Genomic DNA, 223741 nt, shown 5'->3' with positions numbered 1-223741 from the left:
CGCCTCTCTTGTCCCCTGGAACCTCTGTTTGCCCAGAGCTATGGCTCCTTCTCTTCTTTACCCATCAGTAAGAACTGAGTTGACTTACATTCTTAGAGAAATTCACCAAAATCTTTGGTTTGCCAGTGTAGCCCCGCTTCTCATTTCATTCATGGATTCATTTCTTCTTGTGCGTCTTTATTGCCATTGAAATGGATTTTCAGGAAGAAAGACTGGTAAGCATAAGCTCCTTCTTTAGTGTGGATACCACACATGAATCACTGGAGTTTACTAAATATCATGGGAAGGAACTACAAGCTCCAAGCAGGAATGATGCAATCTGATTTCCATTTTTTTTTAACTATCACCCTGGGCACTCTGTAGAGAACAGAAGTTCAGGGTGAGAAGGTTGTATTAGTCAGCACTCTCCAAACAAAACCAGTAAGATATATAAATATATATGAATATAAAAGGATATTTATTATGAGGTATTGCCCCAGCATTCATGGAAGCTGAGAACTCCCACAACGTGACGTCTGCGAGCTAGAGACACAGGGAAGCAGGAGGTGTGATTCAGTTAAAGTGCAAAGGCCTGAGAACCAAGAAACTGATGACAAAAATCTCAGTCTAAAGGCAAGCGAAGAGAAGATATGAAGTGCCAGTTCAAGCAGTAAGGCAGGGAACTTCCTCCCTCCTCACCTTCTGTTCTGTTCAGGCCGACCCACTTTGGGGAGAAAAACCTGCTTGCTAAATCCACTGATTGAAATGCTAATGTCATGTGAAACCCTTCACAATCACACCAAGAAACAGTGTTTAATCTGGGCATTCCCTTACCCACCTAAATCAACACATAAAATTAATCATCCCAGCAGTGGCTATCTATGAGCCACATGTAATGTCCAGAACCATCCACGTTAGCCAAACGTGATGTCCAGTACCATTTACAATAGCCACACATGATATCAATACCATACATACCAACCACATGTGATGTCCAACACCATCCATACTAGCCACATATGATGTCAACATCATTCACACCAGCCATGTGTGATGTCCCAGAACATCTACACCAGCCACACCAGCCACATGCTATGTCTAGCATCATCTACCTAGCCATACGCAACATCCTGAAGTATCCACAGTAGCCACGTGTGATGTTCCACATGTACCTAGTGATACTACCTTCACACTAGGTACACATGATGTCCAGTACCTTTCACACTAGTCACATGTGGTTTCCAAGTCCTTGAAATGTAGCAAATACCCTAAAGAACTATGTTGTTTGCTTTTATATAATTTTTATTTAAAAATTGGTATTTGACTCCATTATTGGAAAACTGTTCAAGTTGGGAAAATGTTTTCAACTATAAACTGTGAAATCTAAATACAGATTAATTATTTCTCATGAAAACTTAACACCCAAATTGAGATGTGTCTGTAACTGCAAAATACAGATTTAGTGAGAAAAAAGAAAGCATAGTATCTCATTCATAGAGTATCTATACTGATTATATACTAAACTGATAGGATTTTGGATATATACATTTAAAAATAATATACCATAAAAATTAGTTGCAACCATTTCTTAATAGTTCTTTTAATATGGCTAATAGAAAGTTAAAAATTATATGTGGTTTATATTATATTTCTACTGTCCACCCTGCTATCTCACCCTAAGCAATCAAGGTCTTGCATGAATTGTAGCTGGCCACCTCCCTAAGCTTATCTCTTTGATTTTACTCTCTTTGCTCTCCTGCTCCAGTTACACCAACTAAATTCTAATTTTGCCTTGGAATACCCAGATAATAATTTGAGCACCTTTTGGTTATATAATGAGTCCTGTAAGAGTTGGTTTCATTGCTCCAGTTGATTGGCCTAAGACTGGTTTCTTGATTCAAATATTCATCCAAAGACCCTTCTCAGGGAGGTTATCCTTGTGTTAAATTGAGGGATTTCTGAACTCTTACAGATTGATTTATTAATTGACCTATTACAGATGCTAGCCAGAAAAAGGAGCAGGCCATGGAGTAAGTTTATGCAACGACCAGCAGCAGGGCTAGGTAGCAGTTGGAAATGTGTCCACCAGATCAGAGCTAAGAGCACTTCTTTTTTTTTATTTTTTTTATAGGCAGAGTGGACAGTGAGAGAGAGAGAGAGAGACAGAGACAGAGACAGAGACAGAGAGAAAGGTCTTCCTTTTGCCGTTGGTTCACCCTCCAATGGCTGCCTCGGCCGGCGCACCACGCTGATCCGAAGCCAGGAGCCAGGTGCTTCTCCTGGTCTCCCATGGGATGCAGGGGCCAAGCACTTGGGCCATCCTCCACTGCACTCCCGAGCCACAGCAGAGAGCTGGCCTGGAAGAGGGGCAACCGGGACAGAATCTGGCACCCCGACTGGGACTAGAACCCGGTGTGCCGGCGCCACTAGGCGGAGGATTAGCCTATTGAGCCGCGGCGCCGGCCAAGAGCACTTCTTAATAATAGATATTTGGGGAAGGAAGGCATACGTTGTTCTCATTCAACTTACATTGGCTACAGAAGGGTGGGATTATACAAAGCCGGGAAAACTTTAGGAAAGGAGAACAGTCCATAAGGAGAAGTACTTGTGCCCCTGGTTGGTTGGTGTTGTAAGTAGAATGGACTTGGTCCTAAGGTATTGTGATGAAATTTGAGATAAAGTTTTAACATACATTCAGGATGTTTTTAGTTGTTTTTAGCCATAACTATTCATTGATTAGCCTCCTACATCTGTCCTCCCCTCCATCCTCTGGCCATTATAATTATATTTAGGACATCTCAGAATTTTTCTCTTATCACTCAAGACCACTGCACTGGAACCTGGTATCCTCGTAGCGATGGATGGTGTGACTTGGGAGACATGTCTTTCTACCCACGAAAAAGCCCTTTCATAATGAGTTAATAATGAAGCCAAGCTGCCCAAAGAAGCAGAGATAAGAGCCAGGGGGAACATCCCCATGTGGTCAAATCCCTGAATCTCACTCTTCTGAAGCTAGGATGCTTTCCTTTGTATGAATTCTGGGGCATGTTTTGTATTCTTCAATCATAAATCCTGCTTTTGGCTTAAACCAGTAGGAGCTGGATTTCTTTCATTTGCAACAAAACACTCTTAATGAAAACTTGATTAGTCAAGTCTTATTTTCTCAGGGTGGAACCCCATTTACTAATGTTTAAAGGGCAACAAAAATACTGAAGTAAACTGAGAAAGAGCTCAGTAACAGATGAGCCTGGATGAATTAATCTTAATCTTGAGAAATTTGGACAGAGTGCAGCTGATGTGGGGATCAGTATTTTAAGTCTTTCTCTGCGACAAAAGTCTTAAATTACTCTTGACAGTGTCAGTAAAAGTAACTCCAAATACAGCCACAACACAATTAAGCTCCCTGCCACCCACCTCCACCCCAGAAGATGGCTCCTTTAGCTGTTCAAATTACAGGTACAAACAACCTTCGTTCACTGGATTTCTCCAAGTCACAAAAGACTAGCATTGTTAACTCAAACCTCCACAATTTTCAGTACAAAGCTTAGTGGGCCCAGATTCAATGTATTCTCAATGACCTACAATGCAAGGCCTTCCTTCTGCAGTTACATAAAAGGGCACAACTACAGATAGAGTCTGGATATCAGATTCTTTGAGCTCTATGTATATAAGGAAAAACACTCTTTCCTACCTACCTCTTTTTAATGTGATTTTTATAAATGTTCATTCTTGAAGAAAATTTTTGTTAAGGTTCTAGAACCTTACATAATGAGTTAAGACTGCACTACTTCAGGCCCAAATATCTTCAATTCTCTCCTCTCTGGAAAAACACATTTAATTGCTGTTCAAGGACCAAAGGTCTTTGAGGAATAAAATGCCTCTCTCTATTTGTGTCTTTACAATTGCATGACCTCAATGACAGAGAAACTCAGATAAGCAAGCAATAAGAGCAAAAGAATCACAAAGGTGGGAAAAACACTCAAATTATGCAACTGGCAACATCAGTAACACACTTCTGAACTGCAAACACAATGGTAATATAAGAAGATCCAAAAAAACCGCAGTCCATAATTACGAAGAATCTTGAGCAAAAGTGCTCTTAGGCAGTTCAAAATACAATCTTGGCTTTCCAAGTTTACTCTTTTTTTAAAATGTGCAATATTTTTATATCAGTGCTTTCTTCACAAAATTACCTATGAAAAGTCTTCATCACCTGTTTTTAAATTTCATCATCTGTTTTTATTTTTTTTTTAAGATTTTATTAATTTGTTTGAGAGGTAGAGTTACAGACAGTGAAAGGGAGAGACAGAAAGAAAGGTCTTCCCTCCGTTGGTTCACTCCCCAGATAGCCGCAATGGCCAGAGCTGCACCGATCGGAAACCTGCACCCACATGGGATGCCAGCTGCACAGGTGGAGGATTAACCCACTGCACTATGGCGCCGGCCCCCATCATCTGCTTTTAAATTTGACATTCTCTTCCTCCCCTGAACTACACCCAGAAATTCTTCAACAGATTTTTTTAATTTTTGAGAGACCGACAGACATAGACAAAGAATGACAGCTCCCATCCACTGATTCACCCCAAAAATGGACAGGGCGGGGCTGTGCCGAAGCCAGGAGGCAGAAATTCAATCCAGTTCTCCCATGGGGGTGGCAAGGACTCAAACATGAGTCATCTCCTGCTGCCTCCAAGAAGCTGGAATCGAAAGCAGAACCAAAACTCAAACCCAGGCACACAGATAGGGACTATGGGATCAAGTATTTTAAGTTTTTCTCTGTGAAAGTCCCAAGCAGTATTTTAAAGTGCTGCATCAAACTACTGTTTCCATTTTACCAAGTGAAGAGATTGGCAATCAGAGCCTAAACATCAAAGGTCAGATTCCAGCACTATCATTTACTGGCTTCATAAACTAAGGCAAATAAATTAAGTATAATTTTTCTCTTAGAATGTAGATATGGACATTTAATGAGATAATACATGTTTCAGTTAACATTACTTTGGAAGAAGGTCACAGAAAACTTAATAATAAATAAAACTGATTGGCTCACACAAATGAAAATGTCACAGGCAGGACTGAGTTCAGGTGAAGCCTGAGAAAGCATCTGTAGTGATACCTCTCTGGGGAATTTTTTCTTTTGGTTTCCTTGCCCTGATTTCTGCCGAGTCAGATTTACCGTAAGGCAGGCTTCCTGTACAGCAAGACTGTATAACCAATACTCACCTGTGTTTTTCTATATAATTGTTTATCTTTGCCTGTTTTGTTTTCTATGGCGTTTAGATGCCAGTATTTGGTATCTCACTAAGAAAAAAAAATTAGGGCCGGCATCGTGGTGTAGTGGGTTAAGCTGCTACCTGCAATGCCAGCATCCCATATGGGCATCAGTTCATGTCCTGGCTGCTCCACTTCTGATCCAGCTCCCTGCTGATGTGCCTGGGAAGCAGTAGAAGATGGCTCAAGTGCTGGGACCCCCGCACCCACAAGGGAAAATGAGAAGCTCCTGGCTCCTGGCTTCAGCCTGGCCCAGACCTGGCCATTGTGGCCATTTGGGGAGTGAACCAATGGATGGAAGATCTGTCTCTGTAACTCTGCCTTTCAAATAAATAAATCTTTAAACACACACACACACACACATACACACATCAGTTTAAATCATGACTTAATACTTTGAAGTCATCTATTTTGACATAATTTCAGCATTGGTTTTTAAAAATTTACATCTTAGTATGAATGAAATATAATGTATGGAATTGTCTACTTTTATGTCTTGCTTCTTTGACTGAATAACATGTCTGAAAGATTTATCCAAGTTGATTATGGCTCAGGTTCATTTGATGCATGAATATATCACATTTTGGGGGCAAGCATTTTGCCTAGATATTAAGGCATCAGCACCCCAAATTGGATCTGCGTTGGATTCCTGGCTCCTGCTCCTGACTCCAGCTTCCCACTAATGCAGACCTTGGGAAGTGGTAGTGATGACTTAGGTAACTGGGTTCTTGCCACTCATGTGGGAACACCTGCACTGTGTTCCCCAGTTCCTGGCTTCGGCCACAGCCCAGTCCTGGCTAATTACAGGCATTTGAGGAGTAAACTAGCAGATGGAAGTGCTCCTCCACTGCTCCCCCAGATATAGATATATATATACACACACACACACACATATATATACACACACACACACAATATGCAATCTCTATCTCTCTGCCTCTCAATTAAATAAATTAAAATAATTTAAAAATACATATCACATATTTTTATCCATGCTACTGTTGATGGATATTTTGGGTGTTACCAGTTTTTGATTCATAAAAACAATGCTGCTATGTACATTCTTGTTCCTATTTCCTACTTCATATCAGTATAAGGGTCTCTATATAACTAAGAGTAGAATGGCAAGGCTACAGGACAAGCCAACTTTCCTCTTTTATAATGTCAACCTGCTTTTTTCCCCAAGTGGTTTTACCCATTTTCACTTGCATCAGTAACACAGAGAATTCCTGTTAATACACACCTTCATGAACACTTAGAATTCTCTCTCTTGTTTTCCTAACCAAACTCACTGTGCCTCTAATCTGTACCACCCAGGTACTAACATGGCTGTGTACCTTTCCATATGCCTCATTTATTCAAGTAATAGCCATTTTCTACCAGCTTTTTCTTACTGAATAACTGATACTTTTATTTAAAAAAAATATTTATTTATTTGAAAGGCAGAGAGTGAGCAAGAGTGACGGCACACGAGAGAGATGTCTTCCATATACTGGTTTACTCCCCAGATGGCTGCAACAGGCAGTTCTGGGCCAAGACAAAGCCAGGTGCCAAGAACTCCATCCTGGTTTCCCACATGGGCGGGCCATCTTATGCTGCTTTCCCAGGCATATTAGCACAAAATTGGATCAGAGGAGGAGCAACCAGGACTCCAGCAGGCACTTGGACACAGGATTCCAGCACTGCAAGCAGCTAGTTAACCTGTTGTGCCACAAACATCAGTCCCTAGGTATTTTTTCAAGATGTATGTATTTATTTATTTGAAAGGCAGACAGAGAGAGAGAGAGAGAGAGAGAGATCTACCATCTGCTTGTGCACTCTCCAAATGCGTCCAACAGTCAGGGCTAGGTCAGCCCAAAGGTAAGAGCCAAGAACTCCTTCCAGGTCCCTTACAAGAGTGGCAGGGACCCAAGTAGTTGGCCCATCATCTGCTGCTTTCCATACATTAGCAGGAAGCTGGATCTGAAGGAGAGGCAGGACTTATCACAGGCATGCCTCCAATGAGGGGTGCAGGTGCCCCAAGCAGCAGCTTAACCTGCTGGACCACAATGCTCACTCCTGTATCAGGTATTCTTTAGGGCTGTTAGAATCTCTTTTTTTGGTTTCATGTATTATAAATATTTTTTCCATTGTGTGGCTTTCTTTTCATTCTACTGTGTATTTTGGCGAATTCAAGGTCACATTTTAAATGTAGCTGAAGCCATAAATCTTGTCTTTATGGTTAATGTTTTTGTACCTTGCTTAAAGTCTTTTCTTCCTCAAAGCAATGAAGGCATCCTCCAACATGATCTTTTAAAATCTTTGTAGTAATTTTATTATCTATTCATTTCATAAATAATATTCAGGTATTAATTATTTAACTTATTAAGCACCTACAAGGTAACAATTGACTGTCCCGAGAACTTTGAAACGTGTGTTTTCAGACCTTTTCGGCTGTTAAGACTTCAGGAAATTCAGAAAAACGCATGAAAACAGTATCATTGTATGCCAAGAACCAGGAGGAAATACAACTTGTCTTTTCTTCACGATTTCAAGAGAAACCAGTTTCCATGCTATATTTACAGGAAACTGGGCATGGGAAGGAGCTTTATTTGATGTAATGTATGGTAGAATAGGTGGTACAAAGAAAGGAAAAGACTAGGTGGCTGGAAGTGGAGTTAGGTGACCTGATCAGCTTAGGTGACCAGGCTGACGGAGAGCCATTTACCAACAGAAGGAGCAGGAAGAATGGAATCCAAGTTCAGGGGTTGCAATTGCAAGCAACAGAAGACCATGGTTTTTACCCACTTTGAACTAGCTTAAGGTAAAAAGAGGAGTGGGGGCACAGGCATTGTGGTACAGCAGTTTAAGCCCCTACTTGCACTGTGGGTATCTCATTTCAGAGGGCCAGTTTGAGGCCTAGCTGCTCTGCTTCCCAACCAGCTTCCTGCTAACACTTTGGGCAGGCAGAAAAATATGGTCCAAGTCTTGGGCCCCTGCCTTCCAGGTAGGAGATCAGGATGGATTTTGGCCTGGCCAGATCTGGCTGTTGTTGCCATCTGGGGAGTAAATTCGTGGTTGGAAGATCTCTCTCTGTCTCTCCCTCTCTCTCTCTCTCTGTCACTCTACCTAAATGAATGAATGAGTGAATGAATGGATAGATAAGATAGATAAATCTTTTTTTAAAAAAAATAGGAGTTAGGGCAAATTATTAGCTTCTAAAAACAAAAAGTCATGGATGGCAGGCATCTGGGACAGCTAGGTCCAGATTTTCCAACGACGTCAATGCTTCCCTTTCAATTTCTGTTTCCTTTTGTTTATGGTCTTTCTTTTTTCCCACTACATATGGCTTTTTTCCTCATGGCTAGGAAAGACAATTTACATCATCCTTCAAGGTCAATATCCCACAGAAATAGGGCAAAAGGACTATTTCCTTTGAGAGACTGGGAGAAATCCCTGAAGTTCTGATTGGCCTTACTCGCATCACAGGCCCACCCAGAACTGTCCGACTAGAAACTACTCCTCACTTCTACTGAGTACCACCTTAGCACTAGCCTTTTATACAAATTGCTTTCCACTCCACATCCCTACTTGAATCCTAATTTACTCCAAGGCAAAGATCCATTTAATTTTTACCTCTAGCATCTAACCCTATGCTTGGCACACAGCACTGGATGCTTTAAACATTTGTTGAAATGAACAGAAACAATCTATTCTCTGATGAACATGTCTTACAATACAGAGGAAAACAAACTCCATTTCTCCTACACGCTCACTCAGCAATAAACACAGAAGAATTCTGTGACAAATTACATGGAGGTTTCTCCCTGCCAAAGAAGCAATGGAGGCTGTAGCAGCAGGCACCAGCTGGGTGTCCTCCAATTCAATTCAATTCAATTCAGCTCTGAGACTATCTAGCCAGAGACAACATCAAATCCCACAGGTTGAGGGCTCAGTTCCACAAGATTGCTGCCTGCTTCGAATGCCAATTCTAAATCCTAGGATGTTTTACCTGTGCTACTGACCAACTGACTATAAACTGGCCTTCCTATAAACCCCTCCTTGGGTACAGTTAATTTCCTGGAGAACTCAGAGGAACATGCTTACTTGTTTATTATAAAGGATATTGCAAAGGACACAGATGAACAGATGCATAGAGGGAGAATGGTATGGGGGAAGGGTATGAAGCTTCCTTGCTCTATTTGGGTGTACACCCTCCAAGAACCTCTACACATTTGGCTATTTAGAAGTTCTCTGAATCCTGTCCTTTTGGTGTTTTTAAAAGGCTTCATTACACAAGTATGATTGATTAAATCACTGGCCATTAGCAATCAGCTTAACCTTCAGCCCCTCTTCCCTCCCAAAATGTCAGGGGTGGGGGAGGCTACAAGTCCCAATCCATTAATCTCTTTTTTATATATATAATTTATTTGAAAGACAGAGTTACAGAGAGGCAAAGACACAGAGAGAGGTCTTCCATCCACTGGTTCACTCCCCAGATGGCTGCAATGGCTGAAGCTGCGCCAATCCAAAGTCAGGAGCCAGGAGCTTCTTCTGGGTCTCCCACACGGATGTGTTATGCCCAGATAAGTAGATCCCCAAGAAGCTATCAGCAATCCAATCACACTGAAATGCAAAAGCAAGGTTTATTTTGAAAGTACAAGCCGTGCAGGGACCTCGTCTGACCAGCCGACACAGCGGAGGTCAGAGGAAAAAGTCCAGGCCTTTGTTTGGGAGCACTTTTAAAGGAAAAAACCACAGGGTTACATCAGCAGCTGCTCACAGTACAGGGCTTTTGATAACTGGACAGGGCTGTTCCGGGTTGTTCTTAGTTGAAGTGGGGGGGGGGGGTCTCCATTTGGCTTGGGTTCAGGGAGTTACCTCATTTGGTAATCTCTACTGGGCTGCCCTTGGTCTGCTGAGCTAGCTGTCCTTGGTAAGCTTTGATATCTCCGGAATGCCTGAATGCCTGCTTTTACAAAGACTCGGGTCTGCTATGGGAAACAGAGGCTGCTTTTTATTTTATCTTTTTTAAATGGAGTCACTTTGGCTCTTCAGATGCACGTACCCAAGGAGTTGGGGCCATCTTCTACTGCTTTCCCAGGCCATAGGACAGAGGTGGCTCAGAAGAGGAGCAGCTGGGACTAGAACTGGCACCCATATGGGATGTTGGTGCTTCAGGCCAGGTCTTTAACCCACTGCACCACAGTGCCGGCCCCCTCATCCATTAGTCTTGCCTTGGTCTTTCCAGTGACCAGTCCCAGTCCTGAAGCAACACACGCTGCTACTCAACTCATTAGAATACAGAAAACAAACACTGTGAAGAGTCCAAGGATTTTAGGAATCATATGCCAGGAAATGAGGATGAAGACCAAATATATATTTCACAATATCACAGTATACAAATTGAATTAATTCAGCATCTCAAAAGTACAGCTAAGCGATATAATAACACAATGTAGATAAATTGAAGGGTAGAAACCCTTGAAACACTTAAGTAAAATGTATTAAATTATTCTAGACCCAAATAATGTACTAGAGTTTTCCAAATGTGCAGATAGACAAAAGGACAAGGTTGAACCAGAAAACCTTCTTTGAGGTTTTTTTTTTTTTTTTTTTTTTTTTTTTTTTTTTTTTTTTTTGCCAAAGCTAGACAGTAAGAGAGAGAGAGACACACACACACAGAGTTAGAGACAGTGAGAGAGACAGAGAGAAAGGTCTTCCTTCCATTGGTTCACTCCCCAAATGGCCACTACGGACGGCACTGTGCCGATCCGAAGCCAGGAGCTGGGTACTTCCTCCCGGTCTACCATGCAGGTGCAGGGACCCAAGCACTTGGGCCATCCTCTGATGCCCTCCCGTGCCACAGCAGAGAGCTGGACTGGAAGAGGGGCAACCGGGACAGAATCCGGCACCCTAACCGGGACTAGAACCCGGGGTGCCAGCGCCGCAGGTGGAGGATTAGCAAGTGAGCCACAGCACTGGCTCTTTGAGTTTTCAAAAAGCCTTTCTTTTTCTTTTTTTTTTTTTTTTTTAAGATTTATTTATTTATTTGAAAGGCAGAGTTACAGAGAGAGAGAGAGAGAGAGAATCTTCCATTCACTGGTTTATTCCCCAAATGGCTGCAATGGCCAGGGCTGGGCCAGGCCGAAGCAAGAGCCAGGAGCTTTATCTGGGTCTCCCACATGGGTACAGGGGCCCCAGCACTTGGGCCATCTTCAGCCAGTTTCCCAGGCACAATAGCAGGGAGCTGGACAGGAAGTAGAGAAGCTGGATTCCATATGAGATGTTGGTGTCCCAGGCTACGGCTTAACCCACGATGCCACAACAGCAGTCCCTTCAAAAAGCCTCTGCTGGTGTTGGTGTTGGGTCTAGCTATGAAAATACTGAGTAGACGCCCATGTTCCGTATAGGAGCACCTGGGTCTGATGCCTGGGTCTGGCTCCTGATTCCAATTTCCTATGATTATACAACATGGCTCAAGGAATAAGAGTCCCTGCCACTCAAATAGGAGACCTTGATCCAGCTTTGGCCTGGCCCAACTGCCAGCCACTGTAGACATCCGGGAGATGAACCAGCAGATGGGAGCTAGCTGTCAGGTTAAGAAAACAAAAGAAGGCCTGTGGGAGAGTGCTACATCAGAGGCTCTTAGAACAGTGGTATTACCCTCAAATTAGTCAGAAGGCAATTGTTGTGGAGATGATTTAAACTTAGTGTTTTTTACATGTGGCTAGGAAGCAGAACCAGTCGAGTAATGAATGTTTGCAATGAGTGAGAAAGTGTAAGTACTGATCTTATTTGACCTTTTAAACAAATTATCAGGAAGAGGGGTGGACACTGGAATATTTAGTTTGCATATACTCCTAGCAGGGCTGTTAGCTAATACATTATTTAGCTGATGAAGACAAAAGGCAAAATAATGGTAGGTGGCCTTAATTTAGATAAGGTTCAATCACGTAGTTAGGGGAAGTATTGCAATATGGGGGAATAAGAGGTGGGCATCTAAGACAATCACTGACTCCAACCGGATGGGCCTATTTCCTTCGAATGCTCTCACTTTTCCAGGCATTTCTTGCCCAGGCCCACAACTCAGTTGAGAAGACTGTTACTAGCTAGAGAGGAATTCTTTTTTGGAAGAGGGGTTATTACAATCTCCAAACCTCCAAGGATTGAGGTAGGAAAGACACATAGGTAGAAAGGGGGGAAAAATGAAGTAATACAAACTGGAAAAGGCTTTGTTTTCAAGGAAATAAGTGCTGAACAAACACAATGACAACATGACAAATTAAGAAAATCGAGAGGAAAGCAACAGGTTACGGTCCTCCCATTGAAGAATACTTAAAAAAAAAAAAAATAAACTCCTCCAACCAAAGACAAAATGTGTAAAACAACAGAGGAGCAAAGGATGGTTAAAAATACATCACCAAATTCCTCTTACCCTTTGATGCTCCGAGGTGGGTTAAGGACAACAGGAGCAGGTCTCGGGGGCAGCACAGAAGATGCCAGTCGGGAGGCCTGTCACAGAGCCTTGGCTGGAGCCCCAAATCTGCTTCTGAGGCCAGCCGCCTGCTAACGGGCGCCCCGGGAGGGCACGAGGATGGCTTACGCACTTTGGGTCCCCACCACCCACAGGGGAGACTCAGCAGGAGTTCCAAGTTCAGGGCTCCTGATGTCAACCCGGCTCAGCCCTGGGTGTTGCAGGCATGTGGGGAGTGAACCAGCAGATAAATGATCTGTCTCTGTCTCTCTGCCTTTCAAATAAGTTTTTAAAAAAAACTCCTTTTAAGACAACAGAAAACTGGTTTCTCAAGTGATGGGTAGAGATTGAAAATGCGAAATGCTTTTTTAAAGAATCCCAGAAAAATACGCCGTGTAGGGCTCAGGCCCGTGGGCGGCAGGGCGGGGCAGGGTGCTGGGTGCTCGGTGGCCAGGCCGGCTGCGGGCTGCAAGTCTCGGCTTGCACGCTTTGTGCAAAACAGCGGTAATGACAGCCGTGCGGCTTTCGCGTCCAAAGGAAACCCTGCACTTACGGGCGCTTTGAAACCTGGACGGTGCCCTGTAACACAAGGGTTTTGTTCCCGCACCGCGGAAAGCAGTCGTCGCGGACGCCCAGGCCGGGGGCACCCGCCAGAGGGCGATTCGGCGGCCCACGTGGCGCCGGGCTGTCACAACCCCGCGCTTTGTTCACGAGTCTCTCTTGAGGAAAACTTTCCTGCGAGGTTACGGTTTTTAAAAACCGACCACACAGCCCGAAAAGCCCCGCAGTAAGAAGCCGCCAGCGGCTGGCCGCGGCGGGCGGAGCGGACCTCTCGCACCGAGGCGGCGGACGCGCCGAGCGGCGCCGCGGGGACGACCGTTCTCCTCGGATACGCTCAGCAACGCGGCACCACGTCCTGGAACCTGCAAGACGCCGCCACGAGCGGCAAGCGCCGGGCAACCTGGCGACGACCGGGGAGAACACGCGCGCGCGCGCCCGCCCGGCTCCCTCGGGCTCCCGGGTCCCGGGGACGCGCCTTCCCGGCCCGCCCCGGCGCGCGTGCGCGCCGACGTCGGGCCACGTGACCGCGGGCACGGCGACGGCGGGGGCGGGCGGGGGGCCCGGGCTGGCTCCGCAGCCCCGCGCAGGCGCCCCAGGGCCGCGCGGAACCCAGCCCCTCCTGCTCCCTCTAGGAGTCAAAATGGCGGCGAGGGGAGCCTGGAGCGGTCCCGGAGCCTGAGCCCCTGACAGGAGAGGAGAGGGCGGCGGCGGCGGCAGCAGGAGGAGGATGGCCGGGGGTGCTGGCGCCGGTGCGGACGGCGGTGCTGGCGGCGGCGGCGGCGGGGGCGACGGCAGCGGTCCCAGCGGCGGGAGGAGCCTCCGGGGTGAGTGTCCCCCAGTGGCTCCTAGGCTGGGGACCGAGGTCTGCCCGGCGCGGCGCGGGGCGTCCGAGCGAACGGGGGAGGATGCGTGCCGTGGGGGCGCCGGGGCCGGGGCCGGGGCCGGGGAGTCGTCGGTGCGGGGCCGAGGCGCGGCGGCGCCGGACTGGCCGGTCCCTGGGCGCCGCGAGGGGCGGGCCGGGCAGCGCGCCGCCGTCCCCGGGGCCGAGGCGCGAGGCGTGGCGCTCGCGGAGAGGTCGGCGCGAGGCGGCCGCGGTGGCCGGTCCCAGGCTGGGAGGGGCGGGACCCGCGGCTCCCGGGACGCGGGCGCTGAGTACCCGGGTGCGGGGCCGCGGCCGCCCGGGTGGGCGTGGGAGCGGGCGCTCCGGGGCCGGCCGCTCCCGGGGGGCGCGGTGGGCGCGAAGCGCAGCGGTCCGGGCAAGTGGCGGTGCGGGACGGACCTGGAGCCGGGCTGGACAGGCTGCGAGGACGCGAGCGCGAGGCGGCGGCCGTGCCTGTGCGAGCGCTCGGGTTTGCCCTGCGCTGGGCTTACCCCCGGGATGAGAACTTCTCGCCGTGTTTTTGGAGAAACTCCGAGGGGTGCCGCACCTCTTCACACTCCAGCGCAGATAATGAGTCCTGTGGAGCAGGCCTGATTCACAGAGGCCGCCTGGCTTCTCCTGACCAGAGCGATTTCCTGTCTTAAACCTCCTCCGGTGTCGTGGAAGCAGACGTTTCTACGGGAGTCCTTAGCTCTGTAAGCCAGCAGGATCGTTTGTCGCTGAATAGCATCCGTTTCTTCTAGATTGCTGAGATGAATTGCCTTCTTCCTGAAACGTGGAAGAGGGATTTGAAATTGCCGTGCAAGAATCGCACATGGTTAGCAGCTGTGATTAGACTTGTCCTGCACTTTCGGAGTCGGAGCATGCTTTGGGATCAGATGTGACTGTCTTGCAGCTGGTCTCCAGGCTCTGCGAGGCGAGCGACCTGCTGCGGGTGCTGCAGCTGGCGGGCACTCGCCAGACCAGGACCTAGACCTGTGTGGAGTTCTTGGCACTGCACTCCCGCGTTGCTTTCTTCACCACCACTGCCCACGGCTGTCCCGTGGTCTTTGTGCAGTAGAGTTGCACGCAGATAGGAAAGAGCCTCTCCCTGATGCTGACAGCTACCTTGTGTCCCGTGAAGACTTTTTTCCTAACCTGAATTGAGTAAAAAACTGAGACATTTTGTTTAGAGTTTTCAGTAGGGCCCATGACTTATGTTTTGGCCCAGTTGCTGCTTGGCTCTTCCTTGTATGTATTCATTAAATTCTGTAGGACACTGTTCCGCCCCACAAAACCCAACTAGGATGTTGTTCTTTGTCCCAGTACCAGCATTTCAATGAGTTCTTGGTATCAAACTGTAATTTTAGGGTTTGAAACACCTGTGTTGTTTTTCTGGCTATGCTGCCTAGTCTCCATTCATCTTCTTGTTGAGTCACAGCAGTTTTATTTGTAATGTGTCACAAGTTAACCTTCGGAAATTCAATAAAACCCTAGCATTTTGATTTCATATTCTAGTCACTGAAACACATCCAGAATTACACAAGTGGTTATTGGAGACCTGCTTTGTCTTGTATTATGCTAGTGCTATGGGAGAAATGAAAGAAACATAATGTATGGATTTTGCCCTCGGGTTCTTATGGCAAAGATAAGATGTTTCTGCAAGAATCCAACAGACAGTCTGGTGAATCCAGCACAAAGAATGCTGTAGGTGATCAGGGAAGAGGGAGAGGGGTGAGGCCTCAGGAGTCCAAAGAACTTCCTGGAACACTTGGAACTTGGGTTGGCCTCCAGTTTACAGAGAATGTGGAACAGTTACTTTGTGAGAGAAAAGCGAGAGTGAAGTGGAGGCTAGCTTTGTGGGGAAGGAATGAAGGGGGCCTAGGATGAAGTGACAGCTGATTTCCCTGGGAAATGTTAGAAGTTGCAAAGAAGGGTTGGATTCTGTCCTCTTGTGCAAGGTATAGGGAGCCTTGGAAAGTTTGGAGGCCAGTGAGGAATGTGATAAACCTGAGGAGTGCTGAGCCTGTCAGTGATCTGTTTTAGCGTGGAGTGCGCCTGGGTAGACAGTAGCTGTTGCAGTTGCTGGAGTATGAAGAGATGAGATCCTAGACTGATAAATTCAGCAACAAGGATTGCATAGCAGGTGTATTTTACCATCGTAACTGTTTTTAAGTGTAGTTTAGTGGCATTTAATACATTCTCATTGTTGTACAAGCATGACTACCATTCATCTGTAGAGTTATCTTTGTCTTCTGGAGCTGAGATTCTGTATCCATTAGACACTAACTCCCACTCTTCCTTTACCTGAGCTCCTGTCAGCTACATTCTCCTTTCCCTGCAAGGTTGACAAATCTAGGTGTTGCCCATAAGTGGAATCATACAGTATTGCATTTTTGTGACTGGCTTACTTAATATGGGTCCAAATATGTGTTGTAGCACATATCAGAATTTTCACCTTTTAAAGGCTAGATAATATTCCATTATATGTATATACCACATTTTGTTTATCCATTTATCCAGTGATAGGCATATGAATTGCATTCACTTTTTAAAAAAGACTTATTTATTTCAAAGACGAGTGAGCACGTTCACCTTTTGACTGTTAACCATTGTGACTATTTTGACTATTGTGAGTAATGTTGTGAACGTGGGTATAAAAATATTCAAATCCTTTCATTTCTTTTGGGTACAGGCCCAGAAAATTACATATTTTCATCACCAATATGCAAGGGTTGACTTATTCTACAGCCTCATGTGGTTTTGCTTTGATAATTGCCATTTTAATGAATGTGTGTGATATCTTATTGTGGTTTTGATTTGCATTTTCCTAAAGATTAGTGATGTTGACCATCTTTTCCTATGCTTATCAGCTGTTTGTATAGTCACGCCACAAACATTTTAGTCAAAGGCAGGGACTGCATATACCGATGTGGCTATACCATGTAGCCTAGATGTGTGGAGAAATACGCGATCTAAGTTTGTGTGAATATATTCTTTGATGTTCAAACAACAAAGTTGCGTGATGACGCATTTCGATGCGTTTCTCAGAAATCGTTAAGGGATATGTGTCTGTGTGTCATCTTTGGAGCGACATCTGTTCAAGCTCTTTGCCCGTTTTTTATCAAGTTATTTTTTGTCGTAGGAGTTGTATATTTTGCATATCTTCCTGTATGCTACGTGTTAATCCCTTATCAGACATGATCTGCGTGTTGTGGTTGCCTTTTTGGTATGTTGATACTGTCCTTTGACACACACAAATTTTTAATTTTGATTAAATCCAACTTACCTGGTGTTTTTTGTGGCTTCTGCTTCCTCCTATCATATCCAAGAATTCACTGCCAAATTCAGTGTCATGAAGCTTTTTCTGTGTTCTCATCTAAGTGAATTTTGTAATTGTGGTTCCTAAGTTTAGGTCTTTATTTGTGGATATCTTGCTTTCTTAATACCGTTTGTTGAGTAGACCGTTCTTACCCCCATGATCTTGGCATCTTTATTGAAAGTCATCTGGGGGTGTGTATTTGGCACAGCTTGGAACACCTGCATGTAGTGCCTGGGTTTGAATCCTGCCTCTGCTTCCCATCTTTGCTAATGTATGCCCTGGCAGGCAGCCTGTGATGGCTCAAGTACTTGAGTCCCTGCCACCCACCTGGGAGACCTGAATTGAGTTCCTTTCTCCTGGTTTGCCGTGGCCCAGCCCTTGCTGTTGCAGACATTTGGAGAATGAACCATCAGATGGAACATCTTTGTCTCTTTTTCTGCCTTTCAAATACAAATAATGATTTAAAACAAAAATCATCTGACCATAAGTGCAAGGATTTATTTCAGGACTTTCTACACTGTTCCATTAGTCTGTAAGTCTGTCTTTATGCCAGTAACATGTGGTTTTAATTGCTATAACTTGACAGTAAAATTTGAAATAAAAAATTGTGAGATCTTCGCTTTATTCTTTTTCCTGTTTTTTTTTTTTTTTTTTGGTTTTGTTTTTTTTTGGGGGGGGGCATACAGAATTCTTTGAGATCCTATATGAATTTTAGGATGGATTTTTTTCTATTTCTGCAAAAATATGCTACTGTGATTTTGTTAGGCATTTTATTGAACCTGTAGGTTGCTTTGGGTAGTATTGACATTTTTACAATATTAAGGCTTCCAATTAATGAACACAGGATGTCTTTCTGTTTATTTTGTCTGATTTCTTTCAGCAATGCTTCATTCATAGTGCTTTCAGCATGAAAGTCTTCGTTAAGTTTATTCCCAAGTGTTTTATATCTGCGGCTACTGTGAGTGGGACAATTCTCTTACTTTCCCTTTTGGAACGTTCGTTGAGGGCATAAGAACACAACTCATTTCTGCTTGTTGATTTTGTATTCTGCAACTTTGCAGAATTTATTTGTTGTTGTAAGAAGCTTTTGGTGGAATAGTTAGTTTTCTACATACAAGGTTTTGTCATCTGCAGACAGTTAAGGTACTTACTCCTTCCTAATTTGAATGACACTTTTTTCTTGCCTAATTGTTCGTCTAGGGCTTCTGTACCATGTTGATTTGAAGACACAAAAGCAGACATCTTCAACTTGTTTCTGTTCTTGGAGGAAAAATGTTTAATCTTTGATCATTGGGTTTGGTGTTTGTATGGATTTTCTAAATATATGACCTTTTTGATGTTGAGACAGTTTTCTTTTAACCCTGGTTTGTTGAGTATTTTAGCAAGTCTGTATTAAAAGTCATCTATGGGTGCTGAAAGTGTTTTTAGCTTGGTGAATGAGAAAATTCTGGTGTCATTGGGAGAATGCTGTATTTCTGTGAACTTGATATCTTTAGATATTATCGTTGTACATTTGCAGACCTGTTTGAAGAAAGAATAGTGCTATAGTTACCCAGTGGGCAAGACTGATATTAATCAAATAATACAAATATATGCCTGACTAATTGTTATTTGGTTTTGCTCACAGCTATATTCCTAGTATATTGCCTGACAGATAGGTACTCACCAAAAGTAATTTTTAATTTCTATTTATTTGAAAGGCAAAGGGAGATGAAAAGATCTTCATCTACTAGTTCATTTCCAAAAAGCCCTGAACAGGCGGGCTCTCGGCCAAACCAAAGCCAAGAACCCAGAACTCAATCCAGGTCTCACACATGGTTGGTAGGGACCGAAGTACTTGAGCCATCACCTGCTACCTCTCCATGTGTACATTAGCAGAAAGCTGGAATCAAATCAGAATCAGAGCTAGGACTCGAACCCAGGGATTCCAGTATGGGATGCAGGTCTCTTAAGTGACATCTTGACCCCTGTGGCAAATGCACACCCCTGATATTACAAATTGAATCAAGAAGAAGTCTAAGGTTTAACCCAGTAAACTGAAAAGTATATTGTTTATCATTTTTCATGGAAAATTTTTATTTTAAATCATCTTCACCCAGTCTTGGTACAGTGCTAGCAAAGTAAAATAAAATTTATTCTAAAAATATACAAGTGACCTTTTCTATAACAGGGATCTTTTTAAAAGAACTTAGAATAGTTGATACTAGTGGAAGTTAGTTTTCAGAGTTCAAAATTTCAAGAGGAGGTATAAGTTAGAAAAAATTTTTCAAATGCCTGCTGACTCCAGATTTATAATGAAACGCAACCATTCAGTGCCTAATTTATTTCCAAAGTGAGTTTTAAAAGTTTAGTGCAAGCCATGGTGGTTTTTAGTGTTTTTTTTTTTTTAATTTTTAAATTTTTGACCATCTGTAAATTTTATATTACAAATGAGTCTTTCAAATACTCTTACTATCTCACACAGTGAAATGTTAGCAACATAATGCAGTTTTATGAGTTGGCATATCTGTGTCATTATATGACACTGTGTGAACATTAAGGTTGAAATGAATAGGAATCACTTTTTTTTAAAGATTTTATTTATTTGAGAGGTAGAGTTATAGACAGTGAGAGAGAGAGAGAAATGTCTTCCCTCCGCTGGTTCGCTCCCCAAATGGCCGCAAGGGCCGCAGCTGCACCTCTCCAAAGCCAGGAGCCAAGAGGTTCTTCCAGGTCTCCCATGTGGGTGCAGGGGCCCAAGGACTTGGGCCATCTTCTACTGTTTTCCCGTGCCACTCAGCTGAATTGAAAGAGGAGCAACCGGGACTAGAACTGGCACCCATTTGGCATGCGGGTACCACAGGCAGAGGATCAACCTACTGTGCCACAGCACTGGCCTGAATAGGAATCACTTTAATCCAATGCACAGAAAATCCTTTAAATTGCAGGATTCAAAATAGATAGCTTTTTTGAGTATTAGTGGGGTTTTTAGATATGGTTGTGATGCAATATAACCTGGACTGGGAATCACCTCCATTCAGATTCTGACCGCTGTTACAGTTCTAGGTTAGTAAAGGAAGTCTGTTAGTCTGTCTGAAGTTTGATTTCTTGATCTATTAAAAAATAAGTATGGAGGCCGGCGCCGCGGCTCACTAGGCTAATCCTCCGCCTAGCGGCGCCGGCACACCGGGTTCTAGTCCCGGTCGGGGCGCCGGATTCTGTCCCGGTTGCCCCTCTTCCAGGCCAGCTCTCTGCTGTGGCCAGGGAGTGCAGTGGAGGATGGCCCAGGTGCTTGGGCCCTGCACCCCATGGGAGACCAGGAAAAGCACCTGGCTCCTGGCTCCTGCCATCGGATCAGCGCAGTGCGCCGGCTGCAGCGGCGGCCATTGGAGGGTGAACCAACGGCAAAGGAAGACCTTTCCCTCTCTGTCTCTCTCTCTCTCTCACTGTCCACTCTGCCTGTCAAAAAAAAAAAAAAAGTATGGAAATGTCTTACTTAACAGCCTTGCTATCTTGTGTGTTTTGTTAGTTGGTTTTTATTCCATCTTTTCCCTCTTTCAGGCCTGCCTTACCAGTCTGGACTATTTGTTGAACAGTCTTCTAGCGAAGTCTCTGCTGCTTGCTGGCTCTTCACTCTCCGTCACCATCTCTGTATTACTCCTACAGTTGTGTTCCTTAAAGAGCACGATATTTTCCTATTTAAAAAACTTAACTTCGCGTTTTCTATAGTACGAAGTCCAAACTTACGGACCCTGTCTGACGTTAGATGTATTATCATTCTAGCCATTCCAAGCTGTTTCTCCTTCCATGTGCTTCTGTGTTTTTCATTTGTTTATCCCAGTGCTTGGAGTTCTCCTTATCTTTTGTCATTAATTCTGTTAGCTGCACATCTTGTGGCTACTTTTCTTTCCTGACAGAATCTGCTTTTGTTCATGCTTTCAGAAGACTTGGAGAGGGGATTCAACACCAGCTTCTGGGGTGGATATTGAATCCAAGCCAATCAACTCATGGGGTTTCCTGTGTCTTTGTCTGTCTGCTATTATGATAACAGAATACCTGAGACTGGGAAATTTGTTTTAGAAAGAGTTTTATTATTGGCTCATGGTTCTGGAGTGGGGAGTTTCAAGATAAGGCAACCATATCTGGTGAGAACCTCATACTGTATCATTACATGGTAGCTGGCATAACAAGGCAGGAGTGTGTGCAGAAGAGGCGGGGACAAAGGGGCTGAGCTTATTATTGTCATGAGAAAGACGTTAATCCATCTTAAAGGTCCCTCCTCCCAGCACTGCTACACTGGCATACAGATTCAACATTGGTTTTGGCAGAGGCAAACCACGTCCAGAACCTGTAAACAGTTATTTCTCTCAGATAAGGAGGAGACATTCTATTTCTGGTGGAGGATTCTTCCTCTCGTATATGAACACAGAAACACAAGACCCCATTACCACTGCCAGCTGCCTTGAGAAAGCATCTTGGACGATGGCAAAGAGGTAGAAAGAATCTAGGTCCTGGTTAACATCAAACAGCCAGGTTTTATACAGAGTCTTGAGCCTTCCCTACCATAGAACTTCTTATGATGGATAATGTTCTTACCGGTTCTGCCAGTTCTTTGAATTTATTTGCCATTAAAAGCCTGCCTGTTAGTATAGTCCTCTCTATTCAAGACCTAGTTATGTTACCTTTATCAGTAGCCATACATTCCTTGATACTTTGGACCTCTCTCCCTGCCCTTACTATAGTGTATTACAGTCAATTGCGTGTATGTCTGACTCCTCTACGCGACTGTTTGTGTGGAACCCGGATGTACAGGATATAGCACAGCGTCTGGTCTGTGGTAGGTATTCAGTGAGTGAGTTGTTGGGGTGAAATATCGAAGAGTGCTTAGTAAGCCATTTTTAAATAAATAGGTTTTTTACTGTCTTTAAAGTGAGAATGGAAAATCAGTTATACCATAGTTTTTTATTTACCCTTCTTATCTGGAAATTTTCAGTAGCTGAGAAAATGGGACAAATATACAAATATTACATGTTAACAATTTTTTTTTCAGTAAATATAATTTTTTAAAGACATAACAGTATTTTCTGGCAGTGGTCCTTTAAGGAGGTGCAGTAAGCAACCATGCCGTTGTTGTGCTGTTTCCTTCCCTTTGTAGGGAAAGACTTAAATGCCTTACCTAACTTCAAGTGCAAAATGGATCTTTTATTGTTTTAAAATCATATGTAGGTCAGTTTTATCCGGGATTCATTTGTGAATTACTCTTAAGAGAAAAAAATCTATAATATACTTCTTAAGAACTACTTATTCTTCAGACTTTCCTAAAATATTTTTTTGCTGGAGACTAGACATAAGAATTTTCTTGTAAGCAAAAAGCTTTGTGGCAAAACTAGATGAGTTTGTAGCAAAAGTTAGTAGTAGCTTGTGACGGAGCAGTCTCATAATAGCCTTAATTATGGAGTCGTAGTTCTGTCACATGCTTCAACAGTAATGTCAGAGAGGCAGGAAGGAGACGGAAAATGTACAGACTTAGTTTCCTTCACCATGTGTTGCTTTAGTCAAAAAATGAAACTTTAACACAGTAATTTGCAGTTATTTTTAAAACAAGGAAAAGAGGAATAGAGTGTATATTTAGAAATTTGGAATATCATGTATTGGATGCTTATGAAAAGATGCATTTGTCATATTTGCAGGTGAAGAGCCTTCTTGTTCTGATGTGTGGTTGCGTGCTTTTCCTTTACTAAGCCATAGTTAATGTCATTGAGTCTTAATTTCCTAATCTATAAAATGAATAAATCCTCCTCCTCAAGGTTCTTGTGTTGAGTAATTAAGGTGATTTATGTGAAAATGCCAAATGTGGTGTTTGGAAGGTAGAAGCTCAGACATTCTGTTTTCCTCCATCAGCTTTTCAAAATTAGTATCTTTAATGCTGTTTGTATTTCAACTTTTGAGTATGTAAGGTCTCTTCCATATTTTGTATGTGTCCTTTATGTCTGTAGGCTCATTAATTCCTGAATAAGAAAAAGTTGGTCGCTTAATTTAAGCAATAGTGTATGTTTTTTAAAAAAGGCAACAGAAGGCTCTCTCTGTAAAATAAGGTCCTAATGCCTTGTTTTGGATCTTATGTCTCATACCTTGGTGCTGCCATAAACCCTTCCCCTGCATTTTTTTTTTTTTAAGATTTATTTATTTACTTGAAAATCAGAGTTACACAGAGAAGGAGAGGAAGAGATAGAGAGGTTTTCCATCTGCTGGTTCACTCCCCAGTTGGCCGCAACGGCCAGAGCTGCGCCGATCGGAAGCCAGAGCCAGGAGCTAAGAGCTTCTTCCTGGTCTCCCACACGAGTGCAGGGGCCCAAGGACTTGGGTCATCTTCCGCTGCTTTCCCAGGCCAGAGCAGAGAGCTGGTTAGGAAGTGGAGCAGCCAGGACTAGAACTGGTGCCCATTTGGGATGTCAGCACTGCAGGTGGCGACTTTACCTGCTAAGCCCCTGCTTTTTTTTTTTTTTTTTTTTTTTTTTGACAGGCAGAGTGGACAGTGAGAGACAGAGAGAAAGGTCTCCCTTTGCCGTTGGTTCACCCTCCAATAGCCACCGCGGCCAGCGCGCTGCGGCCGGCGCACCGCGCTGATCCGATGGCAGGAGCCAGGTGCTTCTCCTGGTCTCCCTCCCAAGGGTGCAGGGCCCAAGCACTTGGGCCATCCTCCACTGCACTCGCGGACCACAGCAGAGAGCTGGCCTGGAAGAGGGGCAACCAGGACAGAATCCGGCGCCCCAACCGGGACTAGAACCCGGTGTGCCGGCGCTGCAGGCAGAGGATTAGCCTAGTGAGCTAATCCCCTGCATTTGAAATGGAATTTCTTCTACTTTGTCAGTGAAGCGGCTTCTGTTCTCTTCTCGGGACTTACTGTGTTCAGAGGATTGTTTTAGCGTCTCTCCCTCAGCTGTCATCTTCACCAAGAAAAGGGAAAAGTTCACACTTTATTATCAGTCCTAGCTACCATCTCAGATGTCACTTTCTCAACAACCCTGAAAGGTGGACACTTTTATCACCAGACACAGAAATAAAAAATTTGCCCAAGATCATACAGTTTAGAAATGGCAGATCTGGGTCCAAACACAAGTAGCTTGGCCCCAGAGTCGTCATCACCGCTGATCGGAGCTGCTTCCACATGGTACCTGCCTATTTGCCAGTTCTTCCCGCTAGATGTTAAGCCCCTTTAGAGGGGAAATTATGCCTGTCTTGTTCATTGCCAAATCCCTGTGCATGCATAGTAAGGGCTCAGAAAATATTTAAATGAATAAAAATGCTCTTATTTGAGAACAGATCGTATTTTGATTAAATTCCTCTTGATACCTTTCCTGTAACTCAGTAAATAGTATTTTTTTGTGTTTCCTTATGACCTAGTCAGTTGTGGCCCTGAAATATAATGCGCTACCCACCAAAGATACTTCCAGCTCCATTTTTTTTATAGCCACTGTTAATTCCTCCTTGCCCTATTTAACAGTATCACATTGTAACTTTAAAACTGGTACTCTGTAGGTCTCCTTTTCATATTATCCCCCTGTGAGCTGTTAAAATATAGATCTTTTATAATTAGTTTTCAAAGAAACAGGAAATTTTTTAACATAAAATTACAGGGCTAGGTGTTCAGTGCGGTAGTTAAAAGCCTTAGCATGCCTAATTCCTATATTGGAATGCTGGTTCGAGTCTTGGCTCCTCGCCTTCTTATCCAGCTTGTTGCTAATGCAATTCCTGGGAGGAAGCAGAAGGTGGCCGAAGTACTTGGAGTCCTGTCACCCCCATGGGAGACTCAGATTGAGCTCCTGGCTTCAGCTTGACCCAGACCTAACTGTTGTGGGCATTTGGGGTAGTAAATCAGCATCTTTCAAATAAAATGAAAATAAATATGTAAAATTTTAACAATTAAAATGATGCTGGTAGATGAACTGATAATTTCTTATGCTGGTATATTTTTCAACTTTTTTTTTTTTGTGATAGAATATTTTTTTAAAAATTTATTTATTTATTTGAATGAGTTACAGAGAGAGAGAAGTCTTCCATCTGCTGGTTCACTCCCCAGATGTCCACAATGAATGGAGCTGTGCCGATCTGAAGCCAGGAGCCAGAGACTTCTTCCAGGTTTCTCAAACAGGTGCAGGGGCCCAAGGACTTGGGCCATCTTCCACTGCTTTCCTAGACCATAGCAGAGAGCTTGATTGGAAGTGGAGCAGCCAGGACTCGAACCGGCACCCATATGAGATGCTGGCACTGCAGGCAGCAGCTTTACCCGCTATGCCACAGTGCCGGCCCTGCAATGACATATTTTTTATTTTCTTTTCTTTCTTTCTTTTTTTTTTTTTTTTTTTTTCTTTTTACAGGCAGAGTGGACAGTGAGAGAGAGAGAGACAGAGAGAAAGGTCTTCCTTTGCCGTTGGTTCACCCTCCAATGGCCGCCACGGCTGGCACGCTGTGGCCGGCGCACCGTGCTGATCCGAAGGCAGGAGCCAGGTGCTTCTCCTGGTCTTCGATGCGGGTGCAGGACCCAAGCATTTGGGCCATCCTCCACTGCCTTCCCTGGCCACAGTAGAGAGCTGGCCTGGAAGAGGGGCAACCGGTACAGAATCAGGCACCCCGACTGGGACTAGAACCCGGTGTGCCGGCGCCGCTAGGTGGAGGATTAGCCTATTGAGCCGCGGCGCAGGCTTTAATTTCATTATAGTCAATGACTTAATCTCTACTGAAAAAAGATTTCAACAAATAAAATGTTAAAAATCCACAGTTGAGCAGGAAATGATCGTTTCTGTTAACCTTTTAATGGACATGACTTCTGTGTATATATAGAATTGCTTTCAAAGTGTCCCATATTTATGGGGCTGGCTTTGTAGTGCAGCAGGTAAAGCTGCCACTGCAACTCGGGCATCCCATATGGGTGTTGGTTTGTGTCCCGGCTACTCCACTTCCATTTCATTCAGCTCCCTGCTAATGGCCTGGGAAAGCAGCAGAAGACGGTCTAATTGTTTGGGCCCATGCTGCCCACATGGGAGACCTGGATGAAGCTCCTGGCTTCAGCCTAGCATAGCCCTGGGGAGTGAACCAGCAGATGGACGATCTCTCTTTCTGTCTCTCTCTCCACTGCCCCCACTCTGATTTTCAAGTAAATAATTTTTTTTTGAAATCCCATATTTTTAACCTTGATTATATCCCAGAAGATAAGTGGTTTATCAGTGTCAAATCACAGGAAATGATTGAAGCCTACCCTTATGTCATCTGTTCATGGAAGTTGGAATGCCATTCCACTAAAGCAGACTTGGCAAATGGATAAAGCCTTGAAGCTACTTCTAGCCTCAGGCTGTAATTCTCAATTAAGTCGCTAGATAGAGAACCCAAAACTCCTCCTCCCCAAATGCTCTCACTTTACCAAAAGCTTCGTTTCTCTAGTTAACTCTTCTGTTGTATCCCTCACACTCTTCTACATATTTCTCAGCCTTGGGTTATTAGTATCTGGGGCCGCATAATTCTTTGTTGTAGGAGACGTCCTGTGCCTTATATAATGTTGAGCAGTATTCCTGACCTCTACCTGTTAGATGCCAGTAGTACCCTCCCCTCCCCCTCTCTCTAGTTGTGGCAACCAAAAATGTTTCCAGACATTGCCGAGTGTATCCATGACAGACACCCCAGCTGAAAATACAACTTGACTACATCATTCCTATCCACTTACTCCTTTGCTTCCATACCTTCCTCCCTCTCATTTTTTAAGACTTCCAAATCCCTTTCTACTACTGCCCCACTTCTGCAGCCACACTTGGGAAAGGAGTTACAAAAATACATGTGCTGTTGACGAGTTTTCGCCTCCAGTCCAGCTTTCTCCCCTTGAATTCTGAGACCACGTCTCATTTTCCTCTCCCTCACTGGCTGCTCTGTTTGGTCTCCTTTGTCAACTCTGCCTAATTGAACCATGGCAGCATCTTTGCTTCTCTCTTGCTCTCGCTTGCCTCATCAACTCTTAAGCCTTTGTTTCTTGCCTTATTTCCTAGCACTTACATGTTTTCCCTCATATACCTATTCATTTTTTTCCTAATTTAATTTGATTGTAAGAATGCAGGGTCTGCCCTCTTTAAGTGCACAGCACAGTGTTAATTATGGGTGCTCTGTATCCTGCAGGTGTGCAGAGCCTGTTCCCCTTGTTAATTTGGAACTGTGCTTGGTGATTGATGACTCCTCACCTTCCCACCCCAGCCACCATTCCATGCTTTGATTCTATGACTTTGATTAGTGTAGACAGTCACTAGTCACTCTGGGTAGTGGCCAGGCCTACATAGCTCATGTAAGTGGAATTAGGCAGTATTTGTCTTTCTGTGGCTCGTTTATTTTGCTTTACATAATGTTTTCCATGTTGTCATGTATTTCATTCTTTAAGACTGAATAGTATTACCTTGTATATTACTTACCATATTTTCTTTCTTTATCTTATGTGAGAGAGAGAGAACTCTCATCCATTGGTTCATTCCCCAGATGCCCACAATGACCTGGGCTGGACCAGGTTGAAGCCAGGAGCCAGGATCACAATACAGGTTTCACATGTAGATGCCACCTTTTCTTTCTCCTTTCATCTGTCAGCAGACATTGAGTTATTCCCATATCTTGACCATTGTGTTACTTACTATTTTTTTAAGAGGTATTTGAAAAACACAGAGTTAGAGAGAGGGAGAGACAGGGAGAGGGATCTTCCATACCCTGATTCACTCCCCAAATGGCCATAATGACCAGCACTGGTCCAGGCCAAACCAGGAGCCAGGGTGTTGATCCAGTCTTCCGCGTGGATGCAGGGGCCCAAACACTTGGGCCATTCTTCGATGCTCTCTCAATTCCAAATACCCAACCAAGAAAAACTCACACAATCAAAATTTCAGGTCCAGACTTACAGAATACTCCAAACTTTCAAGAAGAAAAACAAATCTGCACTAGCAGGGAGCCAGATCTGAAGTGCAGCAGCTAGAACTTGAACCTCACTGTGGACAGCAGCTTCACTGTCTGCACCTCAACACTTGCCCCTACTTACTCATTCTTGAGCTGTTCTCTTCATTGAAATACGCTTACCTATGTTTGCTCATATTTAAATTCTGACATTCTTCAAGAGTTAGAGCAGATGCCATCTTTTCATGAAAGCCCCGGCACCTTCCTGTGTGTTCCATGCCACGATCACGTTCTTTCTCTCTGTCCCCAGAAATATGTGCCTGCACTAGCATGTAAGCTCTTTTCGTACCCCTCGCACTGCCTGGCTAAGTGTGCTGCACATACTCATAGTGTTCACGCAGTTGCCAAGGCAAAGATGGGATGCGAGCAGTGGGATGGAAAGGATTAAGTGAACTTAGTGATAAACTGAGAGGTTGCTAGAGGGAGGCAATCAAGAAGGAAAATGAAGAAAATGTGAACAGGAATTCTTTACATCCTGTATTTCCTGGCTTCCTGGTTTTATTCTCCTTTCTAAGCACCTTGTTTTAAAGGGTCCGTTATGAGCCAGGGACTCTTTAGGGTCTTAGGGAAACATAATTACTGAACTAGGACACAGTTCCAGTGCTTTAGGAGTTTATTCTGTTTGAGGACATAGAAATCTTCATTAATTGTCTCTCAGAGTTTGAGGGACTGAGAGTGAAGTGTCCAGACTCTGGCAGCAGAACAGAAAGGAATGATTGCTGGTTTGGAGTAGCGTCATTCTAGTCGCGCTTCTCACAGGCACCGAGTCCTGGTCAGCACCTGGCCTGTTGATTGTGTTTTCCACGCTTTTCACCAGTCCTCTGCCTTTTCCAGCCCCGGAATCACCAGCGTTTCCTGTGGCTCGTAGCACTTAGCTTTCCGTTCATTCATCTGTATCCTTTTTCTCAGGAAATGAATTTACTTTCAAGGCTTTGACTGAAACTTTAAATTTGGACTCACACAAAACATTTTCCTTATTCTGTAAAAGTGTTCATACAAAGAAGTACATTAAACAAATTAACTTACTTTTTCTTAGGACAAATTACTGTAAAGCTGACACCATCTTGTCCATTAGAATGCTGTGAGCATCCCCAGAAGTCCCTGGCATTCCTCTTCCCCGTCAGCGCCTGCTGTGTTTTCTTGAAGGTTGCCAGTGCTCTGATTTGTTGAATGATTCCTTCATAGGTTTTTAAAATAGCCTTCATATCTGGATACCAACCATATATTTATTCCCAAGACAATATAGTAGAGGCACACATTTCACATACCCATTTTGTACCTGCTTTGGGGTCCCTAAGATCACCCCTAGTTTTTGTGGTTCAGGAGACCACAAAATATTAAGCGTCTTACAGCTAAGAGTTAACTACAGCAAAGGACACCAAGCAAAGTCATAATGGGAGAAGGCTCATGGGACAAAGTCTTGAGGAAACCGGGCACAAGCTTCCCAGAGTCCTCTCCCAGTGGAGTCCCACGTAATTCCTCCTGCATCAAGTTGGGGCAGGATGTGTGAAGTGTCATCTACCAGGGGAGCTCCTTGGAGACTCAGTGTCCGGAGTTTTTTTGTTTGTTTGTTTTTGTTTTTTTAAGATTTATTTTTATTTGAAAGGCAGAGTGACAGAGAAATGTTGAAACAGCTACGATTGGGCCAGGCTGCAGCTAAGAGCCTAGAACTCCATCCTGGAACTCCATGCAGTTCTCCCCTGTGGGTTGCAGGGGCCCAAAAACTTGGTCCATGTTTTGCTGCTTTTCCGGGTGCATTAGCAGGGAGCTGGATTGGAAGTGGAGCAGCCATGACTTGAATCAGCACTCTTGATACCGTATGCCTGGTGTCTCAAGTTTGTTAAACTTGCCAAGGACCTCTGGGATGCTCATAGAATTCTGTTTAATGGACAAGATGGTGTCAGCTTTAGAATAATAATAGCCTGCTGTGCCACAATAGCAGTCCCAATGCCCGCAGTCTTCATTGCGATGTTTACGTAAGTTCCCTCTGCCTATCATTCAGAAATTCCAGGCTCCCAGAAGGAAAGCAGGAACTCAGCATAAGTCATGTTGTTGGCAGTGTGGGTGACCTTTGTCAGATAATTAGAGAATGGTGCAAACACTCCAGAATTCTGGTTCCCTGAGACCTGATAGAGGGCCACCCTGTGAGCAGACCTTTCTGAGGGTGTCAGGCTCAGACCTGCTGAGTCTTTCCTACATAATACCTTTTGATTATTTTTAACTCTAAATAAAATCAATTTTCATATTGTATTATTTTCTTTAAAATGTTTCAGCATTAGCCCGGTGCAAACTTTCCTCACTTCGTACCTCAACTTCATACCTCAATGTTCCATCTGCTGGTTCACTCCCCAGATGGCTGCAATGGCCAGAGCTCCACTGATCCAAAGCCAGGAGCTTCTTCTGGGTCTCCCGCATGGGTGCAGGGGTCCAAGCACTTGGGCCATCTTCTACTGCTTTCCCAGGCCATAGCAGAGCTGGATCAGAAGTGGAGCAGCCGGGAATTGAACTGGCGCCCATATGGGATGCCAACACTGCGGGTGGCGGCTTTACCCACTACACCACAGCACCAGCCCTCCATGTTATTTTATTGATTTGTTTAAATGTCATTTCTTTTACTTGGCCCGTAAACAAATGAGAACCAAGACTAGGTTATCTATCATTGTAGCATTTGGCATAGTGCTAGACATATAGTTGGTACTCCAGTAATGGAGTGATGAATAATTCTATAAAACTGGACTATAGTAAGTGATATTTCTCAAACTAGGATTTGTACCCTCCCTTTTTCAAGGTTGATTTCAGTACTTTTTATAGGACTAGCAGTCTGAACCTTACCTTAGTGCAAGAGAATACCATATGTTCCTTCGGAACCAACAAAGATGCCACTCCTCAAGTCAGACATGCAGGAAGGAACTGTGAAAGCTTAAATATATGTGTTTCTTAAAACAAACCAGTGTGTCAGGTCCTCCTGAGGGAGTGTAGCAAACCAGACAGTGTGAGGATCTCTGAGTGTGGGAGTCGGGGTTGGGGTTGCCTTTTCCATAGGCCTGCTGAAAAGGTTTCTGGCAGGTGGGAGCATGTGAGGGGAGAGAGGGAATGAGCTGTTTGGATACACATGAGTGAGAGTTTTCCAAGCAGGAAGGACAGAAATCATGAAAACTCTGAGGTGAGAAAATGCTGGCCATGTTTAAAGCAAAGCAAGGAGGGTGATGTTGGTAAACAAAGAGGAAAAGTGGTAAAAGGTGAGTGTAGGAGATATTACATAATGTCTGCTAGGAAAAACATGAGGGCATATTCCAGTTACTATGTTTGCAGTTCTGTAAATTCCTCTTACTGTTGTATGGCTTTTTCCCAAGAAAGCTGAAAGTTGGCTGTCAGACTTTTTTTTTTAAGATTGTTTTATTTGAAAGGCAGAGTTAGAGAGAGAGAGAGAGAGAGAGAGAGAGAGAGAGAAATCAATCGATCTATTTTCTTTCTGCTGGTTCACTCCCCAGATGGGTACAATGGCCAAGGCTGGGCCAGGCCAAAGCTGGAACCAGGAACTCCATCCTGGTCTCCCAGGTGGGTGGCAGGGGCCCAAACCCTTGGGCCATTATCAGGGAGCTGGATCAGAAGTAGAGCAGCCGGGACAAGAACTTGTGTCTATAGGGGATGCCAGCATCACAGGTGGCAGCCTCACCTGCTAAGCCAGACTCTAGGACATTTCCCAGTGGGAAATTTAATAGTTCTTTAATTTTATTTTGAAATTGCTTAACTCTATTAAAACCATTTACTTGTGTTTACATTAGGAGCCAAATAAAATGTTTTTGGCTAGTACTTGAGTTAAAACTTAAAGTATGGTATATGTAAAAATGTAAATTATATTGAGAAATTATTCTAGCATAATTTTTCCAGTAGTGTCTAAAATTTACCAGGATGTGATAACCTGATTAGCATATTAGCTTTTTTGTTATAACTAGCACTACTTTCATTGTTGAGTTTTCCCGTGTTTGAAGGTTAAAACCTTTAACACTCCTCCCTTTTATTTGCTAAACTTTTGGCAACTTCAGCTTACATAAACGCTTGGAAAGTTAAGCAAGCTTTTTAAAAGTCACATTATAATAAAAGTCCAAATCCCACCAGTCTAGTGACTAGGATTACATACTCTGTCATTACTTGACAGTGGACATTTCTTAGTGTTTGGTCATCTGACCTGTAACATCCGTCATTTTTTTTCTAAATTCGGATTGGAGAACAAAAGAGAAAAGCAACAAGAAAAGATTAGGGAAAGCAATTTAGAAAGGGTTAATCTGGAACTCTTGATGCCAGACCCACTGATGGCTGAGGAAAAGTATCTGTTGCACAAATATTGGAGAAAATGATGTCAGTTAAGCATAGAGCTCTCGGGAAATTCATTTACAGACACACCTAACATTGTACACCTCACTGACCACTGAGAGACCTAACAGTGTACACCTCACTGACCACTGAGAGACCTAACATTGTACACCTCACTGACCACTGAAAGCACCCTCCAGTTAACCTGGGAAATTTACCCATCTTGTTTCCCAGCAATACCAAGTAATTAAGTTTTCTTCATTTTTAGGATTTAATAAAATTTTGAAAATTAGTATACTGAATTACATGCTAATAGTTAGGCTGTGAACATTTAGGTCAGTTCTCCACTCTGAAGACTGTAAACCGATGCAGTCTAATTTGAAGGTTACAACACAAATTGAAAGAGCATTATCAAATACTGTCACAACTACCTCTCTATATAAATTTGTTTTCTATTGTAAAAATGCTTACAGTAAGAAACAGTAAACCAGAAGTTACAAAGAAAAGACTTAGAGAACTGATTACATAGAAAATTTAAACATTTATGCAAAAGCTTTCATAAATTTAAAAGACTAATGTATTCTTAATTGATATTTGAACGTTAATATGGAAAGTGTGACGGATTAGTAAAAAGAACAGCCAAGTAGAAAAAAGAGGAGGTGGGTGTTTGGTACAGCAGTAAAGATGCCACTTGGGCTGCCCAAGTCCCGTATCAGAGTACCTGGGTTTGAGTCCTGACACTTCTCCCAATTTTAGCTTCCTGATAATGCTCACTCTGATGGTTCAAGAAAGAGGTGAGCTTGACTAATAAGAAAGATTCAAATAACAACAGGATCATTTTTCCTACATCAGATGACAAAGATTAGTAATGCCCAGCATTTGGATATTCCCACACTAAGCTGAATGGGAATGTAAAATTGCAACTTAAAAATAAATTGTTCTTTATTTTCATTTTATTTGAAAGAGAGAGATCTTCCATCTGCTGGTTTACCCTCCAGATGTCTGCAACAGCGGGGCTGGGCCAGGCTGAAGCCAAGAGCTCTGTGCTCACTCTGGGTCTCCCATGTGGTTGACAGGGACCCAGCTGCTGTCCCATAGAGTGCACCTTATCAGGAAGCTGGGATCAGAAGCAGAGCTGGGACTCCAGCTTAGGAACTGATACAAAATCCAGGCATTCTAAGAGTGCCTTAATTACTGTCCCTGATACCTGCCCCAAACTGCAACTTTTCTGACAGGGAATCTGCAATTTAGAAATGTGCATTCCCTCAGAGGTGTTGTGGATCAGCTGGCTAAGCTGTTGTTTCGGATGCCCACATCTTATGTATGAATGCCTGGTTCCCATCCCCACTGATCTGCACTTTTTCAGCTTCTTGTTAGTGCACACCCCGAGAAGTACAGGTGCTGGCTCAAGTACTTGGTTTCCTGCCGCCTGAGAGAGGCCCTGCTAGAGTTCTGGCTCCTGGCTCCAGCCCGGCCCAGCCCGGCCCAGCCCGGCTGTTGGAGGCATTTGTGGAGTAAACCAGTGGATGCGAGACGGATCTGTTTCCTTCATTCCCTCCTTTTCTCCTTCCTCCCCTGCTTCCTGTCTATGCGTGTCTGTGTCTCTCTGTCCTCTGCCTTTCAAGTAGATTAAAATAAACAGTTCTTAAAAATAGAAATACACTCTTTAATCTAGTAATCTTCCTGAAATTTATTCTAATGACTTAACTTACAGTGAGCAAAGATATATGTAGAATTGCATCATTGTGTATAATATCTGACAATATCCTAAAATGAATTTAAGTAAACTATAGTCTACCCAGTGCAGTTTTATGTTGGAATCTAGTAAGGGTGAAGCACAGTTTCGTATGCAGCCATGTTTCTGCAGTCTTGATGTGGTGTGTAATGGAAACAGCTTTGGGGGCTGTTGTTGAGGCACAGCAGGTTAAGCCACCACCTGAGATGCCAGTATCCTGTAAGTGTGCTGATTGGAGTCCCGGCTGCTTCACTTCCGGTCCAGCTCCCTGCTGATGTACCTGGGAAAGCAGTGGAGGAGGGCCCAAGTACTTGGGCCCCTGCCAACCACACGGGAGACCCAAATGGAGTTCCAGGCTTCTGACTTTGGCCTGACCCAGGTCCGGCTGTTGTGGCCATTTTTGGAGTGAACCAGTGAATGGAGAATCTTGCTATTTCTGTCTCTACCTCTCAAGTCAATAAAATAAATTTTTTTTTAAAAATAGCTTTTTATAGAAATGTGCATACAATATCCTTTTTTAAAACTGAGGTTAATTTATGTCAAAATCCTAGAAAATTAGAAACCAGACTGTTAGAAGTCACCATTGCGGGGGAAAAGGCAGATTTTTAGAGAATTACTATTCTCCATATTCTCCTGTGTATTTAAAAAAAAAAACCTGTTAACAGACACGTATTATTCTCATAAACAAACAGGGAAAAATTAAGGTTTTGTGGTGGGTGGAGAAGAGAACATTTATCAACTGTGCTCTCTTGCTGATCTGTTCTGTAACCTTTAAATTTTCTTTAAGGCCCAACCGCAGAAATCCCAACTTTTCAAACTCTTAGTGATGGAAGGCAAAAACATTTCTGGGGAAGAGAAAGAGAGACAAAATTTTAATAAGATAAAATTACATTTTAATCTTATAAAAAAGCAAAACTAGAGGGGAGTGGGAGAAGGGAAGAAAAGGAAAGTGCATTTTTTGACAGCAGTGCATGTAGACTGTGACCATGGTACATTTAGTGTTATGATCAGATAGATACCCCTGAAAATGTTCATAAAAACACAGTGGCCTTTCATTAGAAATATAATTAAACAAGTTGGATAAATAGCTATTTAAAATTCGACAAAACTATTGGTCTATACTCTTTAAAAAAATTATTTATTGAAAGGTGGAGAGATAGAGAAACGTTTTCCAGCCACCAATTCACTCCAAATGCCTGCAACAACCAGGCCTGGACCAGTGTGAAATCAGGAGCCAGAAATTCAATTCATGTCTCCCATGGGTGGCAGGGACCAAGGTACTTGTCATCACTGCCTCCCAGGATGAGCATTAGCGGGAAACTAGAAGCAGAAGCAGAGTTGAGACTCATTCCCAAGTTCTCTAGTATGGGATGTGGGTCTCCCAACTGGTGTCTTAACCACTGGGCCAAATATCCACCCCTGCATTCTTTCTTTTTTTTTAAAGATTTATTTATGGGGCTGGTGCTGTGGCACAGTGGGTTAACGCCCTGGCCTGAAGCACCTGTATCCCATAATAATAAGTAAATCTTTTTTTTTTATCTTTTTTTTTTAACTTTTATTTAATGAATATAAATTTCCAAAGTACGATTTATGGATTACAATGGCTTCCCCCCACATACCGTCCCTCCCACCCACTACCCTCCCCTTTCCCACTCCCTCTCCCCTTCCATTCACATCAAGATTCATTTTCGATTATCTTAATATACAGAAGATCAGCTTAGTATACATTAAGTAAGGATTTCAACAGTTTGCTCTCACACAGAAACATAAAGTGAAAAATAATAGATGATTTTTTTTAAATGATGATGAAATCAGATCAGACCTATTGTCATGTTTAATCCCAGTGAGAGTCAAGTTGGGAGTTGATAATTCCTTTTTCTTTTTTTTTTTTTTTTTACAGAGGATCAGTTTAGTATACATTAAGTAAAGATTTCAACAGTTTGCACCCCCATAGAAACACAAAGTGAAATATATTGTTTGAGTACTCGTTATAGCATTAAATCTCAATACACAGCACATTAAGGACAGAGATCCTACATGAGGAGTAAGTGCACAGTGACTCCTGTTGTTGACTTTACAAATTGACACTCCTGTCTACGGCATCAGTAGTCTCCCTATGCACCAGTCATGAGTTTCCAAGGCTATGGAAGCCCTCTGAGTTCTCCGATTCTTATCTTGTTTAGACAAGGTCATAGTCAAAGTGGAGGTTCTCTCCTCCCTTCAGAGAAAGGTACCTCCTTCTTTGAAGACCTGTTCTTTCCACTGGGATCTCACTCGCAGCGATCTTTTGCCAGAGTGTCTTGGCTTTCCATGCCTGAAATACTCTCATGGGCTTTTCAGCCAGATCCGAGTGCCTTTAGGGCTGATTCTGAGGCCAGAGTGCTATTTAGGACATCCGCCATTCTATGAGTCCGCTGAGTATCTCACTTCCCATGTTGGATCACTCTCCCCTTTATTTATTCCATCGGTTAGTGTTAGCAGGTACTAGACTTGTTTATGTGCTCCCTTTGACTCTTAGTCCTTTCATTATGATCAATTGTGAACTGAAATTGATCACTTGAAATAGTGAGATGGCATTGGCACATGCCACCTTGATGGGATTGAATTGGAGTCCCCTGGTATGTTTTTAACTCTACCATTTGGGGCAAGTCAGCTTGAGCATGTCCCAAATTATACATCTCTTCCCTCTCTTATTCCCACTCTTATGTTTAACAGGGATCACATTTCAGTTAATTTTTAACACTTAAGAATAACTGTGTATTAATTACAGAATTAAACCAGTCGTATTAAGTAGAACAGACAAAAAAACTACTAAGAGGGATAATGTATTAAGTTGTTCATTACCTGTATCCCATAATAATAAGTAAATCTTTTAAAAAATGACAAAAAGATTCTACTATAGTTGTTAAAAGGGAGCTTGAAGTTGGGAGGAATGTAAAACATGGGCAGGAGGATATGTCTGTCATTGGTTTTCTATTTTAATACTGTTTTTTTCCCCTCATTTTTTGGTTGTGGTTTAAAAAGCAACATATAATAGTTACCACTTTAACCAGTCTGAAGTATATAGTCCTGTGACATTTAAGTCCATTTGCATTGTTATGTCCACCCCTGTCCCCCGGCAGCCACCATTCTGCTTTCTGTCTCTGATTTTGACTACTCTAGATTCCTCATATAAGTGAAATCTTAGAGTATTTATATTTTTGCTACTATCTTATTTTACTTACTATAATGTTTTAAAGGTTCATTGATATAGCCTGTCATAATTTCCTTCCTTTGTAAGACTGAAAATAATACTCCATTTTGTGTGTTTTTATATTATCCGTTTATTCAGAGACGAACACTTGAGTTGCTTCTGCCCATTGACTATGGTGAATAATGTTGCTGTGTACAAATGCTGAGTTGAGTCCCTGTTATCACTTTTGGGATATATGCCCACAAGTGGAGTTACTAGATCATATGATAATTTTATGTTTAACTTTTTAGGAAACAGTATGCTTTATTTTTATTTTCTTAAATTTTAACTCAACCTAGGTTTTCCATGTAGGTGTCAGCAATCCAATCACTTGAACCATCACTGCTGCCTGCCAGGGTCGGCATTGACAGGAAGCTGGATCAGGAGCGGGGAGTTGACCCAAGCACTGATGTGCTATGCAGGGTGTTGTTGTTGTTGTTGTTGTTGTTGTTGTTGTTGTTGTTTTGACAGGCAGAGTGGACAGTGAGAGAGAGAGACAAAGAGAAAGGTCTTCCTTTTGCCGTTGGTTCACCCTCCAATGGCCGCCGTGGCCGGCGCGCTGTGGCCGGCGCACCGCGCTGATCTGAAGGCAGGAGCCAGGTGCTTTTCCTGGTCTCCCATGGGGTGCAGGGCCCAAGCACTTGGGCCATCCTCCACTACACTCCCTGGCCACAGCAGAGAGCTGGCCTGGAAGAGGGGCAACCAGGACAGAATCCGGCACCCTGACCGGGACTAGAACCTGATGTGCCGGCGCCGCAAGGCGGAGGATTAGCCTAGTGAGCCGCGGCGCCGGCCTATGCAGGGTTTTAACTTCAAGGTTAAATGCCTTCCCTGCAGAGTCGTGTTTCAGACTGTATGTACCCTGTGATCCATGAATGTTTTTTCTAGGAAATGTACTCTCAAGTACTAATGCAGTTTTTTAATCAAACATCCAAGAGGCTTAGACTATAAGCAGTATTATGGATCCCAAGAAACAGATTTTGGACTGAAAAGCTTAAAGAATGATTACAAACAATCTTTCCTTACTAAATGTTTATTTTTTTAAAACTGATTTTATTCAGCGGTTTTCAGCCTAATGACTCCTAAGTACTAGGTACTTGTTCTTTGTGGTGAGGATTTTGTGTTTGAATAAATGCAGTTCTGGCCCTCATGTAGTTTATGTTGTGTGAGAGACAGTTATCAAGCAAAAGAGTATGGAGAAAGGGGATATAAAGTATGAACAAAGGGGATGGAGAATGCTGGGGTAGGATGTGGTTTTACCCCAGATAGTAAATAGGGAAGTCTCTGTGTGAGCACGGACTTGAATAAGAGGACATGTGAGCCATGTGGAGGCTGTGTAGGAAATGTTCCAGGCAAAGAGAGGTGTCCTGAGGTAGGAACAGGAAATGTTTTTAAGGTGGCAACTCGGGAATCAAGCAAGAGCCTGTGTATTCCAGCTGGTACCCACAGGAGGAGATGAGTTGGCTTGAGATGGCTTATTAGAAAGGAAAGTGTGGAGAAACTACAGATAGAAAAATGTTAGGGGGGGCCAGCGCTGCGGCTCACTTAGCTAATCCTCCGCCTGTGGCGCGGCATCCCATATGGGCGCCAGGTTCTAGTCCCAGCTGCTCCTCTTCCAGTCCAGCTCTCTGCTGTGGCCTGGGAAGGCAGTGGAGGATGGCCCAAGTGCTTGGGCCCTGCACCCGTGTGGGAGACCAGGAGGAAGCACCTGGCTCCCGGCTTCGGATTGGCATAGCTCCGACTGTAGCGGCCATTTGGGGGGGTGAACCAACGGAAGGAAGACCTTTCTCTCTCTCTCTCCCTCTCTCTCTCTCTCTCTCTCTCTAACTCTGTCAAATAAAAAAAAAGAAAAGAAAAAAAGAAAAATGTTAGGGGTAATTAATATATTCTGTTCATTACATTGCTAACCGCCCAGTCATAGAAGTGGATACCTCAGCCATCTTTTCCTTCATCTTCACAGCACTCCTCACCATTTGATGATCATTCCTTTATGTGTTCTAAAGTAGAACTTCATATATATTGATTTCTTATTTTAGACGTCCTAAACACATGTAAGGTAGTGCTTTGAGATGCAGACTTTCATTGCGTAAACATGGCCTAGAATGTCTGATCCAGCCTGACATACTTGGTCTGTCATATCCTCTCCCAGTGTTCCTGCTACAGTTGGGTAGCTCAAGGACCTGTGGCGTGAATCTGCTGCATCCCATATGGTCACCAGCTGAAGTCCCAGCTTCTCCGCTTACTATCCAGCTTCCTGCTAATGGCCTGGGAGAGCAACAGAAGATGGCCTAAGTGCTTGGGCCCCTGTACCCACATGGGAGACCCAAATGAAGCTTCTGGCTTCTGCCTGACTGTTGCAGCCATTTGGGGAATGAACCAACAGATGGAAACACTTTCTCTGACTTTCGAATAAATAAAATAAACATTTAAAACACACACACACAGAGAGGATTGGGTAGCACAGGATGAGGAATGTAGTTGAGGAAAAACTATTATAATTGCAAGAAATACCTGTAATAATCCTTAAGAGGGTAAGAGTTTTGTAGCTGTCTATTGCTTTTTCCTAAGAGCTCTTTCATAGCTGAAGTTTCTCAAAACTTACTCCTACTCAGACCCACAAGTCTTTCTTCCACTAGGAGTACTGGATACAAGATCTTTCCTAACTGGATTTCAGAAGTAGCTAAAGCACACGTCATCACTGGACACCTCAGCAAAGACTCTGAGGAGGGCAGGTCTCATGAGTGGCTATGGTTATGTAGAGGGCAGGTCCTGTGAGTGGCCATTATGGAGCCATTAGAGGCACTCTAGTTCCTTTTCACTGAAAAGTAAAAGTGATGTTCCCCACTGCTGCCACCACCCACTTTTATTTGTGCTTTCTCAGTCTTGGTATCCTGAGGGGAAATAGAATGTTGTTATAGAATTATCTTCAGCTCCTAAACCATTAGTCATCTTATTTCTAAGAACTTGACTAATTGATGGTACCGTTCATAGGGCTGTGTCCCTCGGTGATCCTAACGAAGACTGTCTGGATGAGTGCATCCTGCACTGTCTGTGTTCATGCTTCTGCTATTGTCAATCCTCCCCTCCTGCACGTGCGGCCATACTCTCAGGCTTGCCTTCAGGTTCATCAGGTAGATTTTCTCTACTGGTAGAACCAGCAGTAACTATCAGCAAGAAATACACCATTGTATTTTTTTAAATATTTATTTATTTATTTATTTGAAAGGCAGAGATACAGAGTGGCAGTGGCAGAGAGAGAGTTCTTCCATCCGCTGGTTCACTCCCCAAATGGCCACAGCAGCTGGAGCTGAGCCGATCTAAAGCCAGGAACTGGTGGCTTTGGGATCCGCAAGGAGGGAAGGCCTGTACTTCCAGGAATGGAAAGTTCCTACCTGGACTTCCGGGGAAGAGAAGTCCTTGTCAAGGTCCCCGCGGGTGCCTAAAGGTCAACCAATGAGGATCAGACCGCCTCAACCTTTAACCCCCATGCCCTGAATCTATAAAAGGAGCCCTCCCAACCTCTGACGCGCGACTTCTCTGGCCCCCCACTCTGTTGGGACCGGGGAACCTTGCCCGGGAGCGGAACCCCAATAAAAGCCTGTGAATTAATTGATTCGTCTGCCTGGGAAGATTTGTTATGCACCGGACATCTTGCAGGAACCAGGAGCTTCCTCCGGGTCTCCCATGTGGGTGCAGGGCCCCAAGGACTTGGGCCATCCTCCACTGCTTTCCCAGGTCACAGCAGAGAGCTGGATTAGAAGTAGAGCAGCTGGCGGGCTGACTTGCCCCAATTGGTAGAGTTGGAAACATACCAGGGGATTCCAATTCAATCCCATCAAGGTGGCATGTGCCAATGCCATCTCACTATTCCAAGTGATCAGTTTCAGTTCACAGTTGATCATAATGAAAGGACTGAGAGTCAAAGGGAGCACATAAACAAGTCTAGTACCTGCTAACACTAACCGATGGAATAAATAAAGGGGAGAGTGATCCAACATGGGAAGTGAGATACTCAGCAGACTCATAGAATGGCGGATGTCCTAAATAGCACTCTGGCCTCAGAATCAGCCCTAAAGGCACTCGGATCTGGCTGAAAAGCCCATGAGAGTATTTCAGGCATGGAAAGCCAAGACACTCTGGCAAAAAGATCTCTGTGAGTGAGATCCCAGTGGAAAGAACAGGTCTTCAAAGAGGGAGGTGCCTTTCTCTGAAGGGAGGAGAGAACCTCCACTTTGACTATGACCGTGTCTAAACAAGATAAGAGTCGGAGAACTCAAGGGCTTCCATAGCCTTGGAAACTCATGACTGGTGCATAGGGAGATTACTGATGCCATAAACAGGAGTGTCAATTTGTAAAGTCAACAACAGGAGTCACTGTGCACTTACTCCTCATGTAGGATCTCTGTCCTTAATGTGCTGTACACTGAGGCTTAATGCTATAACGAGTACTCAAACAGTATATTTCACTTTGTGTTTCTATGGGGGTGCAAACGATTGAGATCTTTACTTAATGTACACTAAACTGATCTTCTGTAAAAAAAAAAAAAAAAAAAAAAATTATCAATTCCCAACTTGACTCTCACTGGGATTAAACATGACAATAGGTCTGATCTGATTTCATCATCATTTAAAAAAAAATCATCTATTATTTTTCACTTTATGTTTCTGTGTGGGAGCAAACTGTTGAAATCCTTACTTAATGTATACTAAGCTGATCTTCTGTATATTAAGATAATCGAAAATGAATCTTGATGTGAATGGAAGGGGAGAGGGAGTGGGAAAGGGGAGGGTTGTGGGTGGGAGGGACGGTATGGGGGGGAAGCCATTGTAACCCATGAGTCGTACTTTGGAAATTTATATTCATTAAATAAAAGATAAAAAAAAATAAATAAACATTTGACTGGAAAAGTAAAAAAAAAAAAAAAAAAAAAAGTAGAGCAGCTGGGTCTCAAACCAGTGCCTACGTGGGATGCTGGCACTGCAGGCAGCGGCTTTACCCACTATGCCACAGTGCTGGCCCCAACCCTGGTATTTTTAACATGTGATATGTTCATGTCAGAAAATCCGCATATTTTGGCCTTAAGTGGAATTTATAAAAAATTACATTTTCCTCATTAAATTTGGTTAGTTTTAATGTATTTCTCTCTGCACATCCTCTGTAAACTCAAATCTATACTCAGACGTCTCATTACCTTTAAATCATCCAGAGCCACCTCCTTGTGTTATATACCAGTTTGAGAGGCCGTTTCTTGTCTTCACAATGGAGCCAGATCAGTCACTTACTCACTACTTTCCAGGAGTTGGGCCTCAACTTTAAATGTTTGTTTGAAAGTCAGAGAGAGAGAGAGAATCTGAGCTCGAGGGTGATCAATCTTCCATCAACTGATTCACTCCTCTAATGGCCAGGGCCCAGAATTCCATGTGGATCTCTCTTGGGGGTGGCACAGACCCAAGTTCTTGGGCCATCCTCCACAGCTTCCTACAGGGCGCTGGCTCAGAAGTGGAGCAGTCAGGACTCCAAGCTGTGCACCAAAATGGGATGCCAAAGTTGCAGACAGGGCCTTAGCCTACTGTGCCACATCACTGCCCTCCTGATTATCTTTTTAAATTAATTAGATCTTTCATCCCCAGGTTCACTCCCCAAATGCCTACAGTAGCTCCATGTCAGGCCAGGAACCAAAGTCAGGAAGAACTCAAACGAGTTTTCCCACATGGATGTCAGGAATGCAGTTATTTGAGGCATTGCCTCTGCTCCCAGGGTCTGCTAAGTTAGCAGGAAGTTGGAGTCAGAAGCAGAGCTGGGTAAGGAACCCAGGCACTCTGATATAGGACACAGGCTTCCTTCAGCATCTTCATGGCCAGGCCAGATGCCCTTCCCACATTATCTTTTTTTACTATTTTTTTAAGAAAGTTATATTTTTATTTTATTTATTTATTAAGATTTATTTTATTTATTTGAAAGAGTTGCAGAGAGAGGTGGAGCCAGAGAGAGTGGTCTTCCATCCCATCACTCCCCAAATGACCGCAGTGGTCAGAGCTGAGCTGATCCGAAGACAGGAGCCAGGAACTTCTTCCTGGTCTTCCATGCGAGTGCGGGGGCCCAAGCACTTGGGCCATCTTCTACTGCTTTCCTAGGCCACAGCAGAGAGCTGGATTGGAAGAAGAGCAGCTGGGACTAGAACTGGTGCCCATATGGGATGCCAGAGCCGCAGGTGGAAGATTATCCTGTGCCACAGCGCCGGTGCCTTCCCATATTATCTTACTTAATTCTTCATACAGCCTTGTAAATATGTTGTGTTATCATCATCTTAGATATGAAGGAAGACATGTCCTTATTAACACTTTCATAGACTATAGCAAGAATCCTCTAATAAAGTCTTCCAGCGGGGCCGGCGGTGCGACGCAGCAGGTTAAAGCCCCTGTCTGCAGTGCTGGCATCCCATATGGGTGCTGGTTCATGTCCCAGCTGCTCCACTTCCGATGCAGCTCTCTGCTACGGCCTGGGAAAGCAGTAGAAGGTGGCCTAAGTACTTGGGGCCCTGCACCCAAGTGGGAGATCCAGAAGAAGCTCCTGACTCCTGGCTTTGAATCAGCACAGCTCTGGCCATTGCAGCCATTTGGAGAATGAACCAGCGGATGGAAGACCTCTCTCTGTCTCTACCTCTCTCTGTAACTCTTTCAAATAAATTGTTAAAATAAATAAATAAATAAATAAAGTCTTCCAGCATCCAGTGTCTTCTTCCTTTAAGCCATTCATGATCTTTCTGAAACCCAGATGTAATGGTGCTTCTCTCCTGCTGTTCATCAGCATTCATAGTAATAGCCAACATTTATTCACTCACGTATTGTGTGCCTACTTTGTGTGCCATAGTGGATGGTAAGGATTTTGTAGTGAATAAGTATAGAGCCACCTGCTTTTGGGAAACTTAGCAGTTTAGTGCAAGTGTAAGTTATTATGCTCTAATTTATTACATAAATAAAGTACCGGGTTATGAGAACTTGCAGTAGGACTTCCACCTTGAATGACCTTTCCTTTTTTATGTGGTACACTTCTGTTAGTTCTTAAAGCCAGATGGTAGATGGACGGTTAAGCATAAGGCAGTGTCGTCCTGCCACCAAGGAACAGGTAGGTCTAGCTATAAATATTCAAACAGCACCTTCCTTTTGCTTTGGTTTCGTACGCTCTCCTTCCACGTAAGTTGCTTTTGCTTTATGTGGAAGATCTTTTTTTTTTTTTTTTTTTTTTTTTTTTTTTGACAGGCAGAGTGGACAGTGAGAAAGAGAGAGACAGAGAGAAAGGTCTTCCTTTTTGCCATTGGTTCACCCTCCAATGGCCGCCGCGGCCGGCGCGCTGCGGCCTGTGCACCACGCTGATCCGATGGCAGGAGCCAGGAGCCAGGTGCTTTTCCTGGTCTCCCATGGGGTGCAGGGCCCAAGCACTTGGGCCATCCTCCACTGCACTCCCTGGCCACAGCAGAGGGCTGGCCTGGAAGAGGGGCAACCGGGACAGAATCTGGCGCCCCGACCGGGACTAGAACCCGGTGTGCCGGCGCTGCTAGGTGGAGGATTAGCCTAGTGAGCCGCGGCGCCGGCCGTATGTGGAAGATCTTTTAAGCGCCGCAAGTAACGCTGTCAGTGTGTATTCACTTCCCTTTTCTGGAATGGGACTACGTTTGTCTGCTATGGACAGTTTTCCTTCAGACATTTACGAGGGGGAAATAAGCAAAGATAAAATTACTCATAGATACCACAACCTGAATTCCAAGCCAGCTTCTGCAGCTTACCAGCTCTGTGACCTTGGTAAGCACCTAAATTTTCTTCATTTTCCTGATTGCCCAATATCTCCTTTTATAAAGTGAGAATTAAAAAATTCTACACCTTATGTTACCCAGAAGATTAAAGGGGTTAATTCATGTAAACTGTTCAGTGTCTGCATAACTCATGTACATGATTTTCTTTTGAATCATAATATGGATGTACATATGTATATCTTTATATCTTTTTTTCTATATGAAGATAATGATAACTGACATTTACATTCTAGGACTCCAGTGTACCCGTTAAGTTTTATCACTTAAATGGAAGCTAGGATGATTTTGATAATTTTGCAATCTCTGAGATGGTTATTTGGGACCTCACATGCTCTTTTGCATATTTTTGAAATATTTCTGATACAATTTTTTCAGTTTACTTATTTGAAAGAGTTAGATCTTTCATCTGATGGTTCACTCCCCAAACAAATGCAACAGCCAGTCCAGAGCCAGGAGCTTCTTCCAGGTCTCCCACACAGGTGCAGGGGCCCAAGGACTTGGGCCATCTTCTGCTGCTCTCCCAGGCCACAGCGGAGAGCGACATCAGAAGTGAAACAGCCAGGACTTGAACCAGTGCCCATATAGGATGCCAGCCCTGCAGGCGGTGCCTTTACCCACTATGCCACAGCACTGGCCCCCAAAACATCAAAATGTTTAGAATTTATTTTTTATTGTAGTAAAATACACATAACAGAATTTGCCTTCTTAACTAATTTTACGTATACAGATTAGTAGTATTAACTACATTCATATTGTAAGACTTTTACCAACATCCGTTCCAGAATTGTTTTCATCTTCCCAAACTGAAAGCCATACCATAACTATTAAGTAATAACTTTCCCTTTCTCCCCTCCTCCTAGTTCTTGGCAACCATTGTTCTACTTTTGCCATTATGGTGTCACTGCTCTAGGTACCTGATCTCCATAGAACCATGTAGTGCTTGCTTGTCTTCTTGTGACTATGTTTACCATAATGTCCTCCAGTTGTAGCTTTTGTCATAATATCCATCCTTTTATTTCATTTGAAAGGCAGAGGCACACAGAGTGAGAGAGGGAGGGAGGGAGGGAGGGAGGGAGGGAGGGAGGGAGGGAGAGTATCTCATCAGGCCCATATGCACGCCATGGCCTCATGCCAGACCATGAGAGGAACTCTGTGAATACTTCATGTGCAGGAACCTGCTCACTGGAGCCATCAGTGCTGCCGTTTAGGGTCTGCATTAGCAGGAGGGTGGAGTTAGGGACTGGAGCTGGGCATTGAACCAGGTACACTGATGTGGGTGCCAGGTCTCTAACAGCATCCTAACTGCTGGTCAAACACCCAATACTCCCCCCCCCCTTTTTTTTAAGGATTTATTTATTTACTTAAAAGTCAGTTACTGAGAGAGAGAGAGAGAGAGGCTTTCCATCTCTGATTGACTCCCCAGATGACTGCAATGACTGGAGCTGCGCTGATCCAAAGCCGGGAGCCAGGAGCTCCCTCCAGGTCTCCCACATGGGTGCAAGGACCCAAGGACTTGGGCCATCTTCCGCTGCTTTCCCAGGCCGTAGCAGAGAGCTGGATTGGAAGTGGAGCAGCCGGGACTCAAACTGGCACCCATATGGGATGCTGGCGCTGCAGGCGGTGGCTTTACCCACTGTGCCACAGTACCCTTTTCTCCTTCTTTAAAGCTGTGCCACAGTGCCGGCGCCTCGGCTCAGTAGGCTAATCCTCTGCCTTGCGGCGCCGGCACACCGGGTTCTTGTCCCAATTGTCCCTCTTCCAGGCCAGCTCTCTGCTGTGGCCTGGGAATGCAGTGGAGGATGGCCCAAGTCCTTGGACCCTGCACCCCATAGGAGACCAGGAGAAGCACCTGGCTCCTGCCTTCGGATCAGCGTGGTGCACCGGCCGCAGCGTGCCAGCCGCGGTGGCCATTGGAGGGTGAACCAACAGCAAAGGAAGATCTTTCTCTCTGTCTCTGTCTCTCACTGTCCACTCTGCCTGTCAAAAAAAAAAAAAAATTAAAAAAAAAAAGCTGTGCCACAGTGCCTCCTCTCCTTTTTTAAAGCCGAATAACATTCCACTGTGTATACGGTGTATACCTTATTTTGCTTACCTGTTCATTTGATGATGGGCACTTAGGTTGCTTTCATTTTTTAGCCCCTGTAAGTAATACTGCTGTGAACATAAATGTACAGGTGTATCTTCAGCACCCTGCTTTCAATGCAAATCTATTTTTAATTTTCTGAGGAACTGCCAGGCTGTTTTCCACAGCAGCTGTACCATTTTATTCTCCAACCCACTGTGTAGAAGTCTGCCAATTTCTTCACATCCTCATCAACACTTGTTACATTCTGTTTTTTGCTTTTGTTGGTTGTCACTCAATGGGTGTGAACTGATGTCTTGCTGTGGTTTTTTTTTTCTTGCTGTTTTTTTTTTTTAATTTATTTATTTGTTTGAAAGGTAGCATTATATATATAGAGAGAGATCTTTCATCTGATGGTTCACTCCCCAGATGGCCATAACAGCTAGGGCTGGGCCAGGCCAACGCCAGGAGCTTCTTCCTGGTCTCCCATGTAGATACAGAGTCCCAAGAACTTGGGCCATTCTCCACTGCTTTCCTTGGCCATTGGCAGGAAGCCAGATCAGAAGCAGAGCAGCCAGGGACTCAAACTGGCATCCATATGGGATGGTGGTGTTGCAGGTAAAGGTTTAACCCACTGCACCACAAAGTTGGCCCCTCATCCTGTTGTCTTGGTTAGTGTGTCCCTAAAGACTAGTTATGTTGAGCATCTTTTCTTGTACCTATTTGACCATTCATAGATCTTCTCTGGAGAAATACCTGTTCAAGTCCTTTTCCCATCTTTGAATCAAGTTGCTTTTTTTTTCTTGCTTGGTTGAGTTTTAAGAGTTCTCTGTATATTCTGGATATGAATCTCTTCTCAGATATGATTTATATTTTCTCTTGCATTTTGTGGCTTTATAGTTAATTTTTAAATGTGAAGTTGACCAAAATAAGCTGGATAGCTCTTTCCAACTCTGTGATTCTGACATCCTTACCTTAATTAATCCTTTTAATAGGACACATATTTGACCTTTCCTTAATGAACTGCTGCTATTGTCAATATTGGTATTGTGTGCCTTTGGCTATTTTAGGGTTTTTTGGTGCTGAGTAGAGGTCATCTGCCACTGTACTGGGTGGCCCCAGAGAGACATTCTAGCCTAGCTGTGGCTTTCTAAACTCCCCCTCAAGTCTCATCTTTTTGAAGATCCCTTCAAAGGCAAAGATTTATTGCTGACTCTGCTTCTGCTTGCTATTGGAAGTCTCTTTTTATCTTGTTGCTCTTGAAATGTATCCAAGTATAGAACTAAAGGTTTACAGTGAAACAAAGTAACCATAGCTGTTTCACTGAATGGCTGTGTGACCTTGGGCAAGTTACTCATATCTGCCTAATCAGTAAAAAGTTTGGAAAATTAAATGAGTTAATACATGTGAAAGCTCTAAGAACCTGTGGTAAACCTTCAATAAATGTTAGGCTTTTTTTTTTTTTCATTGTCATTCAGTTTTAATGTAGCATCATGCAAGAGAGGATAAAAAGTAAGCAGTAAGGTGCATAGAGAAATTTCGGATTCCTGATTTGTCGTGGGGTCACCCGCCTGCCTTGGTGGCAGGCTATATGTTAGGCTTGCCTGTTGAGGGCTGAGGATTAGCAACAGACTGAGTAGTGGAGTGGCCCAGGGACAGCGGTTCTCACAGTGCATCTAGCCTGGGGTCCTCAAGTTGATGACCTGGTGTAGTCTTTAAATGGAGACATCACATTCAAAGAGGAAACATGATACCTGTGATACCTGTCGTTTCTCTAGATAGCCCAGGGCTTCATCCATCATCACAGGCAACCGTTTTTCTTCATTGTATGAAGGCACAAGGACAGAGAGTTGTTTGGTAGCTGAGTCCCATATGCTGGGTAAGGCTTCCCAATGGCCTTTGGCATTGAAGAAGAATTTCTCTTCTTCATGGCGATGAAGTGGGGACATTTTTGTAGCAGTTATAAATGCCACGATGGAAATCAGTATGAGTGCTGCGGCCGCAAGCGCCACGCCGAGCACCGCCAGCTGCAGCAGGAGCGGAGCCATCCTCCATGCCGGGCAGGCTTTTTTTTTTTTTTTTTTTTTTTTAAAGAATTATTTATTTGAGAGGCAGAGTTAATAGAGAGGGAAAGACACACACACAGATCTTCCAACCGCTGGTTCACTCCCCAAATGGCCACAACGGGGCCATCTACTGGTTTCCCAGGCACATTAGCAGAAAGCTGGATCAGAAGTAGAGCAGCTGGGACTCAAACTGGCACTCATAGAGGATGCCAGTGGTGAATTAACCCACTTTGTCAAACTCCTGGCCCCTGAATGTTAGTTTTTGTGTTAGACAAAACATGTATCATATATGAGATCCAGAGTCTAGGAAGTCTCATTTTCTTTTAACTTTAATTTTTTAAAAATTTTCTTTGTATTTAAACTTTGTTTTATTTATAGCTTCTCTGGAAATGGGTGACCATTCATCCCACTTTGTCTTGGTCAGACCTGGGTTTCACATGTCTTTTGCAATCCTGTCTGCATTGTGTAGCTTCCCACTCTAGAACAAGTTTTGTTACCAAAACCTTGTTCCTGGTGCCAATCAACATTAACGAGGACAAGGTTTTGGGGTGAAGGAAAAGGAACATTTAATCTGCCGACAGATGAGAGGATAGCAGACGTCCAGGTGTCAAGAATTGCTCTGTTGGCTGAGGGTGTTTGGGGGCTACAGGGAATGAGGTATTGGTAATAAAATCACAGAGCTGCAGCTCTCTGGTGTCAGGTGCCATGGCTTCTCAGTACACACATGACAATGCATTCCTTCTCTGTTTGGACATGGTGGTCCTTGAAGTCCACAGATGACGAGAGTAGATCTAGCCTGACCAGGTTCCATGCTCTGGAAAAGAAAATAAGATAAGGAACAAGGTAATTTGTGCCTTAGGATATGGGCAGGTGGAAAGCTAGTAAAACCATGAGCATCAACTTCCCAGCTTTATTTACACTTAAGTAGTAAAAATTGTTTGCTTACGTTATTTTATACCTGGTTACAGTTTGAATGGTACATTATATGACTCCTTCACTTTGCTGGGAGTGGAGTAATACTATAATTTGCCCTTTTCTTTCCTTGTTAATTGTTTTTCATATTCATATTTGCTCTGCAGTCCTATCCTTCCATCTGATAATCAGATAAAGGGAAAATGTGCTTAAAATCCAAAATCCAGACCCCTCTTTGTTCCCCGTCATGGACTAACATTTCACACGGAACTCACTCCCGTCCCCGTCATCCTCGTTTCCCATTCCGTAGGGCAGCTTCACTGAATTTCAGGAGCCCTGTTTCAGATTCCTTCTGTACATGTGGCAACTGAGGCCCATAGAAGTGCAGCTTGTCCTGCTACAGAGTGTGTTAGTGCCAGAACTGAGTCTCGGGGGTTGGCGCTGTGGTGGAACAGATAAGGCCGCCACCGGCAGTGCCAGCATTCCTTATGGACACCAGTTCAAGTCCCGGCTGCTCCGCTTCTAGTCCAGCTCTCTGCTATGACCTGGGAAAGCAGTAGAAGATGGCCCAAGCACTTGGGCCCCTGCACCCACATGGGAGACTGGAAGAAGCTCCTGGATACTGGCTTTGGATCAGCGCAGCTCCAGCCATTGTGGCCAATTGGGGATGAACCAGCAGATACAAGACCTCTCTCTCTCTCTCTCTCTCTCTCTCTCTCTGCTCTCGACTCTCTTCGTAATTCTGACTTTCAAATTAATAATTAAATCTCAACTCATTGGGCCAGCTTTGTGGCACGGTAGGTTAAGCTGCCATCTGCAATGCCAGCATCCCATATGGGTGCAGTTTAAGTCCCGGCTGCTCCACTTCGATCCAGCTCCCTACTAATGTACCCAGGGAAACAGTGGGAGATGGCCCAACTGTTTGGACCTTGGCCACCCACGTGGGAGACCTGGATGGAGTTCCAGGCTCCTGGCTTTGACTTGACCTAGTCCAGGCCATTGCGGCGGTTTGGAGAGTGGATGAAAATCAATCCATCTCTTCCCTCCCCTCCCTCTCCCCCTCCCTTCCCCCTCCCTCTCCCTTTCTGTCCCTCCCCCTCTCCCTCCCCCTCCCCCTTCCCCTTCCCCTTCCCCATCTCCTTATCTGTAACTCTGCTTTCAAATAAATAAATCTTAAAAAAAACCACCTCAGTTTGACCTCTACTATTCTTTGCATTAAATAAAGCAATCGAAGTATTTTTACGATAAAGATCACTATTTTCCAGAGTACATATCTAAATTCATCCCTTTTGTTCTTTGTATGGCAAGAGGTCTCCTTTAAATCTTGCTAAATGCTTTCTAGCCTACACTGTGCTCCTTAACACTTGAAAGGTGTTAAAAAGTTCTGAAGTGAGGAAGCCTCTCTGGCTTTGTTTAATGATCATATATTTTCCAAACTTGGGGAACTTTTCTTTGGAAAATGCTGTCCTAGGAGTTTTGTTTGATTGCTTATTAAGGGGGTATGAGAAAAGGAGTTGACTTTTTCTTTTTTTTTTAAGAATTTTCATAGGGCTTTTAGGGTTGTATCTCCCTCCCCTAGTTTCTTCCCAGGGTCTGTGTTTCTTTTAGCTCCCTGGGTAAATGGCACACAGATAGTTCATCCTGAAGGACTCCCAGTGATGAGGAAGAGACTGTCCCTAAATCCCAAAGACAGCTTCATTTCAAGCTGCCTCTCTAGGGTAAAGAAACCGGCTCTTCGTGACGATGAGTGGCCAGGAACCCTAGTTTAGTTTGTGATTTCTCTGGTGCCTGCTTTTATTTCTCCATCGGAGCTGTTGATATCTTACAGCCCTCATATGGTTGCTTTAGGGTATTGATTATGCTCACCACAAAATTGAAATTTTTAAAAAAGGCATTTTCTGCATGGTTCAAATCTCCAGTTGACCAGTATAGTACTATGTTGAGTCTATACAAACCATGTAGAGTTCTTAGTTGAAAACAACTTTAATATGTGTGTGTATCTGTGTGAAATAAGAGTAGAGAACTTTCCACTTTGTGCATGTATCTGATTTTTCATCATCTGGAAGCAAAGCTTCTTTTGTTCTCTTTCAGTATACTTTGTGCCATTTTCATACTTTGTGTTGTTAGTGAGTTTTCTCTGCAGCCAATTGAAATTGTTTTGAAAAACAAAGCAGAAAATGAAGCAATATGGAACTTTAAAATGCAGCAAGAAGTCCACCGTAGAGGTGACATCATGCAGTTGTACCTTTAGAAACACTTTGTGCCACCCATAAGGGATACCTGGATTGAGTTCCTGGTTTTAGCCTGACTTATCCACAGCTGTTGAAGGCATTTGGGGAGTGAACCACCCGATGGAAGATCTGTCTCTGTCTCTGTGCCTTCCAAATACATGAGACTTTTTTTTTTTTTTTTTTAAAGATTTATTTTATTGGGGCTGACACTGTGGCAAAGCAGGCTGAGCCTGTGCCTGGGGCGCTGGCATCCCATATGGATGCCAGTCAAGTCCCAGGTGCTCCTCTTCCAATCCAGCTCTCTGCTTAAGGCCTAAGAAAGCGGTGGAGGGTGGCACAAGTGCTTGGGCCCCTGCACTCACATAGGAGACCCAGAAGAAGCTCTTGGCCCCTGGCTTTGGATTGGCCTAGCTCTGGTCTTTGCAACCATTTGGGGAGTGAACCAGCAAATGGAAGACCTTCCTCTCTGCATCTCCCTCTCTCTGTCTGTAACTCTGCCTCTCAAATAAATAAATAAAAATCTTTTAAACATTTGTTTTACTTATTTATTTGTTTTTTTTTAAGAAAAATTTAATAAATATAAATTTAAAAAGTACAACTTTGGATTATAGCAGTTTTTCCCCCCATAACCACCCTCCCACCCGCAAACCATTGCATCTCCTACTGCCTCTCCCATCCCATTCTTCATTAAGATTCATTTTTAATTATATTTATATACAGATGATCAACTTAGTATATACCAAGTAAAGATTTCAACAGATTGCACCCACACAGACACACAAAGTATAAAGTACTATTCGAATACTAGTTTTACCACTAATTCGCATAGTACAACACATTAAGGACAGAGATCCTATATGGGGAGTAAGTGCACAGTGACTCCTGTTGTTGATTTAACAATTGACAATCTTACTTATGATGTCAGTAATCACCCAAGGCTCTTGTCATGAGCTGCCAAGGCTATGGAAGCCTCTTGAGCTCACAAACTCTGACCTTATTTAGACAAGGCCATAATCAAAGTGGAAGTTCTCTCCTCCCTTCAGAGAAGGGTACTGCCTTCTTTGATGGCTCCTTCTTTCCACTGAGATCTCATTCACAAAAATCTTTCATTTAGGTGTGTTTTTTTGTTTTTTGTTTTTGTTTGTTTGTTTTTTTTTTGTTTGTTTGTTTTTTGTTTTTTGTTTTTTTTTTTTGCCTCAGTGTCTTGACTTTCCATGCCTGAGAAACTCTCCTAGACTTTTTAGCCAGCTCCTAATGCCTTAAGGGCTGATTCTGAGGCCACAGTGCTGTTCAGGGCATTTACCATTCTGTGAGTCTGCTGTGTATCCTGCTTCCCATATTGGGTCATTTTCGCCTTTTAATTCTATCAGTTATTATTAGCAGACACTAGTCTTATTTATGTGATCCCTTTGACAGTTAATCTTATCTTTATCATTGGTTATAAACTTAAAATGGTCACTTTAACTAGTGAGATGGCATTGGTACCTGCCAACTTAATGGAATTTGGAATCTCATGGCACGTTTCTAGCTCTTCCATTAGGGGTAAATCCAAGCATGTGCTTGACTTATTTATTTGAAAGGCCGAATTACAGAGAGAGACAGAGTTCATCCATCAGTGAGTTCACTCCCCAAATGGCCACAGTGGTCAGGGCTGGGCCATACTGGAGCAAGAAGATTCATCTGGTTCTCCCACGGGGGTGCAGGGACCCAAGCACTTGGGCCATCTTCCACTGCTTTCCTAAGCACATTAGCAAGGAACTGGGTTGGAAGTAGAGTGGCTGAGACTTGAACCCGTGTCTACATGGGATGCTGGCATTGCAGATGGTGCCTTAACTTGCTATGCCACAATGCCAGTCCGCCAAAAATGGAACTTTAAAATGCCTTTGGGCTTGTTGCTGTCTTCTTTTTATGAAGCGTACCATCATGCGTTGGGTTTCCCAAAGCCTTTCAGCCTTCCCAGAGTGTGCTCGAAAGCAGAGTCTAAGGAACCGTGTCCTCATGGGTCAGTTTCCGTTTATGTATAGTGTATTCAAATAGGAAATACCTTTGTGTAAGTATACGATTTGTTTGCAGTTACTGCTACTTTGCCTGATGTGTGTATCTATTTAATCAAAAGTTTCTCGCTCTTATCCTGAACACGATGGTATTTATGTGCTTAAATAAATAAATTTTCATGTTTATAAAAGATCAGAGGAAATATCACATGTAAACAGTGATATTCTCAAATATTAATTGCTGCTGGGTCAGTAGCAGAGGTACAAATGATCGTCAGGATTCTTTACACAGTTGTGATTTCTAGCAAGTTTTTTGTGATGATTTTCTTCATTATAAGCTTAAATTAACTGCCTACTAATTTTTTTGCTGGCAGTTTTAATAATCAATTTTAAACTGTGTCTGTTCTTAAGCTCTTGCCGTTTTTGGTCAGGCAATGTACAGATTTAGGAGTATTTCTATTAACCCTGTGCTCTGTTATGATTCTCTTTTGTGCTGGCAGCTGAGAGTTAGGTTCTGGATTTGGAATTTAATCTACAATTGCTAAAAGTTATCTCTTGCTGCTACTGCCCTGTCCACCCGTATTCAGTCACAGTAACAAATAATAGAAAGCTGTATTTTTATTTCAGGGTTCTAGGAGGAAGATAAAATTTTTTTGCTTTTTCTTGTATCTCATTCTATTAATAAAAACTTCTCAAAATTATTATAGAACAAGTAGCCTAAAGGTAGTTTTAATTGTCTACCTTTCATCCCCCTTATTTTGGTAAAATGCCCAGTTACACAGATTAAAGATCAGTTTAAGCAGTTTCATCTTGAAGCAGAAAAATAAACCAATCACTTAATTATTTGCTCTTTGTCTCTTAGATGTTTGTAAATTGCTTGGAAAGTTAGATTATAATACCTAGTGGTGGTCTGTAAGGATTAAAAAAAAATAGAAATGTTTCTTTTTAGTCCAAGTACTTTCCTCGTGTTTTGAAATACTCTTTCTATACTTTTAAATTAACATGATGTGTTACCTTTCTGATGTCATACAAAGTATGTAATTATACATTTTGTGGCTCATAATTATAGCTAATACAAATTCATAGTTCAAACTTAAGGATTTGTATTTTCTGGAAAGTTTACTGTAAATTTGGCACTATATCATTTTTTGCAAATTCATGCAGTTGTCAATAGTAGCATACTTCTTTCTTACCTGTGTGATATTAGATATATTTGAAAAACATGACTTAAATTATTTTTGTTTCGTATCAAGAAATGGATGAAAGGAGGCTGCTGGATCCAGGCTTGAAGGCTCATAAAGGCCTCTGGGATTCTGCTCTGAAGAACCAGCAGATGGAATGCCCGATTGACTGAAGAAAATGGGTGCTAATGCATCTAACTGTCCTCATTCGTGTTCCCCAAGGGCAGGGGGAAATTCGCAGGCCCAGCAGACTTTTATAGGTAATTTTCAGTGTTTCTAATTTCATTTTGTTTTATAGCTATAAATGGATTTGTATTTTTAGTGTTTGTGGATGAAGAGAACTGAGCTGTGGAAACCTTGTAGATAATTCTGCAGCATCTAAATCTCCCCACTCCAGCAAATATAAATCTAGATTTGTTTGAGATGTATCCTAAACAAACCTCTCAGGGCCCAACTGGTGTTTTCTTTGGTGTCTTAACCATAATTATCAATATGTTAGGCAAACCAACAATCTAATATCCGTTGGTGTAAAAACAGTAAAATATGTGTTTCTTGGTTCACTTATTTTGCTTGTACAAATGCAGCCTTTGTGTAATTAAAAGGAGAAACATTTTACAATTATACATAAGCAATATTTTTTTAAAAGATTTATTTATTTATTTAAAAGGCAGAGAGAGAGAGAGATCTTCCATCTGCTGGTTCACTCCCCAGATGACTGCCACAGCCAACGTGGGCCAGACTGAAGCCAGGAGCCAGGAGCTTCTTCCAGGTTTCCCACGTGGGTGCAGGGCCCAAGGGCTTGGTTCATCCCTTCCTGCTTTCCCAGGCACATTAGCAGGGAGCTGGATCAGAAGTGGAGCAGCCAGGACTCAAACCAATGCCCATAGGGGGTGCCGATGCCACAAGCGGCAGTTTTACCGCTGCACCACAGCGCTAGCCCCACAAGTAATGTTCTTAGCTTACCAATCTGCCTATTTCTCATTTTCTAAAAATACATAATTAAGATCTATGATACCTGGTCCTTGTTAGCCAGAGAACCAAAAACATTTTTAACAATTCAGACTGATGCGTGGGCATTTGTGCTAGTCATTAAGGTACCTGTGGTCCATATCAGAGTGCCTGGATTCAATACCCAGCTGCTCCTGATGTCAGTCAGCTGTTACTGCAGATCCTGGCAAGGAGCAGTGATACCCAGACAGATGGGCTTCTGCACCCCCGTGAGAGATCCAGGGCGGGATCCTGGCTGCTGCAGGCATCTGGGGAGTGAACCAGCACTACACCCCCATGCCAGAATACTCAAACTATTTGCTGTCTGTCCCTTTTTGTATTTAATATGAAGATGAGTTATTTGAATTTTCATCTCCGTTTATAAAAGCAAAAGCCAGTGTTATTTGAGTGGCTCAGGAATGTCTTTTGCAAAATTCATTGAAAATGAATGTTAAGGAAAAAATAAACAGATTTTCATTTGTTTCATTTTCTTCTTAGGGACATCATCTTATTCCCAGCAAGGCTATGGTTGTGAATCAAAATTGTATAGCCTTGACCACGGCCATGAGAAACCACAAGACAAAAAAAAGAGAACCTCTGGCCTTGCAACCCTCAAAAAGAAGTTTATCAAGCGTCGAAAATCTAATAGGTCTGCGGATCACGCCAAGCAGATGCGAGAGCTCCTCTCTGGGTGGGATGTCAGAGATGTCAATGCGCTGGTGGAGGAGTACGAGGGCACCTCAGCCTTGAAGGAGCTTTCTCTCCAAGCCAGTTTGGCTCGGCCAGAAGCCCGGACATTGCAGAGAGACATGGCTGAGCTTTATGAGTACAAGTATTGTACTGATGTAGACTTAATATTTCAAGAAACTTGCTTTCCTGTTCATCGTGCCATTTTGGCAGCAAGGTGTCCATTTTTTAAAACACTGCTTTCCTCCTCACCAGAGTACGGGGCGGAGATAATAATGGACATCACGACAGCTGGAATCGACATGCCCATGTTTTCTGCGTTGTTGCACTACCTGTATACAGGAGAGTTTGGAATGGAGGACTCGAGGTTTGAAAACGTCGATATCCTCGTTCAGCTCAGTGAAGAGTTCGGCACACCAAATTCCCTTGATGTCGATATGCGAGGGCTCTTTGATTACATGTGCTACTATGATGTTGTCCTGAGTTTTTCTTCAGACTCTGAACTGGTTGAAGCTTTTGGTGGAAATCAGAACTGTTTAGACGAAGAGCTCAAAGCCCACAAGGCTATTATTTCTGCAAGATCCCCATTTTTTCGGAATTTATTACAAAGGAGGATACGGACTGGTGAAGAAATCACAGACCGAACTTTGAGGACGCCCACGAGAATTATATTAGACGAGTCTATTATACCAAAAAAATATGCAAAAGTGATACTGCACTGCATGTACACTGACGTGGTGGACCTCTCTGTGCTACACTGCAGCCCCTCCGTGGGGAGTCTCAGTGAAGTGCAGGCTCTCGTCGCAGGGAAGCCGAACATGACCAGGGCAGAGGAAGCCATGGAGCTTTACCACATAGCACTGTTCCTGGAATTTAACATGCTCGCACAAGGTAGGGATTCTAGTTGTTCATGGTGATGTCTAAAGGTACGTATTTGTCTTCCAAGTTGAAAACACAACCAGGGTGTTCTGCGATTTCAGGGTTTGAGATGTGACAGATCTGTTTTTTTGAACCTGGAGCTATAACATGAGACAGATTAAGGATCAGTGTTAACGTGACTCTTTTAGTATAAAAATCAAGCATTCGGTACTCGTGTGCTGCTGTGGATTTGTTTCTGAGAGGAGCGTGGTGGGGGCAAGAGGCGGGGTCTGTGTGGTGACTCTGCGCCTCTTGCCCCCACCACGCTCCTCCTCCCAAAACAAATCCTTCACAATACTCGTGACTAAGAGCATTCGGGGAGACTTGAGGCTCTTTCTGCCCTGACAGAAGATGACAGGTGTGGGAACACATGATCGCTCGTCCACTGCAGACTCGTGCTGCGGGGTCTGCACTGTCAGGATGGTGGGGCGACGGCGTTCTACAAGAAGCACCGAGACGAGTTTCAGTAAACACATCCGTTTATTAACAGTCAGGCATAAACATTTTAAGGGCAGGCAGAGGGGGCGTAGCTAGTTCAGGGCAACACTAATTCTGTAGGATAGTCGATATTGACGCCGTTATGCTTCTCCAGTGAGCTTGAAGGTGCTAGATTTTTTTGTGCCTTTTTCAATTAACTTAAACTAAAAATTTTTAAATTAGGACCATACATTTGTTGTCTTACAGGAAAATGACTAAGTGAAAGTTATATTAAAAGAAGCATGTGTCTGCTGGTAAATGTTAGACTTTTAACCTTTCAGAGCTGGAAAGAGCCCTTCCTGGGGAGAACAGAGGGAGTTTGCGGCCCTGTGAAAGGGGGAGCAAGCTGTATGACACCAGATTACCTGAGAAATTTAATTCGGCTGATGCATGTTAGCTGAAAGAACATTAGAAGCTGCCACTGGGGGCAGGTATTAAACAGCCATGTTGGAGTGCCTGTCTGCACTGCCACTTCTGATCCAGCTTCCTGCTCATGCACACCCTGGGAGGCAGCAGGTGATGGCTCAGGAACCAAGTCCCTGCCATCCACTGGGATAACCAGATGGAGTTTCTGACTCCTGGCTTTGGCAGAGTCCAACCCTTGCTGTTACAGGTAGTTGGGGAGTGAACCAGTGGTTGGAAGATAGATCTCTTTGCCTTTCAAAGAAATAAAACTAAATAAAATGTTAACAAGCTGCCATTAGAAGACAGTGTTAATAGTTTGGGTAAAAGATGTGAATTTAAATAAAGCAAAAACATTTTTCTAATTTGAAAATAATATGTATTTTATGGCTAAGCCAACCCATTAATAAGGCTCTGAGAAATTATTAAATAGCCCAGTTAAATAGCAGTGTCAGTAATAAAATAGGAAGGGCATTTATGAATGTTGACATTTCTTTTACATAACGAGTCTTAAAATTTTATTTTACCATTATCTTTTAGGAATAGGCTAGATTTTGTTTTAATAATAAAAATGTTATTAAAATATTGACTTATTTTAAAGTGAGAATCATTAATGTTATAAATAATAGCAGACTACTTGGATAGACTATAGGGAAAATACTCCTACAGAAAAATTTAAATTACAACATTAACAAAAACATGATAGTCTCTGTTTTCCTCAAATTGTTTTTATTTGATGTGTTTCAATAATCCAAATCTATTAATATGTACTGTTTTTAAATATCAGAAAGCATTTCTTGATGTATTTTTTTTAAATTTTGAATGAAAAAAGTAAAATTGTCAGCAAGTTCTTGGGTCTATGATATACTTGATTCTCTAGAGTTCTTTTTTCTTCTTACATGAGTTACTTTTCTTTTTCTGTAATTTGGCTAGAAATTGAATTTTATTAAGTGCATTTAAAGATACAAACCAACACTCCTTGCATCTCCTTCACCTGGTTACTTAAGAAATGGTGTACAGCTGTTTCTCAAATTTGGGTATGCATGGTCTTACCATCTTTCGTGATTTCAACATGGTTTATTCTGCTTACTACATATGAAGCATGTTTCTCTCTTATCCCAAAAGTGTTACTGTTGGGGTTTATAGTACATAGCTTCACCAATCTTTGCCTCATTTCCATGGAGGGAGAATATTCGGTCACTTGGAAATGTTTTTATAACACTTAAGAGCTCAGTTTCTAGAACCAGATAAACTGGGTTTGAATCCTCTACCTCGTAACTTGTTTGACCCTAAGCAAGTCATGTAATTTCTGTAAGTCCCTGTTTTCTCATTGATAAACTAAGAATGGTAACCCTGTAAGGTAAGATTATGAGGATTAAAGAAAATAATATATATTAAATGATCTGAGTAGTGCCTGGCATATACTAAGCATTCAGGAAATGTTAGCTGCCAAATGATAATCACAGTGTGTATCTTTACTACCACATAGTCTTGTCTAAAAATCACTATTTAAATTTAAACAATTTTATTGTATTTGTATTCTAAAGACTTGACAGAAATTAATGATTTTAAAATGTCCTTGGGGCTGGCACTGTGACGTAGTGGGCTTAGCCTCAGCCTGTGGTGCCAGCATCCCATAAGGGTGTCAGTTTGTGTCCTGGCTACTCCTCTTCTCATCCAGCTCTCTGCTGTGGCCTGGGAAAGCACTGGAAGATGGCCCAAGTGCTTGGGCCCCTGCACCCATAGGGAGTCCTGGAAGAAGCTCCTGGCTCCTAGCTTAGGATTGGCCCAGCTCCAACCGTTGTAGCCATCTGGGGAGTGAACCAGTGATTAGAAGACCTTGTTCTCTGTCTTTCTGTCTCACTTTCTATAATTCTACCGCCAATTAAATAAATAAAAATCTTTTTTAAAAAGGCCTTATAATTTTATCATTATAAAGCTGATCTATTATCATTGTACTTACCAAATTATTATTAAGTATCACTCCATTTGTCACTAGACTGCAGTCAGATCTTCTCAGCAGTTCTGTGAGTTGATTAAGCCCACTGCGTTGCTGAGGCATTTATTATGTTTAAAGAGTTAGTGTCTCTCCCATGCCTCCAGCATGGACTAATTATGGATCTTTTTTTCTTTTGAATGTGTGCTCATTATAGCTGAAAGGCACAGAGATAGATATATATATATAGAGAGAGAGAGAGAAAGAAAGAAATCAATCTCCCACCACTGATTCATTCCCCATATGCCCAAAACAGCTAGCCCCGGGCCAGGCAAAAGCCAGGAACCCAGCTCTCAATCTCAGTCTCCCATGTGAATAGCAGGGACCCAAGGACTCGAGCCATCACTTGCTGTGTCCCAGAGTGCATTCATAGGAAGCTGGGTCAGAAGTGGAGGCAGGACTTAACCAAACCCAGGCACTCCAGTATGAGATGCAGGCATCCCCAGTGGTGTCTTAACTGCTATGCCAAATGCCTGCCTCAGTTTTACACCATTTTGAAGAGAATTGGGTGAAAATCATGTTTTGTGTTCCATGATTTAGATGGAGAGTCCCAGGCTTTTGAGACAGGACTTTGGGCAACTTGAGAGTAAGATTGTGTTCTCCGTATTTTTGTGTCCCCAGTGTCCAGGACAGAATAGGCATACAGTGAATGTTTTAAGTCAATAACTGTAAGTTAAAGCCCAATATTGTAAACAAATAGTAATCAGAACTGACTGGCTCTTTCAATATCCGATGAAATTTTAAAAGGTGACAAGAGACAATTAAAAGTTCAGGAAGAAAATACTACAGTTAGAAGCACTTATATACCACAAGACAGATCATCAAATATACAAAGCAAAAACTGACAGAACTGAAAGGTTAAATAGACAGTTCCGGAATAATAGTTGGAGATTTCAGGATCCTGCTGTCAGTAATGATTGGAAAAGCCAGACAGAAGGTATGTAAAGAGAACGTTAAATCTAATGGACTAGCACAGGACATCTTCTAGGACCTCATGTTGGCACACAGGTGAAGTCTCCGATTTTTAAAAATAGCTGTTACAAAACCGTTTCTCCAACCACAGGATGGAGTTAGAAATTATAACAGGTGAAACTAGTAAGTCCACGTATTTATGGAAATTAAACAACCCAGTCTTAGCCAGTGACTCAAAGACCCTGAAGGCATTATTCAAAATGGAAGAAGCCAGTCACATAAAGACAAATACTGTGTGATCCTACTTACAGGAGGTGAATAGTCAAAACCTTAGAGCCAGCGTTAGAACGGTAGTTGCCAAAAATGCTGGAAGAGGGGGAGATAGGGAACATGTGGAATGGGCGTCGCAGAGCAAGAGTTAGGTGAACAGTGCTGATTGCTGCACAGCAGCATGAATGCATTTGGTTCATTGAACTGTGTACTTCAAAGTGGCTAATTAAGTTATGTGCATTTCACCACAGTTTTTTAAATGGAAAAAAAAATTGAAGCCAGTTTGAAAAGTAGACAGATTTTACCAGTAAAGGCTGAAACCCAGACTAGATATACTCTCCATGGTAGGAAAGGTGACCTGGTAGCTTCAAGAGCATCGCAGGGAGTCAGTATAGGCAGCCAGCCAGGTGGTTTGGTAATTTTCAAAAGAGAGGAGAGGGTTCCTGGCTTACACAGAGAACATGTTTGATTTAGTTCTGGAATAAGCAGAAGGCCTCAGCTATAGGCCTGGCATTTTAGGACCACATTTGACTTCACTTGATTTCCATAATAACAGCATAAAACAAGTAGAAACTCTCAAGGACAAAGGAAGAAGACAGCAGGGAGTGGAAGAAAGGATAGTGGAAATTTTGGGAGGATGGGAAACAGATTGAGAATGGCTACTGCAGTGTGTACCTGCAGAGCAGGTGGGGCTCCCGAGAAGGCTGGCAGCCCTGCCTGCCCCTGTGTGGAGTGTCTGCCCCTGTGTGGAGTGGTTCACCCAGGTGGCACCAAGTACTCTGCAAGAGAGGGAGATGCCTGGTGTAGAACTAGAGATGGGTTCTCTTGTAAGTCTCAATACTGAGGGGCCGGCGCCATGGCGCAGCAGGTTAACACCCTGGCCTGCAGCACCGGCATCCCATGTGGGCACTGGTTCGAGTCCCGGCTGATCCACTTATGATCCAGCTCTCTGCTATGACCTGGGAAAGCAGTAGAAGATGGCCCAAGTCCTTGGGCCCCTGCACCCATGTGGGAGACACGGAAGAGGCTCCTGGCTCCTGGCTTCGGATCGGCGCAGCTCCAGCCATTGCAGCCAATCGGGGAGTGAACCAGTGGATGGAAGACCGCTCTCTCTCTCTCTGCCTCTCCTTCTCTCTTTGTAACTCTGACTTTCAAGTAATAAATAAAATCTTTAATTAAAAAAGAAAGTCTCAATACTGAGTGGACTCTTCTCTGCAAGCTAGTATTCACTTTATATATGGTGCTGGAAAGAGTGTGGGTTTGTTTCCCTCCATAAGCAAGCTGAGTACTCTGTATTAAATGATCTCTTCCCAACCCTCCATGCTTTATTTCTGTTCCCATGAATTTCATACATGTGCTGGTACTCATTCTCCGCATTTGGTCCAAGTAGCCCACCTGTCTGCTCTGCTGTTGATCGCTCCTGCAGCCAGGTGGCAAACCCTGTCCAGCCCCTCAGTTATCCTCTGCACTGCCTTCCCCCAACCAAACATAAGAGACTTGAGATTTTCTAAGATTTTCTGAAATTTTTAAAGCAGTTGAACTAGAAAAAGCCCAAATTTGGAGACCATTACAGATCAGGGTGGGGATAAAGTTCAAATCTGGAATTATGTGGAAGCCCACAAACCGGGTGGAGAAATCACCAACTCTTCTTCCAGCTGAGTACCAGGCAGGCAGGTGCAAGAGGAAACTGGAACTCCAGAAACGGTGAGCATCCCGGAATTCCAGGCACCTGTAGGATATGCTGCTTGGGCTCCACACTGAAGCTATGCAGGGAGTTACGCAGTGGAAAAGCCAAGTTGCCTTCCAGTTGTTCTGCAAGAGAAGTTGACAGCAAGGCTGCTCCTACAGCAGAGCTTCCAAACAGCTGTTCATTGCCTCACTCTCACAGATGAAAACCCACCCAGGATTGCTGGACGTTTGAGGAAAGTTTTCAAATTGAAACAGAGATCAGAACACAAACAGCACAGTACTGGAGGATGTACAGTGGAATAGAAGAAAATGTCGATAGATTCAAAATAACCTTGTATCAAATAATATTTTATAGACTTGGTGGATCATAAGTAGGATGCCATAAAGGCATAAACAAGTTCTGGGACTGTCGTTTTGCAGTGGATTAAGCTGTTGCCTGTGACACGGCATCCCACATGAGTGCCAGTTCAAGTCTTGGCTGCTCCAGTTTGATCCAGTTCCCTGCTAATGCACCTGAGAAAACAGTGGAAGATGGGCCCCTGGCATCTACTTGGAACACACAGATGGAATTCCAGGTTCCTGGCTTTGGCTGGCCTGTCTCCAGCCATCTGGGGAGTAAACCAGTGGATGGAGTATTTTACTCTCTGTCTCTTCCTCTGTCACTCTCTCACTCTCTAACTCTGCCTTTCAAATAAATAAATTTTAAAAAATCTTTTTAAACTCCTTTAAAAATAATTCTTTGAAATAAGGTATGGAAATGAAAAATGTAATAGAATGATTGAAAGGTAAAGAAATCTGAAAAGTAAGCAAATGCACAGGCAAGAGAGGACGTGGAAATGTGCATGAGAGAAAGGCAAAGAGAAGGCAGTCCCCAAGGACTATTACAAGAAATATGGCCAAAACCAAAGGAATTTCCACACCAAAGAGTCCCTTCCTTTTCAGAATACTAGAGGAAAAGAGACTATTCTAAAATGTTGCAAAGAGGAAGAACTTAGGTTCTATGTAAATGAATAGGTATATTTATATTTACCTATATATAGGTATATTTTATATTTCTATATAAAGAAATAGGTATCCAATGGTGGAAGGTGTCTGGGAAGAAATCTGTTAACTTGAATGTTTGAACATTAAGTAGCAAATGACACTGAAAGAAAATAATGGATCTTTTAGTGCATTTATGAAGAATTTGCAATAAGTTCATAGAAAATGAAACAGAAAGGGGGTAGCGTTATGGTGTGGAAGTTAAGGTGCCACCTGTGGTGCTGCCTTCCCAAATGAGCACAGGTTTGAATCCTTGCTGCTCTACTTCCAATCCAACAACTGTGAAAATGCTGCTGGGAGGCAGCAGAAGATAGCCCAAAAACTTGGACCCCTGCCACCTATGTGAAAGACCCAAATGGAGTTCCAGGCACCTGGGTTCTGGCCTCACCCAGTCCAGCCATTATGGCCATTTAAGAAGTGAACCAACCAGTGGAAGATCTCATCTCCTTCTCCCTCTCTTCTCTCTCTGTAACTCTGCCTTTCAAAAAATAAATTAAATGAAACAGATAGGGAAAGAAGAAATTAATGTCTTCAAAATTTAAAGTTACATGTAAAAGAAAATCTAATTCTAGTACACAGTTTGACTCAGCAGTAAGCACTATTTAAATAATCATTGTAGTATGAACACCAAATATTGATTTAATGACACTAATTTAGAGAGGTGAATTCAAGAAGGAAAACTAAAGAATTGAGAGTAGTTTACCTCTGGGTAATAGGATTGAGAGTGAATGGGATTTATGGTAAGCATTGGTTACTACCGGACTTTCAAAATTATGAGCCTGTGCTACTATGATTATGCAGGATTGTTTTTAATGAAATAAAGATAGAAAGGTAGAGCACTAGCTCCCATTACACTCAGAGAAACGCAGAGACCACCACAGTCGTAAGCACTGAGGAATTTTCCCCTGTCTGAGGACTGTTAACTGAAATCGTGGTTGTTACTGTAGTTCACAGAGGGTCTTGCCTGTGCCTCATTTGGCCATCCTGAGAGCCTAGGAGTGTGGCGGAGCTCAGAGATTAAGAACTCGCCTTCTCCCACGTTTGTGCATGTGGAGGTGTGACTCATACCAGCTCTTCTCACTGAGTGAGATTTGAATGTAGTGGGGAAGAGGAGCAATGTGAGAACCAGTCTCCAGGGTTGAGAGTGGGAGGCTATGGCCTGGCATAGGAACAAGCAGTAGACTAGTAATGATTGAAGCAGCAACCTAGAGGAATCTCGGCTGAATCACTTGGAATGGGAGTTATGTGGGCCTAGCAAGGAAGTTTAAAAACTGTGGGTACAGGGACCTGGGAAAGCTTCCCTTCAGACTTGGCTTCAGATCCGTTAGCAGAGAACAGAGAGCTGGACATGGTGGCAGCACAGTGTTCCTGTGTGGTCGTTTGGCTTTTTTGGCTACTCAGCACCTAGTTTTGGAGAATTCCTCACTGTGCAGGTTGATAGAGGGCAGAGCCCCCCTCCCAGTAGAAAAGCCTGAAGATCAGATCCTTGCTTCCTCAGCCTTCTCTGTGGACAGAGAGCTTCAGCACATGACTGGGCGTTTGAAGTGAAAGTTACAGCACAGAAAAGTGGCGACTGGAGAGAGTTCTTTCTGGAAGCATGGAGCGGGCAGCAGCATCCACTGGGACAGGAGACAGGACCATAGCAGTGGTGCCAGTGACGCCGTTCTTGTCCAGGGACAGAGTGGGGCTGCAGTGGCCAGGTGCCAGCCCTCCGGCTGCAGCCTGCCTTTGTCCTGGTTGGTTTGCTCAGCCCAGTGTCCAGCTTTCCCAGCAATGCTATGGACTAACAATGTCCTTTCAGGTCAGTTCCTTCTCTTGAAACAAGTGGCGTTGTTTTCTGAGGTTGCAGCCTAAGAAGCTTGTTGATAATGTATAAAATTCCAAAAAGTAGATGGCTAGGCGTTTGATCACTGACTTTTCACAATGACCCTAGCATACACTGGGTAAGCACCTTTGAAAATGTGAGAGCAGTAGTGCAAGTACACTATTGATTTATAATATTTTGAGGAAAACTTTACTTCTCAGGGAAAACTTTTTTTCCATGAACTTTAACAACCCATGAGTAAATACTGTTGGCATCAAAACAAAATGACCCAGAATTGGCACCAGTATCTACAAGCATGTTTTAGTGCTGGGCATTTTACTGTAGACTTTAAACTGTAGTCTGTTTTTCCGCTTCATCAAAAACATATTTTTCAATCTTTGGAGTATGATACTTATTTATAACTTTATTCCCAAATAGATCTTCTATTTACTCATGTTTTTAGTCATAATGGATGTGATTATATTGAATTAAAAATTGAATAGAGAAGCAACTGAAGGCAATGACCTAATTTTTCCCTTGACAACTTGGTCAGGTTCCAAGAGTGTGGCTTGAAACAAATGCAGACTAGCAGAGACTCACTGTCCCTGCCCAGGCATCCCTCCTCCAGCTGCCCACCCTCTCCATTGTCCTGCCGTGGACGCTGCCTCTGTCTCGGTTCAGTAGAGCTGGCAGTTCATTTTGCTTCTATTGTCATTGTTTCCTTTTCAGTAAATTATTCTGCAAATACGTCCTAGTGCATAATAGAGCTGAACTGAAGACCATTGTCAACAGATCAGTTAAACGTGCAACACAGACGAAGAATTAGTCTGGTTCATGAATGGCAGATCAAGTGACTCTGAAGTTATACATCTCCAAACATAATGAAATGTAGCATTTAAAAAGCATTTTTTACCTAACATTATGACTAAATGTTTAAAATATATATCATTTTCCATTTTATTTTAAAACATGGCCATTTTTCATATAGACCACAAACTCAGCCTCTAGCCTTTAGTCTGTTGTCACGCTTCTTTGCTTCTTTGCGTTTGATCACTGAGTGTCCAGGTGCTACCCTAACCTTTAAGACCAGCCTCACGTACTACTTTTCTTTTTTTGTCTTAGCCATTCCAAGTTAAAAGTATATTCTACTTCCTGAGAGCTTGTAAAACACTTCTTTTATGTTTGAGATTGTATCTCTTCTGACTTGTTTTACGATGACCCGAGTACCTGTTTCATTTCCTGTTACCTCATGTATTATGTACCCCCCTAAAGACAGGATCTTGATCACTTGAGGTCACCCAAAGAACGTAGTACAGTGCTCAGCACATGCAGATTAAAGTTTTTTGTGGTTCCCGGGGTCTCGGGAAAAACAGATACTCGGATGCTGCTTCTTGGCCTTCAGTAGGCTTTATTTAAACAGGATAGAAAGAGAAACCCTTGAGCAAGGGGAGCTCCGAAAGAAAGGGGAAGCTCCCGTTACTATTTCACAAACAGCTTATACAGTTTATCATTGCAGAAGCATGTAATGCAAGCTTAGTCCATGCTGCAGTCCATGCGGCGGCGATCCAATCGGGTGCCTGATCACGCACAGTCCATGCGCTCCTTGTCCAACCATAAAGGTGATCACGCGCCTTCATCCAATCAAGCTCCTGGTCACGTAGCAGGCGACTTGGGTGCTAACAACAAGCTTCCACCTGGTGTTTTCTCAGACTTGGTCAGTGGGAAAAGAAGTATGGGAAGCCCCAAGGCCGTAGTTGTAGACTCAACCCTGGGGTCATGGAAGGGTCCCGATATCGATATCGCAGCTCAACAGAAACCATAAACATCCACAGGGCAGTAACTATTGCAAACGGTCAGCAAGCCAAGCCTTAGCATGGGGGCCCATGGCCGGCTCATGGGTCCCCACAGTTTTTCTTCCTCTCTATTATTTCTAAATTACATGTAATTCATTTACAGTGAAGTCTATTGAATGTCTATTTCTTTTTATTCATAATTATGCAGAGTTTAATTAGAAGCCTTTTATCAACAAGAAACAAAACTTTTTCTTGGTGATAATGAAATTCTAAGGACAGGTGGAGAAAAAAGGTGAAATGGCAGAAGACTTGTAAACTTAGGGTATCACGTTTTGCTTGAATTATTAAGATGCCTGTTCTTCACTACACCTTGCATGTAGTACCATTTAGATGATTTTCAATGTGAAATGAAATAGTTTAAATGAGACAGTTTTTTAACAGACTTCAGGTTAGTTTTTATTGCTATGCAAGATGCCATACCATACCAGGGAAAAGAAAATTAAGACAAATGGCCTGTGAATGAGACCCATCTAGTTGCATGGTAGGCACTTCATAGTTGTTTGATCTTGTCCTTACAGTCCTCTAAAAACTGGAGACTGGGTTTCCCATTTGTGCAGAAAGGCTCAAAGATAAATAACAGTGCCTCCGAAAAATGACATTTTGTAAAGATGAATTTTGAGTTCAGATCTGTGTTCCATCCTGGTTCTTCCCCATACTAACCATATACGTTCTGTCTGGGCGGGGTGGACATTGTGGTGCCACAGGTTAAGCCACCGCTTGGGACACCTATGTCCCATGTTAGAGTGCTACTCCACTTCCATAGCCTCTGGGAGGAGGCAGTTGATGGCCCAAGTATAGAGTCCCTGCTATCTACATGAGAGACCTGGATGGAGTTCCTGGCTCCTGGCTTCAGCCTGGCCCAGCCCAGCAGTTGTGGCCATTCGCGGAGTGAGCCAGTGAATGGAAGATGATTCTCTCTGTGCCTCTCTGCCTTTTAAATAAATAAATCTTAAATGCCGACTGAGATCCTCAGCTTGAACTCATTTCCTCCTCCTCATAGATGAGAGATGCCTGGGTCACATTCACATGGGCCTAAGCAAATTGTGTGTGCTTGTTTCAATTTAGTATTTTATTTTTTGAGATGGTGTATCTTTAATTTAGCTTATAGCCAAAGGCTTAATGGCGCCAGCAAGTAACAAGTTCAACAAATAAAAAGTGGGAGAAACCATAGTCCAGCAGGAAAATACAGAGGCTAGGAGCAATGAGCAGATGAACAGATGTTCATCTTCACTCATGTAATTTTTGGAGTAGTCACAGAGTCATTAAAATTACAGTCTATAATTCCTATCAATTTTAAATAAATGTTTTAAAAGCTGAATTAACTGTTTAGTAGCATTTTTCTAATGGTAAGGATTATTTTCTATATACTTCATTTGACAATTCAGTTCCAAGTTTCCGAAGTCTAAAAAGTTATCAGGTTTGGGCTTTTTTAAACATTTCTGTGTATATTATATTCAGCATCAGCTCTTGTAGGATTACTGTCTTAGGGAGCAAACAGGGTCATTAAAGTTGTCCTTAGAGGCCGGCGCCGCGGCTCAATAAGCTAATCCTCCGCCTTGCGGCGCGGCACACCAGGGTTCTAGTCCCGCTCAGGGCGCCGGATTCTGTCCCGGTTGCTCCTCTTCCAGGCCAGCTCTCTGCTCTGGCCAGGGAGTGCAGTGGAGGATGGCCCAAGTGCTTGGGCCCTGCACCCCATGGGAGACCAGGATAAATACCTGGCATCTGCCATCGGATCAGCACAGTGCGCCGGCCGCGGCGGCCTTTGGAGGGTGAACCAACGGAAAAGGAAGACCTTTCTCTCTGTCTCTCTCACTGTCCACTCTGCCTGTCAAAAAATTTAAAAAAATAAATAAATAAAAATAAAAAGTTGTCCTTAGAGCCTCCCCTTAGTGGTGAGCTATTGGTTGTGAACTTCTTCTCTCACAAACACTAAGAGAAATGGCCCAATTGTCACTTTATCATAGAGCCCCAGCTCATTGTTCTGACTTTGTTATAGTGAAACTTTTTGACTGCTCCCCTTTTCCAAGGAATATAGAAACTGATAGATAGGGGGCTGGTGTTGTGGCATAGTGGTCAAACTGCCACTTGTGTCACATGTGATCACCGGTTCAAGACCTGGCTGTTCCGTTTTTGATCCAGCTCCCTGCTTATGTTCCTGGGATAGCAGTGGAAGATGGCCCAAGTGCTTGGGACCCTGCACCCAAGTGGAAGATCCAGAAGAAGCTTCAGGCTCCTGGCTTCGGCCTGGCCCAGCCCTGGCCATTGCAGCCATCTGGGGAGTGAACCAGCAGATGGAAGATTGGAGGCAAAAAATAGATGTTCTGTCAGTTCAAATAGACCATTGATACAGAATCAACACTATCTCCTGTACTTTATCCGTTTAGTAAACACCTGTGGGTCCTTAGCATATGTCAAGCCTTAAGATTGAAGTAAGTCCAATGATAGGACCAGTAGACACTTACTATGTAGGTACATTAATAAAACAAAGCCCTCTCTCTCTTACTCTGCCTCTCAAGTAAATAAATCTCAAAAAATATGTATGTATATAAATATATATAAAAGGTGGCACTGTAGTATGGTAGGTTAAACCTCCACCTGCAGCACTGGCATCCCATATGGGCACCAATTCGAGTCCCAGCTGGCTGCTGCACTTCCAATCCAGTTCTCTGCTATGGCCAGGAAAAGCAGTACAAGATGACCCAAGTCCTTGGGCCCCTGTACCCGCATGGGAGACATGGAAGAAGCTCCTGGCTCCTGGCTTTGGATCGGCACAGCTCTTTGCAGCCATTTAGGGAGTGGACTAGCTGATGGAAGAGCTCCCTGTCTCTCCTTATCTCTTTAATTCTGCTTTTCAAATAAATAAATAAATCTTTTTTTAAAAAAAAAAAAAACCTAATTCATTAACCCTCTGATGTTATTTTCTTAGGTAAACAGTTTAACGACAACAACTTCATGTGGTTTAATTTAATCATTACAAGGAAGCAGATTTGACAAAACATCTAAGATAAGTACAAGTATACATGGATTTCAAAAAAATTTCTGCACCAAAATAAATTTTATTTCCATTTTCCATGAACTTTTGAAGTACCCTTCTACTTCGGTTTTTATAGAGTACATTTGATGATCTCATTTCTGGGAAAATAGGTTCAAACTATTTGAATCGCTATTGATAATACAATATTGATGAGTTATAGGCAACTAGTAGAAACCTAGATTGTATTTTTGAATATTCTTTTTTTCCAATAAGTCATTTCTTTCTTTTTTTTTTTTTTTTTTTTTTTTTTTTTTGATAGGCAGAGTTAGACAGTGAGAGACAGAGAGAAAGGTCTTCCTTTTCCATTGGTTCACCCTCCAGTGGCTGCCTCGGCCGGTGCACCGCGCTGATCCGAAGCCAGGAGCCAGGTGCTTCTCCTGGTCTCCATGGGGTGCAGGGCCCAAGCACTTGGGCCATCCTCCACTGCACTCCTGGGCCACAGCAGAGAGCTGGACTGGAAGAAGAGCAACTGGGACAGAATCTGGTGCCCCAACTGGGACTAGAACCCGGTGTGCTGGCGCTACAGGCAGAAGATTAGCTTATTGAGCTGCGGCGCCGGCCCCAATAAGTTATTTCTTGAAATCAGACACTCTATTCATGATCACTTTTTTAAAAAGATTTATTTAGTTATTTGAAAGAGTTAGAGACAGAAAAATCTTACCCCAGATGGCTGCAGCGGCCAAGGCTGGGCCAGGTCAAAGCCAGGAGCTTTATCCAAGTTTCCCACGTGGGTGCAGGGCCCAAACACTCAGTCCATCTTCCGCTGCTTTCCCAGGCCATCAGCAGGGAGCTGGATCAGAGTGGAGTAGCCAGGACAGGAACCAGTGCCCATATGGGATGCTAGCATCGCAGGTGGCAGCTTTACCCGCTATGCCACAACACTGGCCCTTCATGATCACTTAAAATTTCAACAACTATCACACAATGGATGTTGTTCTTTCTGCATTTCCCATAATGTTCTTTCCCATTCCCATAAAGTGTATTTTTTTAAGTTTTACTTATTATTTATTTGAAAGGCATAGTAACTGGGAAAAGAGAGATCGTCTACCTGCCGGTTCATTCCCTAAACGCCTGCAACCACTGGACCTGTCCATGGGTCTGCAGCTGCTGGGCACCAATGTTGGTCAGCAGGGCTGGGGTTGGGAGGAAGTGGTGGTGGGTGCAGAGAAATGGAGAAGCAAGGACAAGCTTGGACCCATGGGCTCTGCTGCATCTGCCTGTCACTACATCTAGCCGCAGTGACAGAGTAATGGCTGCTGCTCCCTTCTGCCTTCCAGGTGTCTGTCTGTCTCTCTCTCCTTCCCTCCCTTCCTCTCTCCCTCCCTCCCTCCCTCTCTCCCTCCCTCCCTCTCTGCCTCCCTCCCTCTCTGCCTCCCTCCCTTCCTCTCCCTCCCTCTCTTTCCCTCTCCCATTCAGCTTTGGAACCATGCAGGAATAGAGGTGATGGGAAATAGTTCTAGCTTAAGCAAGGTGAACAACCAGCACAATCTCCTTCCCTTACCCAACCTGGATTTGCACTAGCCTTTGCCGGTACTTCAGCGGTCTTGGCAACCTCCCAGGTGAGCTAACCCAGACATTCAACCCAGAGGATCTGATGTGTTGGTTCCCCCATCAGTAGGTGCTACAATTGCCAGGTCTAAGTAATCGCTGGGTAAAGCAACCTGAAGATGTCCCTTAGGTTGCACACGACTCCATCACAACCCTAGTACCCTGGTGCACCGTGTGCAGGATGTCCCCCACAAGTGCACCTCCACGACCTGCCAGTCCACAGAGCCAGGCCTTGCAGTGCTCTGGGTATCTAATTTTTTCATCCCAGAGCAGGCACTGTGCTTTTTGCTCTTAGACTGCTGTGAACCTGATTCTGGTTATTGGTTTGGAGGTAGTGAGAAAAGGCAGGGGCAGATCTTAAGTAGGACAAGTATCATTGTTTTAGGCACCTGATCTCCAGCAAGGAGTTAGAGGAGCTGCTTTCCCAGCCCAGAAAATTCCGATAAATATGCTCAACTCACCCACCCAAATCGCCCCATTCCATGTTTCTGTGTCCAAGTGTTCCTTTCAGGCCTTGTTGAGGTTTTACTCGAGTTGTTTGTAGCTCTGATACCCTTAAAGTGGAATCTGGAGCCTCGGTGCTGGCTGTCTGCCTTGCAGCTGCAGGAAGCAGGTTCTCTTTAAATACTAGCCTGGAAGTCTTCAGACAAGAATGCCTAGATTTGGGAGTTGGAATCTGTTTTCTTTTTTCATGGTTTTGAAACCTGTTAACTAAAACCTGCCAACATCAGGGCCTTATAGTGCCTAGTGTTCCCATTCCATTCATGTGCCACCACTACTGCTGAGCTAATATTTCACCTTCCACGTACACCCCATTTTAATTCACTGCTTACGCAGTGAGGTCACCCCACTTACCAGTAGGAATGGGGTCTGGGGTGAGGTTTTCTCTTCCTTTCTTCCTTCCTTCCTTCCTTCCTTCCTTCCTTCCTTCCTTCCTTCCTTCCTTCCTTCCCCCCCTCCCTCCCTCCTTCCCTCTTTCCCTTCTTCCTTCCTTCCTTCCTTCCTTCCTTCCTTCCTTCCTTCCTTCCTTCCTTCCTTCCCTCCTTCCTTCCTTTTCCTTCCTTCCTTTTGCCATTTAGAAGAAGTTTGAGAATTTCATTCAAGAATCCTGACTTCTAGGGCCATTTCTGGTTAGCTAGCTATCTTTGGGTGTTTCTTCCTGTTCTCTACAATTCCTGCTCTGAGCACAGGCTGGAACGAAGGCATGTGTGCAGTCATTTATCTGAAAAGTAATCCCATGAACTGGAGGGAGAGGGGGCTGAGAAAGGAGAGCAGAATGAGAGTGAATCGCTGAGCCCCGCACACTGGAGGCCCTGGGTTCAGATGGGTTCTCAGTACGGTCCTCCTGAGGAATAGCAGAGAATTTATTGTCAGCTCTCAGAAGTCTCAAAGTGCGATGTCTAGCTACTGTGGACACTGAGGAGCTGGTTGGCTTGTCTTCCTGCCCTTATGTCTGACTCTCATTTCGTGCCTTGGAGCTGGAATTCTCGGTCGACTTTATAAAGTAAAGATATATAGGGGTGATGTGATGGTGCTGCTGTTTTAGAAAACTTAAACCTTTCAGCAGTGTGCTAAATGGATGGATACTGGAGGGAAGGACATGGGAGGAAGCTTTTCAGGATGAGGTGCTGGGGATTGGGACACAGACGACGTTGATGGGAATGGAAAATAGAGCAGCTAGCCTACTTGTGTGTTGAAAGAAGAGTCAGTAAGACACGCTGCCCACTAAGATACAAGAGCTAAAAGAGGGCAGGCAGGCACAGTAGAAATTTAAGATTTCTAGCCTATAAGAACAGTATATAGACACCTTGGCTCCCCTGTAGCCAAGATAATCCTCAGAACACTCGTGGATTGTTGAAGCCTCTGTGTGGAGACTGAGACTCACAGCCGGTGTGTTTGAATCAGCTGGCTAGTGGGATAGTCAAGAGTTAGTGATAGAACTGCTGGAAATCAAAGCCCAGGCTGTACTTACTACTTCCTGGCACCCTCACTTCCTGCTTGATTCATAATTCCTTTCCTTGGTACTCAGAATCAGCCATGTATGTGTTAGGAAAGAATCAAAACAACTTTTCCTGTTTGCACTTTGAAGTCCCATCCCTGCCTCCAGTACTGCTGAAGTCACCATACCCATGTAAGGCTGACTGTGCCATGAGCCTGTGACGCTGTGCACATCACGTGAGAGAGAATCACCATACCCATGTAAGGCTGACCGTGCCGTGAGCCTGTGACGCTGTGCACGTCGTGTGAATCACCATACCCATGTAAGGCTGACCATGCCGTGAGCCTGTGACGCTGTGCACGTCATGTGAATCACCATACCCATGTAAGGCTGACCATGCCGTGAGCCTGTGACGCTGTGCACGTCATGTGAATCACCATACCCATGTAAGGCTGACCATGCCGTGAGCCTGTGACGCTGTGCACGTCGTGTGAATCACCATACCCATGTAAGGCTGACCGTGCCGTGAGCCTGTGACGCTGTGCACGTCATGTGAATCACCATACCCATGTAAGGCTGACCGTGCCGTGAGCCTGTGACGCTGTGCACGTCGTGTGAGAATCACCATACCCATGTAAGGCTGACCATGCCATGAGCCTGTGGCGCTGTGCACATCACGTGAGAGAGAATCACCATACCCATGTAAGGCTGACCGTGCCGTGAGCCTGTGACGCTGTGATGCTGTGCACATCACGTGAGAGAGAATCACCACCAGCCATTCCCTGCCAGCTTCACTTCCTGTCTCCTTCCTCCTGTTCCCAGCTCAGCCCCAGGGTGAGACTCTGAACCTGGGAGCCTTACACGTTTCCTGATGAGCTGTTGAAAAGCGGTTTCCCAGTGGCGTTGGTGAAACAAGTAGGGTGCTTAGGAATTACGAAGAGCGTGGGGGGAGAAAGATGGATCCTGACGGTGTATTCAGAGAGCTGGCAGCATGGAGGCTTGTTTTAGTTACCAGAGGAACACGATGAGGAGAAAAACAAAAATTTTGATAAAACCAGAAAGTGACCATATTTAATGTGCAGCTGTAACAATCATTTGTATTACTAAATTCCAAATTAATTTGTTTTATTTCTTTATATCTCAGCCTTGATTTTTCATTCATATGGTTATATAGCTCAACATTTTGAAAGACATTTTTGCCCACATTAAGAATTAGAAAAAATATTCAGTGAAAGAGAATAGAAGAGAGCGTTTAAGCAAGTAGGAGGTATATCTGTACAGTGTGATTATCACACAAACAAAAGGAATTTTATTTATTTCCACCTTTTTAGTTGTATTTATTTTAGAGACAGAGAAATGGAAAGGGAGCTCCCACCTACTGGTTCACTTCCCAAATTATCACAGTGGCTGGGGCTGGGCTGTGCCAAAGTCAGGAGCCAGAAACGTGATCCGGGTCTCCCCCATGGGTGGCTGCAGCCCAGGTACTTGAGCCACCACTGCTGTCACCCAGGATTTGTGTTTTAAGAGGGTAGAATCAGAGCCGGCGCCGCGGCTCACTAGGCTAATCCTCCGCCTTACGGCGCCAGCACACCAGGTTCTAGTCCCGGTCAGGGCGCCGGATTCTGTCCCGGTTGCCCCTCTTCCAGGCCAGCTCTCTGCTGTGGCCCAGGAGTGCAGTGGAGGATGGCCCAAGTGCTTGGGCCCTGCACCCCATGGGAGACCAGGATAAGTACCTGGCTCCTGCCTTTGGATCAGTGTGGTGTGCCGGCCACGGCGGCCATTGGAGGGTGAACCAATGGCAAAGGAAGACCTTTCTCTCTGTTTCTCTCTCTCACTGTCCACTCTGTCAAAAAAAAAGGGGGGGGGTAGAATCAGGCGCGGGAGCTGGGTATGGAGCCCAGGACTCCGACATGTGATGTAAGTGTCTTCACCAGCCCCTTAACTGCAAGGGTAATGCCCACCCCACAAAAGGAATTTGAGGACGTTGACTTCATACCTTGTGCCATCTTCACAGCAGTAATGATGAAAAGCTGCCCTTTATTCATAAATGCTTTCGCTACGGGTGGTATTTTTCTATTACAAGGAAATTGTGAATAAAAGCTTTTGAGGCTCTCCAGAACGTTAGATGGTTTATTGGTCACCCAGTGCTGTGTAATGAACCACCTGCGAACCTCCAGGGCGTTTGGCAGTGAACAGTTACTTCTCAGAACTTGCTGAGGCACCCTACATCAGTGTGCAGCAGCTGCCTCCACTCTAGTGGCTCTGCTCCAGTGCTGCTTGTTTTCCTCCTCTGACCAACAGGCCGGCCACAGCACGTTCTGTCTATGGCAGAAAGCAAGAGGGAAAGCCCTGTTCCCAAAAAAGGAGGGGACTTCAGGTGGAGCAGCACTATTCGGTGAGCTAAGTACAGGAATTGAGAGTGGTAGCATTTAGAAACTTTTCGAGCAGTTTGACCTTGCAGCATTCATGCCAAATTTTACTGAAGTGTCACAAGCCCATGACAGAAGGAAAGAAAGAAACCCAAGAGACTTTGAGAAGTGCTGAGATAGGACTTATGGCACTCTGCTTACTAGATGGCTGTGCTGATGTGTGCACTGGTCTTGACACATTTGCTAACATCACTTTGTCACGAAGAATCCAAACATCTCTGACGTGTTGATCATGTTTTGGACCTACAAAACTGGACCCAAATGGACCAAGAAGGTGGCGTTGTTTGAAGCCCTGGGCATCCCGCCTGCTGGCCTTTCCCTGCCAGCACCCCTCCTGCCTTCCTGCTGTATTGATGTCTTCATTCCATTATCAATAGCCTTGACAAAGGGCGTATCATCATTATTGAAACCCTTTATCATGATGTCCAAGTATTAATTTGAATAAATAAGACGCATCCCTTTAGACAGTGAGAGAGAGACACACACACACACAGAGAAAGGTCTTCCCTCCGCTGGCCCACTCCCCAGATGGCCGCTACGGCCAGCGCACTGCGCCAGGAGCCAGGTGCAGTTTGATAAATCTCTTGACAACCCTGTGAGTTAGGAAATGTAGCCCCACCATTACAGATGAGGAAACTTCAGGCTCAGAATTAAGTGACTTGCCCAAGTCACTTTGCTACTAAGTGACATACAGGAATGGAGTTTCAAGTCCAAGGTGTTTAATTCCAAAGCCCAATTTTTCCTTCCACATCCTGCTGCTTGTTAAACCTCAGAAATTTGAATGTGTGATGGTGTTTACTTCTCTTTCTTTACCTCTGCCAATATACTGGTTTAGTAGGAATGTGACCTATCATTTTAAATAACCCCCTTTTATCTAAATTTCCTCTTCATCAGCATTGCAAACACATCTTGGGAGATCGCCTTTCCTCCCAGACTGACTCTCCCACTCGGTGCTTCTCCAGTGGCCGCTCTGAGACAGCAGGACCGGCGGAAGCCCTCCGCTCAGCATTCAGGCTCGGACGTCAGAGCTCGCCGCTGCTTCCCTCCTCTCCCCAGTGCCTACGTGTGCCTTTGGGTGTCACTGCGGTGCTCTCAGAATTCCTTATACAAATGTTTTAGTGTTTAGACTAAATAAATTAATCCTGCATTTTTTTCTGTTACTGTTTTTGCAAAAATGTTATGTTTTGTAACAAAAGCAGCCTGGGTGTCTCTGGCCATGGTTCTAACCTTCAGTATCAGGTTCTTGTCCTCCGTCCCTAGTGTGGAGAGCCAGCCTCTGCACCTACACTTCTCTAGAGGGTCCTTTATATAACAGAAGAGAAGAGAGACCTGCTCATTGTTAGAAACTCCCCAACACTGAGGCGAAAGTCTCCCTACTTGTAACATTTGTTTCCCGGGACTTGGCATTGATGTCAGTTCCATCAGACAGTAAAAGCTCTTATGTGTGTCCCCAGCCTCCCTTACATAAAGACAGGTAATCTCATCTGCTTGGCGCTCTCCTCCTGGCTTATGTCTCAGACTCTGCTCTTCCTGTGCCCTCCTGAGGATCCTGCAGTTTCATCAGTGCCCAGAACAACACAGCACTCCACGGGGGAGCAGGGCAGCATTGGCCCCTTGATGAAGACTGAATGCCTGAATCTTGAAAGCCTGAGACTGCTTCAGCTTTTATGGCAGCCCTGCCGGATTTTTTTTTTTTTTTTTTTTTTTTTTTGACAGGCAGAGTGGACAGTGAGAGAGACAGAGAGAAAGGTCTTCCTTTGCCGTTGGTTCACCCTCCAATGGCCGCCGCGGCCGGTGCGCTGCGGCCGGTGCACCGCGCTGATCCGATGGCAGGAGCCAGGAGCCAGGTGCTTCTCCTGGTCTCCCATGGGGTGCAGGGCCCAAGCACTTGGGCCATCCTCCACTGCACTGCCTGGCCACAGCAGAGAGCTGGCCTGGAAGAGGGGCAACCGGGACAGAATCCGGCGCCCCGACCAGGACTAGAACCCGGTGTGCCGGTGCCGCAAGGCAGAGGATTAGCCTTGTGAGCCGCGATGCCGGCCTAGCCCTGTCAGATTTCTGTCATTCATTCTGTTACAATGCTAGACACCTGTGATGCTTTGTATGTGGTACCTTTCGTAAAAGGGGATGAGGCATTACTTATATTGGCCACTGACAATCTTATATCATCTGAAGCTGGATTTCACCCCCTTTCTCTTCCCATCTTTCATGGCTGGACGTATAAATTTGGATTCTGAAAGTCTCTGGCACTGGTGGGTGCCCGTTCTTTCAGCCGTGTCTTAAAGCTCTGAGCTTGTTAGCAGTATGTGGAGCCACATTGTTGCTGCTGCTGGTGGAGGCTAAACTTCTGCTCACATTAATGAAAAACTGCTGCCCAGACATTTCCCCTCCACAATGTTTGTCCCTCAGGGTTGACTTCTATCTTATCTTTGTCTTTTGAAACGATCTTTCCTAAAGACAATAGCTAACTACCTCGGATTTTCTTCTTTGCTTCTTGAGCACTTAGAATGCTGTAGTTTCTTTTTCCAGGATCCTGGCCCATTTCCCTTAAACCATTTATTCTTTACATGTTTGCTAGAATTAAGCCCAGGTGAGCATGAAACTTTTGATATTTTGCCTGTTTCCTACGGGATTAATGAAAACCAGTGCAAAGCATTATGTTTTTATTAGGACCATACAAAGAACAGATATGTCTTTGTATCGGCAGCCCACCTGTCTGCTCAGGTGCGGGTTCTTCCATCGGTCAGCTGTCATCTCCGTTTCCTCTGGCCAGCTCCACAGCTATGTCAGCTCTGCCTACCTCCTTTCCTGCTTCGTCCATTGCTTTCCACGCTAGGATCTCACTCACATTGTTGGACTTGTACAAAGATATTTATTTCCTGGACCAATTGGAAAGATTCACTGCCTTTTTCTATTGGTCTGTCTGTGGGGCAGTAGATTTCCATGGATGTCATAATCTACAGTAACCTCATCCTACCAAGTCTTGGTGATTTCCATGGATTTTATTTTATCTTGAGTTTTTTTTAACTACTGCTACTTTCAAATATAGTGTCTAGCACTCTAATGTTCAAAAAGTAATATTTATGATTAATCTCAAGAAGTTATTTGCCTTCTCTTTCAGGCTGTGAGGATATCATTGCTGAGAGCATCTCATTAGATACCTTAATTGCCATCCTCAAGTGGAGCTCTCATCCATACGGCTCTAAATGGGTCCACCGACAAGCGCTGCATTTCCTCTGTGAGGAATTTTCCCAGGTCATGGCTTCGGATGTTTTTTATGAACTCAGCAAAGACCATCTGCTTACTGCTATCCAGTCTGACTACCTACAGGTAATCATTTATACACCTCTCAAATTCATTGTCATTCATATGTGCGCCAGGAAGCCCATCTGTGTCTTACTCTTCCAGCGAGGGCAAGGCAGGGGGAGCGAAACAGACAGTGATCGAACCACCCGTGAATGCCCTCTTCATACTTATACAGCAAAAGCCTTGCGACTCACTGGCCCTCCATGCACGCTGCTACCATGACTTGATTGTGAACAAGCCCAGGTCGTAACCAGCTACACCCAAGTGAGATTGAGGCAGTAGGCAGGGTCAGAAACACATCCCAACGGTGATCCACTTGGTTTCCTCATGTGTATTTGCTGACGCAGTTTCTTTCCTTTTGGTGGGGTCTCAGGTACTTGAATTGCAGACATTAGCTTAAGCAGCACTGAGTAAGGATCACACGTGTTTTTGCCAAGGTATAATAATGTTTTCAACTACTTACTTTTAATCAGAAGTCATTTTTAGCAGATTGTTGTGTCCTTGGCTTTTATATGTTAATCTAATTTGGTAATTAGATTTAAATATTGCAGAAAAAAGCTTTCAGGAAAATTATGTTTTCAAGCTTAATTTTCTCTTACATTGGCTGCATGAATTTTGTGCTAAAAGCTATAGCAATTTTAAAAAAAATTTTTTTAGAGACATAGAAACAAAGAACTCCCACCCACTGGTTCATTCCCTACATGCTCATAGCGACAAGCTAAGGGCTTGGAGGGAGGAGCCAGGAGCTCAATCCAGATCTCCCAGGTGAGGGGCATGGACCCATTTCTTGAGCCATCACTGTTGTCTCCCAGGCTCTGCGTTAGCAGGAAGCTGGAGGCAGGTATCAAACCCAGGGACTCTGGTGTGGGACAAAGACATCCTAAGTGCTAGGCTAAGCACCTGCTCCTGAAAAAGCTATAAACCCATTGATAATTTATCATTTCTTTGTACAATAAAAATTATAAACTGCTACCATCCCAGTCCAAAATGCAATTAAGAGTTAAGAATCCATTGAACAGCTAGCTGTGCTTTTCCTTTGTCGATTGCTTTGGTTGCAGGGCACATGTTACCACCCTTGGGCTTGGTTTGTGGAGGGTCTGTGTTATTAGCAGACCTGTTGCACTATCCTGATCAAGACTGGAGGCTTTCTGGGAGTTAGGACTTCTCAGTTCTCTCAGGTTGTTGTCTTTAGGAGCTCTGCGTTCTTTCTTAGAGAGTAGAGAACACCCGAAGAGCAGAGTGGTTTGCGCTAAGATTTTCCGTAAAGCACAGCGAAGCACGGATGCTGTGCCATTTCACAGGTGTGCTCCCAGGTCCTGCACCATCAGTGGAGGCGTCTTCTCCCAGGACAAGCTGCGGGTCTCATTCTCCAGGAGAGAGTTGTCATTCCCTGTCTCATTTATCTCTCGCTGTCTCATTCCAAAAGAAAGAACTTAAGGCAATATGTAGAAACTTTACAGTAAGATAAAATGGATTTATGATTAGAAGGGAACAGGATTTTTAAAAAAGGTGGAATTAAGAATAAAAATGTAGTTGGAGCTGAGAGTGAGGTTGATGGATAAAGCATATGTAGCACAGTGTTGTGTGTGTTGGCTGTTGTTGGACCACAGGTTTAACTCTCAGTGTAAAGAGTAAAATGTGGTGAGCTGCGTTCTCTGTCTACATAAGGGCACAGGAAATGTCATTAACGGAATTACCATTTATCTACTTTCACTAAACAAATATCAACCATTTTTTTATTGTAGGCAAGTGAACAAGATATCCTTAAATATCTGGTTAAATGGGGAGAGCATCAGTTGATGAAAAGAATAGCAGACAGAGGTAAGCTCAGAAAATTCGCTGGAGAGGTATAGTTTGTTAAAGTAAATAGATCAGAAGCTTTGATAACCTTAAAAAGGAAAATTTCACTATTTTTTTATGTGTCTAATAAGGTATGTTGACTGATTCATGGAAGTATCACAATGAAGAATTTGGTATAATGACTGAAGATTTATAAAGCACCTTGTTAATGAAAATATTCTGGAGTTAGTGGTGGTTGCACTTTGGTGTCAGTGTACTAAAAGCCTCTGATATGAGTGAAGTGGTGAATTTAATATATGAATATTTTTAAAAACCAAGGATCGCGTTGTTTCACACGTTTTAGGAGGTGACAGGGAAACAGTATTTCTGACCTCAGCTGGCGTTGCTGCACAGCAGCAGGTGGGATCACATCCAAGTCATATCATCTCGGAATCACCAGGATTTTATTTGTGTCTAGGGTTAGCCCAACTCCTTCTTCCCCTCATGTAGTATTGTGTTCTTCTACAAACTGAACCCAGACCATCAGCTTTTTTTTTTTTTTTTTTTGACAGGCAGAGTGGACAGTGAGAGAGAGAGACAGAGAGAAAGGTCTTCCTTTTGCCGTTGGTTCACCCTCCAATGGCCGCCGCGGCCGGCGCGCTGCGGCCGGCGCACCGCGCTGATCCGATGGCAGGAGCCAGGAGCCAGGTGCTTTTCCTGGTCTCCCATGGGGTGCAGGGCCCAAGCACCTGGGCCATCCTCCACTGCACTCCCTGGCCACAGCAGAGAGCTGGCCTGGAAGAGGGGCAACCGGGACAGAATCCGGCGCCCCGACCGGGACTAGAACCCGGTGTGCCGGCGCCGCTAGGCGGAGGATTAGCCTAGTGAGCCGCGGCGCCGGCGCTACCATCAGCTTTTAATTAGAAAAAATCAAGTGCAGATTTCCCTTTCCTGACATTTTTCAGTAGCTTTTTTAGGTGTAATTTACATACCACAAAGTTCACCTATTTAAAGTATTCAAGTCACTGGTTTTTAGTACATTTACAGAGCTGTGCTGTCAATTTTATTTCTCCTGATTCATTTTTCTGTGGCCTGCAAAAGCCTCTAGCAATTCTCAGATTTGAACTTTTTTTGAAATATAAAAACCATTACAATTAATTTGGAAAGTATTTTGAATGCCAATATGAGAATGCTTTGAAAAAATCAAAGTGGAAAGTGGAATTAAAAGATGGAAGTTTAGGGGCCTGCACTCTGGCATTGCAGGTTAAGCTGCTGCCTGTGATGCTGGCATCCCCTATCAGAGCACTGGTTCAAGGCCTGATTGCTCCACTTTCAGTCCAGCTCCCTGCTGGTGTGCCTGGGAAAGCAGTGGAAGATGTCCCAAGTCCTTGGACGCTTGCTTCCTGCGTGGGAGATGCTGGTGGAGTTCCAGGCTCCTGGCCTTGTCCTGGTCTGACCCCTGCTGCCTATTAGAGTCACTGGGGGTGTGAACCAGCAGATGAAATTCTCTCTCTCTCTATTTCTATCTCTGTCTCCCTCTCTCTCTCAATAACTCTGCTTTTCAAATAAATTATGTGTTTTTTGTTGTTGTTGTTGTTTTTTAAAAAAGTGTAAGTTTAGGGGCAGATCTTGTGGCACAGCTGGGTAAACTGCAGCCTGGGACAGCCGTATCCTGTTTGGAGACTGGTGAGTCCCGGCTAACCTGTCATCCAGCTCACTGCTAAGCAGCGGATGTTGGCTCAGTTGCGTGAGTTCTTGCCACCCAGGTAGAAGACATGGAGTTCCTGGCTTCTGGCTTTAGCCTGGCCTGACCCGAGCTGTTGTGGCCATTTGGCAAGTGAACCAATGGATGGAAGATCTTTCTCTCTCTGTCTCTCCCTCACTTTATGTCACTCTGCCTTCCAAATACATAAGTATATGTATATATTTTAAAGTAATTTTATTTTGGTATAAAAAATTTTGAAATCTGTGCATAGTTTTGTCATAGTATATGTTTTCCATGAACTATTTCAAGAGCCCTCAGATGGACAGATTCAAATTTTTTTGCACCAAAATAAACTTACCTTGTAATTCCATTTTCTACAAACTATTTGAAGTACACTCATGTTTGCTCTTCTGTTGTTTGTCAGCGTTGTAGAATGTAACTGCTGCAATAGCAAGAATTGATTGTATACAATTGATTAATACAATGTAATAATCATTACAGGCCATAGACTTGTTCATTGGTGTAAGGTTGGTGATTATGAAATGTTATACTTATTTTGGGCAGATAACAAGCATCCTTAGAGTGATAAAGTTTCTTTTAAAATAATAGTTTTCGCCGGCGCCGCGGCTCACTAGGCTAATCCTCCGCCTAGCGGCGCCGGCACACCGGGTTCTGTCCCGGTTGCCCCTTTTCCAGGCCAGCTCTCTGCTGTGGCCAGGCAGTGCAGTGGAGGATGGCCCAAGTGCTTGGGCCCTGCACCCCATGGGAGACCAGGAGAAGCACCTGGCTCCTGCCTTCGGATCAGCGTGGTGCGCCGGCTGCAGCGCACTGGCCGCAGCGCACTGGCCGCGGCGGCCATTGGAGGGTGAACCAACGGCAAAGGAAGACCTTTCTCTCTGTCTCTCTCACTGTTCACTCTGCCTGTCAAAAAAAAAAAAAAATAATAATAATAATAATATTTTTCAAAATGGGTTAGAATGGTAGGTTTTGTAGGGATAATAATGAAGCTAAAAGCATCAAGCCACCCCTTTGTGTCAATCACCTTTGGATATAAAGGTTTTGACCTTACTTGTACATTTGGGAGTTTTGTGTGATATATCGTATGAAAACAGGATGCCACTACTTTAAAAAAAAAGTTTTTTTAAAAAAGGTAATGCCTTATGTAAGTATTAAACTAAATCATAGTAAGGCAAAGGAAAAAGTCCAATTTCCACATGCTTTGAACAATTTTATTTTGAATGACTCCGAATAAACTTCACTTCTTGAAAACAGACATGTATTGAACAATACAAGGTACCCTGTAAATATGTTCAGCTTTTAAAAACAGTTTAAGATACATGGATATCTTATATTTATCTGTATATATAATCTTATATATATGCATATATATTTATCTTATATGTATGTGTATATTTTATATGTACGTGTATAGATATGTATGTATATGTATGTCTGTATGTCAGTCACATGATTTAAGGGGATAGCAGTTTGGCTATAGAATATTTGCAGAACTCCAGCATTTGCATTTGTGAATGATTATCTTATTCAGTGGTTTTGGTTTCTTTTTTTCTTTGTTTTTGAGAAAACATTGCTGCCTTCTAGATTAAAAACATGGTCAAGAATTTTCAAAATTGTGTGATTTTTCTTCCTCCCTCAATATCCAATAAGCACATGAATACTTCAGCTCTTCTTGCACTAATCCCCAGTGAAGAAATCTTCATCTTCTGGCCTGCAGGAGGGACATACAGGACATTTCAAAGGTCAAAAGGTCTACGTTTAGGCAGTCATATTTCCATGTCACAGAAGTTTAGGAGACTTAATCAAAATCTTAAAACTGGAGTACACATTAGGTTGTGCTGCTTTGGGCACCAAGTGATAAATACATTAAATTGCTTTTAAGCATAAAATAGTTTAATGAACATGTCGATAACCTATAGTGACCAGAAAACAGCATATGCCTTGCCATGCCCTTATTGTACTAAAAACTGTTAAAATTTGAAAAGTTTAAGAAAAACCCTTGATCAGATTAACTACCAAGTTATCACTTCTCCTTTGAGTCAGTGTCCAGAAAAGAATCCTTTATCCTTTAGTGCAGAACAATCAGAAAAGAATGTTAGTGTACTGCTGCTACAATGGTTTCTTTCTCCGAGAACACCTCTGTTCAGTAAACTTCCTGTGGCTGGAAAGGAGCTGATGTGTGATCTTTCTTAAAGCAGGTGTACTGACGTATATAGAGTGGTGCCAAGAATGTGTGCACAAGGGAAGGAAGAAAGTCTGTCTCTGGGTATTTGAATTTGATTGGAGAATTTTCATTTTTTCGGTCTTAGAGCCAAACTTACTGAGTGGCACTGCCCATAGTGTGAACAAAAGAGGAGTAAAAAGACGGGACCTGGACATCGAAGAGCTGAGAGAGATCCTTTCTTCTCTCTTGCCCTTTGTGCGAATTGAACACATCTTACCTATAAACAGTGAAATCTTCAGTGATGCAGTAAGTGTCGTCTTTCTTCATTTATTCCTCTCATGAAAAGAAAAATGCCAGTCTTGCCTCTTCTTTTAGTCACTGTAAATAATTTGTGCTGCTAATGAAGTACTGCAAAGCTATAAATTCCACGAGGACGGACTCGGGTGTGTTTTGTCTAATCCTGTGTCCCCAGGTGTCTGTCACAGCGCACAGATGAATGGTGGGTGGAGGAGAGTGGGTCGAGGGATAGGGAGGTCTTCCTTCTGCAGGAGCATCATTTCTCGGGAGGTGAATGCAGTCTTTTATACTTTTGGAGACTGTTCAAGAATGCACTGGGTCAGAAAGCATAAGGCTTATTGATTCAGTCTTAGAGCAGTGTATGGATCTTGTGGTTGTAGTTCAGACCCACCTGAAAATAAATCAAGCTGGTCATACTACTTTTATATTTTTTTAAAAAAATTAAAGTTTTAAAAACTAATATGGTTGGGTGACTAGTATAATTGATTGAATTAAAGTGTGACAGAATATTAGTTCTTCACTGATTGATTTATGAATCTTATATGATGCTTGCAGTCATCATAGTACAATTTTTTAACTGCATAGAAACATTATGGAAGTCATCTGGGAAAACAAACTCACAAGTTTTATTTTTTAAGTTCTTTTAAAATGACATAACTAGGGCCGGCTCTGTAGCATAGAAGGTTAAGTCTCCATCTGCAGCACTGGTATCCCATATGGGTGCCAGTTTGAGACCCAGCTTCTCCACTTCTGATCCAGCTAGCTTCTTGCTAATGCGCCTAGGAAAGCAGTGGAAGATGACCCCCAAGTCCTTGGGCCCCTGCACCCGTGAGGGAGACCCGGAAGAAGCTCCTGGCTTCATTCTGGCTCAGCCTTGGCCATTGTGGCCATTTGGGGAGTGAACCAGTGGATGGAGGATTTCTCTCTCTCTCCTTCTCTGTATTTCTGACTTTAAAATAAGTAAATAAAATCCTTTTAAAAAATTTTTAAAAGACATAATGAAGAAGCGTAACTTCTAGAATATAAAAACTACTGTAAAACACTTATATTTAATCTGCAATGCTAGCATACTAGAGAAGACAAAACAGCTCAGAAGAAAGTCTTAATTAATATAATAAACATAAATAAGCTGTCACTAAAAAGCGTGGTACTAGATTCATTGATTAGTGGGAGAGGAGGAAATTCATTTAAAGTTGCATTTGCACAAAAAATTAATCCCTGTTAGAATGAAGAATTATGTATTAAATTTAAACATGCAGAAACAAAAGGAAAACAAGTATTAACGGAGTCTCTGATTAGAAAAAATGTTCAGCATTGTTAATAAGCACACACCCCGAAGAAAGCAAATAGAACAATAAATTTTCATTTTTCACCTCTTGTGTGTGTATACAAGATGTTTAGCATTATTTCACTGTTTGGATATAGGCAAAATTCTGAATAACGAGAAATCAGAAACAATTATACTATAAGTGTTCAGTAGAATACCTTGCTGCTCTGAACAATGGTTATAGAGACAGCAACAGACCAGCCCCTTCCTGGTCTCCCATGCGGGTGCAGGGGCCCATGGACTTGGGCCATATTCTACTGCTTTCCCAGGCCACAGCTTAGAGCTGGATCAGAAGAGGAGCAGCTGGGACTAGAACCAGCACCCATATGGGATGCCAGCGGTGCAGGCGGAAGACTAACCTACTGACCCACAGTGCAGGCTCCTATTATTATTACAGTTATAATAAGGGTATTGAGTTTCTATTTTCTAAATACCATGTAATGTTATGTTTTATTAAAAATAATTTTAATTCAGCAACTTGATGTTTATGATTTTTTTAATGATTTTTTTTTTTGACAAGCAGAGTTAGACAGTGAGAGAGAGAGAGACAGAGAGAAAGGTCTTCCTTTTTCCGTTGGTTCACCCCCCAAGTGGGGTGATCCGAAGCCAGGAGCCAGGTGCTTCTCCTGGTCTCCCATGGGGTGCAGGGCCCAAGGACCTGGGCCATCCTCCACTGCACTCCTGGGCCACAGCAGAGAGCTGGCCTGGAAGAGGGGCAACCGGGACAGAATCCAGCGCCCCGACCGGGACTAGAACCCGGGGTGCCGGTGCCACAAGGCGGAGGATTAGCCTGTTAAGCCGCGGCGCTGGCCGATGTTTATGATTTTTTTTTCATAAAGATTTATTTATTTATTTTAAAGGCAGAGTTACAGAGAGAGAGAAGGGGAGGGAGAGACAAAGATCTTCCAACCATTGGTTCAATCTGCAAATGGCTGCAACAGCTGGAGCTGGGCTGATCCAAAGCCAGGAGCTAGGAACTTCTTCCAGGTTTCCCACTTGGCTGCAGGGGTCTAAGCACTCAGGCCATCTTCCACTGCTTTTCCAGGCACATTAGCAGGGAGACAGATTGGAAGTGGAGAAGCCAGGATGCAAACTGGTGCCCATATGGGATGCCAGCACCGCAGGTGGCAATTTTACCTACTACAACACAGCGCCAGCCCCTGTTTATATTTAACAAAAGTAATATTGGGAAAACAATGTGTGGTTCAATCCAAATTGAACCTTGTATTTTGCTCAGAAAAATATTTTAGAACTATGGCCAGAAAGTACCCCTCTCTGCTCTTCATCCCTTTCTAGCCCAGTGAGTCCCCAGGAGAAGTTTGCTCATAATGACTGTTCACCTTAATGCCTAAAACCACTGTGGGAACCATAGGACTTGATTTATGTTGTCCTACCATCCATGAGGAAGCATCAGGGCCACCACATTCAGTTGTGAGTGCCCTGCGTCCAGGGCCACGCAGGAGCTCATAGAGTGAGGCCCAGCTAAGACCAGATGCCCGTGGTCACTTGGCTGTTGAGTGGGAGTCGGAATGAAGCCAAGTCTGCCTTCCTCTGAAGCCCACACTGCTGAGCGCTGTGCTCTCGTGCAGACACGAGCCTGGTCAGATGTTCTTGCTTCGTTTGGTGGAGGGCGAAGGCGGCGATGAAATCAGTTCTAGATGAGCCAGGAAAAAAATAAAAAATCAAGTTTCGTTACACGTTCTGAAAGTTGGTCAGACTAATTCCATTTTAATTAACAGGTCTCTTTTTAAAAACATTTCTCTATTTAGAGAAAACTTGGAGTTACAATATGTTTTTATTGCTAAATCCTTTAAATACTAGTAAACATTTAAGGTATTTTTGAATGTCACATATGTTCTTAAATTTTTATTAATTGGTAAATTTTGTGCATTTTTAATTGTATTTGTATCTTAGTCTTTTAAGATACAAGGAAAATGTTTTTATTTGTATATCATAGACTCTAAGAAATGATGTAATAAGGTTAGCCCAGTTGGTGTCAAGCACAAGTCATTTTGGAAAACTGTTGTTGAATAGCTGCTTTGTCTTACTGAGCCTTCCCTTAGGTATTGTGGCTTGCATCTCCGTATGCTCCCAACTGATATCTTAATGGTACTGCAGTCTACACAGATCTCTAGTTTATCAAAACAATTTTTTTTTTTTTTTAAGATGAAAAGAGGCTTGATTAGTACTCCTCCATCAGATATGCTTCCTACGACCGAAGGTGGAAAGTCAAATGCCTGGTTACGGCAAAAAAATGCCGGCATTTATGTTCGTCCTCGACTGTTCTCTCCCTACGTGGAAGAAGCAAAGGTACAAAAGCCATTTGAGTACTTTAGACAGTGTCATTGAACCCGTGCCCAGAAGTGTTTAACTGGAAAAAGCCTAAATACCCAGTGATAGGGAAAATGAAAATAAGTAATGGTTCGACTACTCGACAGAGTGGTTTTCTGAGTTGTTCCATTATCAAGCATGTTTAAAACCTGAGTCAGACTGAGATGCGTTTTACATTTTCCTCATCTTGTTTGCCTTGCACATATGGTTACGTCTTACTGAGTGTGTTGTGATCTTGAGGATGGTGGACTGTTCTCAAAGATGGTAGACATTTTTGTCTTGCTTCATAAAATAAAGAAAAGCCATGATCTCTTGTAAAATATCTCCATAGTAGCTGGCAAAAGTAATATTGGGGGCCGGCGCCGCGGCTCACTAGGCTAATCCTCCGCCTAGCGGCGCCGGCACACCGGGTTCTAGTCCCGGTTGCCCCTCTTCCAGGCCAGCCCTCTGCTGTGGCCAGGGAGTGCAGTGGAGGATGGCCCAGGTGCTTGGGCCCTGCACCCCATGGGAGACCAGGAAAAGTACCTGGCTGCTGGCTCCTGCCATCGGATCAGCGCGGTGCGCCGGCCGCAGCGCGCCGGCCGCGGCAGCCACTGGAGGGTGAACCAACGGCAAAGGAAGACCTTTCTCTCTGTCTCTCTCTCTCACTGTCCACTCTGCCTGTCAAAAAATAAAAAATAAAAAAATAAATAAAAATAAAAAAAATAAAAAATAAAAAGTAATATTGGAAAAATAGTTTTTGGTTTTGTTTAAAACCTGAGACTCGATCCAAATTGAACCTTGTATTTAATTCAGAAAAATATTGTGTATTTTGATTTTTTAGGTTTGATAATTAGCACATGTATGGGTTGTTTTCCTTATAATACTTGGTTTCTTCTTAATTTTGTGTCTTCCTTTAAAATTCCAAATACTTCTGATTAAAAGCCAACTTTTCAAAAGATGTTTATATTTTTTCAAGGATGCACCAAAAAGATAAAAAATTAAAGAAGCAGTGATACTTTCTTCTTTCACTGCTAATTTTGAACTTCAAAAGTTAGAAAGAGTAGCTTGATTCCCTTTTTATGTGGTGAAGGTAGCCATCTTTCCCACATGCGCTTCACTACGGGGGTTGACGGGGTCTGTTGATTGGCTGTTTCAGTCGGTGCTAGATGAAATGATGGTGGAGCAGACAGATCTGGTGCGTTTGCGAATGGTCAGAATGTCCAATGTGCCAGACACGCTGTACATGGTCAACAATGCTGTCCCACAGTGCTGTCACGTGATCAGCCACCAGCAGATCAGTAGCAACCAGTCCAGCCCTCCTTCCGTGGTCGCCAATGAAATCCCAGGTGAGACAGTCGCCATTTATCAGGCGTTTGCATTTAAATGAATAATCTTACTGTTTTTTATAATTGTTTTGTATATGCTAACTTGCCACCTTTCAGATGCATTGTTATTAAGGAATGAATAGTTGTAACGTTAAGAATATTGGTTTTTATTTTATGTTAATGTACATAAATGAACATAGTTTTTCAAGGTTTAGCCCAGGTTTTCTCAACTTTAGCCTTATTGAAAATTAAAAGCTGAGTAATTCTTTTTGTCTTTTCTTTTTAAATTTGTATTTATTTGTTTTACTTGAAAGGCAGATTGAGAGAGAGAGAGATCTTCTATCTTTATTCGCTCTCCAAATGCCTGCAACAGCCAGTGCTGGGCCAAGCCAAAGCCAGGAGCCCAGAACTCCGTCTGGGTCTCCTGTGGTGACAGGGACCCAAGAACTTGAGCTGTCACCTGCTGTCCCCCAGGGCGTGCATTAGCAGGAAGCTGGCTCAGAGGCAGAGAAGCAAGGAACTCAAACCTAGCACTCAATGTGAAATGTCGGCATCCCGAGCAGGGACCTAACCGCTGTGCCAAGCACCCCCCGTGTTTTTTCACTTGTATTTCTGTTATTTGTTGGAGAGGCAGAGAGAGAGGCTTATACAGAGAGACAGAGCTCTCATCTGCTGATTTGTTCTGCAAATGCCCCCCAACAGCTGAGGAACGGGCCCGTAACTCAGTCGAGGTCTCCCACACGGTTCGCTAGAACCCAGTTACTTGAGCCATCATCACTGTCTCCCATGATCTGCATTAGCAGGAAGCTGGGAGTCAAACCCAGGCACTCTGCTGGGAGACGTAGGCCTGCCCCTGTGTAACAGCCGTTTGGAAAGGTTTTTCTATTTCTGGACATGCCAGATGTGCTGCTGGGGCAAAATCATCGCTGTTGAGAAACACTGTTTGAGAGGAATTCAGATTGTTCATTGTCGCAGGGGCTTTTCTCACATCAGAGCCTGGGAGGGCAGGACGAGCCTGCACTCGTGTCTGCCTGTGCCCCAGGTGTGGTCGTGATGGCTCCCTAGGGGTCCAGATCCACACAATCTCTGTGAAGTTTGCTGAGCTCTGGGGGAATTGCCTGAGGTAGAGGCTTGACTGTCATGTCCAGAAACATCTGAGAACCAGTGAATGTTGACTTCAACCAAAGAACTCCGACTGTAAATTTCTAAAGTCAGGAAAACAGGTGTCTGGTGGTTAGAACTCTATAGCTCTTGACAACTACTATTGTAAGATAAAAAATAAAACCAGCAAATCCCAGCAGTGTAAATAGCACCATTCATTTCTGCTCTAAATGTCTGTTTTAATTAAAGATAAAAGATAGCCAGAATTTTGTGTAGTGGATAAAAACGCCACCTGCAACACCAGTGTCTCATTTGGCCTCCAGTTCAGGTCCCGACTACTCCACTTCCAATCCATCTCCCTGCTAATGGCCTGGGAAAAGCAACGGAAGATGGACAGAGTGCTTAGTCCCCTGCCACTCATGTGGGAGACCCAGATGAAGCTGCTGCCTCCTGGCCTCGCTGGGCTCAGCCCTGGCCATTACAGAGTGACCAGCAAGTGGAAGCCCTCTCTCAGTCTCCCCATCTCTCTCTGTAACTCTGACTTTTAAATAAATAAATAAATCTTTTTAAAAAATAATAAACTAAAAAATAAAAATAGGACACATGACAATTTTTCATCGAATGTATTCACTTTATATTCAGACTGATGTCTTTCATCAGCTGTTGCCTTATCAGATTTGGCCACTACATGTTTGCTTAAAGGAGACATTGAGTGGCAGTATGAAGAGAAGTATTTCTTTAGCTGATTTGTGCAGATTTTGAAACTTTGTTAATGAGCACTGGTTTTTTTATTTTTTTAGCCTGAATTAATGCAATTGAATATCAGCAGGATTTAATCTTAGAACTTAGCCTCCAAAACCTAAAGACTCTCAGAGCAGATGTGCTCAGGGAAACAAGCCCGTATCTGTTGTGCGGCATCCCAGGTTCTCCTCATGTCCTTGCCCAGCATGCTCTAATGAAAGGCCAAGAAGCCCCGGACTCACATCCTGTTGCTGCCACTTCATTTGTACGACTTTGGCCAAGCTGTTTTCTTCCCTGAACATTGATTTCCTCATCGGTGGAGTGGGCACGGTATCTCCCTTCCAGGGTTGCCGTGAGCACTGAATGATCACCATGCTTAGGAGATGGCCTGGCACACAGTGAGGCCTCAAAAAGTGCTAGCTTCGGGGTTGGCGCTGTGGTGTAGCTGTAAGGCCGCCACCTGCAGTGCTGGCTTCCCATATGGGCACCGGTTCGAGACCTGGCTGCTCCTCTTCCGATCCAGCTCTCTGCTGTGGCGTGGGAAAGCAATAGAAGATGGCCCAAGTCCTTGGACCCCTGCACCCATGTCCGAGACCCGGACTTCTGGCTTTGGATCAGTGCAGCTCCGGCCATCTGGGGAGTGAACCAGCAGATGAAAGACCTTTCTCTCTCCTTCCTCTGCCTCTCTTTCTCTCTCTGGGTAACTGTGACTTTCAAGTAAAATAAATAAATCTTTAAAATAAAAAGTGCTAGCTCTGGTTTTCCCCAAAAAAATAATAATCAGTCACCAAATCTGTTGTCATAAATATATATGGACTTCTTCCCCTCTGCCCCAGCCCTAGCTCAGGTTCCTGACTGGTGTTGCTGCCTCTCGTCAACTCGCTTCCATTCTGAACTTTACACCAGGGGTTGGACACTTTCTGTGTAGTGCCAAAGAATTCTTATTTTAGTTTTTGTGAGCCATAGAGGCTCTACTGCAACTACTTAAACTCTCAGGCAGTGGTCTTGGACAATTCTTAGCTAATGAGTGAGAAAAGCTGCCCATGGAGGTAGGGATGGGCTTGATTTCCCTCTGGCCACTTTGCCCTCCCTGCCCTGCACCTAGTGTCAGAGTCCGCTTCCTGACTCACGCTCTGACCCTGCCATCGCCTGCACAAGCAACCACCTGTGCAGATGGGATGCCCTTCACGTTCTTCATGTGTAATCTTTCCCCTGCCCGTCTCTGTGGCCTCCTCTCTGAACACTGTTCCTGAGTTCTCCTGCCTGTGTCAGCTACTTGGGCCCTGTTGTCTTTCCCCTGCGTGTTTCACACATACCTGCACCTCCTGTGTGCCTGATTCTCCTTCATCAAGGGTGTGCTTGGGTCCACCTTACCTAGGAAGTCCCTCCTCTCTACCCCCAGTCTGGACAAGGTGCCTCTTCCTCCAGATCATTTTAGGATCCTTTGTATAGATTTTTCCATGCACATTTGTGACGTTGTACTGTTCTCGTTTACTTCATCACATCACCAAAGCCAGAGGTTTTGTTTTGTTTTTTAATTTATTTGAAAGCCTGAGTAACATGGGGGGGGCGGGGGCGGCTTCCATCACTGGTTCACTCCTCAATTGGCCGCAGCAGCCAGGGTTGGGCCAGGTCTAAAACAGGAACACAGCTCCATCTTGGTCTCCCTTGGGAATGGCAGGGGCCCAAGCACGTGGGCCGTCTTCCGCTTTCCCAGGCGTATTCGTAGGGAGCTGAATCAGAAGCAGAGCAGCTGGCACTCAAAGCAGCACTCCAGTGTGGGATGGCAGCATCGCAGGCGGCAGCTTAACCCGCCATGCGACGGTGCTGGCTCCAAAGCCACGGCTTTTTGAGACCAGGGATTATGTTTTTCATTCCATACAACTAATGCCCAGATTCATCCCTGGTGCATAGTCAGGCTCCAAAAATTAGTTTAAAAAATAATAAATATATTTAAAAGACTTTGTAAATACCCTGAGCTTCAGAGACTATGTGCAAGGAAAAGGAAAAGTTCACTTGAGCTATGAACTAAAGCCGGAGTGGGGGACCTGCTTTCTGGCAAGGGCCATTGTATATTTATAACATCATTCATGGGCCATACAAAATGGTCAGCTTAAAATTAGCTTGTTACAGATTTGTTGAATTCCTGCCCGCAGTTGGTTGCCTTAGCAGAGCCAGACCAAATGATTTTGTAAGCCTTATATGGCCCACGGGCTGGACTTTTCGCCACCCTGATGAAGTAATACAACTCAGGAGCTGTTCTGAGCCATTAGCACAGTGAAGTTTTAAAACCTTAAGAAATAAATCAGAGGCATATAGATTAATGTGTTGCCAGGAAATTGAAATACTATATAAAAATATATATAGGAAGATTTTTTCCTCACGCTTGCTTGGGCGGTCCTTTGTGGAGATGGAGATTTTGTCCGCTCACTGTCTTCTCCTCCAGTTCCTCGGCTGCTCATCATGAAGGACATGGTCAGAAGGCTGCAGGAGCTGCGGCACACGGAGCAGGTGCAGAGAGCTTACGCGCTCAACTGCGGGGAAGGCGCCACCGTCAGCTATGAGATTCAGATCCGAGTGCTGCGGGAGTTTGGGCTTGCAGATGCCGCCGCAGAGCTCTTGCAGGTAGTACACACTCTGAGCCGGTCCCTGCAGGGAGCCCTGACCGGCAGCCCGGCAGCGTTTGAGACATCACAGGGGGCCCTCTGACTCCTCTAGTGTCTTTCATAACTGTGGGGGCCTCTTGGGGAGAGACGGTACAGTGGAGTGACCAGGACACAGTTCTGCAGCACGAGCCAGCCTGGCTGCTTACTGCTGGGTGAACTGAGAATAAGTAACTGAGTCACTGCAAAGTGGGTTGTTAGGACCATGCCAGGCGCTGTCTAGAGCCGCTGTACCTGTGCCTGACAAGCACGCAAATGGAGACTGCTGAGAAGTTCCTGGTGTGCGGGTCTCGCAGGCGACGCCGCGCCTGCCCTGCTGTCGCTGGAGTGCTCACTTGGGCTCGGACTTGGTCCCCTCCCCGTGGACATCTTCCAGACACCCTTCCCCTTCTCTCCCAGGGAAGAACTGCTGCAGCGAGGGTCAAACCCAAGCATGAGAATCAAGGAAGGGGTGGGGTTTTTGGTTTCCTTTCGTTTGTAGTAATGATTAGGTGTAAGTGCGAGAACTGTCCTTTACAACTAAAATAGAACTGATAAGCTTGCTGGTCACGGCCGCTGAATTTCATCCAGTCACAGAATCTACAATTTTCTGGCTGCTGACTTCACATTCCTTTAGCCTTTACGTTTTCAAAGGGTGAGTGTGAATACAGTGTTGTTTGGCAAGTCACTAGGCTGTTTTTTTAATTATTTAATTGAAAGGCAGAGTTACAGAGATAGGGAGAAACAGAGAGAGAGAGAAATCGTCCATTCACTAGGGTCACTCCCCAAATGGCCACAATGGCCAGGGCTGGGCCAGCCTGAAACCAGGAGTCAGGAGCTTCTTCTGAGTCTCCCACATGGGTATAGGCCCCAAGCACTTGGGCCATCCTCCAGTGCCTTCCCAGGCCCTTAGTAGGAAGCTGGATCGGAAATGGATTAGCTGGGACTTGAACCAGCACCCAATATGGATGTTGGCATCGCAGGTAGCAGCTTAACCCACTACGCCACAGCACTGGCCCATTTTTAGGTTCTTAATTTTTGTTTTTGCTATGGTTTCCATCTCTAAAATACATTACATACTCTGGTTTTCAATTCATTTTATTCCTTTTGCCATCTTAAATTGTATCTTAATTTGGTGTCTTAAATTGTATGAAGATAGCTATTCTTACAATGTTTATCAAAACAGCAATCAACCATGTCATAGGTAAGGAACAGTGTTCTGTGGACAGAGTGTTTATGGATCCTTGTCAAACTTTCTGGGGGGTCCTCAGTGGCACACCTTTTCTTTCTTTGATTTTAATGTCAGTCTTATTCTCTTAGCAAAGACATTCCTGAATTAGGATTTATTGCCTGTTTTTGCATTGTCACATAGTCTTGCAAGAGATGACCGATTGTCGGGGTGTTCAGTTGAGCAGCTGTCCTTGGTAGCTGTGTCCTCTGCTGCCTGGGCTGTACTGTGTCCCTTTGTACTTGTGATTAAGGTCATCTTCTCTTGGGCTTCTGTCCTAGAAAACTGTGCTGTGCCTTTTACTCTTGCTGACTGTTTTCTTAGATACTTTTCTTGATTTTCTCAGCCTGTAAATTTCCATCTATGAAACCACTAATAAATTCCTAACTGTTTTTGATCTTTTCAGAATCCTCACAAGTTCTTTCCTGATGAACGTTTTGGAGACGAAAGCCCACTCTTGACAGTGAGACAGCCCGGGAGATGTCGTGTTAACAGCACCCCTGCTGCAGAGACCATGTTTACAGAGCTGGACTCTTTCGTGGCCTTCCGTCCACCCTTGCCGCCTCCTCCCCCTCCCTACCACCCCCCCGCTACCCCAATCCATAACCAGCTCAAAGCAGGCTGGAAGCAGAGACCTCCGAGCCAGCACCCTTCCCGATCTTTTTCTTACCCTTGCAATCCATCACTGTCTCACTCTAGAACAGCTCCTAAAGCTGGCCCGCCCCCCGTCTACCTGCCAGGTGTTAAAGCGGCACCACCTGACTGCACCGCCGTCCCCGGGCTGGGGAGACAGACAGTCGCCGCCGCTGCTGCTGCCGCCTCTGCGGCGGGGACGGCGGAGAAGCAAGTGGTAAGTGAACCCTCGAGTAACTTGGCCAAGACGGGAAGTTCAGGGAATCTTCAGAGCGGTCCCCTTGGCGCGAGAGCCGCCCCGAGACTCAGGAGTGCTCTGCAGTGTCCCTGAGATTGAAAGGATCCCTGTGAGGGGTACGGAGAACAGAGGAAAACCAGACGTGGACGTGAAGAAAGCCCAGGAGAGAGACGTGAGGGGTGTGCGGTGGGAGCAGCCGAGCGTCCCCCATCTCGGGGTCCCTGGCCCGGCGTGAGGAGGAATGGGGTCACCGAGTAGAGCAAGTGCACAGACCTGTTGCACAGCGGTTCTGTAGAAGCTACGCACCGATGCTGTGATAGCACAAGACAGGACAGGGCAGAGGATGGGCAGCAGTTGGGCCTCGTGCTCGGCTGCACCCCTGGGCTGCTCGGCCTTCAGCCCCTAGTCCGGGAGCTCAGATGCAGGGCAGGTCAAAGGGACGTGAAGAGAGGCCTCCTCGCCTGACTTTGCACAGCATTTGAGGTCAGACTTGTGTTTTAAATGATACATTGGAAAAAAAATAATGATTTTTAAGTCTTCCTTCTCTACACAGTCCCATGCTATCAGTAGCATTCAATAGAGAGAGAAACAGAAGTTACAGCTGTGAATTAGGGGCTGCCCCATTAAAGTGCGGCTTACTGATAGCCACGGACTAGTGCACGCTCGAGTCCGGGTATGGCCCTCCCTCCCCTCCTCGCCCGCCCTGCTGTCCCCCCCTCCCTGCTGCCGCGCCCCAGCAGTCGCACTCGCTACTGTTTGATAAGCCCAGTGCCCATCCTGCTGGCCTGGCCCAAGTTCTGCAGTAAAAGTCCCCAGAGGGCATTTTACTTGTATGTTCGTGGTAGTTTTGATTATAATAATGAAAAATTGGAAACCACCTATGTGTCCAGTAACAGGAGAGTGAAACTTTGTGAAAATTAATATACGTGCAGAGAAATAAAAGATGAGAGAAATACCCCAGAACGCCGACAGTGGTTACCCTGAGGGAAGGTTAGGGTAGGTTTTTTTTTCTTTCTTTACGGTCACCTGCATTTCTGTCATTCTTGAAAGTAAGCACGAGTCACTTTTATAATCAGGAAACGGAAGCAGCAGCCAGCGTTCTCCCAGCAAGGCATCCGTGCGCCCTTTTGCTCACCCCTGCCCCTTGGTTTGTGTCCACAGGGTGCACAGCCTGTGCTGAACGACCTGATGCCGGACATTGCCATGGGTGTGTCCACGCTGTCGCTGAAGGACAGGAGGCTTCCAGAGCTGGCAGTGGACACGGAGCTAAGCCAGTCGGTGTCCGAAGCAGGGCCCGGGCCTCCTCAGCCTCTCTCATGTATGTCACAGAGGCACGCACACACTTCTCGAAAGAAACACACACTAGAGCAAAAAGCAGACGCCCGAGAGCATCAGCAGGAATACCCGGATTTCTACGACTTCTCCAGCGCTGCTTGCAGGCCTTCCACCCCTGCGCCTGGCACACGGACCCCCTCCCCCTCACCAGGTGGGTATTTCGGTCCTGACCTGTACAGCCACAGCACGGCATCACCAAGTGGCTTAAAGTCAGCCTACGCACCCAGCCAGAGCTCTCCGCAGAAGCAGGAGGAAGCTAGGAGAGAGTCCCCGCTCTCCCCTGACGGGCACCTTCCCCGGCAGAAGAGTGAGCCCATCCGCCTGGATGTTGTCGCGCAGCCTCCCCCGCGGGCAGACTGCGCTTTGGCGGCCCCAGAAAGTGCCGGCAGCGGCCCAGCCCACGCCAGGGGACGATCCACGGTAGAAACAGACTTGACCTTTGGGCTCACTCCCAACAGACCTTCTGCACACTCTGCGTGCAGCAGCTCTGACGCGCCAGAAGAGAGATCCAGTAGAAGACTGGCAGACAGTGAGGCCCTGGGCCCTGGAGCGCCGCGAAGTGCAGACCTGGAGAGGGAGGATTCGGTGAGCAGAGGCAGGAGGTCACCCAGCAAGCCCGACTTCCTCTACCGAAAGTCTGCCCTCTGAGAGCCGCGCCCGCGGAGCGCGGCGTGCGCGTGGGTGACGGAAGCCGGCAGCTCGCAGAGCAGTCTCGGCGCCAGCTGACCCCTCCGGTCCACATCCTGTACCTGTGTCTGTGTGCGCGTGTGAGACGCGGCTGCCGAGTGCTGCGTCTGCCTGTCTGTGTTCGAGCGATCGTTCGGGGAAGCAAGCAAGCAAGCTGGCACTTTTTTTCCTCTTTTCAAAATGATGGATTTTTTTTTGCACTTGTACATTTTACCTGTATTGATTTTATATCAGTATGTTAAAATTTATTGCCACATTTAAAGGACTGTATTTTCATACTTTTTTGCATTTTATCTTTCATCTACCAATTTCCACGTGCATTGGGTTGCACACCGAGATGTATTTTCTTATAAAATAGTCTGTGTTTATTTTTTAATTATAGAAATTCCAAAGAACAGCACATCACAATGCTTTTCTCAGTAGTTGTTTGAGTTCAGAGATCCCCGTGCTCAATCTCCATAAACCTAATGTCGTTCTTTCTCAGTAAGTCTTGGGAGCTGGTCCTCCCTGCTCCATCAGGGGCCAGCCAGGGTCCTGAGGTGTCCTGGCTCAGTGAAGGACAGGGAGGAGCAAGGCCGGGCGTCCCAGCACGGACGCCGTCGGGATCGCTGCGGGCCCTGGGCTGCGGATGGAGCGTCACTCTCAGGCTCTGGTGGAAGAGGTCGCCCCGGCGTGGCTCCTGCTGCGCGTGGACTCAGCTGCCCGGAGGAGGGACTGCCTGCTGCCTGCTGCCTTCGGTTGTCTTGCTCTCTCTGTGGGAAAACAGCAAAGCAAAAGGGCTTCAGTCTCACCATGTCATTTGGTGTTTGTAAGTGTATGTTGTGTTCCGTACGTTTTCCAAAGTTTGTCGGAATTTTGGTGTCCTTTAAAAAGTTGTGTAATGCTTTGTCACCAAAAAACAAAAAGAAGATGGCGACATTTGTTTTCAGGTACACACTGCGTGTCCTACTTGAACTCCAGTGGGGATGCTGGTTTGGCATTTACTGAACCACTGAGCACATGGGGTCTCCTCAGACCCTCTCCCTTGAAGGGCCATGCGTAAGCTGAGGACTGTTCTTTTCCTAACACTCCGATGTAAATATGGTAGTGTTTGAGTTTTTAAATCACCTCAACATTATTTGAGCACCTACTTTGTATTTTCCAGACGCATACACACACAGCCGTAGCACTTAGCAGGAAAGAGACTTTCAGAAGCTTAGCTCCGAGGAAGATTCTGGAGCCTCTTCTCTATATGTTTATGTACAAACGGAATCACTCAGACTCACTCTCAAACTATGCAGGGCTAGGGAGCCGTTACAAGCTACCACATACATGAAATACGTGCACTTTGAAGTAATAGATTTCTATTGGGTGTCACCAACTCTTGATTTCTCCCAAAACTGTAGTTTCTCTTACAGTCTTTTCCTACTTTACCCTGTGGATATACACTCAGGAATTACGTGACATTTTAAGAACGCGTGACAATAGATAGTGTCAAAGATGGGCACTCGTCAGTGTGTCTGTACCACTGGCGGCCGCCGCCCCGCCAGCTCCGCGGGTGCGTCTGTGGACGGTGGTGACCTCGCGTCCCGAGCGCCGGCCTTGCCGGGGACACAGCGAGCCGCCGCAGGGTCGGCTGCACAGCACCCGCAGGGCTCTTTCTTTAAGAGAAAGACTCAAGCCTCCGTTCTCAGTTCGAAGAGGCTTAACTCTGGCTCCAGCAGACGCGGGTGTCTCTGAAAGCCCAGTTTCCGTCTGCAGAAACACAAGTTGTTCGTTCCATTGTGTTGCTTAATAAGTGTTTGTGTGCATGTGTCCACGCGAATTGTTCTGATCAAAGCTTCGACTCCTCTTCTGAGTCAGACTGCTGCGCTGGTGCTGCCGACGCGGTGTGGGCAGGCGAGACCTGCTCTGTCTCTGTTTCTGATTTATTCCCGTGTGTTAGACCAGGACTGTTGGGTCTCACATGTTGGTTTTTCTGAAAAGTCCTTAAATATCCTTTCATGTCCCCCAAATTTATAAATTTTGGCCACTGTTTAGAATATTATTTAACTTACCAAGTTCACTTTTAATAACTTAGTAGTTTACCTGGCTAAACTGTGTATAGAGGGAGAACCCGCTCTGGTCTGGGGGATTGTGGGCCGCTGTGACGTGCAGAAGGTAATCACGTGGGTTTTGTATGCTTTAGGGTAGGTGTTAGTGTACTTCTGCTAGGTCTTGTGAAGTGTGGTGAATAGGGTAAGGTGAACATAGCTACGTACGTGCCTCTGGTTTTGGAATCCACCTATCACATCTCTCTAAAATGCTGTTCAGAGAGAAATGCCAAGTCTGAGTAAGGCTGCTCCCTTAAGAAGTCTAGATCTGCGTATAATATACTGTGTAGGCCCGGGAACTGGCGTTTTACCTGGTATAGAAATTTAATGGGAACCAAATCACAGAAGTAAACCAGATCTCCTTTTGAGGCCGTGGACAATCAGGCCATTGGGACAATCGCCGCTTCCAGTGCCCGCCCCGTGCTGGTGTTAGGACGACCTGTCTAGACACCGTCGTGCAAAGATCCAGGTTCCTTAAAGGTGCTGGAGGTGTTTTCTTAATCTTGTTTTCCTTGCGTGGTTTTGATGAGTAATTTAAGTTCAGAGTCCCCCGTGGCTCCCAGGGAAGAAAGCAGCAGCAGGAAAGACAAGCCCTGGAGCGTGGGGCTCGGGTTTCCTGTGCGCCACGCCGTCCTCCCACACCCCTTTCCTTCCTTTCCAGGCACGTGTGCCTAGACCCGAGCCAGCCCAGCACATCCGTCACTTGTTGGGCTTCAAGGGTTTTTAGTGAGTTTTTAAGTATTCTGCTGTTCTCGTAGAAAACACTATGAAACTACCCGTCTCTCGCTCCTCCAGTCCTGTCCTGGTTGCGGCTGGCGTCCTTGACTGGGTTTCTTTCAGCCCTGGTTCAGCTGCTAGCAGTGGGCACAGGAGGGCGAGGGGCAGGGGCTCGCTCAGAAGCCCACCTCCAGGCCGTGTGCGAGGGCTGAAGGAGTCACATTTCTCCGTCACTGCTCGACACGATAGAGGTTTTCCCGAGGTCAGGTTCGCCTTTGGGAGTCGCGTTGCCCGAGCTGCTTGGGTCTTGGGGCTGAGCTCAGAGGGAAGGCCTCCCGTGCCCCTCTGTGCAGTCACTGGGGAAGCAGCAGCGCTGGGTGCTGTTCCCGGTCTGCGGTGGTCTGCTTCGTCCACTAGCTGATTGGCTTTGAAACCTCATCACAGATAATCTTACTGAGAGAGTTACCGTGCACACCACGCAAAGAATTTTACTGTTAACTCTTCTCCATGAACCCTGTCGTATGAACAGTTTTTTTATAAAACACTGTCTTTTCTGTCATCTCTCGCGCGATAACTGTTACGTAGTTACCGCCTGGGCAATAACTTTGGTTTTTTTTTTTTCTTTTTTCTTTCTCACTCTTCTTTCTCTCTTTCTCTTTCTCTCTCTCTCTCTTTTTTTTTTTTTTTGCCTCTAGAAAAAGTCTGACTACACATCCCTCTTCCATCTTCTGAATATTATAACGCTGTGGCTGTTTCTGTAGAAAGCTCACTCACAGGTGTGTCTCTGGAACACAGCCTCTTGTGTTCGTGTGGCTTCTGTCTGAGACCAGGGAAGCTCCATGCACTCCTGCCCGTGACCGTGCACCTGAGTTAGCTGGGCAGGCGATCCAGAGTCCTGCCCTCAGGCGGGCGGCTGATTTAGGTTCCTGAACTCCACCTGCCGTGTGCGTTCGCATCCACACTTACTTCCCAGAGGTGGGGTCTTCAACTCTGCATTTCTGTGGTTGTGCTGTTAACTGGTATAAAGTCAAGTGCCTTCAATGCTAAAGGCTCAGAAATTTTTCTTAACCTGATTTCATGTCCTATGCAAGTGTTTTCTACAACCTGCATAACCAGTACTTTGTAAGACTTGTTTACGCTTCAATTGTACATAGTGTTTTTTAAAGAAATATATAGTATTTTTATTTAGGTACCTCCAAACTTGAATTCGTCTGTGTGAAGCATTGTAAAACGATACATTTCTCTTTTGAGTACCATTGCAGTTGTACAGAGGTTTTCACTGGTTCTATTTTTCTACTGTTACTGATAAGCATGTAACACTGACTTTATCCTCCGTATAGTTGGCATTTCAAATAAATGGCTTGTATAGAACCTGCCGAGTTGGATACAGTCTGTTGCACAGAGCAGTGTGAGCCTTCAGTTACACAAGTGAGTACGCCCCTCAAGGGTAGAACTGGGAGATCTTTCCAAACTGATTCCCGTGTCTAGGATTCAGTTACTCAGTTACTCATTTGTTGCTAGTACTGTTACTATTACAGTTTTCCTACAAATCCTGCCTTTTATTCTGGATCATCAGGTTCATTGTTTCCTGTTACTTGGGACATTTCTGAGAGGTCTCCTTTTACAAATTTAAGCAAAAACTGACTGTGCTGGAGTTGCTGGAGGCAGTTCAGCCTTCAACCCCACGCACCAGGCGCAGGAACACGGGGCCAGCAGACAGCTGGCCCGCGTCAGGAGACCTGACTGAGGGTCTGAGCTGCTCTCTCAGACTCAGGCTTGTTAATATATTTCAATTGAAAAGGGAAATGGAGTCACGGCCTAGAGTCCAGGATCCTGCAAGAAAAGAAGAGTACAAAATACAACATTTCCAATTTCTACTTTTAAAAAATTGGCATAGAATAATAGCTTCTACTTTGAAATGTATTTTTTTGTAAAGATTTTTATTGATTTGAAAAGCAGAGTCACAGAGAGGCAGAGAGAGAGAGGTTTTCCATCTGCTGGTTCACTCCCCAAAAGGCCACAAAGGCTGGAGCTGAGCCAATCCGGAGCCAGGAGCCAGGAGCTTCCTCCGGGGCTCCCACGTGGGTGCAGGGGCCCAAGGAGCAATCTTCTGCTTTCCCAGGCCATAGCAGGGAGTTGATCAGAAGTGGAGCAGCCCGGGCTCTAACCAGCGCCCATGCGGGATGCTGGCACTGCAGGCGGTGGCTCTACCCGCTATGCCACAGCACCAGCTCCTGAAATGTTTTGGATCATTTCATTAGCAAGGTCTCTTCAGCATTTCCCACTTCTAGGCAATTCTCTTTTTGTATTGTAACCATCAAGATAAAATCTAAGGTTTTTGTGGGCGAGCTTTTAAAAAAATCTAAAATAGAGTAGGTGTTCAGCCTAGGAGTTAGGAGGCCACATTCCTCATCATGCGCGGGTTTGATTCCTGGCTCCTGGCTCCAGCTTCCTGCTAATGCAGACCCTAGGAGGCAGAGGGGATGGCCCCAGTAATTGGGCTTCTGGCTCCTAGGGAGTGAACCAGTAGATGGGAGCTCTCGCTGCCTCAAAAAAAAAAAATAATAATAATTAAAAAAATTCAGTGCTAAGCACTTGATACATTTTTTCTCTACTCCTTCAGTGAGTCAAGTGCTGCTTCCTGTAATCTGTGAATTGAGTACCATTCATGCCAAACGAGGGAGATAACAAGTACCTTGCCCAAGTAAATTGGCAGAGCCTGGGTGGAAGCCCGGGTGGTCTGGCTCCCGAGCCCAAGTTCTCAAGCACCGTGTTGTGCCGTGCACCAGCAAGCACGGTGGCGTGGGCAGAGGGCGGAAGTAGGTGCACGCGTGGCGTTCATTTGTTCAGCAAGCATTCCTTCGTCCTGCCGGGAGTCCAGCCACTGCCAGCTGCTCAGGCCCCGGCCGTGAACAGGGCTCAGTCTTGCTCGCCCGCAACACTGAGGGCTTTCAGGAAGAAAAGACACGGAATGGTGACAGGGAGGGCTGGGGATCTCACTGCTCCCTGGACTTCTGTGGCCATCAGGTGGGAGAGGGAAGGAGGTCCCAGGGACCAACAGCAAGGGCTCAGTGGACGAGCTCAGTGGGGTGAGCTGACTTGGCTGGAACCCAGCAGCCCTCCAAGGCCAAGCTAAGGATTTCCAAGCCGACCCTCTGCAAAGCCAAGGCCGCTACAGGGCTTCAGCGGGGTCGTAGTTAACCAGAGCCGCGTGTCATGTGACGCTGGCCAGCCTGTGAGGGACCGGCTTCAGAAGACTCATCGGCCAGCCCAGGGAGGGCCGTGTGTGCAGGCGACGTGAGATGCAAGCAGACACCTGTAAATGGCAGTTGCCTGTGGAATGGGCACACAGGAAAACTGCAAGCTACGGGTGCCCGGTGGAGGCCGTCCACACACACAGGGGCACTACAAGCCTTGGGGGGGGGGGGGGGGAGAATGGAAATCTAAAGTCCACTTCAGAAGGGAGCTGCAGGCCAAGGGCAGCGTGTCTGCAACAAAGCCTGCAGAATACGGTGCTCAGAGGACCAGGAGGGGTCCTTCCAGAAAGGAGTGAGGGAGCAGGCATTTCACGCATTTCGTGTGGTTTAGATACCCACATCCTGTTTTGGGTTCCAGTCCCAAGTCTCCCTACTGCTAACGCCCACCCTGGAGGCAGCAAGTGATAGCTGGAGTTCTTGGGTCCCTGAACCCCACGTGGGAGACCCAGATGGAGTTGCAGGCTCCTGGCATCAGTTGGCCGAGCCCTGGCTGTTGTGGGCTTTTGGAGAGGGAACCAGTAGGTGGAAGATCCCTGTCTCTACCTTTCTGATACAGTGAATCCTTCCCTCCCCCCACGCCCACCAAGCTGCTGCCCTTTTGTTGGTGCCCATAACTGGGGTGCACGTCCCCTTCTCTAAGCAGGGTGCTGTGATCCTGCAGTGGTCACCCCACCACTGTGCGCTCCCCTGACGTCTCACATCTGTGCTGTTGCACTGGGCAAGGGGAGACGTGAGGATACGGAGAGCCTGGGCCACTGTGCTTCCCAGGACCCTGCCCACCCCGGGGCCTGCCTTACCCTGCACACAGTGCTTGAGAGCAGAGACCCAACAAGTGGGTTGGTTCTAGACTTTCTCACGTTGGCTCATGGAACTGCTGGTCAGCTGGGTCTAGGAGCCTTGTGGCTAAGGTAGGCAGGAGGCCAGGATGACAGCAAGAGCTGTGGGTCCCACGCCGGGGGAAAAAGAGAGAGGAGAAACCCAGGTGGGAGTCTGAGTGGGAGGAGCCCGGCAGAGGTGCTAAGCAGGTGCTGGGAGCCTGTGGACAGCCCCTCCTCCAGCCAGACACTTGCATGGGGGTCCGGAGAGACTTCCAGCCTTTTTCCATAGGAGGAGACATGCGGACTAAGAACTGGACCGAGTGCTGGTGAGGCAGTGAATCCGGTCGCTGAGATGCAAACGCAGCCGCTGTGGAACCGCACACTTCGGCGAAGCCCACGCGCTGCACGCACTTCAGGCGAGGCGTGGTGCATTGCTTGTGGCTGAATCATGAAGACTTGTTTCTGCTTTTCGCCTTCCAGGATCCTGACTTCCTCCTAAGGCTGGCTCCTCTTGTGCCCACAGCAGAGGGCCACGGTCACACAGTAGGGGAGTGGAGACAGCGAGCTGGACACGGCACTGCCAACAAGAGCAAGACGTGGCAGCTCCACGCCAGGACCACTGCAGGCCCCGAGGGTCTCTGCGGAGGGCGGGACTCCGGTCCTGACAGCAGCTGCGCCTGCTCACTTCTCAGATCTCTTGCAAACCAGTCCAGCACGATGCAAATCCCTGTCGACCGCCTACTAGCCCGGGGAGTGGTGAGGGACCAGGGGCTGGGCCCCCTCAGCGAGCTGGTACCTGGCAATGGCTTCAAGGGGCGTGACTGGGAGGCAGCCTTACCTTACCGCTCCCACACGTTCCCTGGAGGGCAGCCCTCCAGTCGGGGCTCCACTAGCCTGCTTCCTGGTCCCCTAACGACTCGGATCGCTCTGTCAACTTCCCTCAGTTCCACTGGGGGTCTTTTATGAGCAAGAGCTGGTTTTCCTGGCATTGGCGATCGCAGGGTTTTGAGTTTTGAGCTGTAGGAGCAGCCCGAGGCTGTTACTGACAACCCCGTTTTAATAACCTCCAAGGAAGCAGGAATCGGAAGAGCACACACATGGGCCCGTACATTGGCTTTTTGGTTTGCTTAGTGTTTATTTTTGAGACCATGGCCACCACGTCGGTGAGCCTCACCTCTTCTCTGGGCCGTGGGCTCGCAGCCCTCTTCCTGCACCCACGCTACCTGGGCGCCCGACTGCTCCTAACCCAGCCTGTTGCCTTGGTCAGCTGCTTGCTGAGATCCCAGCCATCGCGGCCCCTCCCTCCCAGGAACTGCTGGAGGCCGGGAGTAAAGGAGCCCTGCCCAGGGCCCGCGGCCCGGCCGCCTGGCACAGAATGGCAGGCGAGCTCCCCGACACTGACCCAATGCCCTGTGCTGAGAGCAGGATCCCAGGGCAGAAGAGCTGTTGGAACCTACTCACGTTACACTCATTTTCCTACAACTCGCAGAGGGAGGCTGTGTAGACTGAAGGGTGACCAAAAACGATCTGAAAAGCAACGATTTTGAATTTGGTTTTATTTAAATTTTACAGAAACCTGATTGGAGTTAAGTGTGTAATTATAAGTCCAGTAACAATTTCTACAAAAACGCACATATAATGTCAGAATTCCTTAAAAGCAACTAATACCGTATTTTTTGTTTTGCATAAAACATGCATTAATTATCAACTGCCACATGTTGGCCAAAATCAGTCTCTGTAAGAAGAGACAGTCCGATAGGATCAGTAAGAAAACTAGTGTGAACAAGAGGTAAAAAAGGAGGCTCCCGAGTGCTGTAGGGAGCAGTGCCTTCCCTAGAACAAGCCCTTCCGAATGGGGGTTTGGACCGTTGTGCCTCCGAGGCTTGGTCCTGACCTGCCATAGGACAGCACTTCCTGGTGGTGAAGTCAGACATTTGGGTGGAGAGAAACCGCCAGTGCATTTTGCAGAAGGGGTTCAACACCTCCTCAGAGCCGGCGCTCCCAGGTCAGACAGAGCCTCTCCGCGAGGCCAGCTGAGGGCACTCAAGCTGCCGCAGCCGACGAGACCCAGCTCCACGTCACGCTTCCCGAGGCCTGGAACTAGGAGGCTGCGTGCCCAAGACATGCCTGAACACTTCCTGGAGGCCTGGACGCTGTAGGACAAGCTCATCTTGCTTAGGGATTGGCGGGTACCCTCCCCATGGCTGTGGGGCACAAAAGGACATCAACAGTCACAGGTGGCCCCAAAGCCCCCCTGCGGCATACCTCAGTGTCACCCAGCGTCAGGGAAGGCCCTGTTCCTTGAAGGCTCTCCACTCTGGGTGACAAAAGGTGCGTCCACCCGGCCTGAGCGGCTGCCCGGACGTCACACCAACCGCAAGGACTTCCCCTTAATGCAGGTTTTGCACAATCCTCCGTGAGGATCCTCAGAAGGTCACAGTCACCGGGGAGCCGGCTGGGGACGTGAGCATCACTACACAAACCTCCCCACGTGTGCAGCTCAATCTGTCCCACAGTCTGGCTCTTCCGAAACAGGGCACGCCCTGCCCTACTCACTACCAGGAAGCTAAGTCTTTTCTTCAGCACAGATTCAAAGGGAAAAACAATAATTTATTGGGGTTCTAGTAACATTTTCATAACAGAACGATATCAAAATAGGTCCATTTTTAATATAAGCTCATGAATATCCCTGATAATGTGTAGAAATCCAGAGGACTTCTTAACCACCCAGATTTCACAGGGGTGACGCGGTCATGTCGAGGCAGCAAAGGCCCTGCGGCACTGGCAGACTTTCTCGCGGAAGCCCCGTGAGCACGACGGGCCTCTACGCCTGACGTCCCGGTGCCAGGAGGCTCGGGAAGGACAATGTCACTATAAACTAAGTCATGAAATCCGAGACAAAGATCTGCTTCCTCAACCCTGTCACCAGTCCATCTCCCTGCACTGACAGCCAGCCAGGCCAGAAAGCCATCAGTCTGGGTGAGTCAACTCCGGAGGCTGGGCCCAGAGAGGCCTCTGAGCCAGGAGCACACCTCAGAGAGCAGAGCGGCTGGGGGAGCGAGCAGGCTCCAGGAAGCCTTGACCAAGGCACCACGACTGGAGGGGTGAAGGGACCCACAGAGGGCCTGGCTGACAGCAAGGGACCCTCTGTGACACCTACGGAGCAGGTCCTGGGAGGCAACAGCCCTGCAGCGAAGTACACACGTTCGGGAGTTCAAGAACAAACCTTCAGGGAAGAAACCAACTTGCTTTCTCATAACCGAATCAAACTGGGCCTACTGGGGTCGGGGGCTGAAGTCTATGGAATGAGGTGCAGTAGCTGAGGCAGGAAGAGGAATGCTGGCTGTGGAATCAGCTCAGACACGGTGGCCACTGCAGCGCAGAGCGGCAGGGCGCCCGAGGCCGGAGGAGGACAGCCGGGAGCCGTGGGAAGTGCGCCTCTTTTATTCCGGGAACAGCGCGGGCAGGGCCGCCGGCCCGAGGAGGTGCCACCGCACCCTAGCTGCAGTAATACTGCATCCCATCCACTCTTCTTCTCTTTTTTGACTGAAACTCTTCAAAGAACTGCTGAATGTCCTCTCTCTTGACAACCTGTTGAAGAAAAGCAAAGATCAGGAAAGGGAACTCCATTACGGAAAGCAATGCGTCCTGACGGTCAGCGTGGCCCTCAACTGACGACGGCGTGCCGGCCTGGAGCCCACACAGGCTGGAAACATCGCACAGGCTAACCTCCTGAACACGCCGGCTCAGCACACAGCAGTGGCACTGACGGTGAGCTGCAGCCGCTGCAGCCCAGCGTGGTGACAGGACTGGACGGCGCAGTGCTACCCTGGCGAAGATCACAATTCAAATCCACAGTGTGGTGTCCACTTGGACACACAGTGCTGTCACCATCGTTGGCTGGAAAGACCCTGAGTCCTGAACACTCCGAAGTCGGGGCCGTCTGCACTTAGAGCGGAACGGAGATGCTACAGTGTACAGGAGGTGCAGATCACAGCTCACAGAGGCTGACCTGCGCGGAGTCGCCAGGCAGCAGAGCGGAACGGCTCGAAACTCAGGTTCCCTGTACGACCGGGGATAAAAGCAGCACCTGAGTCCCAGGGACACACAGCCCAGCCCCCGCCAGGAGCCCCAGAACCCTGCTCACTCAGAGCACCTGTGTCCCAGGGACACAAAAAGCCAGCCCCACCAGGCCACCCCAGACCCCGCCCACTCAGAGCACCTGTGTCCCAGGGACACACAGCCCAGCCCCGCCAGGCCACCCCAGACCCTGCCCACTCAGAGCACCTGTGTCCCAGGGACACAAGGCCAGCCCCGCCAGGCCGCCCCAGACCCTGCCCACTCAGCACCTGCGTCCCAGGGACACACAGCCCAGACCCCGCCAGCAGCCCCAGAACCCTGCCCACTCAGCACCTGTGTCCCAGGGACACACAGCCCAGCCCCCGCCAGGAGCCCCAGACCCCACCCACTCAGCACCTGTGGCACAGGGACACACACAGCCCCGCCCCGCCAGGAGCCCCAGACCCCACCCACTCAGAGCACCTCTGTCCCAGGGACACAAGGCCAGCCCCGCCAGGCCACCCCAGACCCCGCCCACTCAGCACCTGTGGCACAGGGACACACACAGCCCCGCCCCGCCAGGCCGCCCCAGACCCTGCCCACTCAGCAGCACAGCTGTCTCTGCATTGCCCTTCAGCTCTGCACAAGCACACATGGGAAACAGAGTCTGCTGGCGCTCAGATCTCTGCTGTCTTCTTTACCAAGAGCAGGGAATGTTTGAAGAAAAAAAAATTTAAAAACTTCCCTCTTCAAGAGTCCAAAATTGAAGATGTTTGCTATATAAACAAAACTGGAAAAAAAATTACTATAGAAGCACTCCTTTTTCTTTAAAAAAAAAAAAAAGATTTATTTATTTGAAAATCAGAGTTACACAGAAAAGGAGAGGCAGAGAGAGATCTTCCATCTGTTAGTTCACTCCCCAGTTGGCTGCAATGGCCAGAGCTGTGCTGATCTGAAGCCAGGCACTTCCTCCAGTCTTCCCACATGGGTGCAGGGGCCCAAGCACTTGGGCCATCTTCCACTGCTTTCCCAGGCCATAGCAGAGAGCTGGATCGGAAGTGGAGCAGCTGGGACTTGAACCAGTGCCCATATGGGATTGCAGGCGACGGCTTTACCTGTGACGCCACAATGCCAGCCCCAGAAGCACTACTTTTAGTAAATCTATTTCATGCAATAAAAATGAGAAATCTACCCTCTATTTATCGGAAAAAATATTTAGAGCATTGTACTAAGGTGTTTTTGATATCAGTAAAATAAAACATTACCCATATCAGGGCACCAGCTCAAGTCCTAGCTGGCCCACTTCCAATCCATTTCCCTGCTTCCTAGAGCTTAGGAAAGCAGCAGAGGATGGCCAAGAGCTTGGGCCCTTGTCACACACGAGAGACCTAGATGGAGTTCCAGACTCCTGGCTTGAGCCCAGCCCAGCCCCAGCTGTTGTGGCCATTTGGGAGTGAACCGGCAGATGGAAGGTATGGCTGTCTCTGTAATGGTCTTTCAAATAAATAACCCTTTAAAGAAGAAAACAAGCAAGCAAACAGGAAGGAAAGAAAGAAAAAAAAAGAAAGAAGTTGGGGTAGGCATTTGGCACTACGGTTTAGATTCTTGGGTCCTCCATTTTTTTAAAAAAATATTTATTTATTTATTTGAAAGCCAAAGGCAGAGAGAGAGAGAGAGAGAGAGAGAGAGAGACAGACAGGTCTTCCATCCACTGGTTCTCTCCCCAGATAGCTGCAATGGTCAGAGCTGTGAAGATCTGAAGCCAGGAGCCAAGAGCTTCATCTGAGTCTCCCATGCGGGTGCAGGGGCCAAGGACTTGGGCCATCTTCCATTGCTCTCCCGGCCCATAGCAAGAGCTGGATTAGAAGTGGAGCAGCTGGGACTTGAACCGGCACCCATATAGGATGCTGGCACTACAGGCACTGGCTTTACCTGCTACGCCATAGCACCAGCCCAGGGTCCTCCACTTCTCATCCAGCTTTCTGCCAGTGCACACCCTGGGAGGTGGCAGGTGATGGCTCAGGTACTTGGGTCCCTACCACCCGTGTGGGAGCTCTAGATTGAATTCCAGGCTCCAGCTGTGGTCTAGCTTAGCCTAGATGCTGTGGGCATTTGAGGAGGGAACCAGCAGATGGAAGATCTGTCTTTCAAATAAAATGAAAATAAGGAAATAAAAATTTTAAAAATAAAAAAAATAAGACATAGGGAAAATGTGGATTAAAAAGTAAACTGGGAGAGTCTAGGAATCTCTGCTCACCCCCAAGAGTGAGTCTAGGGTGACCTGGTCAAAAGCTATGTAACAGCCATCCCAAAAGACAGGTTTGATAATGCACTTTCTACTACCAAGTTACCACATGGGTATTGGTAGGAAGGAAGGGAGGCGGGCGTAGAGAAAGAGGGAAAGGAGGGTAAGAAAACAAAGCGGCAAATACTTCATCTCTTTCTCTCCCCTCCCCAGGGATGCTAACCTGCAGCAACTTTATTAACCCTGTAAGTGCCAGCACTCTGCTAGCAGGCAGCAGCTGACACCTCCGTGTCACAAGTTCCAAGGGGAGAAGCGCTGGTCAGCAGCCAGGGGCTGGAGCCCGAGCACATCCAGGACAGCCCCCGCATTCCAGGACTGCAGCTCAGCCTTCCAGGGCTCTGGCATTTACACTCGGAAGTGCAGTAAGTACAGGATCTGGGAGTTCCATGATGCAGTACCTGTCCCTGCCTGGACTACGAACAGCCATGGAAAGCCGAGAGAAGCAAATAAATATGTCTGGCAAGATCTCTGCGGAGAAGAAATGGGAGCGCAAAGGCGAGCACGCGGGTTTTGGTTTCCAGAGGTCAAACGGCCACACTCACCACGGAGAGCTGCATGCTACTGAGCACAACTTGGGTTCAATAATAAATCATTTTATTAGTTTGACCAAGAAAATTCAGTTTCTCTGGATTTTTTTTATAGTCAGACATCAAAAAAAAAGGAGTCCATCCTCAGAGAACATCTAGGACTTATTACCTTTATCTCCTGTGGACAAAGACAACCAAGTGGGTAAGAGTTATAAGCAACTGGAGGCTTCTGTGTGTTCGTTCTGGAAATTCAGCAGTGACGTCATGGAATGAGCACTTAGAAAGTCATCATGTCAGATAAAAAGTCTCGTCAGGAAGGCTCACAAAAACTGGTCTGGTGATCATCAAAAGGCCAGACGTGGAAGATGCGCATGAAGACTGACTGTATCTAACTGTTTGCTGGTAGTGGTTTCAGTAGGTGTGACAAGGTTGATAAAGAGCACCATGACCACAAAATGCATTAAGAGCACCACGTTCAGGAGCATGGCTCAGACACCATTTGAACACCTCACGCCACAACAGTGCAGAGATTAAAAGACCAAGGTCCCCCTCACAGCCGTGAACAGTCTCAGCAAGAAAGCAGCATTAGTGCCCATTAGCCTGAGGACAGCCCCCGTGACACAAGTAGGAATTACAGTGTCAGAACCGGGAAGCAGTGCTCACAGTGACAGGGAAGAACATTCTAGAAAATGAGAAACCATTTAGGAGATGGCTCTTTGAACCTCTGACTTTATCATCTATTTTGCAGAAAGACAAGGCTAGGACCCTGTCCAGAAATCCAGGGAACTGCAGGTTCACCCAACATCTATGAGGAGGAAGGAAGGACCTAAGTGGGCTGCAGTCTGAGTCTTCCCACACAGCCGCCCTCCTTTAGGGGCGGCTCCTTTAGGATCCAGCACACCCCATGTCCAGCTTGTTCTGTATTCTGACCACAGCGCAGTGACAGCAGAAGAAATCTTGACGTCTAAATCTAATTACAAAGGCTCAGGAGGACAGAGGAAGAAGAGATAAGGGAAGTTACCCAGTTAGCAGCTGCTGGCAAAACTGACAAAAGGGGCCCGCGCTGTGGTGTAATGGGTAAAGCCACGGCCTGCAGTGCCGGCACCTCATATGGGTACCAGTTCAAGTCCCAGCTGCTCCATTTCCATTCCAGCTCTCTGCTGTGGCCTGGGAAAGCAGTGGAAGATGGCCCAAGTCCTTGGGCCCCTGCACCCATGTGGGAGACCCAGAAGAAGCTCCTGGTGGTTCCTGGCTTTAGATCGGCCCAACTGTGGCCATTGCAGCCATTTGGGGAGAGAACCAGCAGATGGAAGATTCTCTCTTTTTCTCTCTGCCTCTGCCTCTCTGTAACTCTGCCTTTCAAATAAATAGGGAAATCTTAAAAATAAATAAACTGACAAAACAGTTTATGTTGAAACCCTGACTTCAATCCCAGGGACTGTTCACATACAAACTTCCTGGGCTGCTAATGAACCGCAACCAATCAAACAGCAGCAAGTGCTTCTGCTACTGTACTGCCCTCCCACCCCGCTCCCTGTGGACAGGCAGTGCAGGCTCCCCTTCCCGAGTTCATGAAAACCCCATCTCGGCTCTGCTCCTGCAGACGTTTCCGATGCCACCCAGCCCTGCTGCTGGCGGCTGCAGCAACTGGGCTCAGGACCCAGTTTACCTTTTCTGGCAACATCTGTAATGACTCAATAGACCTAGACCCTTTTAGTTCAGATCCCTAAGCCTCAAGATTTGGTCTAACAGACAGAATATTTACTGTTTACAAGGACAGCCTTAGAGAAATGTTGAATTTTGTTTTGTATCCGCCTTTGGAAGACAGAAAATATTCTAGAGAAACATTCTTCCATAAGTACACTTTGAATAATAAAGACTGGAAAGTACTTGTAAATTTATCTAGAAGCCTATATTAAAACAAAATAAAATAAATGTTTATTTAAAACTTACAGAGTTGACAGACATTTTAGAGTCAGCCTTAAAAATACAGAGCCTCAGGCTGGCTCTGTGGCACAGTGGATAAAGCCACCATCTGTGGCACCAGCATCCCATATGGGCAATGGTTTGAGTCCCAGCTGCTCCACTTCTGATCCAGCTCCCTGCTAATGTGCCCAGGAAAGCAGCAGAATGTGGCCCAAGTATGTGGGCCCCTGCACCCACATGGGAGACCAGGAAGAAGTTCCTGGCTCACTACTTCAGACTGGCCCAGATCCAGCCATTGTGGCCATTTGGGGAGTGAGCCAGTGGAAGATCTTTCTTTTGTCTCTCTCTCTCTCTCTCTCTCTGTAACTCTGCCTTTCAAATAAATAAATCCTTAAAAAAAAAAGAATACAGATTATTTTACCAGAAATTTTTCAGCCCACAAAGATAAAGTTCTTCTACTCTAAACTACAGAACTCAGAATCTCACAAATGGGTCTGGTTTGCATTTTCCCCAACACAGCCCGAAGATCAGTGCTTCCGTTCGGGACCAGCAGAATCAGCATCGCTGGCTTCTCCCAAGCTACAACCGCTGGCTCTGCACCCCGGGGGATGACGCTCCTCCCTCACTCTTTCTGTTCTAGCTGGGCTTGGTAAAGAGACCCAGAGGGACCCTTCACGCTTCACCCCCCTTAGTGATTGTCCTTCTGCCAAAGCTGCTATCAACAGTTTCTGCAGTATTCTCAAATACCGTATTTAAGTTGCAAAGTCCATTAAAATAAAGTTTATTCAAAATGTACAGGGTTATGATGACATTTTCTAACTCGGGGCAGGCACTCAGTTAAGAGGCCCATGTCACATATCACAGTGTCAGTTCAACAGCAGCTCCAGCTCCTCACTACACTTTTTTTTTTTTTTTTTTTTTTTTGACAGGCAGAGTGGACAGTGAGAGAGAGAGAGAGACAGAGAGAAAGGTCTTCCTTTTGCCGTTGGGTCACCCTCCAATGGCCGCCGCGGCCAGCGCACTGCAGCTGGTGCACCGTGCTGATCCGAAGGCAGGAGCCAGGTGCTTATCCTGGTCTCCCATGGGGTGCAGGGCCCAAGCACTTGGGCCATCCTCCACTGCACTCCTGGCCACAGCAGAGAGCTGGTCTGGAAGAGGGACAACCGGGACAGAATCTGGCGCCCCGACCAGGACTAGAACCCGGTGTGCCAGCGCCGCAAGGCAGAGGATTAGCCTAGTGAGCCGCGGGGCCGGCCCTACACTTTCTACTAATGCAGACTCTGGGGGGCGGCAGCGATGGTTCCTGTAACCAGATTCCTGCCGTCCCCATGGAAGACCTGGACTGAGTTCTCAGCTCTATGCTTTGGCCTCAGCCCAACCCTGCTGTCTTGGAATCTGGTTGTGAGCAAGCACATGGGAGCGCTTGCTCACTCTCTTGCTCTTTCTCTCTGTCCATTTGTCTATTTCAAATAAATATATAAATAATTTAGAGACAGCATTGTGGCACAGTAGGTTAAACTGCTGCTTGGGACACCCATATCCCACATCATATCCCACAGTGAAGTGCCTGATTCAAGTCCTGGCTGCTCTGCCTCTGAACCACCTTCCTACTGATGCATCAGGGTAGACAGCAGATGACGGCCCAGGTGCTGAGCCCCTGCTACACGTGGGGAGACCCAGACGGTGTTCCTGGATCCTGGCTTCAGCCTGGCCCAGTGGATGGAAAATACCTCTGTGTAGGTGTGTGTATATTGCTCGTCCTTTAAAGTAGATGAAAGTAATAAACACTTTTTAAAAACTTAATAAATAAAATCCTTTAGCTCAACATACCGTGCCTTCATCAGCAAATCGCTTGAGATAGTCTTTAAGTTCAGTCTTCAAGTCATTGTATTCTAAATCAAAACCACAAAAGTATTTAAGAATTTAAAAATTCAGATAAGCCATTTGTTTTTAAAGACAAAATATTTCTTTGCCATTGACATTTAAATTAACAGCTTAAGCCACATTTTTCTTAGGTGAAACCTGCATAGAGACTTGTCCCTAATTTCCCCCAGATTCTCTAGGCTGCCTTCAATTTGATACCTGGGACCTTTCTTCTTTAAACAGACAGAAAACAGAGCAATCCTCATTCCCATGAAGATCAGCTAAGAAGTTTTTATGGGTTCCCTATTTCTCTGGAATTCTAGTACTTGAAAGACCCTGGACCCATCAAACATTATATATTACAAATACTGACTTAACAGTGTGTCAGGTAAGGCATCCTGAATGCTACAGAACTTTTAGGTGCAGCTTCCACCCTCAAAAATATTTTAGTCTAATAAATTAGAAAGAAATTAATCAAATTGCCAATAAAAGCAATGATCAGTGCCATCAGAGGGACATGAAGGTGGTGGCAACTGAGTGGAAACTGCCTGGGGCGAAGTCACTGACCTCAGTTCGACCTACCAGGAAGGGAACGTGAAAGCCTGCATGCCAGGGTCTGGGCACGTCTGCCCCTCTGGCGGCTCCCTGTGAACCACTGTAGCACCCACACGCACTGTCAGAGACGCCACGCCTTACTCCATGGAGACTAGCTGGGGGCGGGGCGGGAAAACCCGCTGCTATGCTATATTTCCATACCTACCCCAAATCAAAACACACATGTTGTGGTTTCTCAAGCATGGAACTGACTCAGTGAGAACAGCAGACAATTACTCAAGAACACAACACTGAAATCCAGCAAGTGTAGTGGAGACCAATTAGCACCATTCCTTAGACTTCTTTTCACACAGTAAAGGAAAGTATGAATGTTCACACACGAGCAGCACTTACCACAGATAAGCTCCACTTGCTGGACTCTGTTCATGCTGCTCAGGGTGTCCATCAGAGGGTCGCGCCGATCGGCTGCCTGGTCACTCTTGCCTTTGTTTTCATAAGCCAGCACCGTGTCGTGTTCATCTGTCAGGAACAGGACATCCAGCTCTCCATACATCTTCTATAATACATAAAGTCAGTGTTCTCATTAGGCGTGCACATCATTCTCAAAAAATCAACTTCACGAGAATAACTAAAAATGCAGTGAGTTTCTAAAAACTAACACCTAGGAAAATCTAAGCACAGAGTCCTTGCAGGATTCATTCTGGATGCTCCAATCTCCTTTAGAAATAGCCCGACTTCCTAGCTGACACTCTGTGGTCTCTAAGAGCTTTATTTCAAAACCACTGATGTACTGTAACTGTCAAGCAATGTTTATTTCCAAGCAACTCTATGACACAAAAGATAAGAATTACCATTTTCCATAAAAATTAAGGCAGATTTTTTAAAATTACATAATTCTTAATTTTTTCCACGAGCATTCAAACTCTAAGTACTATTCCATAAATTTGCTTAATATGAACATTTTGAAAGTCCCTTACTCTTCCACCAATTCCACAAACACACTGTCCAGGTGTTCTCACTGTGAACTGCCACTGAACTTGTGGCTACTCACCATACACTCTTGGCAGGTACACAATTTGCTGCGCCAGTTCGGGGGCCAGTAGGTGGCAGTGTCTTTCTTCACAAACTGCGTGGCTTTAAGTGCCTCAAGCCTGCAGCCAGACTGTGGTTCTGTGTTGAGGCTCTGATTCTTAAGCGCTGTCTGAAGTAAAATTGAGTTTTGAAATACATTTTTATGACTATCATAGTTTTCAGTTTAGATTTTGTAAAGGGCTTTCTTTAGGCAAAAGACAATTTAAATCTGAAGCTGTGGAGCTTAACAGAGTTAACTGTGCTGATGTTTCCCTTTTAGGGCCTGTACTTTATTACCTGAAGACCCAATGCAGAACTAGAACTGGCACACGGTTCACTATTCTGCTCTGCCTGAACTTCCGTGGCGACATCCCTTCTACGGTCAGGAAGATCTTCCTTGAGGGCACTGTCTTGATGAGCTCCATTTTCAGGTTTGAGAACTTCCTGGTCACCTGTTCCATCAACATTCAGCACCAACCCATCATCCTCAGGAGATACTTTGGTTACTGTGGTTCAATGAAAAACAAACACACATACACATCCACAGATCTTACCAGGCAATGAAATTCCTTACCCTGACTTAAAACTATTTCAGAATCTAGAAAGAGAAAAAAGTTAACCTTCATCTCGGGAATAATTTGAAAGGCAATATCAACACCTTTTTAGGTTAGGCTTGCCTAATCCAAGAATTCAAACAGTTGATCAGTCCATTTAAAAATATCAATCACTATGTAAGCATTTATACATAAAGGAGAAAATAAGATAATGTTACAGAGAACTCAAGAAACAAGAGGCAGTAGGAGGAGATAACAGCTACAAATATAGGTAAAAGAATCATTTAAAAAAAATAACCAGCTTTTCTTTATGAGAGAGGTAGACCTAAAAGGATGGGTGTAGAAACAGAAATACTGGGGCCAGTGCCGCGGCATAGCGGGTAAAGCCGCCGTCTGTGGTGCTGGCATCCCACATGGGCACCGATTCTAGTCCTGGTTGCTCCTCTTCCGATCCAGCTCTCTGCTATAGCCTGGGAAGGCAGCAGAAGATGGCCCAAGTCCTTGGGCCCTGCACCCACATGGGAGACCTGGGGGAAGCTCCTGGCTCCAGATCGGCACAGCTCTGGCGGTTGCAGCCAGTTGGAGAGTGAAGCAGAGGATGGAAGATCTCTCTCTCTCTCTGTCTCTCTCTCTGCCTCTCCTTCTTTGTGTAGCTCTTTCAAATAAATAAATAAATCTTTAAAAAAGAAAACACATGAAAAAAGAAACAGGTTGTGAGAGAAAGTGAGGGAGCTCCTATGGGATAAGGCATTTCCCTTTCTTTTCTTTTTTTATTTTTTTGACAGGCAGAGTGGACAGTGAGAGAGAGAGACAGAGAGAAAGGTCTTCCTTTTGCCGTTGGTTCACCCTCCAATGGCCGCCGTGGCCGGCGCACCGCGCTGATCCGATGGCAGGAGCCAGGAGCCAGGTGCTTTTCCTGGTCTCCCATGGGGTGCAGGGCCCAAGCACCTGGGCCATCCTCCACTGCACTCCCTGGCCACAGCAGAGGGCTGGCCTGGAAGAGGGGCAACCGGGACAGAATCCGGCGCCCCGACCGGGACTAGAACCCGGTGTGCCGGCGCCGCTAGGCGGAGGATTAGCCTAGTGAGCCGCGGCACCGGCCGGCATTTCCCTTTCATACGCAGGGTCGATGTCGTGGCCTAGAGCAGCAAGCTGCCACCCATTTCCCATACCAGAGTGCTGCCTGGCATCCAGGCTGTTCTGCTTTGGATCTAGCCAGTGGAAGACAGCCCAAATACTTGGGGCCCTGCCACTGACTTGGGAGACCAGGACGGAGTCCATGGCTCACGGCTTCAGCCTGGCCCAGACCAGAAAACAGACAGAGGTACCCTGACCCTGGACTCTCGCCCCCGGAACGAGGAGCTGCAAATTTCCATTACTGGCCACTTGTGGAATGTGTTGTCTATGGTTTTTTATTACAGCACCCTAATCACCCATCCCCCACCCCTAACCAATAGCATGTTATTTTACATCTATCATCCTTCAAAATCCAGCTCAAACACTGCTGTCTGCACCACTCTATTTCTGGTTTCAGCCATACGCTGCACCATGCCATTTCAACACAGATTCGTTCTTGGTGGGCTCCCAACCACTCCACAACACACCCTAGAGAAGGAACATATCCTTTACTGTTTTCTATACCTCAGAGTTCAAATGAAAATAGTTGCAAAAAATTCTGGCTTAAACGTACAAATTCCACAAGCACAACACCTACCTGCCAACTGTGCAGCATAAGCCCACAAGAAAGAACACCGTTCCATACAAGCCTGGCACACCATCTCTTGGAAATCTCCACTCTCAGGGGGGACGGCACCAAGATGCTAAGAATACAAAGCACCAAATATTCTTTCCAAGTTGTACAAAATGCCCATGATTTTGTAAACAAATATTACAGTTGTATACTGATCGTATCTTTATTTTTGAAAGAATACTATAATACAAAAAATAACAATGCAGAGGGAAAAGACTATCTTTTTGTGAAGACAACAGGTGTCAAAGGTGAAAGTTCTTACCCTGCCATGGAACCAGTCTTCACAGACCACACATTGGATCATCTCATCTGGAATCTAACACAGAAAGGCAGCGTGTTTGTTAAGGAGCACATTGCATTCTGGGACAGAAGTGAATCAGGCACACAGCAGAACAGGTATCAGATAATGCCCTTCCAGTTCTGTGAGACCCCCGCCCATGTAATAGTAGTCACAGGGGACAAAGGAGTCCTCTCTACACAAACTGGTGTCACAAAGGGTTACACTGAGACAGCACTTCGCAAGCAGTTATCAAGGCTCTTTCGAAGCAGATACCTAATATCTGAATCTCATAAAACCTTAGAGATAAGTAGGGTATTTCTATTTTATATAACACTGCCTTGTTGTTCTTCCTAATTTTTTAAAGGAAAATATGCCCACCACACACATATATTTAAAAATACTGTTTTATTGTTTTCTCTGCTTTTGTCAATTTATTCAACATCTTCTATTTTGTCTTTTTACAACACTTTTGGAAGTAACACTTGAAGCACCAGCATTGAGGTGTACCAGATTAAGCCACCCCTTGCAACACTGGTATCCTGAATCAGAATGTTGGTTTGAGCCCTGGCTGCTCCACTCCCAATCCAATTTCCTGCTAATGTCCCTGGGAAAGCAGCAGAAAATGGCCCAGGTGCTTGGGTCCCTGCCACCCAAGTGGGAAAGTCAGCTGGAACTCCTGGCTCCTGGCTTCAGCCTAGCCCAGTCCTGGAGGTGTGGCCACTTGAGGAGTGAACTAGCATATGAAAGGTCTCTTTCTGTCTATCCCCCTCTCTCTGCCATTCTGCCCTTCAAATAAATAAATCTTAAAAAAAAAAAAAAAAAGGAAAACTTTACCCTATCATTTAAAATATCCAGTTTTAAAGTTTTATTTTTGATAACTCAAAAAGATATCTTCAATTTGTCCCTCTATGCCACTTGGTTTAATAATTATAGTTGCAAGACAATTAGGAAGCAAGGAAGAAAACATAAAGTTAATTTCTCGCAATGTAAAAAGCCTCCAATAAGTAAATAGACAAACCCAATCCAATCAAAGCATAGACTGATGATATGAAGAGCAATTCAGAGAGAAGGTTACTACAAACATCCAAAAAACTCTTGAAAAGATGCACAATCTCACTCATGATCGGGAAAAGAAAGGTATTTTTCTTCATTTATCAGAACGGCAAAGTTTTAAGGGACTGGTAATGAGCACAGTTAACTGGAGTACTGGGGGGAAATCAATACCGTTGGTGGCTGAATCCTTTCGGCAGACACAGTCTCAATTTTAAAAGCCAATGTCCTATGACCACCAGCAGCCACACTACCTGATACCTGCAGGGGAGTGTTCAGCACATTAATGCAGAAGAGTGTTCACTGAGGTGAAAAATCAATCACACCATGCTATTTTGCTACAGACCAAGAGCTAGGTTAGTTAACTCACGGCATGTCCAATTGCAGGATATTCTGCCAACAATAAAACCAAGTAGATATGTGTTGGTATGGAAGGAAGTCTATGATACATTGATTGAGAAAAGCCAATCGCAGGAGTGAATACATGGAATTTTCACTTTGGTTACAAAAGGAAACCATGGGACCGGCACTGTGGTGTAGTGGGCTAAGCCTCCACCTGTGGCGCCAGCATCCCATATGAGCACTGGTTTAAGTCCCAGCTGCTCCACTTCCGATTCAGCTCTCTGCTGTGGCCTGGGAAAGCAGTGAAAGACCCTTGCACACAGGTGGGTGAACAGGAAGAAGCTCCTGCCTCCTGGCTTCAGATCAGCTCCGGCCACTGCAGCCATTTGGGGAGTAAACCAGTGGATGGAAGACTCTCTCTGCCTCTCTGTAACTCTGCCTTTTAAATAAATACATCTTCAAGAAAAAAAAAAACTCTACACATTGAAATAAATATACATTCATTCAATCACTTTTAAGTGCACAGAAAAAGACCTAAAAAATTATACACCAAAAAGTGTTAACAGTGGTTATGCCTGGGAGTTAAGAGGTGCAGGACCAAGTAATCCATTCTAAATTTTGTATATTCTTCGAATTGAAATTGCTCAAAGGATCCACTTTGTACACTCCATTTCTTTCCTTCCAAAGAGGCAAACAGCTGAAGGTCTCTTAGAAAGTGTTTGGGGGATGGAGCAGGCAGGCAGGAACGTTGCTGAGAAGAGGCATTTTGGTCCTGGGAAAACTCACTCCAATATTTCATTTTTATGATCAAAGAAACGAGAGTTGAGCTCTGTACCAGTTATAGATCCAACCCATATTCCTGAGAGATACATCTGGAATCCTCCCACATTCCCAAAACTCCTCCTGAAATGCTGCAGAGGACCAGGGGTGCCAAGAGGCTGAGAAGTCAAGGCTAAGGTAACAGGTCCAGGTTTTAATTTCCAATCCTCTTACCTCATCTTCAGGGTCGGGATAAGGTCTCTTACAAATGCAGTATAGTCCAAAAAAGTTGTCATTGTACTTATTGCCAGAATTTACCTTTGCTTTGTCCTAAAAGATAATACTAATTTCAACATACAATATTTTAAATTTTCAACTACAGCTTCATGTACCATAAAATTTACATATTCAACAAATTGCTGCATGAAATTTACCTCATAAGGTGGTTCTTCAACTTTCAAAGTATAAAGAGAAAAAAGTCACTTTTACTAAAAGGATACTTTTTCCAAGACTCAAGGAAAAAAATTAAACTCTCTTTTTGCACCTTTTTCTGTACCAACTGTGGCAAACTCAATACAGAATTAAATAAAGCAGAGACAAGAGTTAATTATGAACATTAATTTTTCAATCGCCTAGAATTTCTGCGTTCTTCTTTATGCTCAGCTGTGATAGCCAAGGCCCCTAGCTTACTAGGAGGCTTAAAAGAGGCAAAGAAATTGTCCAAAACTAGCATCAAAGGAGGAGAAAAGCATGACAATTTCCGCAATGATGACTGAACAGCGTAGCATTCTTGGTAATCATAACTTCTATTAGCCAAAAAACATTTTAAAAGTTCTTTGTGCATCTAGCCCACATTCATTAGTACAAAGCTTTATTTATTCAGGTTTTTAAGGTCAGATCCTTTGTTTTAAAAGCATCACACACACACACACACACACACACAGACTGAGCACACAAAGGCACAGAGGGTCTTTGGCACAGTGAGGATGGCACTTGGAAAGCCTGCATCCCACAGTGGAGTGCCTGGGTTAGGATTTCAGCTCGACCTCCAATTCCAGCTTCCTGCTAATGAACACCCGTGACAGTGGTGCTGCCTCAAGTACTGGATTCCATCACCCACGTGGGAGGAGGCCTGGTCTGAGTTCCAGTCTCCCGGCTTTGGCATGGCCCAGCACCAGCTGTTGCCAGCGTTAGGAGAGTGAACCAGCAGCTGGTATATTGCTGCCTGTGTATGTCTCCCCGCTGCCTTTCAAATAAGAATGTATAACTAACATAAAATCTCAGAGCATAAGCACAATCAACTTCGAAAGACCTGACTCAATTTAAAAAACATTTTCCCTCAAAACTTTTCATGTTAATGATAATCCATATTGTAGACTCTGAACATGCTGTGTAGTTTTCCCAACAAAATAAGAAATGAAAAATACTTTTGCAAGGAATAAAAAGGAAAAACTCCCCGTCTGGAAAACATTTGGCAATTATAAACATCAACTTCTTTAAATGCCTTTATAGTTACAATGCTTAACTTACAGGAAATAATTTGCATTCCAAATTTTTAAACTTGCTGTTTCCACAATCACAACGAAAATTTCTGAAAAAAAGAGGACACTATTTTATTTTTGTTTTGAATCTAATGAAGTACTCTTTAAACTCAAATCATAGCCTCTTTTATTTACGACTCAGTTCTAGAATCTAAAAAGGGGCTTTGCTGTTCATGTATTCAATTTGGAATTTCTCCAAGAATAAAACAATATAGAATTTTAGAACTCTGTAAAATATGCATAAAGACAAACACCTTTATCACACACATACACAAAACAATGGCAGAGAACGATGAGTGGTTTAAGTATGTACTATAATTATATTTTAAACGAGCCTATGGAAAAATTATGTTTATGTTTTATTACATGAACAATTATATTAAATTTCACTAATGCACAACACTTTTGGATGAAAACACAAGATTAAGAAAAAAGTACACTTGGAAAAGAATCTAAACATTTAGAAAGCATTCGGGAACAATCTCTATTTACCTTTTTGTGTACAACTCAAATAGTTTATGACTTCCGTGACATTCATAACTGCAAGCTAGGCAAATTCCTGCTGGTTCTTCTCCCTCTGGGGTGCAGGTACTACAAGCATATAGTGCTTGTCTCTTTACTGAGCCCTGACAGCACCAAAATAAAAAGGAAAAAATGAATTAATGACAGAGCATAGTTACTTAATACCTATACTAGGTTCTGAAACAGAATGAAAATTCCTGTGGGTAAGATATTCCTTTAAAAACCACAGTGACAGCTGAGAAAGTTTATACAACGGAGTTCCAAAACACCGTTGTGTGTTTCATATCTATATTAGTGCTTGTGTTCATCCAATTTTTTCTTAAAGTCAGAGGAAGTATAAATGTGTCAATCACCTGTGAATAGTTTGTTCTGCTTAATCATTTAACATATGAAAATGTCAGAGACAGTAAGTAAGATCATACTTTCAATTTTGGAAAATGATTGTAATTACACCAAGGAGAAAAATCAATGCATGCCAAGACTCTTTGGTTATTAGGAAATGCAGGTTGAAATAGTTAGAGATGTAGGGTCATGATGTCTGCAATCTATTTTCAAATGGTCCAAAAAGAAAGCAAAGAGTATAACACACAAAAGAGATGGGCCAGCATTGTGGGTAAGCCCCTGCCTGCTCCCATATCTGATCTGAGACCCAGCGGCTGCACTTCTGATCCAGCTCCTTGCTAATGCACTAGGAAAACAGTGAAAGATGGCCCCAGGGTTCCCACTCACATGGGAGACCCGGAAGAAACCCTGGGCTCCCGGTTTAGTTATGGCCCAGCCCAAGCAGTTGCTGACACTCATGGAGTGAACCAGTGGATGGAAGGTCTCTCTCTCTCTCATCCTCTCCGTTAACTCTTTCAAATAAAAAAAGAAAAAAAAAAACTTAAAAAAAGGAGAGAAATAAAACAAGTGTGGCAAAATGTTAAGCCACCACTTCAAAGACACCTGCATCTCCTGGCAGAGTGAGTCCTGGGTGCTCTGCTCTGCTCCAGCTCCCTGCCAACGTGCCTGGCAAAGCAGTGGAGGATGGCCCACGTGCCTGCATCCCGGCCATCCACATGGAAGCCACAAATAAAGCTGTGGCCTCTTGGCTTCAGGGCGGCCTAGTAGAGTTGCAGTCACTTAGGGAGTGAACGAACAGATGAAAGATCTCTCTCCGGTCTTTCAAATCTTTTATTTACAAAAAAAAAAATAGTTTCAAAGTAAAAAGCTGGAGGAAAAACGACGAATCTCGTGGCGTCTCCGTGCGATGACCCCCCTCTCAGAGGCGGGAGGGCGGCCCCTCAACGTCAGAATCGTCCTCTGTGGAGCTGGGTGTGGGGACAGGCCTGCACACAGGATTCGTGCAAATTCCCCTATGTTTTACTATAAGAAAAGGAACGGATGAATTTCTGTTTTAGGAAGCTAACTGTATTTCACAAACAGCTGACTTTTGTAAAGACTTAGGATTTTTTTTTTCCTAAGTACTTCTAGCGATGAGCAAAGGTTTAAATGCGAGCCAGCGTCTGGGGCCATCTCTGGGTGCCGGGTTGACCACGGTCAGCTCGGTCCGGTCAGCCAGGACAAGGGGTTTATGAGCTCAGTCCCTACCACGGAACGACTGCCCGGCGCTCACGCCAGCCCCTGCCTGGGTCACCCTCCTCCCACCTTGTCCGTTCCCTCCCGGCCCGCGCCTAGACGTCCATAACGAGGCCAGCACGCACGACATCACGCCCCCTGCGGTCCTGGTCCAGGCCAGGCAGACCCTCTTCCCCGGCCGGGACCACCCGCTGTCCCGGTTCCGGCCTTTTCCCGGCGTGGGGCCCAACGCCGACAGCCGCGGCGAGGAGCCCACCCCAGAGCCAGGGCGGCCTCCGGTGACGGCCCCGCTCCGCACTCCCGGGAGGGGTCCGAGAGGTCGCGGAAACCAGCCGAGGCTGCGAGGGCAGGGGCCGCAGCCCGCGAATCCTGAGGAGCCCGACGTGGCCCCGGGGAGAGGGAGGCCCCCGCGGGACGCGGGCTGCGGAGGGACGGGCAGCTGGGCCTGGCAGCGGGGCGGCCGCCCCGGGGGAGGCGGCAGAGCGGGCAGGACGCGGGAGAGTCGGGCCGGGAACAGGGGGTTCCGCCGGAGCCCCAGGGCAGAGGCCCGGGTCGCGCGCCCACCTGCGAGTAGGAGCACTTCTCCGAGTCGCTGCCGCCCAGGACGGCGCACGCCTCGTTCTCCAACTCCTCGTCCTCCTCGAGTACGTCGACCAACGACACCACGGGCTCCAGCTCCGACTGCCGCCCGGCTGACTCCTCAGCTCCGGCCATCCTCAACTGTCACCTGGACCGCAGCTCGGTCCCGGCGGAGGCGGGAAAAGCGGCCGCGAGGGGCGTAGCCGGAGGAGGCGGGGTCTGAGCGCCAAGAGCCAATCCCTAAGGCGGAAACGAAGGAAGGAGGAGGAGCGACTTCCCACCAACGGAAGTGGCTCGTCTGCCTTCTCCCGCCCGCGCTGGCCGAGGGCTGGCTTCCGCTTCCGGGTCACGCTGCTTTGTGGCGCGCTCTTGAAGCTCCGCGGTCGCCATGGAGTTGGTGGGAGAGTACGTGGGGCCGGACGGGCAGCCGCAGAGGCTGCGGGCGCCGTGTGAGTTGCCGGGTGACGCCGACCCCCTCGAGGGCCTGCTGGCGGGCGCGGCCCAGATGAGGGAGCTGGTGTCCGAGCTCTTGGGCCCGCTGGTGCAGCGGGAGACGCGGGACCGGGTGGCGGCGGCCGGAGACGAGGCCTCGGATGGTGAGCTCTGAGAAGGTGCTGGCGCGCCCGAGGGCCGGCGTGGAGGGACGGGGGCCTTGGGAGGAGGAAAGGGGTGTCTAGAAGTTGTTGGCGCTCGCCGCCCCGTTAGCTGGGCTGCCGGCCGCCTGAGCGTTTCCGCGACCCCCCCCCCCACCACGTTGGGGTCAGGATTTATTTTTCTGTAGAGGAGCTTCAACTACTTGGTTTCCGGTGGTGATAATAAATGTAACACTAATAAAAATAACGTAGCTGTTGGCTCTGATCAGAAATCGAGCGCAGGCGTTACGGACGTGAAGAAAGTGGAGGTCTTGGTCAGTGTAGGCGGGGTGTAAAATGGCGTACCCGCTGGGAAAACCGTGTGCTTCCTCAGAAAGCTCGTGGGAGACGGCGCGGTGTGGCTGCCAGCCCTCCGAGAGGCTCGCGCCGAACCTGGAGACGTCCCCAGCGGCCTTGCGCACAGCTGAGGCGTGGAAGCAAAAGATGGCCAGCAGCTGATCAGAGCCACGAGTAGGCAGGGGTGGCTGCACACAGAGGAGTAGTATTCAGCAGTCAAAAGGAACGAAGCGTTGATACACGCCACAACGTGGCCAAACCTGGACACCATGCAGGGTGAAATACGCCGGCACCAAAGGCTCATGCTGTGTGCCTGTATTTCTCTGAAATGTGCGCCATAGGCAAATCCACAGAGACGGGAGGTGGATCGGCAGCTGCAGGGGCTGAGGGGCCGCGGAGAGGAGCGCTCGCGGGTCGGGGGTCCCTTTTTGGGGTGAAGAAAGTACTCGGGAATTAGATGGTGGTGATGGTTGCACGAGCTACTAACACGCACTGAACTGTACACTCTCAAGAGTAAGTTTTATGGTAAATGACTTAAATCTCTCAAAAGAACGACAGGAAAGTTTAAGGGCTGAAATTCTGCAAATCAGGTTGAAAATATACTTGATTTTATTAATCCTTAAAGTGAAGTGACTCATAACCATTTTAGCTGTGGAGGCGTCTTTCAACCACTGAACGTAATGTCGTACAACAAATATTTATTTTAAAAGGTGGTGATGAAGATGATGCAGAAGATGACAGTGACATTGATAACAGGACTAGTTCAGGTGGACCATCTGCAAAACGGCCAAAGCCATCATCATCGTAACAGTAGCTTTTAGGCGATTTTAAAACTGCTGCTCTGTCCTCATTGTCCCTGACCTTTAAGGAAGACTTGTGCTCTATTTGGAAAGGCATTTGTTTTTCTTTCCCAGGACATTTTTTGCCAAAAAGAATACTGTTTCTACTGCAAAAAGATAAATAAGTGTTTAGAAATGAAGTTTGTTTTCTCAAGTAAGAAATAAAATTCAGGCCATGTAAATAAGATAGAATACTAAATTCAGGCCATGGAACAATAATAGGTTACTTAATAATGTGTAAAACCCTCTAAGAGTTGGCAACTGAATTTTTGCTTTCTGTTTTTGAAACAGCTGTTAAATTGTGATGTCTACATCTTTTAGCTTCTGTTGTACAAAGTGTACAGGTCATGCGTCATGGGCAGTAACATTTCAAGGAACTGGCATGGCAAGTGATGACTATTGGACATTACATGACATGCTGTCAGTTTCTTATAAGTAGAAGGAAAATAAAGTAACAAAAAATACTGAAGTGAAAGAAGAGTCCTTGAGAGGGACCCGTGGAAATTTTGAATTCACACCTACACCGGTTGTAAAGACATCCGAGATGACCCTATTCCGTGGACATGGACTGCTGTTCTGATGTGTCTTGTATCTTGAGAGCCAGATGGCATGTGTTGTTGTGCTCTGCTGTGTTATATGTACAAGGACAAATATAATGCCTTAAGTAAACAATCTGTGTTGACAATAACTTGGATATTTTCTCTCCTTCTGTAGCCGTACTTTGTTTTAACTTAAGGGATTATTAAATCCTTTTCAAAATATATATTCCCAAAATACATGTGAGTGTGTGTTCTTTTCTACTTGTCAGGGGGACTAGAGCATTTTTTGTTCGCCATGCATCTTTCCTGATCAATTTAGATAGCTAAAATGCAGAGAAATCTCATAGCATGTACCTAAGGAATACAAATGCTTGTATTCAGATTTTAGTTTGGAAATAACCTGGAAGTAACTTTTGCAAATTATATCATTTATTTCAGAGATAAATTGAATCTCAGAATAGGTATTTACCCCAGGTGACAGAGCTAACCATTGACAGAGCCGGATTGTATACCTATTTAAATATTGCTATTAAAGTTGTTAAAAAATAGAGAAATTATTAACTTTTGTGATTCACCTTTATTACAGAATAATTTAAATGGATATAGTAGTACTTTGCCAGTTGTGCATTCTGAAGTCTATAGCTTACAAAGTATATGCTATTAGGAAAACTCAATTTACATACCTTTTCATATTCCTTTTTTTCTAGGATTTGTTTATTTGAAAGACAGTTTTTTCTGGTGAGGGGCCATGGCCAGGGGTGGGCCAGGCCAAAGCCAAGAGCCTAGAACTCCATCCAGATCTCCTGCATGCATGACAGGGGCCCAAGTACTTGGACCATCCTCCACTGCCTTCCAAGGTACATTAGCAGGGAGCTGGATCAGAAGTGGAGCAGCTGGGAGACCCACAGGATGCTGGTATCTAAGGCAACCACTTAGCTTGCTGTGCCACAGCGCTGATCCCTCTGCCCTTCATGTTCCTTTTTTTTTTTTTTTTTTTTTTAAGATTTTATTTGACAGAGACCGAGAGAAAGGTCTTTCATCTGCTGGATGGATGCAACGGCTGGAGCTGGGCTGCTCCGAAGCCAGGAGCTTCTGCGGAGTCTCCCATGTGGGTTCTGGGGTCCAAGCATTTGGACCGTCATCCACTGATTTCCCACGCTATAAGCAGAAAGCTGGATCAGAAGAGAAACACCTGGGACACAAACAGCCACCTGTATGGGATGCTGGCACCGCACAGCCTGCTGTGCCACAGTGCCCGCCCCTTGTCTTAGAATGTTTAACTTGGAACATAGGCCTTCTGCTGAGCAGTCCAAGGTAGTCAGAACAATGTCAACTGGAAAAGTTAGAAATGGTGAGCAATCATTTGTTTAGTTTATGGTAATGTTCCCAGGCCTTGCAGAGAGCTGGATCAGAAGTAGAGAAGCCAGTGGGTGAACTGGTGCCCATATGGGATGCCAGCATTGCAGGCAGTGGCTTTACCCACTACGCCACAGCGCTGGCCCCAATAATCTTTTAAAATATGAAACATACAGAATTTATGCAAGATCCATGTTTTTCCTAACAGTTAATGTTGCTTTTATTCACATAAAGAAATACTTATTTTAATAATAAGTGACAAGAACTTTCACCCTTTTGTAATAGGTTGTGTGGTTGCTTGGGTGTGCTATTAGAATTCAGAAAAAAATTTACTTGGAGCAAAAGTAAAGTATGGGAGAAAATCATCTGTGTCATGTGCCCCCGACCACTCCCACCATCTGGCTCAGAGGATTTATGCTTCTGTAGCTCCATGCTTTTCAAATCCTATCTGTCTAGCTCTTCTCATCTTTCAGGTTATTTGAAAGGCAGAGACAGAGAGATCCTCCATCCACTGGTTCACTCCCCAAATGGCTGCAATAGCCATGGCTGAGCCAGGCTGAAGCCAGAAGCCAGGAGCTTCCTCTGGGCCTTTCATGGATGGCAGGGACTCAGGCACCTGGGCTTTCCCAGGCATACCAGCAGGGAGCAGAATTGGAAGTGGGGCAGCCAGGTCTCCAACCAGCCACCATATGAGATACTAGCACTGCAGGCAGGCAGCAGTCCAACCTGCTATGCCACAGTGATCCCCCCCCCCCCCCGGAAACCTTTTCAACTGAGAAGACCTATACTTTTTATGCTTTAATTTCTGTTTTCATTTTATTTGAAAGGCATAGAGACAGACTGATCTTCCATCTGCTGGTTCACTCCCCAAATGCCTACAGCAGCAAGTTTGGCCAGGAGATTTGAACGCAGTCTGGCCTCCCACATAGGTGGCAGGGACCCGAGTTCTGGAGCCGTCTGCTGCTACCTCCAGGGTGCTCTCTAGCAGCAGAAAGTTGGGATTGGAAACAGAGCCAAGGATCAAACCTAGGCGTTGTGTTGGGAGTGCAGGCACTGCAGTTAGCATCTTAACCACGGCACAGACTCCCCTCTGTAGGCCTAGACTTTGGCTCATTGTTTTGTTTTTGTCTTTTAAAGATTAACTTTTATTTGAAAGGCAGAGTTACAGAGAAAAAGACCTGCCGTCTGCTTCCATTAGCAGGGAACGGGATCACAGTGGAGCAGCTGGCATTGCAGGTGCAGCTTAGCCTGCTGTGCCGCAGTGCCAGTCCCCCTTTAAAAAAGAAAAGAAACTGCCGACTGGAGTGCTGGCATCCCATATGAGTGCTGGGCGCCGGTTCAAGTCCCAGCTGCTCCACTTCCAATCCAGCTCCCTGCTAAAGTGCCTGGGGAAGCAGTGGAAGATGGCACAAGTGCCTGGGCCCGTGCCACCTACTTGAGACTCGGATGGAGTTCCTGGCTCCTGGCTTTGGTCTGTCCCAGACCTGGCTGTCGGCAACCATTTGGAGAGAACCAGTGGATGGAAGGTATCTCTCTCTCTCTTTGCCTTTCAAATAAATACATCTTTAAGGGGAAAAAGTGAGGAATTTTGAACATTCTGTAAACAAGGTCAAAATACAAAGAGGCAAACAGTATTTAGTATTTTCAGCACAAATGATTAGGAATTATTTCTTTCTTAGATTTCTCATGTCCTGGTCAGGAAAAAGACAACAAATACATAAAGGATAGGATGAACAGGATCATAGAAAAGAAACACGTGCCTTTTAAGTGAAAAGAATACTTTTACAAAGAAATGAAAATATCACCATGTGATACCGTTTTTCATTTTTAAGACTGAAAGATTAGCCTTGCCCTCTGCTGGCAGCCATTAAGTAAGCCAGGATAGGTGCATGCAAGTCTGTCCCCAAACTGGAGAAAGTAGCCGTCTAATGTGATGCACGCTCTAAGTATCACCAGCTCCCTGCCCCACTCAGCCAAATAAAGTACAGTCTGGAATATAAGACCTAGCATGGTTATGTCACACAGGATCTGTGTGTGCCATGGGAGCCACAAATGCCCAGTTCTTAAGGGTGCAGCCTGTGAAATTAATCAGCTAAAGTTTGCATGAAGCCAAACTGTTGCCAAAGAGCAAGCTGGATGCTGCTGTGGGGCCTTGGAGTCCTAAATTATTACTGGATTGGGGAAGATTCTATATATATATATACATTTTTGAGGTTATCCTCATTGATCTATAACGCTATCAAAATAAATTTTTATTTATTTATTTGAAAGTCAGAGAGAAGGAGAGGTTGGGGGGGGGGGTCTTCCATCTGCTGGTCCACTCCCCTGATGGCTGCAACAGCTGGAGCTGTGCCAATCCGAAGACAGGAGTCAGGAGCTTCTTCCGGGTCTCCCACGTGGGTGCAGGGGCCCAAGGACCTGGGCCATCTTCTATTGCATTCCCAGGCCATAGCAAAGAGCTGGATCAGAAGAGCAGCCGGGACTCGAACCATGGACAGCGCCCATATGGGATGCTGGCGCTGCAGGCAGCTGCTTTACCTGCTATTCCACAGTGCCAGCCCCAAGAAATCTTAATACCTAGTGAATCACCAAGCCAGTCCAGGAGGGAGAACTTGAGGGCTGTCACCTGCAGGCCAAGAGTTATGGCTTTGGGAAGGGTGACAAGTTTCATTCTGACATTGGTGGTTTTCATGAAGCAAAATTAAAGTGCAATAATTTTTTTAAATTTAAATATTTATTTGAAAGGCAGAGAGAAAGAGAGATAGACATCTTCCTTCTGATTCACTCCCACATGCCTGCAAACAGCTGAGGCTGGGCCAGGCCAGTTCTCACATGAATGTCAGGACCCAGTATTTGAGCCATCACTGGCCTCCCAGGAAGGGAGAAGTAAGCTAGAATCAGCAGTACTGGGACCAGCACGGGCACCCCAATATGAGATGCATGAGTCCATGCTGTGCCAAAAGTCTACCCAATGTTTGAAGACTAGATGATAGTGTATCTCGTTTCTAATAAGAAACCTTTTTGTCTTTGCTTTACCTTATTAGGGAGTTCTATATGTTTAAGACATGCTATGTTCTATGATAGATATAAAATGTTTACAAGAAAAAGAAAAGCTGAAAGACTGATAAATATTGACCTGGGAAGAATGCAAGGTCCATAGTATGTTGATGATCACAGTAGAAATTGCTCTAGGGGCTGGCGCTGTAGCGTAGCAGGTAAAGCTGCCACCTGCAGTGCTGGCATCCCATATGAGCCCCGGTTTGAGACACGGCTGCTCCACTTCTGGTCTAGCTCTCTGCAATGGCCTAGGAAAGCAGTCGAAGATGGCCCAAGTCCTTGGGCCCCTGCACCCGAGTGGGGGTCCTAGAGGAAGCTCCTGGTTCCTAGCTTTGGATCAGTACAGCTCCAGCCGTTGCATCCAATTGGGGAGTGAGCCAGCGGATGAAGGAGCTCTTTCTCTCTGCCTCTCCATCTCTCTCTGTGTAACTCTGACTTTCAAATAAATAAATCTTTGTAATAAAAAAAGAACGATACTTCTTAAATACCATGTTTAAAAAATTGCTCTAAGCTCAAAGATGATTGATGATTCTGTTAAAATGTTAAATATACACACTCTGACTCAACAGTGTCACTTCGAGGAATGTATCCTGCAGATAATAACACACATACACAAAGATTATTTTAATAATATTCATTGTGGGTCCGGCACTGTGGCATAGCAAGTTAAGCCACCGTCTACAGCACCAGCATTTCATATGGGTGCCAGTTCAAGTCCCAGCTGCTATACTTCTGATCCAGCTCCCTGCTAATGTGACTGGGAAAGCAGCGGAAGATGGCCCAAGTGCTTGGGCCCCTGCACCCACGTGGAAGACAAAGAAGAAGCTCTTCATTTTGGCCTGGCCATTGTGCCCATCTGGGGACTTAAGCAGTAGATCAAAGATTAATCTCTCTGTCTTTTCCTTTCTGCAACTCTGACTTTCAAATAAATAAATAATAAAAAGAATATTCATTGCAACATTATTCTTAGGTTATAAACCTAAAAATTTATCAGCAGAAAGTCATAAGTAAATAAAAATAGAGGAACATTAGTAGAATATGGGCTAGATGTGCCTGTGATATCTCTGATAGTTCAACGGCCTCTGGGAAGAGGGAAATTTTTCATTATATATCCTTTCATTCTCTGGGCTTTTTTTGTTGTTTTTTGGGGAAAAAAATTTATTTTTACTTATTTTAATTTACCTTGAAAGGAGAGAGAGACAGACAGACATCCTGTATCTGTTGGTTTACTCTCCAGATGTCTGCGGTAATCAGGGCCAGAATCGAGAGCACAGCAGGACTCAGGTCCTCCAGTGTGGACGTGGGCATCATGAAAACTCAGCTTTGTAAGGGCAAGTCAGCCATGGTAACAGCTTTAAAACACTGTCATGTGAGTAATTCAGGGTAAAAAATAACCAACCCAGACTTAAAAGATTCCAAATTTCCCATCCAAATACTTGTCAGAATAGGGAGCAGAGGGGCTGATGCTGTGGCGTAGCAGGTAAAACCTGCTGCCTACAGTGCCAGTACCCATATGGGTGCTGGTTCAAGTCCCAGCTGCTTCTCTTCTGATCCAGCTCTCTGCTATGGCCTGGGAAAGCAGTAGAAGATGGCCAAGTCCTTGGGCCCCTGCACCCGCATGGGAGACCCGGAGGAAGCTCCTGGCTTTGGATCGGCACAGCTCCGGTCATTGTGGCCAGTTGGGGAGTGAACCACTGGATGGAAGACCTTTCTTTGCTTCTCTTTTTATGTATAACTCTTTCAAATAAATAAATAAATCTTAAAAAAAAAAAAATAGGGAGTAGAATGAAACTTTCAGAGAGGTTGGGAATGCAAGGTTAGAAATAAGATGGGGGTGTTTTAAAGGGGGCGAGGGGTGGTGAGAGTAGTATGCCTAGCATACAAAGTGAATTTCACAATGTTGCTGCAGCTATTCCAGTTCTCAGGTGACCTTTGGGACCAGAATTGCTCTATTGAAGACATGGCCCAGGAAACAGTGAATAAGCATCTAGAAGTAAGCGTCTCTTTAAATCTTCTAAAAGGAACAGCTCACATTGGTACAGCAGGCCATTGGGGTAGTTTTGTTTTGTTTTAAGGATTATTTATTTGAAAGGCAGAGTTACAGAGAAAGAGATATTCCGTCCCCTGGTTCACTCCCCAGATGGCCACTGTGGCTGAGCCAGGCAGGAGCCAGGAAGGAGCTTTATACTGGTTTCTCGCATGGGTGCAGGGGCCCAAGTACTTGGCCATCCTTTGCTGCTTTCTCAGGTGCATCAGCAGGAAAATGGATAGGAAGTGAAGCAACCAGGACTCAAAGTGGCACCCATACGGGATGCTGATGTTGCCGGCAGCAGCTTAACCCCTACGCCACAATGCCAGCCCCAGGGTATAGCTTCAAATAGGAATTTACTCTTCACAAAATTTCTGGTGGAGGTAAGAAGTAGCTTCTAGAAACGGTAGATTAAATAAGTGCTTCATGGGTCCAAGACATCGCTCTGAGTACTAGAGTACTGGAATTGTGTGCTGTAGCTGTGGGGATCCTGAGAGCTGATGCGTGTTAGGTGGCTTGGGAGACTAACATGATGACAACTTGAATCCCTCAAGGGCTATGACAACCACTTGAAACCTTGTTTATGAATGTATACGTTTTTTCTCTGCATCAGTAAGGAAACTTCAAGAAAATATTAAAAGAACTATTGACAAAAATGGGGAGGCTCAGTTCAAATCTAGGCCTTAACGAGAATATACCACTGCAAGCTGAAACTGAAGAGCTTAATAATTAAACGAAAACATGACAGATTATTTTATGTAGTTAACAGTAAGTGTTAACTTTTAACCTTTATTCTTTCCAAGTGTGAACTAGGTTCTCTGTCTAGTGAGAAAGAAAAGTGCATTGAACAGGTAAACACTGAGCACCTACTGTGTCCCAAGGCACTCTTCTAGACGGGGCCTACAGCTGTGAACAGACAAATTCCCCAGCCTCATGGAGTTTAGATTCTAACAAAATATATAACGTGATGATAGTGCTGTGGAGAAAGTCAGGAAAGGAGGTTGCTTAGTTTTAAATAGGACAGCCAGGGAGCAGAACTACAGAGATTGATCTTCCCTCACTCCCCCAATGGTACAACAGCCCCGGCTGGGCCAGGCCAAAACCAGGAGCCTGGAGCTCCATCTGTGTTTCCCACACGGGTAGCAGGGTCCTGGCCACTTGGGCCATCTTCCACTGCCTCCCCAGGCACATTAACAGGGAGCTGGATTGGAAGTGGAGCAGCTAGGAGCAGCACTCATTTAGGATGCTGGTATCACAGGCTGCAGCTTAACCCATTGCACCACTTACGCTGGATCAATAAATCTTTATTTAACAAAAAGAATCAAGAAGACTAGAGTGGCTGGAGTCAAGTCAGGAGCAGAGAGACTAGCAGAAAATGAAGTGAAGGTAAAGGGTGGCACTTTATCTGTTTTTTGAGAAGCTACAGGAAGGTTTTTGAGAGAGAGCATTTTAGAAAGATCCCACTGTCGACTGGGTTGATAATAGACTTGTAGGGAACTAAAGGAGTGGATTTCGGTGAGTGGACATCAGCAGCTTGGTTTGGGCAAGATTAAATTTGACAAGCCTGGTAGGACATCTTAGTAGACATATCAGTAGGCAGTCGCATATTCAAGTCTAGAGCACAGGAGAGAGGTGCAAGAGAAAAATGGGGTATTTAAAGTCATGAGCTGGGATGAGATCACCAAAGGAGTATCAGGGCTGGTGCTGTGCAGCAGGTTAGACTGCCATCTGTAGCACCAGCATCCCTTATGGGTGCCAGTTCAAGTCTCTGCTACTCCACTTGTGATTCAGCTCCCTGTTGATTTGCCTGGGAAAGCAGCGGAGGATGGCCCAAGTACTTGGGCCCTTGCACCCACGTGAGAGACCCGGATAAAGCTCTTGGCTTCATCTTGGCCCAGCCTCGCAGTTGTGGCCATGGAGAGTGAACCAGCAGATGGAAGATTTCTGTCTGTCCCTCTCTAGCTCTGCCTTTCAAATAAGTAAAATAAATCTTTTAAAAAAAAAAATCAGTTCTTCAGTCAGATTAGCTACATCTAAAGGGCTCCTTTCACATGGTTAGTGGCTGCTGATTGGACAGCACAGATGGGAGAACGTTTTCATCATTCTTGGAGTTCTGTTGAACGAAGCTGTTCCAGAAGCCGACTGAAGAAAGTACCTCAAGGATGGGGAATAGCAGAAATGGCACATAATTAAGGGAACTTGGACTTGACCACTGGATTTCATTATTATTTAAGTGATAATGACTTGTTGCTAGAACAGTTTTGGTAGAGTAGGGAGCAAAGCCTAGAGGACTTGCAGTGAGAAGCACGTACAGGTGACTAGAGATTTACAGTTGGAATGGCTGCTGGGGTGAGCTTACAGCAGATTATTTGTTGAAGCTACTTCAAAGATAAACACAACTCTCAGGACGAACATGAGTTCTTAGTAAATAATACATAAACAGCACAAGCCAGTGATTCTCAACCCTAATAGAATCACTTGAAGAGCTTCCGAAACATAATTTCCTGGACCCACCCCCAGAGATAGACATAATTGGATGGGAGGGGACGCTGGCTTGGTTGATGTCTGAGTTTTGCCTTGTTTATTTCCTTAGGTAATTCTAATGTACAGCTGTTTCCTTGTCTTCGTACAAGAAATAATTCAGGCGTGAGACAGGGAGTAAGTGGAAAGCAAATAGCAAGGTTTATTAGGGCAGGGACATCCGTAAGAACGGATGGGCACCTCCCCAGACAGAACCTGAGAGAGAGCGCCCAGTCGCTCAGACTGGGGGAGAGCGGGGTTACATGGTTGAGTGGAGAGAGTACACCTGGGCAGGCAGGCGAGCGACTCAGCAGAGAGGCAGAGGGCTGAGCGCGCAGTCCGGTTGAGGCCGGGGGTTTTTAAGGGGATTGCTCTTGCCTTTCCACATCTCCTCCTGGAGCTTTTTGGATGTAAATACTAAAAATTCCTTTCTGAGTTTTCCCCCTGAAGTTATCAGCTAGGGGGAAGCCTGGCTGGAGCCGCCCCGGTTAGAAGAAGGGTGAGGGGGACCCCCGGAAGATCAGGATCCCGGGCAGGATGTTTGAAGTACAGATACTGGGCTGTACCTGGAAGTTTATCAGGCAGAAGAGGCAGGGGCCCCCACCTGGCAGGTTATTGGGTAGAAAGGGCAGGGCAGGATGTTTCAAGTGCAGATACTGGGCTGCCCCTGGAAGGTTATCGGGATGACTTTGAGATGTCTCCTTAGGCCTTTGTCACACACACATAAGCTCATATCTGACTTCCTGCCTAACATAGCCACAGTTCAGGTCTCATTCTTTGCCTTATATCAAAACATAAATGCAAGCTATGGTCCCAAGTTAAATGCAGCTTGCATGTTGAGGAATTTACAAAGCAAAGGTACCTACTTGATGGAAAAACGAGCCATACAGTATGTAGTACCACTGTTAGACTGAGACTGCCAAGTCCACCCAGGACATCAACACTAGATAATCATAACAAAAAAGACTAAACACTACCACGATGAACAAATACACCAGTTTACTTTATGGGGCAGTTCCTCACATAGGAGCACGTTATGACTTAACTTCCTCAAAGAAAATTTTTGTTATTTGTCAAACTTCTGGAGCAAAGTCAAATTCTCAACCTAAGAGAATCACATTTTTATTTTAAAATTGTTAGCGTCTTTCAAACTAGAAACTTTATGTGGTGACTGAAGTTCCATGAAGCAGATGTTTCTGTAGTTATCTGGTCCCTATATTGGCAAATTATTTAAAAGGCAGAGTCAAGGGGAGAGAAACAGAAATCTCCTATCCACTGCCTCACCACCCAAATGCCCACAACAGCCAAGGCTGGGCCAAGCCAAAGTCAGAAGCCAGGAATTCAGTGCAGGTCCCCTACACAGGTGGCAGAGATCCAACGCTGCTCCCTCCAGGGTGTGCCTGAATAGGAAGCCAGAATGGAGAGCAAAGCTGGGATCTGAACCCATGTCTCAGACATGAGGTCAAACGGTGGCTTAACCACCCCTATATTGGGACCTCTGAAGAAATATCTGGCATGTTTCAGTGAAAAACAGTTAACAAGGTTACTTCACTTCAGGTGCAGTTTCAAATAAAGTGAATTATCAAATCATTGTGGCTATAGCTCCCTTATCTCTGGAAGCAAATATTTACCAGTTAAGGATTTTTACATTTGCCATTTATCTTGCTATATAATTCTATGTTCACCACTTCTTGTATTGTGATGTGAATATGAAATAAATGACCACCTTGTGTTATACACAAGCTTCCTCTCCATTATCTTCCTCATCTAAGAGCTGAGCCATGGGGCTGGCACTGTGGCATAGAAGGTAAAGCCGCCACCTGCAGCCTACCATATGGGCGCCGGTTGGAGTCCCAGCTTCTGATCCAGCTCGTTGTTGGTATGCCTGGGAAAGCAGCAGAAGATGGCGCAGGTCCTTGGGCCCCTGCACCCACATGGGAGACCTGGAGGAAGCTCCAGGTTCCTGGCTTCAGATGGGCCCAGCTCCAGCCATTGTGGCCATTTGGGAAGTAAACCAGTGGATGGAAGACCTCTCTCTGCCTCTTTGTAGCGCTCCCTTTCAAATAAATAAATCTTAAGTAAAATAAATAAGAGGGGCCAGTGCTGTGGCGCAGTAGGTTAATCCTCCGCCTGCAGCACTGGCATCTCACATGGGCGCCGGTTCTAGTCCCAGCTGCTCCTCTTCCAATCCAGCTCTCTGCTGTGGGCTGGGAAAGCAGTAGAGGATGGCCCAATTCCTTGGGCCCCTGCACCCACATGGGAGACTTGGAAGAAGCTCCTGGCTTCGGATCGGCGCAGCTGCGGCCTTTGTGGCCATTTGGGGAGTGAACCAACGGAAGGAAGACCTTTCTCTGTCTCTCCCTCTCACTGTCTGTAACTCAACCTCTCAAATAAATAAAATAAATCTTTAAAAAAAATAAGAGCTGAAATATTAGAAAAATATGTATTTCTCCTTTTCCTCTTTGTCAAAAGAATGTTTTGAACTAGTTATTAAATAACCATAAAGAAACTAGGGATAATGTACAACTTGGATAAGTAATTCCTAAATAATCAAAAAAGACTAGCCTTAGATAATCTGAAATTTGGTTATTAAATTTGGGAATAATACACTAATCCTACTCTATTTTAGTGTTCTACTATTGAAGCAATATGATTTTGAAAGATAGAAATGGGCTGAACATTTACTTAACCAAATTCCAAAATCCTAAATTTGAGGTATAAAAATAAAACCTACTGCAATAAAAAATTGCTCAAATCAGAGTAAGTTCTAGTGTTCAGAATACAGGGGGGCTATTTTGGTGCACAAAAATGTGCTACATACTGCATAAAGAACTGGAGGGGAGGGGTGGGGAGGTGGGGTTCTGATGGCCTTATCTGATCTGCTTACACTGTGTCCCATGAAGATGTACCTGTGTTACTTATTACCTATTAAGGAAAAAGAAATTACTCTTTCCTAACGGACAAGTTCACCAAACCTTGTATTACATCAAGCATTTATAAAATACATAAAAATAATTGAAATAATTTTCTTCAATCGTTTCCAGATTATCACTGCCTCAAGGCTGTGAAATTAGAAACTGCCCAGTGATTTTCCTCAAATCATCCTTTTTTTAAAGAAGCAGTAGAGGCCGGCGCTGTGGCTCAATAAGCTAATCCTCCGCCTTGCGGCGCCGGCACACCGGGTTCTAGTCCCGGTCGGGGCGCCAGATTCTGTCCCGCTTGCCCCTCTTCCAGGCCAGCTCTCTGCTGTGGCCGGGAAGTGCAGAGGAGGATGGCCCAAGTGCTTGGGCCCTGCACCCTATGGGAGACCAGGAGAAGCATCTGGCTCCTGCCATCGGATCAGCGCGGTGCACCGGCCGCAGCGTGCCAGAAAGACCTTTCTCTCTCTCTCTGTCCACTCTGCCTGTAAAAAAAAAAAAAAAAGCAGCAGCAGTAGAGTGGAATGATAAAGAGCTGGCGCTCTAAAGCCAGACATCCTAGGTTCAGATCCACTTACTTGCTGTGTGACCATGGACAGATAATTCCTATTTGCTTCAGGTTTTCTTGTCTGGAAAGTGGCACCTGTATCAGTACAATGTGTGCCTCATACCACTACCATGAAGAACGAATGTAACTCACTCTAAAGTCACCTGCAGCATGCGTACTAAGTACTCAAAAGATGCAACTGATCTGTCATCCGACCCTCAGAGAAGTGCATGTCTGGCGCCTGCTGCCTGTCTGGCAGATCATAACCAGATCTTTGGAGAAAATAAGAGAGGCAAGGCCGGCGTCGTGGCTCACTTGGTTAATCCTCTGCCTGCGGAGCCGGCATCCCATGTGGGTCCCGGGTTCTAGTCCCGGCTGCTCCTCTTCCAGTCCAGCTCTCTGCTGTGGCCTGGGAAGGCAGTGGAGGATGGCCCAAGTGCTAGGGCCCTGCACCCGCATGGGAGACCAGGAAGAGGCACCTGGCTCCTGGCTTTGGATCGGCGCAGTGCCGTCCGTAGTGGCCATTTGGGGAGTGAACCAACAAAGGAAGACCTTTCTGTCTGTCTCTAACTCTGTCAAATAAATTTAAAAGTAATAATAAAGAAAATTAAGGGAGGCAAATGATATTTAACTGGAGAAGGCTTGATCCTGCTGTTTGTGAACTATAAGGCACCTGCCTGATCTCTTTAAGTTTGCTATAGAATGCTCAGCCTTCCCTTCTGGTCAAATCAGGTGTAGCAAAAAGGTGAAGCTGCTAAGAAACTTTCAGTCAGTTCTACAAATGGAGAAAAACCTTTCTCGGTAATATTGCCGTTTCCATTCTTTGGCATGACCAGGCCAGCAGTGTCCTGTGCTGATGTGAGAAGCCTACAGCTCAGTGGTTAGGAGTCGTGGCATCGAGGTGCCTGCTATTAGTTGGGTGACCTTTGGCAGACTGCTTAACACCTCTACCTCAGTTTCCTTATCTGTCGAAATCTGCCTGATTGTTTCATGGAGTCATGAGAACTACACGAGTTAATTCTTAGAACAGGGATTAGGCCGGCGCTGCAGCTCACTTGGCTAATCCTCCGCCTGTGGCGCCTGCACCCCAGGTTCTAGTCCTGGTTGCCCCTCTTCCAGGCCAGCTCTCTGCTGTGGCCCGGGAGTGCAGTGGAGGATGGCCCAAGTGCTTGGGCCCTGCACCCGCATAGGAGACCAGAAGGAAGTGCCTGGCTCCTGGCTTCGGATCAGCGCAGCATGCCGGCCGCAGTGCGCCAGCCGTAGCAGCCATTTGGGGGGTGAACCAGCAGAAGGAAGACCTTTCTGTCTGTCTCTCTCACTGTCCACTCTGCCTGTCCAAAAAAAAGGGGGGGCGGGGATTAAAGCTGTATCAAATGTTTCCTGATATTAATGATGTAACTACTTAATAAAAGTGTATCTTGATTCTCCCAGGAGATAAAAATGCCTAGTAATTTCCACTGTGGTTATTTGCCTTGGTACCCTGGCACTACACACAAGGTAATACAAATGCCAAGGCGGAGGTACACAGATGACATCTCCACGCGATTTACCGATTGCCTAAAAGACCAGACCTTACTCCAGAATGGAGAAGCTGCCCGACGAGGACACGCACGGTATCTAGAGGGACACAGGCTCTGGTAAGGAAGGACGTGGACAGAATCACCTGGGAGCAGTACTGCAAGGGGAAAGCAGTTCAGGCAGTATTCTCATCAACCTCCTCCTCTTGGCCTCGATATAAGTTAACGTCTTCCTTTCACTGAGTCCCTTCCCAAGGAGTTTTTTAAACTGACAGCATTAATGATTTAGCTAGCCGTTACCAAGAACAAACTGTGCTCACCAAGACAGCCGTCACCTCAGTAATTTTATGTGAGTGTTTCCTACTGATAGCATAAACAGTTGGCCTAGCTACAACAGGACAAACTGTTTTTTTAAGTTTGAGAAATTGTAAAGCAAGCCAAGTAGTTGTATAAAATTTAAATTTTATGACCATGTTTGGACCTTTTATACACGTAACACAATGGAAACGTTTATATTCATTTTTTCCCCTAAAGGAACATTTTCTGAATCATCACTATGTTGTACAGCAGAATAGAAATATAAGCTCAGGTGCTTATTCAAGTTTCTAAAGAATGCAAATAACAGACACAATTTCACCTCCAAAAATCTGAAGTCGTCAACATGATTTTGTTGTACTGTGTCTCCGGCTTTACCTAAAAAGCCATTATTACTCAGATACAGCCCTCCAGTCACATTTCCTTAAAAACCCGCTGCCCGCCACAACTTCCTGAGATCTGCGAGAACTGCAGCCTGCGGTCAGACTCCATGAAGTACCGGCAGTTCCGGAACAAGGACAGCGACTACGTGTCGATCAGTTGCAGTCTGCTGATCTGATTAGACGCCTTGACAAACGCCTGGTGGCGATTGCAGATCACTGCCAGGCATATGGGGATGATGCAGTAGCCCACCGTCTTGGGGTCGGCTCTTGTGCAGGAGTACAGGAACAAAAACATCTGTAAGTAGGGGACCAGGAAAATAACCGTCCACAACCAAAAGGGCAGCGAGAGCAACCGCGCTTTCAAGGAATGTGTCCATGTGGTCCCTTGCAGGGGCTCCTCGGGGTGCTGCTGAGTGTGCTCCAGGGCCAGCCTGTTGTACGTCTCGTTGATCTCAAAGACGTAGTGGAAGGCCGCCGCGCTCGCCAGCAGGTACAGCCCCACTCCAATCCACCCCATCCGCTGGCGGAAGTTCATCATTCTCCATGCTCTGTGCCTTCAAACCAAACAAACAAGCAGTCAGCGCTGGCCGAGCTGTGACGGCAGCTACTCCGCATTATCTGATTGCCTTCCAGAGTCCTAGAATAGCCGCACCTAACACTGTAAGAGTTCGCGTACATTTAGTAAGAGGTGGCGGCGGCTTACAGGTGGTTTCATGCAAGTTACAGGCAAGCAAGGAACATGGTTGCAGGACACATCGAGTTCTGCTTTTTACGTGACTCCCACAAGACAGAGGTCATCAGATCCCACTTAAATAAATCGGTATACCTGCCCTTCGAAACTGCACTTAAGCTAGCCTCCTCCGGGACACTGCGCTTGTCCAGGCTCTACTCGGGCCGGCGCCGCGCCCCGTCAACACTTACAGTGGTCCCGGGAATCTTCCTGGAGCCAGAGAACCACTCAGTTCTGAGGACTCGGCCGGCTTCGGCATCTCCGAGGCAGCCGCCGCAGAAATCCCTGGGCCGCCCGCTCGGAGAAGGCGAGCGCCGCCAGCCCGAAGCACAACTCGGTGTAAGCGCGGCGTGGGCACAGCGGTCACGCGGCCCCTGGCGCCGCCGCGGGAGCCCCGGCCCGGCGGGGAGGCTCCCGCCCCTGCCGCGCCGCAGGCAGGGCTGCGCCGGGCCCGGGCCTCGCCGCCGTGCAGCGCGACAGCCCCGCGCCCGCCGGCCGAACCTGCCAGCAAAGGCGACCAGCCCCCCGGTCTCACCTTCCTGTCCCGAGCGGCCCGCCCGCCCGCCGTCCCGGATGCCGCCGCAGTCGGGGCTTCCGGCTCGAGCCGGAAGCGCTCGCGCCCCGCCCCGCAGGGCCTGCCCCCTGGTGACGTCAGGGAGCCCCGACGGCCGGCTCACCTGCCGGCGCGAGCGAGCTCCAGACGGCCGAAGTGGGACCCGAGCCGAGGCTGCGGCCCGGCCCCCGGCGTCGGCCTCCGTCGGGCTTGGCGGCCTTTGCGGTTGGCATTCTCGGCCCTGGAGCCCCGTCGCCTTCTCGCCCCATCGATCTCTCCTCGTGCGCCGCAGGAACGCCGCGGTCCGCCATCGATCGCCGCCTCGCGCGGCCTCCGGCTGTCCAGCCTGGCCCTCGGCACACGGACGCAGACCAGAGCTCTGGGTCCACGGTGAGTCTGCTGGGGACGCCAGAGGCGGAGAGGAGACCGTGGCTGCTGGACCTGCGCACGTCGCCGAGACCCGCCTGGGCCACATCTGCGCCCCGAGCCCATTGGAGCTTCAGTCGTATCTCGGGCACCATGGCGAGGCTCCTGGGAGACTGGTGCGGGGTGGGCGCGGGCCCTGCAGAGCGCTGCCGGCTGCGCCGGACCCCTCGGGGCACAGGCTGCTTGGGAGGGTGCTCGGGAGGCCTGAGGACGGGGAGGGAGCCGCAGTGGGCATGCTGGGAGGAAGCCCCGGCCCAGAATTGTTTTAGAAAAACTTATTTACTTGAAAGTGATTTTTATAAGGATTTACTTATTTATTTGAAAGTCAGAGTTACAGCGAGAGATGGAGAGACAAGAAGAGAGATGTTCCACCCATCAGCTGGTTCACTCCCTAAATGGCCGCAACAACCAAGGCTGGCACAGGCCGGGGCCAGGAGCTGGGAGCTTCATCCGGGTCTCCCAAGTGGGTGCGGGGACCCAAGTGCGTGGGCCATCCTCCGCTGCCTTCCCAGGCACGTTAGCAGGGAGCCGGATCAGAAGTGGAGCCGCCGCGACCAGAACCGGTGGTAGGCAGTGGCTTAACCTGATATGCTGCAGCCCCGCCCCCAGACAGTGAATCTTCAAGCAGACTAAATGAGTTTCTGGAGAGAAGGATGTGACCGTGGGTGAGCGGACCAGAGCTCTTGGGTATGGAAATGACCCCCTTGCTGTGGACGAGGACATGACCCCAGAAGCGGGGCGCCTCTCTTGGCACAGGCGTTGGATGAGGCTCTTCAGCCTGCCCTGCCGTACATGAAATACAAAAGGCTGAGAATGTTCTCGGTCAGGGACCCTCCAGAACCAGGGGAGGAAGAATTTGAGCCGTGATGCCCCATACTGCCCAGATGTTGGAGACATGGCTGGTGTCAAATGCAGAGAAGAGAGCCTTGGAGGCCCAGCACCGGGTAAAGAACCCTTGATTAAAGCCCCCAGTGCCTCCTGGCTCAAGTCAGCGTTTGGGGAGCTGGGGCTCGTCTTGTGTCCTAGGTCTGGAGCCTCCATTATGGCTGGTGCAGAGAGGAGCCCTTGAGAAAGATGGTGTCAGGCCCGTGAGAGGCCGGCGCAGCCCCTGGCCTGTGGCAGTTATCACACTGACAACGGAAGGGGAGAAGGCCCATCTGCAGGCAGCACCTGGCCTGAATCCCAGGGCACTGGGAAGGGGCACCTGGCAGTGAACAGAGTGAAGGTAGAGCAGTTCACATACGCCAGGGACAGACGTTCACCAACCCCGCCTGGTGCTGCAGATCGCTCTTCTGTGCTGTTCTTAACATAAACCCTTGTCCTCAGGTCTCCTAAATGTGTCGTGCACAGGAAGGAGGTTGTCTGCGTGGCTGTTTATATTCACCCCGTGAATGCTTTCTGTCATGCAGCATTGTACAGGTTTATCACTTGCACGTGTGTGGTGACCTGAGGCCAGACGGCGCTCAGGTGCGTATTCTGAGCAGAGCTCGTTGAGGAGTCAGCTGTCGGATAACAGGTGCAGTGTGGCGGGTCACACGTGATCGCGGGCCATCAGTAGTTTTTAGGGGTGCCTTGCCCCACATTTGATGGTGAGGGTCACCGTCAGTGGTTAAGATATTTATTATTTTCTTCATGAGTCAGAACTATATTCTGTCTAATCAAAACAAAAGGCAGTCGACAGACGTGGTGCAGTGGGTTAAGCCACAGCTTGGGACACCCACTTCCCACAAGAGTGCCGGTTCAAGTCCTGGCACTGACTGATCCAGCTTCCTGCTAATGCACCTGGGAAGGCGGCAGGTGGTGGCTCAAGCAGGGTTCCTGTCACCCACGTGGGAGACCCAGATGGAGATCTGGCTCCTGGCTTCAGTGTAGCCTGGCCCAGCACAGGCTGTTGCGGGCATCTGGGCAGTGAACCAGTGAATTGAAGATCTTCGTCTCTCTGTCTCTTTCTCTCCATGTCTTTGTCAGAATTGAATGCCGAGGTTGACAAATTTGCAACTTCCTTTTTTAACCCCACATTTCTGATCTGTGTCATTGACGCGTGTGGTTCTGAATTTCATTTTCATGGTTGTTATAAATTATAGTGTGAAGTTATAAAATTTAAAAATGATAATACAATGACTTCTTTTCTCTGTTTTGCTTATATCAGGATTCCAGGAGGGATATCATTTGAACAAAGGGTTCCTTAAGCATGAATCTGGAAACCACTGGACGCACAGAGACTTCGTCCTCTGGACTCGTTCCTCCTGTGGCCCGTGGACAGAAAGTCGTCTTCTAGGTGAAACGGCAGGAGGGACCGCAGAAGCAGTAACAGAGCAGCATGAAGCCAGACAGGACTCAGGTCCGTGCAGGCAGCAGGTCAGACGCGTAGTGTGCTCAGTTAGGGCAGAGAAGGAGAGACGTGCAGGGTGCTGGCCAGTGCACGGCAAACTGGACTGAAGGCGCTCCCGTCACCTCTCCCATAATGCTCTTGCTAAGAATTCTGCTTTAAAGGAAAATGTAGTTCCATGATGGTGAAAATGGACAGAGAAATTAGGGAAACTTGTGCAAGGTGAAACAGCTTGAAAGTAGCTGGGCCAGAATCCTGTCCTCCGTCTTCCTCCAGGGTCCTTATCCCCGAGACAAGAACCAGGCCATCCTAAGGGTAGCTGTACCCAGAGCCTCACGAGGCGAGACGTTGTTGGTGCTCCACCCCACATGCCCCGTATGCACCAGACTACCTTGCTCGGAATCAGCGAGCCCCCTGCAGACTGCACATGCTGGCAGTGGGACATAGGACAGCCCGGAAGTCCCAGGGACGTGAGAGGGTGGTGTGAGTCAGTCCTCAAAAAGGAAGGCAAGTGGCGTGGGTGTTGGGTGCGACACTTTTTTTTTTTTTGACAGAGAGAAAGGTCTTCCTTCCGTTGGTTCACCCCCCCAAATGGCCACTACGGCAGGCCCTGTGCCGATCCGAAGCCAGGAGCCAGGTGCTTCCTCCTGGTCTCCCACGCAGGTGCAGGGCCCAAGCACTTGGGCCATCCTCCACTGCCTTCCCAGGCCACAGCAGAGAGCTGGACTGGAAGAGGAGCAACCGGGACTAGAACCCGGCATCCATATGGGATGCCGGCGCCACAGGCGGAGGATTAGCCAAGTGAGCCACAGCGGCGGCCCGGGTGCAACACTTAAGACTGCTTGGGGCCGGCGCCACGGCTCACTAGGCTAATCCTCTGCCTTACAGCGCCGGCACACCAGGTTCTAGTCCCGGTCTGGGTGCCAGATTCTGTCCCAGTTGCCCCTCTTCCAGGCCAGCTCTCTGCTGTGGCCCGGAGTGCAGTGGAGGATGGCCCAAGTGCTTGGGCCCTGCACCCCATGGGAGACCAGGAGAAGTATCTGGCTCCTGCCATCGGATCAGCGCGGTGCGCCGGCCGCACTGCGCCAGCCACGGTGGCCATTGGAGGGTGAACCAACGGCAAAGGAAGACCTTTCTCTCTCTCTCTCTCACTGTCCACTCTGCCTGTCAAAAAAAAAAAAAAAAAAAAAAAAACCGTTTGGGGTGCCCACCCCCTGTTGGAGTACCCAGTCCTAGTCCTGGCTCTTAGCTTCCATCTAATGTACACCCTGGTAGCCCGTGCAGGATCAAGTTCTTGGGTCCCCGCTATCCACATGGGAGACCCAGAATGAGATCGGGCTACTCCTGTTGCAGGCATTTGGGGAGTGAACGAGCTAAAGGGAGATCACTCTGTGTCTCTGTCTCTGCCTTTCAAATAAATAAAAATTTTGGCAAAAAGAGTGAAAGTGATAGCACGAAGAAAGCTTGAAGACTGTTGAAAGGTAGGAGAATGTCTAATAAAAAGAACATTTTATTTTATTTTTTAATATTTATTTATTTGAAAAGCAGAGTTAGAGGTAAAGACAGAGAGAAAAATCTTCCATTTACTGATTCACTCCCCAAATGGCGACAATGGCTGGCACTGCCCCGATCTGAAGCCAGGAGCTTCTTTGGGTTTCCCACTTGGGTACAGGGGCCCAAGCACCTGGGCCATCTTCTGCTGCTTTCCCAGGCCATAGCAGAGAGCTGGGTCGGAAGTGGAGCAGCCACGTCTCAAACCGGCGCCCGTATGGGATGCCAGCACTGCAGGCGGCAGCTTTACCTGTTCGCCACAGCCCCAGCCCCCTCATTTGATTTTAGATTCAAAAGCATCGTGTCTCTGTTAGGACTAAGTGTCACGACTGCATTCTTTGTAAGCTCTTCCACCGGAAAGCTTGAGGACATGGACTTTGGATAGACTGAAAGGCGTGAGTCTACTGTTTAGAGCTTGCAAGTCGCCGTCACACAGGTGGGTCATTTGTTAGAAGTGGCAAGGGCTGTGTTTCGCTGATGTGCAGATGCGAGTGCACACACAGGCTCCTGCAGATGTACTCAGGGCAGTGAGAATGGCTGACATTGGCCGCTGGACGCCTTTAGTCCCACAACAGCCTGGCTGTCTGTTCCCAGTTTACGCAGGAGACGCACAGAGAAGTAACTTGCCCGGAGTTTCACGGCCAGCAGGGGCAGGGCAGGGGTCCGCCCCTCAGGCTGTCTGTGCTGCCTTGTCAGGGACTCACAGAAACTCGTCAGGAACAGGCTGTTCTGTCCTCCCTCACGTGTGAGAACTTGAGATTCAGAGAGATTGGACGGGGGAGAGACACTGGTCTGATTCTGCAGAGCTTTTGACGGCCTGCCATGCATCTGGTAGACAGTACATTACAAAGGAAGGAAGGAGGAAAGAAAGAAATGCCGGGTTAGCATAGCTGTTAGGGTGCTGCTTGGGGTTCCTGGGTTCCTGTCCAGGCTCTACTGGGACTCCAGCTTCCCGCACACGCGTGGGACTCCAGCTTCCCGCACACGCGTGGGACTCCAGCTTCCTGCACACGCACCCCGGGAGAGGCAGCAGGTGAAGGCTCAGGCGACTGAGTTGCCCCTCCTGGCTTCTGACACCTGGGGAGTGGAGCAGCAGATGGATAACCCCCTCACCCCAAATGTAACAGAAAAAAAGGGGGAGCCAGCCAGAAAACCCCTCCAGGCAAAAGCCATGACACTTTGAGCTACAAAATACAACCCAAAGTAGAAAGTGAGTGTGGGCTCGTGCCCACGTCAAGTAAGTGCCTGTGGACAAAGAGACTGGAAGACTCCCCACAGGAGGTGTGCCCTCCCTTCCCCCACTGCAGGCAGAACGTGGCGACGTGGAGAAACCCGGCAGATACCTTGTGTGCAGGCGGGCCGTGGTGGTTCGTGCTGAGGGCGTGGGTCTCATGGATGTGACAGCAAGGACATTTCACTCCTGGTGTTCTTCCTCCAGACCCTCAGTGCCAGGCTAATACGAGAAAGACACCAGAATCCAACTTGAGGGACATTGCACAAAGTCGCCGACTAGCATTCTGAATACCGTGGAGATCACAAACAAGAAGCCTGGGAGGCCACAGAGCAGCAGAGATCCGACACAGTAGCAGACGGGAACAGTGAAAGGGCGTGAGTGGAGAGTGAGGTCCAGAAACAGGCGCTTCACAGCTACGTGTCAGTGTCCGCTTCCTGGGGGAGGTCAGCGTACCGCGGGACGGTGAGATGTTACAGGGAGAGGAGGTGGTTGGATGGAACTGTAGTGGAAAACTATTAGAGGAAAACATGGAATTCATGCAAGTCTAAAACTCTTCTAAGCTGAAGTGCTCCATGAAATGCATGTGCAAGTTCACACGTCTACAAGGAGATCATCGGCAGGGAAGCAGTGAACTGTGCTGTCGTGGGGCACCTCCTAATCGTGGTTATTCATCGGAGCACCACTAGAGGGCGATGAGCACTCGGGCCAGACCCCAGCCAAGCCAAAACACGAGCGATCCTTTTTTTATTATTATTTGTTTATTTTCACTTTGAAAGGCCATGAGACAGAGAAAGACAGAAACAATGAGAGATCTTCCATCTGCTGGCTCATCCCCCAAATGCCAGCAGCATCTGGAGATGTGTCAGGCTAAAGCCGGGAGCCAGGAGCTCAATCCAGGTCTCCTGTGTGAGTGGCAGGCACCCAAGTACCTGAGCCGCCATCTACTTCCTGGTGTGCATGATAGCAGGAGCTGGAACCGCGTGGAGCCAGGACTTGAACCAAGGCGTTCTGGTACGGGGTGCAGTCGTCTCAAGCAGCGTCTAAACCACTGTGCCAACTGCCTACCCCAGGGACTGATTTTTTTTAAAGATTTATTCATTTATTTGAAAGGGCTACACAGAGAGAGAAGGAGAGGCAGAGAGAGAAGTCTTCCATCTGCTGGCTCACTCCCCATTGACCACAATGCCTGGAGCTGCACTGATCTGAAGACAGGAGCTCCATCCGGGTCTCCCAGAGTGCTGGATCGGAAGTGGAGCAGCTGGGATTTGAACCGGTGCCCATATGGGCACCAGCACTGCAGACGGCGGCTTTACCTGCTACACCACAGCTCTGGCCCCAAAAGGCATCTTCTCTGCCTACACCTAACACTTGGAAAACTACTCAAGTCTTTGTGTCAAAAAGTACTGAAGTGCTCACTCAATCTGAGACAATGATTTCCCCCTGGGCCCATGAGACTTCTAGAATCTTCTAGTTATCAGACTTCTGGCCTTTACAAATGAACTGATCCCAGTCTGCACAGGTGACAGGATCCTCAGTGATCCCCTTCACTCCCAGCCTGAGGGTCTCACAAAACTGTAAACCAGATCAACTTCTGCAAGTCTCACGTCAAAGAGAATGAAAGTCAGGTTTCAAGTGCTACTGAGGGGGCCAGCGCTGTGGCGCAGCGGGTTAACTCCCTAGCCTGATGCGCCTGCATCCCATATGGGTGCCGGTTCTAGTCCCAGCTGCTCCTCTTCCTATCCAGCCCTCTGCTGTGGCCTGGGAAAGCAGCAGAAGATGGCCCAAGTCCTTGGACCCCTGAACCCACGTGGGAGACCCAGAAGAACCTCCTGGCTCCTGGCTTTGGATTGGCACAGCTCTGGCCGTTGCGACCATCTGGGGAGTGAACCAGCGGATGGAGGGTCTCTGTCTCTGTCTCTACCTCTCTCTGTAACTCTTTCAAATAAATAAAATAAAATCTTAAAAAAAAATAAAGTTGCTACTGAGGTGCCATAGATTCTTCAGACACTGCTGCCAGTCAGCCTGTTTTTTATTTATGGAAAGGCAGAGAGAAGAAGAAGAGAGACAGATTTTCCATATGCTGATTCATTTCCCAAATGCCTGAGAACTTAATCCAGGTCTCCCATATGGGTGGCAGGCACCCAACTACTTGAGCCCCACCTGCAGGGTGTGCATTAGCATGAAGGTGGAATCAGGAGCAGAGCTGGGCTCGAACCCAGGCACTCTGGTGTGGGATGCGGGTGTCCCAAGTGGTGTCTTAACTGATACCCCAGGCGCCTGCCCCTTAATTCCACTTTTAGAAGCATTAAGTTTTCTTATGTACATAGGGAGTACCACACAGACTGGGTGAGTATATAAAATAAGTGCAATTAATTAATGATTATTTTTACTAATTGAGCGTGAAATAATCATGTGCATCACTAAGAGGTAGGCTGGGAATCAGGCTAGGGCCTAAAATCTTAGAATTTGGGAGAGGCAAATGAAACGTACAGAAGGTGAGTGGCCTTGCTCAAGGAAACACAGCGGGGCCACCACTGTGGCACAGCGGGTTAAAGCCCCAGCCTGGCATCCTATATGGGCACAGGTTTGAGTCCCAGCTGCTCCACTTCCGATCTAGCTGCCTGCTAATGGGCCTGGGAAAGCAGTGGAGGACAGCCCAAGTCCTTGGGCCTCTACACCCAAGTGGGAGAAGCTCCTGACTTCAGAATGGCTCAGCTCTGGCTGTTACGGCCATTTGGGGAGTGAACCAGCGGATGGAAGACCTCTGTGTCTGTCTTTACCTCTCTCCTTAACTCTTTCAAATAAATAAAAAATACATATTTAAAAAACATAAAAATATACACAGCAAGGTAGGGACAGAATCCAAACCTGAACCTCTAAGCCTGCCCCTGTCCTGCTTTATGACCCAAGGACAGGCACTCACTTCCTCTTAGTCTCCTTTCCTGCAAAATCCATGCTCTCTTTTGGCCCTAAAACTGACTCAGAAGATTCTTCTAAACATCTTTATTTTAACATCTTTAATCAATAAGCTGACTTTAGTGTCTTAACATGCCCTTTTTTAAAGATTTATTTATTTATTTATTGAGTCAGAGATCTTCCATCCAGTGGTTCACTCCCCCACGTGCCTGCAACCAGCACTGGGCACAGCCAAAATCACGAGTCAGGAGCTTCACCAAGATCTCTCTTGGCCGGTGCCATGGCTCACTAGGCTAATCCTCCGCCTGCGGCGCCAGCACACCGGGTTCTAGTCCTGGTCGGGGCACCGGATTCTGTCCCGGTTGCTCCTCTTCCAGTCCAGCTCTCTGCTGTGTGGCCCAGGAAGGCAGTAGAGGATGGCCCAAGTGCTTGGGTCCTGCACCCGCATGGGAGACCAGGAGAAGCACCTGGCTCCTGGCTTCGGATCGGCACAGCGCCGGCTATAGCAGCCATTTGGGGGGGTGAACCAATGGAAGGAAGACCTTTCTCTGTCTCTCTCTTTCACTGTCTAACTCTGCCTGTCAAAAAAATAAAAAAACTATGGGGAGCTGGCGCTGTGGCTCAGCAGGTTAAAGCCCCAGCCTGTAGTGCCAGCATTCCATATGGGCACTGGTTCAAATCCCAGCTGCTCCACTTCTGATCCAGCTCTGTGAAAATGTGCTCAGGAAAGCAGGAGGAGAGGACCCAAGTTCTTGGACCCTGCACCCACACAGGAGACTGGGAGGAAGCTCCTGGTCCCTGGCTTTAGATTGGCTCAGTTCCAGCTGTTGTGGCCATTTGAAGAGTGAACCAGAGGTTGAAAGACCTCTCTCTCTCTCTCTCTCTCCTTCTACCTCTCTCTGTAACTTTGTCTTCCAAATAAATAAATCTTTAAAAAAAATCATGGAAAATGTATATTAATTCCATTTTACCGTCATCTTAGAATTGCACCTATGACATACATGAAATCTGTTCTTTTTCTATTAATAAAATGATACGGATGCCTGCGTTCCATGTCAGAGTGAGTGCCTGGGTTCAAGCCCCAGCTCCACTCCTGATTCCAGCTTCCTGCTGACGCACACTCGGGCTCAGTGATGGGCTGGTGGTCATGTCCATGCCTCCTCGGGTGGGAGACCTGACCTGAGGTCCTGGCTCCCAGCTTCTGCTATTGTAGGTGTTAGGCTAGTGAACCCCTGGGGAGAAGATCCCTCCCTCTCCCTCTGTCCCTCCCTCCCCCTCCCCTCCCTCTCTCTCCCTCCTTCTCCTCCTCCCTCCCTCCCTCTCCTCTCCCTCCCTCTCTCCCTCTGTGTGTGTGTGTGTGTGTGTGTCTGTGTCTCTTCGACTCCTTTTAAAATAAATAAAAATTTTTAACATCCATTTCCCACAAACTTCTTGAAGTATCCTTGTATTCCTTTCCCTAACTTCACCAGGAAACCAATGCTTGAATAGGTAAAGTGGTTTCTTTGAAGTCTCACAGCTGGAAGCTACCAAGCTCTGTCTGGGTCCAGAGCCTCTACCTTGAGCATTGTGTTTGGGGACCTCCAAGAGGGTCTGGGCCCTGAACCCCACAGCAGGGCTCCAAGAGCAGGCATGAGGAGATGAGTATGATCTCTGATGAGCTGTTTCTGACCATGTAACCTAAGCCCATAGCCAAGGGCAAGTGTGTACCGTAGTGGTTAAGATGCCCGTGTCTCACACTGGAGTACCTGGGTTCCATTCCTGGCTCTGGCTCCAGACTCCAGCTTCCTGCCAGCACAGACCTGGTAGGCAGCCATGATGGCTCAGGTAATTGGGTTCCGGCCTTCTTGGGAGAAACCTGCATTGCATTCCTGGATCCTGGCTTTGCCTGGTCCAGACACTGCACTGCAGGCACTGGGGGATGGGGTGGGAGCTCTCTCTGTCTGTCTCCATCTCTCTGCTTCTCAAATAATTTCCTTTTTATCTTTTAAGTTTTTTTACTGGGGCCGGCACTGTGGCTCACTCGGTTAATCCTCCCCCTGTAGCACTGGCATCCCATATGGGCACCGGCTTCTAGTCCCGGTTGCCCCTCTTCCAGTCCAGCTCTCTGCTGTGGCCCGGGAGTGCAGGGGAGGATGGCCCAAGTGCTTGGACCCCTGCCACCCATGTGGGAGATCCCAATGGAGTTCCTGGCTCCTAGCTCAGCCCGGGCTGTTGCAACCATTTGGAGAGTAAATCAGGTGATGGGAGATCTCTCTCTCTGTTTCTCCCAGTCTCTCTCTGACTTTCAAGTAAATAAATAAATAAACCTTAAATTAAGAAAGCAACACTCTGAGGTCCCTCCCAGCACTCATCGACCCCTCCTTCCTGACCCATTGTACAGAAGCTTGCAGGCCCCTCCCTGGGCCTCAGTTTCCCCAGGTGGACACAGGGTCATGATGCTGTTACCCTCGGGGCTCTGTGAGGACCCGGGGACGCGCAGGGGACGTGCTGCCCCTGTCACGCAGTACGTGAGCTCTCAGTAACTAACTGTTGTCTTCTTCACCGCTGCGGTGCGATAAATTAACCTGGAACTTCGGGCTGCAAACAGCGTTTGCTTAACAGCTACGAACTCACGGATCCTCCAGGTGGGGAACCGGGGAGCCGCTTAGCTTAGACTCAGACTGCTACGGAAGTCAGGGCCAGGGCCAGCGCCAGGGCCAGCGCCAGGGCCAGCGCCAGGGCCAGCGCCAGGGCCAGGGCCAGGGCCAGCGCCAGGGCCAGCGCCAGGGCCAGCGCCAGGGCCAGCGCCAGGGCCAGCGCCAGGGCCAGCGCCAGCGCCAGCGCCAGGCCGTCTCCTGCAAGTTCCTCTTCCAAGCTCACCCACGGGGGCCTCTGTGGGGCGGCCTGGTGACAGGGAAATAGGGGGCCCGTGAGCGAACACCCAAGACAGACGCCCCGCCTTTTATGCGGTATCAGAAGCGACATCCCGTTACTCGTGGCATCCTCTGGTCTCCCAGGCAAGCCAGCCCAGACCCCAGGGAGGAGCGGAGGGCACCCTGTGGACCATCCTGCCGGCGGCCCTGACGGCTGCTGTTAGTTTCCATTTGCAGATCAGGAGCTTCTCCTTGTATTACTTCCATTTTACGTATTAATTCCTTGTTAGAAGCGAGTTAAAACAGAAATCCCCCTTCCGGTTCTCGTCGCTGCTGTAGTCCTCCCCTGCGTCAGAGCAGTGAGCTCAGGTTCCCTCCTGGTCGGTGAAAGGCGCTGCAGGCCCTCGGGCTCCACAGCCACCGCGGACTGCTGTGGGCAGTAAATGCCCCGCTGTGTCAGACTCCGGAGTCCCTTCTGAAGGCCCTTTAAGGAGAAGCAGTAACGCAGGCGGCCCGGGCCCTGCCTCCTGGGGAGTGGGCAGCAGGCTCCTCTAAGGGACCACACCCTCGGCAGCACAAGGGCTTTACAAAAGCAGGTGCCTTTTGTCTAGCGTACTCCATTTATGGAAACACACCCCCAGAAACCGAGGAAGAAGGTTCACAAAGAGTCAGTTAAAGTCATGTTTCATTATGGTGCTTTTTATAATTGTGAAAAATTGGAAGCACAAATACCCAATAATAAGTAATAGATTGGGTCAGTTATTTATCATCTAAAGGAATACGAACTCTCGGGCTGGCGCTGTGGCATAGAAGGTAAAGCCACCTCCTGCAACGCAGCATCCCATCTGGGCGCTGGTTCGAATCCTGGCTGCTTCACTTCTGATCCAGCTCCCTGCTAATGACCTGGGAAAACAGCAGAAGATGGCCCAAGTGTTTGGGCCCCTGCACCCACATGGGAGACCTAGAGGGAGCTGTTATGGCCATTTGGGGACTGGGGATGGAAGATTCTCCCTCTCTCTCTCTCTTTCTTTCTCTCTCTCTCTCTCTCTCTTCCCCTCTTTCTTTCCTTCTTTCCCTCTGTAACTCTGCCTTTCACATAAATAAATAAATCTTTTTTTAAAAAAGAGAAATAAACTCTGTAGCCATATTTTAAGACGGCAGTGGTTGAAGCATGTGTGGTTACTATCTTTGTAGGTGAAAATTAATTGAACTTTGGTAATTTCCTATGGTTCAACCTAATAGAAGGGTATGTTTTTGGTATTCAAACAGGTCTACACCCTACCCTTGGGTAAATGAAGCCGCGTACAACATTTACAGAACAGTTGGGAGACATGAAAGTTCACTGGTAAAGGACAGAATTCTGGAAGAGCACAGACCAAAAAACATCAGCATGAGTTATCTTTGGGTGGTGGAATTATAGGCAATGCTATCCTTTTTTTTTTTTTAATTGATGTTCCAGTTTCTCTCCAATGAATGTGTCCTAGTCATGTAATGTTTACCTATTTTTGAATAAATAAGATAAACCATGAGCAATAAACCACAAGAAGCCAGCCCCACGCTGTTGTTTTTTATTGGTAATTACTAATATATTAAGTGAAGTGGGAGCTGGGCAGGTGCCATCCTAGCCAGCAGGAGAGAATTCAGGAGACTGGCCCAGCCTGGGACACACAAGGGACTGTGACGTTTTCGCTAAGTGACAAACCCATACTGGAGCTCAGCAGAGACCAGAGAAACTAAAGGAATGTGCACTCCCTCCAGATGACTGCTGGACACCTGCCTTTTTCCACAGATCAACAGCCTCAGGGTTTTTACTTATTTAAAAGGCAGAGAAACAAAGAGAGAGACAAATAAAGGTTTCTCATCTGCTGGTTCATTTCCCAAAAGCTCACAATACCTGCAGCTGGGAACTGGGTCTCTCATGTGGGAGGCCGGGACCCAAGTCCTGGAGCCGTCGCCTGCTGCCTCCGGGGTGCTCAGTAGCGGAAGCTGGAGTCAGGAGCCCAGGCGCTCCGATACGCAATGTGCGTGTCCAAGCATTTTTAACTGCGGCACCAGACAGCCACCTGCTCACCCCGTTTTCGTATGAGGATTCTCCCCGGGGACCTAGCTGTCCCGTCCTTCCTGGGGCTCAGTGCAGAGGTGGGCCTGTGACCTGGGCCATCTAGATCTACCCACTTGCTATTGAACTGTAACTCCTCAATCAGAGCTTTACTTTCCTGGCACTGGCTCATATTGCCTGGCTATTCCCACTTTATTGTTATTCTCCTCTTAGTCACAACTGTGTTACCTGTTTCTGCCTAACTCTTCCGAAACTTAGAGGCATAAAACTTAAAGGCATCTGTTATCACTCATGGTTTCTTTGGCCTGGGAACTCAGACTGGGCTCCATGCAGAGGGCTGGTCTTCGCTGCCTGTCTGGGTCCTCAGCTGTATGACGCTAGGGTGGGAGAGGGGTGGGCGGGTGAGCTGGAATCGCACGGAGGCTCAGGGCTTACTTGTCTGCCGCTGATGCTGCGTCTCCTCAGGGTCCAGCCGGAACACAGGGTTGATAATTGTTATTATTATCCATCATTCAAGAGAAAAATAGCGGGAGAGCTCCCACCTGCTAGTTCACCCCAACTGCCCATAGCAGCTGTGGGAGTGCCGAGGCTGGGAGCCCGCAACTGAAGCTGGGTCTGCCATGTGTGTCGCAGGACCCCACTACTTGAGTTATCACCGCGGCCCACCAGGGCCTGCACTGTCCGGAAGCTGTCACCGGGAGCTGGAGTGAGCCAGCAAATGGATGATTCCTCTCTCTCTCTCTCTCTCTCTCTCTCTGACTCTGTCTTTCAATATTATTAAATATTAATATAAATCTTAAAAAATATAAATAAATCTTAATACATATATAAATCTTAAAAAAGGAGTGAACAGATAGAAGATCTCTTTCTCTGCCTTTCAAGTAAAATAAATAAGCACATACATTTTTTAGAGATATATTTATTTATTTATTTGAAAGTCAGAGTTACACAGAGAGAGGAGAGGCAGAGAGAGAGAGGTCTTCCATCCGATGGCTCACTCCCCAGTTGGCCACAACAGCCAGAGCTGTGCCGATCGAAGCCAGAAGCTTCTTTCAGGTCTCCCACGCGGGTGCAGGGGCCCAAGGACTTGGGCCATCTTCTACTGCTTTCCCAGGCCACAGCAGAGAGCTGGATCGGAAGTGGAGCAGCCGGGTCTCGAACTGGTGCCCATATGGGTTGCTGGCGCCTCAAGACAGGGCGTTAACCCACTGCACCACAGTGCCAGCCCCTAAAATTTTTTAAATAAAAAGTATCTGGGAGGCTATGTGTAGGGTCTATGCAACTACCACAGCGTTTTATACAAGGGACTTGAGCATCCAGCATTTCGGTCCCCACTGGGGGTCCTAGAGCCCGTCCCCCATGGGTCCCGAGAGACAGCCGTAAGCCAGGAAGTCTCCAGGAGTCCAGCAGCAGCTGTGCCCTTGTCATGATCTGGCCTCAGCCGTCGGCAGCTTTCCTCCCGAGCTCCCGCGGGTTCCTGGCTGGGCTGTCACGAGGGCCCTCCCATGCTCAGGTTTGAGGAAGGGACAAAGATTCTGCTGTGTCACATGGAGAGACGAGCACACGGCCGGCACAAACGCATGACTGGAAAATACGGTCTGGCTGGCTGGCCGATCACGCGTCGTCATTGCTCCTGGGGTACGGATTCCAGGTTTCTGTCTGTCTCACTTGCAGCTTGTTTTTGTTTTCACGTTCCGTCCCCAGAACCACCCCCAGGTAAGGCCCATGGAGCCTTACGCCCCTGACAGGACGTCACAGGAGTGGTTTTCCCATCTTGTCCCATCCAGGGGGAGCCCTGCGTCCCTGCCTTTTCCCGCACGTTTGGTTGCCTTTCGTGTTGGAAGCCTGAGAAAATGTGTAGTTGGTTCTCAGAGGGGTGCTGATCATTAGCCGTCGAGTCCCATCTTTTTATATATATATATTTTATTTGAGAGACAGAGTTACAGACCGAGAGAGAGAGAGAGAGAGAGAGAGAGAGAGAGATCTTCATTCACTGGTTCACTCCCCAGTTGGCTGCAATGGCCAGAGCTGGGCTGATCTGAAGCCAGGAGCCAGCAGCTTCTTTCAGGTCTCCCACGTGGGTGCAGGGGCCCAAGGACTTGGGCCGTCTTCCATTGCTTTCCCAGGCCATAGCACAGAGCTGGACTGGAAGAGGAGCAGCTGGGACTCGAACTGGCACCCCTATGGGATGCTGGTGCCACAGGCAGAGGCTTAGCCTACTACACCATAGCACCGGCCCTGATTCCCATCTTGAAGTGGGTGTGGGAGCTGTCTTCTTGGGTGGAGCTGGAGGCCTGGAGGGGGTTCCTCCACAGCGTGGCACGATGGCAGGGAAACTTTTGGGTTAGGGGACCCCCAAATGTCAGGTCACGGAGGCCTTTGCTCCAGGCTGCTGAGTTCCTCTTGGGCAGCAGTCCTTTGGCCTCCTGCCCAGGCGCTCAGAGCCTGACTGCTCCCGTCCCAGGAGCCAGATTCCAGTCTCGAGGCAGTGACGCAGCCGTGGAAGCAGAGCCTCGGTCAGGGCCTCAGCCACGCCCCGCACCGTGCCTGGCTCCCCAGAGTCGGCAGCAGCTCTGGCTCAAGTCCAATTTGTGCACGGAATCCAGCCCCCTTCTCCAGCCGGGCTGGGCCACACGGGGTAGGGGGCTCCGGTGTCCCTGCTCCTGACACGCAGCTTTGGTGGCCGCTGCCATTCGGTGGCTTGTGGTCCCATCACTCACCCGGAGGGCCTCTTCGAATCTCTCTCTGCCCATCTTCGCGTGGCCTTCTCCTCGGTGTCTGTGTCACAGGCCCCTCCCCCTCCCCCGTGTGACTGCACTGGGGCCGGTCAGGACAACCTTGTCTGAGGAGCCTTGGCTTCATGGCATCTGCAGCACCCACAGGTTCCTGAGATGAGGACCTGAGGTCTCGGGGCCCGCGCGGCACCCACCACCCCTCCCCTTAGTCCCACTGTGCGTCCAAGCCTGCTGCCGCCCCTGATGTTCGCGGAGGGACTGGCTGTCCCTGGCAGCCTCCTCTAAGGTCTTCCCTTCAGGACCGGTCTCCCCACGGTGTGCTGACGTCTCTGCTCAGCAGTCAGTGCACCCCCTTCCCCTTGGTCCCACACACGCACACTTGTAGCCCCCAGCTGGCATTTCAGATGAGTTTCAGGTGGAGACAAACACCTATATTCAAAATACAGAATTTAGGGGCGAGCATTTGGCCTAGCGGTTAAGACACCTGCATACCACATCGAAGTACCGGGGTTCAAACCCAAGTCTGGCCCCTGACTCCAGCTTCCAGCGAATGTAGACCCTGGGAGGTGGCAGTGACGGCTCAAGTGACTGGGCTCCTGCCCCCCACGTGGGAGTCCAGGCTCCTGCTCCAGCCCTGGCCTGTCCCCTGCCATTGCGGGCATGTGGGGAGTGAGCCAGTGGATGGGAGCTCTCTCTCTACATTACACACACACACACCCACATTCACACACACTGTGTGTGTGTGTACATATAGGCAAATTACACCACTTAACCAAATGTCTCTGTATGCTTTAAATATTTTTATGAATAACTCTATTGCTTATTCCAATGGTTGAGCTTTTATGTGCTTGTTTTCAAAATATTCTCATAGTAAGAGCAAGTACACAGGCCACCTCTCACCCAAAAGCAGTGGTTAAAATTGGAGACTCCCATGACAGTATCTTTTTTATAAGTGTTTTTTTTTTTTTTTGAAAGATTTTATTTTATTTGAAAGACAGAGTTACAGAGAGAGGTAGAAACAGAGAGAGAGAGGTCTTCCATCCACTGGTTCACTTCCCAGATGGGTCTCCCACACAGTTGCAGGGGCCCAAGGACCTGGGCCATCTTCTACTGCTTTCCCAGGCCATAGCAGAGAGCTAGATCAGAAGAGGAGCAGCTGGGACTAGAACCGGTGCCCATATAGGATGCCAGTGCTTCGGGCCAGGGCTTTAACCAGCTGCACCACAGCGCTGGCCCCGTGATGGTATTTTTAAAGCATATTCCAAAATCCTGGGCTTTCTGTCCCACAGCAGCCAGTAGCATCTGAAACAGAGTTTTTCGAGGTGCACCCGTTTTTTCACCCAAGTGTCTTGAGCAACCCTTTCCAGGCAACGTTATCTTTGGATCAGATGGGCTCTCGGAGAAAGCCGTGACCCAGAATATCCCATTCCTTCCACAGAGGCCACAGCGCCCTGGGGACACCCTTGCTGCATTTCCTAAAGCTCATGCATTTTAAGAATCAGGCAGAGCCGCCGGCGCCACGGCTCACTAGGCTAATCCTCCGCCTTGCGGCGCCGGCACACCGGGTTCTAGTCCCGGTCGGGGCGCCGGATTCTGTCCCAGTTGCCCCTCTTCCAGGCCAGCTCTCTGCTGTGGCCCGGGAGTGCAGTGGAGGATGGCCCAAGTGCTTGGGCCCTGCACCACATGGGAGACCAGGAGAAGCACCTGGCTCCTGCCATCGGATCAGCGCGGTGCGCCGGCCGCAGCACGCTGGCTGCAGCGGCCATTGGAGGGTGAACCAACGGCAAAGGAAGACCTTTCTGTCTCTCTCTCACTGTCCACTCTGCCTGTCAAAAAAAAAAAAAAAAATCAAGCAGGAACCCTTCCCTGGAACTGTCACTTCAGAACATGACTGGAGCGTGCTGGAGAACAGGAAATGGATCTTCTCTTAGGGTAAGAAGGGAGCGTCTGTACCCCCTTCCTACACAAATAGTTAAGGATTTTCCACTGCGTTCCGTTTTCCAGGGCTACTGTGACCAAGTACCGCAAACTGAGGGCTGAGGACAGAAACGTGTTATCTGCCTTCTGGAGGCCAGACGTCTGGAGTCGAGGTGTCAGTGTGCTCTGGGGAAGGCTCTGTTCTCCGCCTCCCTCCCAGCTTCCTGGGGCTGCCAGCAACCCTGGGCATTTCTTGGCCTGCAGACCGACCTATCGCTTCAATCTCTGCCCCTGTCCTCACGTGGCCTGCTCCCTGTGTATCTCTCCGCCTCTCTGTTTTCTTTTCTTATAAGGACTTCAGCTGTTGGATGAGGGCCCACCCGAGTCCAGTATGGCCTTATTTTTAACTATTCACATCTGCAGAAGCCCTACTTCCAAATAAGGTTACATTCTGAGGCACTGGGTAGAAATGGATTCCTGGAGGACGCTGTTCAAGCCAGTACACCCACTCCATCACTCACCCCACGAGTCTGGTTGGGACACGTCTCCCTCTCTGGTGCTACAAGATGTGTGACCTGGGCTTGAGTGACAAGGTGCAGCCACAGAGGACTTTGTGTCTGGAGCAAGGGGTCCAAAGACACAGGTGAAGAGAGAGTCTTGAAGCTGACGTATGTATTTGTCAGCTTTCAATGGAGTCGCACACACCCCTCACATCTGAGTGGCTTCTGAACCCAAGTCATGCACTTCTTGATCCCAGCTCTCGGTGGTGGCTGGAGCGTGGGCTGCCTGTGCTCTGACATCGGGGGTCCAGGTGCACGCCCTGGGTCTCCCTCCAGAAGCCAGGCTGAAGGAGCAGCCTGCTTCCTGGGACGTGCCCTCCGTGCAGGCTGGCAGGAGGGCCAGGGCAGGGTGCTTCTCCAGCCCTCTGCTCAGAACTGGCGCACTCGGCCCAGGTTCTGCTGGTCTGCACAGGTCGCATGGCCAAGCCCAAAATCAACAGAAGGGGCTGGGGCGGTGTGGAGAGGGGCAAGAGGCCCCACCGCAGGCAAGCACAGAGTGGGAGGGGCACGCGGAGTCCCTCCTGGAAAAGGATAGACCCTAGACCCTGTCACACCATGACACCAACTTGCAGGTGCGGGGGGCGGTCGTGTCCTGATGAGGCTGGATCTAGGCTGTGGTCCTGGCTCAATTTCTCATGTAGGTTCTCAAACCAGATGCCCGACAGCCATCGCTAAGTTCCTTTTTGGCTTCAGTGGGCCATAGTCGGCTCTGTGGCTTGCAGCTAAGAGATCTGGAGATGTGTGCTGTTGGCTTCTTTCTGGCCTTACAAAGGGCCTGTGTCCCCCAGCCCCAAGCCCATCGTCGGCAAAGCACGTTCCAGACTTCTCGGCCAGCTGGCCTTCAGGTCAGCCCACGTGCTGAAGGCCGAGCAGGAGAGGGGGCGCCTGTCCTGCTGCAGGCGCACCTGGCTGTGCTGTGTTAGCAGCAGCAGCTGGCCCCGGCCTCCAGATTCCGCCGGCGTCTCAGACCCTGCCCCACGCCCTCTCACATGGCCAGCAGCAGCTCTCCTTGGGTTTTCACTGTCCCAGACTAGAGGCCCAGCTAAGTACAGCTCCGAGGCTGCCCTGGCCACTTGGGGCTCTTGGGGTCCTGGTGGCTTTACGAGGCCACACTTTGTACTCCGACAGGACGAACACAGTCTGGTTCATCACTGGGAAATCCCTGTAGAGAACCCGACTCCCTCCTGTGTGTCAACAACCAAGGTAGGGTCTGTTTCCAGAGTCTCCCAGCCAGAGGCTGGGCAGAAGCTGCAGGGGCGCCAGCCCTCGAAGGCGCCTCCCAGAGCCCTTCCCTGTAACCAGGCCACACAATAGCCCTACTCTCTTTTCTTCCCTGATGGCCCAATAAAACTGGACACGAAGTCATTGCCCATTGAAAAACTGGTTTCTCCCTTCCGGAGGGCTGGGAGACTCACCCTTCAGGCGCTACTGCAAAGAGAAGGGAGAATTTGCACCTGGGTGTGCCCGGGGCCGAGCAGCGAGGGCGGGAGAGAGACTTCCCTCCCTGGGCTGGGCTGAATCCGAGCAAGGCAGGGAAGACCAGAGAGACGCGCGAAACTGTCCAACTTCCACATTTCACCAGTTCCTATTCTGCCTCAGCTGTTAAACTCAAATAAACTTAAAAAGAAACAAAGAAGTCATGAACTTTTTTTTTTTTTTTTTTTTTTTTTTTTTTACAGGCAGAGTGGACAGTGAGAGAGAGAGACAGAGAGAAAGGTCTTCCTTTGCCGTTGGTTCACCCTCCAGTGGTCTCCGTGGCCGGCGCATCGCGCTGATCCGAAGGCAGGAGCCTGGTGCTTCTCCTGGTCTCCCATGGGGTGCAGGGCCCAAGTACTTGGGCCATCCTCCACTGCACTCCTGGGCCACAGCAGAGAGCTGGCCTGGAAGAGGGGCAACCGGGACAGAATCTGGTGCCCTGACCAGGACTAGAACCCGGTGTACCGGCGCCACAAGGCGGAGGATCAGCCTATTGAGCTGCGGCATTGGCCAGAAGTCATGAACTTTAACCACATGAAACCAGCCTGTTGGATAATACTCCACCAAAACCAAATCACTGAAGTGTCCGTATGGGTCTCAATGCAGAAGAGATATATTTTCAATTTGATTTTTCTCTCCCTTTTTTTCTTTTTTTCATAATGTATCATTATTTGAGTCATTGGCATTATCACTATCGGTGCTTTTCCTGGGCTTTGAATAATGACCTCCTTTATAAGCACCTGCCCAGTATTGTAATGAGTGAATCGATCCAGTGATGCACACCCCCAATATAACAGAGAAGGATCTAAATAGCACTGAATGAAACTTCGCCGTTATTTATTTCCTGCCGCACCTGCTGCAGACTGTGGTGAAGTTGGAAGGGAAAGAGGTGGGACCACACAACTCTCCGTCTTTCCGTGTCCAGCCCTGGTGAAGCGTGTGTCTTTGATGACGCCGCACACGGGTCCGTCTGCCGTGAACACAGCCTTCGCCCAGCGGAGAAGCAGGTGCTGGAATCATGCAGCAGCAGCCCTGGGTTCCGGGCGACCTGCCTTGTGATTTGGAAACGCAAACACAGCATCCTAAACGTCTGGTAGCTCCCGCAGACCCACAGGAATGCGTCCGCAAGGCTCAGTTGGAAAAGCGCTGCTCCAGGTGACCTGGGGAGGGGATGAGGCTGAAAAGAGGTTGCTTGGGGGCCATGAGCACAGCTCCGGGAGGTGTCCACTGTGACCAGCAAAGCCAACTTGAGACAACCGGGATGGGTGGGAGAAGGAGGGCGAGGGCTGTGGCGGGGCTGTGGTGTGAGTGTGTCCCCCGGCAGCGTGGTCCCCAGTGTGGTGATGCCATGAGGGGCCTTTAAGGAGCGAGCGTTTGGTCCTGTAGTGAAGACGCCAGCCAGGGCCTCTCCGCCCCACATCCATGTGCCTGATCCAGCTTACTCTCAGTGTGGACCTGGGAGGCAGCAGGTGGGAGACCCTCTCTCCCAGCGTCAGCCGCGCCCAGGGCTAGCCACTGCAGGCACTGGGGATGTGAGCTCTCTTTCTGCCTCTCAATAGCACTTTTTCCTTTCAAAGAGGTGGAACATGGTGCAGAGTGGCTGGGGGTGGGTGGGGGCTGTACTCTGAAGGGATTAAGACAGCTCTGGCAGGCCCTTGGCTGAGTTCTCCCTAGAGCAAGTTGTCAAAGAGCCCCTTTCTGCTCGCTGGCTTCCTTCTCTCTTGTATGAGCTCCCGCCAGGTTCTACAAAGAGATTTATTGGATTTATTTATTTGAAAGGCAGAGTTACAGAGAGAGAGGGAGAGAGAGAGAGAGAGAGAGAGATCTTCCATCTGCTGGTTCACTCCCCAAATGCCCACAACAGCCCAGGCTGGGCCCGGCTGAAGCCAGGAGTTCAGAAATCAATCCAGGTCTCCTACATGGGTGGCAGGGACCCAACTACTCGAATTAGCAACTGTTCTCTCCCAGGATACTTGCTAGCAGGAAGCTGGACAAAAAGCAGAGGAGGTGGCGAGATAGGTTACTCTTCCACCTGCAAGGCCGGCATCCCATATGGGTGCCTGTTCATGTCCCGGCTGCTCACTTAGGATCCAGCTCCCCGCTAATGAGCCTGGGGAAACAGCAGAAGATGGCCCAAGAGCTTGGGCCCCTGCACATGTGTGGGAGACCTGGAAGACGCTCCTGGCTCCTGGCTTCTATCTGGCCCAGCCTCGCCCATTTTGGCCATTTGGGGAGTGACCTGGAAGATGGAAGACCTCTCTCTCTCTCTCTCTCTCTCTCTCTCTCTCTCTCTCTCTGCCTTTCAAATAAATAAAACAAATCTTTAAAAAAAAAAAAAGGAGCGGAAGTAGAGGAGGTGAAACACCAATCAGGCACTCACAGGAAGCCAATGTCCAAACAGCGTCAACCACTTCACCAAATGCCCACCCTCCCACTTATTTTTTTTGAGGTACACATAAATTTCTTTCATTCTCTCTCTTTTTTTAGATTTGTATTTATTTATTTATTTGCAAGTCAGAATTACAGAGAGAGAGGGAGAGACAGGGAGAGAGATCTTGCATCTGCTGACTCACTTCCCAGAAGGCCACGACAGCCAGCGCTGGGCCAGGTTTCCCGTGTGAGTGACAGGTCCAAGCACTTGGGCCAACTTCTGCTGGGCCAACTTCCCCAGGCCATTAGCAAGGAGCTGGATCGGAAGTGGAGCAGCCGGGACCCAAAGCAGCACCCATACGGGATGCTGGCATCACAGGCAGCAGCTTTGCCCACCATGCCACAGTGCCGGCCCTGTATTTTTACTCTTATATAGAGGTGTGGTAATGATAAAAGTGCAATTACTGGGCTTTGCTTTTTTTTAAGCAGTGCTGTGACAAAGAGCACTTCCTCTGAGGTTCAGTGCACATCAGGTGCTGACACTGGAACATGTATTTTGGAGAGTCTGTCTGCATTCATTCATTTCCAGATTTTAAAAAAATAACAAAAAATCATTTAAAAATAATCATAGACTCACAGGAAGCAGCAAAAATAGAACAGAGTTCTAGATACCCTTCAACAGCCTCCCTCATGGTGACGTCTTCCATAATTATAGTTCAAAATCAAAACCAGGAAACTGGCGTTGGCACAGTGGACAAACCTTTGTCAGAGCTCACCAGTTTCTCATGTGCTCCTGTGTGTGTGTGTGTGTGTGCGCACATGTGCGTGTGTGTGATTACCTCAATTTAATTTTTTTAAAGATTTATTTATTTATTTGAAAGTCAGAGTTACATAGAGAGAGGAGAGGCAGAGAGAGAGAGAGAGAGAGAGAGAGAGAGAGGTCTTCCATCCGCTGGCTCACTCCCCAGATGGCTGCAATGGCTAGAGCTGTACGGATCTGAAGCCAGGAGCCAGGAGCTTCTTCCAGGTTTCCCACATGGGTGCAGGGGCACAAGGACTTGGGCCACCTTCTGCTGCTTTCCCAGGCCATAGCAGAGAGCTGGGTTGGAAGTGGAGCAGCCGGGTCTCGAACCAGCGCCCATATGGGATGCCGGTGCTTCAGGCCAGGGTCCCACTGCGCCACAGCGCCAGCCCCCCTCCCCCAATTTAATTTTTAAAGGCAGAGAAACTTGAGGTGCAGTGTAGCTCGGTGTCAGCCCAGGGCCTCCTGGGGGAGTCCGCAAATAGGTCTCTGCCAGTCTGGTGTGAAGCCTGAGGGGTGAGAGGGAGAAGGGGACATGAGAAATGGCAAGTGACCCCCGAACCCTGGACACAGGCTGCCTGGGGGGTGCTCTTTAGTGGTTCTGCACTGTAGGATTGTTGGGCAAGGTTTAATTTCTTTTTCTAAAAGTTATTTTTCATTATTCAGAAAGCAGAGAGACAAAGAAGAGATCTTCCATCCGCTGGTTCACTCCTCCAGTGCTCACAACAGCCAGGGCTGACCCAGATCAAGGCCAAGAGCCTGGAGCCCCATCCAGGCTTCCTGCACGGGTGGCAGGGACTCAAGTACTTGAGCCATCGCCGGTGCACATCAGCAAGAAGCTGGGTCAGAAGCAGAGGAGCCGGGACTTGACCCAGCAAACTTTAACTTCTGTCGACTTCAGAGTTCTCACAGTAAAATGGGAGTGACGCCCCAGCCCAGCCCTCCACCTGGGACTGACACAGCGGGACGCTGCTGTAAAGCCAACGCCTTGGACACGCACACTGCTGTGTGTATCCGTGCAGCAGCCCTCCTAAGAATGTCCTGGATGGGAACAGTCTAGCAGAAACTCCTGAATCTGAGCAGATCAACTATGGTGCAGACACATCTTGTACGAATGTGAGTGGTGGAACTCTGAAATCTTATGTAAAATATGAATTAAAAAAGCCCTCATGTGCTGCCTCATTGTTGAAACACGGAGTCCTGCCTAATTCACACATTGATCAGGATTCCCTTCTTTTTGGGGCTGATGTTGTGGTGTAGCAGGTAAAGCTGCCTTCTGCAGCGCCAGCATCCCATATGGACGCCAGTTCAAGTCCCAGCTGCTCCACTTCTGGTCCCTGCTAATGGCCTGGGAAAAGCAGAAGATGACCCAGGTGTTTGGGCCCCTGCACCTATGTGGGTGGACATGGAAAGAAGGTCCTGGCTCCTGGCTTCAGCCTGGCCCAGCCCCGGCTGTTGCAGCGAGTGAACCAGCAGATGGGAGATCTGTCTGTCTGTAACTCTAAGTTTCCAATACATCTTTAAGGATCTCCTCTTTTCAAAACTGATGGGATTTAGGCTTGTACACCATTCACAACGTTGCCACAGGGTGGCGCCACCCTCGCAGGTGTACATAAACTGGCGTCCTCTAGACACGCAGGAATTTCCAGGTTTCACCTCCCATTCTTAGAAGTGCTCCGCCTGCGCGTACCTGACTTCTAATCACGCTGGCAGAAAGGTCAGCCAAGATAGAGGGCTGTAAAGGTGATAGCACTTGCCCTGAATGTATGTGGGAGCAGGCTGCCATAGCCCGGCGCTGGTGCAGTGTGCAGAGGGTGGGGCAGTCACACCACACCGTCATGGCTGTGGAGTCTGTGCTCCAAGGGTCGTGGCCAAAACGTTCAGGCTGATCTTGTGAGAAAATCACTCCTGGGTTTTTTTTTCTTATTTTTAAAAATTTACTTATGCGGCCGGCGCCGCGGCTCACTAGGCTAATCCTCCGCCTGTGGCACCGGCACACTGGGTTCTAGTCCCGGTCGGGGCGCCGGATTCTGTCCCGGTTGCCCCTCTTCCAGGCCAGCCCTCTGCTGTGGCCAGGGAGTGCAGTGGAGGATGGCCCAAGTGCTTGGGCCCTGCACCCCATGGGAGACCAGGAAAAGCACCTGGCTCCTGCCATCGGATCAGCGCGGTACACCGGCCGTGGCAGCCATTGGAGGGTGAACCAATGGCAAAGGAAGACCTTTCTCTCTGTCTCTCTCTCACTGTCCACTCTGCCTGTTAAGAGAGAGAGAGAGAGAGAGAGAGAGAGAAAGAGAGAGAGAGAGAAATTTACTTATGCTTTTGGGTTTTTTTTCCCGATTTTCATGTTTTTTTCCTTCTCTCCCTCTCTCTCTCTCCCTCCCCTCCCTCTCTCTCTCCATCCCCCTCCCTCTCCCTCCTTCTCTCCATCCCCCTTCCTCTCTCCCTTCCTCCCCCTCCCTCTCTCTCTCTCTCTTTATGTCCCTCCCCCTCCCTCTCCCTCTCTCTCTCCCTCCCTCTCTCCCTCCCTCTCTCTCTCCCTCCCTCTCTCTCCCTCTCCCTCCCTCTCTCTCCCCTTCCCTGTCCCTGCCTCCCTCCCTCCCTCCCTCCCTCCCTCCGCCTCTCTCCCCCTCCCTCTCCTCTCATTTTTGAGTTGTAAATGTTGAGTCTGCAGAAACTCCTTACTCCCATTAAACGTGCTTGCCTTGACCAGATCCCATCCCTGGCCGACAGCTCACCTTGACTGGAGAAGTCAGTCAGCTCCCTGTGTCCACGGCTTCCACGTCTTGGATCAACAAACCTCTGATGAGAAGTGTCTGGAGAAAGGGGCAGGTGATTGGCAGTGCACTAAGGACACCCCTGGGACCCCCACGCTCCATACTGCAGTGCCCGTTTTGGGGTCTCTGCTTCTGGCTCCAGCTTCCCAGTGATGTGCACCCCAACCGCAGCAGGTGAGGGCTCAAGGAATTGGGTTCCTGTCACCCACCTGGGAGACCTGCATTGAGCTCCCAGCTCCCAGCTTTGCTGACCCAGTCCCACCCAGATATTGCAGGCATTTGGAGAAGGAACTTGCGGAAGTAAGTATTTCTCTCTCTCTCTCTCTCTCTCTCTCTCTCTCTCTTCTATCTTTATCTCTGTTTCAAATAAATGCTTAACATTTTTTGGAAAGAAATTGCATGCATACTGAACAGGTACCAACTCCCCGCCCATCAGTGTTCACTAACAAGATGGTGGAAGGACGACTTCTTGGCATTAACATTGTGTTGGGGACTGTAAGGCATCTAGAGGTGGTTTAAAGGGTACGGGAGGACATGCCTACGTTATGCGCAAGCACTAGCCATTTAATGTAAGGGGCCTGAGCAAGCATGCAGGGTGGTGTCTTTGGGAGCGGGTTCTGGACCCAATCCTCTGAGGGTACAGAGATGACAATAATTTGTTCAAAGGACACACAGCTGGCAGTCAGTCAGGCTGGGATTTGACTTCAGGGCAGCTTGACACAAAAGCCCACCTTGTTCCTGTGTGCCAAGGTGCTCCTAAGCTGAGCGTAAGCCATTATCTCCACTATCAAAACTTCAGAGCAGTAAACAGCCGTCTGTCTGCGATGAGGGTGGAGGCACAGATTTCCCAGGTACACATCGTCGCTCTCATAAATGGTTTGAAACATTGTGCAGCGTCCTTGGATGGATGATTTTGTAGATAGGTTAGGTGGGGTCGGTCACACCTTCTCCCCAAACATAATGTCACCATCATGTGAGTACCGTGCCAATGGTATGTCAATCAGCAAACCTCTCCATCTGTGTCATTCACAGGATTTTATTTTAGTGAGTCAGCAGCCTTTTCATCTCCTGGAGTCAAGGAGAGGTTGATGCAGGCAGGGCAGGAGGGGTGGGAGGTTGCAACACAGCAGCGCAGGACCATGCCCGAGATGTACCGATTCTGGGGAAACTGGAAGGTTATGAATCCATCTACTCATCAAACACCAGTCAGAGCAGGAGCCCCTGGACGGCATATCCACGGTCAGGCGGCAGACCAGAATGCCTTTTTTTTTCTTTTTAATTTATTTGAAGGGTAGAGTTAGAGAGGAAGAGAGAGAGGTCTTCCATCCATTTGTTGACTCCTCAGATGGCTGCAATGGCCAGGACTGGGCCAGGCCGATGCCAGCAGCTTCTTCCAGGTCTCCCGCGTGGGTGCAGGGGCCCGAGCACTTGGGTCATCTTCCGCTGCTTTCCCAGGCACATTAGCAGGGAGCTGGATCAGAAGTGGAGCAGCTGGGACTTGAACTGGCTCCTATATAGGGTTGCAGGCAGTGGCTTAACTCGTTCTACCACAACACCGACCCCCAGCAATGCCTTTTTAAAACAGCATCATTTTGCCAGTAAACTGACTCGAGTTTTTGATTAAATTTTTACAAAAAGTAGAGCTGTGGTTAGACTTCATGAGTGTAATTTTAGGGGACTTTCTTTTCAAAAGCTTTTTACGTCTGATATTTTCATTTATCTCTGCACAACCTCCCTGCTCTGAACTAACTTATATTATAGCATTTACCCCGTAGTTAATGTTTAGTGAATTTGTCTGTGTCTCCTACTGGTTTATGACCCTCGGGGCAGAGACCACGAAACTATAAAGCCCTAGCACTTGGCAAGGTTTTAGTCAGGACTTGTTTGCTTGCAAGTTCGTAACAACCCATTGGATGCAGTTTAAGCAGAAAAGGGGGCTTTGTTCCAAAGAGCCTCAGCGGGCGGGGCAGGTGCTGCCCGCTCTGGGACAGACGACGGGCACCAGGCTCTCTCCGGTTACTCAGCCGCTTGCTTCTGCCTCATTGTCTTTCACTGCTTCCCAGTCCAGCTGCCTGCCAGCATCCCGAGCTGCCCTGCACGGACAGCCTCAATCACTCCTCACGCCCAGCCTCCCCAGGGGCCGAGGCTCTGATTGGCCTAGCCTCGGTGAGGTGTTCGGCTCTAGTCCAATCAGCTGTGGCCAGAGGGGTGAGGTGCAGGCCTAGGAAAGAGGTTGTTCCTATGGTAACCATGAGCCAGGGGCAGGAAGGAAGAAGCCACCGCTCCCAGGGACAAAAGCGGGGAGAAGGGAAGAGGCAGCCTGCACAACAGGAGGCCACGTCCCCGTATATACTTGGTGCTCAATAAGTGCTTACCGGTCTGCCCAGCTCTAAATGCTGCAGGGCTTCCCACCAGCCTTGGCTTTCCCCTGCCTGCACCCTCCCGGGCCTGGCTGACTGCCACCCTTCCTCTGGGCTGTGTCTGCATCTGGATTCCCACCAAAGCTTTCGATTTGCTAATTCTTCCGAACACTCACCACCTTGCAGTTACTTGTTCAATTCCTGCCTCCGCCAAAAGTCTCAATTCCAGAGTTACAAGTGTGTGTGTGTGTGTGTGTGAGAGAGAGAGAGAGAGAGAGAGAGAGCCCATTAAACAAGCCCTTGAGCGCTGGGATGGGGTATGAGTGAGTTCTTCCCACAGGAGCCGGCTTTAGGAGGAGCGTCCTGCAGGCCGAGCCCCCTTGTCGCGGCTGGGGCTCCTGCCACCTCACTTCCCCTGCACCTGTGCCCCGCTCTGTGGGATCAAACTCCCTTACAGAGGCCGGGCGAATAGGCTTAGCTGTCAGGAACCCTGGCGGGCATAAGTAAAACACGAAGTGTGTTAAAGGCAGCCTTTGCAGAGAGGAAGAAGGCCCCTCTCTCCGCCCCGGTCTCCGCTTTCCTCGGCACCAGCTCTGGCCTCTGGATTGGTGTCCAGCCCCTCTGGTTTCTGCAGTGCGACCTCACCCTGCTTGACCACCCCCCTGGGGTTTCCACCCAGGGGTTTTTGGTATTGCTGATGTTGTTTTGTCTTCAGTGTTGCTTATTTCTCTTTTACCTCTCTAACTAATCAATAATGCACGTGATTTAAAATTCAGACAGTGTGGAGTGGTGCAGTGGTCAAGAAGCCTGGGTCCCGGATCAGAGGGCCTGGGTTTGAGTTCTGGCTGCTCTGCTTCTGGTCCGGCTTCCTGCTAATGTGCACCCTGGGAGGCAGCAGGTGACGGCTGAAGTACTAGGGTCCCTACCACCTGCGTGAGTTATACAGATGGCTTCTGGGCTTCTGGCTTTGGCCTGGCCTCATACTTGCTGTTGCAGGCATTGGAGAGAGAATCAGCAGATGAAGAGGTCTCTCTGTCTGGCTCTGCTTTCAAAACACATAAAAATAAAAATAAATTTTTAAAAATATTTTATTTCTTTATTTGAGAGACAGAAACAAAAATCTTGCATCTTCTGGTTCATTCCCCACATGGCTGCAATGACTGGAGCAGGGCCAATTCAAAGCCAGGAGCCAGGACCTTTTTCCTGGTCTCCCACATGGGTGCAGGGGCCCAAGCACTTGGGCCATCCTCTGCTGCTTTCCCAGGCCACAGCAGAGAGCTGGATCGGAAGTGGAGAAGCCGGGACACGAACTGGCGCCCATATGGGATGCTGTACTGCAGGTGGAGGCTAGCCTGCTGTGTCACAGCGCTGGCCCCTAAAAGTAAATTTAAAAAACACACAGGGCATGCTTTTGGACTAGTGTTTAGTGAAGACCCCACATGGGAGTATCTGGGTTTGATATCTACCTCCGACTCCTGACTTCAACTTCTGGATAACGTAGACTCTGGGAGGAGGCAGTGTTGGCTCAAATGGTTGGGTTCCTGCAGTATACATGGAAGACCAGAACTGGGCTCCTGGCTTTTGAGTTCTGAGTTCCGAGTGCCTGATCCCGGGCCACGGTCAGGTCAGGAGAGGGATGAAGGGGACAACCCTCCACTCCTATTTGCAACCAGGGCAGCTTCACTTTGTCACTTTCTAGGTTGGCCTTTTGAACAAGATTTTATTTGAAGAAAGGATCCTACTGCTAAGAAAGTTTGAAGCCACCAACTAAGCTGATAAAGGACCCATAGCTCTTCTCCCAGCCTGGCGCACTTCCACACCCCCAGCCGCTGCCCCTCTGTGCATATCCCAGTTGGGGCTGCACCAGGCCGCTCACGGTTCTCCATTTATACTCTGCATTTTCTCATCTTCAGCTTTGCATGTGACCTCACAATAATGTCCTGACAGTCTTTTTGTTCTTGTTTTTTTTTAAAGATTTATTTATTCATTGAAAGGCAGAGTGACAGAGAGAGAAGGAGAGTCAGAGAGATAGAGATCTTCCAGGGGCCAGTGCTGTGGCGTAGCGGGTAAAGCCACCGTCTGTAGTGCAGGCATCCCACATGGGTGCCAGTTCAAGTCCCAGCTACTCCACTTCTGATCCAGCTCTCTGCTGTGGCCTGGGAAAGCAGTAGAAGATGGCCCAAGTCCTTGGGCCCCTGCACCCGTGTGGGAAATCCGGATGGAGCTCCAGACACCTGGCTTCAGATCAGTGCAGCTCCGGGCATTGTGGTCAATTGGGGAGTGAACCAGCAGATGGAAGACCTCTCTCTCTCTACCTCTCCTCTCTCTGTGTAACTCTGACTTTCAAATAAATAAGTACATATTTTAAAAAAGCGAGAGATCTTCCATCCTGCTGGCTTACTCCCCAAAATGGCCACAACGGCTGTGGCTGGGCCAGACCAAAGTGAGGAGATGGGAACTCTAGCTGGTTCTCCCACGAGGGTTGCAGGACCCACGCCATCTTCCACTGCTTTCCTAGGCCCAGGAGCAGGGAGCTGGAGCAGAAGCAGAGCATCTCATGTCGCAGGTGGCAGCTTAACCTGCTGCATCGCCAGTCGACCCACTAATCCCACTATTTGTCTCTGCTTGGTGAGTTTGTCCTGTGAACATCACCTCAGATGTGGTCTCCTGGACCCACTGACGTGAACAAATGGCCCCCACAACTTTGCGGCTTAAACAGGAAATGTGCATTCTCTCTCCATCCTTAGCTGGGTGGTTCTGGCCCAGAGGCTGCAGTCCAGCTGATGGCCAGGGCTGCTTCTCCACTAAAGGACCCACCTCCAAGCTCACTCCCATGGCCTTGGAAGAAGACTTCAGTTCCTCGCCTCGTGGGCCTTTTCCATGGGGGCTGCTCACGGCCTAACAGCTGGCTTCGGGCAGTGCTGGCACCTCAGAGTGAAAGACAGCAAATTCAAGATGGAAGCTAACGCTGAGAGTTTCGGACCATCGCGGCTCTCTTGTCCTAGCAGTCACACAGCAGCACTGGCACGGTATGGGAGGGGCGTGCGGGCATGTGAAGGCCAGGAGGCCAGGGTCACGGGGCCATCCTGCAGGCTGCCTGATACAGTGCCCCGGGGTGGGCCTCTGGCGAGTGGCACTTGCCACAAGCGAGGAGACTTCAGAAAGGTCACGAGGGGTGGGACTTCGGCCTCGCAGTTAAGAAGCCCTTTAAGGCCCCTGGCGCTGTGGTGCAGTGGGTTAAGCCACCACCCGTGACACTGGCATCCCCTATGAGCAACTGTTGGAGCTCCAGTTGCTTCACTTCTGATCCAGTTCCCTGCTGATGGGCCTGGGGAAGCAACAGAAGAGGGCCAAGTACCCCTGCCACCCGTGTGGGGGACCCAGATGCAGTTCCAGACTCCTGGCTTCGGGCTGGCCCAGCCCTGGCTGTTGTGGACAATTGGAGAGTGAACCAGTCCATGGAAGATCTGTGTGTGTGTGTGTGTGTGTGTGTGTGTGTGTGTGTGGCTTCTGTTCAAGTACATATATACATTTTAAGGGAAAAAGACCCCCAAGTCCCATATGGGAATGACTCCAGCTTCCCGTTCACGCAGACCTCGGGAGACAGCGGTGGAGGCGCAGTGACCAGAGACCTGGGCCGAATGAACGCCCAGCTCCTGGCTCAGTCTTTGCCCAGGCCAGGCCCTCTTGAGCGTTTGGGGAGTGACAGGCAGACGGGAGATCTCTCATCTTTCTCTGTCTCTCTTTAAAAAAAAAATAGGTATTCGATAAATTTCAAATCAAGGCCAAGTGCATGATTAAATGAAGACATCATGAGTGATTCAGCGACTGCGGGATGCACAGTTCAAAAGACAGGGGAGAGCGCACGGAGCGTTGTGCAGGTAACTCCCCACTTCCGCAGGCTGAGCGGCGTGACGTGCGGGCTGCTCAGAGCTGCTTCCTCTTCCTTCGGCCTCCTTCCCCCCTCCCTCACACACGCTCACAGGATCAGAGGGCTTGCTCACATGTCCATGTGCCAGCTTCCTGCTTCCCGGTCACGCCTGACTGGGCCCTGAGCCACGCTGCACCAATGGGCTCCTTCTCCACGAAATTTGAAATTGGGGTGAAGGGCCAGCACCGTGGCTCACTTGGTTAATCCTTCGCCTGCGGTGCTGGCATCCCATATGGGCGCCAGGTTCTAGTCCCGGCTACTCCTCTTCCAGGCCAGCTCTCTGCTGTGGCCCAGGAGTGCAGTGGAGGATGGCCCAAGTGCTTGGGCCCTGCACCCCATGGGAGACCAGGAGAAGCACCTGGCTCCTGGCTTCATTTCAGCGCAGCGTGCCAGCCGTAGCAGCCATCTGGGGAGTGAACCAACGGAAGGAAGACCTTTCTCTCTGTCTCTCTCTCACTGTCTATAACCCTACCTGTCAAATAAAAAATTAAATTAGATAAAAAAAAAAAAGAAATTGAGGCGAAAAGAGGCCAAGCTTCAGTCTGGCTTCTCTCTTGCTCAGGGGCCACTTGGAAGCCTAGAAGCCACGGACAATAATGTCTCTTGGCTCCGTGGACTGGAGAGGAGAGAAAGTCCACCTGCTGTGGCAGGAAGAGAATGAAATCACAGGAAGAGGATATCCACAGACACAGGACAGTCCAGCGCTGCAGGGGCATCCAGTGCTGCCTCCAGGCCCCCGAGAGGCACTCGTGGATCTATGAATTCTTTAGAAGATTTTATTTTATTTATTTGAAAGGCAGAGTTACAGAGGGAAGTAGTGACAGGGAGAGAGAGGGAGAGAGAGAGAGAGAGAGAGAGAGAGAGAGAAAAGGAGGGAGAGACAGGTCTTGCATCTGCTGGTTCACTCCCCAGATGGCTGCCACGACCAGGGCTGGGTCAGGCCAAAGCCAGGAGCCAGGAGTATCTTCTGGGGTCTCCCTAGTGAGTGCAGGGGCCCAAACACTTGGGCCATCCTCCGCTGCTTTCCCAGGCCATAGCAGAGAGCTGGATCAGAAGTGGAGCAGCCAGGACTCGAACCAGCACTCATATGGGATGCTGACATTGAAGGCCAAGGTTTTAACCTGCTGCACCACAGTGCTGACCCCTCTGCATACTTTTTTAAAAGGCATTTTTTTTGAAAGGCAGAGAGAAATAGATAGGGAGAGAGAGCTTCCATTTGCTGGCTCATCCCACAAATGGTTGCAACAGCCAGAACTGGGCCAGACCAAAGCCCAGAGCCAGGAACTCCATCTGGGTCTCCCATGTGGGTGGCAGGGGCCCCAGTACTTAGGCCATCTTCCACTGGCTCCCAGATGCACTAGCAGGGACCCGGATCAGAAGTGGCGTAGCCTAGACTTGAACCAGCACTCTGACATTGGACGTGGGCATCCTAAGCAGCAGTTTAACTCATTGAGCCACAACAGGCCCACTCCACATTCATATAATTGACGGGTTTTAGCGGTGTGTGCTGGAGCCGGCTCACACTGGGTCATGAGAGCCGATTACACATATTTCTTCCATGACATCATACTGGTGGGTTGTTGAATGGATCATGGGTAGTATTGACAGCAAAGAAACTGGCAGGTGCTGCCAGTTAGGAATCCCTCCCTAAGAACTAACTGGTTTTCTTTTCATTTTTTAGAAAACTTTTATTTAATAATATAAATTTCGAAAGTACAACTTTTGGATTATAGTGTTTTTCTCCCCCCAATAACCACCCTCCCATCTGCAAACCATCCCATCTCCTACTCCCTCTCCCATCCCATTCTTCATTCAGATTCATTTTTAATTATCGTTATATACAGAAGATCAACTTAGTATATACTAAGTAAAGATTCCAACCCAACTGGTTTTCTAAAAGATTTATTTGTTTGAAAGGCAGAGAGACAGAGAGATGGAGTCAGATCTTCCATCTGCTGGGTCACTCCCCAGTGCCCACAACAACCAGGGCTACAACAGCTGAAGCCAGGAGACGGAACTCAGTCGAGGTCCCTACATGGGTGGCAGGAACCCACGTACTCCAGCTCTCACCAGTTGCTTCTCAGGTGTGCATGAGCAGGAGGCTGGCTTGGAAGCAGAGCTGGGACCCAGTGCCACACACTTCAGTGTGGGCGTGGCCACCCCAAGTGGCAGCTTAGCCGCTGTGCCGACTGCCCCTCCGTAACTCGTGACACATATACTGAAGTGGGAATATGCAGAGATCAACATGGCCTCTGTGTGAGTATGACACACGAGGGGTCATCACCACGTTCAAGGACTCTGTCTATTCCGAGAAGCCTCTGCATGGGTTTCAAGACTTTTCTGCACCACAACACATCTTTTCACTAGGTTCTTTCCACGAACGGCTTTGAAGTCCTCTTGTATTTTTCCAGTTCACCGCTGGAAACGAATCACAGGCATCCGGAAAAAGAGGAAACTAGAAAACATTTGCTGGCGTGCTGGGTGATGGCTGCTGGTCCTGCTCAGATTCGTGCCTCGAGACCCAGCAGGCTCCCAGTGCAAAGCCTCCGGGTGCCGGTAGGAAGGCAGCTCTCTCGACTCACGGCGCCTAAGGGACACAGGACACAGCCTAGAACTCCGAGGGCTGCGTGACACAGGCCATGGTAAAACAGGGATCCACCTAGGCAATAACCACCTGTTGCCCTGGAGAGTGAAGTCCAGGGCCCTCAGCAGGGTAGACTGGCCCCTGAGTGGCGGCCCCGGCCCTCTGGGCATCTCCAGATACTATCCTGCCAGCTCCTCCCCACCCCGTCATTGCTACCTCCTCCCCACACCCTCAACCTCTGGCCCAGAGTCCCTGCGCCATGAGTTGCCACTCACTTGGGAGATAAGTGAGAAGACCCTGGACTTTCTCCCTGGGAGAAGCACCCAGTTTCGAGAGATCCGTGTGCCCAGCATCCTCTTCTCTCTGCAGCCTGACCTGACGCCCGCAAGCTGTTGCCACCACCCTACCCCACACCTGCTCCTCTCTCTGGGTTTTAGCACTGATCCCTTTCTGGTTACCTTCTGGGCTTATCGCACTGGAGAGGGAACTTCTCATGAGAAGTGCCAATCACCGTGTCACAAATTCATGGACAGCCAAGGGGTGTCCCAATGCCCAAGTTCTAATCCTGAGATCAGGGCACAGCTCCAGCCACACCCAGCTGTCTAAGCACAAGGGTGTGTCACGGCGGGTGACGGTGACATGACCCAAGAGAAGCCTGCCACCCTTAGAAGACAGGGAGCAGAGACTGCGGGGCCAGTGTGCTCCCTTCAGTGGCAGGGCGCCCGCGTTAAGGGCGCAGGGAAGTGCCCAGGGCAAACGAGGAGGAGCACCGGGAAGAACCTGGACTTCAGGCTCCAGCTCGGTCACTCAGGGCTTGTGACTGTGAGCAAGTCACTGTGTCCCTCTGAGCCTCATGTTCTCATCTGTCAAGATCTACTTCCCAGAGCCACTGTCGAGCTGAAAAGAGGTGTCTGTTTAAACTGCCTGATTCACAGGCGATGGGCCAATGAAAGTGTGTCTCTTTTTCTTGTATTTCTGTATGTTGCTGGTCACATGCGAAAGATTCCAACTCCTTTGAACTAAACAAAACAAGGAATTTATTGCAAGAATGACAGAGGCTGATAACTATCCCCAAATTTCTGTTATCCCTTTCTTACCTGGCAAAATACTTGTTGGCTGTGTACACAGTTGTTCAGTAAAATAGCACCTTGCTCCCTGCCTCCCAGAGAGTCACATGGTCTGGTGACCAAGTTCAAGACAGTGGGATCAGCAGAAGCGATCTATTTCACTTCTAGGTCATGTGATCAAAGAGGAGGAACATACTCACCCTTTTAATTTCTAATTTAATTTTTGAGAGGCAGTGGGACAGGCAGAGAGACAGACAGGCAGAAATAGAGAGCTCCAAACTGCTGGCTCACTCCCCAAACGCCCGCTATAGCCAAGGCTGGGCCCGAGTTGGAGCCAGAAGCTGGGAGCTCAATCCAGGTCTCCCACGTGGGGAACAGGAACCCAACTGCTTGAGCGTCGTCACTGCCTCCCGGGCTCTGTGTCAGCAGGAAGCTGGATCTGGAGCTGCAGCCAGGGATCGAACCCAGGTTCTCCAACGTGGGCGTCTCGGGCAGGAGGCCAAAAGCTGCCCCTCTTTCCGTCTTTTTCCCTGTCCTTTTGGTAGAAACAGGGGCATCTGGCAGGAAGCAGGGCAGCGATGCTGACCCCGAGGCAAGGCGAGTTTTGGGGATGCAGAGGGAGGGACGGGGCCTGGGCCTCTGACGACTCAGCCCAGACTCCAAGTGCGGAGAAAGACAGACAAGGCCCTTGGTTTCACCTTTGTCGATCTTTGACAGCAAAACCTACCCTCTGGGTAGCAGTCAGCCATTGGGGAGTTCATGGCACCCAAGGCAGAGCCAAACGGTCCGACGTCTGGAGCAGCAGGCGTCATGAGCTCCCGGCCAGCGCTCAGCTGACCGTGGGGAGTTCCCTCAGTTGGTTCCCATGTTGCTTTGACATAAAAAACCACCAGTGTGGTCTTTGCGCTTCCTCTCACTTGGATCAACTTGTGGTTTCCCTGCTCTGGCCTTGGCATCAGCTATTTCGGCACAGTTTTAGTTGTTTTCTTTTTAGTGGAGGGGGGTGATTGGAAACCGAGATCTGGGTGCTGGGCCTGTGAATTGTCATGGGCTGTCCCTGCTTGTGGGCCTCCCTCAGCCTGAGCTAGGACATGTGCACGTGTGGGGTGTGTGTGTGTGTGTGTGTGCACTTACACAGGTCTACATCAGCTTCCATGTCTACCTCTGTGTTCTGAAAGTCCATGAGTTCACCCCAACATGGCCGATTTAGTGCAAGACCACTGGTTACTCCATCTTTGCCCTGTTTTCCGTAGGAAGTCGTATCCTCTTCTCCAACAGTGAGAAGCTGGTGTGGCCCTCAGCACCTGCCTCGTGCAGTGTGTCTCCATCAACCTTGTACAAATCAATGCACACAGGGCACCTCGTCCAGCTTGGTCCTCCCACGTGCACCAGCCAAGCCCTCAGCCCCGACCCAGGGAAGGGAGAAGAGCCCAGAGTCAACCCCTTGAAAATAACACCCGAGATGGACGTTCGGCCTGGTGGTTATGGTGCCCATGCCCCTGGGTTTAGGTTGCACTCTGGCTTCAGAGTCTAACTTCCTGCTAACGCAGACCCTGGGAGCAGAGGTGGCTCCCGTGACTGGATTCCTTCCAGCCACACAGGAGACCCGGATTGAGGTCTCCCTGCTGTGGCCTGAGCCCAGCCCCAGCTGTGGCGGGCATCTGGGGGATGAACCGGCAGGGAGATAGGTGCACGCTCTCTCTCTCTCATCATCTGTTTCTCTGCTTTTCAAAACAAGTAAAACAAACCAATTACATGACAGCCCCTCTGCTGTGCCGCTGCTCATCAGATGGCCCCATCGTGGGGCTCTGGCTTCCTGCTTCTTGCCTGTGAGGCTGGAGGGAACTGGCCTCCTGGAGGAACCATTGCTAGCTCCTGGGCGGCTGCAACCGGCACCCTCTGCTTGACGAAATAAGGTGCCCACCAAGGAGCTGAGCTGCGGGACAGCAACCTGAAAACTGCCGGAGCAGAGCCCCCGGGGCTGCCCCACCTCCCAGGGCACCTGACACTCAGGTAGCTGCCCGTCAAGTGCATCCAACTGACCCCTTTCTGCCGAGGCCGACTCGGAGAACTGCAACAGCCAAAGCAACACCCTGACCCCAGGTTAGCGCCGGGCCTCCCGCTGGGGGCTCTGCGTCCTCAGCTGTCCCTGTTCTCCAGCGATGGGCTCCGGGACCTCACGCGGATACCAAGATCTGCAGAAGCTCAGGCCCCTAGAGGTAGCGGTGTGGGGTCTGCAGTCTGCTCGCATCTCCCCATATACTGGCGATCGCGTCTAAATCACTTAGGTTATCAGGCACAGTAGAAACGCCATGGAAGTAACTGTTGCACTGTGTCTTGCCTTTGTATTATTGTATTGTTGTGCTTTTTAATTAATTAGTTAATTATATTGATTTAGAAGGCAGAGACAAATTAGGAGACAGAGAAACAGAGACGTGAGGTGGGGAGGGGCCGGCCTTGCGGCGTAGTGGGTAAAGCCAGTGCCTCAACGCGGGCATCCCATCTGGGCACCAGTTCATGCCCCAGCTGCTCCGCTGCTGATCCAGCTCCCTGCTCATGGGAAGAGCAACGGAATCTGGCTCCAGCGAGTGGATCGCTGCCACCCACATGGGAGATTTGGATGAAGCGCTCGCTCCTGGCTTCAGCCTGGTCCAGCCCTAGCCACTGGCCATCTGGAGATGGAAGACCTCTCTCTCTGTCTCTCTCCTCTCTCTGTAACTCTGCCTTTCAAATAAATAAATCAATCTAAAAAATAAAAGAGAGAGAGACATGGAGACAGATCTCCCAGCCACTAGTTTGCTTGTCAAATGCCTACAATAACCAAGGCTGTGCCAGGCTGAAGCCAGGATCCAGAAACTCAATCTGGGTCTCCCATGTAGGTGACAGCGGCCCAAGGACTTGAACCATAATCTAGGGTGCCCGTTAGTGGGGTCCTGGAGTGCAGAGAAGGGCTGGAACTCAGACCCAGGCATTCTCCTCTGGAAGGTGGGCATCCCAAGTGACAGCTCTTCTTTTTTTTAAAGAATTCATTTATTTTCTTGCAAGGTAGAATTACTGACAGTGAGAGGGAAAGACAGGGGCTGGCACTGTGGTGCAGTGGGTTAATGCCCTGGCCTGAAATGCCAGCATCCCATATGGGCGCTGGTTCCCTGCTGTGGCCTGGGAAAGCAGTAGAAGGTGGCCCAAGTCCCTGGGCCCCTCCCACCCACATGGGAGACCCAGAAGCAGCTCCTGGCTCCTGGCTTCAGTCTGGCCCAGCCCTGGCCGTTGTGGTCATTTGGGGGAGTGAACCAGTGGATGAAAGATCTCTTTGTCTGTTTGTCTCTCTGCCTTTCAAATAAAATGAAAATAAAGAATGCAAATGTTTAGAAATGGTTTTAAAAAGCCAACCTAACTACATACTTCAGAAAGAAAGAAAAAGGGGCCGTGTTGTGGTGCAGCGGGTCAAGCTGATGCCTGGGAGACTGACATCCCACCTCGGAGTGCCGGCTTTCTCTGCTTCTGACCCAGCTCCCTGCTAGGTGCCGGGAAGCAGCAGCAGATGGCCCAAGCACCGCCCTCGTTTCTGCACCCTTCTCCACTTTGCTGTTTATTTCTTCTGCCTTGTTTTTTTTTTTTTTTTTTTTTTTTTGACAGGCAGAGTGGACAGTGAGAGAGAGAGACAGAGAGAAAGGTCTTCCTTTTCTGTTGGTTCACTCTCCAATGGCCACCGTGGCCGGCGCACTGCGCTGATCCAAAGCCAGGAGCCAGGTGCTTCTCCTGGTCTCCCATGCGGGTGCAGGGCCCAAGGACTTGGGCCATCCTCCACTGCACTCCCGGGCCACAGCAGAGAGCTGGCCTGGAAGAGGAGCAACCGGGACAGAATCTGGCACCCCGACCGGGACTAGAAGCCGGTGTGCCGGCGCCGCTAGGCGGAGGATTAGCCTAGTGAGCTGCGGCGCTGGCCGCCTTTTTGTTTTGCTTCAGTTTTCTCTGACTTTTTTTGGCTTCTTAAAGTAGGATTGTAGCAGATTGATTTCCTATCTTTATAAAATACAGATATTAATGGCTGTTTCCTCCCAACCCTCGCTTTGCACGTGTCCCGTCATTTTTTGCTTGTTGTGTGTTTATTTCCAGTCATCTCAGTGCCTTTTTGAGTTTCCCTTGTTGTTTCTTCTATAACTCACCGTCCATTGGGGAACATGATGATTATCTACTGCAAATTTAAATGGCTCCAATATCCGTCTGTTTTTGGTCTCCAGTTTTTTCATGTTTCAATGTTGTTATCTGAGGAGCTGAGAGGCAGAGAGAGGGAAATGACGAGCGCAGAGACCTCCCATCCCCTGGTTTTCTCCACAGTTGCCCACAACAGCTTGGACTCCACCAGCCTGAGGACCGGAGCCTAGAGCTCAAGCCAGGTCTGCCCCGTGGATGGCAGGGCCCCCGGCACTCGGCCCATCCCTGGCTCTGTCCAAAGGGCACATTTGCAGGAAACGAACGTGGAGCCGAGGCAGGACTTGAAACCAGGCACTCACGTGCAGGACGCGGGATTTACAGTGGCATCATAAGTGTGAGCCCAAACGCGTTTCTGATCTTCACATACAACACATTGAGGTCAGAAAATACCGCATTAGTGCAATTCTACTACATTTATTTAGGCTATTTTCTGACCCAGCATATCATCATCTCTGGAAAATACTGCATGTAGACGTGCAGAGATCTTGCCTTGTCTTTCTGAATGAAGTGAGCTGTGTGTGTGTGTGTGTGTAATCAATTACATAAAATATCCCATGTAAAAAAAAGAAAGATGACCCAAGAACTCGGGCTCCTGCCACCCACGGGGGAGATCCGGATGGAGTTCCAGGCTCCTGACTTGGGCTTTGTCTGGCCCCAGCCATTCTGGCCATTGGGGTAGTGAGTCAGCAGGTGGTAGAAGACCTCTTTCCCTGTCACTCTGCCTTTCAAATAAATAAAACAAATCTGAAAGAAAGAAAGAAAGAAAAAGTGAAACGAGGATACTCACAGGAGAAGCTAAAGGACGTTAACACTGAATGGCTGGTTGTCTATTCCAGCACGTAAGTGCCGGAAGCTGCCTGCCTGTGCACCTGCAGCCATGGCAAGTGTCACAGCGACAAACCAGCCTGATGGATGGGGGATGACCCAAGTCCTGAGAGACGTGATTTCCTAAAACAGCTCCTGTTGGATCCCCAAACACCACACAGTGTAACCTTCCCTGCATGTACACAGTGCTTGAGTTCTTGAAAACACAGTGAGTGATAAGTCTGTATACAAAATAATTGGTGCTGAATTACAAAACCAGGTTGGTTTCTAGGCTCAGATAACTGTAAACACAATTTTCACCCTGGGAGTCTTCTGGGATATTCTAGAGTCGTATGGAAGGCGTCATTGTCGTCCCCTCATCCTCATGATCTTGTGTACCGCTGGGTGCGTGGGGACCCTGCCCAGGTGAGCCCCCTAACCCAGGATATGGCCAGGAAAAGGCTATAGAAATTTCCAAAACTGCCAGTAGGTGGCGCTGCCACCCCAAGCGCCGGCCACAGCCGGGCCCCTCTGACTTTACGCATCACCCACCACGTGCTCTCTGACGTTGCTGGCCGGTCTTCCGCTCCTGCTCCTGCGTGGCCTGACTCGGGACCCCAGCGTGAGGGGCAGGACGGCGCGGCTCGGCGGCTGCATCCCCAGTGCCTGGAGCAGCGCGGCGTGGCGCGGCGTGGGCGCTCAGGGAGGGAGTGGATGGGGGCTGGTGTGCAGCCCCTAGCACTGTGTGCCAAAGTGCCTTCAGGGGCTGGGCCTCTGGCCTGCTGTTTAAGACACCTGCCTCCCAGGCCCAGCTCTGCCTCCCGACTGCAGCTTCTGTCGGAGCAGACCCTGGTGACTGGGCTCCTGGCTCCCCTGGGGGCACTTGAGTGAATCAGAAGATGGGAACTTGGGACGTGTGCGTATGCGTGTGTGTGAAATAGAGATGAAAAATATTGTGTACACGTGTTCAGAATCACCTCCAAGGGGACACGGGATTCGGCAAAGTGACCTACACGTCCTCCCTCTAAGGCTGAGATTTTTGCGTGGGGCGAGCCCGCTGGCCCTCCTCTGCACGTGGTACTGTAACGAGGCCTTATGGTAACAACCTGAGATTTCAGCTCATTGCAGTTAACAACCGTGATGAACTTACTCACCGCGGACCACGTGCCCAGCACAGAGGAGCAGGGTGGGAGTTGCACCTGCTGCTGGGTCACTCCCTTCAGGAGGGAGGGAGCTGAGGGTCGCACAGGCACCAGGCGTTGGCTGTGCCCCTGCAGAGCCACCAGGCAGCACGTGGCCAGGGCAGGGCCGGGTGTTACCGCACAAGGGAGGTGGGTTAGGTGTCAGAAGCCCTGGGTTCCAGGTGTTGACTTGGCCGAGCCGGGCACTTAGCGCCGGCCCCTTTATTGGTGAATGAAGAGGCAGAATGCCCAGAAAGCTGGTGCCGCTCTCTGCTTCCCAGAGGAGGAGCCAGCTCTGCCCACAGCCAGCCAGGGCTGCCCAGGTGGGCCCCGAGGGCAACATCCCGAGAAGGCAAAGGGCGCCCAAGGGGGAGGGAGCTTCTCTGGAGAGAGAAGGCGGGCAGGCGGGTGGGTAGGGGAAGGAAGAACCCGCTGGTCACCCCACGGGTCCCGACGTCGCCTGGCCGTGCTGGCCAGCGGTCAGCGCCCGGGCTGGAATCAGGCACACAACGCCTTCCTGCCCCAGGTGAGATCACTAACGGCCTGCTTCCACCCTGAGGAATGGGAGGTTGGGCACAAAGGACAGAACTTTCTGGAAGCCGCTGTGTAGCTGCAAGGGGGTTGCCCAGGTGAGGGGAGGGCCCTGGATGTGTGGAGCCCGAAGCTTCAAGCCGTGCCGAGAGCCCTCTGCGGTCCCGGGACTGTGTCTGCCCGAGGGGTCCGCCCGTCTGGGTCTCGGGCTACGCGTGCCTTTGCCCTTCTCTTCCCTCCTGGCCTTGGCAACCCTGAGGGGCGTTCCCAGGGACCGCATGGAGGATGTGCCCTGGCTCTCCCCAGCCCCCAGAGCCAGACCTGCCTGGGTGTTCCGGGTTCTCCCCAGAGAAAGCAGACCTCACCCACTCACTGTCAGCCGGCAAAGCTTCACTCAGCTCCTCCAGGCCATGCCCCGCCTCCCCGCGCACCCCACACGGTGCAGCCTTGGCTCCCCTTCTCAGGCAGCAGGTGCAGGCCACGGCTGGGGCTCCTGTGAGGCTGGACGGAGCTCTCTGGGGTGCTTTGCCAGACAAGCACGCCAGAGGCCCAGGCAAATTGGAGTTTCCCAGGGTGCACTGCATCCTGTGCTCCATCCTGGCTGCTCCGCTTCCGATCCCGCTCCTCTCGACGGCTGGGAATGCAGCAGAGCGGGGGCCACGTGGGGGATCCTGGCTCCTGGATTCAGCCTGGCCCGGCCCTGGCTGTTGTGGCCCTCTGGGGAGTGAGCCAGTGATGGAAGACCTTCCTCCCTGCCTTTCAGATCAATAAAGAAATCTTTTTTTTTTTTTTTTTTTTTTTTGACAGGCAGAGTGGACAGTGAGAGAGTGAGAGAGAGAAAGGTCTTCCTTTTGCCGTTGGTTCACCCTCCAATGGCCGCCGCGGCCGGCACGCTGCAGCCAGCGCACCGCGCTGATCCGATGGCAGGAGCCAGGTGCTTCTCCTGGTCTCCCATGGGGTGCAGGGCCCAAGCACTTGGGCCATCCTCCACTGCACTCCCTGGCCACAGAAGAGAGCTGGCCTGGAAGAGGGGCAACCGGGACAGAATCCGGTGCCCTGACTGGGACTAGAACCCGGTGTGCTGGCGCCGCTAGGTGGAGGATTAGCCTAGTGAGCCGCGGCGCCGGCTTAAATAAATAAATCTTTAAAATTTTTTTGAGGGGCCAGCGCCATGGCTCGCTTGTTAATCCTCCGCCTGCGGCACTGGCATCCCATATGGGCACCAGATTCTGTCCCGGTTGCTCCTCTTCCAGGCCAGCTCTCTGCTGTGGCCCGGGAGTGCAGTGGAGGATGGCCCAAGTGCTTGGGCCCTGCACCCGCATGGGAGACCAGGAGGAAGCACCTGGCTCCTGCCTTCGGATCAGTGCAGCACCGACCGTAGCGGCCATTTGGGGAATGAACCAACAGAAGGAAGATCTTTCTCTCTCTCGGTCTCTTACTATATGTAACTTGTCAAATAAATTAAAAACAATTTTTTTGAAATTCCCACTAACAGTGAATATGTGTTATTAGCATAAGTGTATCCTGCCGCTTGTTTGGGGCATGCTTATACTTAGAAGATTATTGTTTATCAGAAATCCAAATCTAATGAGGTCTCTATTTTTATTTGAACCTTCTGAGTTGTGTGTAAATACGGAGATAACCCAGGCTGTCTTTTTTTTTTTTTTAAGATTTATTTATTTACTTGAAAGAATTACACAGAGAGAGAAGGGGAGGGAGAGAGAGAGAGAGAGAGAGGTCTTCCATCCGCTGGTTCACTCCCCAGTCAGCTGCAACAGCTGGAGCTGCTCCAATCCGAAGCCAGAAACTTTCTCTGGGTCTCCCACGTGGGTGCAGGGCCCAAGGACTTGGGCCGTCTTCCACTGCATTCCCAGGCCACAGCAGAGAGCTGGATTGGAAGTGGAGCAGCCAGGACTCGAACTGGCGTCCATATGGGATGCTGGCATTGCAGGTGGCGGTTTTACCCGCTAGGCCACAGCGCCAGCCCCGAGGCTGTCACTTTAATGGGACTTGGAAAAAAATTAAACATTTTTCGGAGCAGGGGCTGTGGTCCCAGCAAAGTAGGGCTTTGGTAGATGTGATTTATGTGTGAAAACTCAGCCTCTTTCACCCTAAAATCAACTGAGACTGAAACACCCCGTTTCGGCATCAGCCCTGAAGACCGTTGCAGGAGGAGTTGGAGCCTGCTCTTGGCTGGGACGCGCTGCGGGGCCCGGGACAGGGGAGGGAGCCCGCAGCCGGCGCCTGCCCTGCGCAGCTAAGCAGGGGCTGCGCCTCGGGGTCCGTGGTCCTCGGAGGAGCTCCCGGCCACGCAAGCTCCCGGCCACGCAAGCCGACATCGGGCAGGGCAGCTGCTGGCCCTCAGGACTGCAAGGCGGCCGCGCCCGCGGGCCACTCTGCTTTGAGGGGAGGGGAAAGCTCCATGGGAAGCATGCTACTTATTTATAGGACAGCGCTGGACGGAATTAGACGTCAACTGCGCTTGTGTTGGGTAACTTTTTCTTTCGAAGTCTCCTTCTTCCCGAATGTCCCTTAATGGGCGTGTGCAAATGTCATCATTCAAAAATCCAAACGGGCAGCCGGGCAGCGGCGTGGTGCCAAGGGTGAGGCCGGCATCCCGTATCTAGGAGCCCCAGGGGCCGCTTCCACTCCTTCCCTGCTGACACCGCCGGGAGGCTGCAGGGGCTGCTCCAGTGCGTGGGCCCCTGCACCCACGTGGATGACCCGGATGCAGTTCCTGGCTCCCAGCTTTGGTCCGGCCCAGACCTGGGTGTTGCAGGATGGCCCATCTCTCTCCCTCCCCCTCTCCCTCTCTGTCACCCTGCCTTTCAAATAAATAAAGCCTGAAAGACCAAAAAACACTGGGAAACCGCAGAGAGTGGGCAGAATCCGGGGTCTACCAAGGTCGTCTCACAGAGGCCTGTCCTGTTTTTCTCTCACTTCCCCGCCCCCTTTGTCAGTGAATTAAAAATGACATTGAGGCCGGCACTGTGGGGCAGCAGGTTAAAGCCCTGAGCTGTGGCTCCAGCATCCCATATGGGTGCCGGTTCGAGTCCCGGCTGCTCCACTTCCAATCCAGCTCCCTGCTGTGGCCTGAGAAAGCCGTAGAAGATGGCCCAGGTGCTTGGGCCCCTGCACCCGCGTGGGAGACCCGGAAGAAGCTCCAGGTTCCTGGCTTTGGATCAGCTCAGCTCTGGCTGTTGCAGCCATCTGGGGAGTGAACCAGCGGATGGAAGACTTCTCTCTCTGGCTCCGGCTCTACCTCTTTCTGTAACTCTGTCTTTCAAATAAATAAAATAAATATTTTTTAAAAAATGATATTTAATCAATGCCAGGATCTACAACCAGAACAGTGTGTGTGTGTGTGGGGGGGGGAGTTAAAAGCATAAAGCCTGGCCACACCGCTCCTATGCAGCAGTTACAAGCTCACCTCCTCCAGGTTGTCTTCCAGGATGCCCTCTCCGGGTGGTCCTGTATAGCTCTATACATACTTTTTGTAGAAATTATTAGACCATGCGTTTCCTGAGGCCAAACACCAAGCCCCTTCCTTCTCTGACCCTCCAGGGAGTGCCATCAGCCGCAGCAGAGTTTGCGAAGGGAAGCCTTCACCTACCCTACACACACGGCACCATGCACTCTTTCATTTGTTATTTGTATTTTTTCTTCTTTTTAAAGATTTATTTGTTTATGTGAAAGGCAGAGTTACAGAGAGGCAGAGAGAGAGAGAGAGAGAGAGAGAGTCTTCCACTCGCTAGTTCACTCCCTAAATGGCTGCAACAGCTGGAGCTGGGCCGAACTGAAGCCAGGAGCCAGGGCTTCCACTTGGTTGCATGGCCCCAAGCACTTGGGCCGTCGTCCATCCCAGCTGCTCCACTCCCGATCCAGCTGCCTGCTGATGACCTGGAAGAAGCAGCAGACGATGGCCCACGTCCTTGGGCCCCTGCACCCACGTGGGAGACCTGGAGGAAGCTCCTGACCTGGCTTAGGCCTGGCCGAGTGTTGCCTGTTGCAGCCATCTGAGGCGGATGAACCAACAGATAGAATCTCTCTCTCTCTCTCTCTCTCTCCCTCTGTAACTCTGACTTTCAAAATAAATAAATAAATCTTAAAAACAAAGAAAGAGCTTGTACCTACGAGACGCTGTCTGCTCTGTTACATGGACGACCTACAAGATCCTAGTTTCTTAAGCAGCTGGTGTCAATCTATGAAGAAATGCACAGCAAATCCAGATCCAAAATACAAAGAGCCTTATCTATTTTCCTTTGAAAGACAGAGGTGCAGAAAGAGAAGGAGAGACGGAGAAAGATCTTTCAGCCTTCATCCGCTGGTTCACTCCCCAAATGGCTGCAGCCGCCAGGGCGGGACCCGGCTAAAGCCAGGAGCCAGGAACCCAACCCAGGTCTCCCACGTGGGTGGTGGGGACCAAGTCCTTGAACCATCACCTGCGCCCTCCCAGGGTGCACAGTATCAGGCGTGGAGCCGGGACTGAACCCAGGCAACCTGACACAGGACGTGAGTGTCCCACGTGGGCCAAACACCTGCCCTGTGACCACCTCTTATCTGGATGACTGTCGCCAGCTCACCCATCTGCACCTCAGTTTTATCATCTCTTAAGTGGCAGCGAGCATCCAACCTCATTCTTGAGGTTGGGGAGACATTTCAGTGAGGCCAAGTTCACGAAGCTGTTTTAAAGGACTGTAAACTCATAAAGGAGCTCTGTCCCTCAAGGCTTGCTGTCGGACTTGCCTTGGGTGTGTTCCACGCTGCTATGCTGCCATTACCACATCAGCCAAACGATCAGCCGGTGATAGGATAGGATAACATCTGTTTGCTCATTGAGCCCATAAACGGTGACTGAGCGTGCACCGTGTGCCAGGCTGTGCTTGGGGCCCTGGGGCTGGCCCGGCGATGCGCACCGTGCAAAGTCCCCGTCCTCAGGGAGCATTGAATAGGTGTCCATAAGAATATTATGGGCAGGAACAGGAGAGAGGTCACTAGGGCACGGTGGGCAGAAAGAAATGCCAGTCCAGGTGTAAGCGTGCAGAAAGGACAGGGCATAGTGGGTCAGCCTGGACCGTCTCCCCAGGGAGGCGACAGTTGGGCCCAGATTGACTAAGGTGAGCACGTGAGACAAGCCGGTACCTGAGGGCTGTCAGCAAATGCCCCGAGGTGGGCTCCAGCCATGCTGGGGCAGGGTGAGGAGAAGGTGGAGGAGGGGGGAGGCCAGAGAGAGAATGGGCAGGGCCAGGACATCCCCTTGCACTCGGCCAGGAGAAGGGGACTCACCTAGTTTTCCAGGGCCACTCTGCTGGTGCGCGGGAGAGAGACCAGCCAGGGGGCGGCTGCAATAATGTCACCAGAGGCTGGTGACTCAGACCCCGGGGGCACTATGACGGTGGTGAGGAGCGGCCAGTTCCAGAGAGCGCCGGAAGGAAGAGAGATGGGATTTGCCGGTGGGGGGCATATGGGTGTGCGAGCCAGGGGAAGGCCTGGACACCCAAGGTTCTTGTCCTGGGCAACTGCAAAACCGGGTTCTCCAACAGCCGAGTGGCAGAGGAGGAGGGTGGCGCAGGTGTGGGGCGCGGGGCGGACGCGTCGGTTCCGGGCCGGGTGTGAGACCCCCGTCAGAACACTCACGGACACGTCAGGCAGGGAGTTCACCCAGATAAGAGAGGCCGGAGGTCAGAGCAGTGAGTCAGGCTGGAGGTGTAAACTCAGGCCTTGTCAGTGTATTGCCAGTGTAGACGTTACGGAAAGCCACGGGACTGGATGAGATCACTGGGGTGTGAGTGCCGGCGGAGGAAAGGTTAAGGCCGGAGGCCAGGCTGCGACAGCGTTCAGAGGTCAGGAGGAGCCGGGACCCAGCACTGGAGCGGAAGAGAAGGGAGGGAAGCCAGGGTGGGGGTTCGGCCTGGCAGCTAAGCTGCCCGCACCCTGCGTGGGGGCCTGGGCCCACCCCCGCTCTGTCCCTGACTCCAGCTTCCGCTAATGCAGGCTCTGGGAGGCAGCAGTGACGGCTCAGTGTCGGGTTCCTGCCACCCACGTGGGGCCTGGATGGAGCTCCCAGCTCTGGCTTCCAGCTGGCCCTGTGCTGGCTGTCGCAGGCGTTTGGGGGAACGACCCCATGGATAGATGATCTCTCTGCGTCTCAACGACGTAAATACATACATTTTAAAAAATGAATGGAAGTTGATCAAAAGGAGAAACCTGGGGACAGCATTGTGGCATGGCAGGTTAAGCCACCACCTGCAACTCCGGCATCTCATAGGAGCGCTGGTTCGAGTCCCGGCTGCTCCACTTCCAATCCAACTCCCTGTTAATGGATTTGGAAAGCAGCAGAATATGGTGGCCCAAGTGCTTTGGCCTCTGACATGGGAGACCTGGATGGAGCTCCTGGCTCCCGGCTTTGGCCTGGCCCAGCCCTGGCCATTGTAGCCATTTAGGGAGTGAACTGGTTGGAAGATCTCTTTCTCTCCGTCTCTCCCTCTCTCTTTGTAACTATGCCTTTCAAATAAACTATTTTAAAAGATTTTTTAATGGAAAACCCATGGCTGATATAAAATGAGAGACCGCATGGCATCTGGCACCCGGCGCTGGTCCCACAGACACCTGTCCCCGTGGAGAGAACTCTGCAGATGGGGAAGCAGTCCTGCGGCTGCCTAGGCCGTCACAGAGCTGAAGGTGATCAGACTTGTTTTCTGATCTGCATCTTTTAATGATACGTTTTCCAGTAGAGTGAAAATCAGTGCTACCATGTCCAGAAACACTGACATTAATACCTTACCTTCATCTACAGCTCAATCCTTATTCAGACACCCCTCATTGCCTCTAAAATTTCCTTGTCCAAACCCAGGCTCCGCATCGCACCTGGCTGTGGGGTCGCAGGTTCCCCTGTGAAGGAGACTGGCCGATGGTCCTGAGAGGAGTCAGCCTTCTGATGGCTTCTCCATGGTGCCATTTAGCCCACTCGTCTACCCCTGGGTATTTCCTGTAAACTGGGAGTTAAGGGCTGGCGCTGTGGCATAGTGGGGCTAAGTCTACACCTGCGGTGCCGGCATCCCATATGGGCACGGGTTCTAGTCCCGGCTGCTCTTCTTCTGATCCAGCTCTCTGCCATGGCCTGGGAAAGCAGTAGAAGATGGCCCAAGTGCTTGGGCCCCTGCACTCACGTGGGAGACCCGGAGGAAGCTCCTGGCTCCTGGCTTCAGATTGGCCCAGCTGAGGCCATTTGTGGGGTGAACCAGGAGATAGAAGACCTCTCTCTCTGTCTCTCCCTCTCTCTGTGACTCTGCCTCTCAAATAAATAAGTAAATTTTAAAAAAGTCTATTCATGTTTAAAAAAAACCTGAAAGTTAAGATCTACAGTCTTGGGGCTGGCATTGCGGTATAGTGGGTTAAACAGCCACTTACGATGCCGGCATCCCACATGGCATCAGTTCGAGTCCCGGCTGCTCCATTTCCGATCCAGCTCCCTGCTACTGCATCTAGGAAAGCAGCAGACATTGGCCCAAGCACTTGGGTCCCTGCATCCACGTGGGAGACCCAGATGAAGCTCTGGCTCCTGGCTTCAGCCTGGCTAACCATGGCTGTTGCAGCCATTTGGGGAGTGAACCAGCAGATGGAAGATCTCTCTCTCTCTCTGTCTCTCTCTCTGTAACTCTGCCTTTCAAATAAATAAAATAAGTTTTTTTTTTTAAATCTACATTCTTATTTAGAGTTAAGTTAAAAGCTTTGGTTGAAATACAGTAGCTATTTTGTATATCAGAAACTATATGGGTGCTGAGATTTTTACACATGTACCCAGCCATATAACCACAGCCCAAGTCAAGGTGGAGAGCAGTCCTTGGGTCTGGCATTGTAGTCAGCAGGTTAAGCTGCTGCTTGCAAGGCCAGCATCTCTTATCAGAGCACAAGTTCAAGGTTTTGGCTGCTCAGCTTCCGAACCAGCTTCCTGCTAATGTGCCTAGGAAGGCAGCAGAAGATGGCCCAAGTACTTGGATCCCTGCCACCTATGAGGGAGACCTGCTTGGGTTTCCTGGCTCCTGGCTTCAGTATGGTCCAGTATTGGCTGTTGCAATTATCTGCAGAGTGAATCAATGGAAATCAATCTCTCTCTCTCTCTCTCTCTCTCTCTCTCTCTCTCTTCCTTCCCTTGCTATCTGTCACCCTGCCTTTCAAATAAATCTTTTTTAATTTGTTTTTTAAAGATTTATTTATTTATTTGAAAGGCCGAGTGACAGAGGGAGAGATGGAAAGAAGGTCTTCCACCCACTGGTTCATTCCCCAGATGGTCGCAACAGCTGGGACTGGGCTGAGCCAAAAGGAGGAGCCCAGAACTCCATCCGGGTCCCCCACGTGGGTGCAGGGGTCCAAGTCCTTGGGCCATCTTCCGCTGCTTTCTCAGGAACATTAACAGAGAGCTGAACCGGAAGTGGAGCATCCGGGACTTGAACTGGCACTCGGATGTGGGATGCCTGCATCACAGGTACAGTTTTGCCCACTGTGCCACAACACTGGCCCCAAGGGAAAAAAGACAGAGAGAACACGCCCAGCTCCCCAGCTGGCCGCTGCCGTGTCTCCTCTCACATAGCAGCCCCACCCCAAGGGAACCTCTGCTCTTTAATCACACAGTGGCTTGGCCCGTGTCTGTACTCCATCCTGGTGGAGTCTTACAACAGGAGTTCTCTCCCCGGTGAGACGCATCCAGACGGCTGCGTGATGGAGCCCTTCCCGTCGCCTTCCTGTTACATGGATGCATACAGCTCAGTTTCATCCTCCCTGCTGATGACAGGCCTCCAGATGACCTAAGCAGCTATCAGCAATCTGGCCTAAGTCAGTGGCCAAACTGATCAGACACTGAAGTCGCTCCCCATCCCTGGGAGAAGTGGGATGTGATGCCAGCATCCCGTACCGGATTGGCAGCTCCCTGCTAATGCGACTGGCAACGCAGCAGAAGACAGCCCAAGTCCTCGGGTCCCTGCCACCCACATGGGAGACCCGGTTGGAGTTCTTGGCTCCTGGCTTCGGCCTGGTCCCGCTCTGACTGTCACAGCCATTTGGGATGTGTGCCAGCAGATAGAAGGTCTCTCTCTCTCTCTTTCTCTTTCTTTCTCTCTAATTCTCTCTATGAATTACAGAGAAGACGGGGGTTGGTGGGGGGGAGAACCATCTTCCATTTGTTGGTTCACTCCCCAGATGGCTGCAATGGCCAGAGCTGAGCCGGGCAAAGCCAGGAGCCAGGAGCTTCATCCAGGCCTCCCCCTTGGGCGCATTATGGGTGATGGTTGTACCCTGTGCACCGCAACTCCAGCCCTGAAGCCTTACACCTAAGAGTTCTCGGGGCCGGTGCTGTGGCATAGTGAGTTGAGCAGCCATCTGTAGTGCCAGCATCCCATGGTCCTGGCTGCTCCACCTCTGATCCAGCTCCCTGCTAACGACCTGGGAAAGCAGCAGAGGATAGACCAAGTCCTTGGGCTCCTGACCTAAGGAGGAGACCTGGATGAAGCTCCTGGCTCCTGGCTTCGCCCTGGCCCAGCCCTGGCCGCTGTGGCCATCAGAGGAGTGAACCAGCAGAGGCAACATTCTCTCTCTCTCTCTCTCTCTGGTTTCCTGGCCTTCTACAGCCGCTCTGCAAAGATGGGTGCCCTCTTCACTTCACCGAACATGGCAGCCTCAAGGGGTGCAGTGCCAGCCGCGTGTCACACGGCCATGGCAAGCGGTGCATGGCCCCTTTGTTCCGGGCTTTCTTGACCGTTCTTACTGCGGGGGAGAGGCAAAGAAAGGTGGAGACAGGAACCCTCTTCTCACGCGCGGCAGAAGAAAGAAGGAAGGAAACGCTCAGAGAAGCACTGCAGGCTTCGGCGTTTCGACATGCAGCCAGCTGCAGCTACACGCCCTTTGTACAGGCCAATAAACTGAGGCAGAGGGAGAAGCTGCCGGCCCCTCCTGCTGCCTCAGCAAGGCCAGAGGCCCTGGGCTGGGCTGGCTCTGTGCTCATGCTATTACACCCCTGCCCTGCCCGAAGCGGAAGCCAGGGGACAGCGGTGAGCAGGCCTGGTCTCTGACGGCACCGTCTATGGAAGCTGCTCTCTGCCTTAGGCCTGGGAAATGTCCCTCTCTAAGCTTCCTCCATGCCAAACATTTAGTGACATTCCTTAAGTCCTCTGTGGCACTTGGAAAACACAGCTACTGGCTAACTATATTAAGAAACGCCATCCACAGCCCACCCCGGCCAGCCTCACGAGCCCCAGTGACGTCCAAACTCCAGGGTCATGGGGAAAGAGGCCCCTGGTGGCCTCTTGGGTCTTAAATTGCTTTTCCTGGCACAGTCCTGCCCTCTGGCCCCTGCCAGACAGACAATTGCAAAGTGACCTTGCTTTACGAGAACTCTAGATTAAAAAAGAAAGGAGGAAAAAAGCTGCCAGCAGACGGGCCACAGTGACCAGTGTTTGGCCAGCACCTCCTTGGGCCGACACAGGAGTCCATCTGCAGCAGACAGCCCCACACCCCATGGTCAGGTTCATGTCGATACTGGAAAGGAAGCATCCTTCTGTCTTCTTCAACCTCCAGGAGCACACCGGCCTCCTGGGGGCCCCACTGACAAGCAAGCTCCAACCCACTGGTCTGCCCCGGGGCCCGGGACTCTGCATTTATAACAGGTGCGGCTGCTGCTGCCGCCGGTCACTCTGAGCAGCCAGGCTCTAGAAACTGTAACAAGACACAAAGTCAGTGCTTCTCTGGCTGCACAGAGAACCACGGAGAGTCCTACCAGGACCAACTTGAAGCAGAAATGCCTGGAGGAGAGTCCGACCCCCAGAATAAACAAAACAGCACCTTGCACGCCCCAGAGAGAGGCTGTGCAATGAGATGTCTGGCAGGATTTGAAAACCCCTGCATGGAGATAAGGAAAAGGCCGAGGGAAAACAGGGCTCCCCAAGGTATGCGGGAGCACCAGGGGGGTAAAGGAATCGTCGTCTCTTTTGACCGGGCGTTGCTCACTCTGCACAGCCACGAACAGCATCGCTGTGGCGCCCGGGGTTACTGGCGTCATTGCGTGCAACCCCGCACACACAGGCGCTCTCCGCAACCTCCCCACACCTGGTTCTTCATGACGCCTGCAAGGGTACCTCCAAGAGCTCATAAAAAAAACAAAAACAAAAACGGGCTTACAGGAGAGGCTCACGGGGGTGCAAAAACCTCTGTGATCCACGCATCATTTCTTCCCAGCACCCGTTTTCATGGACTTTGTGAAAACCGCTCCGCCCACTGCACTGTACCACTGGGCCCCGGCCAGGCACTGCCTCCCCCTTTATTGGAGGCTGAGAGGCTGAGGAGCCCGCCAAGGTCGCCGTGACTGAATGGTGAGAGCGGAGGGAACGTGGGGCCAGCTGATGCCAGCGCCCGGGCCATAAATCAGGGCTCAGCAAACTGCAGCCGGGCCGAACCCCACCCTCCGCCAGTTGATGCAGGGCCCTGGAGCTAGGAACGGCTTTGCACATTCCTGAACGGTTAGGGGGGGAAATCAAGAGGAGGAGTAATTCACCAAGTGTGAGTTGTAGGAGTCTCACGGGCGGCTGCGGCGCCAGGAGTGTGGCTGGCACGGAGCCACGCCCGCTGGTCCAAGGCTCGGCTCCGAGCTGAGACCGTGTGGCCCGCGGAGCCTGGACTCGCCGCCCGGCCCCGGCGGGAAAACGGCTGCTGACTCCTGTGTTCGACTCCTGCGTTCAACGGTTTCGCTGTTTATAAATTCCCTGCTTTGCTTTTTTTTCATACCTTTCTGCCCTCCCCACCCCCACCCTCAGACTCTGCTAAACTCTGACTTGCAAAGCTGCTTTGGGGGCAGACAGCCCAGCAGGTTCAGCCGCCCCCTGGGGTGCCAACGTCCTGAGTGAGCACGGGTTCGGGTTCGAGTCCCGCCTGCTGCCTCTGAACAGCTGCACCTGCCCTTCCCTTTCCCGAAAAGATCTTCCCCCATTCCCATTCAACTCCTGCTCACCCATCGATACCCAGGGCCGCGTCCCCCCAGTCACCCCACAGCACAGCACAGGGCGCCCTTGTCACATCTTTATCATCGAGGAGAGAGAGAGAGAGAGAGAGAGAGAGAGAGAGAGAGGAGAGAATCTTCCATCTGCTGGTTCACTTCCCCAATGGCTGTGACGGTTGGGGTTGAGGTTGGGCCGGTCCCAAGCCAGGAGCTGGGAGCCGGGAGCTCCATTGGGGTCTCTCTCGTGGGTGAGGGGCCCAGGCACTTGGGCCACCCTCCAGTGCTTTCCCAGGCCATCAGCAGGGAACTGGACCTGAAGCAGAGTGGCTGGGACTCGAACAGGCGGCCACCTGGGACGCCGGCGCTTAAGGAGGTGGCTCAACCCGCTGAGCCGCGACGGGAGCCCCGTGCAGGGCATTTCCCCTGACCTCCTCGGCCTTCCTGTCTCCTGGTCATGCAGAAGGGCCGGCCCTTTCAAGGCACGGAGCTGACCCCTGACCCCGGCCCCCTCCCACCCTCGTGGGCCCCGCTAGCCCCCACCCCGCGTCATTTCCACACTCGCTCCATCCTCCCTCCGACTCCGGCACTTGTTAGAGAAGACAGGGCGTCTTTATCCCAGCGGGGCCGCCGTAATGGGGGTCTCGGGGAGCGGAGGGCTCCGAGCACCAGGGGATTCACAACCAAGAAGAGGACTGGGCCGTGGGGCACCCAGTGTTCCCCGAGGGACACATCAGGGCTCAGGGCATGCGGGCCGGCGGCCGCGACAGGATTCGAACTGCAGGCAGGCCAGGGCCGCCGGACAGCAGGGGCGGGGGCTTCCGGACTCAGCTGGATTCTTGCGCAACTGGACAGCGCCCGAGGCCTGGGCCGGGAGAGGCCTCGGGGCCTGGGCCCAGCTCGGGGAGGACGCAGCCTCGGCCACCTCCGGCTTCTTTAACTTCTCCCCGCCTGGGCCGCAGCTCCCCGGCTCAGGCGCATCCCAATCGCCCCCCACTTCCGGGGCCAGTTTCCAGGTCTCCTCCGCGCCTGGGCTCCCCGGGGGACGCCCACCTCGGCCCCCCGACACCCGCGGGAGGGCTCAGGGCCGGTGGGGCCGGGGAATCCAGGGCGGAAGCTGCAGAGCCACGGAGGACAGGCGCCTCCTCCGGCCGCTGGGCCTGGGTCCCCAGGGCGAGCTGACGGTCAACGGCCGGAGCCCGAGCTGGGCCCTGCGTGTCCGCGCCCCAGGCCGGCGCCCCTAGGGGTGAGGGGTGACCTCATCGCCGTGAGTCCCCCGCTGCGGGTCCACTGAATGGCCCGAGTAGGGCTGCAGAGGTGGCGCCACAGCGCGGGCTGAGAACGCCCACGCCACTCCTTCCGCCAGCCCCTAGAGAAAGCAGAAGCGCCCAGTAAGCGCCGCCCCAAAGACTAGGCTGCGCCCTGCACCCCCGACCCGCACGAGCCCCCCCATCACCAGGCGCTCCGGCGCGGCCCCTTTAAGAGGCGGTGGCCGCGGTGCTGCCCCCTGGCGGCCGCCGGGCGCGCTGCCTCCGCTGTCCGGCGGGCTCCCGGGGCCGGGCCGGCCAGGGCTCCGGCGGAGGGGTCGGCGGCGGGGCCGGCCTGCGGGGTGCGCGGGCGCTGCCGCCGCCCTTCTCGGCGAGCGGCGCGTGAGGCTCGCGCCGGGGCCGCGGGCCGAGCTCGCCCGGAGCGGCCGAGCGCGGGGCGCGGAGGGTGGGGCGGGCGGGCGCGCTGCTCGGGCCCGCGCGGCGCGAGGGGCCAGTGTCCGCCGCGGCCCAGGGCGCGGCGCTCGCGAGCCCGCGGCGGGCGGCCCCGCGCGGCGCAGCCAGTGGCGTCCGGCGCCCAGCACCGCCCCCCGGGCCGGCCGCCCGCCGCGCCCCGCCCCGGCCCGCCCCCGCCGGCAGGACTGCGCGCCCGGAGCGCGTTCCGCGTCCCCGCCGCCGGGAGGAGGTGCCCGCACGCTCCGGCGCGCGCCGCCCGCCCGCCTCGGCCTGTGGGCGCTTTCCCCGGCCCAGGCTCCGCGCCCCAGGAAGATGCAGACGTTTCTGAAGGGGAAGAGAGTGGGCTACTGGCTGAGCGAGAAGAAGATCAAGAAGCTCAACTTCCAGGCCTTCGCGGAGCTGTGCAGGTGAGGGGGACCCCCGGCCCGAGCGCCGGCCGGGGAGGCTGGGGCGAAGGGGTGCGTGCCGGGGGACGGGATCCGGGCGCCCAGGGGCCGGTGCGGGCGCTGTGGCGCGGACCGGGACGCTCAGGTGCACGGAGAGCCGGCTCGGGAGGCCCCCGGGTGCCCAGGGCGCAGCGGGCGCGCGGCTGAGCGCGGGGAGGGCCCTGGGCACCCGGGGCGCCCGCGCTGCCTGGCAGGGGGCTGGCTGGTACTTTGGGCCGGAGTGGTCGTCTTCCTCCGCCCCCTTCCCTTTCTCAGGGGAGGGCACCTGCGGGTGTGGACCACCTACTACGTGCCCCGCGTGTGCGCGGCTCCCGGAGCTGTCAGCGCCGTGGCCGGCTTGAGCCCAGCCGAAGCGAGTGGCAGTACTTGGCACGTCCGTGGTGATTTGCTGTCTCATTAGCGCCTCGCAGCAACCGTGCACATTGGCCGGGGTGGGGATCCTGGGCCACGTGTCGGGGCAGGGGGACTGATCCGCAGAGGTGCTTCTGCAGGGGTCCCCGTGCCGGGGAGTGGCTGGTGCGCCAGAGGTGCCGGGGGACATGCGTGCGGTGTGGCTCGGCCTCCTGCCGTCCGGCTCTGCCCGCGCCTGGGCCCCCGCGCTGCTGCTCCGTGGCGGCGGAGGGTCAGGTGTGCCATAGATCGCATTCTTAGTCCCTCAGCCCTCCCCAGACCTGGGTCAGGTGTGCCGTGCCCAGCTGCCCAGCCGTGGCTCTGCTGTGGCATGTCAGTGAACGCCGCGCAGCAGCCGGCGTCCCGAGCCTTTTCCGAGCTCCGGGCGGAAGCGTTTTGTTAGATTGGATTTTTGAAAATTGGCCCCAGTTGGCATTCGTGTGTCCCTGTCGTGTCCCCTGGCACGCTGGAGAAGTGAACACTTGGCTTTCTTTCTGCCGTGGTATGCGGCGAGTGGCGGGTCTGAGTGGCGCCCACAGGCCCCTCTGTGCCCCTCACGGCCCTCCTTGGGGTCCCCAGGTGCTCTGTGTGCCTGGGTCAGGGTGGGGGTGGTCGCCTTCTTCCAGGCCAGGTCGTCATGGGCTGTAGTGCGTGGGAGCTCACAAGGAGACCAGGAGGGGCTGTGGCCGGAGCTTTGCACACAGGTCCTGGGTTGAAGGGGGACCCCAGACACCGTGCGTGTCGCTGCAGAAGTTTGGGTTGTGGGGGTCCAGCTCTGACCGGAGGCCCCTGGGAGTCTGGAACCCAGTGAGAACCTTGCACCCTCCCCACGCAAGTCTGCCTGTGCCTGTGTCACCCGTGCCCGGGGCTGAAGTTCCGGGCTTGTCATCAGGTTGGTAGGAACTTGGTAGCTGGGAGTCCCGGCCGGGGCTCAGGGCCAGGTCCTCCCGCTGGACCGCCGGACCCGCTTGGCTCTCCTGAGGACCCCTGCCTTTCAGGGGGTGGAGGGCTTCAGGGCAGGCGATGGCGTCGCAGTCCCAGCGGCCGACGGTCGGAGCACAGTGTCTCTGAAGGGGCTGCTGTGCCCAGGGTCTGGTCGCCTGCCTTTGTCCAGCATGGGGGCTCCTGAGAGGAGGCCGAGAGCATGCGGGCCCCGGCAGGGCCCCGGGAAGCCCACCCTGTGTTTCCACGAGGGGAGCTCTAGATGTTTTGTCACTGAAGCTGAAGAAGGAAAAGAAAACACCAAACAGAGTTTTTCTGTTTCTTGATTGCTTTCAGCGCACTGCCCCCTGGCGGCCACAGTTCCACGCTGGCTGCCGGTGACCCGAGCTTTTGCTGTGGCTGTTTGGCGTGAGCCACGCTGTGGACAGGTGCTGTCACGTTTCTGATGCTCACAATGCGGGCGTGCCACGCTCCCGTGTTGCAGGGCGAGGAAGCGTGTCCGAGCTCCCCAGTGAAACAGCCCGGGACGTTTGAGAACTCGCGGCCCCGCTCTGCGTGTGTGGGTGACCTGGGAGGACCAGGATGAGCTGTTTAGTGGAGTCTCAGGCTTTGCAAGTCTCAGGGCAGGAGCATGCTGGCGAGCGTCTCACCCGGCCTCCGCTGTTTTACGGATGGGGAAGCGGGCAGCAGGGGGCAGGTTCTAGGCTTTCTCCTTGGGCCACTGCACGGTGACACGCGGCGTTTTCTTCCCAGGGGTGGTCGGCCTCTGCTCTTTGTCCCTAGGGGCACTTTCCCTTCAAGGCTGTCCCTCTCCTCCCGGGGCATTGTGTCGATGGCAGCAGTGGGCAGCCAGGCCCTGGGAAGCTCCCTCCAGGGAGCTGCCCTGTCACTTGTGACCCAGCTGACAGGTGGGCCTTGGAACCGGCTGGTGGTCAGGGTCTTCCAGCACCCCCCCCCCACTCTGCAGGGCTGCCCTGGGACCAGCTGGTGGTCAGGGGTCCCGGCTGGTGCTGGCCCTCCAGCGTGTCCCCCCACTCTGCAGGGCTGCCCTAGGACTGGCTGGTGGTCGGGGGTCCCGGCTGGTGCTGGCCCTCCAGCGTGTCCCCCCCCACTCTGCAGGGCTGCCCTGGGACTGGCTGGTGGTCGGGGGTCCCGGCTGGTGCTGGCCCTCCAGCGTGTCCCCCCTACTCTGCAGGGCTGCCCTGGAACCCGCTGGTGGTCAGGGTCTTCCAGCTGCCCCCCCACTCTGCAGGGCTGCCCTGGGACCAGCTCGTGGTCGGGGGTCCCAGCTGGTGCTGGCCCTCCAGCGTGTCCCCCCTACTCTGCAGGGTGCTCTGGGACCAGCTGGTGGTCGGGGGTCCCGGCTGGTGCTGGCCCTCCAGCGTGCCCCCCCCCCCCACTCTGCAGGGCTGCTCTGGGACTGGCTGGTGGTCGGGGGTCCCGGCTGGTGCTGGCCCTCCAGTGTGTCCCCCCTACTCTGCAGGGTGCCCTGGGACTAGCTGGTGGTCGGGGGTCCCGGCTGGTGCTGGCCCTCCAGTGTGTCCCCCCTACTCTGCAGGGTGCCCTGGGACTAGCTGGTGGTCGGGGGTCCCGGCTGGTGCTGGCCCTCCAGCGTGCCCCACCCCGGCACCGTCTCCGCCCCTTCCACCTGCCCTCTGCCCCTCACCCCTTCCCTTCATGGCTTTATCACGGTGCCCAGGAGGAGCGACAGAGGGGAATGAAGAAACAAAGCTGTTCACTGGCCGCAGTGGGTGATTTTCTTGCTATTTTGTGTTGTAAGCTCTCCCCCTGGGCCCCGCTGAGCCAAGCCGGCCCACCCGGCTTCCCTCTGTTCTCCGCTCCTCCGACTCCCTCTGTCCTCACCAGTCTTGCCTGGGGTTGCCGGAGCCGGTGATGGAGGCACTGGGCTTCGTGAGGCCTCTGGTGTAAGGTATGGCAGAGCATCGCCTGCGTTCACCGGAATCACAGCTGATTTTCAGCGATTTCCAAGGCCCCTGCCTCAGGTAACCTCCCCTGCAGCCCGGGACTGCGGCCTGGGGAAGCAGAAGCCCAGGGCATGTCGGGGTTGTGCTCTGCCGGCTGGGGGCTCCCCTGAGCCCAGGCTCCGGGCCCGGCCCCTGCCCCTGCGAGCGTGGCCTCCCGGTTTGAGCGTCTGTCTGCTCAGGTGTGCCTGTGCGTGCTCAAGGCGCTGTCAGCGCATCCTTTCCCCTCCAGGGACCCATCTGGGCAGTTCCAGGCCCCTTCTAGGGTCCACGTGTGGCGTTAGGAGCGTGGTGGCAGCCCGGGGAGGGTGGAGGTGTGTCGGCCTGCCTGTTTCCCCGGGAGGGCCAACTCGGAGGCCCCCTGTGCCGGGTCCGCTTGGCGTTTCTGTGCTGGGATTCTCGGGACGAGTGCGGGGGAGGAACGAGGCGCTTTGCCAGGACTGAGTGATGTGGGTGTGCGTGGGTGTTTTTGTGTTTGTGTTGCTATCTGCCTTTGCCACCATTCTGGGCTACGGAGGGGGAGGAGGCACTGACTTAGGTCTCCCGTGTGACAGTGCACGGTGGGGCAGCCACAACCCAGCCCCGCTACTCGGCTCCCTTCCAGCAAACCCGAGAAGAGCCCCGTGCAGACAGGCTTATCTGTTGGGAGGCCGACACAGGCCTGGGGTGCAGGCCTGGCCGCGTGGGGCCCGCACCTGACGCTGGCAGTGGCAGGACGTAGCAGGCTGCTGTGGACATCCCTGAGCGCCCATCTCCGGGCACGTGGGCTCCGTCAGTGCCACCATGGCTCAGCGTGGTGAGAGGGTCGCTGTCCGCCCTCAGCGATTTCGTGTTCTTGGATTCGGCTGTTTGAGGATGACCCCACAGTCCCTGACGCTGCTCACGGATTGTTGGGATTTGAAACTCAGGTCAGTGGGCATGGCTAAGGAGGGGCCTTGTCCTGCCTGGTGGTATTCCAGCCGTCATAGTGTGGCTCCATGTTTTTTTTTTTTTTTTTTTTTTTAAGATTTTAGTTATTTATATGAGAGGTTGAGTTATAGACAGAGAGAAAGGTCTTCCATCCCCTGGTTCACTCCCCAAATGGCAGCAACCCCCGGAGCTGGGTCAATCTGAAGCCAGGAGCCAGGAGCTTCTTTCGGGTCTCCCACGTGGGTGCAGGAGCCTGAGGACTTGGGCCATCTTCTGCTGCTTTCCCAGGCACATTAGCAGGGAACTGGATCAGAAGAGGAGCAGCTGGGGCACAGACCGGTGCCCCTGTGGGATGCCGGCGCTGCAGGCAGAGGCTTAGCCCGCCGTGTGGCCCAGGTGACACCCGTGAAGCCAGGGAGGGTGTCTGCACCTGCTTCCTGGGTGGGGCAGGCGGGAGGCCCGCGAGGGGAGGGAGGGAGGGGATGCGTCCATGCCTGGTAAGTTTGGAGAGGGAGGTGCTGGTGCTGAGTCTCCTGGAATGCTGGGGTTCTCCATTCACACGCTCGGTGCTGGGGTTGGCTACCATTGGTTGTTTTCGGTTTCATTCTGAGTATTTCATGTGTGCATACATTTAACAGAACTTCAGAGGATGCAAGGCTCACACAGAAAAGTCAGCCCGTTTCCGTCCCGTCCTGAATCCCAGTCTCCTCCGAAGGTGCCCGCAAGCCCAGGGCCCAGGCGTGTGCGGGGAGAACCCTGCGTGCCCCGCTCAGCTCTGCCCATCGCGGGCAGCGTCGTGTCTGCCAGGAGTTCCACGCGGCTGCTTCACCAGACGAATCTTGTGTTTTCTTTTATTAAAATTAATTTATTTGAAAGAGCTACAGAGAGAGAGATGGAGAGGAAGAGGGAGAGAGAGAGAGAGATCCTCCATCTGCTGGTTCACTCCCCAGATGTCCACGACGGCTGGGGCTGGGCCAGGCTGAAGCCAGGAGCCAGGAGCTTCTTCCAGTCTCCCATGTGGGTGCAGGGGCCCAAGCACTTGGGCCGTCCTCTGTTGCTTTCCCAGGTGATGGCAGAGAGCTGGATCGGAAGTGGAGCAGCTGGGACTCGAACAGGCGCCCATACGGGATGTGGCACCGCAGGCGGCAGCTTTACCCGCTACGCTGTGACACCGGCCATGTTTTCATTTTCAATGGCAAGCTGGTCCCGCTCTTACGGAGCAGACCACGTTTCTTCCCTGGGGTTTGCTTCTGCCGGTGCAGCAGTGTGTGCCCTGCCCCTGTGCCTGGGTGCCCACTGCTGAGTGAGTGAGTGGTGGGGTCAAAGGGCACGGCATGTTACTGCTCCCGAAGCTGCGGGGCCAGGTTTGGCTGGCGACTCACACGCTCCCCTGCAGTGTGTGACGAGCACAGGCTGTGGATGGTCCCCTGGGTTTGCACTTCCCCTCTGGTGGGGGGAGGGAGTGGTGGACCACCACGCTCTAGGCAGCACCGGATGGAGCAGGGCCCCTGCGTGCAGGTGGTCCTGACCACCCGGCAGCCTGCCTCCCTCGGCTCGCTGCCCCACCCGGTGAGCACACCGGGCGCGTCTGGGAAACCCTCGGCGGAGCACCGTGCTTGAGCTGTCCGACGTGGCCAGGGCCTCTCCTCCCACTCACGTTTTCAATGCAGCTTTCAAGGGATTCTCTGGTGCCTCCTTTTTAAAAAGTGATGTTCCCATGGGGCTGGAGCTGTGGCTTAGTGGGTAAAGCCGCTGCCCGAGATGCCTGTATCCCCTATGGGCGCCAGTTCAAGTCCCAGCTGCTCCACTTCTGATCCAGCTTCCTGCTAGTATACCCGGAAAAGCAGTGGAAGATGACCCAAGTGCTTGGGCTCCTGAACCTGCGTGGGAGACCCAGAAGAAGCTCCTGGCTCTGGGCTTCAGCCTGGCCCAGCCCTGGCCATTGCAGTCATTTGGGGAGTGAACCAGCAGGATGGGAGATCTCTCTCTCTCTAACTCTGCCTTTCAAGTAAATAAATTTTTTTTAAGATTTATTTACTTGAAGGACAGAGTTACAAAGAGGCAGAGAGAGAGAGAGAGAGAGAGAGAAGTTTCCATCCTCTGGTTCACTATGGAGCTGAGCCAATTGGAAGCCGGGAACCAGGAGCTTCTTCCAGGTCTCCCACATAGGTGCAGGGGCCCAAGCACTTGGGCCATCTTCTACTGCTTTCCCAGGCCATAGCAGAGAGCTGGATTGGAAGTGGAGCAGCCAGGACTTCAACTGGCACCCATATGGGATGCTGGCACTGCAGGCGGCAGCTTTACTCGCTACACCGCAGCACTGGCCCCTAAAAATAAATCTTTTTTTTTTTTTTAAGCGACGTTCCTTTCAGGAAGGCAGTCTTCCTCCAGGAGCCATTCACCGCCTTCCTTGGCTGGCAAAGCTGCTGTGCCAAACACCTGCCCCGGCCTGCATGATCCGGGCCTGTCCCGGCCACTCCCGCGGCAGCAGCTCCTGGAGAGCCGACCTGTGGGTGTGTGGCCTTGCTGTGAGGACGGTGTGGGGCTCCTGAGAGAAGCCCCCTGGGGAGGGCGTGGCAGGGGCCTGTCCTGCTCCCACACCAGTGCTTGCTCATGTCCTGCGGCTGGCAGAGGCTTCTTGCAAACACAGGGCACCTGTGGGCCTGGCACCCGCCCCTGCTGGGCTCTGCAAGCTGGCCGGGCCTTTGTCTCGCCTGCTCCTGGCCTCCTCAGGAGGCAGCTGCCCTTTGTGGCCAGCAGGGCTTCCGCACTGGCCCCTCCTGGTGCCAGACTGAGGCTGTGACAGCCCCAGGACTGCTCTCTCTCCACCTGCTTTTAGGGTTTGGCAGGTGGCTATGCAAGTAGGGTCACTCCCGTGAGGGGACCCCAGGCTCCTGCCTCCCGCTGTGACCCCTGTGTGCTGGGTACCCCGCCCTGTTAACTGCTCACCTAGTGGATGCCCCTAAGCCCAGCCGCCCTGGAGAGCGGGTCAGGATCCGTGCACAGCTCAGCCTCCCATGTAAAGTCAGGACCCTGAGCGGGACCCGGGGACCCCCCGCTGCCAGCCTTGCCCTTGGCCTCCGACTTCTCCCTGTCTTGCTCGCTGACCATCTTGCCTTTCAAACAGTGGTTCCATGAAGGTGGCGGCTGTGGCAGGTTTGCACCTGTGACTGTGAGTGAGTGGATTGGTGAACTGCTTGGTGTTTTGTCCTGGTAACTCTGGGGTGCTGTGGCGTGCTCAGGAAGCCCAGGGGGTGGGGGTGGTGCCGGAGAGGGAGTGATGGGGGGGTTGTTGTGATGGGGGCTCCGTGTTCACTCAGCAGGTCCTGTGCTGGGTGTGCAGCTCGCGGGTGATGGAGTGGAGCCGGGAGAGAGCTGTGGCAGAGCGGGCCGTGGCCACCGCGGCACTCTGTGGTCAGAGACGGATTCTCTGAGGGGGTGACATCTGGTGAGAGGGGCCGAGAGCTTCCCCCAGGAGCTGAAAGGCCCACGGGTGGCTGGAGGCCACGTGCCTGACTTGGCCGGTTTCCACTTGGGACACGTGGCCACAGGAGGTATTCGGGGGGGGGGGGGCCCTTCCAGAGCCTCTACCCTGCCAGGGCCCGGGGACAGGAGCCCAGGCCAGCCCTGTGTCTGGCTGTCAGTGGCTCTGGGCTGTCGCCTCAGGTGGGAGCCCCTCGTGAGGTCAATGTTGGCTGGATTTGCCGGTCACAGGAGGCCCCGGGCCTTGGTGATGACTCAGCATCTGAGTCCGCCCTCCCCACGAGGTGTGGCCCTTGGGGATTCTCCGGGGGATGCGGGTGGGGCCCTGGGATCTCCTGTAGGAAGTTCACATGGTGTTTTCCTAAAGCGTGCAACTGGCTGGCCCCGCAGAACCCGCAGCACCGGTGCGCACCAGTTTTCCAGGGCTGAGCTGCTTCTGAGGGGCGGAGTCTCTGGGGTTGGGGGTGCAGGTAGAGATCAAGGCTCCCAGGCTGGGCTCTGTGAGAGCCCCCGCTTTGCGTTCCCCAGAGCTTGTGCTGGGACCCCCGGCTACCTGCCAAGCCCCTTCTCAGAGGGAGCAGGGCAGCAGCTGCAGGCCCCCCCCCCCCCCCCAGCTCTGCCCGCGGTCACTGCTGTCGGCTGAACCGCTTCTCCCCCACCTTGAAGACTTCTTGCTTCCGGCTGCTGCTCTGCCCTGGGGTGTCCCGAAAGGTGGATCCCGAGGCCGGATCTGGGCTGGTTTTGCACAGCACACATTCCTGGGGACCGGCCTGGCCAGATGCGACACTGATTGTGGGCCCTGCCTGGGAGAGGTGATAACATAGCCCGGGGTGTTTGCCTGTGCGGTTTACGCCATCCACCTGTGAGTCTTCGGGGAAGGTCTGCGTGTGGCCTGGGGTCACCCAGGTGCTCCTGGAGCCTGGGCTTGGGGCTTGTTCCAGAGGCCTGGCTGTCTGGAGGCCTGGCTGTCCAGGGGGATGTGTTGGGTTCCTCTGTGGCTCACACCGGATCTCAGAGGATTCCGAGAGCCTGCCAGGGCTGGGGGAGGGGCAAGGGCACCTGAGCAGCAGAGCTGGGACTCACCCTGGAGGCTGATTGGCTCCTCCCGCTGTGCCGGGTCCAGCCTGCGAGGACGCTTCTAGTTTCGGGCATAGCATCGCGCTGCCACAGCCCTGCTGCTCAGGTTCAGAGCAAAAGTGAAGGGCCTTTTTTTTTTTTTTTAAATTAGATGTTTATTTTCATCTATTTGAAAGGCAGTGTGACAGGGAAGAAAGAGAGGGAGAGCTTTCATTCACTGGTTCACTCCCCAAATGCCTAAAGCAGCCAGGGCCGGGCCAAGCGAAGGCCAGGAGCCTGGAACTGAATCTGGGTTTCCCATGTGGGTGGCAGGGGGCCAAGCACTTGAACCATCATCTGCTGCCTCCCAGGATGCATTGACAGGAAGCTGGCTCAGAAGCGGAGCAGCCGGGACTCGAACCTGCGCTCTGATATGGGGTGTGCGCATCCTAAGTGGTACCAGAACGTCTGTCCCCAGAGGGTTCCTGTCTGAGCTTTCCCTGTGTGCGGTTGTTGGGCCCAGAGGGGTGATGCATCGTGGAGAATGGTGATGAACTTGAACTTGGCACACAAGACTTGTCCAGCTGGCCAGTGCTCTGCCTCCCCAAGCCTCCACCCTCTGTTGGTACAGTGGGCGTGGTACCTTCACCCTCAGGCTAGTGTGGCTGTGCCTCATATGTTACAGGACCCCGCTCCTCCCAGGGCCACCTCCTCTCCCTCTTACCGTCTGTGTTGGGAGCCCCAGCCAAGGGCACACAGGGGGCTCCTCTGCCCAGTTTCTTTTTCTGGTGTGGGGGGGTGGGAGGAGCAGTGTCTGCCAGGCCCAGTGACTGGCTCACTGCTTCCTGGGAGGGTGGGGGTGTTAGGTGGGTGCTGGGGTGCGGAGAGGACGCACCTGTGGCAGTTTTACTTTCGGTTCTGCCTCACACCCTACTTCCACCCAGCAGCGGAGGGCTGAGCTGCAAGGGAACTTCCGTCCTCACCCTGGGCCACTTGTCCCAGTGCAGATGCCAGGCCCTGCAGGGACGCGGGGGCGCGCCCAGCATCTGCCCTTTGAAAAGCACCCCATCCACTCCTTCGTGCCCTCCCACAACGTGCGCTTATTGAGTGCCTGTTGCATGCTGGGCGCTCTCGGGGTCTGAGCACTGCAGAGTTCCCACGAGCCTCGGGCATCCTGAACGCAGCCTCCAAGGACTGCTCTCCGGCCAGTGGGCAGCTCCGCCCGCAGTGTGCCGGCCTGGGCGCCCCTCAGGGTCCTGGCCTCTTGGGTTTCTGGATGAGGAAGAAAGTGATGAAGGTCTGTTGTGTGTCCTGGGTGCACTTTCTCCTTCACTGTGCACCTGCAGGTGTGGAATTGGAGGCCCGGGGAAGATGCAGAGTGAGCCCCAAATTGAGAGCCAGCAGGTGGGGTGGCTTGGATGCACCCCTGGCCTCACTGACACCGAAGTTATTTTCTCTCAGGTTTTATTAAAGTCCTCACGTTCCCTAAGGAATCCGTGAGGAGAAGAGGAATTCTGGGCATTCCGTTAGGGTTCTGATGTGGGCAGGCCTAGGTGGCAGCACCCGCATCCGGGTCCTATTGGGAGGAAGCCCTTCTTCCTGCAGAATCGGCTCCCAGGTGCCCGTTTCCCCACCTGGACCTGGGTGTGGCCACGCTGAGCCTGGGCTGGGTTTGCCTGCAGGCCCCCTCGCTGCTCTGACGAGGCCTGAAGCTGTGAGCTTTCGGCCTTTGTAAATCCTGGGGTGGCCCCTGCTGGCGAGGGAGGGGCCGTGCTCCTGGGGGAGCTGATGGTGGTTCCCCACCCTCGCATGGAGGGGGCAGGGGATGCTCCTCCGGAAATGCGGGCCCTTGTGATACTGCACTCTGCCCTGGGCTGCGTGATTTGTTTGTTTTTAAAGGTTTATTTATTTTATTCAAAAGATACAATGAGGGAGAGAAGAGGGAGAGAGAGTATGCCAGTGAGCTCTGTCATCCACTGGCTCACTCCCCAAATGCCCGCAATAGCCAGGGCTGGGCCGGGTCAAAGCCAGGAGCCAGGATCTCAGTCCAGGCCCCCCACAGGGGTGGCAGGGACCCAGACACTTGGGCCATCACCTGCTGCCTCCCAGGGTGCATTAGCAGGTGGGTGGGTTGGAAGCGGAGTAGCCAGGATTTAAACTGGCTCCCTGATACGGGATGCAGGCGTCCCAAGCTGCGTGGTGTTTTTTTTTTTTTTTTTTTTTGACAGGCAGAGTTAGACAAAGAGAGACAGAGAGAAAGGTCTTCCTTTTCCGTTGATTCACCCCCAAAATGGCTGCTACGGCCGGCGCTGCGCCGATCCGAAGGCAGGAGCCAGGTGCTTCCTCCTGGTCTCCCATGGGGTGCAGGGCCCAAGCACCTGGGCCATCCTCCACTGCACTCCTGGGCCACAGCAGAGAGCTGGCCTGGAAGAGGGGCAACCGGGACAGAATCTGGTGCCCCGACCGGGACTAGAACCCGGTGTGCCGGCGTCCAAGCTGTGTCTTAACTCGCTGCGCTGCCGAGCCTGCCTCTGCATGATTTGATTGCTACAAGTACCGTGTAGCCCTGTGAGTCTCAGTAGCCCCCGTCCGTGGAGCCCCAGGCCCTCGCCTGACTCTCCGTGCCCCTGGACAGACTTGGGCTCAGGGAGGCTGCACTCCTCCGGGGCTCTCCCAGGAGTGGGCTCTGAGATGGAGCAGGGGCTGGCTCCCTGTGGCCTGAGGTCTCCTGCAGCCACCCGCCCGCCCGCAGCGCCCCTTAGCTGCTACGTTCTGTCTCCTTTCCGGTTGCGGCTGGATGCATTGTTCACCTGGAGGATCAGGACCTTCTGGCACTGACTCACCGATGCCCACTCAGGCTGCGAGGCTGACGCACGCGGCTGCCCGCACTGCGGGTGCCCAGGCTGGGCTGCCTGGTTTGTGAAGTGCTCTGTCCAGGCCGCAGCCAGATTCCCAGGTTCCCAGGGGATCCTGCTGTGTTCGCCTGCCTCGTTCCTTCCTCGGACCGCTCTGAGCCTGTACGGCCAATGCTGCGTGGCCCACTGCTCTGTGTAGACTGTCACTTCCTGCGTGTCACTCTGGGGGCCTGGAACTTTGCTGGTATTAGGGGCGTAGAGGGTTTTGGAAGCTGCTTAGACCCCAGAAAGCTCAGAGGCTCTTGGGGTACTCTCACTGGACTCAGAAGGGGTGCATGCCTGTGACAGAGCTTCTGGGCCAGGAGCAGGCTCTTGGAGGCTGCAGCGTGGCCGTGGGACTTTGGGCCAAGCGTTCCACTCTGTGCCTCACGTGGGAGCTCTGACTGCAGCTGGTGGCGGCTGGACCTGCCGATGGCGTGAGCTGCGGCACCTCAAGGCCCCTGCCTAGCGCCTCCATCCGCAGTCACTCTGTTCACGCCTGCAGCCGCCAGCGTGGGCTGTTGCAGCCGTCCACATTTGAGCATCCACTGCATCTGGGGTGGTTGTTGAAGCCCCCGCAGGCCTGTGCTGGCTCTGTGTGGCATCGGGCAGCCTGTGTCTTGTCCACTGGTAGGATTTGAACCCGAGTCAGCCTCTGACCAGATGGGTGGTCCTGGGTACGTTTTGGCCCCTCGCTGGGCCTTGACTTCTTCCTCAGGAAGACCTGGCCGTGGGCCTGTGCACACAAGGTGCCCAGCACACCCAGACTTCCTCCTTTCTTGTGCAGGCCAGACACCACCTCCACAGAGCAGACAGGGTGACATCAGGGCAGGCTGCTCTGCAGGGGGAGATGGGAGAAGCGAGCCCCAGAGCTCTGAGCCAGGAGCGGCCTCTGCAGACGGCGTTTGCTGCTCAGAGGGGTGGGCTGCGGCTTCACGCACACAGCGCCGTGGCCCCGCCGCTCCGGAGCCCCTGAGGGCCCTCCCCAGGCCTCCAGGGAACCTCTGAGGTCAGGGTCTGTTCTGGGCCATCAGTGGTGGACCCAGCACTGGCCAGGAGGAGCACAGGTGTTGGGTAACCCCGCGGCCCCATCCCAGCGCCCCTTCCTCTGGTCTAGCTGGGAACGCCCGTTCTTTGGATCTGGGGTCCCCTCCCGGGAAGGGCGGGGAAAGGGTGCCTGCCTTGAGACAGCCATCTGGGACACGGGCAGTTCAGGGGTGCCTCTGCATCAGCGCCAGGCCGGACTCCCTGAAGGAGACCTCCTGGGCGGGGCCCCAGGCCTGCAAATCTGGCCGCAGCCGCATCTCCTGCCTGCCCGCTCTGAGTTAGCCACCGATTTGGTGAGTGGTGGGGATGTGTGCACCCTGGATTCAGTGACGCGGGGGCTGTCTCGCGCCTGGACGTGTTAAATTCACAGAGTTCTGGCCTCAGGTGTAGGTAGGCTCGGGTTCAAGCCGTGGCTCTTAGGTCCTGGTCGTGTCCATTCTCAGGCCCACTGGCGCAAGGTGCGTCCTGAGGTTTACTCTTGGCCAGGCGCCATGCAGAGTCCCAGACCTGCGTTATCTCTTTTGCTGTGCACTGCTGCCTGGTGAGTTTCCTAACAGAGGGTTAAATACTTGCTAGAGGGTGGCGGCGCTGGGGTCAGACTGGGCCGCCTGCCTCCAGGACCTCTCCCCGCCCCGAGGCGGAGGCTCCAGAGAGACTGGGATTTGTCAGCCAGAGCTGTGCGCTTGTCCTGCACCAAGGGGTGCCCCATTTCCTGCCACACGGTCTAGGTGTGGGTGGGGTGAACCTCCAAATGGAAGTGGGGAAACTCTTCCTTGGAGGCGGTGAGATGGCCGTGTGCACCTGCAGGGACGGGGTGGGAGAGCTGCTAGTTCAGGGTCTAGGGGCCGCCTGGGTGGGCTGGGTTGGGGTGGGGTGGGGGCTGCTCTCCACCAGCTTCCAGCTCTGGACGGGGGTCTTGAAGGCCCAGGATGGGGGCTCTGAGGGTTTGTGTACGCCTGGGCCAGAACACTGTTCCTGAGAGGGAACGAGTCAGGGCGACGGGTGGGCCCCTGGCTCAACTCCGCCCTCAGTGAACCCGCAGCCAGCCTGACACAGGCAGGCGCAGAGGGTTGTGGCCCTGTGGGCATCCTCGTCCTCCTGCTTTGTGGGGTTTTATAAGGATAGCTGCTGGGAGTTCAGGGTCAGCGGCAAGTGGTGATGGCTTCCCTGCCTGCCGTGGCCCTGCGGAGCCTTGGGGTTTGGCACTGAAGTGTGTCGGGGTGAAGCAGCCTCACTTGTGTGAACACCATTAGTCTGTTGCTGTTTGGCCCCGTCCTGCTCTGGGAGGGTGGCAGGAGGACTCTGGGCCAGGAACAGCTGGGACCGATCGCCTGGGGGTTGGCGGGGCTGGAGCAAGGCCCGCCGACCTGTCCAGGGTGCTCAGCTCCACACGCAAAGCAGATCCCAGGCTGAGCAGGTCTGGTGGGAATGTGGGGGAGGACAGGCAGGAGGACTTGCACCTGTGAGTGGGGAGGAAGTGGCCTGTGCGTGCTGCTGGTCACAGCCTCAGGGTGTTCCGCAGAGGGCTGGGCCCAAGGCTGGAAGGAGGCTGGGGTGGGGCCTGGTGGTGGGTTTGAGTGCTCGTGTCCCTTTCTGGAAGCACTGGGGAAGTGAGGAGACGCCTGCCCAGGCGCCCAGCTCTGGCGAGGCGCCTCTGCTCGTGTTCCTGCTTCTCCCAGGCGCGGCTCTGCTGTGGCCCCCCTAGGCAGCAGGTGCAGGCGGAAGGGGGCGGGCCTCTGCTGTGGCCTTTGCCAGGCTCCGGGTAGCTCCCTGTGCCCTTGGAGCTGTACAGGAAGGCGTGTCGCTGGGAGACCAGCCTGGGGCCCATTGCATCCTCTTTAGCTGGTGTGGCTGCAGTTTGGACTCATGCTGCCAGACTGGATGACCGAGAGCCGCGGAGGAGTACCCGCAATCTGCTCGGGAGGCTGTGAGCAGGGTCGTGGCGGCTCAGCAGCTGAGGCCGACGCCCCGGGAGCCAGGAGGCTCTCGAAGTGGGAAGTGCCTGGCAGCGCCTTGGACGGGCCTGGCACTCACTCGGGAACAGCATCAAAACACCTTTATTAGGAAGGACCACTGCACCTGGCCAGCAGTGAAACCACGCGGCCGGCACGCAGGGGAAGCCACTAGCCGCCTTCGTGGGTGTGTATAGAAGCAGATGTGTGCACAGACACACACACGCACACATGGTGGCTCTCCTGTAGCCGGCTTTGTCTCCTGTAATAAAGCATGCCAGTGCCGAGCTGTCGGTGTCCAGGAGCTAAGAAGAGACTGTGCTTTACCGCCTCTTCTGGTCCAACCTCAGGCCTGGCAGGGGCCCCGGAAGTCTCTGCTCTGGGTTCTGGGCCTGCCCCAGGGCTTTCCCCCCTCCCTCGTCTTATTAGGCTCAGGCTGCTTTAACAGATCCCCGGGACCGGGAGACTTAACAGAAATCACTTCTCACCTTCTGGAGGCTGCAAGTGCAAGGTCAGGGTGTGGGCAGGTCCGGCTTCTGGGGATGGCCGTCTCCCCAGCTCGTAAAGGCTGCCATTAATCCCACCAGGGGAGCCCACCAGACCCGAATCTCTTCCCAAAGGCTCCGCCTCCAGGTGCCGTCACACTGGGGTTTAGAGCTTCAGCCTCGGAATTTAGGGAAGACACAAACATTCAGGTCATAGTGATACTGCTCCAGGGGGTTGAACGGTGTGAGCCGCCTGTTCCCTGAGCCCGGGAGGGGCTCCGGCACTTGCGGGTACCTCTGGCTTCCGCCCCAGTGCCTGTGGCCACTGGTACAGGTGTTGTCTGGGAAGGAGGCCATCATGTGTGCTGGCTTCTGGACCTAGCCTGGTGCATAGGATATGACTGAAGTGTGGGCCTCTCATTCCTCATCTGTGAAATGGGCACACCAGCACTCAGTTGTGTGGTTTGGGAGTTCGGAGGGGGACGGGGACTGACTTGGCACATGTGGTTCCGACACCTAAGGACGGCCTGGTTACAATTTACCCTCTGCTCGAAGCTCTCTGCTTCCCGCAGAAGATGCGTTTCAGGGCTGCTTACCATCTCCGACCCCAAAACTGGCCGGGCCCCTTAAACTGGGAGGGCTTGGTCTTGGAGGAAGCCCCTCACCCAGTCCTTTCCCTTCCATCTGGGCCCTGGGGTCAGGAGCTGGGGCCTGTCGGGGGCCGGTCAGGGTCCTCTCCTCAGCCAGCCAAGCCTGGATTTCCCCAACCACTCCTGCAGCTTCCGGCAATGTCCTTCCACCCTCCACCCCACCCCAGCCCATGTGCTTCTGGGACGGGCCCCCCCGCAGCCAACCCCTCGCGCCGAGCCCAGCTGAAGGAAGTGGAAGGGTGTCAGCTGCTCCCTGAGCATCTCTGTTCTCCGCGGAGTTCAGCATCAAGAGAGGAAAACCGGGAGGGAGACGTCACCCTGCCCGCCGCCCTGCCGCGTTTCCCCTTGGTTCGCTCGTTCCCTCTCGGTCTGAAGTCCCCTGAGCTGACGATGTTGCGTGCGCTGTGTTTGCTGCCTGCTTTCTGCACACAGCGCTGTCCTGTGAGCAAATCCCATGCGCGTTGTCTTCAGAACCTTTTCTTTTAAAGAATTATTATATTTACTTCAAAGACAGAGTTACGTAAGTGAGGTAGAGCGAGCACGCGCGAGAGAGGTCTTTCGTTCTGCTGGTTCATTCCCCGAATGACTACAGTGGCCAGAGCTGAGCTGATCCAAAGCCAGGAGCCAGGAGCTTCCTCTGGGTCTCCCATGTGGGTCCAGGGGCCCAAGCACCTAGGCCATCTTCTTCTGCTTTCCCAGGCAATAGCAGAGAGCTGGATCAGAAGTGGAGCAGCTGAGACTAGAACCAGTGTCCATTTGGGATGCTGGCACTGCAGACGGCAGCTTTACCTGCTTCGCCACAGCACACGCCCCAGAACCTTCTTTTTAAATTCTAATTTTAAGCAGTAAAATGAGCCCCCCTCCCTGACGCCGTGTGAAAGCCCACTGTTGGCGGCTCTGGTCCCTGTGAGTTCTCTCATTTCATTTTAGAGCAGATCCCAGATATATGATTTTATATGTAAATACTTCAGCATGATTTTTTTAAAGATTTATTTATTTGTTTGAAAAGCAGAGCTATAGAGAAGAAAAGGCAGAGAGAATCTTCCATCCACTGGTTCACTCCCCAAATGGCCACAACAGCCGGAGCTGGGCCGATCCAAAGCCAGGAGCCAGGAGCTTCTTCTGGGTCTCCCACATAGGTGCAAGGGCCCAAGCACTTGGGCCATCTTCCAGTGCTTTCTCAGGTCATAGCAGAGAGCTGGATTGGAGTGGAGCAGCCAGGACACATCCCACATGGGATGCTGGCACTGCAGGCAGCAGCTCTACCCGCTATTTCACAGTGCCAGCCTCTCAGCATGATGTTTAAAAGCAAAGAACTTGGGCCGGCGCCGCGGTTCAATAGGCTAATCCTCTGCCTGCGGCGCTGGCACACCGGGTTCTAGTCTCGGTCGGGGCGCCGGATTCTGTCCCGGTCGCTCCTCTTCCTGTCCAGCTCTCTGCTGTGGCCTGGGAGTGCAGTGGAGGATGACCCAGGTCCTTGGGCCCTGCACCCCATGGGAGACCAGGAGAAGCATCTGGCTCCTGCCTTCGGATCAGCGCAGTGTGCCGGCTGCAGTGGCCATTGAAGGGTGAACCAACGGTAAGGAAAGACCTTTCTCTCTGTCTCTACCTCTCTCACTGTCCACTCTGCCTGTCAAAAAAAGCGAAGAACATAAAAATTCACACGTTTTGTCACACCTGGAAATAGAGTATCATAGATGGTCGTTTTAATCAGCATCTCGGATGTCTGTGCGGGGACTTACTAAGCTGGAATCTTGGTGACGATTGGATGTTTCCAGGCTTCTTGGTGTTGCTGAGGCGGCCTCGGAGCACTTTGGGAATGAGGCCGTCTCCCTTCCCGTTCTGGCACCACCTCGGCTGTGTAACAACTGCCCCCGAGCCCCGGCGGCTCTGAGCTCCCGTCCTGCGGGTTGGCAGTTGAAGCTGGGCTCAGCTGTGTTTCTGGTCTCGGCTGGCCTCCCTCCTTCGTGTGGTCAGCTGCTGGCCTTTGGTGAAGCGGGGCAGGGGGCTGCCCTGGCCACGTGTCTCCGCCTCTGCAGGTCGCCCGGGCTGCGTCCTGGCAGGGAGCCGGGGGTCCAGGAAGCAGTGGGCATTTTCTGGATGCCTGCTGTCTCCACTGTGCTTTCTTGGCCAAAGCGAGACCCATGGGCAGCTCCGATTCTGGGGCTAAAATATAACCACCCCACCGCACCCCCGTGGGAGCGTCAAACTCATTGCAAAGGGCAGGGACACAGGGTAGGACCAGCATTGGGACAGCTTCAGCCAAAAGCATGACCTCGGGCCCTGGGCACCGGCCTGGCGACCGTGGGCCGGCCCCCGCTAGTGCCCAGCTGGTGCCGCACTAGGCTTGGGAGGGGCATGTCTGGCCCTCAGCTGCTCACTCTCGGAGCTTCCTGACAGAGAACAAGTGTCCGCCTGTCCCTCAGAGGGCCTGCCAGGAGCGCTGAGTGGCCCAGCATGCGCCAGGTGTCCCTGGTCATTGAGAAGCTCGTGGGTCGCTGACCGAGGCGACTGGGCGGGCGTCACGTTCCCTGTGCGGCAGTTCCCTACGCGGCTGTTTCTGTGGCTGCAAGAGGAGGGTGTTGAGACGTAGCAGCTCCCCATTCTAGAACATTCCACAGAGTGAGCCCTCGGGATTTTCAGAGGGGACAGGCGGGTACCCCGGTCAGGACCCTCTGCTGCTGCCACGCCGTTCCCAGATGGCTCCCAGGTGCGTAGCCCCTGCGGCGGATCTGCCTGTGTACGTGGACGTCCGTCGGCGTCCTCCTGTGCTGGCCCCGTGGGGAGTGTAGACGAGTGGTGGCCACGATGGACAAGGGCCTGTGCTTTGGAGCTGTGCTCTGTGAGGGTGGGGAGAGGGGACCACACGTGTGGAGGGCAGTGATGAGAAGGGGCCGGGGTGGACCCTGGGGTGAGAGGAGGCCTTTCCGAGGGAGAGCTGTGTGGCCGCACCTGACAGCAGGAAGGACCTAGCCTCAGAAAGGCTGGGCCGCAGCGTCCATGTCAGGGCCCTCAGCAGGTGCGAAGGAGGTGCCTGGGAGGGAGCCAGCACTTGTGTTCCTGGGGCGGGGCCGAGAAGCAGGGCAGCAGAGGTGCAGGTGGGGCAGATGATTATTATTATTATTATTATTAACTTGAAAGGCAGGGAGAGACAGACGGGGATCTCCCATCCACTGGCTCACTCCCCACATGCGGGCAACATCTGGGGGCTGGGCCAGGCCGAAGCCAGGAGCCAGGAACTCCATCCTGGTCGCCCACATGGGTGACGGAACCCATGAACTTGAGCCGTCACCCCTGCCTGCCCGAGGGTGTGTCAGCAGGAGCGTGGAATCAGGAGCCGAGCCGGGACTTGGGCCCAGGGACTCCGATAGGTGGTGGGGGTACCCCAGGTGGGATCTTCACCGCTGCAGCGAACGCCAGTCCCAGGGGCGGGTTCTCTAGGACTTCCCAGGCTGTGGCGTGCAGTGTGTTTCACATATGTGAGCGGGGAGGGTGGAGGCTCCCATCCAGTCCCCACCCAAGAGATCGCGGGCTTCCCTGACCCTTTGTGAGGCTTCGAGCAGGTCCCTGCCCATGTGTGTCACCCACTCCGTAGCCCTGAGGGAGTGACCATGTCCTGGAGCAGGTGGCTCTCCTGGGCTGCAGGGACCTGCCTGCTGTAGGGGGCAGCTGTGCTCAGTGACTTTCTCTCCCTCCTGACGGTGGGCCCGGACGCTGGCTTTGGAATGCGAGGGACGGGGGTTTAAACTCGTGTCTGTGGCTGCCCAGCTCCATGGGTTTAGGCAAAGCACTGAGCTTCTCTACCTGTGGCATCCCCATGGCACTTGGCACTCACAGCGTGCCAATCAGGTGATAAGCATCAGCGCCATGGTCACGGCCTGCCCCATACCCAGTCCTGAACCAAGGGCAGAGGGGTGTGACACTGTGGCGTGATGGGACTTAGGAGGGCGGGGCCTGTGCCGGGAACAGGGCTGTCTGGGCAAGAGCGTGGCACGGAGTGTGTACATGA

The 223741-nt window shown here is 49.4% G+C and overlaps 5 protein-coding genes across 12 annotated transcripts in view; 3 read left to right on the top strand and 2 right to left on the bottom strand.

Moving 5' to 3' along the window:
• The first annotated feature begins 13951 nt into the window (after positions 1–13951).
• On the top strand, positions 13952–104924 carry BTBD7 (BTB domain containing 7). The gene is made up of 11 exons (XM_051826430.3): positions 13952–14091; positions 56012–56199; positions 57425–58504; positions 81047–81255; positions 82977–83052; positions 87043–87203; positions 90688–90831; positions 91991–92180; positions 96448–96626; positions 98278–98721; positions 99904–104924. Exons 2-11 carry the CDS (start codon positions 56118–56120, stop codon positions 100723–100725), a joined length of 3387 nt encoding a protein of 1128 aa, XP_051682390.1. The 5' UTR covers positions 13952–14091; positions 56012–56117; the 3' UTR covers positions 100726–104924.
• Positions 104925–109167: 4243 nt separating this feature from the next.
• UBR7 (ubiquitin protein ligase E3 component n-recognin 7) lies at positions 109168–129133 on the bottom strand. Its single transcript, XM_008271904.5, has 11 exons — positions 128875–129133; positions 126703–126836; positions 126200–126260; positions 124904–124999; positions 122501–122554; positions 122203–122308; positions 120232–120440; positions 119915–120064; positions 119257–119419; positions 118276–118337; positions 109168–111219 (listed from the first exon to the last, which is right to left on the bottom strand). Exons 1-11 carry the CDS (start codon positions 129022–129024, stop codon positions 111127–111129), a joined length of 1278 nt encoding a protein of 425 aa, XP_008270126.1. The 5' UTR covers positions 129025–129133; the 3' UTR covers positions 109168–111126.
• Positions 129134–129163: 30 nt separating this feature from the next.
• Positions 129164–150114, top strand: GON7 (GON7 subunit of KEOPS complex). Of its 5 annotated transcripts, none has more exons than XM_070065555.2 (2): positions 129164–129485; positions 149697–150114. In XM_070065555.2, exons 1-2 carry the CDS (start codon positions 129278–129280, stop codon positions 149984–149986), a joined length of 498 nt encoding a protein of 165 aa, XP_069921656.2. In that variant the 5' UTR covers positions 129164–129277; the 3' UTR covers positions 149987–150114. The 5 variants fall into 5 exon arrangements, with proteins under 5 accessions (XP_069921656.2, XP_089178853.1, XP_089178855.1 ...); XM_089322727.1 differs by lacking the exon at positions 149697–150114 and adding an exon at positions 130949–131431 and having other exon boundaries at positions 129171–129485; XM_089322729.1 differs by lacking the exon at positions 149697–150114 and adding an exon at positions 130949–131093 and having other exon boundaries at positions 129172–129500.
• On the bottom strand, positions 145586–147259 carry LYSET (lysosomal enzyme trafficking factor). 3 transcript variants are annotated; one of them, XM_051826434.3, is made up of 2 exons: positions 147104–147259; positions 145586–146392 (listed from the first exon to the last, which is right to left on the bottom strand). In XM_051826434.3, the coding sequence occupies exon 2, from the start codon at positions 146374–146376 to the stop codon at positions 145981–145983; it is 396 nt and encodes a 131-aa protein (XP_051682394.1). In that variant the 5' UTR covers positions 146377–146392; positions 147104–147259; the 3' UTR covers positions 145586–145980. The 3 variants fall into 3 exon arrangements, with proteins under 3 accessions (XP_051682394.1, XP_051682393.1, XP_051682395.1); XM_051826433.3 differs by lacking the exon at positions 147104–147259 and adding an exon at positions 146760–147055; XM_051826435.3 differs by lacking the exon at positions 147104–147259 and adding an exon at positions 146665–146773.
• A 53584-nt stretch (positions 150115–203698) lies between the features above and the next one.
• Positions 203699–223741, top strand: part of ITPK1 (inositol-tetrakisphosphate 1-kinase) — a 142350-nt gene continuing 122307 nt past the window's right edge. Inside the window, exon 1 of one of the 2 annotated variants that reach the window (XM_002719591.6) lies at positions 203699–203903. In XM_002719591.6, the coding sequence (XP_002719637.1) occupies positions 203809–203903 (95 nt within the window). In that variant the 5' untranslated portion in view covers positions 203699–203808. The remainder of the gene's footprint in view (positions 203904–223741) is intronic. The other variant, XM_017349458.4, reaches the window with a different exon arrangement.

The sequence above is a fragment of the Oryctolagus cuniculus genome, chromosome 20 (genome assembly GCF_051225735.1).
Source record: "Oryctolagus cuniculus isolate XC-2025 breed Fujian yellow rabbit chromosome 20, ASM5122573v1, whole genome shotgun sequence".
Classification (NCBI taxonomy): domain Eukaryota; kingdom Metazoa; phylum Chordata; class Mammalia; order Lagomorpha; family Leporidae; genus Oryctolagus; species Oryctolagus cuniculus.
The sequence above is the reverse complement of the archived record's forward strand: the minus strand, read 5'-3'. Positions and strand labels throughout refer to the sequence as shown.

Bases quoted from the DNA above. Each gene is read 5' to 3' on its own strand.
- BTBD7 (XM_051826430.3), top strand. From the start codon at position 56,118: ATGGGTGCTAATGCATCTAACTGTCCTCATTCGTGTTCCCCAAGGGCA. The intron at 83,053-87,042 runs GTAAGCTCAGAA...TTTCGGTCTTAG, and splicing joins GAAAAGAATAGCAGACAGAG to AGCCAAACTTACTGAGTGGC. The intron at 96,627-98,277 runs GTAGTACACACT...TGATCTTTTCAG, and splicing joins CCGCCGCAGAGCTCTTGCAG to AATCCTCACAAGTTCTTTCC.
- UBR7 (XM_008271904.5), bottom strand. From the start codon at position 129,024: ATGGCCGGAGCTGAGGAGTCAGCCGGGCGGCAGTCGGAGCTGGAGCCC. The intron at 126,837-128,874 runs GTGGGCGCGCGA...TGGTGCTGTCAG, and splicing joins AGAAGTGCTCCTACTCGCAG to GGCTCAGTAAAGAGACAAGC. The intron at 111,220-118,275 runs GTATGTTGAGCT...TTTCTTCAACAG, and splicing joins GATTTGCTGATGAAGGCACG to GTTGTCAAGAGAGAGGACAT.
- GON7 (XM_070065555.2), top strand. From the start codon at position 129,278: ATGGAGTTGGTGGGAGAGTACGTGGGGCCGGACGGGCAGCCGCAGAGG. The intron at 129,486-149,696 runs GTGAGCTCTGAG...TGCTTATATCAG, and splicing joins CGGAGACGAGGCCTCGGATG to GATTCCAGGAGGGATATCAT.
- LYSET (XM_051826433.3), bottom strand. From the start codon at position 146,827: ATGCCGAAGCCGGCCGAGTCCTCAGAACTGAGTGGTTCTCTGGCTCCA. The intron at 146,393-146,759 runs GTAAGTGTTGAC...TTTGGTTTGAAG, and splicing joins GGAAGATTCCCGGGACCACT to GCACAGAGCATGGAGAATGA.